General features: G+C 35.9%; 4 protein-coding genes across 6 annotated transcripts; 2 read left to right on the forward strand and 2 right to left on the reverse strand.

The window, feature by feature from the left end:
- Positions 1-4,760: 4,760 nt before the first annotated feature.
- On the reverse strand, positions 4,761-161,022 carry LOC123562034 (uncharacterized). The gene is made up of 47 exons (XM_053524837.1): positions 160,326-161,022; positions 150,260-150,329; positions 146,385-146,466; positions 138,290-138,390; positions 136,745-137,059; positions 128,786-128,913; positions 110,120-110,318; positions 100,117-100,256; positions 98,270-98,468; positions 97,564-97,739; positions 96,542-96,701; positions 94,965-95,135; positions 93,787-93,957; positions 92,938-93,123; positions 92,001-92,180; positions 90,474-90,605; positions 89,242-89,400; positions 86,564-86,752; positions 85,986-86,171; positions 84,386-84,562; positions 80,951-81,070; positions 78,149-78,420; positions 77,829-77,969; positions 76,127-76,235; positions 64,027-64,373; positions 59,554-59,893; positions 56,243-56,379; positions 44,715-45,129; positions 40,754-40,923; positions 39,424-39,499; positions 38,451-38,645; positions 37,721-37,905; positions 36,740-36,968; positions 34,016-34,171; positions 33,540-33,701; positions 29,672-29,770; positions 29,062-29,194; positions 28,112-28,205; positions 27,457-27,577; positions 26,998-27,110; positions 26,648-26,762; positions 26,275-26,406; positions 25,814-25,941; positions 24,566-24,756; positions 21,293-21,417; positions 5,971-6,225; positions 4,761-4,921 (listed from the first exon to the last, which is right to left on the reverse strand). Exons 1-47 carry the CDS (start codon positions 160,401-160,403, stop codon positions 4,761-4,763), a joined length of 7,920 nt encoding a protein of 2,639 aa, XP_053380812.1. The 5' UTR covers positions 160,404-161,022.
- Positions 161,023-163,203: 2,181 nt separating this feature from the next.
- Positions 163,204-198,715, reverse strand: LOC123563516 (uncharacterized). Its single transcript, XM_045356355.2, has 2 exons — positions 198,617-198,715; positions 163,204-169,027 (listed from the first exon to the last, which is right to left on the reverse strand). The coding sequence occupies exon 2, from the start codon at positions 169,018-169,020 to the stop codon at positions 168,361-168,363; it is 660 nt and encodes a 219-aa protein (XP_045212290.2). The 5' UTR covers positions 169,021-169,027; positions 198,617-198,715; the 3' UTR covers positions 163,204-168,360.
- Positions 198,716-216,310: 17,595 nt separating this feature from the next.
- On the forward strand, positions 216,311-224,259 carry LOC123563514 (coiled-coil domain-containing protein 137-like). Its single transcript, XM_045356354.2, has 6 exons — positions 216,311-216,411; positions 217,620-217,777; positions 218,689-218,762; positions 222,069-222,154; positions 222,558-222,646; positions 223,755-224,259. The coding sequence occupies exons 2-6, from the start codon at positions 217,634-217,636 to the stop codon at positions 224,001-224,003; spliced, it is 642 nt and encodes a 213-aa protein (XP_045212289.2). The 5' UTR covers positions 216,311-216,411; positions 217,620-217,633; the 3' UTR covers positions 224,004-224,259.
- An 8,742-nt stretch (positions 224,260-233,001) lies between these two features.
- Positions 233,002-251,085, forward strand: LOC123563517 (programmed cell death protein 6-like). Of its 3 annotated transcripts, none has more exons than XM_045356358.2 (7): positions 233,002-233,161; positions 242,206-242,646; positions 243,137-243,264; positions 245,078-245,152; positions 246,444-246,518; positions 246,978-247,146; positions 248,354-251,085. In XM_045356358.2, the coding sequence occupies exons 1-7, from the start codon at positions 233,129-233,131 to the stop codon at positions 248,399-248,401; spliced, it is 969 nt and encodes a 322-aa protein (XP_045212293.1). In that variant the 5' UTR covers positions 233,002-233,128; the 3' UTR covers positions 248,402-251,085. The 3 variants fall into 3 exon arrangements, with proteins under 3 accessions (XP_045212293.1, XP_045212291.2, XP_045212292.2); XM_045356356.2 differs by lacking the exon at positions 233,002-233,161 and adding an exon at positions 237,944-238,084; XM_045356357.2 differs by lacking the exon at positions 233,002-233,161 and adding an exon at positions 237,944-238,084 and having other exon boundaries at positions 248,498-251,085.
- The last annotated feature ends 37,273 nt before the right edge of the window (positions 251,086-288,358 follow it).

Below are 288,358 nucleotides of genomic sequence, written 5' to 3' on the forward strand. Positions count from 1 at the left end.
AGGGTGAAGGTCATATTAGGGTCAAGGTCATCTATACAGAGATCATTCTGTAGGTCTTGCCACAAGGTTTGTTGATGTGGTGCATGAACAAAATTTTGTATCATTTATGTGGGCTGTAAGACCAAAGAATGATGTTGTTTACTAAGGTTTAAAGTTTGAAGGTGAAGGTCAAATGAGGACGAGGTTAAAGGGTTATAAATATATAAATTGGTCTGTAGGTTTTGCCACAGGGATTGTTGAGTCTGATATGAACTAAAATCAGGTCAATAATATGGGCTTTAAGCAATCTGGTTTGTATGGAGGGATGAAGGTCAAGGTCATCTATTTATAGGTCAGTTTGTAGATCTTGCCATGATGTTTTTTAATTTGTGAGTATGAACTAAATTGAGTCATTTATGAGGGCTGAAAAAACAAAACTGTTAGGTTTTAAGTTTGAAGGTGAAGGTCATATGAGGGTCAAGGTCACTTATATATAGGTCAATTTGTTGTCTTGCCAGAAGATTTTTTGAATGAGAGAATGAACTAAATTGGGTCATTTATGAGGGCTTTAGGGCCAAACATGTTGTTTTTTAAAGGGATTTAAGTTTGAAGATGAAGCTCATATGAGAGTCAAGGTCATCTATATATAGGTCAGTTATTAGGTCTTGCCACAAAGGATTGTTGGGGTGGAGTCTGAACTAAGTTGGGTCATTAATGTGAGCTGTAAAAAATTTGTGGATGGACTCATGGACAAACAGACAGTTCAATCTCTTATATGCCTGGGGGCATAATAAAATACCTTCCAAATTTGAAATCCTTAATTTCATATCCCCACAAAATAAATTGTTCTTGTCAAAAATAATCAAATTGTCCACTCACAAAATTTAAAAACTATATGTGTTTTTTGGGAAAAATTTAGACCACATGTCTCCTCATGCATTAGTACTGCTGATGTAGGGGTTTTTTTAAAAGAAAAAAAGAACTTGGATGTAAAATATTTACTGAAGTCATAACGTAATAAGGGGAAATTTATATAATAAGCAAGATAGAGTTGTGGTTCCAATTAATGTAGACCTTAACCATACCGGTATCTCCTTCGCTTTTTAGCAGAAAAGAAATAATGTCAGTACTTACGTGTGACTATAACTCTGAAGTTGCACGAAGCGAATTGGACTGGGGCATCAAATGCTGTATAGTAACTGGATATTCACCAAAAGTGAAAATCTGCCCTGAAAAGTGTTTGCAAAAATATTTTCAGCAAGTTTATTTCAATTTTTTCAATTTTAACTTCAAACAATACACCAATTAATGGCAATATAACTGCACATTTGCCACCATTGGGATTAAGAATTGGTACATGAATTCAAGGACATAGGGGGCATTTTTCAGTAAAAAAATCCCAATAATAGAATTTGTTCAAACTTTGTATATGAACACTGTTAGAAACAGAATTATGAAAAAAATGGAAGGTCACCATGCTTTTCAGAGTATCTGTCCTTAAATTTATGCAAATTTGAAGAAAAGTCCAGTTTTAAGGGCAGGTAACTCCTAAACAACCACAGTGACCTATGATTGTTTTTGCATTTTTCTGTTTGAAAACAGGAAAATGTGTTCATATACAAAGTTGAACAAATTCTATTTTTGGGGAAATTTTTTTTCCCCTCATCTCTCATACAGAAACTGCAGCGAGTGTCTTTGAAACATTGAAATGGTAAGAACTGTAGCTCATACTCTCTTTAAACAAATCAGAATCCCAGAACAGGCGACTGTACATAGCTACAGTATGACTTAACAAGAAGAGAATCTCAGGTAGCATCAGTTTAGTAGTAACTTTACCTGGTTGATGAGTCTGTCTTATATCTACCACCCCAACATTATCCTTGAACTGTGGATCGGGCCCAGCTGACCTCTGTGGAAAGGTCATCACCAAACATCACTTCTACAAAGGTCATCGACAGAAACACAACTTCAGGAGCAGTCTTATCTGTATAATTTATAGGAAAAATTCTCAGTACAAAAGGGTTTTGTGCTTTTTTCTTTGAGTTGGCAAAATATATAAACTAATAAGTTTTAAAAAAATTTAAATTTAAAAATAATATGGATATAAGTTAGTTAGATGTCTTGAAACATCACCCCCTCATTTTCCCCGCATGTTGCAAAACATCATAAACATCTTTTCAATGTAAAGTTTACAAAATTTTGATATTACATATTTTTTTAAAATTTAATCCCCGTAATCACAAAATTTGAATTAGCAATGCTGTTATTTTACTTATGTGCAAATTCATCAAAACAAACCTGATGAAACACTTGCAGTCTGCTGCTGAAGAATGAGGACAATCGTCTCAGGACAGGAGCTTGGTGTGATAGCAACCTCATGCTGCCTTGCACATGTTCAAAACTCTACCCAGCTGACAACATCTCCTTGGTTACTGTTACATTTATAAATGTCAAGGTCATCTATGACTTTACTGTAAAAAACTGACCCCTGTCACTGCCCTTCAATAGAACCTCCTCCATTCCCAGTGATTACCCTGATCTGAAAAAGAAACTTCATACTTGACCATCGAACTTCAATTTCTGTTGTTCTGGCTTTGTGTTCACATTCATGGTGTTACAACAATCATAATTTTGAAAAAAAATTATCTTATACTAGTGCTCAATTTTTTTGTGTGCAGAAATTAATATTTTGATAATGAAAAAGCAAATTATACCTTTCTGATCAGAACAAAACATCTTATCCTCTATCTACAATGCGAAATATTTTAAATGTTTTTTTTTTTTCTGAACAATGTTTGCAGCATACATATTTTAATAATTTACCTGCTTATCTATTTCCCGAAACCCTAGCCCTTGCTTTTATGTATAAGTACAGCATCGATGTAGACAGCCCCACTCCCGTTGGCTGTTCCTGACCATTGCACACACCTGATGCCATGATTGGGGCGGATATACCAAGACTGACTACATGTTTGACTGCACCTTCAGCTGGCCCGAAAAATCAAACAGTCTGTCTTTCTTTATCGACAGTAAAAATTTGTTCACTGAAAGTTGATTCAATAACAAAAAAACTTACATATTCAAACAAAAGTAACATATGGAATAAAATTTCAGTTTATAATAAATACAGGATGATACATTAAATTACTCGTCAGTAAGTTTTTAAAAGAATATACAAATCAAAAATAAACAAAATTGCTTTTTAAAAACATATGATTCCACCATGACCTTTTGGAGGCTATGCATAAGTGTTTTTGTATGCTGTAACCTTGACCTTTGACTAACTGACCTCAAAGTAGCTGTGACCCCTACTGTCTCAGAAAGACACCTATGAAGTTTTAAGATCAAAGGCCCAAGCATTCTCCCGATCTTGATTGAAATTTAATTTTCAGTCTCAAGGTCACTGGTAACTTGACCTTTGACTCACAAGACAATAGGGGTTATCTACTACTTAACCACAAAAAATTATCATAGGAAGTTTGACAACTGTAGAAATAAGAGTTCTTTAGTTTAGTTAATAAGCAGGAACCATTTTGAAATTTTAAGTTCATTGAGACCATGAATTTTGACCAATTGACCTTTTAAAACAATATGGGACTTCTACTGGCCACAAACAATCATCCTATAAGTACAAATGTAGGAGATATATGGTTCTCTAGTTACTGAGCAGAAAAAAATTTTCTGTCTCTAGGTCACCTTGACCTACTGGCCCCTTAAAAACAGGCTTCCTGTAACGACATCAAAAAATTATCCTAGAAAACTGGCCCCTGTAAAGGGCCCAAAACATTCTGTGATCATTATTCTGTCTACCAACCGACCTACTGACCCAAAAGATAACAGATAACAGATAATGGCAAACAAAAGCTGCACTATTGTGACAAAAGCCCCCAAGCATGCCCAAGAATGCTACAGTTGTATGCGCAAAAAAATCACACATTCATTTCATGACCTTTACCTTGACTTAAGAGGCCTAGGTCATAAGCGTGACACACCTTCTCAATATGGTTAACATTTGTGTCAAATTTTTTTTAAATCCCTGATAAATGGCAGAGTTATGGACCAGACAAAAACAATTTTGGGCTTTTTAAGTTTGACCTTGACCTTGGAGCTAGGGTCTGGGTCTTGTGCATGACACCTCATCTCATTTTAGGAAACATTTATGCCACGTAATTTCAAAATCCCTTCATCAATGGCAATGTTATGGCTGGGCAAGAAACAGAACATGTTAAACCTTTAACCTCTAAGTGTGACCTTTGGCCTTAGAGCTAGGGCTCTGGATCTTGCGCATGACACGTTGTCTCATTATAAGAAACATTTATGCCAAGTAATTTCAAAATCCTTGATGAATGGCAGAGTTATGGACTGGACACAAAATAGTCCCCTGTTAACCTTTGATTCTATGCGTGACTTGACTTTGGAGCTAGGGGTCTGGGTCTCATGCATGCAACGTTGTCTCTTTATGGTAAAAATTTATGCCAGGTTATTTCAAAATCCCTGCATGGATGGCAGAGTTATGGACTGGAGACGAAACGACCTTTTTTAACCTTTGACCTCTGTGACCTTGACCCTTGGAGCTAGGGTCTTGGGTTTTCGCATGACATGTCCTCTCATTATGGTGAACATTTATGCCAAGTATTTCAAAATCCTTTATGGATGGAAGATTACAGCCCAGACGAAATTTACTGGACTCACGCATGCATGATGGACGGGGGGTTTTAATCGGGGGCATAAAAAATATACCACTCTTCTTCCAAGGGTTTGGGGGGCATAAAATATTTATATTAATGACCTGTGATCTTGATGTGCAATATAATCTGATTAGCTTGCACAATTTTAAACCAGCAGCATAAAGTCATTGCTGACAATTGTTCCGACACCAAATCTGTACTGCAGGAAACTGTTTTCTCTTTTCTTAGCATAATGTCAAAGTCTGGTGAGTTCTCTACAAAAAGAATATAACATCAGTTTCTAAAACTAAGACTTGTGTATCAATCATATACTGTTTATGTAAAATTTCATAAAAATAAAATACCTTGATAGTTGCTCTGTGCTTTATATAGCACACATTTCTTGATTCAAAGCAAGAGCTATTTTTCAACACGTGTCCCCTATGGTGGCCAGTCCCAATTTCAGTGCTGAGGTCACTATGACCTTGCCCTTCAACCTACTTATCCCCAGAAACGGTCATCAACTGACCATAGGCTATCATCCATTGAAGTATAAAGGCAGTAAAACTACAGGGTTCTTAAGTTATTAAATGGAAACTATTTTCAGTCTTAAGGTCCGTTTGATCAAGATGTTTGACCTATTGACCCACACAACAATAGGGGTCATCTACTGACCAAAGGCAATCATCCTATGAAGTTTGATGAATGTAGGCCAGGGAGTCCATTAGTTATTAATTGTAAACCTTTTTCAGTCTCAAGGTCCTTGTGACCTTAACCTTTGGCCTACTGACCCCCATTTACTCATTTACAACCCAAAGACAATAACAGCTAATGAAGTTTGATGGCTGTAGGCTACATTGTTCTTCAGTTATTTTTCAGTCTCCAGGTCATGGTGACCTTGACTTTTGATCTACTGACCCTAAAACAATAGGGTCATTTACTAACCGCAGGCAATCACCCTATGAAGTTTGAAGACTGTAGGCAAAAGAGTTATTCAGTTATTGTCCAGAAACCAACTTTCAGCTCAAGGTCACAATGACCTTGACCTTTGGCCCCACAAGAATAGGGATCACCTACTTACAACTCATATAAGCTACACAGGTTCAGACTCCCTAACAACTATCCGAATTTCATTTGGAAGTCTTGGATTAATCTGTAAAGAATTTTATTGAAAACCTATATTTGGAACTATCTGAAAACCAAAGTTTGTTTACTTTAAGTCAATGATGAAGACTGAAAAAACCCTGTTATTTGAACAACAGAAATGGAAGATGGTCATCTGTTTTACTTAGATATTAATCAATAGATAAATATTGAGCAGTACCTTTCTGACATCTTGGTCCATAAAATCTTGGTAAACACTGGCAGAGAACTTTTGAACCTGCTTCTACACACTTCCCACCATTCTTACACACGGTGTCATTGCACTGAGCCTCACTTTCATCACATATATCACCAAGGTAACCTGGCAAACAGTGACAGGTGAAGGTCAGACCTGCAGCTGTACATTTACCTCCATTCAAGCAAGGATCAGATGCACAAGGATTGACCTCTGTCTCACAATTTTTAGAAGTGTAACCTGTAAAATATAATTTTTTATAACTGAAAAGTTTTTAACAGCTTCAAATTTAAGAAGTATAAGTGATCTGAAACCAGCGAGTTGTATAAAAATATGCCTTTAGATAATTACACTGTGCAATACACTATTATAACAAGAGCTCGTAGAACATGAAATGCCCCCCTTGATGCATTCAGTAATTGCACTGGAAAAGAAATTATTTGGTCATTGTACACAAAAGTTCTACAGTTCTGGGTAAATGTAACCTTGACCTCTGACCTATTGACCTTAAAATATACAGAGGTAATTTGCTGGTCATGATTAACCTCCCTATTAAGTTTCATGATCCTAGGCCCAAGCGTTCTTGAGTTATCATGCGAAAACGGTTTAACTGTTCTGGGTCAGTGTGACTTTGACCTACTGACCTCAACATCAATAAGGGTCATCTGCTGATCATGATCAACCTCCCTATCAAGTTTCATTATCCTAGGCCCAAGCCTTTTACAAGTTATCATCCGGAAACTGTTTAACTGTTCCGGGTCACTGTGGCCTTGACCTCTGACCTACTGATCTCAAAATCAATAGGGGTCATCTACTGGTCATGACCAACCTCTCTATCAACTTTTATGATCCTAGGCCGAAGTGTTCTCGAGTTATCATTCAGAAACCGTTTAATTGTTCGGGGTCACTGTGACCTTGACCTCTGACCTACTGACCTTAAAATCAATATGGGTCATCTGCTAGTCATGACCAACCTTTCTGTCAAAGTTCATGATCCTAGGCCAAAGCATTCTTGAGTCATCATCCGGAAACCGTTTAACTGTTCTGTGTCACTGTGACCTCGACCTTTGACCTATTGACCTATAAATCAATAGGGGTCATCTGCTGGTCATGACCAACCTTCCTGTCAATTTTCATGATCCTAGGCCCAAGCGTTCTTGAGTTACCATCTGGAAACCGTTTAACTATTCTGGGTCACTGTGACCTCGACCTTTGACCTATTGACCTCAAAAGCAAAAGGGGTCATCTGCTGGTCAGGACCAATTTTCCTGTCAATATTCATGATCCTAGACTTAAGCTTTCTTGAGTTATCATCCGAAAACCATTTAACTGTTCTGGGTCACTGTGACCTCGACCTTTGACCTACTGACCTCAAAAGCAATAGGGGTCATCTGCTGGTCAGGACCAATTTTCCTGTCAATTTTCATGATCCTAGACTTAAGAGCTCTTGAGTTATCATCCAGAAACCGTTTAATTGTTCTGGGTCACTGTGACCTTGACCTTTGACCTACTGATCTCAAAATCAAAAGGGGTCATCTGCTGGTTATGAGCAATATCTCTATCAACTTTCATAATTCTATGCCCAAGCGTTCTTGAGTTATCATCCGGAAACAGATTGGTCTACATACCGACTGACTGACCGACATCTGCAAAACAATATACCCCTCCTTCTTCGAAGGGGGGCATAATTAACTTTAATGTACCTGATTACAAATAATCTATAGAAAAGGACTTTAATGAACTAGGTTACAAGTCATTTGTAGCAATGTTTTATATGAAAGGATTTTAATATTGTACCTAATTATAAGTCATCTGTAGCAATGATATTATATGGAAGGACTTTAATGTACCTGATTAAAAGTCATCCGTAGCAATGATATCATATGAAAAGACTTAATGTACCTGATAATAAGTCATCTATAGTAATGATATCATATGAAAAGACTTTAATGTACCTGATTATAAGTCTTTTATAGCAATGATATCATATGAATGGGCTTTAATGTACCTGATTATAAGTCACTTGTAGCAATGATATCATATGAAAAGACTATCATATGAATGGACTTTAATGTACCTGATTATAAGTCATCTATAGCAATGATATCATATGAAAAGACTTTAATGTACCTGATTATAAGTCATCTGTAGCAATGATATCGTATGAAAATACTTTAATGTACCAAAAGAGCTATAAAAATAAATAGATTGGCAACTTGAAAGGCATATAGAGCAAATCTCGCCAACCTCCCGTGACAAAAAAACGAGATCTCGTTTACCGGAAGTGGTGCTTTCTCCACGCGCCATTTTGTATGCGAAAGCAATTATTCATCGGTAAAATAATTCTTATTATTTTATTAAGAAATAATAATGTTTATTTTGGCGCATCAAGCTTGGTGTGTATCCAAGGTTACCAATCTAAGTTTGGTATTTGGATACACTCGGCTTTTTCCGTACCAGTAATCATTAGTGTGTGACCACTGGTCATTTGATTGTCGGCACGTGTACAACCAACAGAAAATGTAATGGTTTCAAAATATATCTGCCAACATTGTAATTTTGCTTCAAGTATAATGTTCAGCTTGGTCTGGCATTTGTACAAAACGCTTTAAATTATCGTGAAACGGGATACTGGAGGCGGAAACGAGGATTTCAAAGGTAATTTCAACCTCGCAAATTTGGTTTGTTTTTACTCGTAAAATCACAATTGAGGTTCTGAAAATGGCATGGCACCAAGAAATAACATCGTTATGATTATCAAAGCTGTATAAAACATACATTTGATGTAAAAGTTCAGTGTGACTGTCCGGTAAACTTCGGAAATTGATGATGAACGTTGTTTCGTATTTTTCAGGGGACTTATTTTCTCGGGGGTCGTAAGCAATTTATTACATTGGTGACACATTCATTCAGTAGAGTTATTCTACATGCAACAATTTAGACAAAATGCATACTCTTAAATGTAAATGTCCGTGCCCGAGAAAGTGTGCTAAGTTGTCGTTCAAGTCGAGTTGTCCGAATATGTCTATCCGAAAACGTGCATGTCAGATAAACATGCGAAGTCTCGTTGGTAAATGCCTGTTGGAAAAATGTAGATTATTGTTCTTAGGAGTGATAGGCATGGGTTATATCATTAGATAAGTATGTTATTATCTATCTAAAGTAAATGTAGTATCGATTAAAAGTTGTTTTGGCTCAACAATTGTTGTTCACTGCAGTGTATTACAAAAACCACAGCCACAGGAAAGATAACTCGCACACGCTTGTTATAACTTACATACAAGCCAAGATATAACCTAAATATTTTAACATGGTGTAAATTTAATACACTAACTTAACAGTGTAATTGCCAGGCAAGTATGGATTTAAATTTCATTTAAGTAATTGTTAGTGGTATACTCTTTCTCCAGGCAGAAAGAATGTTAATATGGATATACAGTATATTAAAGTAACAAACAGTTGTTATTGTTGATAATATGGGGGCCAATCACAGTTCTCTGCCTAAGGTCAGAAGGTACAACAAATGTCAGCATTGAAGTTTATAATTTACTGTATGGCATTTTAATCTATTAGACATCCTGCATATCCTAGGCCTTTAGTAAAATCCATGTGATAGAGAATTTAACGGCTTATACTAATATAATTTCACATGAGCCACGTCATGCAAAAAGGGACATTATAGTATTTTGATGACACTTCTACATTATTGCATACCGGTACTTGATAAGTACATGCATTTCTTTACATAAAATAGGAATTTCAGATGTCGACTTAAATCATATAGGGGAGATCGAGATTGTAATGTAGCACAAGTCATCAATAGATCACAATATCTTAAGGAATATAGAATGCGATGATGCTTTGATCGTTATTTGTTCCGTGACATAAACATGGAGGAGCAAGCATTTTGAAGGAGTGTTCAATTAAAAGTTTTTGAAAAGATTAGAGAAGATATATAAAAAAAAAAAAAAGGTTGAACGAAGTACTTGTCTGAAATGAGGCACCATAATATTTCATGAATTCGCTCAAATTTAAAAAGGCGCACCGCAATGTTGAAACGTCCAAGTGACGTCATTTATATAAAACAACATCAATTATATTAGGGACCTTTTTAGCTTGACACAGCTCATATAATTTAATTTTGTATGTGTTAATTTAATGCTGTAGATAAATTTTATTTGAAGTCAGGAATTGTACACTTAAATCATTGTAATCGGTCTTTAGGAAGTAGGGATGGTAGTTGCATACACGCAGTAATTATGTCTGCATTAATAGATATTTAGCATGATACTTGTTTCTTTGGTAGATATTTTAGAGCTACAGTGCATATAATATTCTGACTGCCAAGTTGGATGGCATGGTTTTAAACTTTAATGAAGTAGCTGTCCAGGTCAATTTTCATATTTATAAATAAAAGCAGGAAAAAGCTGAAATGTTTTGCACAGTGAAGTTTGAAAAGACTTTCCAAATTGTTTGTCATGTTACAAATTAGCTTAATATACATGTAGCTGCAATTCATGTAAACGGGATAATAAAGTATTAACAAATTTGCTTACTGAGGAAACAAACTCTTCATGACCGCACATAAAAACACTGGAAATGGGTTGCACTTGATTGGACAGAAAAGTGGGATAACATTAATTATGGTTGCATATATTCCAGCTGAAATATTTAAAGAAAAAGATGTTTTCATTCAGAAAGGTATGTTAAATTGGCAAACTATGTTTGGCTTTAAAACAGTTGCATTAAGGTAATAAACACTATATGGGAATAAGTCGGCTGCAGTTTAAATAATGATATATAATTTTTGAAAAAAGGTAAGCTTTAAGGGAGATGGAGGAAACCAGAAAATTTATTAATCTAATGTTGCAAACATATAAAATCTCAATCTGTGTACCAATTTAAATATTCGAAATATGATTAAAATCATATTCTTGGCAAGGGTAATTAGTCCCAAACAGATTAGACCAGTAGTTCGGGAAACCAATTTTAGCATTTAATATACATATTTTGGCGGCAATAATCATTCTAGTCTACAAATAAAAATATTTGTTAGCATAAACAAGAGTAAGGCTCGAAATGCTAATGTTTTAAGTGTGGCAATCATGTGAGTTTTCATGACAAATTCTGTAAATGTTTTCGATATTTTCAATTTGTCTTTTATGCTATGAGTCCGTAATTGTTTATAATAATAAAAAAAAAAAACCCAAAACAAACAAACAAAAAAAAAAAAAAAAAAAAACAAAAAAACAACAGACCTTTCATATTTCAGTTGTGTTAGAAAAATAAATAAATGAATTAGGGCAACAATCTTAATATAGCATAGTAGTGACAGGTCAGATCTTGAAGTCTGCATTATGGTTTTACTATTTAAACACAAACTGCTTCACCATCAGTGGTAAATATATAAAATGGATTTGACTAAAGAGCATTAATTAACAGGAATTATTGAATCATTGCCTTCCTTAAATTTTAACTGTTTGCATGAAAAAGGACCAGTAACAGAAAATTACAACAGAAATGGAGCGCAAGAAATATTCAAGGCCTAATTTGTGCGGTAGACAATTTATATTTTCAGTCAGTACATCCATAATGTATCATTGTAAAAAAAAAAAAAAAAAAAAAAAAAGGGGTATAATGAGAATATATACAGTTAGTACAGGTTCAAGTAAATGGGCAACATAACTGACTTCACCCTAACGGCAGGTTCAAGTAAATGGGCAAAATAACTAACTTTACCCTAACGGTAAAAAACCTGATAACCTGATAATGTGCGGTAAAAGATGTAATAGTCATCGTCGTATGAAATACACTGTATATTAGTATGTCTTGAAGATAAGTTGTCAAGGACTACAGGTTTCTAAGACAACTTAAATTAGGCTTGTAGAAGAGGTCATCAGAATTTTGGGGGAATAAATTTTTCAAATTTATTGTGGCGGAAAATTCTATGACTGGGCGAGCAGGCAGGCGCATGTTCTTGTGGGATAAGTCAGAGTTAATGATACAATCTTTTGATGGTTGTTCGTTGTTGTTATAGTGATGTATTCCACTAGGTCGGTTGACAGTATATAGAACCATTGGTTGCTTGTCTGTTGTTAAAGTGATGCTAACCGCTAGCTCTGTTGACACTTTAGTGTGTTAACCGCTAGGTCAGTTAAATTGTGTTAACCGCTAGGTTGGTTAAAGTGTGTTAACCGCTAGGTCGGTTTAAAGTGTGTTAACAGCTAGGTCGGTCAAAGTGTGTTAACCGCTAAGTCGGTTAAAGTCTGTTAACCGCTATGTCGATTTAAAGTCTGTTAACCGCTAGGTCGTCTGTTAACAGCTAGGTCAGTTTTCAGTGTGTTACCGCTATGTTGGTTAGCAGATAGGTCCGTTTACAGTGTGAACTAGGTTTTGCCCATTACTACGTAGCGTAATTCCTAGTTTCACAAACCCGCAGTCCGCAGTTGCTATTTAAGTCAATTTATTGATGAAAACATGCGCTTGCTTGCTCGTCAGTCAGTGGGCCTGATATCACGCGGCCTTTTCTGCCACTAATTTATACTACTGATAATTTGATATACAATATTGTTTGATATCTTTGGCATAACTTGTTTGTATAGAAGTGTTGACCTGGAATAAAGTGCTATTGCTTGTATGCTGTTGTTAGTTATTGCCTTGAGAAGTCCTAAAATAATTCTTATTATTTTATTAAGAAATAATAATGTTTATTTTGGCGCATCAAGCTTGGTGTGTATCCAAGGTTACCAATCTAAGTTTGGTATTTGGATACACTCGGCTTTTTCCGTACCAGTAATCATTAGTGTGTGACCACTGGTCATTCGATTGTCGGCACGTGTACAACCAACAGAAAATGTAATGGTTTCAAAATCCCACCCACCACACCCATTTAGGTGCCATGCCGTTTAGGTGCCATGTTGTTAATGATACATGTCAGTGAATATCTAGTATGTCACCATTTGTTACTTATAATATATATATATATATATAAAAAAGATGCAGAATTGATCTATTCTAAATGGTTCTGGATTACTGACGTTTTGCAGGTACTGTATAGATGGAGCATATATACTCAAGTTGTTAAGTTTCACAGAGAACAGTTATACAAGTTTGTTTTTTGTGGTGTAGCTGGTACATGTATGGTGACATTTTTTGCTACTTACAATTTTATCCATGTGTTTTGTAGTATACTGCTGGTGGAGTTTTATATATTTGCAGGCTGTCGATGCAGTAAAGGGAGGAACATTGAGTACAGACAGTAAATAAAAACGAACAATATACTGAGCACAAATGGTATACCAAGCAAAAATGGAACAAGTACAAACAATATTTGAAGTCATAATGTGACATCAGTCGAACATGTATATACATACAAGCCAGATTAACTAAGCGACCCAGTCAAGTGGACTGTATAATTCGAATTTATCCAAGGCCTTCGTGGAATAGAAACTTGAATGTAATGAAGTTTAGAAAGGAGAATGTCTTTAACTATAAACAGCTACAAATGTTACAATAATGGTTTTAACATGAACATTTAAGTACCTTATGAGGAGTCATTTGATCAGTTACCTTCTGATGAGTCATTTGATCAGAAAGCAGGAAGATTCACAAACGCTGGAATATTTAAACTTGCGTACAAATTGGACTTGCTTTGTCTACTGGCCGGCCTTGTCACAGGCAAACAGTAATTTCCTGTAACAAAACTAGGAGACATGCAAACCGGGAATCAGCTGCGGTGGCACACTTAGCAAGACATAAGCTTAGAATGTCACGACAGGACAGCGAATAAGATGAACAGTATTACAATAGCAAGTGGATAATTATAAATATACTCTCTTGTAGTTATATACATTACTTTAAGACAATTAAGTGTAATTAGTGCTTAAATGCAACACTAATATATAGAACAGAAAACACTAAATTTAAATATACGTAACAGAAACACTTAAGCCTGGAAGCACGTTTGTTCAAATGTAGTTTTATCAACAGACTGGGGCAAATTGAAACTAAAAAGCGGCCAGCTCCTTTAACATCGAAGAATATTATTCAATGGATGTCTCAGCAATAGTCTGAACAGGAACACAAAGTACTTTTTCAGCAGAGTGAAAGATATATTCCATGATTCATTTCAGAAATGTTCAGTTGCAATGATACTTTTTCTTGTGTGTAAATTAGCCATTGTTGTTTTTACATGTTGAAACTTGCATAAATAGTGCAATGAACTTGGATCGATATGAAATTTGAACAGTCATTGTTTTGTAAATACAATTGATGTACTTTTGTTGTTATATAAATTGTATAGTCATCCAGGTCATGTAATCCAAAGCTTTCCCATTCTTTTCTCTCAAAGAGTTTTTAGGGTTTTAGTGCGCGGATTACAAATAACACTTGTACATAATTTTACCATGTTTAGTCTCTGTTCATTGCACTATTTACTGTTATGCCACAAAGAACTAAGTTGTTTATAATGCTTTTTTCGGATTCGTGTCTTTCACTTCACCGTCTATGTTATGTATCTAGGATGAATTTTTTACATCATGTTAGAGGACCATATGTTAGACGGGCTAGAGCCAGTTATGTTATCCTTATCCTATTTTTAAACAAGAGGACCATGATGGTCCTGAATCGCTCACCTCTTCCCACATGATCCAGTTTTGAGTATGACGTCGTTTTTTCTATTATTTGACATAGTGACCTAGTTTTTGAGCTCATGTGACCCAGTTTTGAACTTGACCTAGATATTATAAAGATAAAAATGCTGACCAATTTTCATGAAGATCCATTGAAAAATATGGTCTCTAGAGAGGTCACAAGGTTTTTCTATTATTTGACCTACTGACCTAGTTTTTTAAGGCACGTGACCCAGTTTCAAACTTGACCTAGATATCATCAAGGTGAACATTCTGACCAATTTTCATGAAGATCCATTCAAGGGTATGGCCTCTAGAAAGGTCACAAGGTTTTTCTATTTCAAGACCTACTGACCTAGTTTTTGATCCCAGTTGACCCAGTTTCAAACTTGACCTAGATATCATCAAGATAAACATTCAGACCAACTTTCATACAGATCCCATGAAAAATATGGCCTTTAGAGAGGTCACAACGTTTTTTCATTATTTGACCTACTGACCTACTTTTTGAAGGCACGTGACCCACTTTCGAACTTGACTTAGATATCATCAAGGTGAACATTCTGACCAATTTTTATGAATATCCATTCACAAGTATGGCCTCTAAAGAGGTCACAAGGTTTTTCTATTTTTAGGCCTACTGACCTAGTTTTTGACCGCACATGACCCTGTTTCGAATTTGACCTAGATATCATCAAAATGAACATTCAGACCAACTTTCATGAAGATCCATTGAAAAATATGGCCTTTAGAGAGGTCACAAGGTTTTTCTATTATTTGACCTACTGACCTAGTTTTTGACGGCACGTGACCCACTTTCAAATTTGACCTAGATATCATCAAGATGAACATTCAGACCAACTTTCATACAGATCCCATGGAAAATATGGCCTCTAGTTAGGTCACAAGGTTTCTCTATTATTTGACCTACTGACCTAGTTTTTGATGGCACGTGACCCACTTTCCAACTTGACTTAGATATCATCAAGGTGAACATAATGACAAATTTTCATGAAGATTTCATGAAATATATGGCCTCTAGAGAGGTCACAAGGTTTTTCTATTTTTAGACCTACTGACCTAGTTTTTGACCGCACGTGACCCAGTTTCGAACTTGACCTAGATATCATCAGGATGACCATTCAGACCAACTTTCACACAGATCCCATGAAAAATATGGCCTTTAGAGAGGTCACAAGGTTTTTGTATTATTTGACCTACTGACCTAGTTTTTGATGGCACGTGACCCAGTTTCGAACTTGACCTAGATATCATCAAGGTGAACGTTCTGACCAATTTTCATGAAGATCTTGTGAAATATATGGCCTCTAGAAAGGTCACAAGGTTTTTCTATTTTTAGACCTACTGACCTAGTTTTTGATGGCACGTGACCCACTTTCGAACTTGACCTAGATATCATCAAGGTGAACGTTCTGACCAATTTTCATGAAGATCTTGTGAAATATATGGCCTCTAGAAAGGTCACAAGGTTTTTCTATTTTTAGACCTACTGACCTAGTTTTTGATGGCACGTGACCCAGTTTCGAACTTGACCTAGAAATCATCAAGATGAACATTCAGACCAACTTTCATACAGATCCCATGAAAAATATGGCCTTTAGAGAGGGCACAAGGTTTTTCTATTATTTGACCTACTGACCTAGTTTTTGAAGGCACGTGACCCAGTTTCGAACTTGACCTAGATATCATCAAGGTGAACGTTCTGACCAACTTTCATGAAGATCTTGTGAAATATATGGCCTCTAGAGAGGTCACAAGGTTTTTCTATTTTTAGACCTTCTGACCTAGTTTTTGACCGCACGTGACCCAGTTTCTAACTTGACCTAGATATCATCAAGATGAACATTCTGACCAATTTTTATGAAGATCCATTGAAAATTATGGCCTCTAGAGAGGTCACAAGGTTTTTCTATTTTTAGACCTACTGACCTAGTTTTTGACGGCACGTGACCCAGTTTCGAACTTGACCTAGATATCATCAAGATGAACATTCTGACCAACTTTCATAAAGATCCCATGAAAAATGTGACCTCTAGAGTGGTCACAAGCAAAAGTTTATGGACGGACGCACGCACGGACGGACGGACGGACGGACGACGGACACCGCGCGATCACAAAAGCTCACCTTGTCACTTTGTGACAGGTGAGCTAAAAAGGAAAGTTACTATTTGAATATGAAATCAATCTCAGATTTACTCTTTTTGTGGAAAAATACATTATGAAGTTTCTGTTCAGTTATGATTGGAAACATTTCTTAGGATTCTGTCCTTGCCTCTGAATGTACAGTATTTAGTAGAAAACGAAAACATATAAATGCAATGATTTAATAACCTATTATATACTTTAATTTATAGGATTCTGTCGCGTTGATGAGGATCTCCAACTGACATCGAGTAAGCATGTGTATTAACATCACATATCCAATTCAAGTCTAAATTTATTTCAGTGATATGTGAAATCTTGTAGATTTAAGTTTACTATACTACAGGTGACTATGGTCGCAATGCTCCTTGTTTTTGGTAACTTGGGTGGCTGTGGTCACAATCTCCTTAGGTAGTTTAGGTTTTTCGTCTACATGCTAAATTTGCCCGAGTTACATTAACTTTGTCTAAATCAGTTTAATATTTGAGTGAATAAGGCAGTTTTTGCAGTGATAATTGAGATCTTGTAGATTTCAACTTGCTATACTACGGGTGACTAAGGTCACAATGCTCCTTAGGTAGTTTGGGTTATCATCTACACACTTAATTTATCCTAACTGCTTTTGCCTATATCCAATAAACATTTTAGTTAATGTGTTATTCTCATAATATAACTAAATGGGGATAATGTTTCAACACACTGGTTGGTTCCCTGTAGCAGTAGTGATGTAAGCTACTAGGGCAGTTGAAAGTGTAACAACTGTTTTTACGGTTGTATGTTGTTGTTATAGTGATGTATTCCACTAGGTCGGTTGACAGTATATCGAACCATTGGTTGCTTGTCTGTTGTTAAAGTGATGCTAACCGCTAGCTCTGTTGACACTTTAGTGTGTTAACCGCTAGGTCAGTTAAATTGTGTTAACCGCTAGGTCGGTTAAAGTGTGTTAACCGCTAGGTCGGTTTAAAGTGTGTTAACAGCTAGGTCGGTCAAAGTGTGTTAACCGCTAAGTCGGTTAAAGTCTGTTAACCGCTATGTCGATTTAAAGTCTGTTAACCGCTAGGTCGTCTGTTAACAGCTAGGTCAGTTTTCAGTGTGTTACCGCTATGTTGGTTAGCGGATAGGTCCGTTTACAGTGTGAACTAGGTTTTGCCCATTACTACGTAGCGTAATTCCTAGTTTCACAAGCCCGCAGTCCGCAGTTGCTATTTAAGTCAATTTATTGATGAAAACATGCGCTTGCTTGCTCGTCAGTCAGTGGGTCTGATATCACGCGGCCTTTTCTGCCACTAATTTATAGTACTGATAATTTTATATACAATATTGTTTGATATCTTTGGCATAACTTGTTTGTATAGAAGTGTTGACCTGGAATAAAGTGCTATTGCTTGTATGCTGTTGTTAGTTATTGCCTTGAGAAGTCCTAAAATAATTATCACCGTATGACCACGCTTCTTTCGATGGCAAAAAAAACGTGTACTTCGTGTCTTAAGACCATTTCAAATTGAACTAATATTGTTTTAGAAGCTAACATGTATTTTAAATGTAGTTTTAAAGGTACAAATTGTAACGCCATGCTCGCCGATGTTTGTTTTTAGTAAGATAACGCCGAATCACGCTCTGACACGAGCTCACGCGAGATTACAGCCAGTTGCCATTCTGTGTATTTTATACTTCTTTGATATACCTGATTATAAGTCATCTGTAGCAATGATATCATATTAAAAGACTTTAATGTACCTGATTATAAGTCATCTACAGCAATGATATCATATGAAAAGACTTTAATGTACCTGATTATAAGTCATCTATAGCAATGATATCATATGAAAAGATTTTAATGTACCTGATTATAAGTCATCTATAGCAATGATATCATATGAATGGACTTTAATGTACCTGATTATAAGTCATCTGTGGCAATGATATCATATGAAAAGACTTTAATATACCTGATTATAAGTCATCTATAGCAATGATATCATATGAATGGACTTTAATGTACCTGATTATAAGTCATCTATAGCAATGATATCACATGAAAAAACTTTAATGTACCTGATTATAAGTCATTTGTAGCAATGATATAATATGAATGGACTTTAATGTACCTGATTATAAATCATCTATAGCAATGATATCATATGAAAAGACTTTAATATACCTGATTATAAGTCATCTATAGCAATGATATCATATGAAAAGACTTTAATATACCTGATTATAAGTCATCTATAGCAATGATATCATATGAATGGACTTTAATGTACCTGATTATAAGTCATCTGTGGCAATGATATCATATGAAAAGACTTTAATATACCTGATTATAAGTCATCTATAGCAATGATATCATATGAATGGACTTTAATGTACCTGATTATAAGTCATCTATAGCAATGATATCATATGAAAAAACTTTAATGTACCTGATTATAAGTCATTTGTAGCAATGATATAATATGAATGGACTTTAATGTACCTGATTATAAATCATCTATAGCAATGATATCATATAAAAAGATTTTAATGTACCTGCTTATAAGTCATCTATAGCAATGATATCGTATGAAAAGACTTTAATGTACCTGACTATAAGTCATTTGTAGCAATGATATCATAGGAATGGACTTTAATGTACCTGATTATAAGTCATCTGTAGCAATGATATCATATGAAAAGACTTAAATGTAGCTGATTATAAGTCATCTGTAGCAATGATATTATATGAAAAGACTTTAATGTACCTGATTATAAGTCATGTAAGTACAGTGGAGTCCACTTATTTGCATACCCAATTTGTCAAAGCAAAATATGCGAATAACCGAGCTATTAGTTTATCCGAATATATGTACATGGCATCTGTTTCGGTATGCTTCGGCTGCTCTGAAGCAACAGTTATTACTATGAATCAATACGGCAACATTAATTGGAAAATGTGTCACTAATGGAGTGATTAATCATACCTGTGTATGTTTTAAACAAATAAAGCTGTAAACGACAATATTTTTTATTTACCACTGACTGGAATTTACCCGCGAATCGTACAGATATCAAAATGCCAAGCCGGTAATTTTCCATTCCACAAGCACGTGCGACCTATCGTAATGCCTAACTTACAATGCCGTTACTTTTGTTCATCGACACGTATACAAAAAACGCGCGTCACACATTCATTTTTTTTATTTTATCGCTTCAGATTTTCAACACCGATTGAGAAGTAATATAGTTTGAATTCTATAACGATTTAAAAAAGGTTTTAACAGAAATGTTGGCAAAATTCTGTAAAAACGGTCGATTTTTCATAAAAGTACTTGCAAAATTTCAAACAGCGCGATCCTAAATACTTATTACCTTCTAAAAGAAAATAGATGATACAAACTATGGGCATAAAATTCAGACTTTTGACCAGAAAGTACAAAGAACAGAATAGAAAAATCTTAAATAATGAAAGGCAGCAGCAATTTAAAAATATGAAGTATAACGATTTTTGCACAGATTTCTGTTATGCGACCTCGCGAACGTACATAGAAATTGCGGTTAAAAAACAAAAATAATGTTGTTGCGTATTTTTAATAAGTTTTGAATGAATCTTTGTACATGTATTTTTTGACACGACACTTTATAATAAGATATTCTTCTCAAACCATTTTGTAATTTCCTTGAGAGCAAATAGGTCACAGGTGTAAGAAATCTGCTATTATAGTTTGACACGTTTACCTGTCAGTTTGTACGGGATATTGCACATTCGCTTTAACAAATTAAAAAGAAGCTTTTTTATTGATTGTTACAACACTAGATCTACTTCTCAGCACTTAAGTACCGAGGCGGTACGATCAAACAGTGATGTGCAACATGGCGCGAAAACATGACGTAATGCCACGAAAATCTCTGGGAAACTATACAGCTTTGATCTCCACTTCTAATGTCACGCACCGATTGTCACCTAGGCGACGTGAAACAGCTGATCGGCTAGAGTAATTCACAATTCACAGTAAATTTTCGGCATCTTTTGATCATTTTTATCGCTGTTCGCGACCAAATTAGTGGACTTTTAGCCAAATGTTTTATGCAATTAAGCCGGACGGATTAAAAATTTAATGCAATTATACGTAAATCTTTAAAGGTAATTATATAGGGATCGATCGGTGCTTCAAGTTCGTATGCGAATATCCGGGATATGCTATTAACCGATATGCAATTAAGTTGAACGTACTGTAATGTTATTATGTGAAAGGACTTAAATGTACTTGATTACAAGTTATCTACAGCAATAATATATACAAGAACTTTAATGTACCCAATCAAAAGTCATGTGTTACAATGGTACTATATAAAAGGGCTTTAACATACCTGATTACAAGTCATGTACAGCAATGAAAACTTTTATGTACCTCATTGCAAGTCACCTATAGTAACAATATTATACAAAAGATAACAGAAGGCAGAATTTTGGAATTCAGAAATAAATATTGACATACAGGAATTTTTGTTCACTCCGTCATACAAAAATATACCTTGTTCACATTGGCAGGTTGCAACGCCATTCTGTGATGAACAAACACCATTGTTAAGGCAAGGCAGAGTTAGGCAGGGGTCTTCAGGTGTATCACACTGTATACCTGTCCATTCATTCTCACACCTACAGGAAGTAACAAAATTATAACCTTGTACATACTTGTTTATATTAAGCTTAAAATATGTTGACACTTCACTTATCTTGTTTGTTCCACTGAATTCAATATTGTTTTTTTATTTCAGTAATATATGGCAGCAAGGAAATCAAACCTGCATTCCTTGTCTTCTAAATAGTTCCCTGCAAATAACTGAACACTTGTCCACATGAATAAGGTGGAATGACTTGAGACATTTCATCTTCAGTTATTATCATGAAGAAAATAGGATAACGTCTCTAGAATTTAACCGTCTAATTTCAAAAATGTAAATGTTGTGTTCTATTTACTGTTCTTTTTTGAGAGCATGCAAATGACTGTGACAACATACACAGCACATATCTACATTCTACATGGCTTAACACCTGGTACATTCAACAATTATTGCAGGTAAAATGTTTAAAATTCACTGATAATTTCAAAGTCTACTGTTGTTTAGCAACAATCTGTGTAACCTCGCTTACGTTTCCTTGAAAAATATTTTTGAGTTATTCCGCAATAAACTGACCTTGAACTATGCTGCGCATGCACCATGTTTTGGCTATTCCATTTACACTCTGTGTGTAAAGTTTTCAATAAAAACTAATGTCGTCACCCCTTACATGGGAGGAAATTTCGAAAGCCAAATGCTGCGGTATAGCAAGCAGTTGTAATTTACGTTTGATGAAAATACACCTCTGATTCTCATCTAACGTTATTTGAAGTAAGTCATGTTAGAACTGAAATAACTAGAGCTATCACTGAAGGTGATGAAAGTACCCCACGCACGCACTGACACAGTACATTGCAATTTGATGTACACAAGATTGCATAATTATGTGGCCTGTATGTATAAAGACTCTATGTATATAGTATAGTAACAAAAAACAAAGTCCCATAACTCTGAGGAATATTTATCTAAAAGAATGTAACATGCACCATGCACAAGTAGGGTTGGTATTGATCACTTGTGTGAAGTTCCATTAAATTGTGTGCAAGGGTTCGGGAGATTCGGCGAGCACAAGATTGCATATGCAGACTGTATGTATATAGTATATTAACAAAAAACAAAGTCCCATAATTGTGCAGAATTTTTTTCTGAAAGAACCTAACATGCACCATGCACAACTAGGGTTTCTACTGATCACTTGTGTTAAGTTTCATTAAATTGTGTGCATGGGCTCAGGAGTTTATGCATGCACAAGATTGCATATGCAGATTGTATGTATATAGTGTAGTAACAAAAACGAAGTCCTGTAACTCTGCAAAAAACATTTTCTGAAAGAACCTGACGTGCACCATGCACAACTACTGTTGTTACTGATCACTTGTGTAAAGTTTCATTAAACTGTCAAGGGGATGAGGAAAGTTGGTGAGCACAAGATTGTGTCTATGTCTATAGTAAAGTAACAAAAAACAAAGTCCCATAACTCTGCAAAATGTTTTTCTGAAAGAACCTAACATGCATCATGCACAACTACTGTTGTTACTAATCACTTTTGTAAAGTTTCATTAAATTGTGTCAAGGGGATGAGGAGAGTAACAGGTGCGCACAAGATTGTGTCTACAGACAGACAGACAGAAAGACATACAACCTGAAAACAGTATACCCCCCTTACAACTTTGTTGGTGGGGTGTACAATAAGTATCTAAATAAGGTTTATTGTAGAATAACCCTCGTTTGTCGTTCTTATGCATAGAAATACATAAGGCCTTCGTGATATATTCATACGCATAAGAATCCAAACCCGGGTTATTCTACGATAACCCTAATTTTGATACTTATTAATTCTTAAATGTAAGTACAATGCTCGAACTCATACAGCTGAAGGAGTAAATCGAAATTGAAGCCCTTAACCAAACTAGAAATGTGTCCATGGGACACAGATGCCCCCACTACATGACATTAAAATGACAATTTTTTCCCAGATCAGGGGCCATAACTCCTACAATACCAAATGAATCAGGACGTGAAACCCCAGGTACACAACTGCACATGCTGACCAATATTCCTGTAAACTTTGGTGACTAGGTCAAATACTTTTGGAGCTATGCGCAACACAACATTAAAATGACCAATTTTTAGCTAAGTCAGGGGCTGTAACTCCTACAAGACTGAATGAATCCGGACGCAAAACCCCAGGGGCACAACTGCACATGCTGACCAACATTCCTGTAAACTTTGGTGACTCTATGTCTAATACTTTTGGAGCTATGCGCGACACAACATTAAAATGACCAATTTTTCACTAAGTCAGGGGCCATAACTCCTACATGTCTGGATGAATCCGGATGCGAAACTGCAAGTGCACAACTACACATGCTGACCAACATTCCTGTAAAGTTTTGTGACTCTACGTCATACATTTTTGGAGCTAGGCGCGACACAACACTAAAATGACCAATTTTTACCAAGTCAGGGGCCATAACTTCTACATGACTGAATGAATCCGGACGCGAAACCCCAGGTGCATAACTACACATGCTGATCAACATTCCTGTAAAGTTTTGTGGCTCTATGTCAAATACTTTTGGAGCTACGCACGACACAACATTAAAATGACAAATTTTTAACAAAGTCAGGGGCTATAACTCCAACAAGTCTGAATGAATCCAGATGCGAAACCCCAGGTGCACAACTGCACATGCTGACCAACATTCCTGTAAACTTTGGTGACTCTAGGTCTAATACTTTTGGAGCTATGCGCGACACAACATTAAAATGACCTATTTTTTTACTAAGTCAGGGGCCATAACTCCTACATGACTGGATGAATCCGGATGCGAAACTGCATGTGCACAACTACACATGCTGACCAACATTCCTGTAAAGTTTTGTGATTCTATGTCATATACTTTTGGAGCTAGGCGCGACACAACACTAAAATGACCTATTTTTTTACAAAGTCAGGGGCCATAACTTCTACATGACTGAATGAATCCGGATGCGAAACCCCAGGTGCACAACTACACATGCTGACCAACATTCCTGTAAAGTTTTGTGGCTCTATGTCAAATACTTTTGGAGCTAAGCGCAACACAACATTCTTGGAAGGACGGACGGATGGACAAGGGCAAATCTATATGCCCCCCCAAAGTGGGGGCATAAAAAGATAAATCACTTACTGAAATACTTACAAGCAAACAAAATTATCCATTTTATCTAGACAAGTGCCATGAAGGCAAGGCGAAGACTGACAGGCATCTAGTTCCTCGGAACATCTGTACCCAGACCAACCATCAGCACAGGTACATGTGTACTTATTGTCCCCATCAATGCAAACACCACCATTCAGACATGGATTATCAATACAGTCATCAAGGTTAGTCTTGAAAATAGAATAATGTTTCAGAAGCAGCATTTTTCTGAATTGAAAAAAAATCTAAATTTAAACATCCTACATATATGAAGACAAAACAAAGACATGTAAACTAGTTAACTATTTGCTCATCAAAATCTTCAGATAAAACTTTCATGGTTCTTTTTCTTTGAAGGTTCAATTTTAATTTCAATTTTAAACTAGAAGATGCTTTTATAGAAAAGCGCACGTCTCCCCCAGTGCATACTAGTAATAGGCAAGAAGTCAATAGCGTAGCAAAAGTCAAAGAGACAAGGTTGGCTGCAATAGGGATCATCTACTTGACATGTCCAATCACCCCACTAAGTTTCAACATTTGGGCCTAGTAGTTCTCAAGCTATCGATTGGAAACAGTTTTCCATGTTCTGGGCCCCTGTGACCTTGACCTCTGATCGAGTGACCCCAAATTAATAGGGGTCATCTACTTTACATGTCCAATCATCCTATGAAGTTTCAACTTTTTGGGTCAAATGGTTCTGAAGTTATTGATCCAAATCGATTTCCCATCTTCAGGCCCCCTTGACCTTGATCTTTGATCTAGTAACCCCAAAAATAATAGTGATAATCTACTCTGTAAGCCATATCACCCTGATTGAAGATTGAAGGTTCTATGTCAAATGGTTCTCCAGTTATTGATTGAAAAATGAAGTGTGACAGATGGATGGCCCCTGTGACACTGACCTTTGATGAAGTGACCCCAAAAACAGAGGTCATCTACTAAGTCCTATCAACCTATGAAGTCTGAAGGTTCTAGGTCAAAAGGTTCTCAAGTTACTGATCGGAAATGGATTTCCATGTTCTGGTTCAGATATTTTTTTTACAATGTAGAATTTGATTAAACCCTGATTCTTTAAAACTTCAGAATATACTTCCAGTTTATCGAATGTGCAGAACTACCTTCAGCATACTGTTTTGGGAACATAAGTCCAAGGCTATAGTAGATTTCAACAAAATCACTAACATCAAATATATATACAAAGTTCTAAATATTTTACATGTTCAGCATTTCCCATGAATATATAATTACCTTGCATGTTTCACCAGCAAAGCCTTGTGCACAATCACATGTGAAACTGTTTCCATGATTACTGCAGGTGCCCCCATTATCACATGGTTCTGCCTCGCATTGATCAACCTCCTTGTCACATGTTTGTCCTAAAATAAACATTTTCATATTGATGACCATCTAATACTAGTGGATAGAGAGAAAACGTGGAATGCTGCATGACAAACTGTAGGAATTTAAAAAAGAAAGGTTTCCATCTAATGTATAACCTCGACGACAAAGAAATTTATTACTTATGAATATTCATAAAGAAAGGAGAGCCATAAGCTGACCACAAATATAAATCAGTAAATCAACACATGGTATATTTGACACCTTTAAACTTTGGCTAACTTTAAATTTTCCCTACTATATTATATCAGTTAAAAGTTTCAGGTAAAGCATATACTATACCATTCTAAAGCTATGTAAGCAGTTCTTACCTTTCCAACCTACATGACACATACATCTATAATCGTTGCCCTCATCTACACATTCTAATGTGTTGTTATGGTTACATGGGTTGCTATGGCAATAATGGATAATCTCTTCTTCACAAACTTCACCAGTAAAACCTAAAAAATATTGTATAGGAGGAAAATTTCAAACTGCTGTCCAAGCATTAATAAAATCTGAAAGTGAGCCCACCTCTATTTCAAGTGACCTTGACCTCAAAGACAGAAACCTACAATTTCAAATGATATAAAGTAGTTCAATAAAATGAAAACTATCTAAAGAAATCATTGTATATTATTTAATTCCTGCTGCTACTACTGAGTAAAAATCTGACATTATGTTTTCCAAACACAGACATACCTGGACGACACTGACAGGTAATTCCATTATTGCTCTGAAAACAGTAACCATGGTTACTGCAAAGATTTTCATCACAGTGCAACTCTACTGAACAATCATTACCAGTGTAACTTGTCTGAAATAAAAACATGCCTTACAATTCATTGTTTCCACATATAAACATTAAAGATATTAAATATGCTCATTTCCAACTATCGTATATGAAATTTACCAGAAAAGTATCACTACATCAAGGCTAGAAATTACTACAAATGTTTAGAATTATTTAATCATTAAATTCAAAACAAATTCATATCTTATTTTCTAAGAAAAATTTATTTTCAGAGAAGAAAGATGTTTGTACTACTTACATTACAGATACAAAGAGTATTTGTTTCATTACTGTATACACATACTCCATTATTGCTACATAATTCACTGTCACATCCAGTCTTCTTCTGTTCACAAAATTCCCCTTCAAAATCTTTAAAAAAAAAGGAAAATTCCCAATAAGAATATAAGCCATAAGTCTAATATAATTTCATGTAACAGTCTTTACTAGGACCAAAGAAATGTAAACTCCTATTCAAGGTAAAATAAAAAATATTAGCATTATGAAAAGGACCCTGACTCCTCATATTCAAGGTCTAGAAATAGTTTGACTTCTAAATGAACTGGACGCAATCTTAATATATTTAAACTCTAAACCTAACAAAATATTTTACTTCCATACATGACCAGGTTTTTCTGTAGCACATTTAAATAGATTAAATCATACGAAGATTTCAAACAGAACTACATGTTAAAGCTTGTACAGTAATATAAATTACCTTTTGTACATAAACAAGTAAATCCATTCTCTTGTTCTTCACACTGCCCGCCATTTAAACAGTTGCTATGGTTACAGTAACTTAACTTCTTTTCACAGTTGTCTCCAAAATATCCAGTGTCCTTTTCATCAAATAAAAACTAATTTTTAAATAATTAATTTCAGGATATTAACTCATAGAATCAGTATATCTTAACCATTCAAACAAGATGTTTCTCAGGAATATTGAGACATTCCATTATAACCTTTACTCTGCTAAATTTCTAAAATGGACTTGTCTATCAGTACCATCTATTATTCGAACGGGTGTCCACTGAAAATTTGCTGACTGAATAGCGAACAGCTAGGGCAGACCATGATCAGCCTGCACGTATGCGCAGGCTGATCCTGGTCTGCTCTAGTCGCAAAGGCAGAATCCCTTGCTGCCAACAGGCTAAATGTAAATAACAATTTTGAAGTTTTCATTAAAAAATAATAATCATTTCTGACCTATAAAATGCTTCTATTTGTAACAGAAACTTGAAACAAGAGGATTTTCAGACAATATCAATAGTGAAATGGGCTAAACATTTTTAATATGTATTACAAGCTTTTAAAAACAGAGAAGACAAGAAGACAATTTTTATAGTAAAATCAAAGTGTAATGGTCTACTTACTGTACAGTTGCAAACAGATGAGCCTATCATATCAACACATACACCTCCATTTTGACATGTAATCCCTGCACAGTCATCTATATTCTGTGAGCAACTTAAATAGAAAATATAGCACTATGCAAATGACAACCATAACAACAACCCTTTTATAAATAGAGCATGAAGGTTGTAAGATACATCTATCAAATAAACTTGACAGTCATTTCAGCACTGAGCAGTGGCAAACTAAGGCATGAAGTAATAAAGAGCTACAAGTGTTAAAATAGGGTTATTATAATAGTAGCTTGATCTGGGATACAGTATACGGCTTGAGTTGATTTTGCCAGGTCAGATCTCACAAGGAGCGTATGTGCCGAGTGCGATCCATCCTTGCAAAATCCACGAGAGCTGAATACAAAATCCCAAATCTAGCTACTGTTGTAATGACCCTTTTATTATACACCTCCACCTTTTTGTTTGCTTATTTATAATCAAATTTTTTTGTTTGCTTATTTATAATCAAACTATATCTTTAATGTTTGTTGGTGTTTAAATGAAATGAGTGCTATTTTTGTGAGCACTATTTATATAACTGTGTCAGCTCATGCATATTCAATGAAAGTAGTCTGGCAACATACAATACAAAAGGTACAATATGGGTTTTTTTCTGCTGATCATATTTACTTGTGAAATACAATCCAAACCTCTGACAGAGTTTATATTGGTATATAAAAATTCTTGCTACATGCCATTCCAGAACATTTTGAAAATAGATCTTGTTACAACTTCTGTTGATGTCAAACAAAAAGGCCAACTATCTGGTATACTATATTCCATCTTAGACTGACAAAAAAAACTGCAGCTCATGTTACACAACCAAGACCTCAAAACATACAATTATACTGAACTGACAAACTAGGATAGTTTATACTCAGTAACAAAACAGGCTACTATAAAACATTTCTTGTTACCTGTCCCCTGTAAATCCTGCATAACAATAGCATATAGATCTACCATCTGTCTGGTTATACACACAGTTGCCATAGTCACAAGGGCCATCTGTACAGGGGTCAACTGGTAGCTCACACTGGTCACCTGTGTAACCTAAGTAATAAAGATAGTTACCATAGAGTCAAGGGTCAAGGCACAAGGATTGCCTGGCAGTTCACACTGGTCACCTGCGTAACCTAAGTAAAACAGACAGTTACCATAGAGACAATAGTCATGACACAGGTTCAGACTCTCTGGCAGTTAACACTGGTCTCCTGCATAAGCTAGATAATAGACCGAGTTACCATAGTGACAAGGGTAATTGCACAATGATTGTCAACTCACATTTTGCTAACACAACTTGACAAAAAAACCATAAGAATTGCTATAAAATGTAACATTCTACTGTAACTCATTTTATGATGGAAAAGGTTTTTGTTGACTTCAGGCACAGTCATACAGTGGTTATTACTGTAAGATTTCTTGCTCTTTCTTATTTTTTGATTGACAGAGTAAAGTACTGAATATATACCAGAGATATATTTCTTGAAAAACAAATCACCTAAAAATCCTTTAAGAAATAGATTTTACCTTCTGTACACTGACAATAGTAGGAGTCCCCCATTTCAGAACATTTCCCAGAATGTTGGCATGGTGACCTTGAGCACATTCCTTCTACACAATTTTTCTCTGTAAAATTCACAATGTATTTACATGTCATCACATAAGTGCAAAAAGTGGACAACTGCATTGACTTATGGTAGTTCTGCACATCTGATAAACCGGAAGTGACGAGTAACGTCATTTACCCGTAAAACGGAGAATAAAACCTGGATTCCTCATACAGAAATGAGAATCATTTTATGAATTAATGGTGACTTGTGACTACAACAGCAACATTACTATTTTTCTAAAATTAAAATATGATATTAAAACATCTGACATGTTAAATAATTCAGAACTAGAAAATGCTTTTGTAAAAAAGCGCATGTCTCCCCCAATGCAAAGTCCTATAGGCAAGAAGTCAATAGGGGTCAGGAGCAAAAATCAAAGCGACACTGACGGTTTGCTGCAATAGGGATCATCTACTTGGCATGTCCAGTCATCCCGCTAAATTTCAACACTCTTGGCCTAGTGGTTCTCAAGTCACTGTTCAGGATCCTGTGACCTTGACCTTTGATCAAGTGACCTCAAAATAAATAGGGGTCATCTACTCTGCATGTCCAATCATCCTATTAAGTTTCAACATTGTAGGTCAAGTGGTTCTCAAGTTATTTCCAAAAAATGATTTTACATGAACAGGCCACAGTGACCTTGACCATTAACAGACTGACCACAAAATCAATAGGGGTCATCTACTCTGCATGTTCAATCATCCTATGAAGTTTCAACATTCTGGGTCAAGTGGTTCTCAAGTTATTGATCAGAACTGGTTATCAATGTTCAGGCCCCTGTGACCTTGACCTTTAACGGAGTGACTCCAAAAACAATAGGGGTCATTTACTCTGCATGAACAATCATCCTATGAAGTTTCAACATTTTGAGTCGAGAGGTTCTCAAGTTATTGCTTGGAAATGGTTTTCCATGTTCAGGCCCCTGTGGCCTTGACCTGTAACAGAGTGACCCTAAAATCGCTAGGGGTCATCTACTCTGCATGACCAATCATCCTATGAAGTTTCATCATTCTGGGTCAAGTGGTTCTCAAGTTACTGACCGGAAATGGTTTTCAATGTTCGGGCCCCTGTGACCTTGACCTTTCACAGAGTGACCCTAAAATCGTTAGGGGTCATCTACTCTGCATGACCAATCATCATATAAAGTTTCAACATTCTGGGTCAAGTGGCTCTCAAGTTATTGACCGGAAATGGTTTTCAATGTTCAGGCCCCTGTGACCTTGACCTTTGACGGAGTGACCCCAAAATCGATAGGGGTCATCTACTTTGCATGTACAATCATCCTATGAAGTTTCTACATTCATGGTCAAGTGGTTCTCAAGTTATTGATCGGAAATGGTTTTCAATGTTCAGGCCCTGTGACCTTGACCTTTGACGGAGTGACCCCAAAATCAATAGGGGTCATCTACTCTTCATGACCAATCATCCTATGAAGTTTCAACATTCTGGGTCAAGTGGTTCTCTAGTTATTGATCGGAAATGGTTTTCAATGTTCAGGCCCCTGTGACCTTGACCTTTGACGGAGTGACCCCAAAATCAATAGAGGTCATCTACTCTTCATGACCAATCATCCTATGAAGTTTCAACATTCTGGGTCAAGTGGTTCTCTAGTTATTGATCGGAAATGGTTTTCAATGTTCAGGCCCCTGTGACCTTGACCTTTGACGGAGTGACCCCAAAATCAATAGGGGTCATCTACTCTTCATGACCAATCATCCTATGAAGTTTCAACATTCTGGGTCAAGTGGTTCTCTAGTTATTGATCGGAAATGGTTTTCAATGTTCAGGCCCCTGTGACCTTGACCTTTGACGGAGTGACCCCAAAAACAATAGGGGTCGTCTACTCCAGCAGCCCGACAACCCTTTGAAGTTTGAAGGTTCTAGGTCAAATGGTTCTCCAGTTATTGCTCGGAAATGAAGTGTGACGTACGGACGGACGGATGGAAGGACGGACGGACGGACAGGACAAAAACAATATGTCTCCTGGGGGAGACATAATACTGTCTTAAAATTAGTGTGAAATGTGTTGTTTACTTTAATCATGGTCAAATATCTAAAAGAAATACGCATAAGGACCTATACATTTTATTTCACCACATTATAGGCTATATGTTTATTTATAACTGTGAGAAATTTCATTAAAATCTACATTGTAGAAAAATTTCTATTCGCAAAAAATATTATGAGAGTAATGATTTTCCCACAGACTCCCATTAGGAACAAGAGCTGTCCGTAAGACAGTCAATTTGTTAGTTTGTTTTTGGTTTAATGCCGTTTTTCAACAGTATTTCAGTCATGTAAGGGCTGGCAGTTAACCTAAAACCAGTGTTCCTGGATTATGTACATGTACAAACCTGTTCTCCACAAGTAACTGCCAACTTTCCCACATCGAGGGCTTAGAGCGAAACTGGTCTATCTGCTTCTATTTCTATATACACTTAGACTAGTTTCGCTCTGAGCCCTCGACATGAATTATCAGAGGTGGAGGATGAATGATTACAGATACAATGTCTTATCAAATCGTCACAGAGAAATATGCTCCCCCCCCCCCCCCCCCCCCCCCCCCTACACGCTCTCCCTACTGAGCTAAGCGGACATGCTCGACTATTCGAATTATTGTCCAAGAAGCAGGAAAATATTACCCTAAATGTTAAAATATCTACAGAGTTTCGATCCAGTATCTGCATTAGTTTTGGAGATAGTAACTTGCACTTAAAACTTTAACCAGAATTTTCTAAGTCTAAAATGGGACTTGACCCAGTGAGGTTGGTAATTGATTCTGAATAAGAAAAAATAAGTTTCAAATCTATATGCCTTTTAGTAATAGCTGTATGTACTTGCATGCAAAACTTTAACCAGGATATTCTAAGTCCAAAAGGGGGCAAAATTTGGCTGAAATGCAGGTCAGAGTTATGGGACTTGATGCTATCAACTAGTTCTATTACCCCAAAGACACATGTGAAGTTTCAATTCTATATCTGCATTAGTTCTGGAGATAATAACTTGCATGTAAAACTTTAACCAGGATTTTGTAAGTCCAAAAGGGAGCAATATGCTCAAAATACATGTCAAGTTATGGAACTTGACCCAGTGAGATTGGTAATTGACCTAGAAAAAGAAAAAAAATAAGTTTCAAAGCTATATGCCTTTAAATGATAGCTGTATGTACCTGCATGCAAAACTTTAACCAAGGTGTGACGCCGACGCCAGGGTGAGTAGAATAGCTAGACTATTCTTTGAATAGTCAAACTAAAAATTGCATGAGTTCCAAATTTTTCAAATCAGTCTAGCAAAAAATCAAGCACACAACCATATCTTTTTTATTTGCTGAATTTTCTAATTATATTCTGAAGTTTTGAAAAGTCAGACTTTTAATCAAATTCTACATTGCAGAAAAATGTTTGATCCGAAAATGCAGAACTACCTTAGAGAAGAACTTACTAGTTTTTTGCCCTAAAGAAACTGTGTATTAAAAAGATAAGTAACAAAGTAACTTTCAACATGATACATATACTAAAATAACTGGCATTCTAGATGATTTGAATTCCTTACAAATTATGTGCAACATCATATGGAGATTTCCCACCAGTTAAACTCCAACCCTTATTTCAAGTATAGACTGGCACCTTGGTAGGGCACATACATCTATCAAAGATTATAAACACTAACTACTATTTTTGTCCCACCAATGTCCTAGTAATACTCACTAAAAACAAAGAAAAACAGCCAACATAAAATCTGGGTCAGCTATTAACATAAAGAAAAGCTGAGTAATTTAAACTCACCACTACAATCTTCTGAAGACTTTGTCCCACTACTTAAGGTACATTGTCCCGCTGGACAGTGCTGACAGCTGGTTGCAGAGTCATCAGACTGGTATGTGTTTTTTGGACATGAATAGCATGGAACCAAACCAGAAGTTGAGGAATAACCTGGACTACAAACGTCTGAAAGGGGAAAAAATGTTAGATGCACAGTATTAATAGGTGTCAAACTGGTCATAAACTTTGCTCTTTCTAACAAAAATCTGCCATTAAATGTTAAAATAAAACAATTCCCAGTCTGCCTAAACACCAAATTATTAGCTTTACAATTCAGAATGTTGAAGTCTAGAGCAGAACTTAAACAGTTTTGTTATGTGGAAACTGAAATGATTAGAACCCTGGAATTAAGGTTTAAAACATAATATACAGGAGGCAAAATTAAAATTACAGTTACATTAACCAATAATCCAGATAGAAAGGTAAACTTTTTTTTCAACCTTTACAGTCAGACTGGTTCCTGGAATACTGATGTTCTGTTGATGTGCTTTCAGGGCACAACATACAAGCAGTCTGTATCATGTTGTCACGGTAACTTCCAGCAGCACATGGCAAACATACATCTTTCCTTGCTTCCATTCCAAGGGGACATGGCCCTTTAAAAGATAATGCAACTTAGTTTTTGATAATAGTTAGTACCTGTAGAGATAGGTCAAAATACACCTCAAAATTGGATGTAACATGCATACTGTACTTCAGAAAAGTGGTCTTGATTTTTCCCTACGACCAGTAATAAAAAAGTTACAACATAAGCTATTTATAGTAACAACAAAGGGAAGTAATTCTAGGTTCTGGCGCATGACACTCCATCACATGGTTGTGAACATTTGTGCCAAGTTACATCAAAATCCCTCCATGCATGAAGAAGAAATGCTCCGGACAAAGTCATTATTGAATTTAATCTTTGACCTTCAAGTGTGACCTTGATAGGAACCAACAGTTTGCACATGACACTCCGTTTCACTGAGGTTAACATTCAAGCCAAACATAAACGAGATTGCTCCATGCATGTCAAAGTTATGGCCTGGACAAACAAATCTGGACGGATGGACACACGGGCGCACGCACATACACCAAACAGCCGTTTGGACAACTATGTCTTCGCTTCTGCAAGCGGGCTCAACAAAAACAGGAGCATGCCTGCTGTAGGTCCTCCTTTACAATAAATGACATGAATCATAATCTCTGTTAATTAACACACTGGTGGAGAGAGAATGATGCAATGTGCCTATTAAGATTGAGAACAATAGCTTAAAGCATTTTAAAGTTACCGAGATGAAACAAAATTGACCTTTGAACAAATGATCTCAAAATCAGTGGGGGTCATCCACTGGCTACAGGCAATGTGCCTGATAAGAATGAGGACTGTCAGTGAAGGGGTTCTAAAGTTAGTGAGCAGAAATGTTTTCTTTACTTATAGTCACTGTGACCTTGACTTTTGACCTACAAACCTCAAAACTAATACAGGCCATGTACTGCCCATGGGCAATGCATTTGCTAAGTCAGAATATCATAGGTCAAAAATTCTCAAGATGTTGAGCAGAAATTATTTTTGTATAACCAGTCATTGTGATCTTGACCTCTGCCCACTCACCTCAAAACCAAGAAGTATCATCCACTGCCCATGGGCATTAAATCTGCAAAGTTGGAGGATCTTAGAGACAGGAGTTCTCATACTGAACAGAAATGGTTTTTGTACTAATAGTGGCATCAAAATCAATAGGGTCATGCACTGTCAACAGGCAATGTCTGCCAAGTTTGAGGAATTGTACTAACAGTCATTTTGACCTTGACCTTTGACCCGCTAATCTCAAATCAACAGGGGCCATTAACAGCCAATGAACAATGTGCCTGCTAAATTTGCAAATTGTCAGACCATTCTCAAGATTTTGCACAGAAAAGGGTCACTGTGACCTTGATGCTTGACCTACTGGTCTCAAAATTAAAAGGTATTATCTAATGCCCATAAGCAATAGTTATATCATGTTTGAGGATCACAAGTCAAAGCATTCTTCAGTTACTGAGTTAAAATGAAGTTGCTACCTGACCTAATATAAACAGGCAACTTGTGCCATCACACAGTATGTCCCTTTGGAAGTAAAAAAAAGAAACACTTCTTTTTTTCCAAACAGATGACTATCACAGTTAACTTACCTCTCAAGAGCAACAACCCCAGTACTAAAATCAAATTGTACTCTTTCCTGCAGCATTTACTCTACAGAAATTGCACTATATTCATTTAGTAACAAGAACAACTAGAGCTGTCACAGGAGTGATGAATTATACCCCCACAATATGGCCTTGGCACAGAAGTAAGTCAATGTCAAAGTTGAACCTCAAAATCAAGCACTCTCAAGTTATCATCCAGAAAGGATTTAACTGTTCCGGGTCACTGTGACCGTAATCTTTGACCTACTGACCTAAAAATCAATAGAGTCATGTGCTGGTCATGACTAACCTCCCTATCATTTTTCATAATCCTAAGACCAAGTGTTCTTAAGTTGTCTTCTGGAAATGGTTTAACTGTTCCAGGTCACTTTGACCTCAAAATCAATAGGAGTCATCTGCTGGCAATGACCAACCTCCCTATCAACTTTCACGATCCTAGACCCAAGCGTTCTCAAGTTATCATCCAGAAACCGTTTAACTGTTCCAGGTCATTTTGACCTTGACCCACTCACCACAAAGTCAAACTTGGGAGTATCCACTTTTCCATCTGACCTGTATACTATGATGTTACCCCTGTGTACCAAAATTTATGATCCTAGGCTCAAACATTCTCAAGTTGTTATCCGAAAATCGTTTTAACTGTTCTGGGTCATTGTAACCTTGACATTTGACCTACTGACCTCAAGTTGCACTTGACCTGTATTTTATGATGTTATACCTGAATACCAAAATTTATGATCCTTGGCCCAAGCATTCTCAAGTTATTATCCGGAAACCCTTTAACTGTTAAGGGTCATTGTGACCTTGACCTTTGACCTACTGACCATAAAGTCGAACTTGACCTGTATTATCTAAATCTGTCAAGCCTTTCATGAGTTATTGTCTGGAAGCCATGAAAACCAATGGACAGACCAATGGATTGACCGCAAGCTCACTCATTTTGTGGGGGTATAGAAAAATTGTTCACTACTTTAAAGAACAAAAACAAAACTCACAACAGAGATCAGCAGCTTTTTCATCATCTGACCTGACAAGTGTTGGTGGACACATGTGGTCCACTGTGTTTTTGTGTAGAGTAGGTTTTGTGAGTTTAGCAGACTTGTTACAGTTGTTAATCAACTCCAAGTTATCCAAGATTTTCAGGTCTAGGTCTACCACATTTGGACAGGTATCTTGTGATGACTGCCTTTTTCCAGTTAAATTGAACACGGCAACAACTAGCACCTAAATATAAAATAAGAGATCTTAACTGTGTCTAAACTACGTTTATTTGATCATATATTATACAATTACAGACACCTGTATCTATCAATATGTAGTTCTGATGACTGATGACCAAGTCCTTAGTCAGTGGTCTTTCAGGCAGAAATCTGGCATAAAACAAGACTACTGGTATGTGAAATAATTATGTTTCTATTCTTTCTATCAAATGTTTGAATCAGTTCTTTAAAAGCATTTATGATTGAGTGCTCTAAAAGCAACTAACGTTTCACTGTATTTATGACAATACTCAATGAGCATTTTTTTTATTTTACAGGTTTGATTTTTTTTGCTTCATATTGAAGCTGATCAAATCTTGATTTCAGTCTAATTCAAACAGCCGTATCAGTTTTACAAATAAACACATTTATGACTATGCCAGGAATTTTATCTTTGAATAAAGATTACTTTAAACTTGAATTTTGAGACAATTACCAGAATTCAGCATTGCCATTGGTCAATTCCAGATTGTTTTTCATAAATAACCAATCAGATGCTGGAGTTTTAAGGCTGGTCTCAAGTTCAGTTTTATATCCCTGGACCTCGGTATACTGAATTATTACTCTTTCATACTTAACAATTAAACTCTGCTTGCAACAAAAATGGAATTTTGTACTTAAAAATCTATAGATAAGAATGTGGTAAATTTGACCTGAAAATTACACAAGATAAAGATATACAAAAAAGATGTTAACAAATGGAATAGCTCTACTAACCTCGCTATTAGTGTTTCTGGACAATGCGCCAGCCACTGATACACTAGCACCATTGCTTTCTAGAACTTTCTTCAGAGCGCCCTCTAAAGCAGATGTAAACTCACAATCACATCCGATACCAACACACAGGTCTGTCACTAGAGTCCAGGTCACATTGTATTTCCAAATAGGACACTCACTGTAACCTTATAATATAGAACAAAACACATTACATGAAGAAAATATGTGAAAGAATTTTTCTGTTTGGTTTAACATCACACTGACACAATCACAGGCCATATGGGGACTTTCCAGCTTTTGACGGTAGAGGATGACCTCAAGGTGCCCCTCTGGCATGTGGATAGAACCACCAATCTTCCACAAGCCAGCTTGATGACTTTCTCACCTGAAGAACTATACACCCCAAGCAAGGCTCAAACCCACATCGGTGAGGGGCAAGTGATTTGAAGTCAGCAACCTTAACCACAAACAACACTGTACATAGCAAGATTATATCATATTGCAAGAAGAATCTTGAATGATGTGTATAGTTGTCAGTTAACACAATATCAATAACAATTACATAGCTGAAACTTGATTGTTTAATTATAAATACCCTTAAAACCCTAAAAATAAAACAAATTCTATGATTATGTAAGACAGTTCTCAAACAAACAAATGCAGATATAAAGACATTGGAAAGTAGACCATGCATTAGACAGCAACATGTCAAATATTCCCCAACATTTACCTTCAAGGACACAGTCTGGTATATAATCTGAGGGTGTCCACGTCCCATTTCCCCTGCAGGTATATTCATTCGAAGGTTGTACCACAAACACAGAGTTATCTTTGCATTGTGCAGAACACACTTCCAGTGCATCCCGCTGTTTACACTGCAGCTGAACATTTGACGGCTCTAGAAGTTTTGGGCAGCCAGTTTCTACTGATAAATGTAATAAAACAGTACAATGTTTAATCACCATCTCAGACATTAAACAGATTATATTAATAACGAAATGTAATAACAATTTGCAGGAAGAATTCCTTTCTATATATTGCTTATAAGCCTTTCCCCTAGGTTCAGGTTCCTTCCCCTCTCAGTAAAAAAAAACACACAAACAAATGTAACAACTGCACAAATAAACTTTTTATATCACAATGTACAACTACATCTTATATATCAGAAGAATGCACAACTGTACCTTAGATACAGCAAAGGTATGGAACTGTAAAAAATACACAATATAAAACAGGACTGACAATACCGGTAATCCATTAACACAGTGAAATTATTAAATTTTGTGGGGAACTAATGCTTGTGGATTTCAACCCACAAATTTTGATCCCATCAAAGCAGTTTAATTCCCATTCATTTTTTTTTTTTATGATCAAAAAGCAAAATCAAAAAAAAATTGATATCCTTACAAAATAGTAGTTTTGGCAAAACCTCATTTGACCTTTGTACTGGTTTTCCAGAGCATGCCAAATCATAAGTGATTTAAAAAAAAGCTTCAACTTTTCTACACAATCAAGCTACCAAATATAAATCTCTATGAACATAAGCTTACCATCCCCCTTCAATTTCTTCAAACAATTCTGATAATGCATCCATAAACAATTTATTTACTCAATGAAAATATTATATCTTTGTGATGTTGTAAAATTAGGCAAATGTGGTGCATTTTTTTTTTCTGACTATGTAAAATGAGCAGAGATTTCACCTGTTACATGAACAGTTATTTTGCAGGTTGCAGAATTCTCCATACTGTCTTCAGCAGTCACTGTTATTATTGTATCCTGAAACAAGAGTGTCAAAATTTAGCAATATACGCCAATCACAGCAAATTACTTTAGACTTTTAAATTATTCTGCTTAACCCTTACCCTACTAAATTTCTTTAATGAACTTGTCCATCTTTCAATTTGAACAGTACCATTAACTGTTAAAAGGGGTGATTACCAAAAAGATACTGACTGAATAGCAAACTTTGCAGATCATGAGCTACACTGATCGCAAAGGCAGAATCAATCGTGTCTAGCATGATAAGGGTTAATGAGCAGACTAGCTGTCAATTTTTCCAATTCTGACTTATTCAAGGGCACTAACTCCAGAGCATTAAAGACAATCCAACTGGTTACTGAACTTGACAAATATTATATGCCCATAAACATTCTAAATTAAGTGAACACTGGATAAGATCTGCTGAAGGTATTAAGTGGACACTGTCAAAGTTTCTGCAATTTTAAATTCAAGGGCCAAAACTCTGGAGTAACTCAGAGTATCCAGCTGGTTATCATACAGATATTATACCAACAAACAAGGTGACCTAGTTTAGTGAACATATGGAAAAAGACTTACATATATTAGAGAGATGACAATGTCTATATTTCACAACTGTTAGTAACTAAAGTGCCACAACTCAAGAGCAAATGGACAATCTGGATGTTTATTGAACTTAGACAAGATATTAAGCCCATAAACATTATACAAAAGTTATGTGAGAACTGCATAGGAATAGCACAAGTTAAGAGAGAGGACACAGTCAATATTTGCAATTTTGAGTAATTCAAGAGCTGTAACTCCAGAAAAACTAGGAGGATCCAACTAGTTTTCAAACTTGGCCAAGGTATTATGGCGATATAAAATTGCAACCAAGTTCAGTGAACACTGGATAAGAACTTCTCAAGTTTGGGTGTAGATACTGCCAGTTTTGGCAATTTTTTGTTATTCAAGGGCCACAACTCTAAAGACACTTAGAGAATCTAGCTGGTTATTAAACTTTGCAGATATATTATGTAAATAAACATTGCGATATAGTTTGTTGCTCTAAAGAGGATGTACTGAGGTTGTTACTCTACATAGATTGTTGTTATAGAGAGGCTGGTGCTCTACAGGGGTTAAATGTACTCAGAATATCATGTAATTTAGAAAATATTTGCTTTTGCTTGAAAATATTTGCTTCGCAGTAGTGTAGATAACAGAGGTTAGACTGTATTGCTACTTAAGACTTGATCTCCTTCGGTATAACCAAATATAAACATATCAACATACCTCATACACAAAGTAAGGCTGTGTAATGTTCGGCTCGACTGTAATGACAGGTTCAATACCAGAGTTGTCTGTAGCAACAGGTATATCTATAATAACTGGTATAGGTAACACTGAACCAGACACTTCCTTTGGTGTTTTGGGACAATCAACAAACACTGGACTTTCCACATCTGATACAAAAAACAAAAAGAAATGTCAAACAAAAACTCTATAAAACAAAACCAATCTGACTTTGTGCCTGCAACACAAAAATTGTTCTATGAATTCTGCAATGTGCTTCCAGTTACATTTTTCACAAAAAAAAACTAGTTGCTTTTGAACAAGAGCTGGTAGAACACGAAATGCCCCCTTGATGTATTCAGTAATGGCACAAGGAACAGAAATTATTTGGTCACTGTACACAACAGCTCTACTGTTCTGGGTAAATGTGACCTTGACCTTTGACCTACTGAGCACAAAATCAATAGGGGTTATCTGCTCCCTATCAACTTTCATGATCCTAGGCCCTAGCATTCTCATGTAATTGTCTGGAAACGGTTTAACTTTTCCATGTCACTGTGACCTTGACCTTCAGCCTGTTCTTAAAATCAATAGCTCATCTGCTGGTCATGACCAACCTCTCTTTTAATTTTCATGATCCTAGGTCTAAGCATTCTTGAGTTTTCATCCAGACACCGTCAATAGGGTGATCTGCTAGTCATGATCAACCTCCCTATCAACTTTCATGATCCTAGGCCCTAGCATTCTCAAGTAATCGTTTGGAAACAGTTTAACTGTTCCAGGTCACTGTGACCTTGACCTTTGACCTACTGACCTAAAAAATCTACTGTCAAGACCAACCAAAATTAATAAGGGTCATCTGCTAATCAATTACCCTATCAAGTTACGTGATCCTAGGCCCAAGCGACCTCAAGTTATCATCAAGAAATGGTTTAACTGTTCTTGGTCACTGTAACCTTAACCTTTGACCTAATGACCTCAAAATCAATAGGGGTCATCTGCTGGTCATGGTAAACCTCCCTATCACCTTTCATGGAACTAGGCCCAAGTGTCTCGAGTTTTCATCCAGAAATCATTTAACTGTTCCGGGTCACTGTGACCTTGACCTTCGACCTAATGACCTCAAAATCAATAGGTATCATCTGCTGGTTATGATCAACCTCCCTATCAGCTTTCATGATCCTAGGCCGAAGTGTTCTTGAATTATCATCCAGAAACGGATTGGTCTACATACGGACAGACAGACTGACCGACTGATCGACATCTGCAAAAACAATTTACCCCTCCTTCTTTGAAGGGGGGCATAAAAAGCTGATGCACAAGGTTACATACAATCTGAGCATTAGAAGATTTCATGGTAGCATGTAGTGTGGTCATAAATACCTTTACATTAGATATTCTGCAAAATTATTAGAAAAAAATGTACGAGGAATGGTGGTAAAGAAATACAACTAATCTTAGCATCTGTCCATCTTTTAATTTAGACAAAAGATTGGAACACAACCATTAAGACTCACATTTTAAAAAAAATGTAGTTATATTCAGTACAAATTTCACCAGAATGAAACAGTAAATTACTTTGTTATGTAAATTTAATTAGGGTACTGTCATACCCACTAGAAATAAAAAAAAAATTTCATTGTTGTTTTGATGGCTGTACAATTGTAGATGAGCTTCATAATTAGCAACAAGAAGAGGAACTACGTAATTGTTATCTCTATAAGTCTTCTTACAATTTTATCTATAGAACTGTCCGTATGTTCATAAAGAATTATGATATGGTTTTTAAATTAGTTATCTCCTAGTAAAGAAAGACAGGAAAACCTGAACAAGAGCTTTCACTGGAAAAATCTTTGGAATGAAAAAAAAAACAACAACAACAGAAATAAATAAATGACCTGAGAAGAAATCTGCTAATTTATTTTGACTTTCATAATGTTAAGATACTTATACTGACAATACGTAAACACAAATTAATGCAGGAAATAATTTTAACAAGTGACCGAGTACTGCAGTGGCAATAAAGAAGTCCCCTACCAGTTGAAAACTTTCAACAGTGACCTTGACTTTTGACCAACAAGCATACATCATGTGCTGACACATTGTCTCATCATGGGGAGCATTTCTGTGTAGCACTAAGATAATCCATCAATGCATGTAAAAGTTATGGAGCAGAAACAATATTTACTTGACCTTTAATAGTGACCTTGACCTTTGACCTACAAGCAAAAGTCATGTAGGTGCATAATCTACATTGACATCCCCCTAGTCATATACCTAGTTTTACAAACCTAGCTTTTTGAGTAATTGCAGGATCCAGATTTGCTGACAGACACACGGAAGGATGGACGGACAGACGGACTCAGGGCATTTCAATAGTCCCCTCCAGTATTCCACTGATAGGGACTAAAAACACATCGTCTCAATATCTTTTGCCTATATTCCAAGTTTCAAGTCAATACCATTAAAACTTTATAAATTATGCTCTGGACACAACATATCATGGGCAGATTTGACCTTGCTGTAACCTTGCCCTTTGAACTACCACCCTGGTTCAAGCACACTGCACATCATCACACTGCCACCTACCTACATCTCAAATCTAAGTCAATACCTTGAATGGTTAATAAGTTATATTCAGGACACGAAATGCAACATACAGATTTGACCTTTGAGCCTACACACTCAGGACCTGTGCATTGTATATCATCTCATTGCCACCTGCCAAGTTTGAAGTCAATACCTTGCATGCTTATTTAATTATGCTCCAGAAACAGAATATGATGGCTAATTTTGACCTTTAAGCTCAATTTGTGACCTTGACCTTTAACTTACAGAGCCGGTTCTAGTGCTCTGCACATAATCTCATCGCCATCTACCTATATGCCAAGTTTAAAGTCAATATCTTTAATGGTTACAAAGTTGTGCTCAAGACACAAATTATGGCGGACAGATGCATGCCCATCACATAATATGACCATTTTATACGGGCGTATAAAAATCAATTAGTAAAAAAAACAAGAGCTGTCACTAATGGTGACAAATGCCCCTGCAGCACCTTGACCTTTGATCTGGTGACCCCAAAGTCAGTAGGGGTCGTGTACTCAGTAAGTTCTATTAGCATGTGAAGTTTGAAGGTCCTGGGTGCAGTGGTTCGCGAGTAAAGTGCCTTCATGCAAAAAGTTAACATTAGCCCCTGTGACCTTTGACCTGGTGACCCCAAAGTCAGTAGGGGTTGTGTACTCAATAAGTACTATCAGCATGTGATGTTTGAAGGTCCTGGGTGCAGTGGTTCGCGAGTAAAGTGCCTTCATGCAAAAAGTTAACATTGGCCCTTGTGACCGTGACCTTTGACCTGGTGATCCCAAAGTCAGTAGGGGTCATGTACTCAATAAGTACTATCAGCACGTGAAGTCTGAAGGTCCTGGGTGCAGTGGTTCGCAAGTAAAGTGCCTTCATGCAAAAAGTTAATATTGGCCTGTGACCTTGACCTTTGACCTGGTGACCCCAAGTCAGTAGGGTTTGTGTACACAATAAGTACTATCAGCACGTGAAGTTTGAAGGTCCTGGGTGCAGTGGTTTGCGAGTAAAGTGCCTTCATGCAAAAAGTTAACATTGGTCACTGTGACCTTGACCTTTGACCCCAAAGTCAGTAGGAGTCATGTACTATATACTATAATAGGTACTATCAGCAAGTGAAGTTTGAAGGTCCTGGGTGCAGTGGTTCACGAGTAAAGTGCCTTCATGCAAAAAGTTAACGCTGTGACGAACTAACGAACTTACGAACAGACAGACAGTTAAAACTAATATGCCTCCCTTTGGGGGCATAAAAATGTTTTACAAACTAAACATAATTTGCAAAATACAGACAAAGCTGTATTTCTTTTCGAACACCTCTTTTTTCCATTAGAAATCCTCCAATACCTTAGAACAAGCGATAAAATATACACTCTAGTAATACCTATACATTTTGGTACAGTTCCATTCCATTTCCCTGATGACATTTCCTGGAATACTGATCGCTTCTTCCGAACTTCCCCACTATGATACCTATTTACATCTCTGGAGGCTCTGAAGCTTTTATCTTCATTATCCTGCTTGATATCCCATCTTCTCTCTTCTGCTGCATGTCCGATGCTAACATCAGCTGCCCTTTTCTTTCGACCTTTACCGTTATTGCCTTTGCCAAAGTCGAGAAACTCGACATCTTTGTTACATCTTGACTCATTACAGCAGTAGTAACAGCGAGCATTGTTTGATGAAGAGTCACACGGTGCTGAATCCATGTTACTTTTACAAGCCTCTCTGGACTGACAGCTTTTAGAGATATTCTTGACCTGTTTTCCTGAATAAATCACTTCTGTCTGGCATACAGGCTGGAAAGCATTACAAAAATACATACCTTAGTACAGATAGAATATAACAATCATTGGCTGTAAATGTAGATGTACATGTATACAATAATCTTCTAATGTTTTATGATTCTAGGTCAAACATTTTTGAGACATTATATGAAGCAAACTTTCATATCCTTTATGCATATTTTTGACCCAATCTAAGGTCATAACTCTTGACTGACTGAGTGAGATCCCAAACAAAACACCAGAAGAACAACTTCATTTACTGAATGATAATCCTATAAGGCTAATTGACTCTTCAAGCTAATTTCTGACTTGGCCAAGGTCCATAACTCTGGTCTAGCTGAGTGAAATCTCAAACAAAACCCCAGGTGCACAATTTCACATGCAAATCAACAATCCTATGAAGTTTCACGACTTTAGGTCACATACTTTTTGAGAGTTAGATGACATAAATTCAGATGGAAGGACAGACAGATGGACAGACAAGCACAAATCTATGTGCCCACTAACCTCCCCAAATTCTAGGGGGCACAAAAATGTAGTTAGTCTGTTGCTATAAACAGCATGAGAGTCATTAGGGGTCATAGATGGTTTCCTTCAGCATGAGAAAAATCCCAGCAAACGCTTGTCTAGTGTGCAAGAAAAGTATTTCTGTTAAGTTCACCTTTTAGGAACATAATATGGTGACAAACAAAATAGCTAAAAAAAGTTAAGCATAAAACAATATTATTATAATAATTTCAAACAAGTGAATGAAGTATTGCCATGCAATACAAAGTCCCCTACTGGAAGGCACCTAATTTTTTCTACTGCAGTATAACATGATGAACTGATATCTGTCAATGATGTATAAACAATTTTGTACTACATATACAATATGTTATAACATTATAACAACACACTTGGATTAAAATGTGCATATATAAAAACCCACAGTTGTTTTCATATTGAATTTTTTGGGCTGATTATAAAAATGTTATCATGTAAGTTATTTATAGTAACAACAAAGGGAAATTAATCTTTAAAAAAAAAAAAAAAAAAAAAAAAAAAAAAAAATAATAATAATAATAATAACATAAGTCCACAAGAAACTTTTTACCAGGTAGAGATAGGTCAAAATACACCTAAAAATTTGATGTAACATGCATGCTGTACCACAGAAAAGTGGTCTCGATTTTTCTCTACCGCCAGTAATAAAAAAGTTACAATAAAATCTATTTATAGTAACAACAAAGGGATGTAATTCTAAAAACAAGGGTGCCTCATGGTGTTGAACATTTGGTCCAAGTTACATCAAAATCCCTCCATGCATGAAGAAGAAATGTCCGTACAAAGTCATTCTTGAATTTGACCTTTGACCTCTAAATATGACCTTGACCTTAGAGCTAGGGACCTGGTTCTTGCGCATGACATGTTGTCTCATCCAGGGGAATATTTGTGCCAACTGATATCTAAATCCTGCTTTGCATGACAAAGTTATAGACCGGACAGGAAAAAAATCCTCTTGACCTTTGATCTCAAAGTGTGACCTTGACCTTTAAGCTAGGGTACTGGGTTTGCGCATGACACATCGTCTCATCATGGGAAACATTTGTGCCAAGTAATATTAAAATCCCTTCATGGATGGCAGAGTTATGGACGGGACAGGAAAAAAACTCTGTTGACCTTTGACACCCAATTGTGACCTTGACCTTTGAGCTAGGGGTCCGGGATTTGCGCATGACACGTCGTCTCATCATGGGGAACACTTGTGCTAAGTGATATTAAAATCCCTTAATGAATGTCAGAGTTATGGACCGGACACGAAACAGACCCTGTTCATGCTATGTTAACATTTGACTGCTAAGTGTGACCTTGACCTTTGAGCTAGGGGTCTGAAAGTTGTGCATAACACATCGTCTTATTATGAGGTACATTTGTGCCAAGTAATATTAAAATCCCTTCATAGATGGGAGAGTTATGGACCGGACAGGAAAAAAGCCTTGTTGACCTTTGACCTCCAATTGTGACCTTGACCTTTAAGTTAGGGGTCCAGGTTTTGCGCATGACACGTCGTCTCCTCATGGGGAACATTTGTGCCAAGTAATATTAAAATCTCTTCATGGATGGGAGAGTTATGGACCGAACAGGAAAAAAGCCCTGTTGACCTTTGACCTCCAATTGTGACCTTGACCTTTGAGCTAGGGGTCCGGGATTTGTGCATGACACATCATCTCATCATGGGGAACATTTGTGCCAAGTAATACTAAAGTTCCTTCAAAGATGGGAGAGTTGTGGACCGGACAGGAAAAAAGCCCTGTTGACCTTTGACCTCCATTGTGACCTTGACCTTTGAGCTACGAGTCCGGGTTTTGCGCATGACACGTCGTCTCATCATGGGGAACATTTGTGCCAAGTAATATTAAAATCCCTTCATGGATGACAGAGTTATGGACCGGACACGAAATTGCGGACGGACGGAATGACGGAATGACGGAATGACAGAATGACGGAAAGACGGAATGACGGAAAGACGGAATGACGGAATGACGGAAAGACGGAATGACAGAATGACGGAAAAGAGCATTCCTATAGTCCCCAAAACTGGTTTTCAACCAGTAGGGGACTAATAAAACAGGGAATTACTTTGACATTGGTGAGAGAGTATATTTCAACAAGAGGGTCATGATGACCCTATATTGCTCACTTGTTAAACTCGGCCCTGGATTTGTCAAGATAAACATTCTGACCAAGTTTCATGAAGATAGGGTCATAAATGTGGCCTCTACAGTGTTAAGAAGATTTTCCTTTGATTTGAGTGGTGACCTAGGTTTTGACCCCACATGACCCAGTTTCAAATTTGGTCTAGAAATCATCAAGATAAATATTCTGACCAAGTTTCGTGAAGATAGGATCATAAATGTGACCTCTAGGATGTTAACAAGCTTTTACTTTAATTTGATTTGGTGACCTAGATTTTGACCCCACATGATCCAGTTTCAAACTTGGCCTATAGATCATCAAGATAAACATTCGGTATCAAATCAAAGCATAAATGAAACCTCTATATAGCTTGAAAGGGCCAAAATAGAAAATTTACGTGACAGTTGAGACATCAGAGCGCCTTTATAACTAATTTTCTGCCCTACAGTTCTACCTGCCCAACAGTTTTACCTACCTAATAGTGTAATGCCTTACAGTTCTAAGTGACTTACAGTCATATCTGCCAAACAATTCTTTTTGCCAAACAGTTCTACCTGCAAACAGTTCTCTCATGCCATAAGTTCTATCTGCCAAACATTTCTACCCACCGAAGAGTTATATCTGCCAAACAGTTTTACCTGCAAATAGTTCTACCTGCCAAACAGCTTTATCTGCAAACATTCTACCTACCTAACAGTTCTATCTGTAAAACACTTTTATCTGCAAACAGTTCTATCTGCCAAACAGTTTCACCTGCAAATCAGTTCTACATGCCTAACAGTTTTACATGCCAAACAGTTTCATCTGCAAATAGTTCTATCTGCCAAACAGTTCTATCTGAACAAGAGATCACAGAGAGATCTTGGCGCCCACCACTGAGCCATTTTTGAATGTTCCAAATTTCAAGACTAGCTCAAGGTCAAAATCAAGCTCAAATTTCATTTCGGTACACAACACAGTGCATGTGGTTCAAATTTGAAAACTGTGGCTTGAGAAATGTGAAAGAAGGTCACTAGATCAATTTCAAGGTCAAAGTTCATTTCGGTAGACAGAACTATGCATGTCCTTCAAATTTGGAGGCTGTAGCTTGAGAAATGTGAAAGTAGGTACTAGGTAAAATTCAATGTCAAATTTCAATTCAGAACACAAAAATATGCATGTGGTCCAAATCTGAAGTCTGTACCTTCAAAACTGTGAAAGTAGGTCACTAGGTCAACCTCAAGATCAAAGTTCATTTCGGTACACAAAACTATGCATGTGGTCCAAGTTTGAAGGCTGTAGCTTGAGAAATGTGAAAGTAGGTCATTAGGTCAAAATCAAGGTCGAATTTCATTTCGGAACACAAAACTATGCATGTGGTCCAAATCTGAAGCCTCTACCTTCAAAAATGTGAAAGTAGGTCATTAGGTCAATGTCAAGGTCAAAGTTTGTTTCAGTACATAAACCTTTGCATGTGGTCCAAATTTTAAGGCTGTAGCTACAGAAATGTGAAAGTAGGTCACTAGGTCAAAATCAAGGTCAAATTTCATTTCTGTACACAACATAGTGCATGTGGTCCAAATTTGAAAGCTGTAGCTTGAAAAATTTGAAAGAAGGTCACGAGATCAATTTCAAGGTCAAAGTTCATTTTGGTAGACAGAACTATGCATGTACTTCAAATCTGGAGGCTGTAGCTTGAGAAATGTGAAAGTAGGTACTAGGTAAAAATCAATGTCAAATTTCAATTCAGACCACAAAAATATGCATGTGGTCCAAATTTGAAGTCTGTAGCTTCAAAAATGTGAAAGTAGGTCACTAGGTCAACCTCAAGATCAAAGTTCATTTCGGTTCACAAAACTATGCATGTGGTCCAAGTTTGAAGGCTGTAGCTTGAAAAATGTGAAAGTAGGTCATTAGGTCAAAATCAAGGTCGAATTTCATTTCGGACCTCAAAACTATGCATGTGGTCCAAATTTGAAGCCTCTACCTTCAACGAGATCACAGAGTGATCTTGGCGCCAACCATTGAGCCATTTCTGATTGTTCCAAATTTCAAGACTAGCTCCAGGTCAAATTTCATTTCAGTACACATCACTATGCATGTGGTCTATGCATGTGGTCCAAATTTGAAAGCTGTAGCTTGAGAAATGTGAAAGAAGGTCACAAAATCAATTTCAAGGTCAAAGTTCATTTCAGTATACACAACTATGCATGTGCTTCAAATCTGGAGGCTGCAGCTTGAGAAATGTGAAAGTAGGTACTAGGTAAAAGTCAATGTCAAATTTCAATTCAGAACACAAAAATATGCATGTGGTCCAAATTTGAAGCCTGTAGCTTCAGAAATGTGAAAGTAGGTCACTAGGTCATTCTGAAGATCAAAGTTCATTTCGGTACACAAAACCATGCATGTGGTCCAAATTTGAAGGCTGTAGCTTGAGAAATCTGAAAGTAGGTCACTAGGTCAAAATCAAGGTCAAATTTCATTTCGAAAACACAAAACTATGCATGTAGTCCAAATTTGAAGCCTGTACCTTCAAAAATGTGAAAGTAGGTCACTAGGTCAATGTCAAGGTCAAAGTTTTTTCAGTACACAAAACTATGCAAGTGGTCAAAATTTGAAGGCTGTAGCTTGAGAAATGTGAAAGTAGGTCACTAGGCCAAAATAACGGTGAAATTTCATTTCGGAACATAAAATTATGCATGTGGTCCAAATTTGAAGCCTGTACCTTCAAAAATGTGAAAATAGGTCACTAGGTCAATGTCAAGGTCAAAGTTTTTTCGGTACACAAAACTATGCATGTGGTCCAAATTTGAAGGATGTAGCTCGAGAAATGTGAAAGTAGGTCACTAGGTCAAAATCAATGTCAAATTCATTTCAGAACATGGAACTATGCATATGGTCCAAATTTGAAGCCTGTACCTTCAAAAATGTGAAAGTAGGTCACTAGGTCAATGTCAAGGTCAAAGTTTTTTCCGGTGCACAAAACTATGCATGTGGTCCAAATTTGAAGGCTGTAGTTACAGAAATGTGAAAGTAGGTCACTGGGTCAAATTTAAGGTCAACTCATGTCAAGGTTCATCTTGCCACTCAAAAATATACATGTGGTCCAAATTTGAATGTTGTAGTTATTGACAAGAAGATTTTAAAAGCTGCTTTTCCCTATATAAATCTATATGAACCATGTGACCCTTGAGGCGGGGCCATATTTCACCCTAGGGATATAATTTGAACAAACTTAGTAGAGAACCACTAGATGATGCTACATTACAAATATCAAAGCCCTAGGTCCTGTGGTTTGGACAAGAAGATTTTCAAAGTTTTTCGCTATACAAGTCTATGGAAACCATATGACCCCCAGGGCGGGGCCATATTTGACCCTAGGGGGATAATTTGAACAATCTTAGTTGAAAACACTAGATGATGTCACATACAAAATATCAAAGCCCTAGGCCCTGTGGTTTTGGACAAGAGGTTTTTCAAAGTTTGTCCCTATATAAGTTTATATAAACCATGTAACCCCCGGGGCGGGGCCATATTTGACTCCAAGGAAATAATTTGAATCATCTTGGTAGAGGACCACTAGATGATGCTTCATACCAAATATCAAAGCCCTAGGCTCTGTGGTTTTGGACAAGAAGATTTTCAAAGCTTTTCCCTATATAAATCTATGTAAATTATAGAAATAAACAAAGGGCCATAACTCACTCATAAATGGTTGAACCAGTCTGATTTTCAGGGGAACACAACTAGGGTACCAATACATAATTTTGACAAAGTTTGGTCAAAATCCCCCTAGTAGTTTCTGAGGAGATGGGATAACGAGAAATTGTTAACAGACGGATGGACCACGGACGCAGAGTGATTTAAATAGCCCATCATCTGATGATGGTGGGCTAAAAATATGCACATGGTCCAAATTTGAAGCCTGTAGCTTGAGAAATGTGAAAGAAGGTCACTAGGTCAATCTCAAGATCAAAGTTCATTTCGGTACACAAAACTATTCATGTGGTCCAAATTTTAAGGCTGTAGATTGAGAAATGTGAAAGTAGGTCACTAGGTCAAAATCAAGGTCAAATTTCATTTCGGAACACAAAACTATGCATGTGGTCCAATTTAAAGTCTCTACCTTCAACAAGAGATCACAGAGTGATCTTGGCGCCCACCAATGTGCCATTTTTTAGTGTTCCAAATTTCAAGACTTATTGACTAGCTCAAGGTCAAATTTTATTTCCGTACACAACACTGTGCATGTGGTCCAAATTCAAAAGCTGTAGCTTGAGAAATGTGAAAGTAGGTCACTAGATCAATTTCAAGGACAAAGTTCTTTGTACACAAAACTATGCATGTGCATCAAGTTTGAAGGCTGTAGTTTGAGAAATTTGAAAGTAGGTCACTAGGTCAATCTTAAGGTCAAAGTTTATTTCGGTAAACAAAATTATGCAAGTGGTCCAAATTTGAAGGCTGTAGCTTGAGAAGTGTAAAAGTAGGTCACTAGATCAAAATTAAGGTCAAATTTCACTTCAGAACACAAATCTATGCATGTGGTCCAAATCTAAAGCCTGTACCTTCAAAAATGTGAAAGTAGGTCACTAGGTCAATGTCAAGGTCAAAGTTTGTTTTGGTACACAAAACCATGCATGTGGGACAAATTTGAAGGCTGTGGCTTGAGAAATGTGAAAGTAGGTCACTAGGTCAAAATCAAGGTCAAATTTTATTTCGGAATACAGAACTATGCATTGGTCCAAATTTGAAGCCTGTACCTTCAAAAATGTGAAAGTAGGTCACTAGGTCAATGTAAAGGTCAAAGTTTGTTTCGGTTCACAAAACCATGCATGTGGTCCAAATTTGAAGGTTGTAGCTTGAGAAATGTGAAAGTAGGTCACTGGGTCAAAATCAAGGTCAAATTTCATTTCGAAACACGAAACTATGCATGTGGTCCAAATTTGAAGCCTGTAGCTTCAAAAATGTGAAAGTAGGTCACTAGGTCAATGTCAAGGTCAAAGTTTTTTTCAGTGCACAAAACTATGCGTGTGGTCCAAATTTGAAGGTTGTAGCTACAGAAATGTGAAAGTAGGTCACTAGGTCAAAATCAAGGTCAACTCATGTCAGTGTTCATCTTGCCACTCAAAACTATATATTGTGGTCCAAATTTGAATGTTGTAGGTTACTGACAAGAAGATTTTAAAAGATTTTCCCTATGTAAGTCTATATGAACACTGTGACCTCCGGGGCGGGGCCATATTTCACCCTAGGGGGATAATTTGAACAAACTCGGTAGAGAACCACGAAATGATGCTACATAACAAATATCAAAGCCCTAGGCTTTGTGGTTTGGACAAGAAGATTTCAAAGATTTTCCCTCTATAAGTCTATGTAAACCATGTGACCCCCAGGGCGGGGCCACATTTGACCCTAGGGGGATAATTTGAACAATCTTAGTAGAAGACTACTAGATGATGTCACATACAAACTATCAAAGCCCTAGGTCCTGTGGTTTTGGACAAGAGGTTTTTCAAAGATTTTCCCTCTATAAGTCTATGTAAACCATGTGACCCCCAGGGCGGGGCCACATTTGATCCTAGGGGGATAATTTGAACAATCTTAGTAGAAGACTACTAGATGATGTCACATACAAACTATCAAAGCCCTAGGTCCTGTGGTTTTGGACAAGAGGTTTTTCGAAGTTTTTCCCTATATAAGTCTATATAAAATATGTGAACCCCAGGGCGGGGCCATATTTGACCCTAGGGGGATAATTTGAACAATCTTAATAGAAGACCACTAGATGATGTCACATGCAAAGTATCAAAGCCCTAGGCCCTGTGGTTTTGGACAAGAGGTTTTCAAAGTTTTTTCCTATATAAGTCTATATAAACCATGTGACACCAGGCGGGGCCATATTTGACCCCTGGGATATAATTTGAATCAGCTTGGTAGAGGACCACTAGATGATGCTTCATACCAAATATCAAAGCCCTAAGCCCTGTGGTTTTGGACAAGAAAATTTTCAAAAAATTTCCCTATATAAATCTATGTAAATTATAAAAATAAACAAAGGGCCATAGCTCACTCATAAATTGTTGAACCAGTGTGATTTTCAGGGGGACACAACTAGGGTACCAATACATCATTCTGAAAAAGTTTGGTCAAAATCCCCCCAGTAGTTTCTGAGGAGATGCGATAACGAGAAATTGTTAATGGATGGACGGACAGAATGACGGACGCAGAGTGATTTGAATAGCCCACCATCTAATGATGGTGGGCTAAAAACAGTTCTACCTGCCAAACAGTTATATCTGCCAAACAGTTCTACCTGCCTAACAGCTCTACCTGCAAAACAGTTCTACCTGCGCAACAGTTCTACCTGCCAATCAGTTCTATCTTCCAAACATTTTATCTGCCAAACAGTTTTACCTGCTAAACAGTTCTATCTGCCTAATAGTTTTATCTGCCAAATGGTTCTACCTGCCAAATAATTCTATCTGCCAAACAGTCTTACCTGCAAAATAGTTCTACTTGCCTAACAGTACTATCTGCCGAACAGTTCTACCTGCGTAACAGTTCTATCTACCAAACTGTTATATCAGCCTAATAGTTCTATCTGCCAAAAGGTTCTATATGCCAAACAATTCTATTTGCCAAACAGTTCTACCTGCAAAATAATTCAGTTATATCTGCCAAACAGTTCTAACCACAAAACAGTTTTACATTGCAAACAATTCCACTTGCCAAAAAGTTCTATCTGCACAACAGTTCTACCTGCGGAACAGTTCTATCTGCCAAACAGTTTTATCTGCAAACAGTTCTACCTGCCAAACAGTTCTATCTGCCAATCAGTCCTACCTGCCTAACAGTTTAATCTGCCAAACAGTTCTATCTGACAAACAATTCTATCTGCCAAACATTTCTACCTAACAGTTTTACCTGGCAAACTGGTCTACCTGCAAACAATTCTAGCTGCAAAACAGTTCTATCTGCCAAACAGTTTTACCTGCAAACAGTTCTATCTGTCAAACAGTTCTTCAAGATAATGTTTAAACAAGAGCTCGTAGAACACAAAATGGCCCCCTTGATGCATTCAGTAATTGCACAAGGAATAGAAATTATTTGGTCATTGTGCACAAAAGTTCTACTGTTCTTGGTCAAAGTGACCTTGACCTTTCACCTATTGACCTCAAAATCAATAGCGGTTATTTGCTGATCATGATAAACCTTCCTATTAAGTTTCGTGATCCTAGGCCCAAGCATTCTCAGGTTATCATCTGGACACATTTTAACTGTTCTGGGTCACTGTGACTTTGACCTTTGACCTACTGACCTCAAAATCAATAGGTAGCTGGTCAACAGGGGTCATCTGCTGGTCATGACCAACCTCCCTATCAAATTTCATGATCCTAGGCCAAAAGGTTCTTGCGTTATCATCCAGAAACTTTTTAACTGTTCCTGGTCACTGTGACTTTGACCTTCTATCTACTGACTTCAAAATCAATCAGGGTCATTTGCTGGTCATGACCAACCTCCCCATCAACTTCCATGATCCTAGACCCAAGCATTCTTGAGTTATCATCCAAAAATTGTTTAACTGTTCTGGGCCACAGTGACCTTGACCTTTGACCTACTGACCTAAATCAATAGTAGTCATCTGTTGGTCATGATCAACCACCCTATCAACTTCCATTATCCTAAGCCTAAGCATTCTTGAGTTATCACTGAAAACTGTTTCACTGTTCTGGGTAACTGTGACCTTGACCTCAAAATCAATAGGGGTCATCTGCTGGTCATGACCAACTACCCTTTCAACTTTCATGATCCTAGGCCCAAGCATTCTTGAGCTATCATCCGGAAACCGTTTAACTGTTCTGGGTCACAGTGACCTTGACCTTTGACCTCAAAATCAATAGGGGTCATCTGCTGGTCAAGATCAACCACCCTATCAACTTTCATGATCCTAGGTCCAAGCGTTCTTTAGTTATCATCCGGAAACCGTTTAACTGTTCTGGGTCACAGTGACCTTGACCTTTGACCCACTGGCCTCAAAATCAATAGAGATCATCTGCTGGTTATGACAAACCATCCTTTAAACTTTCATGATCCTAGGCCAAAGCGTTCTTGAGTTATCATCCGGAAATGGATTGGTCTACATACCGACCGACAGACATCTGCAAAACAATATACCCCTCCTTTTCCAAAGGGGGGCATAATTACCCCTGTATGACATACAAAACATTGTGTGGGCTTTGTGCAAAATATTGTAACTGTATATAAATAAAGAAAAAGATACAATAGTTTTGCACTAAGCCTAATTTTGTCTTGATACTTAACATAGTGATAGTATGGAACACTGAATCTCATTCATTGTATTTATCAAGTGAAGATGTTGATCTTATACCATACATATTTATTTTGCAAAGTCATGTGATATGCCTTCATACTACAGCCAGACTAGATGAGATGAATATTTACTTACATCCTCATGTTTATAACAGTTCTCAAATGTTGTATTACAGTAATGGTTAGTGGAACTTCTGTTGCAAGTATAACATTCCAGCTTCTGTACTGGGGTGGGCATCATTGTTGTGGTTGTTGTTGTTGTTTCTGATGAAGCTGTAATATTTAGTCTGTTTAGAAAAATAATTTCTTAAGGAGGAAAAAAGAGGGTCTTTAAGGAATGATAAATAAAGCAGAGGTAAAGTAACAAACTTGACCTTTGCCCTACCACCCTGGTTCATGCACTCTACACATCATCTCATCATCACCTACCTACATCCCAAGTTTGAAGTCAATACCTTAAATGGTTAATATGTTATGCCCCAGACACGAAATAAACTGATAAATTATATCTTTGAGCTCAATTTGTGACCTTAACCACTACAGACCTGGTGCAAGTGCTCTACACATCTGTCTCATTGCCACCTACCTAAATGCCAAGTTTGAAGTAAATAGCTTGCATGGTTATTTAGTTATGCTCTGGACACAAAATATGATGGACAATTTTGACCTTTGAGCTCAATTTGTGACCTTGACCTTTGGTCTACAGAGCCAGTTCAAGCACACTGCACATCATCTCATTGCCATCTACATATAAGCCAAGTTTAAAGTAAAAATCTTTAATGGTTATAAAGTTATGCTCTGGAAAGACAGACGGACAGACGCACACGCCATCCCATAATATGTCCCACTTTTCCAAAACGGGCATATAGAAATATATAGATGTAACACAAAATGCATTTTTCAAGTAAGGGTTCAACTGAACAGCAGGTGAGCTGAATGTAGTCATGAGCTAACATTGTCTAAAATGAAATATGCAGTCAAGAATGTAGTCAGAAGGCAGTGTTGCAGGGAAACATGTGCACTGACAGAGTAGCTTGTCAATGTTGTCATTCTAGAATGTAGAAGGCAAGTGAAAATGACTAAATTAAGCGGTGCAAAAATACTGGTGTACACGAGGTGATACATGGAGTAACACTGTAAGCACTGATAATACTGATACACTGTCACTTCAACTTCTAGAAATACAATGATAGGTATAGTGCGTTTTATTTGACCTGGCGGGGCTGAGTTAACCTCTGCCTTATGCAAATAATGGTAATCTCAAAACACAAGCAAAATAGGCAGAGCTACAGTGGTTACAATGTAAGGTAGATGACCAGTGAATAAGAAATCAGGTTGTCAAATATATTACATGCCCTTCACAATAATGCAGTGGACCATCGCGAAACCACACCCTGCCAGGTCAATTAAAATGGACTATAGTATAGGAGAATTAATGAAACTTATAGATATTTCCTAATAACTAGTAAAACTTGTATCCAAGTAGTACACCACAAGGACTGAAATATAGATGACACATGATAATCTGATTTTACCCTGTTTTGCTATATTCCAATAACAGTAACTGAACTTTTACAATTGTGATAAAATCATTTTACTATTCTTTTGTAATTATTGTATATAAATACTGAAGTAAAATCACTTGTTTAGTTAAAGTTGTAAACCTTCAATTTATATTAAGTCAAAGTTGTAATCTTCAATTTACATTTAGTCTCAGATGTAAACCTGAAATTTAGGTTTACCCAAAATTTAGGTTAAGACAAAGCTGTAAACCTGAAATTAAAATTAAGTCAAAGCTGAAAACCTTAAACTTAAGTTGAGTCAAAGCTGTCTAAGCTGTAAACTTAAATTTAAGTTTAGTCAAAGCTGTGAACCAGATATTTACGTTAAGTCTAAAAAAGATATGTATGTTTAGTCAAAACTGTAAACCTTAAATTTAGAAATTTATATTCAGTCTAAGTTGTAAACCTGAAATTTAAATTCAGATGCAGCTTAAAATGTGAAATGTATGTTAAGTCTAAGCTGTAAACCTGATATCTGCATGTAGTCTAAGTAACCTGAAATCTTATACTTAGTATAAGCTGTAAGCATGAAATTTACATTAAGTTCAAGCTGTAAACCTGAAATTTAAACTTAATTTAAGCTGTAAACCTTAAATTTATGTTTAGTCTAAGCTGTAAACCTTAAATTTATGTTAAGTCTAAGCTGTAAACCTTAAATTTATGATAAGTCTAAGCTGTAAACCTGAAATTTATGTTTAGTCTGTGCTGTACACCTTAAGTTTACACCAGGTCTAAGCTGTGCACTTTAAGTTTACATCAAGTCTAAGCTGTGCGCTTTAAGTTTACATCCAAGTCTAAGCTGTACACCTGATACTTTTGTTTTCAATTGGTACTTGGTGCAGTTAGGTAATAATCTCTAATTTTCTATTATTTTGTGTTAGTGCTATAAACACTTTTGTGAAGATCTATTATTACAACTAATATTTGATAACTGTTAAAGCTGATAAACACTGGTTACCTATTTATGTTGGATACTACGTTTGGTTAAACAGTTCATGAAAAGATGTTTCTACCTTTCGCTCTGGTGGCCCCTAAATTGGGTCAAGCAGAAACATTTTAATAAAATAAGAAAAGTCTATACAAGGATGCTAAAGAATACGTTTGGTGAAGATACATCAACCAGTTCCTGACAGTTACTCAATGTTTTCTTATCATTTTAGCTCTGGCAGCCTCTTAAAGGATTACAGCCTAACACAATAGCTTACCCTGAACCTTTGCTTAAGGTGAGCTAAAAATGATTTGGGTTGGGTATATTTTCCCTTTTAAATTTCAGCTATTTATGGTCTCAATTTTTAACTTACTTTTAGACTTTTTCTTGTAAATAGATTGTTACAAGACTTTCAGAATACCTAATTTAGAATAAAAGAAAACATTGTCATTTAATATTTCAAAGAAAATCTAAATCTTTTTGTAACTGTGATTTTTGCAAGGTTTTTAAATCAGGTAAAATACATTTTTGACAATAAATTAAGTTATTAAAGATTTCTAAACCCTTAGCCTGCTGGCGGCAAGCGATTTTGCCTTTGCGACCAGTGCAGACCATGATCAGCCTGGTTTTAAAGCACAACACTCAAGTGACTGTACAGTACTAAACAAGGGATTGCACAAATTATAACTCTTTGAGAACATAAAGTACACTAAAGACTTTAGGCAAATGTTTGCTGCATTTTTTTGCTCCTTCATTTCGCAAAACACAAAAGCTTGTGGTTCTTAAGCACAACACTCAAAAGACTACAATACTACACAAGGGTTTGCATGAATGAGAACACCACTGACAACACTTAGCATTTTTTGTTATACTTTTTATAATCCTGCTTTTTCAACTGACAGACATCAAAACTTCCTCTTTCTACAGTCATGCTTGGACAAATTACTACTGTTATACCTGAAGTCTCCAGTTTTGTTGATGTGGTTTCAGTTGATGTCATCATTTCTTTTGTAGTTAAAACTTGCTCACAAATACCACTCAAGCCTTTTGTCCATCCCTCCATACATCCAATTGTCATACTGTATGATTTCAATTTTATGTCCAGAGTAGAAACTGGCTGACATTCAATACTTTGTGAGTTTTGTTTTGCAGTTTGAAGCTCAGTCATTCTAAGAAGGCAGACAGCAAGTTCAAGGTCCTTGTAATTAAGAAGGGTGGTAGCACACACGCCCATCTGGCCAAGGCTGACAGTATGTCCAGTAACTGTTGCCATGGAGACAACAGATATAAACTCCAGCTGATGAAAAAAAAACATTCAAGACTTTCAACATGGTATTCTTTAAGTCAAACAACTACATAAAAATACAAACCTCAAATAAGCATTAACCACCTAATTCAGCATTTATGTCAGGTAATGTCATCTATAAATCTTCAAAATTTGCAGAAAATGAATTTACCAATATTTATTTGCATTTATTCCTCCTTACACTAGTGTGGGGAATCACAAGATCAAAATAATCTCTAAATCAAAGTGATATTTTGAAGAACTTGTTAAATGTCCTATTATGGTAAGACATGAAATTTAACATATGGCAAGTGAATGTTGTTCAGTAATTTAATATGCAGTTAAAAATGATGACGGATTTCTTGTAATTTCAAACACTTACGAAAATAATAGTCACAGTTCCTTAAGTATTCCAAATAATCAGAAGGTGATTGTGATTGAAACCTATGTAATTTTAACAAGCATCTATCTTGCCATAAGATAGGCTATAGCCTGTTCCCCTATATTCTCATGGTACTAGTGACACTAAATACAGTAAGCAAGCAAATGAAACTAGAGCTATCACTAAAGGTGATGAATGTACCCCCCGCATGCACTGACACTGTACATTGCAATTTGACGCACACAAGATTGCATAATTATGTGGACTGTATGTATATAGACTGTATGTATACAGTACAGTAACAAAAAACAAAGTCCCATAACTATGCAGAATATTTATCTAAAAGAATGTAAATTGCACCATGCACAACTAGGGTTGGTACTGATCACTTGTGTGAAGTTTCATTAAATTGTGTGTAAGGGTTTGGTAGATTAGGCACGCACAAGATTGCATATGCAGACTGTATGTACATAGTATGTTAACAAGAAACAAAGTCCCATAACTCTGCAATTTTTGTCGATGAAAGAACCTAACATGCCCCATGCACAACTACTGTTGTTACTGATCACTTGTGTGAAGTTTCATTAAATTGTGTCAAGGGATGAGGAGAGATGGTGCGCACAAGATTGTGTCTATGTATATAGTATAGTAACAAAAAAAACAAAGTCCCATAACTCTGGAAATTTTTTTCTGAAAGAACTTAACATGCCCCATGCACAACTAGTGTTGTTACTGATCACTTGTGTGAAGTTTCATTAAATTGTGTCAAGGGGATGAGGAGAGATGGTGCGCACAAGATTGTGTCTATGTATATAGTATAGTAACAAAAAAACAAAGTCCCATAACTCTGCAAATTTTTTTTCTAAAAGAACCTAACATGCCCCATGCACAATTACTGTTGGTACTGATCACTTGTGTGAAGTTTCATTAAATTCTGTCAAGGGGATAAGGAGAGATGGTGCGCACAAGATTGCGTCTACGGACAGACGGCCAGACGGACAGACAGACAGACAACCTGAAACCAGTATACCCCCCCTTACAACTTTGTTGTCGGGGGGTACAACTAGAAAATGCTTCTGTAAAAAAGTGCATGTCTCCCCCAATGCGAAGTCCTATAGGCAAGAAGTCAATAGGGGTCAGGAGCGAAAGTCAAAGAGACACTGATGGTTGGCTGCAATAGGAATCATCTACTTGGCATGTCCAGTCATCCCGCTAAATTTCAACACTCTTGACCTAGTGGTTCTCAAGTCACTGTTCAGGCTCCTGTGACCTTGACCTTTGATCAACTGACCTCAAAATAAATAGGGGTCATCTACACTGCATGTCCAATCATCCTATTAAGTTTCAACATTCTAGGTCAAGTGGTTCTCAAGTTATTTTCCAGAAATGATTTTACATGACCAGGCCCCTGTGACCTTGACCTTTAACAAACTAACCCCAAAATCAATAGGGGTCATCTACTCTGCATGTTCAATCATCCTATGAAGTTTCAACATTCTGGGTCAAGTGGTTTTCAAGTTACTGATCGGAAATTGTTTTCCATGTTCAGGCTCCTGAGACCTTGACCTTTAACAGAGTGACCCCAAAAATCAATAGGGGTCATTTACTATGCATGAACAATCATCCTATGAAGTTTCAACATTCTGCTCAAGTTATTGATTGGAAACGGTTTTCCATGTTCAGGCCCCTGTGACCTTGACCTTTAACGGAGTGACCCCAAAATCGTTAGGGGTCATCTACTCTGCATGACCAATCATCCTATTAAGTTTCAACATTCTGGGTCAAATGGTTCTCAAGTTACTGACCGGAAATGCTTTTTAATGTTCAGGCCCCTGTGACCTTGACACTTAACAGAGTGACGCCAAAATCGATAGGGTCATCGACTGTGCATGACCAATCATCCTATGAAGTTTCAACATTCTGGGTCAAGTGGTTCTCTAGTTATTGATCGGAAATGGTTTTCAATGTTCAGGCCCCTGTGACCTTGACCTTTAATGGAATGACCCCAAAATCGATAGGGGTCATCTACTTTGCATGTACAATCATCCTATGAAGTTTCAACATTCTGGGTCAAGTGATTCTCAAGTTATTGATCATAAATGGTTTTCCATGTTCAGGCCCCTGTGAACTTGACCTTTGATGGAGTGACCCCAAAAACAATAGGGATCATCTACTCTTCATGATTAATCATCCTATGAAGTTTCAACATTCTGGGTCAAGTGCTTCACTAGTTATTGATCGGAAATGATTTTCAATGTTCAGGCCCCTGTGACCTTGACCTTTGACAGAGTGACCCCAAAATCAATAGGGGTCATCTACTCTTCATGACCAATTATCCTATGAAGTTTCAATATTCTGGGTCAAGTGGTTCACTAGTTATTGATTGGAAATGTTTTTCAATGTCCAGGCCCCTGTGACCTTGACCTTTGACGGAGTGACCCCAAAAACAATAGGGGTCATCTACTCTTCATGACCAATCATCCTATGAAGTTTCAACATCCTGGGTCAAGTGGTTCTCTAGTTATTGATCGAAAATGGTTTTCAATGTTCAGGCCCCTGTGACCTTGACCTTTGATGGAGTGACCCCAAAAACAATAGGGGTCATCTACTCCAGCAGCCCTACAACCCTATGAAGTTTGAAGGTTCTAGGTCAAATGGTTCTCCAGTTATTGCTCGGAAATGAAGTGTGACGTACAGACGGAAGGACAGACAGGGCAAAAACAATATGTCTCCCCCAGAGGAGGGGAGACATAAATATAACAGTTATTTTGTTTTTAAACTAATTTAAAATAATTCATTATCTATCAAAACATACAAGTTTTGACACAAAATGTAATTAAAATACTCCCGACAATCACGTGTCAACATGTACACTTTCTATCATTTTGATTTTTTATGTCCTTGGTATTTTCGCGTTAAAGATGTTGTTGTTGTAGTTGTAGAATTATTGTTAGGTTACATACCATGATATCTGTTTATCTCTGATACACTAAGGAATTCTGTGTCTGTTTGTAAAAATAACAGTTTAATTACAACAATATTGGTAAAATTATGTGAAATGTTCCGCACCCAGTACTTAACAATTGACTCATTTTGACAGCGTGTACACCTGAAAGAGCTGTCCCTTCTCAGAACCCTGACCTTTGAACCTTTGTATATGACCACTAAAATTAGTCCATTTCGGAAATTATGGTACCAAGGCGGGAATTAAAGGGAAGCGGGGCATTGTGGGATCATCGTTCATCCGAATTGGGCCTATTTATAACAGACGACATAAACAAAACATTGGCAAAAACGATGTTAACAAGTGAAAAATACAGGATTTGGGTTTAATTGATAGAAATTTAAGATTTTGAACTATTTTGAAAGTTAACTCACCAAAATTCTATGCATTCTGGATAAACTGATTAAAATTTGAATTGAAAATGAAAGTAGGTTGTTTGTAAACAATGTCAAGATGGCGCTGCAGTGCAAAACGGAAATAACGCGAAATTACCAATGACGCGAGAATACCGCGGACAACTATATTTTTTTTTTAATTTAGAGCATAACTTGCTTCAATGTTATCCCACTTTACTCGTAAACTTACTTTGGTCAAGAGATTATTTTTGATCATGTGATTCCCCCCAGTGTACACAATATGTACGATAGATAAACCTAACACAGTATGAATCAAGTCGATTTTTAATGTTATAATTTGTGAAGTAGAAATACTTTAAAAACATTAAATGGAAAATCAATTTTTTATAATCAATTAACAAACCTTTGTTTGTGAGAAAGCCTTTACTGTAAAGTTGAATTTAAGGTAGATGCCATTGCATTTTTCTTTCCAGTCCTTTTGACTGTTGATATACAGCTCTCTTTCTGCTTCAGTATCTTTTAGCCTTTCATTATATCCTTCAATGCAGACATCATTTGGTGTTTCAATGTCCATCTTTTCCTTCCACCAAAGTTTCATCTGCTCCTTAGAATAATCTAGATTAGGCTCTGGTTGAATTTCTTCCTCTGAAAGTCTTGGGGTGCATTCAAAAAATGGATATTCTGTTGTCGTAACTGGTTCAGTCTTGGTGGCGGTAGAAGTTTCACTTGTTGAGGAGGCTGAAGTTGAATCTGTAGTTGAGGAAATATCAAAAGCAGAAATAGATTTTGTTTTCTGAAATGACTGTATTACAGAATCGGTTGAGCTGAATAGAGGGTTCATTGTTGAACCTGTAGGTTCTTTTGGAGCAAACATATTTGAAACTGTAGATAAAGTATCATGCAACATATGGGTCATGGAAGAAGAGGTATTACTGTTAGATGTAGACGGAGAAGGTAATGGTGTAGATACTTCAACTGAACTGTACCATGAGCTATTTGTTGATACTGTAGCAGGGTCTTCCAAAGCAGGTTCATATGAAAGTTCAGGTGAGGCAGCATGCAATACAGGGGGCAAGGAGGATGAAGCGTTAATGTTAAATGCAGACAATGATATTGTAGATGCTTGGGTAGTCACTTCTGAAGGAAAGGTGATTGTTGTAGAAACTGGCGTGGAAACATCTGCAGATAAAGATGTTAATGCTGCTGCACCTGTCTGATTAACCAACTCAAATATACGTGTAATGTTTGCACCATGTGTTTCTGTATCAATCTCTTTTCCAGTTGCTGCAGTTGTAGTAGTGCCCATTACTCTTGTAGATGTTTGCATATCTATATCATAAGCTTGTGATGTTAATGTTTCTACGCTACTGGTTAGATATTCTATACTGTCAGATGAAGATATATCTGAAGCAGTGAAACTATGTTGCGAAGAATTAATAATGTCCAATAAAGTAGTAGAAGATAAAGATGGTGAACCTGAAATTGGCAATAATGAAGTAGTAAGATCAGGTATAGGAGAGGAAGTTTGTGAAGAAGTTGTTGCCAAAGAAGAAACCAGTTTTGAAGAGATAGAAGTAAATCCTGATGTAGATTCTGAAATTAATGTAACACCTGTAAAATTATTCATTAATAATCTGGTATCTAAAATATTCAGAATCATACAAACAAAGTAACTAAACTGAAAAACATTTTATCAAGCTTGAAAAAGAATTTACTGCCCGAAGCTATAAATTTTCAACATTTATATATAACCATCTGATTTAAAGAAAACTATGGCAAGAATTGAGCAAAAAGAACGTAGATTTCATATTTAATCATAAAAAGAAGAAATAGCATTTCAAATCTATCATAAATACGATGTATAGCTAACTGTAAAAATTTCAGAATGTTGTCTTGAAAATTTAATTATTTTTGTAACAGCCTCTTTGCTCATAATACCTGAAACCTTTGACGTCTTAGTTGTTGTTGTATCTGCTGAAGTTGTTTTTGAAGTTGGTGTTGTTGTGGTTGTATCTGTTGAGGTCTGTGCTGCTGTTGCTGTGGTTTCCACTGAGGTTGTTGTTTTATCAGCAGAGGTTGGTGCTGCTGTTGTTGTGTTTGGTGATGACAGAGTAAGTGTAGTGTCCGGTGTTAAAGCTTTTGTTGTTGAAACTGTTTTACTTTCTGTAGACACACTTGGTGAAGTCTCACTCACAACTGAAAATGTTGTATCTACTTCTGCTGTAGTGGTGTTCTGTACTTTTGTGCTCTGAGTAGGAGTACTCTCTGTTGATTGTGTGGTATACTCTGTTGCTTTTGATGATGGAATACCTGAGGACTTGGTTGTATTTGTAGTTGCAGCCTCTGTGGTTTTTGCAGTTGATGATTTTGATGTTTGTTCAGTTGGTTGTTCTGTACTGCTTCTTTTTGTGGTTGATTCTGTTTGATGAGTATCAATGCTGGTTTCTGTTGTTTGTTGTTTCCCTGTTGTCTCGGTTGGTTCTGTCGGCTGAGTTTTCTCTGCTGGCTCTGACGGCTGTGTTGTCACTGTGCTTTCTGTTGACTGTATAGTTTTTGTGTTTTCTGTCGGCTGTGTTGTCTCTGTGGATTCTGTCACTGCTGTTGATGTCTGCTTTGTAGTCACTGTGCTTTCTGTTGAATGAGTAGTTGATGTGCTTTCAACTGGTTTTGTTGTTTCTGTTGGTTGTGTCTTCACTGTGGTTTCCGTTGGCTGTGTAGTCACTGTGCTTTCTGTTGACTGTGTAGACGTTGTGCTTTTTGTTGGCTGTGTATGTTCTGTACTTTCTATTGGTTGTGTAACAAGAGTGGTTTCTGTTGATTGTGTAATCATGGTACTTTTTGTTGGCTGTGTAGTTGTTGTGTTTTCTTTTTGTTGTGTAGACTCTGTGATTTCTGTTGACTTCGTAGTCACAGTACTATCTGTTGACTGTGATGTCACTGTGCTTACCATTAGTTGTGTTGTCTTTCTAACTTCTGTTGGTTTAGTAGTTGTTGTAGTTTCTGTTGGTGTGGTAGTTGTTGTGGTTACTTTTGGTGTAGTAGTTGTTGTGGTTCCTTTTGGTGTAGTAGTTGTCGTTGTTACTTTTGGTGTTGTGGTTACTGTTGGTGTAGTAGTTGTTGTGGTTACTGTTGGTGTAGTAGTTGTTGTAGTTTCTTCTGGTGTAGTAGTTGTTGTGGTTACTGTTGGTGTAGTAGTTGTTGTGGTTACTGTTGGTGTAGTAGTTGTTGTGGTTCCTTTTGGTGTAGTAGTTGTTGTTGTTACTTTTGGTGTTGTAGTGTTGTGGTTACTGTTTGTGTAGTAGTTGTTGTGGTTACTCTTGGTGTAGTAGTTGTTGTGGTTCCTTTTGGTGTAGTAGTTGTTGTGGTTACTTTTGGTGTAGTAGTTGTTGTGGTTACTTTTGGTGTAGTAGTAGTTGTTGTGGTTCCTTTTGGTGTAGTAGTTGTTGTGGTTACTTTTGGTGTAGTAGTTGTTGTTGTTACTTTTGGTGTAGTAGTTGTTGTTGTTACTGTTGGTGTAGTAGTTGTTGTGGTTACTCTTGGTGTAGTAGTATTGGTACCCTTTGTAGGGGTAGTGTCTTCTTTTGTACTGGACTCTTCTGTGAAACCTTTGGTTGTGGCAGCTGTTTCAGAAATAGTAGACAGTGTGCTTGATGTAGTGCTTGTAGGTTCAGAAGTAGGATGGCTACTTGACTGTGTAGCAGATGAAGATTCTGTAAGCAAAGTTTGAGTAGTTTTTGAAGGTGTACCACTGGTTTCTTTAGAAGATTCTGTACTTCTGGTAGTAGTAGCTGGTGTGGTTTGTACAGTCTGATCACTTGTGCTGGAAGAGGTCACATGTGTAGATTCTGTTGTGACTGATGATGCGGTTGTCAATGTCTTGATAGTTGTAGAGGGTGATGAAGTCATAGTACTTATTGATACTGAAGGCCTTGTTGAAGGGACAGTTGAACCATCTGTACTTGGAGTTTTAGCAGATGTTGTTGTTTGAATAGAAGAAGAAGATACAGTCAACAAAGATGTTGTTTCTGTTGTCCCAATAGAAGAAACTGTTACAACAGATGGTATAGTTGGTGTCGTTGTTGTCACAACTACTGGAGTCGTTACAGTTGTTGGGACTACAGGTGTAGGAATAATCTCACAATCTCCACAGAACATACATTCTCCAGATGGTTCATGATACTGGAAACCATGACGACATACAGCAAAGGATGCTGGATAGTGGAAGTTGTCTGGTTCAAATGTTAAAGTTGGACAGTCTGGACGAAATGACTCTGCCATTTTGTTAACGCTTAATTTGAAGCTTTTGTTGAAAACCTCTTGAACCCTCTTGGAGCAAAGTTGAACATTATGGAAAGCTGTTGAAAAGTCATACAGGAAAAATGGGATCCTGATTCCAATCTGAAATGAAATTCAATGCATGTCATACATACTACAGTGTTGAAGTTAATGTTAAAACCATGTATTACAATACCCTTAAATAAGACTGATCTTTGTACTGCGGTCAATTTAATGAACTTGCCATACTGCAAGCATATATAGTCATATAGTGGCTAACCTAGCAAGATCCTATTCAATAAAATGATCTCTTTTTGTTTTCTTTATTTGTAGGAGTAATATAAGCTAAATAAATCATAGACCTTTCTCTTGTAATAACACTAATATCCCTATAAATGCAGGTAAAAAACAAGGTATTTTTGCATGTTTTACGCTATCATTATGCCATCATTATAGAAATCATTATGACACAGTGATGTTCAATACAAGAAACAGATCATCTGTAAATATCTTTTACATCAATTTTGAAGAATTTATGTTTGAAAAGTCAATTTTTGAGTAAATTTTAGAAGTAAAAAATCAAGTAAATCTCACTTTTCCATAGCACAACTTCAACTGGAATTCTTCCATTTTAGTCAACCAATCAGTACAAATGGTGAACACTTTTATTAAAAGACAGGACCAACCATATCCAAATGATCTTTTGTGTTTACAGACAGAAATGACATTCTTTAAAAAGAATTGCAAGGTATTTCTAACCTGTTTGTCACTGATCGTCATTGATCCAGAAGTGTCAGATGCTGCAATATTTGGAGTTTCTGGACACCGGTTTATAAGGTCAAGGTCATTTACAATATGCTGTGTCATGTTTTTCATTTGTTCTCTAAGAGCATACAAGCACTCCAATCTCACTGATCCTGGTGTTGACAGTAATACCTTGACTATTACCATGGAAACAGGACCTAAATTTTTTTTATAAAAGAAAAAGACATTAATCTGCTGTTAACAAGTATTTAGCAAATCTAAAACTAAATTATGTCTTAAGTCCACAAAATCAGTGCTCAGCTAAGACTATGTTAACATATATTTGAACAAAAACATTTATAAAGCTATTATGTTTGTTAAAGTAACAGTGTAGATGTCAGACATACAAACACTTAAGATTATATATCTGGTAAGCAAGCACACTTCAACACACTGTACACAAGCCTGAATGTTATCTAACACAAGAATGTACCAATCTACCAAAGGCAAAACTTCCTGTCCGTTGATGTTCTTTTTGTATATAGAATGAATTGGGTTTATGAAGAATATTTTCTCCTAGCCTGATGGTAGTAACATTATCTAAGCTTAAGGTTCCAGGTAAATAAAATTTGAATATGATTGCCAACTTGAAATTAATTCTAATTCGCAAATGCTTTAGACAATGCATATGAGTTTATCAAATTTCTAAATCACAATTTTTATGGGTCATTATATAAATATCAATTTAGAAGTATACAAAATTAGTAAAAGCAGCTAAACTAAAATTAGATACCTGGATATTGAGTGAAACTAGATGGTAGATACTGAGCCTTTTTACTACATCTACAGTTAATCTTTCTAGCTTTTCCTGGTAAAGACCATGTATATGTTGGCTTTACTTCATCTGTTACATCAAATTCTGTCTTTTCTTGCACATATTTAGTATCTGTAGTCCTGACGATGCTAGCATCTATGACACCAAATTCTGTCTTTTCTTGCACACTGTTGGTATCTTTAGTTCTGACAGTGCTAGCATCTATGACACCAAAGTCTGTTTTTTCTTGCACATTATTGGTATCTGTAGTTCTGACAGTGCTAACATCTATGACACTAAATTCTGTCTTTTCTTGCACACTGCTGGTATCTGTAGTTCTGACAGTGCTAGCATCTATGACACCAAATCTGTCTTTTCTTGCACACTGTTGCATCTGTAGTTCTGACATTGCTAGCATCTATACACAAATCTGTCTTTCTGTACACTGTTGTATCTGTATTCTGCGTGCAGCATTTTGACACCAAGTCCTGTTTTCTGAATATGTCATTACTGGTTCTGTAATGCAGCATCTTAAACCAAATTCGTTTTCTGGCACATGTTTCGGCATCCGTACCTGACAGTACTAGCATCTGTGACATCAAATTCCGTCTTTTCTGGCACATATTTGGTATCTGTAACTCTGACAGTGCTAGCATCTGTGACATCAAATTCCATCTTTTCTGGCACATATTTGGTATCTGTAACTCTGACAGTGCTAGCATCTGTGACACAAAATTCCGTCTTTTCTGGCACATATTTGGTATCTGCAACTCCGACAGTGCTAGCATCTGTGACATCAAATTCTGTCTTTTCTGGCACATATTTGGTATCTGTACTTCTGACAGTGCTAATATCTATGACACCAAGTTCTGTCTTTTCTGGCACATGTTCAGTATAAGTAGTCTTGACAGTGCTAGCATCTGTGGCACCTAATTCTGTCTTATCTGTTACACTTTTGGTATCTGTAGTTCTGACTGCTGTAGCATCTTCAACACCAAATTCCATCTTATCTGATATATTTTTGCTATCTGAAGTTCTGGCAGTGCTAGCAACTGTGAATTCTGTCTTATCTGAAACACTTACAATTTCTATAGGTACATATCTCTCATATTTGGCACGTTGTTCACCTAAAGTGTTGTTATCATATAATGATCTTGGCACTGGCATATCAGTCTCAGTTATTACACTGCGAGTTTGAGATAAACCTTTTCTATATTCTGTTTGTTCACTGTGAGCATTAGAGGCATTTATTTCAGTATACGCTGATGTATTGTCAGATTGTAAGGTGGTTATTTTAGAGGCTGCATGTATACTGTAGGACTGTGAAGCACTTATTTTAGTAGCTGCAGGTAAACTGTAAGGCTGTGAAGCACTTATATTAGTAGCTTCAGGTAAACTGTAGGGCTGTGTGGCACTTATTCCAGAGGCTGCAGGTACGCTGTACATTTGTGTAGCACTTATTCCAAAAGCTGCTTGTATATCATAGGAATGTGTGGCACTTATCCAAGGAGCTGCAGGTACACTATAAGACTGTGAGGCACTTATTCCAGTAGCTGCAGGTATACTATAGGACTGTGAGGCACTTATTCCAGTAGCTGCAGGTACACTGTACAACTGTGTGGCACTTATTCCAGTAGCTGCAGGTACACTGTAGTACTGTGCGGCACTTCTTCCACCAGCTGCTGGTACACTGTTGTACTGTGTTACACTTCTTCCACTAGCTTCAGGTACACTGTAGTACTGTGTGACACTTTTACTAGCTTCAGGTACACTGTAGTACTGTGTGACACTTCTACTAGCTTCAGGTACACTGTCGTACTGTGCGGCACTTCTTCCACTTGCTGACGGTACACTATAGGACCTTATGGCACTTATTCCAGTAGCTACAGGTATAATATAAGACTGTGTGGCACTTACTCCACTAGATGTAGGTACACTGTAGGACTCAGTGGCACTTATTTCAGTGGCTACAGGTACACTGTAGGACTGTGTGGCATTTCTTCTAGTAGCTGTAGGTACACTGTAGGACTGTGCGGCACTTACTCCACTATGTGTAGGTACACTGTAGGAATGTGTGGCACTTATTCCAGTAGCTGCAGGTACACTGTATGACTTGGAGGCACTTATTTCAGCAGCTGCAAGTACACTATAGGACTGTGAGGCACTTATTCCAGTGTCTACAGGTACACTGTAGGACTCGGAAGCACTTATTTCAGTGGCTGCAGTTATTTTGTGGGACTGGGAAGCTCTTATTCTAATACCTTCTTGCATACTGTGGGAATCAGAGGCATTAGGATCAGTTGAAGGTAATGCACTGTAAGACTGAGAAGCACTCATTGCTGTAAAATTATTAAGAGTTTTAGAAGTATGTTTATTTTTAGCTTTATATGAACCATCAGTCTGGAATGTGCTTCTTTCGGCGGTGGCTGATGCAACAATAATTTGAAATTTTCTTTTTCCAGTAGCTGATGGTGCAGTACGAGTCTGAAAAACACTAATTCCAGTATATGTTGGTGTACTGTGTATATGAAAGCCTCTCATTCCAGTATCTATTGGTGCACTATGAATTTGTGATGCACTTCTTTCAGTATATGTTTGTGCACTTTGGCTTTTAGAGGCACTTATTCCAGTAACTTCTTGTGAACCAACAGTTAGAGATGCACTTATTCCAGTAACTTCTGATGTGCTATGGATATGAGAAGCACTTATTCCAGTATCTGTTGGTGCACTAAGGATATAAAAGATTTTCAACCCATTATCTGTTTGTACACTAAGGTTAATAAAGGCACTTATTTCAGTATCTGTATGTACAATGGGAATATGAGAGGCATTTATTCCAGTATCAACTTGTGTAATGTAAGTTTGAGAAAAACTTTTTCCAGTACCTGTTTCTGCACTAAGGGTTTGTAAGGCACTTATTCTAGAATCAACAAGTGTACTGAGGTTCTGAGAAACATGTATTCGAGTATATTTTGATGTACTATGGGTCTGAGAGGAAATCCTTCCAGTATCTTTTTGTGTACCGAGGATTAGAGAGGCACTTACTCCAGTACAGTCTGTCGGTGTATGTGAGAAGCACTTACTCCAGTATCTGTCGGTGTACTGTTGACATCAGAGGCACTTATTCCAGTAACTTCTGATGTATTGAAGATAAGAGAAGCACTTATTTCAGTATCTGTAGGTGTACTGCTGATATGAAATGCATTTATTCCAGTGACTTCTGTTACACTGTAGGCCCTAAAAGCACTTATTCCAGTATCCACTGGTGTACTATTGATATAAGAGGCATTTATTCCTGTAACTTCTGATGTACTTTGGATCTGAGAAGCACTTATTCCAGTAACTTCTGATGTGCTATGGATATGTGAAGCACTTATTCCAGCACTGTTGGTATATGTGACTCTGAAAGCACTTATTTCAGTACTATGTTGTACTGTGATCTTGAACACTTATTCGTACGTTGTGTATGTGACTCTGAAAAGCACTCATTCCAGTATCCATTGTTTATGTAGTACTATTGATGTGAGTGAAGGAAGGCATTTATTCCTGTAACTTTATGTACTGTGATGGCACTATCCCGTATCTGCTGTGTACTGTGAATTGAAGCACTTAGTTCCAGTACACTTTCGTGGTGTATATGATTTGAGGCACTTGTTCAATATGTGGTGTATTGTGTAGAGGCACTTTTCCAGTACCTGTTGGTGATACTATGTATTTGTGAGGACACTACAGTTCCATACGTGTTGGTGTACATTATGTATTTGTGAGGCACTATTCCAGACCTGAGTAATTTTGAGATGCCTTACTAACTATTGTATAGATTGTGAAAGCACTATTAACTGCTATGCGTGCTGCAGATAACCTTTTGTATTGATTAGCATACTAGTTTGATGATATTTTGAGGCACTATTCAGTAACCTGTTGGTGTATTGAGTCTGATGTACTAATTCGTACAGCTGGATTAATTGAAGCTACCAGCACCTGTTGGTGTACTATGTATTTGTGAGGCACTATTCTAAATACTGTCTGGTGTACTATGTATTTGTGAGGCACTCAGTCCACTAATACCTGTTGGTGTACTATGTATTTGTGAGGCACTCAGTCCAGTACCTGTTGGTGTACTATGTATTTGTGAGGCACTAATTCCAATCCTGTTGGTGTACTATGTATTTGTGAGGCACTTTCAATATTTAATGATGGACATCAGTCATACTTTGGGTTTGTATTTGTCACTCAGTCCAGTACCTGTTGGTGTACCGAGTGTTTGAGAGGCACTCCCAAAAACTTTTGATGAAGTGTGGTTTTGGTAAGCGCTTATTCCAGAATCTGTATGTGAACTGAGTGTCCGAGAAACATCTGATGTATTGTAGGTTTTAGATGCACTAACTGCTTGTGTACTGATATTTTGAAAGGCACTCACTCCAGCAACTTTTGTCGTTATTGGGTTTATTGGTGAACCAATTCCTGTAGCTGTTCCTGGGGCATTCATTTCAGTAATTTCTGATGAACTAAGGATGCGTGAGGCACTTACCCTATTAACATCTGGTATACTGTGCGTTTGTGAGGCACTAATTCCAGGAACTGCTGGTGTACTGTCAGTTTCAGTATGAGTTTGTGGGGCTATGTATTCAGTCTTTGTGTGTTCATGCTTGGTCATACTCCTTATGTTTTCAACTGATACTACACTTGGAACAGCTGTTGTTGTTTTAATTTCTGGCTGCTGACGTATAATACTGGCATTTTCATTCTGTACACTGTTAATCAAGTCTAATGTTTCATCAGCAGTCCTTGAATCTATTTCTGTACCTGATTTTATCATGTTTGAGACTGCTGTGTACTTTTCAGAATTATCAAAAAACACTGACAGTTCAGTCTTATCCTTTGAAGCTTCAATTGCTTTATCTTCATACTTTCCAGATACTTCAAGTTTTGGATGTAATTTTGTAGCTGAAAGAGCTTTTCCAAATATAGATGTTTCCAAAACCTTCATGCTGGAAAAAGATACATCTGTTAACATCTTCAAATTGACATCTACTGAAGGAATTGATAATTTGTTTGTTGACCACTGAAATGAAGGTTGTAGTAAGTCAACAACATCCTGTTTATCATACTTTACTTGAGATGGTCTAATGGACTTTTCTATAATTTTTTGTTTAGGGAACAGAGATGATACTGTTAATGATGAGTAAAGTACACCTGTTGATAAAAATTGTGATGGTGATGATGGATATTGCACCATTGCTGACAATGATGGCATTGATGAATGATACAGCAAAACTGTTGACAATGATGGTGATGATGATAATGTTGATGATGGGTATGGTACAGAAGCTAACAATGATGGTAAATATGGTACTTTAGTTAATAAAAGGGATGATGATGTTGATGACACACGAAGTACAGTTGCTGACAATGGAGGAGATGATGTAATTGATGACAATGTATACAATACACTTGATGACAATGATGCTGGGAATTTATACAGTTCAGCTGTGTACAATGGTAATAATGTTGTATCTGATGATATGTATGGTATGCCTCTTAACAACAGTGATGTAGATAATGCTGATGTTGATGACAGCGGTGATGATGATGATCTTATTGCTGATGTATAAACAGAGGTTGTTGAAAATGATGATAATGTTGAAAATAATGGCTGTGATGATAATATTGATGGATACAATATCTTTTTGAACAATGACAGTGATACCGATATCGCTACAGACTGATAGAGTATGGTTGCTGACCCTGGTAGTAATGTAGACAATCTAGGGGTTAGATCTGAAGATACTGTTGGATATGCTGTTGGATATAACAGTGACATGAATGATGTTGATAAAGAATACATACTGGCTGTTGACAATGACAGTGATGCTTCTCTTTCTGATACTGATTTTAATGACAATTTTTTCCTTGTTGAAGGTAACACTGAGACATAGGGTGGTACCGATGAGAATGTTATGGTTAGTAAAACTGGGGATAACAATACATTTGTAAACAATGTTCCAGTTGTTATTTCAACTGAAGAAATACTTCCTCCTGATTCTTTTGCAGTCATCAAGTTATTTCTATAATTCAGGGGATCTGAATCACTTCTCACTGCAATATCACCTAAGTTCTTCTTTACATCTTTTAATTTTCTTTCTGCTACACTTATTTGTGAAATATCAGTTTTGCTTTCTGTATCTGTAATTATGTCTCCTCCTATACATTTAGAATTATCTTCATGTCCAGTTAAACAGTCTATTTCAGTAACAACAGTGTCATAAATGGAAGCATTAGGCAAGAAAGTATTAAGTTCCAGGTTAGGATAGATATCTAAGATGTTATAGATTTTAGTTGCAAGAAGCACAATGTCTTTGAACACGTTAGTAGCCGTAACTGAAAACAGAGGGGTAGACATACATATACATGCATACATGCAGACAAACACAAGAGTAAAAGCATAGAAAACACACACTACATAGAACAGTAATGGTAAGTCATAAATTATAAAAATTCTATATAATCTAAGTGAAATTAGTTAAAATATCAATGTTACAAAATAACAGCTTACTTTCTGAGTACTTATAACCTCCAGGTTATCATATTGTTTTAGCAAGAAATATACTGAAAGACAAAATGCTTGCTACAAATACATTTCTTCTTTAGTAGGGTGCACAGGTCTTACCTTTTGTATTGTGTACACAGGAAGTGAGACCATCAAGAGTTACCATTTCACCCTCAGAACACAATGATACAGGCTCATGCACAAAAATAGTCCCATAGTTCTTTGGAATCTGAAAATGATATGTCAGTCAGATAAGAAAGCACTGTTGTAGGAAGAACAAGAGCTGTCTCCATAGGATGACATATGCCCCCGATGGCACTTTGAATGAGTAGTTATGGCCGATGTTAGAGTTTAGGACCTTTGACCTACGGAGCTGGGTCTTGCGCGCGACACGTCGTCTTACTGTGTCACACATTCATGCGTAGTTATTTTAAAATCCATGCATGAATGACAAAGATATGGACCAGACACGCCCATCAATGCACTATCATGAAAAATGACCTTTAACATCTAAGTGTGACCTTGACCTTTGAGCTATGGACCTGGGTCTTGCGCGCGACACGTCGTCTTACTGTGGTACACATTCATGCCAAGTTATTTGAAAATCCATCCATGGTTGACAAAGATATGGACCGGACACGCCCATCAATGCACTATCCTTTAAAGTCTAAGTGTGACCTTGACCTTTGAGCTACGGACCTGGGTCTTGCGCACAACACGTTGTCTTACTGTGGTACACATTCAAGCCAAGTTATTTGAAAATCTATCCATCGATGACAAAGATATGGACCGGACACGCCCATCAATGCACTATCCTTTAATGTCTAAGTGTAACCTTGAACTTTGAGCTACGGACCTGGGTCTTGCGCGCGACACGTCATCTTACTGTGGTACATATTAATGCCAAGTTATTTGAAAATCCATCCATCGATGACAAAGATATGGACCGGACACGAAAATTGCGGACAGACTGACAGACGGACAGACGGTTCAAAAACTATATGCCTCCCTTCGGGGGCATAAAAAGGTTGGCTCTTGTTTACATTAGTCAGTTTTTAACCAGCTGTCAATCAAGAAATGTTGAAAAGAAAGGACATCTAGAGCCTTCATATACAGCTAATAGTGACTGATACAAAGTTTATCATCATTAATCAATTATTATGTACCACTACCTAAGAATCAAATTAAAAGCTTGAATTTCAATGTTCAAAGGGCAGTATTGTTGAGTTGGATGGGTAAGAAACAGGCTCAAAAATCCCATTTAAGGAAGGACCTGGGTCTAGATATGAGACTTTGATTTTACATTCTGGACTTTCATTATTGAGGTCACTGTGACCTTAACCTTTGACCTCCCAAGCAATAGGGGTCATCTACTGACAACAGGAAATCATCCTATGAATTTTGATGACTGTGGGGCCAAAGTTTTATTCAGTCACTGAGCCAAAGATGTTCTCATTCTCAAGGTTGCTGTGACATCAACCTTTGTCCTACTGACCCCTAAAACAATATGGGGTCACCTAATGACCATAAACACCCACCCCATGTAGTTCAATGACTGTAGGCAAAATGATGGTAGTTATTGAACAGAAACCTTTCAGCTCTGGAGGTCACTGTCACCTTGACCTCTGGTCTTTCGACCCCAAAAACAAAATGGGTCATCTAATGACCATTGTCAATCATACTATAAAGTTTGACTATTGTGAGACCAAAAACTCAAAAATCAAATGGTCTACTGACAGGCAGACAGACCAATAATAAGCAAAATAATATACCCTGTCTTCTTCAAAGGGGGCATAATAAAATAATAATAATGTACAATTACTTCTGGGCATTCATTGCTGCTCTGCAATTTAAACTGATTACCATCTCCTTTAAACCATTCACCAATACTTCGCAGGCATGAGTCTTTCATAGGTGTTGATAAGTTACCAGAAGACACTACTAGAGTCTTGTTTATACTTATCTGCAAGCATAGAATATGAAGAAAAGTTACGATCTATCATTTAAAGTGATACATTCTACTCAAACAATAAACACTATAATCAAAATGAGTTTACGGCACAGATCATTAATTATATAAGGTGATTACTTCAGACTGCAAAATGAAACAGTATGTATCAAAGGAAATTTGAGAGAACTTACATTCTTAGAATCACTGTCAATTCTAACTCCAGCTTCCTGAATCTTTATATCATTTGGTGTGAGGTACTGACAACTCTCTATGAGTTTGTTTTTCACTTTCTCTTGGTCCAGCCAAACATACACTTTATGGCTGTAATGTAGTGAACAGTTCTGCAGGTGCTGAGCAGATGACACTTGCAAGGTTACAGTCAAGGTCACATGATGTATTGGCAGGTTGACATTTGGTAAATATTTCTCACTAGCAGATACTTGGCAGGTCAAAGGGTATGGATCTGGAATATAATTCATGTGCTTTTCAAACTTTTTCCACAGTTCAAATGCTGGAAACTATATAATAATGATTAGCTGTTCCTAGCCAAAATAGAATAACGTAAGTTGCATTTAAAGATAACCTCCCTTTGAAAAGTAACGGTCCTTTTTGCTAATAATTTCAAAACAATGTTCAAAATTTCTCCTTTGTAAATCCAAAGTAAACTAGAAAATGCTTTTGTAAAAAAGCGCATGTCTCCCCCAATGCAAAGTCCTGTAGGCAAGAAGTCAATAGGGGTCAGGAGCGAAAGTCAAAGAGACACTGATGGTTGGCTGCAATAGGGATCATCTACTTGGCATGTCCAGTCATCCCGCTAAATTTCAACACTCTTGGCCTAGTGGTTCTCAAGTCACTGTTCAGGCTCCTGTGACCTTGACCTTTGATCAAGTTACCTCAAAATAAATAGGGGTCATCTACTCTGCATGTCCAATCATCCTATTAAGTTTCAACATTGTAGGTCAAGTGGTTCTCAAGTTATTTCCAAAAAATGATTTTACATGAACAGGCCACTGTGACCTTGACCTTTAATAGACTGACCCCAAAATCAATATGGGGTCATCTACTCTGCATGTTCAATCATCCTATGAAGTTTCAACATTCTGGGTCAAGTGGTTCTCAAGTTATTGATCGGAAATGGTTATCAATGTTCAGGCCTCTGTGACCTTGACCTTTAACGGAGTGACCCCAAAAACAAAAGGGGTAATTTACTCTGCATGAACAATCATCCTATGAAGTTTCAACATTCTGGGTCGAGAGGTTCTCAAGTTATTGATTGGAAATGGTTTTCCATGTTCAGGCCCCTGTGGCCTTGACCTTTAACAGAGTGACTCTAAAATCGTTAGGGGTCATCTACTCTGCATGACCATTCATCCTATGAAGTTTCATCATTCTGGGTCAAGTGGTTCTCAAGTTACTGACCGGAAATGGTTTTCAATGTTCAGGCTCCTGTGACCTTGACCTTTCACAGAGTGACCCCAAAATCGTTAGGGGTCATCTACTCTACATGACCAATCATCCTATTTAGTTTCAACATTCTGGGTCAAGTGGTTCTCAAGTTACTGACCGGAAATGGTTTTCAATGTTCAGGCCCCTGTGACCTTGACCTTTAATGGAGTGACCCCAAAAACAATAGGGGTCATCTACTTTACATGTACAATCATCCTATGAAGTTTCAACATTCTGGGTCAAGTGGTTCTCTAGTTATTGATCGGAAATGGTTTTCCATGTTCAGGCCCCTGTGACCTTGACCTTTGATGGAGTGACCCAAAAATCAATAGGGGTCATTTACTCTGCATGACCAATCATCCTATGAAGTTTCAACATTCTGGGTCAAGTGGTTCTCTAGTTATTGATCGGAAATGGTTTTCAATGTTCAGGCCCCTGTGACCTTGACCTTTGACGGAGTGACCCAAAAATCAATAGGGGTCACCTACTCTTCATGACCAATCATCCTATGAAGTTTCAACATTCTGGGTCAAGTGGTTCTCTAGTTATTGATCGGAAAAGGTTTTCAATGTTCAGGCCCCTGTGACCTTGACCTTTAATGGAGTGACCCCAAAAACAATAGGGGTCATCTACTTTACATGTACAATCATCCTATGAAGTTTCAACATTCTGGGTCAAGTGGTTCTCTAGTTATTGATCGGAAATGGTTTTCCATGTTCAGGCCCCTGTGACCTTGACCTTTGATGGAGTGACCCAAAAATCAATAGGGGTCATTTACTCTGCATGACCAATCATCCTATGAAGTTTCAACATTCTGGGTCAAGTGGTTCTCTAGTTATTGATCGGAAATGGTTTTCAATGTTCAGGCCCCTGTGACCTTGACCTTTGACGGAGTGACCCAAAAATCAATAGGGGTCACCTACTCTTCATGACCAATCATCCTATGAAGTTTCAACATTCTGGGTCAAGTGGTTCTCTAGTTATTGATCGGAAAAGGTTTTCAATGTTCAGGCCCCTGTGACCTTGACCTTTAATGGAGTGACCCCAAAAACAATAGGGGTCATCTACTTTACATGTACAATCATCCTATGAAGTTTCAACATTCTGGGTCAAGTGGTTCTCTAGTTATTGATCGGAAGTGGTTTTCCATGTTCAGGCCCCTGTGACCTTAACCTTTAATGGAGTGACCCCAAAATCAATAGGGGTCATCTACTCTTCATGACCAATCATCCTATGAAGTTTCAACATTGTGGGTCAAGTGGTTCTCTAGTTATTGATCGGAAATGGTTTTCAATGTTCAGGCCCCTGTGACCTTGACCTTTGACAGAGTGACCCCAAAAATAATAGGGGTCGTCTACTCCAGCAGCCCTACAACCCTATGAAGTTTGAAGGTTCTAGGTCAAATGGTTCTCCAGTTATTGCTCGGAAATGAAGTGTGACGTACGTACGGACGGACGGACAGACGGACGGACAGGGCAAAAACAATATGTCTCCTGGGGGAGACATAATAAAATTTCTGCAAGAGCAAATACATAAAGCTCTGTTACCAGTAATTTTATATCCATTCTTGTTGCATGTGAAAGTCACCAGAGAGCTGTTGAAGTACACTCGTGGCTCTGTTACCATGGTAACATACTCTGACATCACTGGTGTTGAGCATGTCTCAGCTGAAGACAGAGGTAAGAATGTCACATGTATTAGCAGGTGAAGGTAAAAATAAAGCCAGTGTCAAATAGATTAGTGGGTTATGGACAAAATAAGTTAATGTCATGCAGATTAGTAGGTGAAGTCAAAATAAGACAATGTCAAGTACATAAATGGGTGAAGGTCAAAATAAAGCCAGTGTCAAATACACTAGTGGGTTACAGACAAAATAAGTTAATGTCATACAGATTAGTAGGTGTAGGTCAAAAAAAGACAATGTCAAGTACATCAGTGGGTGAAGGTCAAAAAAGCCAGTGTCAAATAGATTAGGTGGACGGATAGCTCAGTGGTTTGCACACTGACCTTCCAATCCTGAGGTCGGGGGTTCGATCCCCGGCAGCTACTCGGGAATTTTCAGAAACGCTTTTCAGTGTTTCCCACCTAACTAGAGGTGAACTGGTCAGTAACCCAGGCAATCCTTGCTATACACTGGGCACGTTAAAGAACCAGGCTGTCTATTCACAACGAGCTAGGCTAAGTTAGCCGGACAAGCCTGTATCCGATTTCTGATCTCTCTGTGGTGGGGGCTTTGTCTCACTCTGTCCCTCTGGTCAGATCGCTCTGTGTCTGTACTAGTAGAGGATGAGTTATGCACCCTGTGTGGCTGCATTTGAACTATGTAAAGCGCCTCTGAACGTGAAATTGATCATGAAAAGGGCGCTATATAAATCTGGTATAATAATAATAATAGCGGGTTATGGACAAAATAAATTAATGTCATACAGATTAGTAGGTTAAGGTCAAAATAAGACAAAGTCAAGTACATCAGTGGGTGAAGGTCAAAATAAAACCAGTGTCAAACAGATCAGTGGGTTATGGACAAAATACGTTAATGTCACACAGATTAGTAGGTGAAGGTCAAAATAAGACAATGCCAAGTACATCAGTTGGTCAAGGTCAAAATAAAACGGTCAAAATAAAACTAATTCCATTTAGATTTGTTGGTGAAGCTTAATAGTGTATGGTTTGTTATGTTTTACAATGACTGCATTAAGACAAATAAAACAATACAGAACTAGAGCTATCACTAAAGGTGATGAATGTACCCCCCGCACATACTGACACAGTATATTGCAATCTGACGCACAAAAGACTGCATAATTATGTGGACTGTATGCATACAGTACAGTAACAAAAAACAAAGTCCCATAACTCTGCAGAATATTTATCTAAGAGAACATAACATGCACCATGCACTACTAGGGTTGGTACTGATCACTTGTGTGAAGTTTCATTAACTTGCATGCAAGGGTTCGGAAGATTAGGGCACACAAGATTGCATATGCAGACTGTATAAACATAGTATGTTAACAAAAAACGAAGTCCCATAACTCAGCAGAATATTTATCTAAAAGAACGTAACATGCACCATGCACAACTAGGGTTGGTACTGATCACTTTTGTGAAGTTTCATTAAATTGTGTGCAAGGGTTCGGAAGATTAGATGTGCACAAGGTTGCATGTGCAGACTGTATGTACAGTCGACACTGTATTAAGAGACCACCCAAGAGACTGCTAAGAAGTGGTCTCTTAATAGAATGGTCTCTTAATGAATTTCAGTCAGATGAAAAGGAAAGTTATTTTTAATTGTTAATGTAACTGTATTTATTTTGAACAGACATGTATGGTTTCAAAATCCACAAACCGTGAAAATTATGGCAAGCTTGTTTGTCAGTTTGATTGATACAAAGGTTAATTGCATTCAGTCACGTGCGAAACGTACTCACTAATTACACAGATGAAGAAATGCCCGGTAGAATTTTGGTACCCGGTCGCTTAATGGATACTTTTGTCGAATATTTAACCTGTCGGGACTACATTAATGTGGTCGCTAGTCGTTTAATAAAAAAGTCGTTTAATGGAATGAATTTATATACTGGAAACGTTCTGGAGGGATTTTGACTGGTCGTTTAATATAAAAATCGCTTAATAGAGGTGGTCGCAAGTACGATGTCAACTGTACATAGTATGTTAACAAAAAACAAAGTCCCGTAACTCTGCAATTTTTTTTTTTCTGAAAGAACTTAACATGCCCCATGCACAACTACTGTTGTTACTGATCACTTGTGTGAAGTTTCATTAAATTGTGTCAAGGGGATGAGGAGAGATGGTGTGCACAAGATTGTGTCTATGTATATAGTATAGTAACAAAAAACCAGTCCCGTAACTCTGCATTTTTTTTCTGAAAGAACCTAACATGCCCCATGCACAACTAGTGTTGATACTGATCACTTGTGTGAAGTTTCATTAAATTGTGTCAAGGGGATGAGGAGAGTTGGTGCGCACAAGATTCTGTCTACAGACGGACAGACAGACAACCTGAAACCAGTATACCCGCCTGTCAGGGGGTATAAAAGCACAATATGAAATCTGCATATTAACATTGCTCATACAAACAGTTAAACTGTGCAATTTTCTGCAAAAATTAAGTCACTATATCAATATACAAAAAGTAGCTTATGTATTTTCTTTATATATATATATATATATCAATATACAAAAAGTAGCTTATGTATTTTCTTTATATATATACATATAGACTTCTAAAATTTTCATTGTGTTGTATTGTATTGTATTGCTAATGCTGGAATAGAAAAATAGGTCTAGGATAATGTGTACTACATTGTATTGACTTGTCTTGGTTTGTATTGCTGCTTTCAAGAAATCATTTTATTTTATTAACAAGAGCTGTTAGGAAAACACATACGCACCCATGATAGCCTGTCACAGGCAAGTGGGTATGAAATTTGCATGTTGTGACCTTGACCTCTGACCAAATGACATCAAAAGAGCAACAGGGGTCATCTACTGACAACAGGCAATCATCCTATGAAGATTGACAGGCAAAGTCTTCTTTCATTATTGAGCAGAAACTGCTTTCAGTCTTGCGGTCATTGCTAGTGTGAACCGCACCCCTCCCCCCCACCCCCACTTACCTTTGACCTACTGACCCATAGAAAAGAGGGGGGTCATATTGATCAAAGGCAATCATCCTGTGAAGTTAAAATCTGTAGGCCAAAGCTTTCTTTAGTTCTTTAGTTACTGAGCAGAAGCCCTTTTCTATCTCAAATCACTGTGACCTTGCCATTTGACCAACTGACACCATCTACTGACCACAGGCACTCACCCTATGAACTTTGAACATTGTGAGACCAAATATTCTCTAGTTATTGACAGGAAAACAAATGGTGTAAAAACAGACACATAGACAGTCAATGAGCAAAACAATATACCCCTCTCTTCTTTCAAGGGTAGGGGTGTGGCATAAATATACTCACCAACACACATAATTATATTTGGACTCCAAAGTCCTGAGGCAAGGCAGGTTCTAACATCCAGCTCAGCAACCAGTCTGTATCCAGGTTTACACTGATAGACTGCTACACTGTTGTAAGTAGTTTTTCTGAATGTCTGTTTCCCATTTGGTACTCCAGGAGGCATGCCACAGTCTACGGCTGTAACAAGAAACATATTATTTTAAACACTTATGTCAATTTTGAAGTTAAATCTAATAATTAATTTTGTGGGGCATAACTTGTTTTAGAGTATTTCAATCATACTATGGCATTCAGAAATACACATTTCTATTGGGGAAATAAGTTGAAACAAGAGGCCAAAATGGGCCTAAGTCACACACTTGAACAGGACCGTGACCTTTAAACCTTGCCTCTGGCCAAGTTTGATGAAGATATATGAAATAGTTCATCAAAAGTTATCTTAAAGTTTTTCTTTTTTTCTCTGACAGCCCCTGAAAGCAGCCTAGCATCTGAATAAATGTGAGAAGGCCCATACAAGAGTGCTAAAAACCAAGTTTGATTTTTAAACAAGAAATCATAAAAAATCTACTTTTGGCCCAAGCAGCCCTACAAGGGGCCAAATATTAACATCTGATCAAACTTGAGAGATGACCATATGAAGATGCTAGAAGAGCAAGTTTTGTTATGACTGATCATGCAGTTCATGTAAAGCACTAAATTACAGTTTATTTATTTTTTCTGGCACCAAGCTAAACCATCTGAATAAATTTGTGACATAACTTTACATGGACGCTTTAGACAAGTTTAATGAAAATCCATCAAGTGATTCATGAGAAACAAGTAGCTGCGTTCAATAAACGCTTGATGCCCCCAGTGGCATCCTTGTCGATACAAAGCAACCTAAGTCCAAAACGAGGTCAAGTTCAAGGTCAAGGTCAAACTGAGGTCAGGTGATGTCTGAAGATGAGGTATGGTCACAGGTTACATCTGCATTAGTATCAAGTCATTCTAGTTAGGGGTATTGATGCTAGACGAAACAGTCCCATTTGGTTAACCTCGTACAGATGGACGGACGAACAGACAGACAGGACAATCACTATATGCCTCCCACATCAGTAGATGCCGGGGGCATAAAAATTATTGAAAAGGGTTCTCAATTTTGAACTGTGGCAACGATGTCCCCTAAAATGAACAAAAATGAACAATAAAAAAATTTGGGAGAGGATCTTAAAAGGATGATACAGAACATGTTTGATTGTTTGATAATGATTCATCTATGAGAAGAGGTTGTTTAAAAGTGTTTTGCTTTCGCAGCCAATAAAGGGCCAAGCAGATACATTTGAACACTCTTTAGAAAGGACTATACATGGGTGCTACAGAACGAGTTTGGTGTAATTCTGATCAGCTGTTTCAGAGAGGAAGATGTTTATGTAAATTGTCAATTATGCATGATTGACGCTGGATCATCCACCTAAACTAATAGCTCAACCTAAACCTTTGTCTAAGTCTAACAGTCAAAACAAATCAAAACATTCTGCAAGAATTTAAGGTGGTCAAAGTCATTTGTATATTTACTATGATGTAAAATTTTCAAAGAAAGAAACACACTATAAGATTTTACCTTGACAAGATGGCTGCTTTCCACTCCACTGAGGACTTTCATCCACCAGGTGGCAGTATCTGTGCTGGCTGCCATGGAGGATGTAACCATGGTTACATGAAAACTTTACAAAAGATCCAAGTTGTCTTTCACCTGTATATTCTATCAAACCATTTCCTAACTCTGGAACTTCATCACACTGGACCTCTTTCAAAGAACAAGAAGACAAAAGATCAAATAAGAAGCTCATTTACAGCTAAAAACCTTTTGAATAAAGCAGCACAATTTTTTTACACTTTTTCTTCTAAATTTTTATCATATCTCGTTTCAACATGCTCTTTAAGAAATATCTCTCATAACTGTTGTTGTCCAAATAAACTCTGCTTTTACTCGGTCAAAGGCGATATCATTATGTGATTCTTGGTAATTCTACTTTAAAAACTTTTTGAATTATAAGCATTTTCTATTTCGGTAGAACACACACACGCATGGATGGATAAAGCCAAAACAATATTCCTTCATCTTCGACAGGGGAATACAAGTTGGTATATACTTAGTTATGAAAAAACTAGAATAATTCAGAGTAAAGCAGCATTTACCTGTACACATAGTGACATTTTCATCCCAATTCCCATCTTCCTGGCAATGTAAGAATGCCGGACCATTGAGGACTGTGTTACTAGGACACTTTATATATACCGATGTCGGGTACAAATAACTGCCGTCCGGTATTGGTGTTGTTGAATAGAACAATGTTGCATTATCAACTTGGAGAGCAGGACACAGGACTGAAACCACATTCACATTTTTTAACATTGTATCTTTCAGGCTAAGTGCAATTTTTTCAACTTCATTTAGGGTATGTAATGGTGGGCAGTTAATATGGCCAGAGTTCATAGTACTTACCTGTTCTCAAGTAACTGCCAACTTCTCCACATGAATCAGACGTGAAGGACAAACGATTTCAGACAAAATATAGTATTCTAATAAAATCATCACAAAAACAAATGCCTTGTTAGGGTATCAAACTCATGATAATATGCAGATCTGTGCATTCCCTACTGAGCTAAGCAGTCAGGAACATCTAACAAAGTTAACAGTCAAAACATATATCATTGCAGCAGAATCTATCATCTCCATCATTATAAGTCAGTATTCATCCCAAAGTCCACTTTTAACATCTATTACTGTGAAATCATTATTATTCGTGGGGGATTAATTTTCGTGGATTTCGTGGTTGAGCTCAACCACGAATTTAAGTCCCAACGAACAAATTATGCCCATGATAATTTTTTATTGTACGCGAAGTCGCCAAAATCGACACCAAAGCCGTCCGATCTGATCCATAGTTGTATTCATGCGGCAGTACTAACCTGCAGCTTTCGTGTAGTTTATGGAATCTCCATCAACGATAAACATAAGTATGCGTGGAAACAAAACCGACTATTTCATTTAGAAATGTACCCGTGGTTTGTTTATGACATGTTTGCTGAAGTGAAAGTAGATACTAAATAAAGAAGTTTGACGTAGCGTCACATGCCAACTACACTATAATACGGCTGTTATATGATTTTTTACGGCCCCGCTATGCAATGTTTATACACTAGCCTTTATTTTAATGACATGTAGTAAAATACTATGACTTTGGAACTATTAAATATTACATATTAATTGTAAGATTTGTATCCGATGCATCTAATTCAGATTACACATTTCTCGGCAGAAAATAACACATGCACAAGTTCAACAGCTTGTAATTTTAGATGCAGACGTGCATTCCTTTTGCCAAAAAAAAAAACGTTGGACCAGTTTATACTAGTTAATGTAAGAATTATTATGATTATACTAGCACTACATTATTTAAATCTTTAATAGTATGTTTTAATTTGCGGTAAAATAAGTAGTTCTTGTTTAAAACACGATCAAATGATCACCTTTATATTTGTTTCGATTATGAATGCTAATTGTTCAAGGTGCTACGGTTTTGACACTTTTTAATTGGCGCCGACTTTTCTCATTGAATACTTCACAGTTCTAAAAAGTTTTACAAATTAGGGTTCGTATAATTATAGATAACGCAGTCGTTAATTGGCACATGATCACTCGCTAATCTCCCGCGGTGTTGATTGCAAATTCGGTAACCATGGTAGCGCTGTTTGACACGTGTAGGTTTTTCACATGTAAGGACAGAAGTACTAGTTGATCTATTCCTGTGGAATTTATGATTTCTTTTTGATTTTTTTTTTTTTCAAAAATTGAAAATCCACGAATTTACGTCCCCACGAAACAGCCGTTTTGGTCAAAACCACGAAATTTCGTGCCGGCGAAATTAAATGATTTCACAGTATCAAGGACGAGCCATTACTACCCATGTACTGCTAACACATTACCATACAGTTTATGCCCTGCTTTTTAGTTAGTTTCAAGCATTCTAATATTGTGATGTGCCCAGGACTAGTACTCTGACATTGATCTGGCAATTTCAGGATTAGACCCTGTATCTAATGTTGCCTCTTTGGGTTAAGGGCAGTATTATTGTTATGTAATGGCAGGCAATTTACCTAACCAATGTTCCTGGATTCTTTACCAGTACTAACCTGTTCTCAACACTAAAATAAATGCCGACTACTCAAAATAAACGAGATAACTGACAAATGATTTCTGACATAATGCCTTCTATCAAAATGTCATCCTTGCCTCATTCAAAGATCAAACTTACAAATTATTGATCTACACTTTGCCTACAAAGCAAAGCAGGCTGGCGTCCACTGACAGAATTAGAACATGTAGACTACATTGACAATATTATAAAACTGTGTTGGGAGACCGATTCCAAACTTCAGCATCCCACTCACTGATTTAACCTTTAGCCTGCTAAATTTCTAAAATGGACTGGTCCATCATTCAGTTTGGGCAAAACCATTTTGTTATTCAAGGGGGTGTTTACTGTCAATGTACTAACTGAACAGCATACAGTGCAGACCATGATCTGCACTGGTCACAAAGGCAGATACACTTGCAGGCTAAAGGTTAAACCTAAACACCTCACTAAGCATGACCAAATTTGGGAACTAGTACACAATAACAGACTGATTTGTTCCAGTCAATGTACTGCTGGTACCCATAAAATGATTTTTGGAATAACTGTTCAAGATATATGCTATTCTTGCTTGAATGGATCAGTCACCAAAGCATGACTTCTGGGGTACCAGTACATAAACATCAGCTTGTATTGTTGGTACCCAGCTTCATTATATACTATTAAGTACATACTCACCATAGCATGATTTCTGTGGTACCAGCACGCGATCATCCACCACTGTTAGGTTGTCTGTGTATTGCCGGTACCCGTCTCTACATATACAAATATAACTTCCTGCAGTGTTTTCACAATCATGTTCACAACTTCCATTATCTTCTCGACATTCATTTATGTCTGAAATAAAATTTGCTTAAATTATTATCAGTTTTATTGTTTGTAACATGAAACAAGAGGGCCAGACTGTCACAATATAAGCCTGTTAGAGCAATTACTTTTGACGTTTAACCCTAAGCCTGCTAAATTTCTAAAATGGACTGGTCCATTGATCAATTTGGGCAATACCATTTATTATTCAAAGGGGTGTTCACGGAAAATTTACTGACTGAATAGCGAATAGCACAGACCATGATCAGCCTGCACGGATGTGCAGACTGATCTTGGTCTGCACTGGTCGCAAAAGCAGAATCACTTGCCGCCAGCAGGCTAAAGGTTAAGAAACTACTTATTTTGAGCAAAGAAGTTGTCAATCTCTAAATTTTGAGTAATTCAAGGGCCATAGCTCTGGAGGTTCTTACTGGTTGGTAATTAAACTGGACCTATATGTATTATTGAGATACCCATTCTCATTTTGGTTGAAAACAAAGAAAACATTCTCCAGTAACTGAGCAAACACTGTCAATTCTAATTTTGATTAATTCAAGGGACACAACTTTGGAGATACTAATCAGTTTTGGTCTCCAAGTTTTAATTCTGTATAAATTTGGTGTAGTTCCAAGAAAGATACTCTAGTAATAGAGTGGACGCTGAATTTTTGCAATTTTGAGTAATTTTGGCTGTAACTTGGTCCATAAACATTCTAAGTTTGGTGAATAATAGATAAGAATTGCTCAAGGTAAGAGAATGGACACTGTCAATTTTTGAAACTTTAAGTCATTCAAGGTCTATAACACATGAATGACTTGGACTATCTGGCTAGTTATCGAAACTGGCCGACATATTATGCCTACATACATTCTGACAAAGTTTGGTGAACATTGGATATAGGAACTATTACACTGTCAATTTTCTCCTTTAATCTGTACAATGAACAAAAAAGTATTATTAACAGCGAAATGTGCTATAGGTTTAACCAAAGAACCATGGCAGACCTCTGGTATGGAAAACCTCTGATAATAGTTTAATTTGACCTTGATAAGACTCCTACCACTCAATGTCAGACCAATATTGAAAATAGAACTTTAACATACCTTCGCACGAATATTCTGATGCTTCAGTATGCTGGTACCCAGTTGCACAGGTGCACCAGAAGGAACCAGCTGTGTTAACACATGTATGTTCAGTACCACATATCTTCTCTATGGTAACACACTCATCCACATCTGTAGAAATACAAATTATGTTTCTGGTAATACAGAGACTACTTCTGAAAAAGTGCATGCCCCCATACAGCTTCATTTGAATGTAAATGGTTACTGATATGTAATATCTGGGTAAATGTTTAGTCAAATTTTTATAACCTGTATGTTATAGACAGGATAGGAAAATAAAACCCTATTCACCTTTGACATGAAAGTGTGACCTTGATCCCTCAGCTAGGAATCTTGGTTTTAGGCAAAAGTACTAAAATCCCTTGATGAATGGCAGAGTTATGGAGTGCATAGGAAAAATAACTGACTGACCTTTGACCTCGGAGTCTGACCTTGACCTGCGCGTGTCAAATTGTCTCATCATTGGGAACATTTATTTCAAGTAATATTAAAGTCATTTGATGAATGACAGGAGTTATGGGCCAGAAGGAAAAACCCTACTGACCTTTGACCTCTGAGTGTGACCTTGACCTTTAAGCTAGGGGTCTGAATGTTGATCATGACAAGTCATCTTATTATGGGATACATTTGAGCCATGCCTTATTAGAATCCCTTCAAGAATGACAGTTATGGAATGGACATTGAAAATACACTACTGACGTATGACCTCCAAGAGTGACCCTGACCTTTGAGTTGGGGTTCTGGGTTTGCACATAACACATCATCTGATTATAGAGAATATTTGTGCCAAGTAATATCAAAATCCCTTGATGGATGGTTGAGTTACAGACAAGACAATGAAAAAGCCCTGTTGACCTTTGACTTCCATGTGTGACCTTGATCTTTGAGATAGGGGTCTTTGTCTTGCACATAACAAATTGTCTTATGGGAACAAATTGAAGCTATCTAATCATTGACCTCCAAGGGTGACCTTGATGTTGAACCTAGTGACCTGGGTTGCACATTCATCTTTATGAGGTAAATATTTCACTCTAGTTTTATGAAAATCTTCTAAGTGGTTTAGAAGAGATGGAGTGGACACAAAGTTAAACTGTCTGATCTTTGACCTCCAAATATGACCCTGAGTTTGGACCTAGTGACCTGGGTTTGCCCTCTGCATTTTTCTTGATAAGGTAAATACTTGATGCTAGTTTTATGAAAATGTTCCAAGCAGTTTAGAAGATATGAAGAAGACATTCATCACAGTAAGCTACCGAACTCCCACTCTCCTAAGTGTAATGACCAAACGTTTTCTAACCTCTAATCTTTACATAAGTGTCAGTAGGATCTATACACTTCGATGTCTGTGGCAACTTCAATCTACAGGCAAGAGGTAATACCTCAGAACAGAAACTGTATTCTCCATTCTTTTTGCAAGTGTTCTTATTCCACTATCACATCTGCTTATGCTTAATGGATGAAAAAAACAAAACTTTTTTTTCCAAGCAAGTAACATTACCATCTCACCTATACATTCAGGGATGGAAGCATTATATTCTCCACTTTCTGTACAAGTGATGATATCTACAGACCCTGAGGATAACTGGTAGCCATCATTACAAATCACAGTAACATTTCCACCAACATGGACTGGTTCCTGCCTGGACACAGAACCGTGTACAATCTTCAACTCAGGACACATTGTCTCTGAAAATAGTTTATTATTACTTCTTTATTCCACATAAACAGTGAAACTGACTGCAGCACATACCAGGGCCAATTTTAAATGTCTGTAGCTTACAGTTTCTTGAAAAATATTGTCAATCTGAATAAAATTGAAAGAAAATGGGGATCATGTTTGATACAAAAAAATATTTTAAAACAAACAAGTACACTGCAAAATCAGCTCAAAAATGAGATCCCAAACTGCAGTTGTGGTGTAAGTCCCAAGCTTCCTTGACCACTTCTGTATTACAGCAACCTCACTTAAATGTCAAGCATTGACCTTTCATATGATTTCTGTAAAAAATGCAGTGAATGTAAGGAAAAATGCTAAACAGAGCAAACAATATTAAAACTATATAAATCTGCCAATACAGGAATATCCATTTTTATGCAATTTCCTTATTTAGTGTTTGCATACCTATTGAGGTTAATACAGCAAACACCACCAGACATCTCAATATATATCTGCTATACAGAGGCTGCTGTTCATAAAAGCTTTATCTACCATACTATTTTCCTTCAAATGAGGATTTGGGTCTCAAGAGCTTATGTTATAACAAATTTTACTGTATTAAGAAACTTCCATCTTCTTGCACAATGTTTTTCAGTAAAGTTTTGTAAGATGCATTTTTCTCCACTTGCATTCTGAAGTATATTTTTACAGCTTCTGAGCTTTTTAAATCTTCAGATGCAGATTACAGACTGATCAACCTAACATTAAAAGTCACAACACAATTACCATTATCCGGAACACACTTCGGAAGGTCATGTGACCACCTGCCAACAGCAATACATTCTGCAGAAGTAAAACCAACCAATCGGTAACCAGGATCACATGCAAAACGAACCCTTTCATTTACACTGTTGTAATATGGTGCGAATGTCCTTCCATGTTCAAGGGGAAGTAACTTTGGACAGAGAATGTCTGAAAATAAAAAACATAAACAAATCATAAAACAAGGATTTCAGTTTTGTGCTTAGGTCACATTAAAACTCTAATTTACAATTAAAAATCTTAATTTATAGTGTTGTTTCCCAAATACTTAACCTTTACCATGCTGGACACAATTGGTTCCGTGCAGTCTGATCATGATCTGCACTGTTCGCTTTTCAGCCAGTATATTTTTGGTAAGCACCCTTTTTAACACCCACTCAAATAAGTTTAACTGTTAATGGTACTGTCCAAACTGGAAGATGGACAAGTTCATTACAGAAATTTAGCAGGGTAAGGGTAAATAGGTGATCACACAAAATATTCTATTAGCAAACTCTCATATTATCAACGTTTATTTGTTGTATCTTTGCCAAAAGCACACAGATATGACAACTAAAGCATTAAGTTGGAACTCAGTGACTCACACTCTTCTAACATCAAGTCTACCAATAGAATGATGTCAATATTTTAGATCCTTCATTATTTCCTTTAAGTCCTCAATCTCCCACTCATGTGGGGAAGTTGTGAGTTGTCTGGTGATAAGAAGTATGGAATTCAGTGGCACTGGTTAGAGTATGTGAAGCAAAAAGTTAAAAGCCATATCAAACAAATTCAACAAAGAATCCTGACATTCATAGACAATATTTCACATACCTTCACATACAGGTAAGTCAGTCCAGCCATGTGTGCTACATGTGACGCTTCTATTACCAACAAGCTCGTACCCTGGATTACATATATAAGAAGCCACACCACTGAAATAACGACTCGTTAAGTTCTGAAGCTTGCCATTTTTCAACATCCTTGGAGGACCACAATAAATATCTGCAAGAAAAATGCATAAAAATCAGTACATAACTTACTTCTAAAGACACAAAGATTAATACTGCATACTTCTGGTTCTGTAAAAAGTATTCTGAAGCAGCCTCAATTTGTTTCCTTTAAAACAAAGAACCTCAAAAGTGCGACATTATCATGCAAAAAAAATCATTGCTTTTACATCATAGTAAATCATTGTTCATTATATAATTCTTCACATATTTACTACAAACAACAACATAATTCAGCAATAAAACCGCTATAATGCTATTTCTTAATTATAATATGCACTTCCATTTACAAGTGGTGATAGCTCAGCCCAAAAACCTTCATAAAACACAGTATCTTTACTGTGAATTGTCAAACTAAGCACTTATTCAAACTAGAGCTGCTTTTGAGAAAAAGCGTATGTCTCCCACAAGTTCAAAACTGCCTAATCATCTAGGTTGGCATTTCTTCTTCATTATGTTTCTGAGTCAACCATGCACCAATACCTGTATCACTGGCATCAGTATTTTCGGTAATTCAAGGGTCATAATTCTGAAGTCCCTAGGACGATTGGGCTAGTTATCGAACTTGGCCGAGGACTTATTGGCAAATACATTTTGTTCAAGTTTGGTGACGATCGGATGAGAACTGTTCGACACAGACAGGAGTAAATCAATATGTCTCCCACACCACTGTGGTGTGGGAGACATAATTAACAAGAGGGCTTGAATAGTCCTGAAAGCCATCTCTGTGGGAATGAATGCTCTGCTTTTCCCAGGATAGCAAGACAGTGAGACACTCACAAACAAGCCAAACACCAAAGTCTTTGAGTATATTTTTCATCTTTTCTGAGACTGAACATATATCATCATTGTGTAATTGTGTGCATTTACATTTACAAGCTGGTTCAATATATATCAAAAGTACACATTCTTAGAAACCATCAACCTGGTGCCCATAGCACCGCCAAATGCATATCTTTGCTGGGAACTAATCATAAGGTACCCAATCATAACAACACTTACATTTACAAGTAGGCATGGCTGATCCCCAAAGCCCACCCATATCACAGTATCTTTGCTGGGAACCAACCAACTGGTACCCAGTATCACAGTCATACGTAACTGAGGATCCATATGAAGTATGATTGGATGAAACACTAAGATTATCAGGTAATTCACCATTGTCATGACAATCTGAAAATATACCAATTCAAGGGTTGAACTATAGTAAAACATTGATCAATCAAGGCTGTAAAGATGTGAGAAAAATGCTTTAGGCATAAAAAAAATTTGTTTCCAGTATCCCGACCTATCTTAAATTTCTGACCTGACCCTAAATGTTTTTATGGCCTTTTTTAACAAGAAGTTACAAAACTGCACTTTTTACGCTTTAAACATGGTCAGTGATGTTAGAAATCAACTTATTGATGCTCTAAAGGCATAACCCCCTTATTTTTATTCATTTTTAACACAAAAATAATTTCTGAAAAGTCCCTCTTACTGAAAAAAAAAAACATTTACCCACCTACCTAATTTTTTTAGCATGTTACCGGAAACAAACATTTTTTTGTTAGGCCTAAACAGTTATACATGGCTTCAAGCATCCAAATATTAAAAATGAAAGGAATACAGCAGGGGAACATAATATTATATAATAGCTTAAGTGAGCCTAGGTACTTGATCTGTCCTTGTTTCACTTTATTGTATCTGCAGATGTAGGGATTTTTCTAGAGCGGAATAGCAGGGCGCAGCGCCCTGCTCTTTTTTAGCGCCACCCTTCTGCCCGGTATCGCCGCCCTTTTTCCTTTCTTCAGCGCCCCTTTGCCCTTTTAGCACCGCCCCTTTGACCATTAACTAAGTATTTCTAAACGAACTGCCCTTCAATCATCTGTCAAAATATCATCCCAAATAATTGTCAATCGATATGCAGTTATGACATGCACCGACTATACACAGGTGCTGTGTATTTGCCCAAGGCATGTATGCAGTAACGGTATGCAGACAATGACCAACCGAATCGTAACAAACAGCAATTAAAGCAAACTGCAAAACAGAATAAACAAGAGTGCCAGAATGTCACAATATACGCCCGTCACAGCAAATTTCTTTACTCTGGCTGCTGTATTGCAAATGAATTTTAATTTTGTGGTTGTTTAGTAATCATTGTAAGTCTTTTGTTTTCCTAAGTCCACAAAAAAATTCCTTACCAGGTAGAGAGACCTTAAAATACACCTAAAATTTGAAAGTAACATCTATGTTGTACCACAGAAAAGTGGTCTTGGTTTTTCCCTATTGTCAATTATAAAAAAGTTACAATATAAGTTATTTATAGTAACAACTAAGGGAAGTTACTCTTTAAAAAAAAAATAAATAAATAAAAAAAAAAAAAAAAAAAAAAATAACTGAGGTCAGACAAAACACCTTAAGTAAAAAATAATTCTTCATTCAGGAAATCTGTGTAACCGAATGACAGTATAATAGTGTATCATGGAAATCTGTGTAACCAAAGGGCAATATAATAATTTTCATGAAAAATAATGGAAATCTGTGTAGCCAAACAACACTTTAATAATCAATCAAGACTATGTTACGTAACTTACCAAATGAAAAAGAAACAGTCCATCCTAATCCTGATAAGCTGGGGTCACTTACAAAGTGGATTATAAACTGTCCACTAGCCACTGATACTGACCAAGGATCAAGATGGCCACTTGCATTCTTGAGCAATGATTCTGCAGACATTTCTATACCTTTGTAAACCTAGAAATAAAATATCAAGTATGTTGTTATACAGGTCCAGAATATGTGATATTTCAACACTGGAAATAATCTTGCTTTCTACAAGTTTCTTGCATTTCTGTTGGTCAAAAGATGTCACAATGTCATCCAGACAAGATATATTCCAAATCTGCTTAATAATTCTCTGGCATGAATTTGATTAAAACAACATGGCTGCCACATTCCTTCAATGTAGTCGAATCAAGACGGACTATTATAGCTGCAGATATGGATATCTTTTCTTAGAGTAAATTTAGTGTTTCACTGCCATTTTTGCCCAGTTATATAACTTTTGTATCTGAAAATAGCCGTAAGAGGCTGAAGTAGAAGAACAGTATCTCTGTATGTCTTGAAGTTGTGTTTATAAGCTCATTCTCAGTTAAGTTAAGAATTTAACTTACTCTTTACTTGGCATTTTGTTGAAAGATCATTTAGCCTACATGCATGATAAAAGATTTTACAAGAAATAGGATGAAAGCAAAAAACGTTTTGGACATTTCTGACATCGTGAAATCTGATGATTTTCAAAACTTGGCAAAAGGATAGAACATAACTTTTTATGTGTTTCTGAATAGAACCAGTTCATAACCTGTGAAAATAAGCTTTTGTGTTTTGTGATTTGGTCAAAATACAGTTTACTGGGCATTTTATGGCGGGTGTTAATCAACTATAAACAAAGCATGTCATTAATAAAACAAAATATGAGATTCCAGTCTGCACAATGAGTAGCTTTGTTAGTTTACAAAATGTCTTGAATATACTATTTAAACTGACCATCCAGGTTTGAGTTATCCCATATACTTATAAAGGCTTGCATGAAATTAAGATATGATAATATAGTTACTTGAACTAGATCGTAGTTAAGTTCCGTATCAAATTTATCAAACAACAGTGTTGTCTCCTTGGAACCAGCATCTAGCTTAGATATGGTACAATATAGCTTTGGTGGATACTCGTGCCTGGCTGTGAATCCAGGGGAACTGATTCTACCAAAACCTGCATGAACTCTTATATCACAACCTAGATGACAAAAAGAAAATGACAAAGAATCGAATACAACTTGTTGGGTTTTTAGTCATCCTTTGGTCATAAGGCACTTCCCAGATGACAAGATTCTACATCCCAAATGGATTCTGAACAAAAAGTAGTAAGATAAAGATACAATTAAGTAAAAAGAATAATACGTGTTAACTCTAAGCCCGTTGGCGGCAAGTGATTTTGCCTTTGTGACCAGTGCAGATAAGACATGCTGGCTGACCATTGTCTGCAATGTCTGTTATTCAGTCAGTACATTTTCAGTGAACACCCCTTTGAATAACCAATGCTGCCGCCAAAATTAAATGAAGGACCCCACAATGGTGTCAGTATTCAATATACATGTATACCATATTTCATTTATACAGTATAAAACAGAATTTCATAGTATATGCATTATTCTGCTAAGTTGAACAGCAAATAAATTCAATAATTATTGCATTAAATTCTATTAAACTTAATGCCTCGGTCAGTGTTTTATCACTATTATTTCATAGCAAATTCTACAATTTTACCTTTTTGATATGTAATATTGAAACCCTTCTTTGTGTCCTTGAGATCAGTATTGAGCTGTATATATGAATACTCTCCAGTAGTGAAGAGTATTTCTAATATATCATCACCTCCATTGTAGAGAGCAATTAACTCTTCATCTGGCCCTCTCCCATCATAAATCTTGAGTGTATCACCATTACCCAATTCCAAATCAATTATCTGAAACAATAATTATGTAACATTAAATTATACTTAAAACGAACTATTATCAACATGAAAATATGAATTGCCTTAAAGCAGTAATTGCACTGAAATAAAGAGAGAAAATATAAACTGCCAATTAAGTTTGAAGATTATAGGTAAAAGCATTCCGAAGTTAATGCGCAGAATCGATCTTGCAAACAGACAGATGGATTATAAGGATCTTATATGACTGTCTGTGTAAGACAGGGTTTTCCCAAACCCGGAGGACAGCGTACATAAAAAAAGCTTGCTTGAGCTCAGTTCTGCATTCCACACTGTCCCTCGGGGGATGGGAAAACATCTGCCTTACTCAGGCAGTCAGGTAAGATCTTTTTTCTTGCCTACAGTTAATATCATTGCAATAATTTTAAAGATATTGTAAATTAAAAATAGTTCATACACTATGCCATAATATGACATCAAATTATGACGTCGATATGCGCACATGTTGTTTTTCTTTTCCCTAGGGAAAAGATAAGGTGATCTTCTACTCAGAAAACCTTGTCTTTCCCTGTTATATTTGTATGTAAGAAAACAAATACCATCACACAATACATACATCTGAACATTTAGTACTACCATGACCATGACCTTTGACTGTGTAATCTCAGTATCGAGAGGGGTCCATGATAAAATCCTTTTAGTACTACTATTTTTGTAGTAGCTATTATCTTGATCTTTGACCATTAACCTCAAAATCAATATGGGTCATGTAAGCAATATGCCTTTCAAATTTGAGGATCACAGGTCATGTAATTTTCAAAATATTAAGCAGAAATGGTTTTTGAACAAGCACAGTGATCGTAACCTTTAACACACTGACCTCAAAATCAATAGGGTCATTCAATGGCCATGTGCTACATGTCTGACAAGTTTGAGGATCGTAGGTCTGAAGGTACTTTAGATGCTGACTTGAAATGGTTTTTACTAAGTCACTGTAACCTTGACCTTTAACTCACTGATCTCAGAATTAATAGGGGTCATCCACAACCCATGAGCAATGTGCCTGGTAAGTTTGAAGGTCTTAGGTCAAGGTATTTTCAAGACATTCTGGGTAAACAGTTAGAGGATGAACAGTCAATGTGACCTTGCCCTTTTTATCCTCTGACCTCAGAATCAATAGGGGTCATCCCCTGCATGTGAGCAATGTGCAAATCAAGTTTAAGGATGAAATCATTTTTATGTTATTGAGAGGAAAATAAATTGCTAGAGGCCAGACGGAGACCAGCCCTATCCCATAGTGTCCTTTCTGGCATACAAAAACAAATAGCTTTCCATAAAACAAAGCAAACTCAAAGGAAATGTATGATTTGTAACTGTGACCTGGATCTTTGAGCTAGAAGGCTGAATCTTGTGTGTGGCAATTTACATTTTGTGGACTTTTTGGCTTAGTCAACTGAATATCCATTCTTGCTAAAGAAAGTTTTAGACAAAACATAAAAACAACTTAAAATGTTTGACATCAGTGTGAACTTGACCTTTAAGCTATGAGTAGTACATGTAGCACACTGCCTGCTTATGGTAAACATTATTTGAATATCCATGTGTGCATGGGGAAATAAGACAGATTTATAGAAACAATGCAAACCTACTGTGGACTAATAAATAAGACATTTTTCTTTACCTGAAGTCCAATGATATCTCCTTCTGCCCTGATTGTCCATGCAGCCTGAATGTTGCCCATGTAGTTGTCTGGATAGCTAGGGGAGGTAATAAATTTTGGCATATCCTCAGCAACTAGATTTCTATTGTATCCAGCATCCACTGAAAATAGTAATTATTTAATTAATTATGCTTTTTTTCAGTCTGTACAGCAGAAAAAATATTGAGGGCATCTACCACTAACGAATGAGATGTTTTACTGAAAATACCAGTTTTCAAAAGTAACAGGTGTTTACAAAACATGTGACCCCCGCCCCCTCGATCCCCATGTTGGCCTGTCAGACACCCCTAAAAGGGGCTGAGTAGATTTCTTTTTGTCCTTGGCTACACCTGTCACTCATGGAATCAGAAGGATATTTAAAAAAACTATAAGCATCCCAGGTCTTAGACACTTAGAGTATAAAAAGCATTTTCAAAAAAAAAATGTATGAAATCCCTCAAAAAAAACTGAAACAAGGGTGCAGAATGTCACAATATACGCCCGTCACAGCAAATTTGTTTACACTAGCACCTGTATTTGCAAATGGAATTTTAATTTTCTAGTTGTTTACAATGTTGTTTTTTTTAGAAATTATTGTAATTCTTTTATTTTTCTAAGTCCACAAAAAAAATCCTTACCAGGTAGAGATACCTTAAAATACACCCAAAATTTGAAAGTAATATCAATGTTGTACCACAGAAAAGTGGTCTTGGTTTTTCCCTACGGTCAATTATAAAAAAGTTACAACGTAAGTTATTTATAGTAACAACTAAGGGAAGTTAATCTTTAAAGAGAAAAAAAAAAAAAAAAAAAAAAAAAATCGAAAAAAAAAAATTACAAGTCCACACAAAAATCCTTACCAGGTAGAGATAGCTCAAAATACACCTCAGAATTTGGTTGTAACATGCAATTGTACTACAGAAAAGTGGTTCGATTTTTCCTACGGACTTGTAATTGAAAATAAAATACAATAATAATGCATTTACATGTTACAGCTAGGAGTAGGTTGAAGGATTAGGGACTGTGAATGACACTTCCGTACCTTGATTTAAATTGTCCAGTTAATCAAAATCCATAAAATGCCAGGGAAGTTTGAAGGTTTTAGTCAAGTATTTTCGCTTTCTGAACATTAAGTAAACTTTAATGTGACCTTGCCTTTAACCGATGATCATAGGGGTCTATCCCGCATGACATGTCATCAAGTTAAGGATGAACATTTTATGTTTGAGAGATAAATTCAGAGCATGACGAGAAGCAAATGCCTCCTGGCAAAATAATCAATGTTCCATTAACTCTAAGTGTGATTGATTAACCTGGGACCTGGATTCTTGGCTAGAACTCGTCTTGTGTGTGGAATTTACATTTTGTCTTTGCTTACTCAACTTATATCCATGCAAAGAAAGTTTTAGGACAAAAGTTTTCATCTTAATCTTTGACCATCAAGTGTGACTTGACCTTAGACTAGATGTTTGGACACTAGCCACTCTCTTATGGTAAACAACTGTGCCAGTGTACATCAAATCAGTTTCATGAGAAAGAATGCAACCTCGGACAAATAATTATGACATTTTTCTTCCTGTATCCAATGTGACCCTCCTAGTGTGACTTGACCATGCAGCCTGGGCCCTGTTTTGCGCTGGAATCGCTATGAGAGTAATAATTTTGGCCATACTTCTCATCAAACTAGATTCTATTGATCCGAGCATCCACGAACAAAGTAATTCATTAATTTGACTTTGCTTACAGGTATGACTTACCTTAGAATAGGATGTTTTACGAACATACCGTTTCAAAGAGGGTTGACAAACTGTGCCCCCGTCCTCGATCCCCATGATTGTGATCAGAATCCCGAAAGGGTCTGTGGATCGCCGCACACCTGCCCAAACCGCATACCTTAACGCCAGGGCTGATCCTTAGAGTATACAGCCATTTTCAAAAGGATGTTATAAAAATCATAAGATGGAATTTGACATCTGAATAATTTTAAAATGATTTAACCACTGAAAATATGAAATTACATTAAATGTACTTGTTAAATGATTAAAGAAAGGGGGATAATCCATCAGGGCTTGATTGAATGTAATGATTTCCTTTGTCTTGTTCACTATACATTTGAGTCAAAAACAAAGAGGATGCATAAAAAGTTACATTGTTAATTTCACACAACATCCAATCAATAAATGCAAAACTAGAGTGCTTGAGATATATGTTTATAAAGTTTAATTGAGTCTATATGTATGGGTGTGAAGGACAACTTGTCACTCCGTCTGTCAGTCAGAATGTCACTTTACACATTCATTAAATCACAACATTTAGAAAATTGACATTACAAGGTGGCTGTATGTTTACTTTAAAATTTCAATTTCTCTAAACATCTCTACAGACACAGATAAAAAATGTAACTTTCATTCATCTATGGAATTTTCCTCATATCATCCAGAAACATGCTTATGTGTGCTAAGTATAGGTTATAGATCATTTATTGACCTTTAATGAAAGTCATGAGAAGGTAAATACTTGATTTATAACCTATATATAAGCAAGTAAAGCTGCAGGTAATCCTATTCAAATTATTTCTGTACTAATTACACATACTTTACTAATAATGCAAGTGAATTTTCTGACTGACATGTAAAAAAACTAGTGCACAATTTTGAGGCCCTACATGCAAGCACAAAATCAGTGATGGTTACAGTAATGCACTGATTATTTAATTGCTGTTGCTAAAACTGATTATAGACAAATATTTTTATTAAACTGATCTAGGCTGGCTTAAAAAAAAAAGATTTATCTCCAGTGTGGTTTACTTTAGTAAGTTAATGTATGTCAATGGGTGAATTGTCATGATTTTCCAGTTGTGTAACATCATTACTGATGTATGATGCATCGATGTCTTTAACAGGTACTAAACATTAGGAATACACGGCTGATTAAACATAATATGAGCCATGTCATGAGAAAACCAACATAGTGGCTTTGCGACCAGCATGGATCCAGACCAGCCTGCACATCCGCGCAGTCTGGTCAGGATCCATGCTGTTCACTTTCAAAGCCTATTTCATTTAGAGAAACTGTTAGCGAACAGCACAGATCCTGACCAGACTGCGCGGATGCGCAGGCTGGTATGGATCCATGCTGGTCGCAAAGCCACTATGTTGGTTTTCTCATGGCACGGTTCATATTTATTTATTTATTTATACCGATGAACACATTAATAATTTCTACAATGGCCTGTCAGTATGATTTAAAATGTGAATATAGGAGAGATCGCCCTGACCTCACGCATTAACACCTGTTTATCTGGTGGTTGGCAAAACAAATGTATGGGATCGGAATTTTTAATTTAATAACTCTTTCGCTCATTTATGGATTTTAAAAATTCAAAAAGTTTTGAAATGCTTACGATTTTCATATTTTCTCATTAAAATATCTTTTTGAAATGAATGACCATTTTAAATGACATATGATTTTAATAGTGGTGTAGCGATGCTCCAAACTTTTAGAAAAAACACTGTAAGTTAAGCGTTCATAATAAAGCCATTTTATTTCGAAATGATAATTAAAAGTAATCAATAAATTGCTTGTTTTATATCCTTTCCATTGATCAAAAAATTATTGATATCATTTGTGTTTTAAGAAAGTTTAAGCCGTTAGAAAAACATCACTGTTTACAAAAAAACATGGACGCTCGGCATCTGCCCACCCAAACTTTGTCTTATCAGTTCTAAAAATAGAAAATACAAGGGATTTGTATACAAACACGATCTCTCCTATTGTCTTGATGAGAAAATTGTTCATTCGTATGAAATAATAAATCTGATTTCCTAAATGCTTGGTACTTTAGTACCTGACATAATATCATGACATACTAACAAGATATCTGCAAAGTTTAAAGAATAAAGAAAAATATTTTGTCTGTATATAGAGGGGGTGGAGAGGGGGAAGGGGTGGGGGTGGGGGAGTTGACTTGAACTCAAGTGTTGTTCTTTGGGATCATGGAGTACACATATTTTTACTGTAAAAGAATTCAACTTATGCCTGAGCTAGGGAGCGTGTTGCAAATTTCATAAGCTCTCATGAACAGACTCAATCAAACCGCACTCTGCACATCATCACATCACCACCTACCTATAGACTATTTAACTGTACCTCTAATTTTCTTATAATAATTCTGTTACATATTATCTAATTTTGTTAGTCGAAAGGGAAAGGGCCGCCTTGTGAGGACAAGGAAATCAAGTAAAAGAATTGGGAATAAATTACATAGATCACCAGAACCATGAAATCCTTGAAAATTAGTTGTCCACCAATCTCATTAACATTTTTCTGATGTAAGACCAGCTTCTTTATACTACATGGCAAAAACAGCTTATTAAATTTTAACTAAACATAAGGCTTAATTCTCAAAACATAAAGTTACAAATTTAATAGCACTAAACTTTTTTCTACATAACATTTAAAATACCCATGTTTAACACCCACAGTTACAAATTACCTATCACCGCATGACCCCAAATAAATTAAGATAAATTTTTTTTAAAAATTGAAGGCAATCTCACCTGGAGCCTGGGTGTGTGTAAACATACAAAACTAATGGAGTAATTATAATGTGGTTACAAGTTAATTTACTTTTACCTACAGACTATACATCAATGTAGAAACTTTGAGGAGCATGCATCTTTGCAGAGTGCTGAAGTCATGTGGATAAAACCTTGTATAATTTATAACAGTACTTCGAAGTTTTAATCAAACCTGTCATACACCACTGTATAACCTTGTAGTTGAGGGGTTAAAGCACTATCTTTTTTGGAAATTTATTCATTTTGCCTCCCTCATACAGCAAATGAAGTCCATAATAAAATTATCCTTATTTTTTGTATATGCATTAACTGTAGGGATGGAGAAAAACAAAATTATTCCTATCTCAGAAAATAAAGAGATTGTTAATGCTTTCTCCTTGTGCACTTAAAAAAAACAACGTTGCAGATTGAACAAAGGCAATATGATCATTGTTGGTATGTTAAGGAGATGATATACTGGTATCTTGTGGGAATAATGTCCCCTGTATCAGTTAAGTTCTAGAAAATATATCATGAATGTCATTTTTTTTAAACAAAGAAGAATATTCATTTCAGTGGTACCTCTTTGAGATGCTACTTTGGTTGTGATAAAAATTAGACACAAAATTAAGTAATCAATTAAATGTTTTTGTGGTTTTACTTTAGATCCTTCCAACCATTTTTTTTTTACAGATTTTATTTGATATTTTAATGCAAACTATTTGAAAAGGGAGCTAACCCTTCTCTGGAGTGCTGAGCTTTACAAGCTTTAATGTCTATGATGATTATAAGTTTCCTGGTATTTACTGGTTAGAACCAAATACCTGTAAAATGACAGCAAGTTATTCGGCAACATCAACAGTAGTCAAGATTGATTAAGACTTAACTGTTTCCAACAGGTAATATGTTACTTTAAATGAGAACTTAACACTTCCTTAGTACAAAAAATGTAATTAATGACCTTCTCTTTTAAGTGTTTTGCTTTTGTGTGCTTTTCCATCAGCAAAACAAAAGAAAGTTCTGCAAATGAAGCATGACATAATCTCACAAGTATCAAACTGCTTTCTATTGCTTACACTCTCCTTCATTACAGGAAATATTGTTTTAATACTTTGTTTTTAAGCATAAAACACTTTTAACTAGAGTAGGAAATATTGTTTTAATACTTTGTTTTTAAGCATAAAACACTTTTAACTACAGACTGCTTTTAGTCAGGTCTCCCCATACCTCTTCATTCAATTGTGAATTGATCTGCAATATCCAGCCATATCACATAGACATTTTGTGATAAAAGTTACAATATCCAGCCATATCACAGACATTTTGTGATACAAGTTACAATATCCAGCCATATCATATAGACATTTTGTGATACAAGTTAGTACTTCTGGAAGCAGAAAGGGAAATGAGAAATTGAATACAACCATGTAACTAATTAATATCAATATTAAACAAAAGGCTTGAAAAGCTGTTTGTAAAACACATATGCTCCACATGATGACCTCTCACAGCAGATTATATACTATGGTATTAAATATACTGTCACCTTGACATTGGCAAGCCATTTTTTTTTCTTTTTCATTCAACGGGAATACAAAACTAGCCTAGTCTCAAATGTTTAACAAGAGCTGTTTGTAAAACATGTATGCCCTCATAATTGGTTGTCCCATTACAGCACGGTGATCACTAAGACCTTGGCCTTTGACCTACTAACCCTCAAAACAATAAAGGTCATCGACTTCATAAGCCAAATTATGCTATTAAGTTTGAAGACACTATGTCAAGTAGTTCTCAAGTTATTGAGTGGAAACCATTTTCAAGGTTCATGACACTGTACCTTGACCTTTGACTTACTGACCCCAAAAACAATAGGGGTCTTCTAATTCATTAAGCCCAATCATGCTATCAAGTTTGAAAGTTCTTTCTCAAGTGATTTTTAAGTTACCATGCAAAAATAGTTTTCAATGTTCAGGTCCCTGTGACCTTGACCTTTGACCAATTACCCCCAAAAACAATAAAGGTCATCTACTTTATACGCCCAATCATGCTATCAAGTTTAAAGTTTCTGGGTAGAGTGGTTCTCAAGTTATTGAGGGGAATACAGTTTCCAATGTTAAGGCCCCTATGACCTTGACCTTTGACCCCAAAAACAATAGGGGTTATCTACTTCATAAGCCTAATCATGCTTTTAAGTTTAAAAGTTCTAGGTTGAGTGGTTCTAAGTGCTTGAGCGGAAACCGTTTTGAAAGTAAGTTCCTTTGACCTTGACCTTTGAAACTCTGAACATAAAAACAATACTAGGAATCATCTATTTCATAGACAAATAGCGGTAAGTCATTTATAAACAAAAGGAATAGTAAAGGAGATGATATGGACCCCTGTGGAACATGTCATGTATTCAGGCATTCTAAATGATACGTACAAGATGTTGGAACAAGTCGGAAACAATGCATACTGATACTATTTCACTTTGATTATTTACATTGTACTCAGAAGTTACGATAGACTCATAATTTCACAAAGTTCAAGCCATTGTTGAATCAGTATAATATTTAAGTCATGATGTCATGTTAAAATATGCATTTCCATTTGCAGACATATATTATGCATTGTCATATCATGATATTTTTATGCCTGTAAGTAAACATTTAAAATGCTTCCATCTCTTTTGTTGTACAGTGTAGACTTTCATTTTACATATTTGGTACATGAAGTATATTAATTTTAACCTGTGTAACTCAGACCAAGTTCTTGCACACCATACCTATAATCCAGACTATTTTAATATGTGAAGGTGTGTGTGCAATAATGGCAAATTCTGTCGACACTTCGGCTATTGCAATGTACTTTTTTGAGAAATAACGAATGGAAACAGAAAAATAGCACTCAGGTCCTTTACACAGATAATTCATCTTTATACGTCTGATGATAATTAATACTCGAAACAAAAATTTTCCACTGCAGTCTTTGAACTGAACTAAGAAAACAGTACTTGATGTTTTTAACATATTGTCCCATTAGAATAGAGTTTGTTTTACAGCAGCTACGAAATTCCTCAGAAATTATATCAGGTACCCCACCCACCTCTACTCTTCATTCCAAAATCCCATGGCCCTTAAAGGATTTTACAAAGTGATAGAGACACGGTGGCGATACCTTGGGTATGCAGGGGTGCCAAATTTAACCTTTTTTCATGGTAACTTTATTAATACTTAACCAATTTAAATGAAATAAAGACGAGTGCCCGCCCATACGAAAACTACAGCCTCGGTTGTAGGGCTTGGTCATCTGGGTTTTCATATTTTGTGTGAAAAGTGCAATGGCGCATTCTGATGAAACAAATCCAACTGTTTGTACTTTTAAAAAAAAATACGAAACTCGTGTGCCCAAGCCTAACCATCGAGGCTGTAGTTTTCTTATGAGCAGGCACTCGTCCTTATTTCGTTTAAATTGGTTAAGTATTAACAAAGTTATCATGAAAAAAATATAAATTTTGCACCCCTGCATACCCAAGGTATCGCCACCATGAGAGATAAATCTATGAGACTCCTGGTAACAAAGACAGAATGAGAGTATACTTCCTTCCTACTGGCTGGACAATTGTAAGACTGAATTCTAAATAAACTAATCAAATGCCGAAGATTTCGAGACAGGCCAAGGTATATTTGTACCCATGTGTAGTTCTTTAAATTCCATTTGACAGTATCTTCATTTCGAGGAACAACAGTTTCATGAAAACAAGGAAATATGGTAAGTTCAAAAACAAGATTAAGTGCCCATTGCATCTGTGGTTTATCTTTTGAGTGTTGCACTAGACATGCATTCAATCTTGTGACCCTACTTTAAACTCAAACAATTTTTAAAGCCACTTTCAATGACTCTACTTAATGGTTTGTCAGTTTTTCTTTATGGGATTCTCAATCACAAAGATGTGCATGTTAAGAAGCTCTGAAAAATATCTCCCTGAACCTAGAAATGTGTCAACAGGCCATGGATGCCCCTGCAAGTATGAGTCTTATGAGCAACAGCACTGGGACAATAGAACACCTATACAGGAGTTATGGTTGAAGTTTGTACCAAGTTTTCTGAACTGAAGTATGACCTTGACCTTTCAGCAAGGAGATTTAGTCTTGACAAACCTTAATATGATGGATGTTTGTGCTAAGTTATTTGCTTATATGGTTGTTAACCTTTAGCCTGCTGCCGGCAAGTGATCCTGCCTTTGCGACCAGTGCAGACCAAGATCAGCCTGCACATCCGTGCAGTCTGATCATGGTCTGCACTGTTCGCTATTCAGTCAGTAAATTTTCAGTGAACACCCCTTCGAATAATAAATGGTATTGCCCAAATTTAATGATGGACCAGTCCATTATAGAAATTTAGCAGGCTAAGGGTTAAGTGTGCCAGATGTAGCACTTATACATGTGACTCATGTTGAAATGTTGTAACTGTAGGAGGAGGAACTGGGGCTAAAATTCATGACCCCTGTTCTTTGCTCTAACTGACTGTTCCAAGAAGGGTCATAATACATACAAGTGACTACTACTGCAGACATCTGAAGTCTAAATTCATATACTGTGTCCATATAAAATCAGACCAGATCTGTACAGATCTCTTGCAAATCCTCCCAATTAATCTGTTTTTAAACATATGGTTGGAATCAGTGCCATCTAATAAACAATTTATCCTGCACATAATTTCCTGTCAGAAACAGAATCAAACATGCCCTATTGCATTAAATTCTAAGTGCAGTGAGCCATTAGTTATATTTCACACATAATATGACAGCAGCCAGGATTATGGCAGGCCCCACCCAGTGCATGGAAATGCCAATGCTGTGCAGATTTTTTTATAAAAAATAGTATTCCCCTGCTGTATTTGTCCAAATAAACAAACTTGTTATGTTAATTTCAAAATTATGCAACATCCTGGCACAGGAAACCAACTCCTTTAAAAATACAAATTTCAACTATGTCAAATAATGAAACTAGCTTATGACAAAAATATTTCTACCCATTTTGAAATTCTTCTGACTTGCACGACAGACCACTCACATTTGAGCCGTGCCATGAGAAAACCAACATAGTGGGTTTACGACCAGCATGGATCCAGACCAGCCTGCGCATCCGCGCAGTCTGGTCAGGATCCATGCTGTTCGCTTTCATTGCCTATTGCAATTAGAGAACCTGTTAGTGAACAGCATGGATCCTGACCAGACTGCGCGGATGCGCAGGCTGGTCTGGATCCATGCTGGTCGCAAACCCACTATGTTTGTTTTCTCATGGCGCGGCTCATTTATAAATCCACATTATTGTCATTATCAGAACTAAGCCGACTTGTCTTGTTCTACAGTAAAAAGAAATGTGCAGTATCTGAAGAGATACCATGTGGCAAAACACTAAAACATACAATTAACATAAATATACCTGGTTCCCAAACAGCCTGAAAGCCAGTGTTCTCGATACTGTGATCAGACGTAAAGGTAATTAACAGAAAGTTTGTGGTAGATGTGATGGGACTTGGTATCACACTGCCCGTGTTGACAGCTATAATTTCCTCCTCTGACGTTGGTCCATCTTGTACGGTCAATGTGTCATAGTCATCTTCAAGGTCAAATATATTAAACTGTAAAAAGAAAACAGTTAAACTGTACTAAATATGCTGTATCTGACATGTTAAAACATAACAAGAGTTTTCAGCAAGCAATGAAGATGAAAACAGTATAGGCCATTTCATATGCAACAACCAGAATCAAAAACAAACAAATGCCCTTTTTTGTTCACTTTCACAAAAACATATGAGCTGCGCCATGGGAAAACTAACATAGTGGGTTTGTGACCAGCATGGATCCAGACCAGCCTGCGCATCCGCGCAGTCTGGTCAGGATCCATGCTGTTCGCTTTCAAAGCCTATTGCAGTTAGAGAAACCGTTAGCAAACAGCATGGATCCTGACCAGACTGCGCGGATGCGCAGGCTGGTCTGGATCCTTGCTGGTCGCAAAGCCACTATGTTGGTTTTCTCATGGTGTGGCTCATATAAATATGGGTGATAATCTGTTACTGGTTTGATAGGTGCCAAAGTCAACATTAGATAATGAAATTGGTACATGTGATCCATCAAAAGGGAAAGGAATTTTGAAAATACTGCAAACTTGTTTAGGAAATGCAAGAGGGTGCTTTACCAGTTTTTATCAATTCTTTTGCAGTAGCAAAGAAAAATCTATCATCTATCAAAAAGGTGACCTGTTCCAACCAATTCTGGTTTAGTATTTTAATTCTTGCATGTCGGTTAACTATTCCATTCCATTTCAGCATAAATGTGAAGTATAGCCAAATGATTATAATGTATTCTAATTTTTTCAGTTTGGTTTTGTTTTCTGTTCAGAGTATATGTGAAATGGCCTGTCATTATAATGTTTTAATCGTTTCGGTTCAGGTTAAATTCTGGTTCGGTGTAAATATGGAATGGCCTTTAAAGAAGTGCTGGAAGGTAGGCTTTGCATGTTCTGTCAATCAGACTAACACTACATGATGCCAACATTATAATACTGAGAAGACTAACACTGCATGATGCCAACATTATAATACTGAGAAGACTAACACTACATGATGCCAACATTATAATACTGAGAAGACTAACACTGCATGATGCCAACATTATAATACTGAGAAGACTAACACTGCATGATGCCAACATTATAATACTGAGAAGACTAACACTGCATGATGCCAACATTATAATACTGAGAAGACTAACACTACATGATGCCAACATTATAATACTGAGAAGACTAACACTACATGATGCCAACATTATAATACTGAGAAGACTAACACTAGTACATAATAAATGAACAAACAATTCTATATCCTGTTTCTATTTCATGGGAAATGCTTTTATGCAGGTAAAAATAAATACTTCAGGATTGTCATTTTGCTTGTCCAAATCTGTATAACCTTATGGTAATATGGCCATTATAAATGTGTCTGTAAAATGTTAATTACTGCTTTATTTACATTTTGTAACTCAAATGTGACATTCAAAAACTTTCTGATCTAATACTGTGAAATTACGAATATTTATGGCAGACTTCATTTTCACCGATTTTACTGATGAACAATTGCAGTCCCTATGAAATGGCTGTTTTGGCCAAAATCTTGCTTTGGCCAATACCTTTTAACTTCATGCCCAGGCGTAATCATGGGATTATCACTTGCTCACATAACCTAAAAAAATATATATGAAGGTGTAAAATGTTGGATTCCCACACTACTAGTCAACAGTACAAATCTTGCAGGCAGCAGACTTCAGTTTTTTAGAGAAACAACAGAAAACACATCTATCAGATGTCTTTCAAATTCAGCTTAGGGTGTTATACACTTAAATGACTTTACATTATATTTGGTACAATCTAGGGGCATAAGTACCTTTAGGAAGTAGATAACAATGTGCAAACACTTGAAGCTTTATTAAATTCAAGTGTTATAACTGTATTACATCATAAAATTTAATTGATAATTATTCCTTGTATTACATAAAGAAATGCATTTTGATACAGACATGAACAGAATCAAAACAAACAATTTGCTAAACAATATGCATCGCAAGATTTATGATCCACAGTCTGCATTCATGTTGAATCAGTACATGATCTGTGGCATGTGTTCCCACTGAATCTGTTCATAATCTGTGGCTTGTGTTCCGGCTGAATCTGTACATGATCTATAGCTTGTGTTCTGACTGAATCAGTACATGATCTATAGCTTGTGTTCCGACTGAATCTGTACATGATCTGTAGCTTGTGTTCCCACTGAATCAGTACACGATCTATAGCTTGTGTTCTCACTGAATCTGTACATGATCTATAGCTTGTGTTCCGGCTGAATCTGTACATGATCTATAGCTTGTGTTCCCACTGAATCAGTACATGATCTATAGCTTGTGTTCCCACTGAATCTGTACATGATCTATAGCTTGTGTTCTGACTGAATCTGTACATGATCTATAGCTTGTGTTCCCACTGAATCTGTACATGATCTATAGCTTGTGTTCCGACTGAATCTGTACATGATCTATAGCTTGTGTTCCCACTGAATCAGTACATGATCAAAGGTCTGTATTCCCAATGAACCTGTATATGATCCATAGTCTGTGTTCATGTTGAATTCTGTACATGATCCATGGGCTGTATTCATACTGATCTGCACATGATCTATGGTCTGTGTTCAAATTGTGTGTGTGTGTGTGTTCGGGTTTAACGTCTTTTTCAACAATTTTTCAGTCATATAAACGACAGTGTCTACTTGTAGCAGTAAGAATAATGCCCAACTTTATAGTGCTGCCTCACTAGAATATCACGCTGTAGACACGTGGCATGATACCCCACCCAGTCACATTATACTGACACCGGGCTGACCAGTCCTAGCACTATCCCCTTAATGTTGAGCGCCAAGCGAGGAAGCTGCTAGTACCAATTTTATACGTCTTTAGTATGACGCAGCCGGGGATCGAACCCACGACCTCCCGCACTCAAAGCTGACGCTCTGCCACTAGGCTACAAATTGAGTATGTACATTATCCATGGTCAGCATTCACATTGAATCTGTACATGATCCTTTGTCTAAGTTCATACTAAATCTGTATATGATCCAAGGTTGGTATTAAAACTGATCCTGTGCATGATTCATGGCTAGTGTTCACACTGAATCTGTACATGATCTATGGCAGGGTGTTCACACTGAATCTGTGCATGATTCATGGCCAGTGTTCTGCCGAGGGTCAAAAATGGTGGGGACAAATGTCCCCTTGGTATAAAAAATGTGGGACATTTTTTAAAATCTTAGAGACAACAATTTTTGACCAAGTGTCATTAAAAAAACCATAACTTTGCTCTTCATCCCTGTTTTATCTTTTAAATCACTAACAAAATTTCCTTTCCATTTTTTTTTTTTGCCCAATTTTCTATTATTTTCTATTAACAATCTTTGTGGCTTGACGTGCACGAAAGTGTCTATGACCCTGTAAAGGGTTATAGACAGTAACGGAAGATAGATAGAATAAATAAATCAGTAAGATTTTGTAATTGGTACTCTTTTAATCAACCCTCCAGAAATTTGGAGTCACTTTTCTATTTGGCTGCATCCTAATTTTCTGCACCCTTCGTGGTTTAATTTTGTGAGGTATTTTCAGTTTTGGAGGAATGGTCAACAGATTTTAAGCAGTAAACAGACACACTTTCAATTTTACCCGCTGAGACCGTGGATGTAGAATGGTAAACAACATCAGGGTTTGTGTGGTCTATGTGGATTTTTTATGAAGCCATATGAAGTCCTAGGCCATTCATCATTTGACTGAATGTTTTTCTTGTCTGAAGATACAGAAACGTAGCTTAAAAGTGTTCATTGTTTCTTCGCTGGCGTTTTTGCGGAAAACTCAATTCGGATGCAAAAATAAAGAAAAAAACAAAAACAATTCGTACTTGGTTCCAGTCGTCCCACATATACATTCGTCCCCAAAATTTTCATAATGCGACAAATGACACTTCTAGACCAATTTTAGTGCGGCATTTGTAATTTTTACGCGAGATTCCCCCGATATTGTGGCCTTTGCAGAACCCTGCATGGCTAGAGTTCACACTGGTTCTGTACATATTCCATGGTCTGTGATCACATTCAATCTAGTGTTGTATGAATTCAAATTCATAACATACAGTTAATTCCAGGTATTTTTGAAAAACAGATGTAAATATGGACAAGAAACGCAATAAATCAAATTTTCTTGTGAAGAATATCAAGATCACTTGCATATAACAACAGTTTCATTGATAACCTATGGTGTGCTGCAATATAGTTTCCAGTTAAGCTGAAGAAGAAAAAAAATAACTAAAAAAGTCAGACAGCAAATACAGTCAAACCTGCCTTAGAGGTCACCTGTATTCTTAAGTAGCCAGGCAGCAAAGGTCCCAAACTGACATTGTTCAGTATCAATGAAAATTAGATGTATCACGCTTTTCAAATATTTTTGTTTTTCAGATAAATAAATACACTGAAATAATGTATTTTTTATATTTTGATCATATACTAGTAATCTTTATAAGAGTATTAGTTTTATGTTATATGACAGTCACCCTATATGCAAAACGAAGACTTACAAACAAACAAAAATGCCATAGATTTATGTAATTTTAAAAGAGCCTTGCCATGAGAAAACCAACATAGTGGCTTTGCAACCAGCATGGATCCAGGATCCATGCTGGTCGCAAAGCCAGGATGTTGGTTTTCTCATGACACGGCTCAAAATATGATGACTTAAATCATGAATAATTCAATTATTCTATACTATTCCCTAAGTATACTATACTTACAAACTTTAAACTATAAATTGATTACAAAATGACAAAGAAGTCAATTAATGTTTTAAACATTTCTTACTAATAACAAAAGGCATACCAATTAAATTCAATAGTGTTTTGCTTTATGGGTTTAAAACTGATGCCAGCTACTTTTTTGCATAAAAAGTATTTAAATTTCTTGAAAAGAGTTATATCACTGAAAATATCTCTGGTGCCGATATGGATATGAGAAAAGTATAAGTAAAGATAAACATATAGATTGGAAATAAGTAATGAAAATGTGTTAAATGCATAAAGTAAAGATATGTAAATATAAATGCTAAAAGAAAGAAATAAAACAAGAAAACGCTTTTGTAAAAGTGCCCCCTCCCCCATCCCATAATGCTTCTTTGAATGGAAGAGGCAACGGATACCTAATATCTGGATAAATGTTTGGCCAAATTTTCTTATACCTGTATGTTATTGACCGGACAGGGGAAAATCCGTATTGACTGTTGACGTCAGTGTGATCTTAATCTTTGAGCTAGGGGTCTGGGTGTTGTGCAAGACAATTTGTCTCATTCTGGGGAACAATTATGCGAAGAAATATTAAATTCCCTTAATGGATGGCAGAGTTATGGACAGCACAGGAAAAACCCTATTGAAACTTTACCTCCAAGTGTGACCTTGACCTCTGAGTTAGAGATCCTGGTGTTGTGCATGACACATCACCTAATTGGGAACATTTGTGTCAAGTAATATTAAAATCCTATGATGGATGAAAGAGTTACGGTGTAACAGCCCAGTTTTTCCCCCAGTCAGTTCTTTCCCCGGGGAAAAAACTGACTAGTCAATTCTTTCCCCCAGGGAAAAAACTGACTAGTCAGTTTCTTCCCCCCCTAGTCAGTTTTTTCCCCCCTTGGAATAAGTTTTCTGATAGGGAAAGAAACTGACTAGTTAGTCAGATTTTTCCCCAGGGAAAAAACTGACTAGTCAGTTCTTTCCCCCTAGTCAAGTTTTCCCTAAAAGTACTGGATTCTTTCGGTATTGTTATTTGGGATACAAGTGTCTATTCATTTTCCATTTAAATTTCAGATGAAACAAGTATTGTTTTTCATTTGAATAAACCTATATGTTTCTTCTTTTGTAACTTTAATCAATGTTTTTTTTAATTTGTCAAATCAATTTTTTAACTTCTGTTTGATTGCCATTACTATTTAATATCTGTCAGGTGCGGGGAAGAAATTGACTGGTCAGTTCTTTCCCCCTTGCATATAATTGACCTATCAGGTGGGGGAAAAAATTGACAAGTCAGTTCTTTCCCCCCAAGCCAGTACTTGACCTGTCAGGTGGGGGAAGAAATTGGCCGGTCGGTTCTTTCCCCCCTAGCCAGTACTTAACCTGTCGGGTGGGGAGAAGAAATTGACCGGTCAGTTCTTTCCCTCCTAGCATATACTTGACCTATCAGGTGGGGGAAGAAATTGACCAGTCAGTTCTTTCCCCCCTAGCATATATTTCACCTATCAGGTGGGGGAAGAAACTGACCAGTCAATTCTTTCCCCCCTAGCATATAGGTGGGGGGAAGAAATTGACTAGTCAGTTCTTCCACCCCCCCCCCCCTTCATATACTTGACCTATCAGGTTGGGGATGAAATTGACTGGTCAGTTCTTTCCCCCCTAGCCAGTACTTGACCTGTCGGGTGGGGAGAAGAAATTGACCGGTCAGTTCTTTCCCCCCTTGCATATACTTGACTATCAGGTGGGGGAAGAAATTGACTGGTCAGTTCTTTCCCCCCTAGCCAGTACTTGACCTGTCGGGTGGGGAGAAGAAATTGACCGGTCAGTTCTTTCTCCCCTAGCATTATACTTAAACTGTCAGGTGGGGGAAAAATTGACTGGTCAGTTCTTTCTCCCCTAGCATTATACTTAAACTGTCAGGTGGGGGAAGAAATTGACTAGTCAGTTCTTTCCCCCAACCCGTACTTGACCTGTCAGGTGGGGGAAGAAATTGGCCTGTCAGTTCTTTCCCCCCAGCCAGTACTTCACCTGTTGAATGGGGAGAAGAAATTGACCAGTCAGTTCCTTCCCCCCTAGCCAGTAGTTGCTCTGTTAGGTGGGGGAAGAAATTGACCAGTCAGTTCTTTCCCCACTAGCATATACTTGACCTGTCAGGTGGGGGAAGAAATTGACTAGTCAGTTCTTTCCCCCCTAGCCAGTAATTGACCTGTCACGTAGGGGAAGAAATTGACTTAAGTCAGTTTTTTCCCCCCTATATATAGATAGTACTGGACCTGTGGTGTGGGGAGAAGAAATTGACCAGTCAGTTCTTTCCCCCTTGCATATACTTGACCTATCAGTTGGGGGAAGAAATTGACCAGTCAGTTCTTTCCCCACTAGCTAGTATTTGACCTGTCGAATGGGGAGAAGAAATTGACCAGTCAGTTCTTTCCCCCCTAGCATATATTTCACCTATCAGGTGGGGGAAGAAATTGACCAGTCAGTTCTTTCCCCCCTAGCATATAGGTTGGGGAAGAAACTGACTAGTCAGTTCTTTCCCCCTTGCATATACTTAACCTATCAGGTGAGGGAGAAATTGACCGGTCAGTTCTTTCTCCCCTATATATAGGTAGTACTGGACCTGTGGTGTGGGGAGAAGAAATTGACTGGTCAGTTCTTTCCCCCCTAGCCAGTACTTGACCTGTCGAATGGGGAGAAGAAATTGACCAGTCAGTTCTTTCCCCCATCATATACTTGACCTGTCAGGTGGGGGAAGAAATTGACCGGTCAGTTCTTTCTCCCCTAGCATTATACTTAAACTGTCAGGTGGGGGAAGAAATTGACTAGTCAGTTCTTTCCCGCCTTGCATATACTTGACCTATCAGGTGGAGGAAGAAATTGACCAGTCAGTTCTTTCCCCCCTAGCATATAGGTGGGGAAGAAATTGACTAGTCAGTTCTTTCCCCCATATCAGGTGGGGGAAGAAATTGACCGATCAGTTCTTTCTCCCCTATATATAGATAGTACTGGACCTGTGGTGTGAAGAGAAGAAATTGGGGGGAAATAACTAACTTGTCAATTTTTTCTCCCTCCTGATAGGTCAAGTACTGGCTAGAGGGGAAAGAACTGACTGGTCAAATTCATTTCCCCACCCGACAGGTCAAGTACTGGCTAGGGGGGAAAGAACAGACTGGTTAATTTCTCTCCCCCCCCCCCCACTGACAGGTCAAGTACTTGCTGGGCGGAAAGAACTGACCAGTCAATTTCTTCTCCTAACTAACAGAAGCAAGTACTGGCTAGTGGGGAAAGAACTGACCGGTCAATTTCTTCTCCCCACCCGACAGGTCAAGTACTGGTTAGGGGGAAAAGAACTGACCAGACATTTTCTTCGCCCACCTAACAGAGCAAGTACTGGCTAGAGATGGAAGAAACAGTCAGTTCTTTATAGCAAGTACTGGCTAGAGGGGAAAGGACTGACTAGTCAATTTCTTCCCCCACCTGACAGGTCAAGTATATGATAGGGGGGAAAGAACTGACCGGTCAATTTCTTTTTCCCACCTGAAAGGTCAAGTTCTGGCTAGGGGGGGAAAGAACTGACTGGTCAAATTCTTCTCCCCACCCGGCAGGTCAAGGACTGGCTAGGGGGGAAAGAACTGACTGGTCAATTTCTTCCCCCACCTGACAAAGCAAGTACTGGCTAGTGGGGAAAGAACTGACTGGTCAATTTTTTCCCCCACCTGACAGGTCAAGTACTGGCTAGGGGGGAAATAACTAACTTGTCATTTTTTTTTCCCTCTTGATAGGTCAAGTACTGGCTAGGGGGGAAAGAACTGACTGGTTAAATTCTCCCCCCCCCCCTTTGGCAGGTCAAGTACCTGCTGGTGGGGGGGGGGGGGGGAAAGAACAGACCGGTCAATTTCTTCCCCCACCTGACAGGTCAAGTATATGATAGGGGGGAAAGAACTGACTGGTCAATTTCTTTTTCCCACCTGAAAGGTCAAGTTCTGGCTAGGGGGGAAAGAACTGACTGGTCAAATTCTTCTCCCCACCCGACAGGTCAAGAACTGGCTAGGGGGGAAATAACTGACTGGTCAATTTCTTCCCCCACCTGACAAAGCAAGTACTTGCTAGGGGGGAAAGAACTGACCAGTCAATTTCTTCCCTCACCTGACAGGTCAAGTATATGATAGTGGAGAAAGAACTGACCGGTCAATTTCTTTTTCCCACCTGAAAAGTCAAGTTCTGGCTAGGGGGGAAAGAACTGACTGGTCAAATTCTTCTCCCCACCCGACAGGTCAAGAACTGGCTAGGGGGGAAATAACTGACTGGTCAATTTCTTCCCCCACCTGACAAAGCAAGTACTGGCTAGGGGGGAAAGAACTGACCGGTCAATTTCTTCCCCCACCTGACAGGTCAAGTATATGATAGGGGGGAAAGAACTGACTGGTCAATTTCTTTTTCCCACCTGAAAGGTCAAGTTCTGGCTAGGGGGGAAAGAACTGACTGGTCAAATTCTTCTCCCCTGCCGACAGGTCAAGAACTGGCTAGGGGGGAAAGAACTGACTGGTCAATTTCTTCCCCCACCTGGCAAAGCAAGTACTGGCTAGTGGGGAAAGAACTGACTGGTCAATTTTCCCCCAACCTGACAGGTCAAGTACTGGCTAGGGGGGAAATAACTAACTTGTCAATTTTTTCTCCCTTCTGATAGGTCAAGTACTGGCTAGGGGGGAAAGAACTGACTGGTTAAATTCTTCCCCCCCCCCCCCCCCGGCAGGTCAAGTACTTGCTGGGGGGGAAAGAACTGACCTGTCAATTTCTTCTCCCACCTAACAGAGAAAGTACTGGCTAGCGGGGAAAGTACTGACCGGTCAATTTCTTCTCCCCACCCGACAGGTCAAGTACTGGCTAGGGGGGAAAGAACTGACCAGACATTTTCTTCGCCCACGTAACAGAGCAAGTACTGGCTAGAGGGGGAAGAAACTGACCAGTCAGTTCTTTCTAGCAAGTACTGCCTAGAAGGGAACGAACTGACCTGTTAATTTCTTCCCCCACCTGACAAAGCAAGTACTGGCTAGGGGGGAAAGAACTGACTGGTCAATTTCTTCTCCCCATTCGACAGGTCAAGAACTGGCTGGGAGGAAAGAACTGATTAGTCAGTCTTCCCCCACCTGACAGGTCAAGCACTGGCTAGGGGGAAAAGAACTGACTGGTCAATTTCTTCTTCCCACACGACAGGTCAAGAACTGGCTAGGGGGGAATGAACTGACCGGTCAATTTCTTCCCCCACCTGACAAAGCAAGTACTGGCTAGTGGGGAAAGAACTGACTGGTCAAATTCATTTCCCCACCCGACAGGTCAAGTACTGGCTAGGGGGGAAAGAACTGACCAGTCAATTTCTTCCCCCACCTCACAGAGGAAGTACTGGCTAGCGGGGAAAGAACTGACCGGTCAATTTCTTCTTCCCACCTGAAAGGTCAAGTTCTGGCTAGGGGGGAAAGAACTGACCGGTCAATTTCTTCCCCCACCTGACAGGTCAAGTACTGGCTAGGGGAGAAAGAACTGACTAGTCAGTTTCTTCCCCCACCTGACAGGCCAAGCACTGGCTAGGGGGGAAAGAACTGACTGGTCAGTTTCTTCTCCCCACCCGACAGGGCAAGAACTGGCTAGGGGGGAAAGAACTGACCGGTCAATTTCTTCCCCCACCTGACAAAGCAAGTACTGGCTAGTGGGGAAAGAACTGCCCAGTCAATTTCTTCGCCCCATTCGACAGGTCAAGAACTGGCTGGGGGGAAAGAACTGATTAGTCAGTTTCTTCCCCCACCTGACAGGTCAAGCACTGGCTAGGGGGAAAAGAACTGACTGGTCAATTTCTCCTTCCCACACGACAGGTCAAGAACTGGCTAGGGGGGAATGAACTGACCAGTCAATTTCTTCCCCGACCTGACAAAGCAAGTACTGGCTAGTGGGGAAAGAACTGACTGGTCAAATTCATTTCCCCACCCGACAGGTCAAGTACTGGCTAGGGGGGAAAGAACTGACCAGTCAATTTCTTCCCCCACCTCACAGAGGAAGTACAGGCTAGGGGGAAAAGAACTGACTGGTCAATTTACTTCCCCCATCTTACTGGTCAAGAACTGGCTACGTGGGAAAAGGACTGAACAACAGTAATTTCCTTACCTTAGAAGAAATTGAAACAGGAAAAATGCAAATAAAAAAATACAACAGAAATTAAAATAAGTTCATTTAAAAACATTTCTTTGATTTACACAAAATATGAAACATGTTTCTTATTTCATATGCAATTTAACTGAAAACCGACTATCGGAAATGAAAAAAAGGCTTGTTAAGAATAACCAAGAATAACCAGTTCCAATTCACTAACAGCGGAAATAACTGACTATAGCCAGGAAAATTAATGAAGTGGGGAAAGAATTGACTAGTTAGTTTTTCCCCCCATAAGAATGATCAAGAGTAACCAGTTGCGATTGGGGGGAAAAAATTGACTAGGGGGGGAAAGAACTGACCAGTCAGTTTCTTCCCCGGGGAAAAAACTGACTAGTCAATTCTTTCCCCCGGGGAAGAAACTAACTAGTCAGTTTTTTCCCCGGGGAAAAACCTGACTGGGGAAAAAACTGACCGTTACAACGGGCTGCACAGGAAAACAACCTATTAATGTTTGAGCTCTCCAGTGATACCTTATCCTTTGGGCTAGGGGTCTGGGTTTTGCACACAATAGATCATCTTATTATGGGGTACATTTTGTGCCATGTAACATCAGAATCCCCTCAAGGATGACAAAGATATGGACTGGACAGGAAAAAAACACTTCTGACAGGGGGAGGAGGGCATACAAAATATTACAGTAACTTGGCTTACTGTCATTGTACAGTTCACAATGCTAGACAAAGTAACTTTCATATTACATGTGGAGTGGGGGAGGGGAAGGATAGGGGCTATAAGGATACTAAACAACATCACCAAGAAACATAGAGTATTTTTTCAGCGGGAAACAGAAGAGAGGGACTTCCCAAACTAGTGGTCTGGTGACAGTGTTGCCAAGAAATGCACAATAGCACAAATTAAACTGCCCATAATTCATAAATACATACTGTATCAAGCTGACTGGTACATATTGGATTCCACAGTAGTTTCTGAACAAAGCCAGAAAAGTCAGTTTTATTTCAAAGTTTGGCTGGAAACTTTAGCTTAGCACAACATAATGACTGATAACATTTGATAGCTGACAAACTGCACAGTAACTGCAGGAAACTGTAGGATATAAAATCTTATCACATATATCATCCTGATAATACTTTCAAGATACTGTTCTTCTCCACCTTCTCCACACTTTCTAACAGATTGTTCTAATATTCAGTAAAAGCCATTGAAGCAAATTTAATACAAGTGTTTATTTCTTTATAGGAGTCTAAGAAATATCTAAGAGTGCAAATTCTTTTGTTGACTTCTGTCCTCAGATCAAGTCTCCTGCTTCACTGATTGAGGAAAAAAACAGGAATTCCATCATTATTGGTTAGGGAATATGCTAAGATGTGAGAATGACTGGTTGGGGAATACCCTAAGATCCAACATCACCAATGGGAAACATTCTACAATCCAGTTAAGACACTAGGATCCAATATCAGTAGACTAGGAAGGTGTAAGGATCCAAAATCACTGTTTTGGGCAAAGCTCAGGATCCCATATCATTGCTTGGCAAAGACCATAAGATTTGACAGTATGGTTTGCAGGAGACCCTAGGATTTGCAGAATGTCCTAATATTCAAAATCACCGGCTGTGGAAGACCAAATTTAAGGAGTCCCTGTATTTTACAACTTTGACTGAGGAATACCCTAGAATACAATATCACTTGATTTGAAGATACCTTAGGATAAATATAACTGGTTGGGGAATACCTTAGAATCCATCATCTCTGTCTACAGAAGACCTCAGGATCCAACATAATTGAGTGGGGAAAACTATGTCATTGATGTGTAATTTTTTTTTTAATAAAACATACATTAAAACCAACACTGGTTCAGTAATCATCATACTGGCAAATTCATTTATTATATTTATTATTAATTTCATAAATGTTGGTCTGTGAAAGTCCATAATTTCAGCTTGGGATTATTCCACACTTTTTGAAATAGTGTTTATATTTTGTTCCACTCAGACTGAAAAGACAGCAACTGTATAAAAACAGTGTTATACCGTGTTCACACTAGCAGATCGGTTTTATTTTTATCAGGCACTAATTGGCTATAATTGGTATTTGACATTTAAAACCCATCAAAATATAATCTAGTTTGCGTCCACACTAGGCAAAGAAATGTGGTTTAAATATATACAAGCAATGTTGGAAGTAAACAAATATTTTGCAATAAGCAAAAAAGGTTACAAAGAAGGAGGATGACAGAAACAAGAAGGAGTCATCAATGTTTAAACTTTTGTGTTCATCTAAAAAATTCTGTTCATTCCATCTATGGTCAATTTTGAGCATCAGCATGACTCCATATTGCAATTTAATGTTTTTGCTTCATCAACACTCCAATTACTTTTGCCAGCCATAGCACCAATTGTTTGATACAAAAGAGAAACGCATGGTATTCTTCAGCCAAAAGGTAAGATCTGGGGACTTGGGATTGTAAAACCAGTTATAACTCACATTTGCGTTCACACTTGTAAAATAATGTAGTATTACTTTTTAATATAGTATTAAAACCACCTCCCGAGGTGGTTTTAATGCTACATTACAGAAACCACTTGACCTTTACATAATTCACGTTTTACACCACATATAGTGTGGACGCAAACGAGTTTAAAAAATAAACCCAAGTTAATGTAGGATTAAAAGCGTAGTCTGAACGCGGTATAAGTTCTGTATATTTAGGATAAGGAAATACTAATTAACATCAGTTCATATTATCAGGATTACATGTGACATTTATATGCCAATTAGCATAATATGTAAATTGGTTACTTAGGCCAGTATTTTTTAATTATTAGTTTTACCGATTTTTTTGGAAAAAAGATAGGGTCGGCGGCGGGAAAAAAATTTAAAAAAAAATCCTCGATTGTAAAGTATTTTTGCAAAATCTCGACCTAAACTGAAACTACTAATAAGACAACACTCTTACCAAATTATTTGACGATTATTGAATCAAACTTGTGAAACAAGTTGGCGGATAAAAGTTAAAGACAGTCGTTATAGTTTTATTTTTCTCACTTTTAATTTTCTTTGATTTACAGTACGTCCAAAATGAAAAGTCACAATGGACACCCAGCGTGTCCAGACACGGTGCTCGCCAACCACGCTGTTTCGCCGTGAAATCGCGGTGAATCGCAGTTTTCAAGATTGTTTTAAAATATGCTATTTTCCATTTTATTTTATCCAAAAATGAAAGGAAATATATATATGTATGATAACATTAAATAACATCGTAATTTTTCAGTTTCAATGTTCGTCTGCTAGTTGATTTTGGAGACTTTTCGTATTTTGCAGGTAGAGCACTTGACAAGAAGCGTACACGATGAGACTGTGCTTAATAAACAATAAAACCTGTGAATTCAGTTGTTTTATTTAGAGTTCACTTTTCAGTTTTGTATGTTCGTTGCAAACTTCTTTTGTTATACTAACAAAAATTTTAATACGATAACGTTATTTAACACTCTAACAATTAATCTTCGTTCACAGTTTGCATGGAATTTGATAATTATTTAAGAGGTAAGTTACCAGTTAAAATCAATAATTTTTAAATAACTTGTTAATTTGTTACGAATTTATTTGCTAATGTAACTATCAAAAAGAATTTTGAAATATAATTTTAGTACAATATAGAATATCAGAATTAAAAGTTTTTGCTCAGGAAACAGTGGTATACACTTTTATATCAACAAAGCAATCATCCATTTAAACATTTTGATGCATGTCTACATGTCTGAAATATTCATTAATAAACATTAATCGAATTCTATCACATGACATGTCGAATTTCAAGAAACTATTAATGTGTAACATACATCTGTATTAAAAATATAAATTTTATCTTTTTTTCAGGGCAAGAAAAAAGCTGTACACGAGCCTTGGAAGCAAGAACTTACAATTTAATGTTTGTTTTGTTAATAACATAATTTTATTAGCATTAAATGTCATAATATATCTATAGCATCATATAATACAAAGACCTGTTTATTGATAGTGCTAACAGATTATTTTGTGTTCATCATATAAATTATATAATTCATATATGGCAAAAATTGTTTATTCTCCATTCTGTATTATTTTCGGCAAAATTAAGATATTTGCATATTTGTAAAAAAAACATATCAAGGGTTCAACGCAACAAGGGCGTATCTACATATAATTATTATATGTAGATACGCCCTTATTGCGTTGAACCCTCGATATGTGATCTTTTTCATAAAGTTTGGTCTGTGTAATAGGCTAAGGGGAACAGCAGCAAAATATAAATACAATACACTGTTTTGTTTTAACAACTGAAGGTATATTTGTCACATAATATCTGTGATTATCACATGACGGTTTATAGAATATGTATGCCTGTCTGTCTGTATTTTATATAAATAAACTTCAATTGTTGGTATCGTTTAAATCTATGTACATCTTCTGAATAAGAAATAAAGAAATAAAATTAAATGGAAGCATTATATTTTTTATGAGAACGCAACATAACAAATGTTTTTCTGTCTATTGCAAAGCATTCTTGGCTTTTTTTTGTTTAAATTGTTTGTGCATCCTAATAAATGTTATATTCCGTTAAATTTTGTATAGAATAAAAGGGAAATAAAAAAGATATAGAAGGCCTTTTCTGCTCCTTCCCTCCTCTGGTGTTCTGCTGTAATTTTCACTCTTGTTGAAAGTTTCTTCCCGTAAGCATAGATAACAACTATTTTACGCTTTCATTATTTATTATACACCATGTGGAAATAATACATATTTATAAGTGGCTTTAAAACATCCTTTAGTGAACGGTCCCGCACGACGGCCAAAAATCTAGAAGTATGTGATTATCACTGTTTGAAAATAAACTTCTTTTTATACAGTTATTTGAAATCAAAAGCATTATCAAAACTACTCATATAGTCCAAACACGACGGTCTAGCTGAACGTGCCTCACGTATGACTAGCTTAAGTACCGTGCGGGACCGTATTACTAGCCACTAACTCGTCATGCTCCGAAACTTTACTTCTTGTTTCTTTCTAATTTTATGTACTAGTAGTTTGTGACTGTACCTGAAATAGAAAACAATAATTGCTTCGTTACATTTCATTTATCCCTTAATTCATTGTAAACATTCCGTTAATAATAATACGGTACCGTAATCGTAGCCACTGCCTTACGATAATAAATCAGTGCAAAATAAAAATAAACGGGGCTACAAGTAAAAATGAAATTGATTTAAATATCGAACAACTTTTACGAGTTTAAGTTAATATTAACTGTTTTGAAACTGCAAATAAGTTTTTGCTCGAAAACAGTCAAAAATTTAATTACTCTTTATTGATAACAAACGTATGGGCCGTATTGAACGGGCACCGACAAATTATTATCTAATTAGCACTTATTAACTAACATGAACTTATTAATTATAAGTAACTTACCAAATAGTTTTGCAACATGTGAAAATGGGCAAACATGCTAAACGAAAGAAAGAATTAGGCAGTTTAATTGCAACGGAGGTGAGTAAAACATTTATTCCAACATGTAATGTTAGTAGTAATTGTTAGTGGACGTTTCAACAATTTTACATAGAATTATAAACATAAACAAAAGGAAACTAAAAGGTTTATAATTACACATCTTATAAGCTTAAATTGGTATTTACCTGAAAACAGAAAACAAAATATGGGAGCAAAAATTATCTTTCTACAATGAAAAACGGGGTTAATTTAATTAGACGTTATATAGACAGAGAATCACCGCGATTGCACACCGCGACACAACGTGTCCGCCGATCGCTGGGCGCGGATAAACGGACACGGTGTTCGTATCGATGTGCTTTTTGTTGCATGAAAATTTGACATCTCATTTTGGACGTACTGTTGGTATAAAAGCCGCACGTTTAACGTTCAGGTACCGTTTTAATTATGGTCAGTTGGCGGATCACTCGTGTGTGCATCATATTTTGACACTTCGATTTTTTTCTGAAATCTTTTTTTTTTTTTTTTTCACTTTCCCAAATTTTAGGGTCGGCGGGTCGGTAAAACTAAAGATAAAAAAATACTGGCCTTATTATACAAAACACAAACAACTTGTGACAAGTCTGAAGTTTTTCAACAACATGATTTCACAAAAACTTAGCATGTAACAATAGAGATATCTTATATAAAACTATAATAAACTATTTAAAGAAATGCCGGTGGCAGCTAGCTCTCTTCTCGTACATTAAACAAAGAAAGTTGTGCCATTTTTTTTATAACAATAGGTCTGGTATGGTATGAGTTGGTCCTCACTAGATTTATTATGCAAAAGTTGCATTTAGAAGTCAACATTTTAATGTGTCAAAATGCAAAGTAATAACAAATGAAATCTTGGTTACAAATCTTCGTTACAGACCTACAAATAAATTTACTAGTGAACTGTGTCACTGTCCTAGTTAAATACACACAGTCATAAAAATCTAACTCTGGGTTTCTGCCACTTGATATCACTTGTTTGCTCTGTGCGACTTCTTTGCAAATGTCTTTAAAAAGGCAATATTTTTAAATATCCATTATTTCAATAAATTATTTAAGGCCAAAAGATTTTCACCACGTTTTATAATTTTGAGCTCCACTATTCGGAGAATAGTGGGGTTATTAACTACTCGCCCCGGCGTCGGTGTGACCTTTCTTGGTTAAAGTTTTTCGGCAAACTTTGTTTTTTAGCTGTCATATCTTTCTTACTATTGCTTATATCTTACTGTAACTTCACATAAACATTGTCCAGTATACAAACAATGTATGTGTAGGGACTGGGTCCATTATACCCAAGGTCAAGGTCACCAAGGTGTTATACTTAGGTTATTTTCAAGGTTAAAGTTTTACGAACAGCTCTTGTTACCTGATATTTTATCTATTTTTATAATGAAATAGGTATGCCAACACATTTTTCATCGATCTGCAGATCAAATTCACAAAATAGCCTGGCAAGTGCTGAACTTTTAATTTTTTTTTATTTACAGGTCTGTAGCCTGCTGTGTCTCAGGCTTTATTGAAAAACATAATTATGCAAAAATGTAATTTTTTATGTTAACCTTCAATGCATTTAGTCTTTAATTCAAACTATCATATCAATAATACAAACTGTGCTAAATCATTAACCTTTATATTTCTGTTTCCTTGACAAGTAATTATGTACTAAAGGTATTTGTCCCAGTGAGTGAAAAACAATTTGGTATCCAGTTAGGTCATGCAATAGACCAATTTTTTTTCAATAACAAAACAAGATATCATTTCTACTTGCTTAGACCATGAAATTTCGCTCTAATAAGGAAGTTATTACAGTGAAATCTAAGTTATCAGTTTATCGTCCTACTTTATTACATGTATATATTGTGTCAAATGAGTCATAAAATATCAGGATATTCCTGAGGTGCGACGTTACTTTATGTTATATGCTTTAACATTTATTACATTTTCTTTCTTTTATCTTTTCATGCAGTCTTATTTTTTTTTTCTGATATCTATTCATTTGATATAAAAAATCTTAAATTCTCTGTTCCACAAGGTCTTGTATGTCATTTATATCCCACTACATTACCTTTAGTTTGACTTTCTTCCCCACAGGGCCTTGTATTCTCCACTGGCAAGTGACATGGGGAGGGTACTTGCCATCTACCTGTGGAGACTGGAATGTATAAGTTGGTGCTGCAACTTCTCCTCCACAAACTGCAAAATAGAGCAACTTTTGAACTACATGTATTTAGAATAGGGGAGAAAAGAAAATAATGGAAATATTCAACACTGGTATTAAAGTTTATTGTTTGCAATACATCATCTCATCAATGTAAGCTTTTGTAAAAAAATAACTTAAAATTAGTCATATGTCATTGTTACATACTAGGGATGTTAAGTTTAGAAAAGATCAAACAGCACTTGTACATGAATGCATCCACATACACAGGCCAACCCTCATGACAAGTAACATCAAGGTTGCCCGGTCTTATGTAACAAGATGGTCACAAGGCTCTAGGCTGCTCACTCGAGTTCCACAACTGAAACAAGTTACAAATCTGGTAGAAAGTGATACAAAAAACATTTCTGCCAAATACTTTAACCTTTAACCTGCTGGCAGCAATTGATTCTGCCTTTGCGACTTTGCAGTCTGATCATGGTCTGCACTGTTCGCTATTCTGTCAGTAAATTGTCAGTGAATAGCTCTTCGAATAATAAATGGTACTGCCCAAACTGAATGATGGACCAGTCCATTTTAGAAATATAGCAGGGTAAAGGTTAAAAACAGCCTGTAAAAATGAAGTAATCCATATGGAAACAGATATAGGGATAACTAGTCTTGTCCTTTGGTGGGCAAACAATTTTGGTAGATGGTCAAACAATAAAAATACCTGTGAAATGATTTTTTAATTGGACAATCAGTATTTTCCCTATTTTATCTTCTTTCAGGCAACACAGTATAGGTTATATGGCGCCAAACAGGACTACAAATTTTGGTTTCACATCTCATTTACATCGAAATAAAAACATGAGGCATGGAATCAAAAAGTTTCAGACAAGATTTTTCAAACTTTCACTATTGCCATACAATGAAAACCTCTTCACCCCTTGGTTGTCATGTTCATAGCTATTGATGACAACTTGAATAAATTTGGTAAAAGATTTTCTTAGGCACACTTGTGAGAAATTCTACTGAAATCCAGCCAAAGTTTCGGAATTTTGACTTACTGTTGCTATGAAAACCAGAGTCCTGCATGAAATGCTATTAAAAGGGGTCCATGCAAGTATCTGATTCCTGTGAGGTTTAAAGTGGTGATCTAGGAAATATTTGATGTTTGAAGTTACTGTTGATGTACAATGGCCAATGCACAAAGGATGATGGGTAAAGCTCACCTTGAGCAATTTGTGCTCAGATGAGCTAAAAAGTTTCCACATTCTGACAGGTTGTTTGATTACGACAACAAAGCCTACAATTTTACAAATATGTCCAAGGTAAAAAATTGTTTCTTTTTCTTTGAAATCTTGATTTATAATAATACACTGTCAGTCAGCTGTAATGCACAACTGGCTGATTTTATGACAAATCACCCAAAATGATGAAAGAGTATCAGTATGTTTTTATTGTGTTTTAACAAATTACAACTAATCTTGAATGTACACAGAACTACATCTACATTAACTTACGTGTGGTTTAAACAGTGAAAAAATAGCTGAACCTATAGAGACAGAAGCTAATTCTGGTGGAGGACCTCTACAAAATCATACATGCCAAATATCTAAGCTCTAGGCCTCGAGTTTTTTTTAGATATTTTCTGACATGTCTGTGTAAAATAAGTGACCCACTCATGGGCAGGGCCAATTTTGACCCTGGGGGCAGGATTTAAATGAACTTGGTAGAGGACCACTACATGATGTCACATACCAAATATCTAAGCTCTAGCTCTTGTACCTGGTTTAAAGATATTTTCCTATATAAATAATTGACTCCGGAGTCAGAATTTCACAACAGACTTCAGGATCAACTACCAAAGATCTAAGCTCTGGGTCTTCCAGCTTTGCAAAGTGTTTCTTATGGGGTCATGTTGTTTTAGTCAATCAGAACCATCTGAACAAATTAAAGAGAGCCCAGGATGCTTCTGGCTAGGGCTGTCATTGACTGGGTCTAGGCATATCGACGATACCGATATATCAGAAGACAAATATTGACGATACATCGATATATCGATTATTAAGTTAGATTAACAATTTATCTGTTCATATGCATACTATATACCTTCCTGTAAATGCTATGTTTAGTTTTACTGCCTACTTTTCATATTACTGTTTGATTGTGTTGTACTTGTATTTACGAAATAAACTAAATAAATAAAAATTAATAAAATCTTTCATTTTTATTTTGCCTTCACTTCTCTTTTGCATTTATCCAAATTTACAACTTTATGAACTTAAGTTGTTTTTGAGGGTCTGAGTGTTTATCTGGATAGTTTTTTCTCTCTGTAAAATATCGATTTTTGAAAATAGGAATCGATAATTGATCGACAAAAAAATATCGTTGATACATCGATATCGTTTCTATCAATGACAGTCCTACTTCTGGCCAACACTGCTGAAGTCTCATCAAGCAGGTCATGAAAAGACGTTATAACTGAAGCAAATTGTAGACAATGGAAAGATGGACAGACAGATGGATAAACAAGAGTGCAAGAATGTCACAATATATGCCCATTAGAGCAAATTTCTTTACTCTAGCACCTGTATTTGCAAATGGAATTTTAATTTTGTGGTTGTTTAGTAATAACTAAGTGTTTTGCTTTTCTAAGTCCACAAAAAAACTCCTTACCAGGTAGAGATACCTTAAAATACACCTAAAATTGGAAAGTAACATCTATGTTGTACCACAGAAAAGTGGTCTTGGTTTTTCCCTACGGTCAATTATAAAAAAGTTACAATATAAGTTATTTATAGTAACAACTAAGGGAAGTTAATCTTAAAAAAAAAAAAAAAAAAAAAAAAAAAAAAAATTGTAAGTCCTCACAAAAATCTTTACCAGGTAGAGACTGGTCAAAATACACCTCAAAATTGGATGTAGCATGCATGTTGTACTACAGAAAAGTGGTCTCGATTTTTCCCTACGACTAGTAATGAACAAGAGTGCAAGAATGTCACAATATACGCCCGTCACAGCAAATTTCTTTACTCTAGCACCTGTATTTGCAAATGGAATTTTAACTTTGTGGTTGTTTAGTAATAACTAAGTGTTTTGTTTTTCTAAGTCCACAAAAAAACTCCTTACCAGGTAGAGATACCTTAAAATACACCTAAAATTGGAAAGTAACATCTATGTTGTACCACAGAAAAGTGGTCTTGGTTTTTCCCTACGGTCAATTATAAAAAAGTTACAATATAAGTTATTTATAGTAACAACTAAGGGAAGTTAATCTTAAAAAAAAAAAAAAAAAAAAAAAAAATTGTAAGTCCTCACAAAAAATTGTAAGTCCTCACAAAAATCTTTACCAGGTAGAGACTGGTCAAAATACACCTCAAAATTGGATGTAGCATGCATATTGTACTACAGAAAAGTGGTCTCGATTTTTCCCTATGACTAGTAATGAAAAAGTTACAATATAAGCTATTTATAGTAACAACAAAGGGAAGTGATTCGAAAGAAGGGAACTGCGCATGACACTTCATCTCATGATGGTGTATAATTGTGTCAAGTTACATCAAAATCCCTCCGTGCATGAAGAAGAAATGCTTCGGACAAAGTCATTCTTGTATCTGACCTTTGGCCTCTAAGTGTGACCTTGACCTTAGACCTAGGGACCTGGTTCTTGCGCATGACACTACGTCTCGTGGTGGTGAACATTTGTGCCAAGTTATATCAAAATCCCTCTATGCATGAAGAAGACATGCTCCGGACAAGGTTTTCATTCTTGTATCCTTTGACCTCTAAGTGTGACCTTGACCTTAGACCTAGAGACCTGGTTCTTGCGCATGACACTCCGCCTCATGGTGGTGAACATTTGTGCCAACTTATATCAAAATCCCTCTATGCATGAAGAAGAAATGCTCCGGACAAAGTTTTCATTCTTGTATCCTTTGACCTCTAAGTGTGACCTTGACCTTAGACCTAGGGACCTGGTTCTTGCGCATGACACTCCTTTTTATGATGATGAACAATTGTGCCAACTTTCATCAAAATCCCTCTATGCATGAAGAAGATATGCTCCGGACAAAGTCATTCTTGAATTTGACCTTTGACCTCTAAGTGTGACCTTGACCTTAGATCTAGGGACCTGGTTCTTGCGCAAGACACTCCGTCTCATGATGGTGAACAACTGTGCCAAGTTTCATCAAAATCCCTTCATGCATGTAGAAGATATGCTCCGGACAAGGTCTGTGGACGCCGCCCGCCCACCAGGGGCGTTCCCATAATACGTCCCGTTTTTCAAACGGGCGTATAAAAGTTACAAAATAAGCTATTTATAGTAACAACAAAGGGAAGTAATTCTAAAGAAGGGAACTGTGCATGACACTTCGTCTCATGATGGTGTATAATTGTGTCAAGTTACATCAAAATCCCTCCATGCATGAAGAAGTAATGCTTCGGACAAAGTCATTCTTGTATCTGACCTTTGGCCTCTAAGTGTGACCTTGACCTTAGACCTAGGGACCTGGTTCTTGCGCATGACACTCCGTCTCGTGGTGGTGAACATTTGTGCCAAGTTATATCAAAATCCCTCTATGCATGAAGAAGAAATGCTCCGGACAAGGTTTTCATTCTTGTATCCTTTGACCTCTAAGTGTGACCTTGACCTTAGACCTAGAGACCTGGTTCTTGCGCATGACACTCCGCCTCATGGTGGTGAACATTTGTGCCAAGTTATATCAAAATCCCTTAATGCATGAAGACGAAATGCTCCGGACAAAGTTTTCATTCTTGTATCCTTTGACCTCTAAGTGTGACCTTGACCTTAGACCTAGGGACCTGGTTCTTGCGCATGACACTCCTTCTCATGATGATGAACAATTGTGCCAACTTTCATCAAAATCCCTCTATGCATGAAGATATGCTCCGGACAAAGTCATTCTTGAATTTGACCTTTGACCTCTAAGTGTGACCTTGACCTTAGACCTAGGGATCTGGTTCTTGCGCATGACACTCCGTCTCATGATGGTGAACAACTGTGCCAAGTTTCATCAAAATCCCTTCATGCATGTAGAAGATATGCTCCGGACAAGGTCTGTGGACGCCGCCCGCCCGCAAGGGGCGTTCCCATAATACGTCCCATTTTTCAAACAGGCGTATAAAAATGGAGGAACAACCATGAGCATTATAAGCTCAAGTGCACTAAATATAATTTGTCTAAGGCTTGAAAATGTAGATGTAATATAATGAGGTGCATTTTGGGGAGTTAAGTCATGGGAAAACCTAAGTTATCATTATTATTTTTAGATAAATTCTGTTGGAGGTCACCAAGTTATATGCAAATTCACTACATACAGATTTTATGATTAATGTAAACAAGAGCTCGTCGAACACGAAATGCCCCCCTTGATGCATTCAGTAATTGCACAAGGAACAGAAATTATATGCTCACTGTAAACAAAAGTTCTACCATTCTGGTTTAATGTGACCTTGACCTTTAACCTAATAACCTAACAAGAGATTACAGAGTAATCTTGGCGCCATCCACTGTTCCAAATTTCAAGACTAGCTCAAGGTCAAATTTCATTTCGGTACAAAACAATGTGTATGTAGTCCAAATGTGAAAGCTGTGGCTTGAGAAAAGTGAAAGCAGGTCACAAGATCAATTTCAAGGTCAAAGTTCATTTCGGTAGACAGAACTATGCATGTGCTTCAAATTTGGAGGCTGTAGCTTGAGAAATGTTAATGTAGGTAATAGGTAAAAATCAATGTCAAATTTCAATTCAGAACACAAAAATATGCCTGCGGTCCAAATTTGAAGGCTGTAGCTTGAGAAATGTGAAAGTAGGTCACTAGGTCAAAATCAAGGTCAAATTTTACTTAGGAATACAAAACTATGCAAGTGGTCCAAATTTGAAGCCTGTACCTTCAGAAATGTGAAAGTAGGTCACTAGGTCAATCTCAAGATCAAAATTCATTTCAGTACACAAAACTATGCTTGTGGTCAAATTTGAAGGATGTAGCTTGAGAAATGTGAAAGTAGGTCACTAGGTCAAAATCAAGGTCAAATTTTATTTTGGAACAAAAAACTATGCATGTGGTCCAAATCTGAAGCCTGTACCTTCAAAAATGTGAAAGTAGGTCACTAGGTCAAGATTAAGGTCAACTCATGTCAAGGTTCATCTTGCCACTTAAAACTATACATGTGGTCCAAATTTGAATGATGTAAGTTATGGACATGAAGATTCTAAGTTTTTCCCTATATAAGTCTATATGAACCATATGACCCCTGGGGCGGGGACATATTTGACCCTAGAGGGATAATTTGAACAAACTTGGTAGAGAACCACTAAATGATGCTACATTACAAAATATCAAAGCCATAGTCTTTGTGGTTTGGACAAGATTTTCAAAGTTTTTTCCCTATATAAGTCTATGTAAACCATGTGACCCCCAGGACGGAGCCATATTTGACCCTAGGGGAATAATTTGAATAATCTTAGTAGAGAACCACTAGATAATGTCATATACAAAATATCAAAGCCCTAGGCCCTGTGGTTTTGGACAGGAGGTTTTTCAATTTTTTTCCCCTATATAAGTCTATATAAACTATGTGACCCCCAGGGTGGGGCCATATTTGACCCCAGGGAAATAATCTGAACAACTGTGGTAGAGGATCACTAGATTTTGCTACACACCAAATATTAAAGCCCTAGGCCCTATGGTTTTGGACAAGAAGATCAAAAACCGTTTAACTGTTCCTGGCCAATGCGACCTTGACCTTTGACTTAATGACCTCAAAATCAATAGGGGTCATCTGCTGGTCATGACCAACCTCCCTATCAACTTTCGTGACCTTAGGCCTAAGCATTCTTGAGTTATCATCCGGAAACCGTTGTTCAGGGTCACTGTGACCTTGACCTTTAATATACTGACCTCAAAATCAATAGGGGTCATCTGCCGGTCATTACCAACCTCCCTATCAACTTTCATTATCCTAGGCCCAAGTGTTCTTGAGTAATCATCCGGAAACCGTTTTACTGTTCAGGGTCACTGTGACCTTGACCTTTAATATACTGACCTCAAAATCTATAGGGGTCATCTGCCGGTCATTACCAACCTCCCTATCAACTTTCATTATCCTAGGCCCAAGTGTTCTTGAGTTATCATCCGGAAACCGTTTTACTATTCAGGGTCACTGTGACCTTGACCTTTGACATACAGACCTCAATATCAATAGGGGTCATCTGCTGGTGATGACCAACCTCCCTATCAACTTTCATGATCCTAGGCCCAAGCGTTCTTGAGTTATCATCCGGAAACGGATTGGTCTACATTCCGACCAACAGACCGACCGACCGACATCTGCAAAACAATATACCCCTCCTTCTTCGAAGGGGGGCATAATAACTAACAAATGTTGAAACTTTTGACATGAAATTTAGATTTCAATTTCACCTATATGAATCAGGAATCGTGTTCCTGAGATTCTGAAGCATGAAAACATCTTATAAACAGTCCTTGAAGAAAACATCTGGTATAAAATAAACATTCCAAATCAAACAGGGACAGTTCTACAAAAATTCTTCTGATGGCTGGAACAAAATTTTGGTACTTTAGAGGCCATGCTGTATTCAAAGGTAGCTTTTAGCTGAAATGGTACAGAAAGGTTTAACAGGAGTTATTGTTAGTATTCTGGTATTGGAAAAACAAATCCCTTTTCGTACAAAAAAAAAATTGACCAGAAAATTCCTTTCTGAAGGGTATAGGTACCAGAACAAGAAAGCTGTCTAGTGCCCTACAGGTTGAGATAAACCATACCCTGGCCATGAATAATATCAGTACTGCTCAGACCATTTGTGCCATTTTAAGACCTGCTCTACAATGCTACATTACCTCCATCACAGTTTAGTTCATCACTATTATCCTCGCAGTCACGATGTCTGTCACATCTCCATGACGATGGGACACATTTACCATTCATGCAGCGGAATTCATCTCTAACACATGCTTTCACTTCACATACAAATAATAATATTTTATCACATTTTTCCAGTTTCCAACGGAATTTTCCAAAAGTTTTCGATGTTGTCATGGAAACACAGAGGTCAAGGTCATTCTCTGTAGGTTGTCCTATCTCCCATATCCCATCATGCAATTTCCCTTGGCTTCCATCATCCCCAAAAAACACACCATTTTTTCTTTGAAAACCTACAAAAATATTAATTTTATCAATTTCAATTAAATTTACAGTAATTTATTATCAAAATCATAGAATATAAACACTTAGTACTTTTTGATTAACGCAATGTTACATAATTTTTGTCACATTTAACCCCTTATATTGATAATATACATAATGTATGTACATAAAAAGCATAGACACAGCTTAGTCATGTGTATATGTAGAGGACCTATATAACTGTTTCATACAAAAATCTGATGTTTTTATTGCAAACGATAATCAGGGTTTGATTATTTTTATTACTAGACTTTCAAGAAACATTAAAAATTTTCATCAATCAGATTTTCTTGCAGTTTCTGGAAAATTTACTGGGTATTTTCTTGAAGGAAATTATCAAAAAAAAAAAGAGTTTGCATGTTAAAGGTCATATGCAAGATAAGTGATCTTTAGTAAAATGGTAATAACTCAGAAAACAATCTCTTCATGTTCAAAATCACATCGTAATATAACAAAAACCATATACCTTTAGTTAGTAAAAAAATAATAGTAATAGTTGTACATATTCTGTAGATAAAACAAATAATTTTTAGAAAATATTCTCAGATTGGTTAATTTTCACTTTGGCATTAACTTACCTTGTTAACTATCAAAGTATCTGAAAAATCCTAACTTTTCATCTGAGAAATCCTTAGTAACTTATTCATCACAATCAAAGTACCTAAGAAATCCTAACTTGCTAATCACATTATCCGTGGAATGCTTATTTGTATATCAAATAAAGTACCCAAGGAATCCTAATTTGTACATCAAATAAAGTACACGAGAAATCCTAATTTGTACATCAAATCAAAGTGCTTGAAGTATTTTAACTAAGTATCTGAGGTACTTTAACTTGTTCACCACTGAGGGTGTATTGTGACAAGTCTGTTATTATTTTGTTTGGTTGCATTCTAAGCTTCAAAAGGATTCTCTTATATATTTTATTGACTATCACAACAGCAATCTTTAAGTGCCATGTGGTGGCTGTAAAAGGACTCCCTGTACTTGGATTCAGTGTTGTTACATTTTTGGTCCTTTGGGAAAATGGAGTCCATTCAATATCTCTATAACAGAATTTCCCTAAAGCGGAGGCAAGTGGGAGTGAGGGATGTTGCACTTTCCATTACCTTTTATAAGAAGACTTAATCAAACCTAGTCTGCTATTATTTTTCTTGGTTGCATAATGCTTTCAAAAGGATATTAACAGATTTTATTACCTAGCCATATATCTGTAGCAGAGGGGTCATGTTGTTGTACTGCTTCTCCAATGACCTTGTTCTTGTTCAGACTTTCAATATGTACAAGATGTCCACCAAAACTGAAATTTAAAGATTTCAAAATTTATTTATACAAAGTCTCAGATCCAATTACCCCAAATTAGTTATAAACTTGAATGGTGATGATATACATATTGTTAGCCATGAAAGCTGAAGTCACCTGCTCATTCTTAGCAGAAGATCCCATACTCATGGAAATGACAGTGTGAGTAATTAACAGAAGTAATTAACACATGAGGTAGATCTAAAGAGCATGCAAGTGAACAACCATAAAAATTCACTCAAAATCATATTAACCCTTACCCTGCTAAATTTCTAAAATGAACTCATCCATCTTTCAATTTGGACAGTACCGTTAACTGTTAAAAGGGATGTTAACTGTTAAAAAGGATGCTTACCAAAAAATGCTGACTGAATGGCGAACAGTGCAGATCATGATCAGACTGCACGGATCTGTGCCGTCTGATCATGATCTGCACTGTTCGCAAATGCAGAACCAGTCGAGTACAGCATGATCAGGGTTAACTGATTTCAATGGGTTAAATGTCAATTTCCATTTCATATACACATTTGTTAGTCTGTTATAATCACGCCAGTGTTCCTGAGTCCATATAGAACAAAATCAGAGTAAACAGTGTTCCTGGAATCCCTATATATCAGTGCCACAGACTATTAATCACACCAGTGTTCCTGGAGTCTACATAGGTCATTGCTGTAGTCTATCAATCACATCAGTGCTTATGGAATCCATATAGATCATTGTTATAGACCACTAATCACACCAGTGTTTCTGGAGTCCATATAGATCATTATCACAGTAAAATCATCATAAAAGTCTTCCTGGAATCCATATAGATCATTGTCACAGACTATTAATCACACTATTTTTCTGGAGTCCATATAACAGATCATTATCACATACTATTAATCACACTAGTGTTCCTTGAATCCACATAGATCATTATCACTAGTAAATCATTAAATCATACCAGTGCTCCCTGAAACCATTTTAACAGTCTACTTAAGACAGTGTTTTAATCATACCAGTGTTCCTTGAACTGATATCAGGGTTTTTTCTGGCTAATTTGGGAACATAGCCTAAACCCCTAAAATTGGGAATTTTGACGTGTAAATATTCCAAATTGGGAAATATTTAGTCCCATAGGATATAGTAAGGATGTGTTTATTATAAGCACTTTCTCATACACTTGTTTCACATTGTACAACCTCTTTAGCATATTTCCATTACAAAATTGTCCATAATTTGGTCATTTTTTTGTGCAATTTTGATGAAATTTTTTTCTGAATGTAGATTGGGAATTTTTGCACTCATTTTTGGAAAAATACATACTTTTTGGCATTGGGAATATAGCCGAATAACGGCTATAAAAAAGGCCGAAAAAAAACCCTGAATATAGACCATTGTCACAGTGTTTTAATCCCACCAGTGTTCCTTGAATTGTTACAGACCATTGTCATAGTCTATTTATCACACCAGTATTCCTGGAGTTCATATTGGCATTATCACAGTCTATTAATCACACCAGTGCTCCCTGAATCATTATATACCATTGTCACAGTCTGTTAATCACACCAGTGTTTCTTGAATCATGACAGATCATTGTCACAGTCTGTTGATCGCACCAGTGTTCCTTGAATCATTATAGACCATTGCCACAGTCTATTAACCACACCAGCGTTCCTTGAATCATGATAGACCATTGTCACAGTCTATTAATCAAATATGCATTTCTTGTATCATGACAGACCATCGTCACAGTCTATTAATCACACCAGTGTTTCCTGAATCATGATAGACCATTGTCATAGTCTATTAATCACACAAGTGTTCCTTGAATCATTATAGACCATTGTCACAGTCTATTAATCACACCAGTGTTCCTTGAATAATTATAGACCATTGTCACAGTCTATTAATCACACCAGTGTTCCTTGAACTGATATAGACCATTATCACAGTGTTTTAATCACACCAGTGTTCCTTGAATCATTATAGACCATTGTCACAGTCTATTAACCACACCAGTGTTCCTTGAATCATGATAGACCATTGTCACAGTCTAATAATCACATCAGCGTTCCTTGAATCATGACAGACCATTGTCACAGTCTATTAATTGCACCAGTGTTCCTTGAATCATTATAGACCATTGTCACAGTCTATTAATCACACCAGCGTTCCTTGAATCATGATAGACCACTAGTGTTCCTGGAGTTCATATTGTCATTATCACAGTCTATTAATCACATCAGTGTTTCTTGAATCATTATAGACCATTGTCACAGTCTATTAATCACACCAGTGTTTCTTGAATCATGATAAACCATTGTTACAGTTTATTAATCACACCAGTGTTTATGGATTCCATACATATCATTTTTACACTTCTTTTAATCACCACAGTGTTCTTGGAGTCCATATACATATTGTCACAGTTAACTAATGACACCAGTGTTTCTGGATTCAATACAGGTAATTGTTACAGGCTACTACTCATACCAGTGTTCTTGGATTCCATACCAATATTTACTTATACTTTTTTAACTTACAACTCCCCCACATGAATCAGGGGTAAAAAAATAACCCTTAGCCTGCTGACGGCAAGTGATTCTGCCTTTGTGACCAGTGCAGACAAGATCAGCCTGCGCATCCATGCAGTCTTATCATAGTCTGCACTGTTAGCCATTCAGTCGGTATCTTTTTGGAAAGCACACCTTTTAACATTTAATGGTACTGTCCAAATTGAAAGATGGACAAGCTCATTATAGAAATTTAGCATATGAGTTAATGACTTGTCTTCACACGTTTTTTTTTCTGTGAAAATTGTCACAGACAACATTGCCTCCCTCTCACATCTGACTCATTTCCTCTTGATGCTTTGGCCAATGAGCTGACCTGGTGGATTTATTGTTATCTCTAAAATATTTTAGAAGGTCCAGTTACATTGGTATTTTCAAGTCTATTGTAATATATAAAACTTCTAACACAAGGATATTTTGTGATGCAAGTAGAGGTCAGTAGATGCAAAAAGCAGTATGACAAAAATTTCATTATTCTTAAAAAGTAACCAAGCCACCTGGATATTCAAGATCTGTTTCAATTAGCCAATGTCACTGTTTCATTTATTAAAGCTGACATGCAAACTTTTACAATCATTGACTATTAACTCAAGACATGTTCTCTAATTTTAAGTTTGCTATAATCACCACTAAAATTGAAGGCTGATTTCATTTTTCCCAATTTGAATATTACAAAATTGAATGCATTGATGTATTGAATGCCTGATAAAACCTGCTTCATTTTCTTTATGGCATTAGTTTTTTACATTCGTGATATTTATTTCTCAAGTAATTCAATCACATAAATAGTTGTGTCTTATTACCCTTTTGAGGCGTTCCTTCTCAACCAAATGTCGAAACAAGCCTAATATTACCTCAATACACTTTAGTCTAGCTCAATTAAAATATACGGTTTCAAGCGATGAATCAAATAGGTTATAGTGAATAATCTTCAATTTCGGAAACAAAAAATATCTTAACACAGAAAGTGTTGATGTTTTCTTTATCAGAAAATAAAAATAAACTGACCAGTAGTACTACAACTTTAGTATAGAGATAATTTTTACAAACTGAAATTTGGCTTGTCATTTTGATCTACTAAAATATGACAATACTGAAGCAATATCGGTAGTGTTTTTTCATCAGTGATCGCCAAGAAGTACATGTATTTATATATAATATCATTGAGAAGTATATTTCACATGGCCAGACATCACTGAGAAGAACACTTCAGATGGCTAGATTTCAATGGATTTATACTTCTTACAGCGAGAAATCACTGAGAAGTACATTACACACTGCCAAATATCACTAAAAAGTATATTTCAGATGCTCAGATATCACTGAGAAGTATATTTTACACTGCCAGACATCAATGAGAAGAGCATTTCACAATGCCAGATATCACTGAGAAGAACATTTCACAATGCCAGATATCACTGAGAAGTACATTATATACTGCCAAATATCATTAAGAAGTATATTTTACATGCTCAGATATCACTGAGAAGTATATTTTATACAGCGAGATATCGAAGAAAGTACATTTCATACTGCCAGATACCACTGAGAACTAAATTTTACATGGCTAGGTTTCACTGAGACCTTTATTTCAAATGTTGAGATATCACCAAGAAGTACATTTCACATGGTCAGATATCACTGAGAAGTATATTTCACATTGTCAGCTAACTCTGAGAAGTATATTTCACATGGTCAGATATCACTGAGAAGTCTATTTCACATGGTCAGATATCACCAAGAAGTACATTTCACATGGTCAGCTATCATAGAGAAGTCTATTTCACATGGTCAGATATCAATGAGAAGTCTATTTCACATGGTCAGATATCACTAAAAAGTATATTTCATAACACCAGATATCAATGAGTAGCTTTTTTCCATGTCCTGATATCACTGAGAAATCTTCAACTTCATTTTCAGGCTAAAACAATTCAGGTAAAATCAAGATAATTATCTTGATTTAATTAAAGTTTAAGTGGTAAGTCACGAAATTCCTTCAGAAATTTCAATACCAATGTATTAACAATCATTAACAGTATCATTCAGTAGATAAAGGAACTTTAACAATTTCATCAATTTAAGCTTTTCACAAAATAAGTTGGCTTTTTTTCCTGGGCATTCAGATATTGCTATACATGTTGCCAAATCCACAGGTTGGTTCTATTATTGATGGCAGCACCAGCTTGTAGACTGAGAAACATAAATTGTTTTTCAGTATACACTGTATCATATATCTGCTTTAATTAAATTCTAAATTTTGCAATATTGGTATCAAAGTGCAGGTAACATTTTATTTTATTCTGAAAACTAAAATATTACAATATTGCATTGGCCTTAAATAAACATTAATTACTTTGTTATCATATTCTTAAAGGACTTCAAAAGATAAATTACTTTTGTTTAACAATCAATTTCATGCATTCTGGTTTGTAAATAATTACATAACTGATATATACTCTCCTATCTTTCACACCTAACCTTAAAACAATGTTTACATTTAACACTTGCTATCAATCATAAAAGCATGAAAGCTCTATTTTTATTTCTTAATTATTCGATGAACAATTGTGTTACAGTCAGTATGTCACATAAAAGCTACATGTTTTTTTGTGGTTTAAAGATGGGCCTGTACACTCCACAACTCTGGGTCCAAGTACTAGGTCCAAGGTTTAAAACTGAGTCTCAGATTTCAACCTTGTCATTGGTCAGTTTGTGCTCAGAAACAATGAGTCAGATGACAAAGTTCTGAGACTAGCCCAAGTGTGGGTTTTGTCATAAAATGCTGGTTGGCCAATATTGTTAAGACTCAGTATGAGAATGACCCAGTTTTAAACTTTACCAATATAAATTCAAAGACCAACAGTCGGACTAAGTGTATGTGAATTAGGCACTGAACACGTAGCTGCTGCAGTTTTTTAAGATTTAGTAATTTAACTAGTAGCTGACTTTTTATTCCCACTTGACCCGGTATCTTATAACTTGACCTAATTTTCATAAGTCTAGCAAAGTTTCGGATATACCATTAATAAGGTATTTCTATTATTTGACCCAGTGACCTAGTTTTTTACTCCCATATGACCCACTTTCATCCTTGACCTAGCTTTAATCAATACAAATAAATTGATTAAGTTTCATAAATATCTTCTCTATAGTGTTAATAATATTAACAATAGAGGTTAAGTTTTTTTTTATATTTTTCATAAGTAAGTTTCATACTTATCCTAGATTTCATAAAGACAAAAAAAATTCTTATAAAGCTCTATGTATCAGGGGTGTAAAAAAAATTTTCACACCACTCGCCCTGCAGGACTAGTAGCCAGTAACATCTACTCGCCCTTAGTGAACAGCCACTCGCCCTAATAATTGACACATTTAATACTGTCACTTTTATGAAATGAGTATTGTGTACAATAGTATTATTTCCCGAAAAATATGTATTTTGAAAAGTGTCTAAAAAATTTGGACACAACAATCATCGTCCATCCACCCGTGTTGAAAGAGAGGGGAAAAAGCGTTAAAGATTATCGGTAATTATTCAGTTGATAAACTAAGTAATTGACCTTGTTTTCATGATCAGTTTACACCCACTCAAAGAGCTAAAAGAAGTGTGTCAGTATCTTGACATCTGAAGTGGAGATCAAAGCGGTATTTTTGCTCGAGATTGTCATGGCATTACATCATGTTTTCGCGCCATGTGACACATCACTGTCTGATCGTACCGCATCAGTTCTTAAAATTGCTGAGAAATAGAAATTAATAAAAAGTTTCTTCTTTAATTTGTTATCAAAAGCGAATGTGCTATATCCCGTATAAAAGGTAAATGTCTCAAACGATAGTTACTATAGTGGATATCCTACCTCTGTGACCTATTTGCCCTCGAGGAATTTACATTATTGTTTGACAAACAAAAATTTAGATTGTTGGTCAAAAATACATGTACAAAGATTCATTTAAAACTTATTAAAAACCGCAATGACATCACATTGCTTTATTTTAAAATCGCGTTTCTATTTACGTTCACGAGGTCACGTAACCTATTCTGCCGCACTAACAGAAATCTGTTTGCCAAAAATCATTTCACTCCATGTATTATAATTGCTGCCGCTTTGTCATTATTTAAGATTTTTTATTCTGTTTTTTGTTCTTTCTGGTCAAAAGTCTGAATTTTATGCCCAGAGTATTCATCATTTATTTACTTTTAGAAAGAAATAAGTAACTAAGATCGCGCTGTTTGAATTTTTACAAATGATTATATGAAAATTCGACCATTTTTATAGAATTTTGCCTACATTTCTGTCGATATCTTATTAAAATCATTATAGAACTCAAATAGTATTATTTCTCAAAAGGTGTTGAAAACTTGAAGCGAAAATGTTAAAAAATGAATGCACTACGCACGGTTTTTGTGTACGTGTCGATATAAATTAGACATTTAATACGATAGGTCGCACGTGCGTGTGGAATGGAAAATTACCGGCATGACGTTTTGATATCTTTACGATTCGCGGGTTAATTCCAGTCAATCCAGGTAGCGCCTGGACCATCTCAAAGTTTGTTGACATTTTGGAGTTGTAATTTCTGAATTCTGGTAAGTAAGGACATAAAAAACCACTCGCCCAGTCGGTCGAGTATACAGCGAGGTCCACTCGTCCTACTCAGACATTAACTCGCCAATGCGAGCAGGCGAGTGGAATTTTACACCCCTGTGTATACGATTTAAAATTGACCTCTTCAGAGTTGACAATGTTGTTCTAATCCCAAATGACCCAGTTTGAACTTGACCTAGCTTTAATCAAGACAAACAGTCTGATCAAATTAAAGGTGCTGATCAAGTTGAAAAAGTGGCCTCAAGTGTGTTAACAAGTTTCTTCTGTGCTTTTATCTGATGTCCTAATTTTGATTCCAAATGATCATACAATGATACAGTTTTAAAGCTGACCTACATTTTGTAAATAGCTTGACAAAGTTTATGTAGATCAGGAAGAAAATGTGGCCTTTACAGTGTTGGTTTGGCCTAGTTAGCAACTTTTTTACCCTAGATGACCCAGTATTAAATTCCTCAAAGATTTTATTGATTTTCCTTCAGATTGAGCAAAAATTATGACCTCTAGAGGGTAAATCTTTCGACATGTAAACATGCCTGTGACAGACACAAGGCAATCACAATGGTTCACTTTCATCACACAGTGTTCAGGTGAACTAAGTATCATTTTCGATGCAGAATTCTAGAACACTAACAGAAAAAAAGTTAAAACAGTATGTTTTACAATACCCTCTTTTTACTTTTGAACGATTTTATAGACCATTCTGGTAGCTGATCTACACAACATGACTTCTTGCCGGAGACTGTGCAGTAAACTTACATTTCAACAACTGGTGATATTTCAGGTGATATTTCAGGCTAGGAATGTTCATGGAAACGTGAGCTTACCTTCGACAAACAGTAGATGCTTCAGAAAATGTAGCTTTGTCTTTGTTAACCTTGAAACAACTGGCATCAAACTTTGTCCAACCTACAGAAAGGTCAAAGAGATGTAACTTATGACTGTACAATGTATATAAATGGCATAATTTTGAATATCATTCACACATCATGAAACAAGGCTGTCAGTTGACAGCGCACTCGACTATACTCAGTGCTTGATAGTATAATATAAGCTATGAGTAAAACTTTAACATTAAAATAAGCATATTCTAAGTCGAAAAGGGGCCATAATTCAGTCAAAATGCTTGATAGAGTTGTCTCCTACAGTTTACAGACTGGGTCATGATGGTAAACAAGTATGCAAAATATGAAAGCAATATCTCAATGGACTTCGAAAATATTTGGGGTGGTACGCAAACTTTAACATTTGTGTGATGCTCACGCTGACGCCGGGGCGAGTAGGATAGCTCCCCTATTCTTCGAATAGTTCAGCTAAGAAAGAATGAAAACTAGAAATGTGTCCATGGGACACAGATGCCCCCACTACATGACAAAGGACACAGTTCAAACAAGTGAATGAAGTATTGCCATGCAATACAAAGTCCCCTACTGGAAGGCACCTAATTTTCTCTACTGCAGTATAACATAATGAACTGATATCTGTCAATGATGTATAAACAATATTGTACTACATATACAATATGTTATAACAACACACTTGGATTAAAATGTGCATATATAAAAACCCACAGTTGTTTTCATATTGAATTTTTTTGGCTGATTATAAAAATGTTATCATGTAAGTTATTTATAGTAACAACAAAGGGAAATTAATCTTTAAAAAAAAAAAAAATCTATATAATATAAGTCCACAAGAAACTCTTTACCAGGTAGAGATAGGTCAAAATACACCTAAAAATTGGATGTAACATGCATGCTGTACCACAGAAAAGTGGTCTCGATTTTTCTCTACCGCCAGTAATAAAAAAGTTACAATAAAATCTATTTATAGTAACAACAAAGGGACGTAATTCTAAAAACAAGGGTGCCTCATGGTGGTGAACATTTGTTCCAAGTTACATCAAAATCCCTCCATGCATGAAGAAGAAATGTTCCGTACAAAGTCATTCTTGAATTTGACCTTTGACCTCTAAATATGACCTTGACCTTAGACCTAGGGACCTGGTTCTTGCGCATGACATGTTGTCTCATCCAGGGGAATATTTGTGCACACTGATATCTAAATCCTGCTTTGCATGACAAAGTTATAGACAGGAAAAAAATCCTCTTGACCTTTGATCTCAAAGTGTGACCTTGACCTTTAAGCTAGGGTACTGGGTGTTGCACACGACACGTCGTCTCATCATGGGAAACATTTGTGCCAAGTAATATTAAAATCCCTTCATGGATGGCACAGTTATGGACGGGACAGGAAAAAAACTCTGTTGACCTTTGACCCCCAATTGTGACCTTGACCTTTGAGCTAGGGATCCGGGATTTGCGCATGACACGTCGTCTCATCATGGGGAACACTTGTGCTAAGTGATATTAAAATCCCTTAATGAATGTCAGAGTTATGGACCGGACACGAAACAGACCCTGTTCATGCTATGTTAACATTTGACTGCTTAGTGTGACCTTGACCTTTGAGCTAGGGGTCTGAAAGTTGTGCAAGACACATCGTCTTATTATGAGGTACATTTCTGCCAAGTAATATTAAAATCCCTTCATAGATGGGAGAGTTACGGACCGGACAGGAAAAAAGCCTTGTTGACCTTTGACCTCCAATTGTGACCTTGACCTTTAAGCTAGGGGTCCAGGTTTTGCGCATGACACGTCGTCTCCTCATGGGGAACATTTGTGCCAAGTAATATTAAAATCTCTTCATGGATGGGAGAGTTATGGACCGGACAGGAAAAAAGCCCTGTTGACCTTTGACCTCCAATTGTGACCTTGACCTTTGAGCTAGGGGTCCGGGATTTGCGCATGACACATTATCTCATCATGGGGAACATTTGTGCCAAGTAATATTAAAATCCCTTCATGGATGACAGAGTTATGGACCGGACACGAAATTGCGGACAGACGGACGGACGGACAGACGGACGGACGGACAGACGGACGGACAGACAGACAGACAGACGGACGGACAGACGGACGGACGGAATGACGGAAAAGTGCATTCCTATAGTCCCCGAAACTGGTTTTCAACCAGTAGGGGACTAATAAATAAGTCCGGGGCCATAACTCCTACATGACTGAATGAATCCGGAAGCTAAACCCCAGGTGCACAACTGCACATGCTGACCAACATTCCTGTAAATTTTGGTGACTCTAGGTCAAATACTTTTGGAGCAATCTGTGACACAACATTAAAATGACCAATTTTTTACTAAGTCAGGGGCCAAAACTCCTACATGACTGAATGAATCTGGATGTGAAACCTTAGGTGCACAACTACACATGCTGACCAACATTCCTGTAAAGTTTTGTGACTCTAGGTCAAATACTTTTGGAGCTAGGCACGACACATTTTCGGAAGGACGGACAAACAAGAGCAAATCTATATGCATGGTTCATACAGGACTTGGCAAAAAAAATTCAAGGACTTTTCAAGGACTTTTTATGGATTTTCAAGGACTATTTTAATCGCTTTAAATCTTAAATTACAAAACCATTTAGGCTCTTCATAAGGCATTATGACAGAAGAAAAGTTACAGAACAGTTTTATTTTCCATAAGCTACAATAGCATATCTTAACCTTTATGAGATCTTCAATGGGATTACCTTTTATGAGCTATATTTGCCTGTATACATACTTAGTACATGTTTCTTATAAGTCTTTCAAGCTCTCAAGACTAGTTTTCAATTTGTCCTCAAGGGACTTCACTTCTTGTTTTCGCGTGTGATTTCAACGCACTTTCTCCCATAGTTCCGACATCAATGAGTTTATCACATACACTTATGCTTGTCTGACTTAAACTCCTTTAACCACGATGAATAATCATCCTGTGTAAGCCATTTACTGGCGAAACTACATTTATTTTTTGGGCCTCTCATTGTTGTTGTTGATAAGTCACGCTACAATGACCTTGCGCATAATATTTTAACGTTGTGAAAATCGCTATTCCGTATCTAACTTCCGTACCGAAACGGTGTTCAACTAGCGTTCCCTCCGTGGGTGTGCATGTATTTTTATTTTACACCACTTTTTCGCTCGTTTTGACTTATTTATTATTTATTTTTTGTATTTTTCCCCCTACAATACGATTGCACCCCCGTTTTTAGCAAAATTTAAGGACTTTTCTACCTTTTTTTTCAAAATTCAAGTACTTTTTCAGGGGATTTTTGGAAGAAAAAAATCAAGGACTTTTCAAGGACTTAGGATCAAATTCAAGGACTTTCAAGGACCTGTGCGAACCATGATATGCCCCCCCCCCCCACCCCAAAGTGGGGGCATAAAATATCTGAATATTAATCATGCCAATATCATTTAATATTCCCTCTTACTTAAATGTGAATCATAAACCTTGGAAATATTTCTATCAGAGGAGGCGGACCTGTAGTCCGAAGGTCCAGTACATAAGTGAAAGTACCTGTCCATTAACATGAAAGTGAAACCTAAAACCCTTACCCTATGACTTCACATTTCAATTTTGTCTGCTGTGAAGGTTGACTTTTGGACCAATGTACCTTCAGGCTGACCCTAAGGCTTTCGGACTACTGAGACGATCTGCAATGAATATTCACTTTCAGACTAGATAGTAGTGTGCTTCAGACTAGTGGGACTAAGGAATACTTGGTGGAAATCTTCAAAAAGTGACTCTGTTCTCTATGGCATATTATGTTCCAAATGACTGCGGGTGTAGGGTACAACTTACCTTGTGGGCAGTTTAACCATGGCACATTCTGTTGATAAAGGTGCAGCTCAAATTCATAGTCTGGAAACGTCTGAAAATATTTAAGATTTTCCTTTTACAGATTTAAATGTATTCTTTATCATGAACTGTGTCTGATATGGTTTTAACATTATTTCAGATACAATACAGCAGTTTATTAACTGAACCAATGTTCTTATAGATCCTCTACCAGTGCTGACATTGGTTTTCTTCTTGGCATGAAGCAGTGACTGGGCAAAAATGACTTCAGATGGTAGAACTCTGTAAGTGTCACAGAACATGTATGCCTCCCTAGAGAGCATCAAACTCATGACCTCTTGGTTCAGTCATCTGGTCTACCTACTGAGCCTACTGTGTGAATTTTAGCTGTGACAATTTGCATTCTGTCAGTATCACAGGGAACATGCTCCTACCTCGAGCCTGCTCAGTTCAATCTTTTGCTTTACTTATTGAACATAAGTATCCCAGATTGTAGAAAAAAAAGAACATTTTGCTATTATGTATACTGTGAAATCATTAATATTTGTGGGGGATTAAATTTTGTGGATTTCCTGGTTGAGTCAATCCACGAAATTTAATCCCAACGAACAAGTGGAATTCCCATTCATTTTATGTTCAAAAGTTGAAATCCACGAATTCATATCCCCACGAATTTGCCATTCTGACCTAAACCACGAAATTTCATGCCCACGAAATTAAATGATTTTACAGTATGTATCAAAATAAGATGTGTGGTCTTTGTGTTACTCACATTTCTTAGTATAATGTTAGGTTGAACATGAAACAGGTGATGAATGAATGGCCTACAGTAAACACTACATCAAACATGTGGCTTGCAATAGTCCCCATACTGGTGGCCTACTAGTAAATCTTTCAAGGAAGATACATTAAAGTTGATAAATAATTGTTTTAACTTTACTGTGCATAGCCAGAAACAAAATATATATAAATGGGAATGCCCATTATTTACCACATTGTACCGTTTTACCATTTCAGGTGATTGCAGTTAGTGTTTTTCCAGTGACTTAGGAATGGCACAAAAGGCCTCGACAATTGAGAAAAAATGCGACAAAATTGGGAATTGTTAATTTAAAACAAGAGTGCCAGAATGTCACAATATACGCCCGTCACAGCAAATTTCTTTACTCTAGCACCTGTATTTCCAAATGGAATTTAAATTTTGTGGTTGTTTAGTAATCATTGTAAGTCTTTTGTTTTTCTAAGTCCACAAAAAAACTCTTACCAGGTAGAGATACCTTAAAATACACCTAAAATTTGAAAGTAACATCTATGTTGTACCACAGAAAAGTGGTCTTGTTTTTTCCCTACGGTCAATTATAAAAAAGTTACTATATAAGTTATTTATAGTAACAACTAAGGGAAGGTAATCTTAAAAAATTGTAAGTCCGCACAAAAATCTTTACCAGGTAGAGATTGGTCAAAATACACCTCATAATTGGATGAAGCATGCATGTTGTACTACAGAAAAGTGGTCTCGATTTTTCCCTACGACTAGTAATGAAAAAGTTACAATATAAGCTATTTATAGTAACAACATAGGGAAGTAAATCTAAAGGGAACTGCGCATGACACTTCGTCTCATGATGGTGTATAATTGTGCCAAGTTACATCAAAATCCCTCAATGCATGAAGAAGAAATGCTTCGGACAGTCATTCTTGTATTTGACCTTTTGGCCTCTAAGTGTGACCTTGACCTTCTACGTAGGGACCTGGTTCTTGCGCATGACACTCCGTCTTGTGGTGGTGAACATTTGTGCCAAGTTATATCAAAATCCCTCCATGCATGAAGAAGAAATGCTCCGGACAAAGTTTTCATTCTTGTATCCTTTGACCTCTAAGTGTGACCTTGACCTTAGACCTAGGGACCTGGTTCTTGCGCATGACACTCCGTCTCATGATGATGAACAATTGTGCCAACTTTCATCAAAATCCCTCTATGCATGAAGAAGATATGCTCCGGACAAAGTTTTCATTCTTGTATCCTTTGACCTCTAAGTGTGACCTTGACCTTAGACCTAGGGACCTGGTTCTTGCGCATGACACTCCGTCTCATGATGATAAACAATTGTGCCAACTTTCATCAAAATCCCTCCATGCATGTAGAAGATATGCTCCGGACAAAGTCATACTTGAATTTGACCTTTGACCTCTAAGTGTGACCTTGACCTTAGACCTAGGGACCTGGTTCTTGCGCATGACACTCCGTCTCATGATGGTGAACAACTGTGCCAAGTTTCATCAAAATCCCTCCATGCATGTAGAAGATATGCTCCGGACAAGGTCTCTGGACGCCGCCCGCCCGCCCGCCCGCCCATCCGCCCGCCAGGGGCGTTCCCATAATACGTCCCGTTTTTCAAACGGGCGTATAAAAAAGTTATATTTTTTATCAAAATTTTATATTACAGAAAAAGTTACTGTGTTAAGTTAGCATATTCTATTATTTTCAAATGTTTAAGGTTTCATGTTGAAAACATCCAACAGTTAGGATATAAATATTTTAAATTTCAAACCATATTTCAAGAACTGTTTGAATATTTAAAACAATGCAAATAGTTTCCATCTGTTGCTGAAAAAATATTAACTAATAATTTTTTTTTTTCATACACAGAATGAGATCTATATTTTGCTGCTTACATCAAGCTAAAATAAAAACTTAATGTATTAAAAAACAGATCTCATTAAAGTAAGATACAGTTCTGTAGTTGCTTTGATCTACAAGGTACCTACCCATCATTATACCACAGCTCTGATACCAATCCCTATATATAATTACTCATGCAGGATCTAAGGACATGCTCCCTATGTGAAACTTAAAAAGCATCAAAATACATCAAAATAACGGTGATAGATGCAAGAAGCATTTAATCTGCAAATGATAAAGAAAGAATAAATGTCAATATGTAACTAATAGAAAGTTAGAGTAGACTTTCTGCTGGGTTATAAAAAAGTACTTGAAAGAAACAACATATCTCTATGACTTGGCATTTCCTATAGTAGATACAAAAAAATGCTAGAAAATGGTACACCAACTGTGTTTCTGTTTCTTCAAGTATAATGCAAACTGATGGCAGGAGGTTTTTTCACAGTATCCAGATATATCCACCCAAGATATTTGGGATTCCCTCATCAGGGAAGCTACAGGATACACAGAAACTAGAATTTTAATGGTTTGTAATTAGAAGACATTTGAGCCGCACCATGAGAAAACCAACATAGTGCATTTGTGACCAGCATGGATCTAGACCAGCTGCGCATCCGCACAGTCTGGTCAGGATCCTTGCTGGTAGCTAACGGTTTCCCTAATTGCAATGTTCAAGCTTTGAAAGCGAACAGCATGCATTTGATCCTAACTGGATCCATGTTGGTGGCAAATGCACTATGTTGGTTTTCTCATGGTGCGGCTCATTTGGAAAATGTTCTCGTGCTGAATTTAATCAATGTTTTTATCTACACTTCACATTTTAAAGACTGAATGTAGATTTTATTTTCTTTCATTGATAAAATTTGATATTTCACTACAATTAGCATGATTAAAAGTCCAAACAAAAATATTTCAGTTTTTTAAGGTCTTGGTAAAAATGTTTTTATAACTTATCTAAGTTTATTTTATAACTTTCCTCCGAAGTTTGGTCGAAATATTTGTTTTACATGAAATTTTAGCACCTGCACATGTGTAAAATTGTTGTGTTTTTTGTGAGTTATACAAGTTGCTACCTTTTATTGATTAATTGACTGACTTATTTATTGATTGACTGAGCCATTGCTTGTTTAAAATAATGTATATGTAATGTAAAAACAACTCCTAAGACCTGGTAGATATAAAAGTACTTTCAATTTCTTCCATCAATTCAGATTTTTGACAAATAATCAAACAGATGCTACTGTATTCAACCAAAATACTAATGACAAACACATTACAGCAAATTCCTTGAAATATTCTTTGAAAGCAATATTTTTAGCTTCTTAGAATTTTCACTCTTTTAATTTTGATGCAATTTGTACTAATCCTGCATTTTTTCAAAGTGTTTTTTTTTAAGTCCAGCGAAAGCATGCAGTAGATACTAGAAACTCTAGCAAACACAATCATAATGCAGCATGATAGTGGGATGGCACAGATTTTCTGTTTTCAATTAGTCAGATGTTCAGACTTTTCTGTGACTCTGTTTTCATTGTATTTTTTGGTCTGTGTGCAGAATATATAAGAGAAATGATTAAAAAAAAAGATTAACTGGTTGGTAGCCAGACTATGTATTTTTATATTTGACTCATCCTGCAGGATATGTATTACAGCAAGTTCCATCTACTTGAATGTACAGGCGAACAGGTGGATTTGTCAAGCCCTTTACCAGAAAGACTGAACATGTCTATCATGGTTCACTAAAAAATTCTTTTCTCTTTTGTCACTTGTGACTTATTACTCTGCTAAGTTTCTAAAATGGACTACTCTATCTTTCAATTTGGACATTACCATTTATAGTTCATAGGGGTATTCACTGAAGATTTACTGACTAAACAGGGAACAGTACAGATCTTGATCAGAATGCACTGATGTGCAGGCTGATCTTCATCTGCACTGGTCGCAACGGCAGATATAATTGCCGCTAGTATGCTAAGAGTTAAAAATGAATTTAAAGGGATAAACCTTCAGATTATATTAAAGTTATTGCAGTTTAGAAAGTACTTTCATTTGTTAGTTACTGAAAATTTAAAGCAAAGAATTTCATGGAGGTCTTGAATTTGTATACCTATGGAAACACAGGTACATAACATAAACTATACAAGTAAAATATTAATTTAAATGAATGTAAAACAGAAGGAATTGAAATGTACTTCATATTAAACTTCTATTAAAGAAATTGACTTCAAATATATATAAATGTTACTTATTTTTTGATGTTTGCTATTTTACTTAATATGTTTTTATTTTATACTAATTTATTTTAGGTTGATTGTGAAACAAGTTCTACAACTTATATGAATCACTCTCGACACCTCATTCCTGATGGAATCCATTGCCACGAGGGTATGACAGAAGAGGCCAGTTTTCCCTTTTAATGCTGGACCAAACAAGGGTGCTACTGGTACCAGTTTTCATGTCTTTGGTACAACGCGGCTGGGGATCAAACCCACAACCTCCCACACTCGAATTGGTCGCTCTACCAATCAGGGCGGTTAATTGTAATTGTTATCTGTAGATGCATGCCCCTATAAATCAGACTACTTGTATCACTTCCTCAAAAGATAGCGAGTCTCTTATTAACAAATTATTTGATGTAATAATCATATATTTTTTGAACATGGTGTTTTGAAAATGCCAAACAAAATATATAATCATCATAAATCTATTTTGTGATAGACCTCTGGCCTATGTTTCAAACATCAAAGATAACATTGATGTATTTTCTTATCAATCTAAAAAAAAACATCATATGTTAAACTCATCTACTGGTATTGTTTGGCAAAATGCTTGTACTACTGGGTGTGAGTGCAAAATGAGTGATGGATAAGAACCTAGGTTTTCCTGGATACAACATTGCTTGGTTGGGTGGTGTAACCAATTTTAACTGCTTTGCAATATGTTTGTTTAGTCAAGGAAGTCAAGTCTTAGATCCCAAAACACAAAAGTTAATTGCTCCAGAGGTTTTATGATAATGTTAAATGCAGACTGAAAAAGAATTATTTCATGTTTTTTGGTACAACAATATCTCCACACAATTATGAGAATATTTGATACTTGCAGCTCGTGTCTATATATTCATCATTATAAATGCTAAATTTACTTTATGCCCTACATTAATCCTTAAACTGCTACATTTTTATAATGAATTTGTCTATCTTTCAATTTGGACAGTACCATTAACTGTTAAAAGGAGTGCTTACCAAAAAGATACTGACCAAATCATCTATGGCAAACAGCACAGATCATGATCAGACTGCCAGATGGGCTGGTCTGCACTGGTCGCAAAGGCAGAATCACTTGCCGCAAGCAGGCTAATGGTTAATTGTAAATCTTTTACAGGTTTTAATGAAACTTGGCATATGTAGTGTATGCATCAACAAAGAGCTATGCCAAGTCAGGCTTTTTCCAGCAATTAGGGAATGCCATCAATCCTGATTGAACTGAGAAAATGTCGCTGGAAATCTTACTGGAAAAATGGAAACATTCTATATAAAGATTTTTTTGATATTTAAAATTGTAACTATCAGTATTGTTCACTTTATCCAAATACACAAGGAAGCTTAAAAATTGTAATAAAACTATTGTAAAACAGCAAAAAAAAACAAACAAAAAAGTTAAACAACCTTTTGGGAATTTTTTATTCAGAATTGAGGACCTACTTTTTCCAGAAGGTAGCTGTGTATGTGAAAAAATGCACTGGAACAACACTCATTGTAAACAAAGTTAAGGCTATTTAAATTTTTTAAATGTTTAAATTTCTCATTCACTTTCTTCTCGTTGACAAATAATGGACCCAGCGTTTTTCATTATAATTTATACTAGTATGCATAATTAATCACAGTGATATCATTTCCTACTGAGACTTTTTTTCCTAACTAACAACAGACACATCATTTATAGCAGTAAATAATGTCAACAATTATCTTTGTTTACTTACAACTATTTGTCCATAGTTGGTGTGAAATTTTATCATTTCTTCATTTCTTTTAAATGTTTATCTGACACTGAGAAATAAAAGGATTGAAAATCAGTGTTAAATACTTGTTAAAAAAAAAAACAATGGAAATAAAAAAAATAATAAAAATAGGTTTGCAACATTTTAGGTCACTTTCACAAATCACACTACTCAACCATCTTAACTTTATCCAAATTAATTATTACCTGACGCTTTAGTATATTAAATATAATAACATTTAAGCACAATTTTAAATTGAACATGAAAAAATATCTTTATTTTCATTATAACATAGCAATATTGGATCATGCTGCCATATTATTTCTATGACCCCATAGAAAGGGGATTAATTGCCTTGTGAAATAATTCCACAGGCATCCAGTCCCTTCTGAAAATTGTGTTTAAATATACTGATATACGGTCTTGCTCTACACTTTTTAAACCTATTATATAAATTTTACATATCAGACTTAAATAAGTCTGATATGTAAAATTTATATAATATGTTTAAATATTCTTTCATTAAAACATGTCATCTTTAAATATCCTGGACATATATTCTTGACATATTGTGTGGTGCAAAAATGATATAGCAGAATGGTGTTAGGCATCCACACTGGATTCAAACACTTTGAAACAATTGCTGCCTGTGGAGCAAAATTCTCTAGGCATCTTCAAACTCCTAAATTATTCCATGGGACATGCAAACTCTTTGCCATTTTTAATACTATTACCAAAGTCACCTTCATGTCACGTCAACCTACTACTTGATGCCACACAAATTATCGATACATGCACCAAGAAATAGTGTTTTCCTACTTTGTCAAAACGTTTCCTGTAAAAATACACATTTATGATGGGTCAAAATTTAGCATTTTTTTTAAGTTTTGAGTATATATGTTCGTGAGGTTTAATATTCGCGAAATGGTAAAAATGGTATCATACTTGAATTTGAGTTATACAAATGGTGAATTTTTGCCTGACGATTAATTTTTGCGAGATGTAGGATCTCATGAATATAGCGAAAATTAAACCCTCGCGAAAATTTCTGCTTTTACAGTATATAAAAGACATATTATTAGATTACCAAAGTAATATGCAACAAAATACACATTTTAGCTATGCTCTGTGAATTAATTCAGCCATGCATTACCTTTTCATTGTGTTCAAATGTATCAAAACATGGTTCTCCTATATTTTATTTCTTAAATAAATAAAACTGTTTCATATACTAATTCATATACTATTAATGGATCGCGATAATTTTATTTTAAAGGTACTTGGTAACATCCAAAAACCGGTAAAGCAGGTGTATTTTCCGATAACTGGTGTTAATTGGTATACAGTAGTATTCTTATCTCTAAATACCACAATTTATTCCATAACAGATTTGTAGTCTAGTGGACAGTGTGTCGGACCTGTATTCTTTTTATGTTTGTATGGTGTAGGTTCGAGCCCATCTTTTTAAATGATTTTTACTTATAACTTCTATTTTTGCAGGTCTTCTTTACATCGTCTTTTGTGTTTATTTTTTTTCTTTCATACCTTTTTATTTCTTTGTTGATAAAATGCTCACAAATAGTTTTACCTGTATTCCTTCTCCAGGTAAAAAACATGCCGCAAAAATAAAAAAAAGTAGCTCGTCCTGTATTCCAACCAGCACCATAAGCTTACGAATCATACGTGTTAACCACTAGACCACACCGCTATGTATACATCGGTTTTGCGATATAAGATATTTGTCATGTAATGTGTCCACCTGATTCCCTATTTCATTGTTATGGGTTGATCCGGTATTAGGCCACAGTTATCGCGTTTTGTTAATACTTCCAGGTTTTCTGGCTTTGAGGGGATGGGGTGGGTCCACTGGGAGGGAACATGATCAAAACTCAACAAAATTAAGTAATATTTTTGATAAATATATTACACTTCAGTAGAAAATGGTTCAAAAATGCACACCGCCTTTAATGTCCCTATGATGTATCAAGTTCATGCCGCAATATATAAAAATCCATTTGTATACATTCTTTTTTTTTTAAATTTAAATGGGGGTGGTGGGGTACATATTTTTCTGAGTCTCTGAGTTTGGTCCTAAATCACTCATTGTACATTGAAGCACGGAACAATGTCACACCAATTTATCAACCGGCCCTTGTCAATGGTCAAAACGCCAATATTTGGAGGTTCCAACGCCCTAGTGGAACTAATCCGACGTATACAGTTTGTGACGGTCAAACTGTATATGTCAGAAATTAAAAAGCAGCCACTCAGCGACAGTAAGCGTGTCTACCAACGCTCCAGAAATCTGGTTCGTTTTTTTATATAATCATCATTTAAACAATTTCATAAGTTCATAGATTTTAGTTGCTGTACCTGTACATTCACAATCAAATTTATAACTCGAATCAGAGCTACTGACATTACGATGTGCAGCCACCGTAGCATCTCTCAAACAAGAGTGATTTCCCTTGTTTTAGAAAAAAGGGCGGGAACTATTGAGGCCCCGACTGCGGAGAATAAAACCATATGACTCGTGCTTTGGCAATGAAAAACATTCCCACCCTCTCTCAATGATAAAATCGATTTAAAATAAGCTATGGATTGATATTTAAGACAGAATATGCATACTGAATTGCCGTATGGCGTCTTTTATTTTATATTTAAATATATTTTTAAGATGTTGCTGTTAATCCGGAACAACTGTTCCTGAGTTGATATAAAAAAGAATGGTTTATCCACGAACTCGATCAAAGCAGATTGTATCGAGAGAACAAGCTAAGATACAAAAGTCAGCAAATAATACTATCACAAAGAAGTATATTTTCATCAACATCCAGTCGTTGATTACTGTTTGTCTGAAGTGGTTTGTCAATACAAGTTTCCTGTTTCATGTAAAACAATTATTGTAATTGCATCTTTATGCGGGCGTGGTTGTAATAACTAATGTTATTTCGTTCAGTGCTGTAGAGTTGCTGGTGCAGATCGTGTTTATTGATGGATTCTGGCACAAATCCCTGGTATTTAATACGATACTTCAGGAAAAAAATTTAATTATCTCACGTGTTTTCAATTAATTTTTATCCTAAATGATACCTAAATATTGTTTCGCACTGTAATGCACCAAGAATATAATCATTTCGTGCGAGATATAAAAGTTCCCCCTGCAGTGAAATGTAACACAGGAACTCTTAATTAAAACTATTAAAAAAGGTCTTTGCAGCTTTTACAATAGCGTCAGATAATTTTACTTTTTTAGCTAGGAAAGGAAAAAGTGTTGTTGCAGATAGTTATGCATTAGATCCATACCCTATATTCAAGCGATTTACTTCATCGTGATTTAGTGGTTGATTAGCAGTTTTCAAAGACCCTGTTAAGACAAAAACGGTACGAACCAGAGCTGTTGCGCACATCAGGACAACACAGAGGAACTTTGCTGTCATCGAGTGCACCATTGGCCAAGGTTCGAACATTACACACTGTCACATCATATCATGTCTAATTCCAGTGTCAGGTATCCTCCATTGTGACTGATATCAGCACGAGTAGCACATCACGACATTTTTAATTTTGTATATAATTAACACTATATTTTTTAACCTCGTTCTCAAGTAACTATTAACTCCAATGAATAATCTTTAATCATGATGCAAGTCTTGAATAACTTCCCTGGTTATAAATACTCCAAACTCTTCGCATAAAAAACAAATACTCTAAACATCATTACAGCCTCTTAAATCCAAAACTAGTGCACCTATCTCAGCGTTCATAACCAATCAATTTTTACATCCGATAACCATCGAAATTTCACTACATTTCAAACCGCGCGTGAACAGGCTCTTACGTTCACGGGTACATTTTGATATGCTATATATTTCATGTATGTATATTTGAAGTATTTATGTCCGCTTTTTAGATGTCACGGTCTATAAATAACAAGTGAAGGTGCCTGACGCGCGGTTGGTTGAAGTAAATAAATAATTGTAACAACTTAAATCCGCAAATTGATGCAAGTAACGTTTAACGATAATAGAATTAATGATACGCGTGCAGATTATCGTAAAATGTTATGTCCATGAAAGTTCACTGTACTTGCATTGCATTTTCAGATGTAGTGGCGCGTTAAAAACGGTTTAAGTTTCATACTTTAACAATGGTTTACATTATGTATTGTAAAGGTAGACAAATGTATTCAAATTTTGCTTTAAAAACGCCCATATTAATTCACGGTCTTTTTAAACAGTTTTAAGTCGAGCACAAAAGACGCTGACAGTTTCAATTAGTCACTTTAAAGTAAATTGTTACACATGTAAAATCGCTTTTCTTTGTATTTCCTATATCATCTGTTTTAAATTGACAAAAGAATCTTTAAAATATACTCCTGTTATATTGCATAGTGTCCGAAAAACAAAATCGATTTGAGAGTAAAGACAAGGATTATACGACTTTTGATTCGGGCGAGAGTAAATGAAATCGATTTGCTGGCATCATATTAATCGTACGGGAACAGGACGCGACATTCTTTGAAATGATCAAGTTCCGCAGCTGTATTCCAAGAGAAAGAAATGCGGGGCGTGGTTGGTGTTTTGTCTATCAACAGACCAATTTACAGATTATTTACTGATGCTACAAGTATTTTCGAACAGGCTTGGAGCTAAACACTCTCAGGTGAGAGCAGAGCTGCAATGTTATAGGCTTGATATATATCATTCATCCTCAATAAACGTTCAAGTACTTGAAAATAATTGTTAATGGTTAAGCAATATAGACAACGCCTTTCCTTACGAGAGATTAAGCTGCAGATGTTGAGAAAAAACGTTCAAAGTAATGTGAAATTGTGAAGTTTAACTAGTAAGAAGGGAAACAACTCCGATACATTACAACAAATTTGGAGAAAGGATTACTCCCGTAAACAGGTTTCCTGAGGATAAGATTACAAGATACAAAGTAAATTGTGGTTATATTAGACAAATGCATTTCCGTTCGCCTACAGGTACATCTGTCAGTCGTGTCCGCTCTGTATGTTCTTAACTGGTGGCATCAGTTAACCTCAAGTCGACCTTCTGCGCGCGCAACCTAAGGCAACAGGTCTAAGGTCAAGGTCATAGTCGGAGGTTAAAGGTCAAATAGCGTGACCTCGTATACGCTCCATATTCTCTTAACCACTAGGAAGATTTTCATTAAGCTAGCAGCAATTTCAAAGAGCAGGGCTGGTAACACATTTCACTAGGTTTAAGGTAAAGATTACACCTACAAGTCAATTGTCAGATAGTTTAAATTCCCTCGAATGGTCAAGGGGTTGATGCCACCTTACGTGTAAAGTTTGGACAAATTATATGACCTTGAATATGAAAGTTGGAAGATGCCAGTTTAAAGATGTGACCTTAGATGGAAAGGCAGATAATGTGACCTTGAATTAGAAAGTTGGAAGATATAACATTGAATGTGAATGTTGGAAGCTATGACCTTGGATGTGGAAGTTGGAAGATGTGACCTTAATTAGATGGAAAGGTGGACAATGTGAAATGGGATGGACAAGTTGATGTCACCTTAATTAATGACAGTTTGACAATATGACCTTGAATGTAAAAGGTCGAAGATGTCAAAGTTAGAAGATGTGACATTGGATGGAAAGGTGGACAATGTAACCTTAAATGTGAAAGCCAGAAGAGATGTGACCTTGGATGTCAAAGTTTGAAGATGTTACCTATAATGAAAGGCGAACAATGTGACCTTAGATATTAAAGTCGGAAGATGTGACCTTGGACAAAAAAGGTGGACACTGTGATGTTGAATGCAAAAGTTGGCCGATGTGACCTTGAAAGTGAAAGTTTGAAAATTTGACTGTTGGAGTGGAAGATGTAACCTTGGATGGAAAGGTGGACAATGTGATGTGACCTAGGCTGGGAATGTAGATGGTGAAACAGTGGACAGAAAAATGGACAATATGACATTGAGTCGACAAATATGTGATATATTACCTTGATTGAACAATGTGACCTTGGATGGATAAGTGGACATTTTTGTCTTTGAATGGAGTCACAGATGAGATGTTACATTTAATTTATACATAAAATTACCTCAATCAGAAGCAAGGAAGTTTAATGAAAAATAATTATTTAAAAGATTCTTGAAAAGGGTTCCCTTAAAACCCTTACAAGTGCCACACTATGTGCAATTTTCTACATAAAAAAGGAAATGTGTATTAAGACATTGTTTATAACCCCAACTCCTAGATCTCCTGCTGGGATGATGCCAAAGCAAGACTAGATAAACAATTCAACACCTTTATTTCTTTGTAACTTAAACATCATGTAACATTTAAAAGTGGTAATATAAATTATACAAAAGTGATAAAATCAACAAAAATGCCACTAAAACAATATGCCATAAAATAACAAATATGGGTGTATCTTAAAACATCTGTGTCATGCTGACTTTAATAACAATCATAAATTTATATCTGATACAAAGAGCAAAATAAAGGATAAACAATTTATGTTCTATTTAAACTGCACTGCATTTACCTTCTGAATTAGACTGCCATAGACAGCAGGGAGTTTACATAATCATTTGAAGTACACCTGTAACAATTGCAATGATTAGAAAATTGAAACATAAAGTGGACGAAATCAGTGAAGTTCATTTGCAGGAAGTTTGTCGGAAATAACTGGGTCTTTTTACAAGTTTTTCCTTATCATAACCACCTGTCAGGTCAGGCATTACATTTTTAGTCAGTTTTTGGACTAGACACATATAATCTTCAAAATAATATGATAGCCGCTGCTACGGAAAAATTTGCTCAATTAAAAAACAACTTCTTTCCATTTCTTTAATAACCGTAGAGTTACAAAAGGAAAAACTATGAAGTCAGTGAAAAAATCTAAGGCTTTTATTTAGCTCATTCTTAAATTTTTGTCAAGCACTTTAAAATCCTACATTTATTTATTCTGCATCATGACAAATTTCAGGAACAAATATTTTAAGCTTAGATCATATACATTTGGTATTTTAATACCAAGATAGAGTGGAAGTGCATAAAAGTTTAACATGAAATTCAAAGCCAAAAGGGGGACATAGTTCATGAAATATATGAATCAGAGGACAGTCTTTAAGTCATGTGATGTCCGAGGTTATAAATGACAACTGTTTTAATTAAAATCTGTTAAGTTATACCAGAGATAGATTGAAAAGGTACCACAACTTTAAACCTGAAATTCTAAGTTAGGAGCCATAATTTAAAAAATATTGGTGCCTGAGTTATGGACCTTGTGGCATATCATGTGGTTCATATCATGAACATATCAGTTCAAATCAAATCCATTCAGTAATAACAAAGACATAGTGAAATTGCATCAAAATTAACCTGAAATTTAAGTATAAAGGGTGCATAATTAACAAAATATTAGTTTCAGAGGAATTAGGGACAACATGGACCATGGGACAACCCGGACCATGGTTTAGGATGACCTGGACCATAATTTTCAAAGTTCTAGACCACATTTTACTTCAAAAGGGGGCATAAAAATTAAGGACTTAAAACACAAGGCAAGGAAGTGCATTATTTTCTCAGATTTGTTCCTAGACCCATTAGTGTACCAGGTTTTTACCATATTGTAAATATAAATCTGCATTAAAACTACGTGAGACACCAAATTGTTTGGAGAAAATTCAATATACAAAAGTTACTGTAGAAGCAGTAGAATAACATATTTCTTCAAAACCTTACAAAAAGTTTACCAGTAAAAGAGTATTATATTTCAATAATAAACAAGAAGCTACGTTCAATAAATGCTTGATGGGGCGGTGGCATCCTTGTCGATAAAAATGCAACCTAAGTCCAAAACAAGGTCAAGTTCAAGGTCAAAATGAGGTCAGGTGATGTGTGAAGATGAGGAATGGTCACAGGTTACATCTGCATTAGTATCAAATCATTCTAGTAAGGGGTATTGATACTAGACGAAACGGTCCCATTTGGTTAACCAAGAGATGGCCCATATAAAGCAACCTAAGTCCAAAATGAGGTCAAGGTCAAACTGAGATCAGGTGATGTGTGAAGATGAGGAATGGTCACAGGTTACATCTGCATTAGTATTAAGTCATTCTAGTAAGGGGTATTTATGCCAGATGAAACGGTCCCATTTGGTTAACCTCATACGGATGGACTAACGAACGAACGGACGGACAGGACAATCACTATATACCTCCCGGATCAGTAGATGCCGGGGGCAAAAAAAAACATGCATTCCCTTCTACAGTAAAATGGCAGAGAAGGTAAGGTCTTATAGTATGCTTTACAATGTTAGCAGGCTGAATGTATAAACAATTACACAAAATTCAGCTCCCTTGTCAACACTTTCCTTTCTACAAACTCTATAAACAATGGCTGTACCAAACTATATATATATTTTCTTAGATAAATAAGTACTAATTCAAAATTGGCACATGTGCATGTTAAAATTTAATGTGAACAAAAAGAATCTATAAAAAAAACCCTTTAAAAATAGAATCAGGAATCTTAACTCTGACACAACCGTAGCAAGCCATAAAATTTTGATCATGACAAAGAAACATCAGGTATATAAAGCAAAGATAAAAGATGATAAAATGAGCAGATAAAACATAAGAATAACAGGCATGTAATATAAAAAGAGCTATCTAACGACAGCATGCTTGACTAAATGAAACTCTTCAACATAATAATAGCTTTTTTCAGTAGAAAAGGGGGCATAATTTTGTAAACTGTAAATTTGATTTATAGAACCTGGCTCAAAATGGTAATTCTTTAATGCCAAAGACTAATGAAGAGAATGGAAGCATTTAGAACAATAGTTCCTAAGAAGCCCACTTAAATGCGCTTCATACTAATGATGTATATCAAGTTTTATTTAAATTGGACAGATATTGTAGGAGCATCCGAGTACCGGTACACAAGGTACATATATTAACATATTCCAAAAAGTGGCAAAACTCAAAAATTAATAACAGAACCTGAAAGTCACAATAACATGTTCTTTTCATCATGCTGTTGTACACCAAGTGTCATTTGAACTAGATGAAAACTGTAAGAGTTTCTTACAGATGGATGGATGGACAAAAACACTTTAAGCCTCCTGGGTTTTTGGGGCTATTTTGGGGTGCATAAATAGCCTTTTCTAAATACAGTACTGTGAAACCTCTCCAGAGCAGTCAGAAAAAAAAGAATACTAAAATACATTTTCCTAGAAGTTGTTCCTATTAAAAAAAATATCTACTGGTTTGAGTCATAAATTCGGCCAGGTCGTAAATATTCGGCCACCCACTTTAAAGCTTTCTTTGGAGCCAGATGCTTTAGAACGCATCTGTGTCATCACAAGCACTTGCGTTAGCAACAAAGTCAGCAAAAAACAACAAGTTGAGGTGAAGACAAAAAAGTTGTCCATACCTTAAGTTGTGTGCTCTAAACAGCAAATATTTTGTCTCATGGGTCGCGTGACGTTATTGCACACGCTCGATTATGCTGAGGCCCAAGGGATTCTGAAGTTGTTATAACAGGAAAAGAACATGCGCTTACGCTATTCTAGCATAAAATGCATAAAAAAACAGGTAAATGAACGTCATTAAATTTCCACGAAATGCGCGGTAAAGTCTACGTTGTTTTTTCACGCTGACGTCATTTCCTTTTGAATTATCCGTTTTGGGGTCGTAATACGTTTACGCTTTGCCACGGAACACGCATATGTAACTAGAGCTATCACTAAAGGTGCCATAACTCTGCAATTTTTTTTCTGAAAGAACCTAACATGCCCCATGCACAACTACTGTTGGTACTGATCACTTGTGTGAAGTTTCATTAAATTGTGTGAAGTTTCATTAAATTGTGTCAAGGGGATGAGGAGAGATGGTGCGCACAAGATTGCGTCTACGGACAGACGTTCCTACATATGGATACTTATGTGGCTACTCTTTTGTTCTCTCTATTGTTCTTTTAGCCACGTAAAAGAAAAATAGCCACATAATAGCCTTACGGAATGAATGACATCAAAGAGAAAGTACAGTTACCTATTGTTCCTATAGCCACCTAAGTATGCAAATGTGAGCTCGGACAGACAGACGGACGGATGGACAGACAGACAACCTGAAACCAATTTAACCCCCCATTACAACTTTGTTGTCGGGGGGTACAAAAAGGTGTTATAACAGCACGTGAGCACGAGAATCTCTCTGTTAAGACATGCTTTCTCTCCTGTTAAAACACCCCCGAAAAGTAACAATAACAGCAGTTTTATTCTTGAATGTGTAATAAACAGTGACGTAAATATTAAACTACATCATGCGGGTGTGAGAAGGATGACAGGCGCTTTTTAAATCTCTGTTGGCAGATATTTCCCACGAGGTATGCTATTGAAAATTGACTGCAGTTTGTTGAAAAAAGAACGATTTTGGGTGTAGCATCGATTTATTTCCAAGACAATGTTGAAAATATAATCAACTTTATGTTTAAAAGTGGACGAATATTTACAACCTCTAGAAGGTAAAATGTGGAGGCTAAACCTGTCCATTATTTTAAGCGCGGTTTTATTGTTTACCATATTGTAAACAGCTGTTAATGATAACAATCAATGCTGCTTGATTTATAGCACATATATTAGAAATTTTGTACAAATCCGTTGTATAAAGAAAGAAATATTATGAAAAACCGCAAAAAGTGGTCGAATTTATGACTCGAACCAGTAAGGAGATGGAAAAAGTCTGTCTCTGAAGAAAGGTGTCCTTCACAGAAGCTACACCTTACATATACATGTAACTGTAATCGATCTATATTAGTAATGTGTTCATAAACTTCAAGGATAACCCTTCAAAGCTGAAGTGATATAAAAGATTCTTCTGTTTGTCATAGAATGAAACAGTAAATTTGTATGTAAGCATTAGACAAAATCTTATCAAGCCTGCAACCAGAACAGAAAATGTATGGGTCAAATGCTTCCTTTACATAAACTACTAAAGTTAAATTTTTTTGTAGTCTGAAAGTTATGAATCAAAAGCTGAGAAGCAAAAGTATGTTTATGTGATGTACATTTACATGCATAACAAAACAATTACAGCACCAATAACACCTATAAAGCTCTATCAATTTTCTAATTTTAAAATGTATCAAAAATACATTGTAAAGTGGTTATAGGCCTGATCATCAATTCTGACTAATTGATAACAGAAAAGCTTTTCTTTTGTTCTTGAACTTGCTTTTACTTAACACACTTAATGGTTACTAATGCCAAGACAGTGTTAAATGACTAAAATTTTACATAATATAAAACTTTACTTAATTTCTCACATTTAGTCTCCTACTTAGGTGGAATACAGAAAGAAGCATTTAAACCAGTGCAAATGATTTGTGTCAGTAATAGACTATGTTAAAAACTCTAGTAAAAACAGGCACTAATCAAGTTATCACAGCAAGCCGAGCTCTAATTTCAGAAACATCTGTAACCCTGGATTTTCTATTTGTTCTATTGCTTTCTTTGTCATTTCACTGCCTTTCTCTAGAGAGTAATACTGCTTCAGCTCCTCCGCATACTGTATCCACACACAATTAGCACATCCACTCATACAACAATCCACAGGAGGTTCTGGTGGGGGTCCCTTCCCAGGTATAATATCCACATGTGTGGGAGTTGGTATAGAAGGTATAACACTATCTAAAGCTGGTTTTATATGCTCGTCTGAGTCTGAATCAGTATCATGATTATCATCTTTGATTGCTGCTGTATTTTTGAAAGAGCTGCTTAAATTTCTATGAGCTGTTTTCTGGTTTATATATACACTGAGGTATGAGTATGAGGTAAAATGAGATAATATACTTTGATTTGCTGTTTTCCCTGACAACCTAGATAATATCATCTTCATCACTGAGTATGAATCGAAATGTTTTTCACCCCTTTTTTTGCACAGTATATGATATCTTCTAGTAGAATTCTTTACTTGTCTGAAGCATGTGTCAGCAGCTGTAAGCCCGGGACATCCATTGTCGACTGAATGTCTGGCAATACGAAAGAAAAGTAATCGATCTGGGGCAGACACACACCGCATCATAAACAAACATCTAGCCATTGGCCATCTGAAATGAAATCAGTACATTTAGAAATGCATTTGAAATTCACGTTGCAATGCCATAATTTCACATTTAAAAAGGAAAAACCTCATCTACTTGTTCAATTTTAAGATCTAAGTTTCAGGTTCAATATTTATAGTTTACTAGCTTTGTTTCAAGAAATACGCATAAGTTCTGCAGCGGAATTTGATTAACCTAGAAATTGCTTTTGTAAAAAAGTGCATGTCTCCCCAAATGCAAAGTCCTATAGGCAAGAAGTCAATAGGAGTCAGGAGCGAAAGTCAAAGAGACACTGATGGTTGGCTGCAATAGGGATCATCTACTTGGCATGTCCAGTCATCCTGCTAAGTTTCAACACTCTTGGCCTAGTGGTTCTCAAGTCACTGTTCAGGCTCCTGTGACCTCGACCTTTGATCAAGTGACCCCAAAATAAAAAGGGGTCATCTACTCTGCATGTCCAATCATCCTATTAAGTTTCAACATTCTAGGTCAAGTGGTTCTCAAGTTATTTTCCAGAAATGATTTTACATGACCAAGCCCCTGTGACCTTGACCTTTAATAGACTGACCCAAAAATCAATACGGGTCATCTACTCTGCATGTTCAATCATCCTATGAAGTTTCAACATTCTGGGTCAAGTGGTTCTTAAGTTATTGATCGGAAATTGTTTTCCATGTTCAGGCTCCTGTGACCTTGACCTTTAACAGAGTGACCCCAAAATCAATAGGGGTCATCTACTCTGCATGTTCAATCATCCTATGAAGTTAAAAACATTCTGGGTCAAGAGGTTCTCAAGTTATTGATCGGAAATGGTTATCAATATTCAGGCCCCTGTGAACTTGACCTTTAAAGGAGTGACCCCAAAAACAAATAGGGGTCATTTACTCTGCAGGAACAATCACCCTATGAAGTTTCAACATTCTGGTTCGAGAGGTTCTCAAGTTATTGATTGGAAACGGTTTTCGATGTTCAGGCCCCTGTGACCTTGACCTTTAACAGAGTGACCCCAAAATCGATAGGGGTCATCTACTCTGCATGACCAATCATCCAATGAAGTCTCAATATTCTGGGTCAAGTGGTTCTCAAGTTACTGACCAGAAATGGTTTTCAATGTTCAGGCCCCTGTGACCTTGACCTTCAACAGAGTGACCCCAAAATCAATAGGGGTCATCTACTTTGCATGACCAATCATCCAATGAAGTTTCAACATTCTTGGTCAAGTCGTTCTCAAGTTATTGATTGGAAATGGTTTTCCATGTTCAGGCTCCTGTGACCTTGACCTTTAACAGAGTGACCCCAAAATCGATAGGGGTCATCTACTCTGCATGTTCAATCATCCTATGAAGTTAAAAACATTCTGGGTCAAGAGGTTCTCAAGTTATTGATCGGAAATGGTTATCAATATTCAGGCCCCTGTGACCTTGACCTTTAAAGGAATGACACCAAAAACAAATAGGGGTCATTTACTCTGCAGGAACAATCACCCTATGAAGTTTCAACATTCTGGTTCGAGAGGTTCTCAAGTTATTGATTGGAAACGGTTTTTGATGTTCAGGCCCCTGTGACCTTTACCTTTAACAGAGTGACCCCAAAATCGATAGGGGTCATCTACTCTGCATGACCAATCATCCTATGAAGTCTCAATATTCTGGGTCAAGTGGTTCTCAAGTTACTGACCAGAAATGGTTTTCAATGTTCAGGCCCCTGTGACCTTGACCTTCAACAGAGTGACCCCAAAATCAATAGGGGTCATCTACTTTGCATGACCAATCATCCAATGAAGTTTCAACATTCTTGGTCAAGTCGTTCTCAAGTTATTGATCGGAAATGGTTTTCCATGTTCAGGCCCCTGTGACCTTGACCTTCAATGGAGTGACCCCAAAATCAATAGGGGTCATCTACTTTGCATGACCAATCATCCAATGAAGTTTCAACATTCTGGGTCAAGTCGTTCTCAAGTTATTGATCGGAAATGGTTTTCCATGTTCAGGCCCCTGTGACCTTGACCTTCAATGGAGTGACCCCAAAATCAATAGGGGTCATCTACTTTGCATGAACAATCATCCTATGAAGTTTCAACATTCTGGGTCAAGTTGTTCTCGAGTTATTGATTGGAAATGGTTTTCCATGTTCAAGCCCCTGTGACCTTGACCTCTGACAGAGTGACCCCAAAAACAATAGGGGTTGTCTCCTCCATAAGTCCTACCAACCTATGAAGTTTGAAGGTTCTAGGTCAAATGGTTCTCCAGTTATTGCTGGGAAATGAAGTGTGACGTATGTATGGATGGACAGGGCAAAAACAATATGTCTCCCCCAGAAGGGGGGAGACATAATAACTGAGATATAGTGAAAATTCAACAAAATTAACCTTAAATTCTAAGTAAAAGGGGACATAATTCATGAAAACTTGGTGTCAGAGTTGTGCACCTTATGTCACATGATGTGGGTGATAAGGTGCAACATCTATTTTAAGTTTGAATCAAATCCATTTAGTAACTAGAAAATGCTTTTGTAAAAAAGGGCATGTCTCCCCAAATGCAAAGTCCTATAGGCAAGAAGTCAATAGGGGTCAGGAGCGAAAGTCAAAGAGACACTGATGGTTGGCTGCAATAGGGATCATCTACTTGGCATGTCCAGTCATCCCGCTGAAGTTCAACACTCTTGGCCTAGTGGTTCTCAAGTCACTGTTCAGGCTCCTGTGACCTCGACCTTTGATCAAGTGACCTCAAAATAAATAGGGGTCATCTACTCTGCATGTCCAATCATCCTATTAAGTTTCAACATTCTAGGTCAAGTGGTTCTCAAGTTATTTCCAAAAAATGATTTTACATGAACATGCCACTGTGACCTTGACCTTTAATAGACTGACCCCAAAATCAATAGGGGTCATCTACTTTGCATGTTCAATCATCCTATGAAGTTTTCAACATTCTGGGTCAAGTGGTTCTCAAGTTATTGATCGGAACTGGTTATCAATGTTCAGGCCCCTGTGAACTTGACCTTTAACTGAGTGACCCCAAAACCAACAGGGGTCATTTACTCTGCATGAACAATCATCCTATGAAGTTTCAACATTCTGGGTCGAGAGGTTTTCAAGTTATTGATTGGAAATGGTTTTCAATGTTCAGGCCCCTGTGACCTTGACCTTTCACAGAGTGACCCCAAAATCGTTAGGGGTCATCTACTCTGCATGACCAATCATCCTATGAAGTCTCAATAATCTGGGTCAAGTGGTTCTCAAGTAACTGACCGGAAATGGTTTTCAATGTTCAGGCCCCTGTGACCTTGACCTTTGATGGAGTGACCCCAAAATCAATAGGGGTCATCTACTCTTCATGACCAATCATCCTATGAAGTTTCAACAATCGTGGTCAAGTGGTTCTCTAGTTATTGATCGGAAATGGTTTTCAATGTTCAGGCCCCTGTGATCTTGACCTTTGAAGGAGTGACCCCAAAATCAATAAGGGTCATCGACGCTTCATGATCAATCATCCTATGAAGTTCAACATTCTGGGTCAAGTGGTTCTCAAGTTATTGATCGGAAATGGTTTTCAATGTTCAGGCCCCTGTGACCTTGACCTTTGACAGAGTGACCCCAAAATCAATAGGGGTCATCTACTCTTCATGACCAATCGTCCTATGAAGTTTCAACATTCTGGGTCAAGTGGTTCTCTAATTATTGATCGGAAATGGTTTTCAATATTCAGGCCCCTGTGACCTTGACCTTTGACGGAGTGACCCCAAAAACAATAGGGGTCGTCTACTCCAGCAGCCCTACAACCCTATGAAGTTTGAAGGTTCTAGGTCAAATGGTTCTCCAGTTATTGCTCGGAAATGAAGTGTGACGTATGGACGGACGGACAGGGCAAAAACAATATGTCTCCTGGGGGAGACATAATAACTGAGATAATAGATTTCGCGATGCGACCCGAAATCACCTTATACACACTTTGGAGCCACCTTTGGAACCACTTTTAAGTAATCCTATGATAAAGTCCAAGTATATGCTATTGTTTGCGCATGTGCAATCCTTTTTGGCGCAAATTGCCATTTTGTAAATTATCTTCCCTTTGCAAGGAGTTGTCCGCCATCTTGAAAATCAGGCGATCGTCTAGGTAGGTCGGTGTCGATGTAAACATTACCCTGTATGGATTATCCTATGTAATCCGTACTCCACCCACTTGTTTTTTATAGGTGAAGGGTCCAAATTCGACCCCTTATGGGGACCAGCAGTCCAAACCGGGTGTGGTTCTAGACACTAGGGTGTCATACCGGAGGATCCACTGGAGGGTTTTCTCCTGGCCCGTCTCATTTCAGGTAGACTCCTTGGTCCCTTTCCCTATGTTGAAGCTCAAAACCTAACTTTTTTATTGTTGGTCCAATTTTGAAAATTCCAACGGATTTCCACAGTAACATGTGTCAGTAAGACACTTTTTTGCAGTCCTTTTTAGGGTAGGCTCAAGATGTTCTCAAGTTATTGATCGGAAATGATTATCAATATTCAGGCCCCTGTGACCTTGACCTTTAATGGAGTGACAATAGGGGTCGTATACTCTGCATGAACAATCATCCTATGAAGTTTCAACATTCTGGGTCAAGAGGTTCTCAAGTTACTGACTGGAAATGGTTTTCAATGTTCAGGCCCCTGTGACCTTGACCTTTCACAGAGTGACCCCAAAATTGCTAGGGGTCATCTACTCCGTATGACCAATCATCCTATGAAGTTTCAACATTCTGGGTCAAGTGGTTCTCAAGTTACTGACTGGAAATGGTTTTCAATGTTCAGGCCCCTGTGACCTTGACCTTTAACAGAGTGACCCCAAAATCAATAGGGGTCATCTACTTTGCATGTACAATCATCCTATGAAGTTTAAACATTCTGGGTCAAGTGGTACTCAAGTTATTGATCGGAAATGGTTTTCAATGTTCAGGCCCCTATTACCTTGACCTTTGACGGAGTGACCCCAAAAACAATAAGGGTCATCTACTCTGCATGACCAATTGTCCTAAGAAGTTTCAACATTCTGGGTCAAGTGGTTCTTTAGTTATTGATCGGAAATGGTTTTCAATGTTCAGGCCCCTGTGACCTTCACCTTTGACAGAGTGACCCCAAAAACAATAGGGATCGTCTACTCCAGCAGCCCTACAACCCTATGAAGTTTGAAGGTTCTAGATCAAATGGTTCTCCAGTTATTGATCGGAAATGAAGTGTGACGTACGTACGGACGGACAAGGCAAAAACAATATGTCTCCCCCAGGGAGAGACATAAATATTGTACATGCACAGCCGCAAGGGACAACTATTTACATATAAAAGACTTAAAGTCTCTCTTTGTACACAGTTTAAAAAACTGTTAAAAGTCTGGCATTTAGAATGTGTTGATATTTCCTAGAACAGCCTTAAAACCCTCTAGCAATAAGTTGATTTATGGCACATTGAGGCAGGCAGTTCCAAAGGACAACAGTGGTGCTGGTAGGCAGATTTGTTACAGGAGATTTGGTTGTACTGTTGGTTGTGGATTCTGGCTGATCTTGATTGCTGTAGAGGAAAATCAAGAAAAATGTTGACAAGATTATGCCTAATTTTGTACAACATGGTTACTCTGGACATATTGCATCTGTGCTGAAGTGTATCCCACTGGAGTTCATGGAGCATATTTGAGACTGAACTTGTTGTCCTGTAGGCTGTCGCTTTAGCACTTGGTGGACTAAAGCAGATATTCCTGCGGATGAATGCCACGGTGGAGTTGGCCTTTTTGGTGATGTTATTTATATGGGTTTTCCAAAGGAGGTCAGGTGTAATGGTGACTCCAAGATATTTAGCACCTTCTGTAGGTTTCAGCCGTGTTCCATGAATGTTGTATGTGAAGTCAAATGGATTTTGTTTGCTGGTTATAGCTTCACACTTGTTAGGATTAAATGACACGTGCCACTCATGTTCCCAGTCTTGAAAACAATAGACTGTGTTGGGAGTTGTTTGGCGTCTTCCTGGCTCCTGATCTGTCTGTACATTAGACAGTCATCTGCAAAAAGGCGGACTGTTGATCTGACTCTCGAAGGCAAGTCGTTTATGTATGTATGAAAGAGAAGCGGGCCAAGTACACTGCATTGTGGGACACCAGATAAGACAGAAGAGACTTCTGAACTAGCACCATCAAGGACAACTTGCTGTGTTCAACAGTGCAGGAAATTGGAGATCCAAGAATAAATGCTGCTCCTGACTCTAGTGATCTAGCTTCTACAGGAGGCAGTGATGATTAATCTTATCAAATGCCTTACTTAAATCTAGAAGAATAGCATTTCTTTGCTGGTTTCTGTCAACGCCTTTAGCTAGGTCATTTAGAGGTCTAGGAAGTGGTATATTTACAGATTATCTGTAAATTTACAGATTTTTCGATCTATAAATTCAAAGATTGTGTGTATGAAAACTGATACTGTTCATACTGTTGTAAAGGCCACATATGAATTAAATCCATATAAACGTAACGTTTCTGACAGCCCTTTTCTTTTGTGTTCTCACAAATCCTTTCGTCAGCAGCAACTTTCGTATACATGTTGCATTCTTCACACACGTTTTATTCATATAAACTTATAGTCATCATAATGTCACAACATCATTGATAACAACTAGCCTAAATTTTATGGAAAGACCCACTCAATGGTTGTTTAAACGCCAGGGGTTTTTTTTATACTATAGCAGAGGCCGAATATCGGCCTCGTCCCCCAGCCGAGGATTTCCCCCACAGCCAAGGATTTCCCCTACCGCAGTCGAAATTCCCCTACGTCTGAAATTCCCCCCTCCAAAATCGTAAACAAAGCAATGGAGATTACTCCCAGCGATTCTCCCGACCGAATATCGGACCCGTTCACAATTGCAGACGGTCTTTCACAATTTTCAATGGGTGTGGAAACCTTTAGAAATAGTAGAAAATGTTTGAAGAGCGTTCAGTGGACCCGAGGTTCCGGTTTTGACCAGCGAAAATCGATAAAAACTCGTATCTGACCGCACATAATATGCCGTGGGCGTCTGCTTGTCTCGCGGTAATACTCTTTGATGCGTAACGAGTTCGAAAGCTCTGCCCCTTGTCAATCAAAATCCCAGTGAACTTCATACTGTTTGTCGACACCAGCGTAAGTATGACAGTAGGCGGAGCGTCGTATGTTAATTAGCTACTGACAGATGTCAATCACGCCACGCGCCGACTGACACGTGGTTATCATCAGTATGTAATATAGATGATTGATAAACAATGCAGCGTCAGATTATTGTGTTTGTACCTCTTGTTAATTAGCGGTAACAGCTTATGCTGTATTGTGTAATATGTGTTGTTAATTTAAAGTAATTATTTTATGTGCTTGATTCGATTAAATAAGCCGGTCGGCCGTTACGCAAATTTATTATCTTTGCCGAGGTATTTTGCTAGAGCAAAATAAAATATAAATGTTTTAAGTAATCAGATATTATAAGTATGGAATAGTTCTGGTGAAAAGATGAAATTTAAAACGGGTATTTTATCAAGAATTTTTAATGTTTTGCTTTCGTTTTTTCATATTTGTCACACGTTTTCGCGATCGTGATTTTCGGACTTTTTTATCCTTTCTTACAAGATTTTCTAGTACAATTGAAATAAAAAGCCAACAAAAGTATGCATTTAATAATAATATGATGACTCTTGCAAAAGCAACTCTTATTTTAAAGCATTTTTTGTGAATAAAAGCATGTGACCTTTAAATATTCAATGATTTGAGCATTTCAACTCTCCCCACCCACCTTGTTACAATGATAAGTGAACATTAGTGCAAGTCCATCTATTGCTAAGTGACAGTGTGTATAGTTGCTAAAAGTTGCAAGAATATGTAATAAAAACATAGTTTAAAGTGTTTATTATGCATAATTGTAAATTCCCCGAGTGAAAAAATTCCCCAAAACTGCTCGTCGCGCGCTATTTTCTTCCCCCAGTGACAGGCTGGGGCCTCTTCCCCCAGTCGTAAAAAAAACCCCTGAACGCAATTTAAATGCATTTACTGAGGGTGCTGACACTTCATTATCAGGTAATTCATTCCATGTTTCGATTACTCTCTGACTGAAAACCTTCTTCTCAGTTCAGAGTTAGACTTTCTCTTATATAACTTATAACTGTTACCCCTAGTTCTGTTCTGACCTACCAAGGAGAAAAACTTTTCGCTGTTAATTTTGTTGTAACCATGGAGGACCTTGAACACCTGTATCATGTCTCCCCTAAGCCTTCTATATTCCAGAATATAGGTAAGCCCAACAGCCTCAATCTTTCGCTATATTCCATGTTGCCTAAATCTGCTATAAGCCTAGTTGCCCTTCTCTGGACATTCTTTATTCAAGGGTTCAACGCAATAAGGGCGTATCTACATATAATAATTAGAGGGTTCAACGCAATAAGGGCATATCTACATATAATAATTATATGCAGATACGCCCTTACTGCATTGGACCCTTGTATTGCAATCAGATCTATCTTCAATCTTGGATTCCATACTACAGATGCATATTTCAAATGTGGCCTAATTAGTGCCTCATACAGGGACAGAAACATATCTGTATCCGTATATGTAAAAGTCCTGAAAATGAGACCCAAATTCCTGTTTGCCTAATTCACATTTTCATTGATTAGGGCTGGGACGATTTCAAAATTTTGAAACCGGTTAATAGTTTGTATGAAATCGAATCGAACCAGTTAATCGGCCACCATATTGAACATGCTGTTTTCTTTCCTCACGACCGTATCAAAGTACTTCATCAGGAACTTACAGACTTTATCGTTTGCAAGCAATGTGTTAATTAATAAGACATATTTTGGTGTATCTTATTTAAAATATATCACGACAGGCAAATCAGACTATTGATGATGTTGATGTTTTTTTAGCGGAAATAAGAAGTGTATACATGCATTAATACAAATTTTAGTAGGATGGTTATTGTTTGAGAGCGATAGTGGTTTTGCAAAATTGTAATCGGTTTCAGTTAGTAATCGAATCGGATCCGATTAATCGAGTAATCGTCCCAGCCCTACCATTGATATGAATAGAAAACTTCATATCTGCATCGAAAACAACTCCAAGATCTTTCTCACTATGTACCTGACTGATTTCAGTAATCTGATTGTGACTACTTTTCATATAAAAGGTGTTGGTAATTTCCCTTTTCCCAAAGTGCAAATGCTTGCACTTCTTACTGTTAAATACCATTTGCCATTTTTGAGCCCATTCACATGCACTAAACACACTATATTGGAGTACTAACTCTTGTGCAGAGTTAGAATATAGTTTTGTATCATCAGCAAATAATTTGGTCACACTTTTCATTACGTCTGGCAAATCATTTATGAAGAATAAGAACAATACAGGCCCTAAGACACTACCCTGGGTACCCCACTTACAACTTTTTTCCAGGAACTCATTGACCCATTTACCATAACTCTTTGCTGTCTATTGCTAAGAAAATCTTTTATCCAAGCAAACACCTTTCCTCTTATACCATAACCCCAGATCTTTTTAAGAAGGCGTTGATGAGGCACCTTGTCAAATGCAGCCCTAAAATCCATATAAATAACATCAACATCTTCACCTTTATCTAATTTGTCTGACCAGTCCTCTATACATTCAAGAAGTTGGGTCACACAGGAGTAGCCCCGCCTGAAACCGTGTTGATCATCCTTCCATTCAATGGGCAATTTCTCTTCACTTAAAGGCCTACCTTCCGTACCCGGGGGAAATGGTTATCACCTTAGCATGATCCATAATATTTTCTAATTATCACCTGATTATCAAGTTATTAATTGTAGCTTATGATAAGCAGAACTCTAGTATACATTATCAAAAACAAAAACATATGGCCTTTGCCTACAAACCACCACTATCAGATATCTAATTACAACAGGAGGTCCATCATGGCCAAATGATTTTATTTTTTGTACAAAACATGGGTGAGTAAGGTGAATAATCATAAAATCATAAAATAGTGTCAATGAAATAGTAAGGATTAGACTGAGTAAATAATTCCAAAATCAAAGGGATGTCCTTGTAACAGTTGTGACACATATGAGTTCTTACAGAATGAAATTAAAAGTAAGTACATTATGTAGGCACTCGTATACAATGTTCAAGAGAACTGTCCTGTGTATCTACTTCAGTTCTTCCAAACACAAATAAGTGTGGCCACATTAATGAAGCCACACTAATTTTTTGGTGGCTGCTTGCTGCCACCAGTGTCAAAAAGAATACTCCGTTTGAAAAATCTTGTCAGTTCTTAAGACCATCCTAACAACACAACCAAAAATAGTTCCAAGCTTTCTAGGTAAATGATTATCTACACAACGTGCATAATTTGAAAAGCTACAATATATGCCTTAATACCATTTTTAATGTAAATTCGGCGACTGAAATCAATACAAACTGAGGTAAACGTTTTAATTAAAACAACAACGTGTATGAATACAAATATGCAAATTTATGGTCACGTGAATAAACGATGACCTCATGTCACCTGAACTGGAGCGATGATATTGATTAGCTATTGCACAGTACTGCCTAGAGGTCACGTAGCTTATAACGTTGAAAAAGGTAGCTTATGTATATAGAAACCTAGCCTGGGAATCCAGACTGACAATTCAAAAATGTTTCCTAACCGCAGTGTCACATGTATAACTTCCGAAATTTAAGGCTTTATTTGATAAAGAACAATGACTTCTGATAGCAATAATCCGCGGCTAAAAATAGAAACGGAATTTCAACGGAAAAGTTTCCAAACATTTCCGGTCCATAGACAATACCAGTTTGTACTGCTGGTAGCTTTTCCAGCAAGTTGTAATACTTTTCAAATATGTCAGAACAAACTTAAATTTCGTCATAGCTATCGAATTGTAAGATATTATATTAATGCAACCCTAGTGATCTAAGAATGTTACTGAATTTTCGACTGCATTGTCTCGTTTTCGTTTCAAGCACGCAAAAATATGACCGCATGTTGATTAGGCTATTTATAGAAAAATCGATAATCAGCAGTGAGGCGTTGATACTGCCAATTAACACTAACTAGCGCAAATTTAGTGTGATGATTTATGAACAGAACAGTACTTTATTGATATAACTTGAACATGTACAGTTCATCGTTATATCAAGAACAAAATATACTAAAACATGCTTACAATACGAGAGTGAACAAAAATGAAAGAACATTCAGTTAAAATTCATTCGATATTGTTTGCAGTGTGACCTGCCTGAGAATCAAAGACATGTATGTTTTCTAAATAACATTCCCTCACGGATAATCTTCCTTCGGCAAATGTACAATATAAGATACTATATGTATGCATAGATACACATGTATTCGGTATAATTTCGTCTGACAAAACACGAATTATCAACGTGGAAACTCACAGGTCGCCCAAGATGAGAAGTGTTTCAAGCTCGCTTTGACTAAGTGGTGCTACTGTATCACGATTTCATCAACTTGTAAGCCCATGAAAGTGGGCGCAGCGATGATACTAATACTCGCCTTTTTGAAAAGACAATGTGTCAGACTGTAGCAAGTCGTCGGATAACAGATTTGACCAACTAACAATTGAATTGTTTCAAGACAGATTCTGCTCACTTCAGCTAAATTCATTCGAGTCGCACCATGAGAAAAACAACATAGTGCATTTGTGACCAGCATGGGCCCAAATTAAACTGCGGATCCATACACCACTCTGGGCAGAATCCTTCTGTTCGCTAACGCACTATGCTGGTTTTCTCATGGTGCGTCTCAGTATATCTGGATACAAATATATGTATAAAAAGTAAAACGGTTTCGTTTCGCCAGTTTCATATTTTCGACGTTTTTCTCGGTCTGACTAAAGTTGTAAGTTTGTCTGACTTAATGTCCAGCATTTTTGCCAAGGAGTGATAATTAATGCACCTCTAAAATACACTAGCTGCAGAGCTGACATTCTGAGGTGCATCTGTGGTGCATGTTTGTGTTGTTTTCTTTCACAAAAGTCTCAAGAAAACCACAGCTATCTGATACGGACTAAGTCAGTGTGTATAATAATTCATGACAGACACTGCCCAAAAGCTTTAAAAAGAAATCTTATAAGCTGAATGATTTGAAGAAAAGCTTATATTATTTATTCATAGTAAAACATTTTCGAAGTAATTTATGTTGTCGTTTTCCTCACAAATAATCAAAACTATTCGTTAAAGACTGAATCAGTGTGTATGTAAACAATGACTGGCAGTGAAAAATGATTAATTTTGAAACCAAAGCCGAATATTAAAAAAATGCAAAAAAAGTTCTTATAGTTTATATTAACAATTCCTCAGCTGTCACTTTCTTTGTAATATTTTAAACATTGATTAGCAGCCACCATCAGCGCTTTGAGCGCTTTGATTTTATCCGAACTGTTCGATAACTTATTTTTCCAAGAAAAAAGAACCACTTGCCAGAGTTTCCAGCATTTAACATTGTCAAATGAAAATACAGATGCATACTATACTTTAGCAGTGCATTTCTTAGTTATGAAAAGCATGTATTGACATTTATATCAGATAATAAATATGTTGCTATATTTTATCAGTGAATAAAATATAGGCAGAGATCGGACGCATAGTAATTAAATCATGAGTAAATAGTACGTAGCACGAGTGATTTAATAAATCGCATCCAAACGATTGCCTATATTTTATTCTCTGATAAAATATATGAGCATGTTTATTATTTCGATTCTAAAACATTTTTTTTTTGAAATATCCTGAATTATGCTGAACGCATCATTTCATTGTAATTTCATACATTTAAGATTTCGAAGTCACTACATTAATATTTTGGCGTGAAAAAAACTTTCCCAAGTGTACATAAAATAAGGATTTGTAAGAATGAGAAATAGAACATTTTTTCTGAATGCTAGATCAAATGTGAGAGCTAGGGTAACCACATTAACAAATTCTGGACATTAGGCGAATACTGATGTTTTAACAAAGATACGGTATATCTTTTTGTTATGTTGTTTTATTTTAGCAAATTGTTTAGTGTTGAATACACATGTGAATGCAATGTGGTTCAAAGTTATATTCAACTATCACCGGCTGAGAACAGGGCCCATGCGACAAAATTTTCAAAACTGTGTTAAATTGTGCTTTTGGCAAAATTAGGTTTCAACAATATTTCCTGAAATTTTAAAGAGATACTGACTTTAAAAATGTCATTTTAGAATCTATTTTATCGGTAAATAAAATATGGCAAATCGTTTGGATGCAATTTATTATTTTTTATCTTAAACTTATTTATTTTATTTATTTATATCAGTTATTTATATCAGTTGTAGAGTTAAGTTCTTACAAATCATTATATAAACTACTCTCGATAACTGCTTCCTGGAGTTCTGACAAGTACTCGTGCCGAAAGAATGGATTGTGAAGGTCGCGGTCAAATTCCGCAGACGAGATTCGAACCTGCGACCTATGAGTTAGTAAATATTCTCCTCAGCAAAACTGATATCGGATCGATGCATTCTTTAATCATTCTAGTTGTGAATCCCATCTGGTCCGCTTTTTTGGGATTTAATTTGTGTATATGTTTTTTAACATCGTCCTTGCATATGATGATTTCTTCTAAAATTGTATGGTAGGGTCTATCCTCAAAATTTGGAATGTTATTTACATCTTCATCTGTAAAAACAGAACAAAATTGTTTATTCAGTATTCTGGCTCTCTCACCATCCTCCTGGACAAATTTACCATACTCATCTTTTAATGAGCCAACTGTTAAATTAGTTTTTGTATTTTGCCTCACATACTTCCAAAACACTTTATAGAGTCATCTTTGGTCTTAGTAGCCAGTTTGTTTTCATAATTGTATCTACACCTTTTTAACTCATAATTAACTTTATTCCTGGCTTCTTTATATTGATCATAAGTTATACTGTTTTTACAGTTCTGATATCTATGCCATTTCTTTCTTTTATTCTTAACTGCATTCAATGCTGTAACATCTACCAAAGGATTTCTTTTCACATGGGATACAGCTCTTATCACTGGTATATTCTTCAAAACATTTATTCTCAAAACCGCAACTTGAAATTAACTGGTTTATTTACAGTATGCATAAATTAAGGTCATTTGTGAGTTTCAGCCATTTTTGTTGACTCTGAGTTAAAAGTTTTTGGCATTTCCGAAAAATCAAAGTAAACAGAAATGACTGAAAGTTACAACTGACCTTTATTTATGCATACCATAAGTATATAAATTAATTTCAAGCTGCATCTTGAGTCTAAATATGACGAACAGTTTTCAAACACCTGATCTGTAAATTTATAGATTAAAAATCTGTAAATATACCACTTTCCTAGACCTGATTTATAGTAAGAATAAGGTGGGAGGCTTATATGGCGGCCGTCATAGAACGCCAAGAAGAAGAAGACGGCGGCCGTAAAAAGTCTCCCCGTACATTCAATCAGGGCTGTTATATTTCGATCTTCTCAGATCCTTCAGCATGAATTTTATGTTGTGTTACTGGTACTGTTTAGTTTCTCAACATGACCATTTCGGCCTGGGTAGTTCCAATACTCCCGCTTTCATAGCCCTGGGTATTGTTTAATCACCACTTGGATATGGTGCCTGCTTTTTAATTTTGTCTTTTGACAGTTCCTGTGATACGCAGGCTCCATTACCTCAGATTCCCTTCCTAAATTCCAGTTTGTTTATTTCTGCCCATTGTTGTCTCGTCTGGGGCAAACCATTTACTTTATCTGGGGACCAAACGCCGCTCTTCATGGAATTACACGCCTCAACACGTGTATCCTTGAAGGTTCCATGTTCACCGCTGTTTGAATACATCTGCAGAGGTCTCTAAATTGTTTTTGTACTTTAAGCATGTGTAAATGTTGAGTTCTGCTCATCCCGGGGCTAGAGGGCGTGGCTGGTAGCATGCATTCATCCACTACCGTCCATGAACAGGCTCAATCAACCCGAGCCTGCAACATTTTCATTTTTTGTCGTGTTGAGCGACCTGTGAAGTTTTCACATTTCTCTATTTTATGCTTCTGGAATAAGGTACTTTACCATTTAGGGAAGATCATTTATGTGGGAGAAACTTATTGAGTGCAGTCTTTTAAGAATCATTTACTTAATCCAATGTGATGTCAGTGAATGGATGACGAGCTGCTGAAGTTTATCAGTTTAGTGTGATCAACCTTGTCAGATGCTGATCAGGCCCTATGCACTAGCTAAGCAGGTCATTATGTAGCTAAAAATATTTAGCGCAGGGATATTGTTATTACTGTTACGCATCCGTCAATCATTAAAAAAAAAGTGACATTTAAGACTAAAGGTCTATGTATATATATACATATCATATATGGACACGTAAGTCAAGGTAACCGGCTTTAATAATCTTTGTTATAAAGGATCATTATATTAGTTAAATAAATTATATTTTTGTGACTTATTATAAACTATTTGTGATTTACCTGTTTATTTTGCCGTATTTACGCACTTGTATTATATCGGCTGATATTTTGCTATATTATCAATAGATGATCAAAGTATCGTTATCGTCATCGGCATGTTTAAATGGCAAGTTTATGAATTAAATGTAGAATTTTTAATGAATTTTTGTAGTTTGTTATAAATTGAACAAAAAAAACAAACATTTTTGATACATGATTTCAATTGTTGGCAATCCGTTAGAATAAGGTCTTTGATCTGTACATGTAATTATCTTTTACATTTCACATTTATCAAGCTACCTTAGAATAGAGCTCATATGTTCAAACAATTAGAACCAACCAAGATCATTGACTTATAGACAAATCTGCGAAGAAATTAGCTGGTAATTAGTTAATTCATTAAAGACGCACATAGAAGTGGGAAAGCGATGATCATTTAAAATTTTCACTTAAAAAAGGCACATGAAATGATCAAACGCCGTTGTGTTCAGTAGAGTCGCATAATTTAATGTACGATGATACTCTTTGTTTTGCCTTTTTTTAACTGTTCGTTTTTTTTTTTTTTAAGAATGAATCACTGTATCAAGTACGTTTTAACATAACAAAATGTCCGCCAATATGATATGAGTGTGTAAATATGGCAAAATAAACAGGTAAACACAAATAATAAATCACAAGAAATGTACTTTATTTACCTTATATAATCAGGGCTTCCATTAAGCGGCGTCCCAGCGTAAAATACGCCAGAAATTATGGTCCGTACGCCTATACACAATGTTAGAGGCGTACAAAGGACTTCCGATATTTTCAAAGGACAACAAAATCAATACACCTTGATGTAACTTTACTAGAATGACGTGATTAGCTCCGCCCCATAACTAATCAAAGCGGTTTAACACTTGATGATTGACAGCCTCGTAAAAACTGCCGGCAGTGTTTGAAGTGTGTGACAGTGTGAAAGCATCGTATTTGATAGAGAATGTCTGTAAATGTAAACCGTTATCCAGATCAGCTGACATGTTTAGAAGGCATTAATTACCGACAACAAAAGGCTTGGATTAAATTGGTGAAACAAGCTCCTAAGTCAGAAGACAAAGTAACTTAATTGTGGAAAATATATCAATAATTTCAGCACAAAAACCTCAGCAAGTAACTATATTCTTTTAGCAAATGACATTTAATATCCAGTTTAAATTAATACATTTTTTCCGATCGGTAATAAATTTGCTACTTACTGTGGATTTTCATAAATGATAAATCCTTCTTTTACAGTATTTTTTGAGAGAAAAAAAACACACATTCAATTTGTCTCCATTAAAAACTGATATGTCTGACACATTTCAACCAGCACATGGCAGCTAGACATGAAAAGGAGTGTCGGCAAAATTTTCCTTTATTGATTTTCTTTGATGTGGGACGAAAGTTAACTGGTTGTGTATTGCAAGGTGAATGACGTAATTTGACATAATTCTACTCCAAGTATTTTCGTTTTGTAGCTGAACAACAGTAAGTTACTAAGTCTGATGATGATGATGGTGATGATGATGGTATTGAAGGTCACTGTACAAAGTGATACTATGTAGGACTCCAAGAAAATTTAAGAGGGACTCCAAAATCTGAATGTTAGGCAGTCCTAACTCCATGAAATTGAATCCTAATGGAAGCCCTGTATAATGATCCTTATTATCCTTTATAGATACAGTATCGATATATTAAAGCTGGCCACATTTACTTACATGTTCATATACGATATGTAAATATAGAGCCGGCTACCTAGACCTTTAGTCTAGGCAGCCGGAACAGGCTACGTAGACTAAAAGTCTAGGTAGCCGGAACCGGCTACCTAGCCACTGACTTAAAAGTTATGGTAGCCAGAACGCTAGCAAGACATTTCGACCCCAAGACATTTCAACCCCAACTCCTTGGACATTTCGACCCCATTCAATGATATGCCTGAAAATCATCTAAGAATGCCGTCATTATTATAATTAAGCTTTAATTTAAACTGAATTGAGCAATTTCAAAATGTAGTAACGCTTAATTACCTATTAAAATATTTAAAAAATACGATTATTTTCGCGATAGTAAGATTTTTTTCTTACGAAAATAAGCCATATTTGTCTAAATTTCTTTATTTTCTAAAATTCTTTTCTTAATTTCTTAAAGACTATATTAGTACATGCCTTCATATGAAAAATGAGTGATTTTTATCTCACAATAACGAAATAATCATCAATTATAAATTATTTAAAAAAAAAAAAAGATTTTTAAATCATGGGCCGATTTCGCTGATTTTAATTATGAAAATAACTTTAATAAAGTCAAACCTTTAATACCTCTTTATATATTTATTTATTTTATTTTTTTATTTATTTATGTTTTTGTGGGGGTGAAAGATTTTTTATTTTTTTTTGGTGAAAGATATAATTGCATTTCATTTTTATGGGATTCAACCAAATATAAATGATTATAATCTAACTCAAAGAAGTTTAAGATGTCACCATCTTCATTATATTGATATTTAAAATCATAATCAGAAAAACGTGATCTTTTGATTGGATTATCACACCTTGATTAATTGTTTGTTGATATGGTCAGCACGTGTATATTTATCTGCAGTGCGCATTGCAATTAACAATCAATTAAGCGATTGTGGTGACATCGGGTATTTAGAAACATGTGTCAACATTATCTTTAATTTGGGCGAAAATGTAAAGAAAACAATAGGAAATTAAACAACATATTGCTTATTTTCGCTTTTTTTGCACAGTATTTGCTTTACAGAATACAGAATATGATTTTTGTTATTTACAAACTGCTCTTTTCTTTTCTATGAATGACATTCCTTCCAGTTGTAAAATATCAAACACGAAATCCCCCTTACTGCAAAATATAAGAATATGTGAGTACTGTTCTGTTAAAAACAGGGAAAAAATTATTATCATATTTCATATCTGTAAGGAAAATGTAGCAGCCGTATTACTTTTTTCTATATTAAATATTTTAGCAAATACACGTGATTTAAAGTATGATTTTAACAAACCGGAATCCACCTTAAAACCGGGATACACCGGAATACATTTTCCATAACCGGAATACACCTGTTTTTTTGTAAGTTAAAGGTATTTTTAAGTTTTTTTAAAAATAATTCAATCATATATATCATAAATGAATAAAATACGAATTTCGTATATATCATAAATGAATAAAATACGAAAGGAAAATAAAATAAGTTCACGCAAAATGACTTTATACGAGACTGAAATTCGGCGACCGCGCGGGAAGTTTCCATTACCAAAATACAGCCTTATTTTATTAATAAAAAGTTATTTTTTGTAGGGTTTCCATGTCCTAAAATTTTGTATGTACACAGGCATTTCTTTAATAAATCGTATTTTTAGGGTTTATGATAGAATTCAATCATATCTCAAATAAATAAATTTACAAAAGGAAAATAAAATGCGCAAAGCATTTTTATACGAAGCTGAAAATTTGTTGAGCGCACGGGAAATTTGCGCACTCGTGGATGAACCACGATCGCCATAATTTTGTTAGCTTTTAAATTAAATAAAAGCTTATCATATTCAACTGCACTTACCTTGTTTGACATTATTTGTCACATGTCACTTGTGTGTGCTTACAAATATACTGATTAATTGATGTAATCAATAGGTGTGATAATCCAATCAAACTCTATCAGGACTAATCAGAGGCATGTGTTTGTTACGCCGCATATATTCAAAGGACATTAATTGTGCTTTGGCAATAAATGCAGTAAAATAAATGCAGTAAACGTTTTTATATTCATATATAAACATGATATAATTCTTTTAAAAACTGATTTTTCATAATATATTTTCTTCTTAAATTATCAAATTAAACATGAAGAAATAATTCAATTAGTTCCAATAATAAACATACGGCCGGTCCTTTCCGGTCAGCACGGTTTATTCACTTACTTGTATTTTGTGTATGATTTATTTAAAAATAGAATATTTAGGTTATTAATAAAACCCGGCCCGGCCCAAACCACGGAAATAGCCGATTCCGATTGTACGGAAACCACCGGAAATTTACGGACGGAAGGCTAATATTAATACGAATGATGATACCGTCATCTTAATGAAGGCAAATTTATGTATATTTTATTTTATTATTACAAAAGTAGAAGCAAAGTATCTAATATTGATGATACGTATGTTTGATGAAGTATTGCACTTGACATAAGCAAAGACCTAAAATAACAAGATATTTGAATCACATTCAATCAAAGAAGTAATACGTTCGGCAGTCGGTACCGTACAGACACGAGATAGCGGTTTGCAGGATACTTCAACAGAACTGGACAGGCTAGTTAATGGTGCGTCGTTATTTCACACCTAACGATGTGACACTAGGTTGTGTAGTACGGCGAAAGGGTCTATACTGTGCACTGGAAGTATTTATAAAATTTGGTTGCCCGACCAAGATAGCGTTTTAGCATATTAAGTATTAATATAAAAATATATTGCCTTAGGGAACATATGAATATAAACACTCTGATTTTAAGGTTGTCAAAGATTTGCATTGATAAGTACACATTTTGCGAAAATTAATTAGAAATGTAAGTTTATGAAATTATTATTATACTCCTTTTTCCTATCGCGGACCAAGATAGATCGAAAATAGATGAACTTCGAAGCTATGCGCTGTTTTCATACTTGCCATTTGTTTCAGGTTGTTGAAGTATTCAAATTGGAATATAAAACTATAAATGATATCAAAAGCTAAAAAAATAGTCCACTTTTTACATTTTTTCATATTAAAAGGAGACAATTACAAAATTTCATAAAAAGTATCAAAGTAAACATTTCCAGAAGAGGTATAACTCTATGTTATAGGTCTTTGTTCCTGAAAAACAAGAATACTGAAAAAAATATAAAATGTTGCTCAAATGATAAATCATATGATTTAGCTTTAAACAAAACCGGGTGATATGTATGGAGATGATACCCGGAGTTACAGTAAGTTGTAGAAATGAATGAACTGGAGTATAGAATATGAAAGATCGGTCGCAAAGTTTCAAACCCGACCCCCCCCCCCCCACCCCCACACACACCGAAACATGCCCGCTCAGTCTGTTTAAAACACAACAATAAAAAAAACTAGAGCTGTCGGAGGACAGCACTGCTTGACTATTCAACAGCCTTGTCAATTGAATGAATACAAAAGTTGAAAAAGGGGCATAATTTTGTAAAATGCAAAGTAGAGGTATTGAACCTCTGTATTGCATGTCATATCATGACAGTGAACAAGTGTGTGAAGTTTCAATCCTTTCCAATTTGTGGATACTGAGATACCAGCTTACATACAAAAACTTAACAAAAAACTGCTAAGTCAAAGGGGCATAATTTTGTAAAAATGCCAAGTAGAGTTATGGGACCTTCACAGTGCATGTTAGATCATGACAGTGAACAAGTGTGTGAAGTTTCAATCCATTCCAATTAGTGGATACTGAGATATCAGATTATATACAAAAATTTAACCAAAAACTGCTTTGTCGAAAAAGGGGCATAATTTTGAAAAAAAAGAGAGTAGAGTTATGGGACTTGCTTAGTGCATGTCAGATCATGATAGTGAACAAGTATGTGAAGTTTCAATCCATTCCCATTAGTAAGTACTGAGATACCAGCTTACATACAAAACCTTAACCAAAAATTTCTAAGTCGAAAAAGGGGCATAATTTTGTAAAAAAGCAAAATAGAGTTATGGAACCTGTGCAATGTAGATCAGTTCATCACAGTGAATAAGTGTGTGAAGTTTCAATCCATTCCCACAAGTGGTTACTGAGTTACCAGCTTACATACAAAACCTTAACCAAAAATTTCTAAGTCGAAAAAGGGGCATAATTTTGTAAAAAAGCAAAATAGAGTTATGGAACCTGTGCAATGTAAGTCAGTTTGTCACAGTGAATAAGTGTGTGAAGTTTCAATCCATTCCCAAAAGTGGTTACTGAGATACCAGCTTACATACAAAACCTTAACCAAAATCGGGACGCGGACGCGGACGCCGACGCATGGGCGAGTGCAATAGCTCACTATTCTATGAATAGTCGAGCTAAAAAACGGTAAATATCTAATATCATATTGTAATATGGAAATGGGAGGGTAGTGATAGCCGCTGAATGAACTTTCGCGTTTTAACAATTTACTGCTAACGTTTTTGTTTTGTTTTAGATTATTTAATTTTTGATTTCTTTCTTTTATAATTGAAATAATACTAGCATATCTTTTTAACACAGAATTAAAAAGAAAACCCGGTCTGGTCGGACTACGAACTATTTCAGCCTATGCTTATACAACTATTCACATAATGTTAACTTTTTTGTTTTTAAAATGAACATTTTAAAGCATGGATTACAAATGTGTGCAATTCAAATGTTAAAGTATTATACCCCACACAATGTCCAATGCAATTTTCCCATTAGTTTAACTTGAATAAAATAATCTTATTTACAAGCGTTTTTATATCTCGTGCGCAAAATCGTTATTTTCAATTTCTGCGCATGTGATATTATACAATAATTGCCTTTTGGTGAGGTCGATATGAGCCGCGCCATGAGAAAACCAACATCCACGCAGTCTGGTCAGGATCCATGCTGTTTGCTAACGGTTTCTCTAATCGCAATAGACAATGTTGGTTTTCTCATGGCGTGGCTCATATGTGGATTTATCGGCCTGATAAAAGCAATATCAACCTCGGGCGAATTTATCGACTTGATATCGCTTTAACAGGTCGATAAATCCACATATCTACCACACATAAAAGGCGACAATTGTTTTATTATCAAATCCAGCCTACTCATAAGTATAAACATTAGATACAAATGTCTGCAGCCTTAGGTCATCTTTCGTGGGTAATTGTATACGACGTCGCATTGTTTTAACGTAATAACGTGTGGACGTCACAGCTGGAGGTCAATACGTGTGTTTGGCTCCGCCTTCGAGAAAATACGACTTTTTATCGTTGAACATGTGACTACATCTAGAACAATGGAAAGGACTATAAATATAGATTTAATGATAAAAAACAATAATTTCATATCACATGCGCAACAACGCTATTTTGTTTTTCTGCGCATGTGATATTACATTTTCATGTCTCCCTATGTGAAATCGATACTTTCGTACAGATTAAAAGACGATGCATTATATTATTATTATTATTTATACATAGGATTAAATTACTTTATCTTGTGTTCATACATGTGTGAACCCGGCCTATTTTTCTTTTCTGCTTTTGAATGATTTGTTCTACATGCAACATTTTGAAAACAATTTTTAATTAGATATTAAACTGAAACTATCACCATCAGATTGGAAATTAACTAACTACTAAATACTAAGAAAATTAGTGCTCTCATTATATGTTCCGTAGTTATTGCCGTTTTTCGAATGTTATTGCTGCTGATTTTGTTGAAGTATGCCCATAAATACAGCGTTATGTAACCTCAAGACTATATCTATCAAAAAGTATTTTTATACAGCAAAGTCGCGACAATTTCTAAGTGCTTACTAGTAAAGTCTCCTTAATTCTGTCTTCATTATTTGGTAAGTAATAACTTTTTTAATGTTAAATAAATAATTTCATTAATTTTTCGGTTGAATAAAATAAATAATGTATTCCTGAGAGGGTGGTCCCTCGAAATAACTCTATCCGTGACTAATATTTTTCAAGGCGACAATTGTAAGTTACTGTAGAGAAAGAGTTTAGTATTTAAAATGTAAATGTATAATAAAATGTCGACGAAAATGGGCTTAAAATCCTAAAAGGTCACAACAGGAAATAATTCTTCCCGGCTAATTCTGACTTTTAAGTTGGTCGGGACTTTGATATGCACAGTCATTCCTAGCACCGCAGCATGAAAATGAACCTGGTAGTCATTTTATAATTTTATTTCATCCAAAAACATTTCAGGAACATTTTCAGAAAATAAAAGATACATACTGAGTGGCGAACGATCAGTAAAATGTTTAATAAGAAGTACTATATTATGTTTTTCATTATGCCGCTTTTGTGTGTAACATGTATTCAGGTATACACGCGTAACAATAAAGATTGGAAAGAAATCGAAAATGGCTAATAAAATAAGAATATAATTAAAATGAAATTTATGCTGTTGTAAACTTTTTTTTGGTGATTAACTTATTTTTCCCTTAGATACAAGCATCTGTATGTAAAAATTGAGTGTGCAATAGCTGCGCATGAAAATAGGGTAAGAGAAAATTAAGACAATACCGCGAAATCGAAGAAGGAGACCCCTGTTTATTTTTCGCTCATATTACAATTCATCTTTTTATCATAACTGTATTTGTGAAAAAAGAACACACTACTTTGTCATTCCGTTTGAAAACATATAGGTTTCAATGGGCCTGTTATACCAAATGAAACATAATTACTTTTTGGATATAATGGACAACCCAAAAAATAAATTAATCTCCGTAAAAACAGAAACGTCACAACTATATATATTTAGGGTTGACTGCGTAAATGTGATTTCTCTACGCGATTTGCGTAAGAAGTACGAATTTTATCTTATCAATACAATGTAATCACGCCATGTACCCGGATAATCTTAACTCTGTTCGGCGACCCTAACTCAGTGCCAACATGGCGGATGTAAAGCCGATACAACTTTGTTTTCTGTGTAATTACGATGTATAAAGGAATGTTTCTGTTGTTATATCTATCTCCATTGATCAAGTGTATATTTATTTCAAAATATATCATGTTAAATATATCAACCTTTGTGTATTCAGGTGGAAAAACGACGAACAAGGCAACTTTTTTAATGAAAACTTTTACAAAAAATCTTTAAAAATACTTCTATGCTTTTGATGCCTCGACTATTTTGTTGTTTGAAACCAAAGATATACTGCTTTATAGGCCTCTTAACACTATGTTGTTAACCCACTACATGTTGACACAATACATGTTCAAATGTACTGACAGCGAGAAAAGGGATAAAAACCTAACTTTGATTTGATAAAAACCGAACTCAGTTTACATGAAGAATGGATAAAAACCTAACTTACACGAAATTGTGTGACGGATAAACACCTAACTGACTAGTATTCTATAGAAATGAATGAGTTGACATGTACATGGTCTGATTATTGTAAACATTACTTTATAAGCGGTATTGTCTTCAAACTTTGTCATTAATTTTAAGATCTTACATGTATGCCCACTACAGTCAAATATTTTTTCATAATTTTAATATTATGCAAATAGCAATGTTTGGAAAAATCTGGATAAACCCTAAAAAGTAACTCAGTATAAAAGTCATAATTATTAATATATTTACATAAGAAATTATTTAATACCACCGATGTTCGAAGTTCTGTAGTTCCCAACCCTATCTCCCTCTCTCTCTCTCTCTCACACACACACACACGCACACGCACACGCACACGCACACACACACACACACACATTCTCTCTCTCTCTGTTTCAGAAGAATTGTGTTTGTTTCAAATCTTGTATATCGTATAGTGTAAGAGATTTTTATAGAGGTACTAATGGAATATTTTTGATGTTGTTTAAATGGGATTAGATTTATGATTAATTATTAAATATGATATTTTTCAGACGGTAAATAGGGAATAAAAGTGTGTGTGGTGTGGTGGAGTGTGGGAGTGATGCATGGACTGACGGGACAGGGGTGTGGATATCCTTACATTTTTCACTTGTCCATGGACACTTAAAATCCACTTGTCCTTTTTTAGTTTTAGTTACAGAATGCTATATGCTGATGATGCAAATATTTTTCTTCAGCTACTTTAAGTAGTTCTTATGTTCCCTTTAGAATGTATATGGTTTCTTCTTTTATGCTGTTTTTTTTAATGCATGTTGTAAAATGTGACTCTTCTTATTTTTGTGTAGTGTCAGCTATTTTTTTATGTTGCTTTAAATATGCTAAATCTGTATGTGGTAAATTACTTTTTCGTTTTATTTGCTAGTACATATGTGCTATTTTGTTTTAATGCGCTGTAACATGTATGTGATAATTTGTGATTTGTTTCTATCTACTTGGAGCCAGATGCTTTATTTGCTTTAATGTGCTTTAACATATTTGCATTTCATTACAGCTGTTTTACTTATGTTGAGCTTATTTACATGTGTTTGTCGAAAAATAGCTTTAAGCTAGCGTTATATGTTTATACTTTTCCGACGTTAAATAAATGTTCTTGTATCTAAATCTTCTCTGATATTTTATCATAGTCACCGAGTTACAGTGTGCGCGAGACCTAGTCAAATCAAAGCCTTGAGATGTCTGGTGGTTGCGGGTTTTGCTAGGTTTATTTTCATTTTAAATGCCAATCTATAAATATACATGTATAAGAAACAAATACTAATAAGCCTTGATCTAAGATAAACTCTGCCTGACCTTACATGAACAGCTGGAAGTCAGTGATGTAACCATGGGCTGGAATACCTTATCATTGACAAATCTTATATAATCTAAATGACCAGTGTGAATGGATAGAGGATGAATAAGAAATGCTTGATCATTGATAATTCATCCGCATTGTTCATGAATGGGACTACTTTGTGTAGCACATGAACAAATTCCTTAGTTGTGATTTGGAATCAAATAAAGATGCTTCATGATTGTCAGAAATACACTTAACTTTGTTTGCGGGATAAACCCGCAACCAAAAACCCATTATCTTTATCACCTCCATACACTTGAAGCAACACAATCTAAATGATATTTTATGTTTTCTCATTTTATACCTGAAAACGTTATGCTTGTCCGCGGACACACAGAATGAAAAATGCACTTGTCCGCCGGCAAAAAATCACGAGTCGAATAAGTTGGACATAGGAATCCCACATCCCTGCAGGGGTGGATAGATCAAAGAACTTCGAGCATCAGCAGTCCATAAAAAAGCACAGACGAACAGCAGTTTTCGTTTGGTTAGGTGTTTATCCATTCTAAGTTCGTATTTATCCAGCGCTGTGTCCTATACCAGTTAGGAATTATCCGCAAATTTAAACCCACCTCATAATCAATACAATTTTTAAGCTATAAAAATCGATTTCAAACTTTGATACTGTTAAACATTGTCAAAGAGATATTTATGGAACTAATACATTTAATAAGTAAGGTCTTACTGCAATTTCTGGTACTTTAAAACAGTTAGAAACATAAAACATGTTCATTTTGAAGACTTTTTTGAGTACATTTTAATGAATTCCAGCCACATAATGTGACATCAAGTTCGATTGAAATATTTAATACACAAAACATGTTATCAATACAGGATATTATGACTATCAAAAGTTTTACGCTAACATTGCATACTCACATAAAAACACGAAAAAAGACAAGGAAATTAACCACATACATCGTCTTTCTGTCAGCCATGTTGGCACTGAGTTAGGGTCGCTGAACAGAGTTAGGATTATCCGGGTACATGGCGTGGTAATATCGGGTGAAGATCAACTTTTACTATTATTTAACAAGTTATGAAGGATGCAATTTGTTTTTGGAAAATCCCGCTCATTACACTTTCTTTACCGTAAAGTTGAAAAAAAAATTGTAAGGTTAAAACTTTTCTGAGATGCTTTATGGATTTGGCCACACATATGCAGTTTGATAAACCAATTATAGCTGAAGAATTACACTCAGATCTTTCGTAAAAAACTGCAAACTATCGTACTCAGTATATACAAAAGAAGAGCAACAGTTTTATTTGCATAATTACAATAGGTTTGGTTCTACCAATGAAAAACTCACAAAACGTAAGGTCTCGAATGCGACAGCATTAAAACTGCTCAATATAGATCCAAGTACAGATCACTTCCGGTGTGGTCACGTGACCATAGTAAAGTAAGCAATGTTAGAATAAAACGTCTGCAGTACACTGTGATATTGATAAATTTACATACAAAAAAATATTAATGAAGAAATTTGTGAGATTTGAAGAAACAACATCCATTCAAAGTTTTCTTTTTCTTTTTCCAGACTTATTTGTAAATTATGATTAGCGGGCTCAAACGATTCTTCTGTTGTTATGTGTCAAAAATGCCGAGCACTAGCAAACTGACTGAAAGGGTATTCTGTATACAATAATATATCAAATCAACCTAAATAAATTGCGAAGTTTTGCCATTGAAGTTTAATCTTGAAGTATCTAAATGCATAATCTGAAAGTGTAGAGCATTGGCAAATATCCAAACGAACTTTAACAAGTTTTTACTTGGTCTTTTTTTCACGAAACATTGTGAATCGTTCTATATATTGAGTGCAGTTAAATGATAATTTTGTTCCCATTTAAAAGATTTGTTTTTCGCGTCGAGTTTTGGTTCACCAACTAATGTGAAATACACTCGATGACTGCTTCCTGGACACTAACCAGTACTCGCACCGAAAGAAGGGACTGTTGGAGTCACGGTCAAAATCCGCTGACAGGATTCGACCCCGCGACCTCCAGATTACGAGACATCAGTGTACAAAAATGAAAAAAAAAAGTAAACTTTGTATCTCGATTCTACTCTATATAGTTTTGAACTAATTTCAATATAACTTAAGTAAGTCAGTTTATTCAGAGATTACTTGCAAACTTGAAAAAAAAAAGATGTTAAAACATCATAGCAACCTGCCGAATATGAAATTGAATATTGAAAGTACAAAGACTATGCCAAAAACTGCAATGTACCACAATATATTCAATGTGTGACGTTCATCGTACGTCAATTCAGTCGACTAAGTTCAAGAGATACTCGGAATACTGCGTGAACAAACCTATCTCAGCATTTGTTTCTATATATTTATACAGGAATATTTTAAAAATATGGGGTACCGTGTGTAAAACTTTTCAATATTCAACGCTGCATTTTTCGTGCGTAATCGGTATCCCGACCTATCCTAAATTTTTTACATGACCCTAAATGTTTTATGGTCTTTGAGATTTTTTAAAAACTTTTTAATAAAAAGTGCTCATTCTATTCTTTAAAAATTGTCAGTGATATTAGAAATTATTCGTATTCATTTTCTTCCTTTTTTTTTTTTACATAAAAATAATTTCTGTAAAGTCTCATTGAACAAAAAAGTATATAAAAAAAACCTGCCTATTTACTACCTATTTTTAGGCATGTTACCGGACACAAGGAATTATTTAGGCTTTGGGAATGCACAGGTGAAACAAAAACTCTTTGAGGCCCGAGAGGAATTCCTTTCTTCAAAATATAACAATTTTTTTGGACAAAACGTGATTATAAAATAGTATATAATGATAACGATACAAAATATCGGGAACTAATTAGAAGGCTCGTCAAAACAACGCTATGTATAACGACTTCCTGTGTACAAGTTTACAAATTATATCAAGACGTTTTTGCAACCAGAAAGAACACAGTCTTAACCCATTCATCAAAGAAGTTCCTCGCGGGCATCATAAAGTTCAGTGTTTTTTTTTTTTTACTAAATTCTAAATATGTAAGTTGATATCGGCACGATATCATTCGTAATTATATTAGCCTTCCGTCCGTAAGTTTCCGGTGGTTTCCGTATGATCGGTATCGGCTATTTCCGTGGTTTGGGCCGGGCCAGGCCGGGCCGGGTTTTATTAATAACCGAATATTTATATAGATCTATATATTCATATTTTGTAAAATATGCAAAACGGAAGAAAAATAAAATGAAAACATACAACTATTTCTGAGGGGTCGTAATGTCTTTGGGTCGAAATGTCTTTGGGGTCGAATTGTCCAAGAAAATTAAATTTTGGGATTGAAATGTCTTGGGATTGAAATTTCTTGGGGTCGAAATGTCTTGGGGTCGAAACGTCCAAGATTCGCCAGAACTAAGTCATTATGCTTCATAATGTTCGAAACCAACTGTCAACATGTTCTCCATACAGGCGTTACATGTTGGTCTGAGGTGCTCGCCTTGTTCTTTAGACCTTCTACATCTGAGGAAACAATAACTGCTAAATATGCCCATGTTTGACAAGGTACGAATTAATTTGAGTACGAATTGATATTATCTCATCTACTTTTGGTAAGTAGGCCTACCAAAAGTAGGCCTGTGTAAAAAAAAAAACCTGTAACATTTCATTTAATATAGACTTAAGATAGTCTCAGTTACCTAACATTTCGACGAAGCACAAACTGATTTCAAACTCGCTGATGTTCTTGAAAACTGAAAGTAGAATATTTGATGACGTCACGAATCTTTGTGCTCGTATGTTTTTCACACCGGAAGTAAATTTTAGAAAAGAAAACAAACCCATGTGAGAGAAGCAAAATGGGTAAACTTGGCAAACCACAGAAGAGCAAGAAGCACAAGAAAATGAAAACAACATTTGACAGCAAAGCAGATAAGTAAGGAAAAATTAACATTTTCCAAACTTTGGCCAAAGCCCAAGGAGATAACTTGTCTATATCGATAATTGTTTCCATTGTGGGAAAGTAAGAACTTTCCTAAATCCTTATCTTCTGGCAAAAATAACCGCTAATATTGTACACGGTCTTTATATTGGTTAATCTCGCCAGCCCCCCCTGACCCTATTTACGGAAATACCGGAAAAAGGGATAAAATTTATCCATAATGTCGATATGGTCAATCTTTGGTGGCACCTGAAACTAAGAAAATAATGTAAGATGGTTAGGTTTTTCAGTGACTTATTAAAATTATACTGTTTCCTCTCACAAATGAAACAGATGTTTTCATCAACATTATTTCTTGTACACTGGCGTGAGAATTGGTAGCCCAATAAATAACCATAACATATTGTGCAATTTTACCTTCAAACTTTATTTTTTAGGAAGTGGCTATTCTCAATATTGACATTATAGGATAAATCCCGTTTTCCGGTATTAACCACCAATAAACGCCCGTTCCCGGTTTTATGGTGAGGGGGGTAATGGCCATTACGCTACATGGCGGTAGTGTTTAGATTATTCCTTTTTCAAGTTTTAAACAAAGAAAATTAATAAAAAAGTATTGCAGATTATCAATTAACATTGTTGTAATTAAGATGTAGCAAATATATCCTCAAAGTTTACTTTATTTTTGAAATTTTATCTTTTATTCTACATTGCTGCTTCCGTGGCTGAATACCAAAGGTGTGAAATTATCCGCATTTTTCAAGGTAAACAGATTATTTTTTTTAAAAAAATGTTGCCGAGGACGTAGAATAGTATTTCAATTGTGAGAAAGTCAGAACTTTCCTAAATCTTTATCTTCTTGCAAAAATAATCGCTAATATTGTACACAGTCTTTATATCGGTTAATCTCGCCAGCCCCCCTGACCCTGTTTACGGAAATACCGGAAAACGGGATTTATCCTTAATGTCGATATGGTTAATTAATGGGTCTGGTAACTGAGAGGTTCAGTAATTAATCCATATGCATGTACTACTATGTGTATAAAGATATTCCTCGAAAAATAAAAAACAATGTCAGACTAATTGTCGTACCCTTACAAAACTGTTATATTAAAAATTGCTGTAAACACTTGTTGCGGTCATGCCACGATCCATTCGAATATCACCCAAACATGCAGCAAACACTTTTGATAAAATAGATACAATTATTGTTTGGTGTTAACTTTTCAAATGGAAATTAGATTTGCTGTAAACAAGTTGCCGCAAACTTCCTGTGAACAAGTTTCTGCGATCAGGCCACATTTAAAAAAGTTTGGGGTGCAGCATTTTAAGTGGGTAGGTAGGGGGACAGCAAACAAACATATTTTTAATTTTGGCCTCATCCTGCGAACTAGTTGCTGCAATCATCCCATGAACTAGTAGCTGTGACTATGCATCCCAATGTTTTTTCTTCACACTGCTTATAAGTTGTATATATGACTATAAATCTGTCATTAGTCAGTTTTACCTTTATATTTTTATTTAATATTAAATATATGAAGCTAAAATTGTCATTTTTATATTTCCTTTTAGATAATTTGATTTTGCTCTGCAAAAGTTTTAAGCATCTATTTCATTTTCAAATTTCCTCATGTTTATCCAGACATATGTGTATAGATAGTTAGATACTTAGAAATAAATTTTCTAACTTACTACAAGTAAAAATATTTTCCTGTCATCCTCTAAGAACAACAAAATATCTGTAATACTAATACATACAGATTTCCCTCTAAACATGTCCAAAATATCCAGTTGTAAATAACTTATCAGACTCATACTGTGACCTTACAGGTAATGCTACAAATTAAATTAATTAATCTACAATTACCTGCTCTTATCAAAGCTTTTCACGAACAGTTTACCAAAGGCAAGGGTTACAATCTTCTAAGTTCTAGCAAATAAACCATGATCATTGGTCTTCCTGCAAATATCCTGGGAACTAGTATCAAATTTATCGCGGCATGATTTGCGGGTAGCAGCAAATATCCCACTAAAACCTGCGAATAGATATGTCCGGTTATTGGACCCCTAGCCACTGCCTATTTTTTATGATAACTTGCATTTTTTTCTGATATTCATTGCATGCTAGGCTTACATTTTACGGAGAAGTCACTTCTCCCTTAGCTAAGATATGGAGATGTGGAGAAGTTTTATGGAGAATTGGAGAGATATTAGGGAAACATGGAGATGTTTTTAGAGCAATGGCATGTAAATCGAATAAAAGGAGCTATTTATATAATTTCCTGTCTTTGTTTAAGTGTATTAATTTAGAGTAAAAGACAAATTTACTGAAAATAGAAGTGAATCTGTTTCCTTATCCTTGTGATTTCCTAATGACCTCTCATTTAACACTCATATTAACAAAATCTGCACAACAGCAAACAGAACACTTTGTTTAATAAAATGTAACATCCATGCCTCAGGTAAAATAGTCAACCTCAGTCTGGTCACACTACACTACACTTACAGGGTAAGGAAAGCCTGACAACAAGTTAATTCTTTATCACCGTGTCCAACGTATACGTCGCATTTACGGCGGATACGCTACATAAACGGTGTATTGTACGCTCAATTACCAGTATATCCTGTTGATTTTGTCAACATTCTGTATGGTGAGGTAAGAAACACTACTTATTTTCATTGAAGTTCAACGTGTTTAAAGAAGCGATATATTCAGTACGAGCTGCAGATCATTTACGCTCCCCATGGTAATGTGATTTTGGCCAGTAATTCTTTAGTTTCTTCATAAATTTGAGTAAACTGACGCGTGAAGTCGGTTTCGAACTCGGACGTTCACTTTCAGGTTCATTTTCTGTCTCTTAAAATCATTCTGTTAACTTTTCACCTGTTTAACGCGAGAATAGTATAACAAGTTACAAATAAAAATATATATCATGGCGTAAATTCATGTTATAGGGGAGCTTTATGCCAAATTTAGCGATGTACGCCCTATAAAACGGCGCGTCTACAGAAGTACGCCACATAAAAAGGCCGTTAAATTTATAGCAGCTGATTACATATGTCTTCACTCGCATCTATTTTTCATTTTATTTACATTTTTAACATATATAATTATGTCTCCCCCAGGAGACATATTGTTTTTGCCCTGTCCGTCCGTCCGTACGTCACACTTCATTTCCGAGCAATAACTGGAGAACCATTTGACCTAAAACCTTCAAACTTCATAGGGTTGTAGGGCTGCTGGAGTAGACGACCCCTATTGTTTTTGGGGTCACTCCATCAAAGGTCAAGGTCACAGGGGCCCGAACATTGAAAACCATTTCCGATCAATAACTAGAGAACCACTTGACCCAGAGTGTTGAAACTTCATAGGATGATTGGTCATGAAGAGTAGATGACCCCTATTGATTTTGGGGTCACTCTGTCAAAGGTCAAGGTCACAGGGGCCTCAACATTGAAAACCATTTCCGATCAATAACTAGAGAACCACTTGACCCAGAATGTTGAAACTTCATAGGATGATTGTACATGCAAAGTAGATGACCCTATCGATTTTGGGGTCACTCCCTTAAAGGTCAAGGTTACAGGGGCTCGAACATTGAAAACCATTTCCGGTTAGTAACTTGAGAACCACTTGACCCAGAATGTTGAAACTTCATAGGATGATTTGTCATGAAAAGTAGATGACCCCTATTGATTTTGGGGTCACTCTGTCAAAGGTCAAGGTACAGGGGCCTCAACATGAAAACCATTTCCGATCAATAACTAGAGAACCACTTGACCAGAATGTTGAAACTTCATAGGATGATTGTACATGCAGAGTAGATGACCCTATCGATTTTGGGGTCACTCCAATTAAAGGTCAAGGTCACAGGGGCCCGAACATTGAAAACCATTTCCGGTCAGTAACTTGAGAACCACTTGACCAGAATGTTGAAACTTCATAGGATGATTGGTCATGCAGAGTAGATGACCCCTATTGATTTTGGGGTCACTCTGTCAAAGGTCAAGGTCACAGGGGCCTCAACATGGAAAACCATTTCCGATCAATAACTAGAGAACCACTTGACCCAGAATGTTTTAAACTTCATAGGATGATTGTAATGCAGAGTAGATGGGCCCTATTGATTTTGGGGTACTCCATTAAGGTCAAGGTCACAGGGGCTGAACATTGAAAACCATTTCCGGTCAGTAACTTGAGAACCACTTGACCAGAATGTTGAAACTTCATAGGATGATTGGTCATGAAGAGTAGATGACCCCTATTGATTTTGGGGTCACTCTGTGAAGGTCAAGGTCACAGGGGCCTGAACATTGAAAACCATTTCTGATCAATAACTAGAGAACCATTGACCAGAATGTTGAAACTTCATAGGATGATTGTACATGCAAAGTAGATGACCCCTATCGATTTTGGGGTCACTCATTAAAGGTCAAGGTCACAGGGGCCTGAACATTGAAAACCATTTCGGTCAGTAACTTGAGAACCACTTGACCCCGAATGTTGAAACTTAATAGGATGATTGGTCATGCAGAGTAGATGACCCCTTACGATTTTGGGGTCACTCTGTGAAAGGTCAAGGTCACAGGGGCCTGAACATTGAAAACCATTTCGGTCAGTAACTAGAGAACCATTTGACCCGAATGATGAAATTTCATAGGATGATTGGTCATACAGAGTAGATGACCCTAATGATTTTAGGGTCACTCTGTTAAAGGTCAAAGGCCACGGGCCTGAACATGGAAAACCATTTCTATCAGTAACTTGAGAACCTCTCGACCCAGAATGTTGAAAACTTCTTTTGATGATTGTTCATGCAGAGTAAATGACCCTATTGTTTTGGGGTCACTCCGTTAAAGGTCAAGGTCACAGGGGCCTGAACATTGATAACCAGTACCGATCAATACTTGAGAACCACTCAACCAGAAAGTTGAAATTCATAGGATGATTGAACATGCAGAGTAGATGACCCCTATTAATTTTGGGGTCAGTCTATTAAAGGTCAGGCCACAGTGGCCTGTTCATGTAAAATCATTTTTGGAAATAACTTGAGAACCACTTGACTACAATGTTGAAACTTAATAGGATGATTGGACTTGCAGAGTAGATGACCCCTATTTATTTTGAGATCACTTGATCAAAGGTCAAGGTCACAGAAGCCTGAACAGTGACTTGAGAACCACTAGGCCAAGAGTGTTGAAATTTAGGGGGATGATTGGACATGCCAAGTAGATGATCCCTATTGCAACCAACCATCAGTGTCTCTTTGACTTTTGCTCCTGACCCCTATTGACTTCTTGCCTATAGGACTTTGCATTGGGGGAGACATGCGCTTTTTTACAAAAGCATTTTCTAGTTGGCTTTGGAATTACATAATATAACAGTAATATTAATTATTTGGAAGATAAAATAAACATGCTTGTTATGTATAAACAGTACGGTATAGAATTGCCCGTTAAAGGTTTTACCTGGTAATCATGAATATTCCATATATTTTTTGTAAATTTTTCTTCGGTGTCTGAACCCAAACAATTAAAAACTGAAAATGTATTTCACAAGTAAACACAGTGTTGAATATACAGGTAGCAGTGCGGACAAAACGTTTCTCGCTTCTAATTTCGCAGTTGTGTTTTTGGTGCTTACATCTGACCATATCTCTTTTTCAAATTTCATCTGCAGACTTAACAGGAAAGAAAATTCTCATTTAAAGGGAGGTTGAATGTGCCATTTTTCATATTTTGCCCTTTTTCTCAAGCGCTTTTTCAGTTTATCATTAAAGAAAGACTATTTTTACATGAAAAAACCATTTCCTTTAAAAAAAAAAGAAAATGTAACAACAGGGGATATAATTTTTATTTTAAAAGAATACGCTAGTGAAACATGGCCTGTAAAACCCGAAACAACCTCTAAAAACACTTATCTAACATAGGGAAAGCATCAAAAAAAACACATGGCATTTAAACCCTTTTTCGTTTTTCCTTTTTTAAACAAAAACTAAAAATGCGAATTTTATAATATTCATAGTCGATGTATCTACATTTTAAACGAACGTCAAAAAAAAAAGGGGGTATTACGTCAAAAATTATTTAAAAGGGGCCCCCAAAATCGGTATTTCAAACACAGTTCGTTGTCCTTTTTTTTTCCCAATGACTGGGGCTTTCCAAAGAAATGATTTGAAAAATGGCGCGATTAAAAATTTGAAAAATGACGTTTTAAGCTCTTAAATAAAATGGGGTCATCCTGGAAACTACCACCCAAATGGAAACATTCAACACCGTTCTCCCCCTACTTACCGAAAACTAAATAACCCTCTTTTCCCTTTTTATTTCCTGAATGAATAAAAACTTGTATTAAAGAAAAAACCGGTAGAAGAAACTGGGGGATTTTTCTTTTAAAGTATCTTAAAAAAAAATGAATGACAGTTTTTATATCATAAAAATTTCCCCCAGAAAATAAAATAGCTGCCCATGCAAAAACCCAACATAGTTGCGTTCCCAAACCAGCATGGATCCAAAAACCAGCTTGCGTATCCACGCAGCCTGGTCAGGTCCATCCCTTTTCGTTTTCAAAGCCTATTAAATTTAAAGAAAACCTTTAGCGAATAGAAAGGGAATCTTGACCGGGAAAGGGGCCCTTTTCGCAGGCGGGCCCTTACCCAAAGCTGCTTTACCAAAAAAAATTTTCCCTTTTTTTTTAAATATAAAATTCAGCTATTTCAACAATTTTTTAAACAGTTTCTAGATTTTCACTCCGCCCTTTTTGACCTTTTTTCCAAAAGGGAATCCATACATTTTGAAAACAGAAAAAAAAAGGGGGTATTGAAAAGTAATCAGTAAAAATACAATCAACTTAAGAAAGGGTACCCTCATGTTTCCGCATTTTCAGAAAGCAGTTCGCAGAATAAAAAACCCTACACAAAAAAACCAACTCGAAAATAGCAAAATATTAGCAAAAAAAGTGTCTATTTTATGCCCTTTATTTCCACGAGTAAAATAATGCCCATTTGGCCCCCGATTTACCGCGAAAAAGCGTAAAAAAGGGAAAAATAAGGATCTATTTAAAAAGGATTCTTTCGGGTACACCACGGAAAAAACATTTTGACGAAAAAACTGCAGTATAACCTGCAAACCGCAAAGCCACTATTTTGGGTTTTTTCCATGGCGCACCAAATCTACAATAGAAAAAAATTTTAAAAATTCGAAAAAAAAATTACATGTCCCTGAAAAAAATTTCTTAGAAAAAAATCGGGGTTCGAGTTTTCACCGGGGTAAATTTCTTCATGTGGGGGAAGCCATCCCCCGGGCTTAGGGAAAGGTCGGGGGTTTTCTACCCAGGGGGCCCGCTCGTGATAAAAAAAATGCTTTGGAGGGGGGCACCGGGGTTTTCCTTCCTCCACCTTTAAAAGCTGGAAAGTCCTATATGAAAAATCAGTTCGGTGCGACTTTTAAATCCAACAAAAAAATTTTAGAAAAAAATTTAAATGCCGAAAAAATGGCCCCACCCAGAAAATTTTAAAACCAAGGGTATGAGCGTAGAAAACCATTTAACCCCATCATGTAATTTTTTTTTCTAAAAATTTGTAACTATTTTCAGGATACGTTTCTTTAGTAACTAACGTAAACGCCGAAAAAAAAAAAAAAAAAAAAAAAAAAAAAAAGAAAAAAAAAAAAAAAAAAAAAATTATTGAAAACCCTGACTAAAAATTTATTAACACATATCTTATTGTGAATGAGCTCAACAAACACAGTAATTTCATATTTTAGTCAGGTTTATTTGATAACACCCCGTTTTTTTAAAATTAATTTTTTAAAACAAAAAAAATTTGCTGGGGAATTTTCATAGTACGCAGTGGGGGGTTTAAAATATTTTTTCCCAAAATTCCTTAAAAATAATGAAAAGTAACTTTTTGCATTTCAATAAAGGTACGGCCTTTTTTGTGGCGTACTTCTGGGGACGAGCCCGTTTTATAGGGCGTACATCGCAAATTTTTTTGGCATAAAGCTCCCCTAAAACAAAAAAATTTACGCCATGATATTTTTTTTTTCCCTTTGTAACTTTTTTATACTTTTCTCGCTTTAAACGGGTGAAAATTAATAAAATGATTTTAAGAACAAAAAATAAACCTAAAAGTGAACGACCCAGTTCGAAACCGACTTTACACCTAAAGGTTTAAACTCAAAAGTTGAAGTAATTTAGAAAATTTAACGGCCCAAAAACCCAAATTACCAGGGGTTAAGCGGAATGTCGCAGCCCCGTACTGAATAAAACGTTTCCCTTTAAAAAAGTTGAACTCCAATGAAAAAAAGTATGTTTTTTTACCTCAAAAAACAAAAATTTTGACAAAAAAAACAGGAAATGCCGGTAAGGACTACAATAAAACCGTTTATGTACGTACCCGGCCGTAAAGGGCGAGTATACTTTTAAACACGGTGTTTAAAAAAAGTAAATTCCTCAATTTTTTTCCCAAACATTTGAAAAAATTTTTTAAAATCGAACCACAAATTGAAAAAGATATGGCATTTGAAATTTAAAAAAATTGCTGATCAGGACTCGGAGGCACCGGGTTTTAGTGTGTTTTCCGTCATTTACACACTGCTGAATTCTGAAATTAGCAAAAAAACCTTTTTAAAATTTCCCATGTAATAATTTTTCACATATTTCTTGATGAAAGGTGTAAAACATAAAATTCCTTTCATTAACCCTGGAAAAGAAATTTTAAATTTTTTTTAACAGAAATAAAAAAAACCAGATAAAATGTGTATAAAAAAAATTTGATAAATCTGAAAATTTTGTTTTTTGGGGTTAAAGGAAAAAAAATGGCCCCCAAATTTTTGACCAAGTTTTTAAATTGCCATAACTTTCCCTTTTTTAAAACTTTTAAAATTTTGGGAAAATTCTTTCACTTCTTTAAAGATTAAGAAAACCCATTTGATGGAATAAACAGCTAATCCCCATATGATGCTCAGACATGAAAAGTTCTCTCATTTTTTGGGTTTTTTGGGAGAAAAAAAAACCGATTAAAAATTAATAATGATCGATCAATCGATCCCCTTTTAATTATCCTACCTTTGTTTTTTTAAAAAATTTTTCTCACAAAAAAATTTAAATAAAAGCTCCCAGTGCTAAGGCACTTAAAAAAAAAAACCCATAAAAGCTTTTTACAGCCCTTTTTTAAATGCCCCTTGTCCTAAAATTAAAGTAAAATGTCAACAACAGAAAAAATTCCCATTGATCAAAAAGAAAAAGTCCCCCCTTTATTAAATTTCTTCTATGAAAAGGGGTGAAAAAGGGAAAAACATAGTAGACCTTCAATTTTTGTCATTACAGTATTTAACGTACCTTGTTTTTTACAGAGTAAGACATAAACCCTTTTCCTGTACAGAGATATAGAAACTACCTTGTTTTGTACAGAGATATAGATCTAAACCCTTTTCCCATACAGAGATATAACAACCTTGTCTGAAAAGAGATATAGATCTACCCTTTTCTGTACAGAGATATAGATCTACCTTGTCTATACAGAGATATAGACATACCTTGTCTGTACAGAGATATAGACCTACCTTGTCTATACAAAGATAAAAGACATACCTTGTCTGTACAAGATAAAAAACATACCTTGTCTGTACAGAGAAAATAGACCTTTCCTTGTCTATCCCGAGATATGACATACCTTTTTCTGTACAAAAGATAAAGATCTACCTTTTCTGAAACAATGATCTATGTTGTTTAAAAGAGATATAGACCTACCTTGTCTATACAGAGATATAGACGTACCTTGTCTGTACAGAGATATAGACATACCTTGTCTGTAGCAATGATCTATGTTGTTTTCAGGAAAAGACCTACTTTTTCAAAAGAGAATAGACGACCTTTTCTGTAAAAGGATATAGCCCTTTCCTTGTCTGTAGCAATGATCCCATGTTTTTACCCGAGATATAACCTACCTTGTCCAAAACAAAATAGAAAATTACCTTTTTTGAACAGAGATATAGACATACCTTTTCCCGTAGCAAGACTTTTGTTGTTTTAAAAGAGATATAGACCTACCTTTTTCTATACAGAGAAACAGACCTACCTTGTCTGTAGCAATGATCTATGTTGTTACAGAGATATAGACCTACATTGTCTGTAGTAATGATCTATGTTGTTACAGAGATCATACAGACTACCTTGTCTGTAGTAATGATTTTTTTTTTGTTTTCAGAATCATCCCTATCTACCTTGTCTGTAGTAAAGATTTAAGTTGTTAAAAGAGATCATACAGAACTACCCTTTTCGTATTTAAAGAAATTTTTTTTTACAAGATAAAGATCCCACATTGTCCCTTTTAGGGAAAAATTTTAAAGTTGTTACAGAAAATGACATCCCTGTCTGAGCAATGACTATGTTGTTTTCAGAGAAAATATACCCCACATTTTCCCGAGTAATGATTTAAGGTTTTTACAGAGATATAAACCTACCTTGTTTTGTACAGAGATGAGACATACCTTTCTTTCCCAAAGATCATTTTGTTACAGAGATATAGACCTACCTTGTCCCGTACAAGACTATGTTTTTTACAGAGAAAAAGAAATACCTTGTCTTTTAGAATGATCTATTTTTTTTACAGAGACATACAAAATCCCACATTGTCTGTAGAAGATCTGTGTTGTTAAAAGAATTATACCTTTTCATTGTCTGTATTAAGATCTATGTTTTAACCCGAGATATACAGAAACACCTTGTAAATTTTGGGAAAGATCTATGTTTTACAGAGAACAAACAGATCTACCTTGTCTGTATAATGACTAGTTTTTACAGAGATCATACAAAATCTACCTTGTCTTAGTAATGATTTATGTTGTTACAGAGATCATACAGATCTACTTTGTCTGTAGTAATGATTTATGTTGTTACAGAGATATAGATCTACATTGTCTGTAGTAATGATTTATCTTGTTACAGAGATATAGACCTACATTGTCTGTAGAAATGATTTATCTTGTTACAGAGGGTAAGACCTACCTTGTCCCCGTAGCAATGATTTATCTTGTTTTCCGAAAATATGACCTACAATTTTTTCCAGCAAAGATTTAGTTGTTAAAAGACATAAGACCTAAACTGTCTGTAGTAAAAAAATTTATGTTGTAACCGGATACCCGATCTACCTTGTCTGTAGTAAAGATTTTTTGTTTTTTTTCAGAGATTTCAAAAATCTACTTTCTCTGTATAAAGATTTATGTTTTTTTACAGAGATACCCGATCTAACCTTTTCTTAGTAAAGATTTATGTTGTTACAGAGATACAGATCACATTTTCTGTAGTAATTTTTTGGGGGTTTTTACAGAGAAATAACCTACCCTTTTCTGATAAAAGATTTTTTTGTACAGAGATTAAAAGATCTATTTTCTGTAGTAATAAATTTTTTGTTTTTTACGAGATACAGAACTTTTTGTTGGGATAAAGATTTATGTTTTACAAAGAAAAAAGACTACCTTTTCTGTAGTAAAGATTTAAAGCAGATCAAACCCTTTTCTGGGAGCAATGATTTAAAGTTGGACAGAAAATACATCTACCTTGTCCCGTTGCAATCATTATTTATTAAAAGAGATACAGATCTAACCTTGTCTGTAGCAAAAAGATCTATGTTGTTTCAGAGATTCAGATCTACCTTTTCTGTACAATGGTCTAAGTTGTTACAGAGATTTCAGATCTACCTGGGCGTAGAAAGATTTATGGGTTTTTACAGAGAATTTGATCTACCTTGTCTCTAGCAATGAAATTTTTTTGTTAACCCGAGTATAGACCTACCTTGTCTCTACAAGAATTATATTGTTTACAGAGTATAAAATTTTACCTTGTCTGTAGTAATATCTTCTTTTTTACAGATAAAAAAACCTACATTGCTGAGTAATGATTTATGTTGTTAACAGAGATATAGATCTAAAACCCTTGGCGTAGTAAAGATCTATTTTGTTTCAGAGATACAATCTTTCCTTGTCTGTAGAATGAAATTTTTGTTGTTAAAAGAGATCATACGATCTACCTTTTCTGTAGCAATATCTATGTTTTTTTACAAAGATACGATCTTTCCTTGCTTACAATGATTTTTTGTTTTTACAGAGATATAGACCTACCCTTGGGCTGTAGTAATGTTTATGGTTTTTACAGAGATATAGACCTACCTTGTCTGTAGTAAAATTTATGTTGTTACAGAGATAAAAGAACCCCCTTTTCTGTAGTAGAGATTTTTGTTGTTTTCAAGACATCATACCCGAACTTTCCTTTTCTGTAGTAAAAATTTTTTGTTTTTAAAAGAGATATAGACCCCACATTGTCTGTAGTAATGATTTTTTTTTGGGTTTCAGAGATATCAGAACTACCTTGTCTGGGAGCAATTTATCTATGTTTTACAGAGATACAGATCTACCCCTTTTCCCCGTAGCAGTGTTTATTTGTTAAAGAGATAAGACCTACAAGTCTGATAATGATCTGTGTTTTTAAAGAGTACAGAACTGCCCTTTTCCCGGAAAAATGAATTATGTTTTACAGAGATCATACAGATCTACCTTTTCTGAAAACAATGATCTATGTTTTTTTACAGAGAAATAGATTTTTCCTTGTCTTTTACAAAGATTTAAAGTTGTTACCGAGATATAGACCTAAAAATTTTCCCGTAGTATTTAAATTTTTGTTGGGTTTCAAGATAAAAAGACTTCTTGTCGTAGTAAAATTTTTTTTGTTTCAGAAAATACAGATCTACCTTGTCTGTTTGTAAAGATTTATGTTGTTACAGAGAAAAAAGATCTATAGACCTACATTGTCTGTAGTAATGATTTATGTTGTTACAGAGATACAGATCTACCTTGTCTGTAGTAATGATTTATGTTGTTTCAGAGATACAGACCTACCTTTTCCCGAATTTAAAGACTTATGTTGTTTTCAGAGATACAGATCTTTATTTTTTAGTAAAGGTATGTTGTTAAAAGGATATTTTAACCCCACATTGTCCCCGTATTTAAAGATCTAAAAAGTTTTTAGAGATACAGATCTACCTTGTCCCGAATAAAGATTTATGTTTTTTACAGAAATATAGACCTTCAATTTTCTGTAGTAAAGATTTATGTTGTACAAAAGATCATACAGATCTAAAACCCTTTTCTGTATAAAGATTTATGTTTTTTACAGAAATATAGACCTACAAATTTTCTGTAGTAATGTTTAAAGTTTTTTACAGAGATTTTTAAAAACCCGATCTACCTTGTCTGTAGTAATGACTATGTTTTACAGAGATACAGATCTACCTTGTCTGACAAAGATTTTTTTTTAAGAAAATAAAGACCTACATTGCTGTATAAAAAACTAAGTTGTTTTCAGAGAAAAAGATCTACCTTGTCTGTAGTAAAAGGGTTTTTTTTTGTTTCAGAGATATAGACCTACATTGTTTTTGTATAATGAAAAATTTTTGTTGTTAAAAGAATCATACAGATCTACCTTTTCTGAGTAAAAAATTTATGTTGTTACAAGTATAGACCTACCTTGTCTGTAAAAAAAGATCAAAGTTGTTAAAAGAGAACCCGATCCCTTGTCCCGGGAGTAAAAATTTATGTTTTACAGAGATAAAGGGCTACCTTGTCCCGAAACAATGATTTTTTGTTAAAAGAATAAAACCTACATTGGCTGTAGCAATTTATTTTTTGTTGTTTTCCGAGATATAGACCCACATTGTCTGTAGTAATGATCTATGGGTTTTTACAGAGAAAAAGATCTAAACCCTTTTCTGTAGTAAAGATTTATGTTGAAAAAAGAAATAGACCAAAATTGCTTAAAAAATTATTTTTGTTTTTAAAAAAAGGGTACAGATCAAACCCTTTTTTTTAAGTAATGATTTAGTTGTTACAAAAGATACAGATCTAAACCTTTTCGTACAGAGATATAGAACCCACCTTTTTTGTATTTTAAAAAGTAAATTTTTTAAAGAGATATAGACTACCTTGTCTGTACAGAGATAGAGATCTACCTTGTCGTAGTAAAGATTTTGTTGTTACAGAGATAGACCCACCTTGTCGTAGCAATGATCTTGTTGTTACGGAAGGGTACAGAACAAACCTTTGGGTGTAGTGGGAAAATTTTATGTTGTTACAAAAGATCCCGATCTTCCTTGCTTTAGTAAAGAATTTTTGTTGTTTTCAGAGATATAACCTACATTGTCTTTTAGTAATGATCTATGTTGTTACAAAAAACAGATCTACCCTTTTTTGTGTAAAGATTTATGTTTTTACAAAAGATAAGACCTACATTGTCTGTATAATAATTTAAAGTTTTACAGGATACAGATCTACCTTGTCTGTATAAAACGGGGTTTTGTTGTTTCGAAATATAGATCTACCCCTTTTCGTAAAGAGATAGAGGGTCTACCTTTTCTGTAAATAAAGAATTTTTGTTGTTACAGAGATTAGACCACCTTGTCTGTACAAATTTATCTATGTTTTTTACAGAGATACAATCTACCTTGTCTGTGTAAGGGGTAAAAAAAAATTGTTTGTTTCCGGTATTTCCCCAAACCCACCCTAAAAAATTTGGGGGCCCGGGCCTAAATGTTTTAAAGGCCTTGGGGAATAATTTTTTTAACTTTTTAACAAAAAATTGCCAAAAATGCAAATTTTTTTGCTTAAAACATGGTCAGTGATTTAGAAATCAAAATTCCCCATGCTCTAAAGGGCATAACCCCCCTATATGTATTTATTTTTTTTAAAAAAAAAAAAATTTCCCAAAAGTCTCCCTTTAAAAAAAAAAAAATTTTCCCAAAAAAAAAAAATTTTTTCCCACCTACCTACCCTAAATTTTTTTTAGCATGTTACCGGAAACAAAGAATTTTTTTTTTAGGCCTAAAGATTTATGTTGTTACAGAGATATAGACCTACATTGTCTGTAGTAATGATCTATGTTGTTACAGAGATACAGATCTACCTTGTCTGTAGTAAAGATTTATGTTGTTACAGAGATATAGACCTACATTGTCTGTAGTAATGATTTATGTTGTTACAGAGATACAGATCTACCTTGTCTGTAGTAAAGATTTATGTTGTTACAGAGATATAGACCTACATTGTCTGTAGTAATGATCTATGTTGTTAATGAAATAGATCTACCTTGTCTGTAGCAATGATCTAAAATTTTTACAGAGAACAGATCTAAACCCTTTTCTGAAAAAAATTTATGTTTTTTCAGAGATATAGACCTACATTGTCCTGTAGCAATTTATCTATTTTGTTACTAGATATAGATCTACCTTGTCTGTAGCAATGATCTATGTTGTTACAGAGATACAGATCTACCTTGTCTGTAGTAAAGATTTATGTTGAAACAGAGATATAGACCTACATTGTCTGTACTAATGATTTATGTTGTAACAAAGATACAGATCTACCTTGTCTGTAGTAATGATTTATGTTGTTACAAAAGATACAGAACTACCTTTTCCTTTCAGAAATAGACCCTACCCTTTTCTGTAGTAAAGATGTATTTGTTAACCCGAGGGTAAGATCAAACCTTTTCACAGAGATAAGAATTTTACCTTGTCTGTAGTAAAGAAATTTTTGTTTTTTACAGAGAAATAGACCTAAACCCTTTTCCCGTATAAAAAATTTAAAGTTGTTACAGAGGGTACAATCTACCTGTCTGTAGTAAAAAATTTTTTTTGTTACAGAGATATAGACCTACAAATTTCTGTAGTAATGATCTAAAAAGTTGTTTTCAGGATACAGATCTACCTTTTCTGTAAATAAAGATTTTGTTGTTTTTTGAGAATAGACCTACATTTTCTGTAAAATGATCATTTTTGTTAAAAGAGATTTCAGATCTACCCTTTTTTGTAGTAAAGATTTTTTGTTGTTTTCCGAGATATAGACCTTTCATTGGGGGGGGGGGGGGGGGGGGGGGGGGGGGGCTGTAGTAAAAAATTTATGGGTTTTTTACAGAGATACAAACGACCTTTTTCTGTAGTAAAGAGTAAATTTTTTTTACCCGAGATATAGATCTACCTTGTCTGTAAAAGAGATAAGATCTACCTTGTCTGTAGTAAAGAAATTTTTGTTACAGAGATTAAAACCCCACCTTGTTCCGTAGCAATGACTAAGGTTTTACAGAGAAACGATCTACCTTGTCTGTAGTAAGGCGTAAAAAAAAAATTGTTTTTTTCCGGATCCCGACCTACCCAAATATTTGGCCCGGACCTAAATGTTTTTTTTGGCCCTTTGGGGAAAAATTTTTTTTTTAACTTTTTAACAAAAATTTCCAAACTGCACTTTTTTTCTTAAAACATGGTCCAGTGTGTTAGAAACAACTTTTCCCGAAGGGTCTAAAGACATAACCCCCCTATATGATTCAAATTTTTTTACAAAAAATAATTTCCGAAAAGTCCCCCCCTGAAAAAAAAAAAAATTCCAAAAAAGAAAATTTTTCCGGGCCTAAACCCACCCTAATTTTTTTTTAGCATGTTAAAGGAAAACAAAGAAATTTTTTTTTTTTGGCCTTTAAAAATTTATGGGTTTTTACAGAGATATAGACCTATAAAGTCCGTAGTAAAAGACAAAGTTTTTTTCAGAGATAAAAGATCCCACTTGCTGTAGCAATGAAACTATTTTTTTTACAGAGATACAGATCTACCTTGTTTGTAGTAAAGAATTTTTTTTGTTTTCAGAGATTTTAACCCAAAATTGTCCCGTACAATGATTTTATGTTTTTTTACTGAAAATTTGATCTACCTTGCCCGAAACAATGATCTATGTTTTTACAAAGCTACAGAAATTTCCTGTCTTTATTTAAAGATTTATGTTGTTTCAGAGAAAACAGACCTACCTTTTCTGTATAAAAAATTTATGTTGTTAAAAGATAAGATCTACCTTGTCTGTATAAAGATTTTTGTTGTTTCAGAATATAGACCTCATTTTCGTAGTAATGATCTATTTTTTACGAGATATAGATCTACCCTTTTCTGTAGCAATGAACTATGTTGGGTTTCAGAGATACAGATCTACCTTGTCTTTATAAGATTTTGGTTTTTTAAAAAGTTATAGACCCACATTTTTCTTACAATGATTTTAAAAGTTGTTACTGAGGAAAAAGAACCAAACCCTTTTCTTTGCAATATCTTTTGTTGTTACAGAGCACAGATCTACCCCGTTGTAGTAATGATTTATTTTTGTTAAAAGAGGGTACAGACCTACCTTGTCTGTAGTAAAGAGTATTTGTTACAGAATATAACCTACCTTGTCTGGTTTAAAAGGGTTTATGTTTTTACAGAGATAAAGACCAACCTTGTCTGTACAGAGATATAAACCCCAAACCCTTTCTTTTAGTAAAAGTTTTATGTTGTTACAGAATACAGATCTACCAATGGGGAAAATAGGAGTAAAATTTTATAACCCTTTCCCGTAAATGAAAGGGCCTAGAAAAGACAAGCTGTTCCAAAAACTGAAGGACAATTTTAAAGAGCAAGTCTGACATACAAAAACCTGACAAGAAATGGAAGAAGAAAAATAAAAAAGGAAAGTTTAAAAAGGCAGCAGGTACTTATATTATAATTGTGTGCAATTTCATTTTGCCTGCTAAACAATAAAGACTGGATAAATGTTATTGTTATCCCCCCTTCAAAGAAAAGGGGGTATAATTTTTTTGCAGATGTCGGTCGGGGCGGTCTGTATGTAGACCCAAACCGTTTTTGGGGTGATAACTCAAAACACTTGGGCCAGGATTTAGGGAAAATTTTAAAAGGGGGGTTGGTCCCTAACCAGCAATGACCCTTATTGATTTTGAGATCAGTAGGTCAAAGGGCCAAAGGGCACAGTGACCCGGGAAAAAATTTTAAACCGGGGTTCCAAATGATAACTCAAGAACGTTGGGGTTAGGAAAACTGAATGTTGATAGCGAGGTTATCCTGACCCCGCAGATGACCCCCCTTTTTAAATTTTTAAAGGGCAGTAAAGGTTTTTAAAGGGGCCCAAAGACCCGGGAAAAGGGAAAAAGAATTCCAGATGATAACCCCAAGATTCTTTGGGGTAAAACATGAAAGTTGATAGGGAGGATGGTCATAACCAGCGGATAACCCCTATTGATTTTGAGATCAGTAGGTGGAAGGTCAAGGTCACAGTGACCAGGAACAGTTAAACCGTTTCTGGATGATAACTTGAGAATGCTTGGGCCTAGGATCACAAAACTTGATAAGGAGGTTGATCATGATCAGCAAATGATCCCTATTGATTTTGAGGTCAGTAGGTCAAAGGTTAAGGTCACAGTGACCCGGAACAGTTAAACGGTTTCTGAATGATAATTTGAGAACGCTTGGGTCTAGGATCATTAAACTTAATAGGGATGTTGATCATGACCAGCAGATGACCCTATTAATTTTGAGGTCGATAGGTCAAAGATCAAGGTCACAGTGACCCAGAACAGTAGAACTTTTGTGTACAGTGACCAAATAATTTCTGTTCCTTGTGCAATTACTAAATGCATCAAGGGGGGCATTTCGTGTTTTACGAACTCTTGTTGGTGTTGGTTTTATGGTACAATACTTTACAATAAAGATATTTAAATTTAAAATGATTTATATTGTAGGTTGTCAAAAGGATAAAAAAGCTAAGGTATAGAAAAGCAAGGTTAAGCATGCCATACCAAGACAGTGAAGTAGAAATAGCATATGTTCACTTCTGATATAACAAAATTGTATGTGTGCTCGTTTATGTATCTTGGTATCTAAGGAATGTGTTAATATTTGCAGAAAGCACATTTAAGATGGAGAGAGGAGTATCTAAACCAATGGCACCTATACCAAAATTTGTCCAAGGCAAACGTGAAAAAGACAAAGATTTTATACGACGTATAGAACTTGAAACACATAGGGTTATCATGAAAACACAGATGGAAGAGAAGTATCAGGTAATATTTATTGTTTGCTCTGTTTAAAGCTCCATTTGCATTTGTAAAGGTAAATTTTAGAAAATCAGGTCCTAATTACATGTCATTTTAAACAAAAAAATATTGATGATGACCAGTTATTTACTGTAACTAGCAAACTATTACCAGAATATTTTTACTGACAGAACATATTAATTACATTTTGTTTTTGTCAACAGTCAAGTTAACAGTATTTGTTTTACAGTCCAATGATCTTTTTGAAAATGTTATAATGTTATTACAGGTTAAATTATTATATTGAACTGTAAGTAGACCGCATAAGATTATAGGATTAGTGAATATACTGATGCACATAAAGAAACATTATGCACCCCTAAGTTTTGTTAATGGAAACGCCTTACTATCTGGTAAATGACTTTTGTGGGAAAGGTCAGTTTTAAAGTAGATACCGGTAATAGGTTGGAAAAATGGACTTAATATGTACACAATCAAAGTGGTTTAACTTAATGTAATGATCATTATAACTATTTAGATAATTTTTTGTACATGTATGAAGTTTGAATGCTATTTAAAATTATTTCCAAACCTTTATAAATACTTGAAAACTTTTAGGTACATTTTTAATAAATCACTGGTCAATAGTTTGTGCTATATATACATATTTATGACATGACTGTTAAAATACTTTTGTTCGTTAAAACATAAGGTGAGACAACATAAACTTTGTCTCAGAGAAGTTGTCAGACCCCATGTCTTCAGACTCTGGCGGATTGTTAGACAAAATTCCTCAACCTTACTTAAAGGGGACAAAAAATGAGCGACAATGAAGCAGGGGGCAGGGGAATTGTATTGAGGGGTTTGTTTAGATACTTAGTGATGGAAAATAGTGCTTATCAGCCTTCAACTTAAAATAACATGTATATGTCTTACAGATGGAGATTCCAGATGGCAGTAGTAACATAGCAAGTTCTCAAGGCAAAAAGAAGCCAAGTGAAAGAAAGAGAGAGTAAGCAAATGTTAATATGACCTACCTTTAGTACTTTATTACAAATTGATTATTAGCTCACCTGAGCCAAAGGCTCATGGTGAGCTTTTGTGACTGCTCAATGTCCATCGTCAGTGGTGCATCGTCCGTCCATCAACAATTTCTAAAATAATCTTCTTCAAAACCACTGGGCAGATTTACACCAAACGTCTTAGGTGACCCCCTTTCAAAATTATTCAAAGAATTGAATTCCACACAGAACTCTGGTTGTCATGGCAACTGAAAGGAAAAACTTAAAAAAATCTTCTTGTCCAAAACCGCAAGGCGTAGAGCCTTGATGTTTGGCATTTGACATCATCCAATCATCTAATCTATCAAGATTGTTCAAATTATGCCCCTGGGGTGAAAAGAGGCCCCGTCCTGGGGGTCTCGAGTTTTACATAGACTTATATAGGAAACAACTTTAAAAATCTTCTTGTCTGAAACTGCCAAGTGGTCCTCTACTGAGATTATTCAAATTATGCCCCTGAGGTGAAAAGAGGCCCCACCCAGGAGGTTCCAAGTTTTAAATAGACATATATAGGAAAAAACTTAAAAATCTTTTTGTCTGAAACCAAAATACCTAGGCCTTTGATATTTGGTACGTAGCATTGTCTTGTGGTTTTCTACCAAGATTGTTCAAATTATTACCCTGGGGTGAAAAGAGGCCCCACCCCGGGGGTCCCAGTTTTACATCGACTTTGTATAGGAAAAAACTTTAAAAATCTTCTTGTCTGAAACTGCAAGGCCTAGGCTTTTGATATTTTGTATGTTGCATTGCCAAGTGGTCCTCTGCCAAGATTATTCAAATTATGCCCCTGAGGTGAAAAGAGGCCCCACCCAGGAGGTTCCAAGTTTTAAATAGACTTATATAGGCAAAAACTTAAAAATCTTCTTGTCTGAAAGTTCAAGGCCTAGGCCTTTGATATTTGATATGTAGCATTGCCTAGTGGTTCTCTAACAAGATTGTTCAAATTATGCCCCTGGGGTGAAAAGAGGCCCCGTCCCGGGGGTCACTTGTTATATGAGTTATATAGGAAAAAATACTTCAAAAATTATCTGATCATATTTCCTAGACTGTTTAATTATAATTACCTGATGACCCCAAGTAATTAGGAGTCACTTGACTGTGACCTGACCTACTTACCTACTTTCTTGTTTTTAAAGATACAGCCTTGAAATTTGGATGACATATACAGTTTTGCACACCGATTTTAAAACTGACTTTCAGTGACTATGAATGTGACCTACTGACCTACTTTCTTAATATTTTAGCATCAGCTTGACATTTGAAACATGTAGCTCATATTACTCAGGTGAGCGATCCAGGGTTATACTGACCCTCTTGTTTTTAGCTCACCTGTCACATAGTGACAAGGTGAGCTTTTGTGATCGCGCAGCGTCCATCGTCCGTGCGTCAGTCCGTGCGTGCGTGCGTGCGTAAACTTTTGCTTGTGACCACTCTAGAGGTCACATTTTTCATGGGATCTTAATGAAAGTTGGTCAGAATGTTCACCTTGATGATAGCTAGGTCAAGTTCGAAACTGGGTTACATGCGGTCAAAAACTAGGTCAGAAGGTCTAAAAATAGAAAAACCTTGTGACCTCTCTAGAGGCCATATTTTTCGAAGGATCTTCATGAAAATTGGTGAGAATGTTCACCTTGATGATATCTAGGTCAAGTTCGAAACTGGGTCAACTGCGGTCAAAAACTAGGTCAGTAGATCAAATAATAGAAAATCCTTGTGACCTCTCTAGAGGTTATATTTTTCATGGGATCTGCATGAAAATCGGTCAGAATGTTCATCTTGATGATATCTAGGTCAGATTCGAAACTGGGTCACGTCCGGTCCAAAACTAGGTCAGTAGGTCAAATAATAGAAAAACCTTGTGACCTCTGTAGAGGCCGTATTTTTCATGGGATCTGCATGACAATTGATCAGAATGTTCATCTTGATGATATCTAGGTCAAGTTTGAAACTGGGTCAACTGCGGTCAAAAACTAGGTCAGTAGGTCAAATAAAAGAAAATCCTAGTGACCTCTCTAGAGGTCATATTTTTCATGAGATCTGCATGAAAATTGGTCAGAATGTTCATCTTGATGATATCTAGGTCAGCTTTGAAACTGGGCCACGTCCGGTCAAAAAATAGGTCAGTAGGTCAAATAATAGAAAATCCTTGTGACCTCTCTAGAGGTCATATTTTTCATTGGATCTGCATGAAAATTGATCAGAATGTTCGTCTTGATGATATCTAGGTCAAGTTCGAAACTGGGTCATGTCCGGTCCAAAACTAGGTCAGTAGGTCAAATAATAGAAAAACCTTTTGACCTCTCTAGAGGTCATATTTTTCATTGGATCTGCATGAAAATTGGTCAGAATGTTCATCTTGATAATATCTAGGTCAAGATTGAAACTGGGTCACATGCGGTCAAAAACTAGGTCAGTAGGTCAAATAATAGAAAAACATTTTGACCACTCTAGAGGCCATATTTTTCATGGGATCTGTATGACCGTTGGTCTGAATGTTCATCTTGATGATGTCTAGGTCAAGTTTGAAACCGGGTCAACTGCGGTCAAAAAATAGGTCACTAGGTCTAAACATAGAAAAACCTTTTGACCTCTCTAGAGGCCATATTTTTGAATGGATCTTATTGAAAATTTGTGAGAATGTTCACCTTGATGATATCTAGGTCAAGTTCGAAACTAGGTCATGTGCGGTCAAAAACTAGGTCAGTAGGTCTAAAAATAGAAAAACCTTGTGACCTCTCTGGAGGCCATATTTTTCATGAGATCTTCATGAAAATTACTGAGAATGTTCACCTTGATGATATCTAGGTCAAGTACAGAACTGGGTCACATGCCTTTAAAAACTAGGTCATTATGTAAAATAATAGCAAAACCTTGTGACATCTCTAGAGGCCATATTTTTCAACGGATCTTCATAAAAATTGGTCAGAATTTTTATCTTGATGATATCTAGGTCAAGTTCAGAACTAGGTCACATGAGCTCAAAACTAGGTCACTATGTCAAATAATAGAAAAAACAACGTCACACTCAGTTCATGTGGAGACAGGTGAGCGATTCAGGACCATCATGGTCCTCTTGTTTTATAAAGTAGGCTGTTAAACTCTGTATTCACTATTCTGTTTTGATGATGTGACTGAAACTTTCAGAACACTTTTATGGATATGCTACTTGATCACATAAATCACCTATATATGCTTCAAATAATGGCCTTCTAGGAAACAAAATAGCAGATGCTTCGATGTAATTGTATGAATTACAGGAAAGATAAAGAAAGGAAAAAGAAAAAAGTGCAAGCCATGAAAGAAAAGAAACAAGAAAAAGCCGGAGACTTTTCTGCGTTCAAAGGTAATGCACTTCATTTCATTTAAATTAAGTGCACTCTTATTACTGCACTTGCGTTTTAAGTATTGTGTCATCCTTTATCGCTCTGTGTTAGGTATGTATTATATCTGTAACTAAGTTTATGAGCAGGACTAACTGGATATGCAGCCTTATACTCTCATTTCTTATACATGTAGCAAAATCTTGGTACAACTCATTCAGGCAAACCAAAAGAAGTTTTTGCATAAGGTTATAAGTACTATTATATGTACATATTCAAACGAAGAAGTTATACAGTTGAAGTATATGTACATACAATGTATTGTGTTCTGTAAGAAGTCATTAATTTTGAATGAATTAACTTGACAGTTTCCAAATTGAAGCATACTTATTTCTTTGTATGTTTTATAAATTTTTGTTACTTTAGATGATGTTGCTTTTGGTGAGGTTGCCATGGCTCCCCCATCTATAACAGCCAAACCCAGAAAAGCAAATATGGACAGTGACAAACCAAGGGTAAGTACAGTGAGGAATGGATGCAAGAACATTCGTGTTTTGTGATATTATCAAATTAAAGATTTTAATGGTTACCCTTTCAAGTTAAAATACATCAGCTGATCAAAACAGTTACTTTGATGGGTATACTTACATTAACCTGTTTTCCAGAAATAACTGAAAAGTTCCCCTTCAATAAGGATAGAGAGAGAATGATTTACAGTTATTGTTTTCAGTCAGTCAGCTCTAACAAAGTTTGCCTTGCCCTGAATTTGAACCGATCACCCCCTCTAATTGTAAATCTTGTAATTTACCTATTGAGCTTACCAGTGGATCCAGACATAACTACTTATTGCAGATTACATTATGTGCCTTATTCTAAGTAAATAATTTTACTGTATATTGGGTAATATTTGGTTTTATTTTCCCTACTCATTGGGAATAGAGCAACATTAAATTCAAAACAGTTATAAGATATTTACTGCATTAAATCCTGAAGTACAAACAACATTAGAGTGCAAATTATTGCCGATATTAACATGTCTTTTGTCTATCCATTTGGGAAATATAAGTGGCACAAAATATATCCAGTAGTGAACTCAGTGAAAAACTTCTTCCTCCATTGTGCCACCTCAACTGATAATTTTGGATTTGCTAGTGTTAGTGGTGTTCTCCAACCAGTAATTTTGCCAAAAGAGAGGTGGTATATTGTTTTGCTCATTTTCTGCCAATTGGTCAAGTCTGTTGGTAGACCATTTAGTTTCTGATCGTTAACCACAAAATGTTTGTCCTCCGAATGGCCCAATTTTGATTCCTTATATTATTCTTATTATTTTGAGGGTCAAACATCAACATTGCAGTGACCTTGACACTGAAAACATTTTTGCTCAATAACTAAAGAACACTTTGGCCTGCATTCATCAGACTTCATTGACTGATTGTCTGTGATCAGCATATGATCCTTACTGTGTCATAGGTTAATGGGCAAGGTCAAATGATCACAGGACTGAAAATGGGGCTGGCCTTCCTGGGGCATGAGAGATGGTATACTAGTATATGTTCTACAAACAGCTCTTGTTTTGGATTTGCTTTTGTAACAGTAATAGCCATATATTTCTTTGTTTTACAGCCAGGAAAACGTTCACTTCTTCTGAAAGAAATGATGGATGCAGGAGGCAAATCTAAGGCCCTGTCAACTGAACAATCAGATGCTATAGTTAGGATCAGACCTAAATCTCAGGCACAGCGTCAGGCGGGACAGACAGTAAAACGGAAATATTTATCGCCAGTGCAGAAACAGATAACAGACTTTCAGAGACAAAAAGCAATAGATTTATACAGAGAAATGAAAGACCAAAAATTGAAAGCGCCTAGATGAAACATAAGATGTTAATATTTGATCATGTTTATAAAATACAGCTCTGTTTGTCAAAAAACAGAAGTCAGTATTTTTGTTTTGATTGATCTTATAGGCTGTCTTGGTGAAAGAAAATCTTAAAAAATTCAGTGCCCTTTTTTGTCTTTAAGGCATTAAGTGCTCTTACATGACAGAAAGAGAAGCTTTACATATAAGTTCAGCTATTTAAACTAGCTGCTGTTGCAAGTGTTGGTAAAATAATAAAGTTTTAAATTACTCTGGCTGGTTTGTTGTATATTCCTCTGCTTGATAAATAATTCAGATGCTTTGCAAACAAGGAAGAGTTTCATGGAAGACTTCCTGTTTAGAGAAAATCTTGTCACTGTGAAATGCAGTATTTTGTTTTAATAAAATTATGTGATATAGTGAAATGGTACTGGAATAACTTACAAAATGTCTTGCCTAAAATCAAGGAAACAAAGTCTAAATGTAAGAGGTTGGTATTACACCATCAGTATGCAGTATTCTAGAATTCTATTTTGGCCAATTTTGGCAGCTTATGACTTAACATACTGTGTACAGTGTACTTCAAAAGCCAACTGATTTGACCCATTGTGAAAGGTTAACTTAAAATTAAAGTCGGTATTATTTAAAATCCAAGAAATTGTCACTTACTTCTCTAAACTCTTTATAAATAATTTTCAATGTGAAAATGGTGTAGAAACCAATGACTTATAAAGCCAAAATAATCAAAACTTTACTATCTGTATCAAAATGGAAATATAACAAAATTCACTTGTACAGATGGTCAAAAAAGCCACAGGAAAGTTCCAAATTTGTAATGTGGTGTACAAAAGCCCTGAATTACGCCCCACTTTTAAGAAGAGTGAATATGTTATTTTGTTCAGTTGGTCAGTAGGATCGTCCATCCATCAGTAGATACTTTGGTTTTGATTTATAACTAGAGAATGCAGTTTGCCTATAGTAGCCAGATTTCATAAAATGATGCCTATGGTTATACTATACACACTAGAATGATTGCTATGGTTTATACTATACATACTAAATGATTGCCTATAGTTATACTATACACACTATAATGATTGCCTATGGTTATACTATACACACTATAATGATTGCCTATGGTTATACTATACACACTATAATGATTGCCTATGGTTATACTACACACTGTAATGATTGCCTATGGTTATACTATACATACTATAATGATTGCCTATGGTTATACTATACACACTATAATGATTGCCTATGGTTATACTATACACACTATAATGATTGCCTATGGTTATACTATACACACTATAATGATTGCCTATGGTTATGCTATACATACTATAATGATTGCCTATGGTTATGCTTTACATACTATAATGATTGCCTATGGTTATACTATTCTTACTATAGCCTATGGTCATTAGTGAATGCAAAAATGTACTTCCTTGGAAGATCAACAAATGATCTATAGCTTAAATATTTAAAACTGTACTTAATCGTTAGCAACCCCAACAAAATAAATAATCTATAAATAAAGGATGACCATATTCCCATGACAACTCTAAACATGCAGGATATATTCCAAGTCGTGGAAGTACAAAAAAAAGCAACAACAACATTTAAACAACTTTATCTCATGAAATTCTTGATAGGTCTTAGCTAAACTTGGCCTGTAGCTTCTTTGGATTAACAAAATTTTATCTAAATGTTTCGGCTTGACTGCATGTAGGGACACCAGAGCTCATGAACCACTTGATATGCCAAACTTGTAGCTCCCTAAGTTGAACCTCACTCGGGTTCCCCTACATGTTCAAATGGTTATGCATTTTGTGGCCATTGCAGCAAACAAATAGAAAAAGCTTTTAAAGGATTGCTTAAAGCATGTTCACAAACCTTGGTCAGAAGCAAGGTTAAAAGATCAGGTTCCTCCTTAGGTGTATAACTTGAGCCCATCTGGGCCTTTGTATGTAGCATGTTCATCATGAAGTAACTGCCCATCAGAACTTGAGTCACACAACACAACTACAATTTTGGGTTTCATATTATAATAAAAGAATGTTCTAATTTGACTTTGAATAGTTTTCTTGCACAAGACATAATCCAAACTTTTAACTCACCGGCATTCCAAGGACTATGTTGAATGCAGTGCTTGTCAGTCAGAACATCGTTCTGTACATCAAGATTTCCTTCAAACAACTACTGATTGAAATTTACTAAATTTTGCTGGCTGTTTTCTCTTGCAGGAAGAATTAAATAATGGCCTTGCTGGTATATGTGAAGGGGCCCTTTATCTACTCACTTCCTTCAAACATCTTCCTGTCAAGAACTACCAGATGTTAGTGTTCTATACTTGTTGGGAAGTTTGACTGGAACCAGATGGAGATGTTCTATAAGAACTGTAAAGAGCTTTTGCTTGAACCAAATGGGAGTGTTTTATACTTGGGAAGTTTGGCTAGAACCAGATGGAAGTGTTCTACTATACTTGTAGGGATTAGTCTGATTGGATACATTCTCTTTGATAGTGATATATAACTACAACTGATGGCCCCATCCTGTAGGAGGACAAGGGAACAGTACTAGTAATTTCCTTTACACATCTCAAGAAACTTCTTGATGGAACTCAACCAACTTTAAAATTCAGTAGGAAGCACCAAGTTGTGAAGATTAAAAATTATACAAATGATGGTGTGGGAAGCCCTTAATGTGTAATAAGGATTTTTATGCCCCCAAAGGGAGGCATATTCGGGGGCATATAGTTTTTGAACCGTCTGTCAGTTTGTCGGTCTGTCAGTCTGTCCCCAATTTTTGTGTCCGGTCCATATCTTTGTCATCCATGGATGGATTTTCAAATAACTTGGCATGAATGTGTACCACAGTAAGAGGACATGCCGCGCAAGACTCAGGTCCGTAGCTCAAAGGTCAAGGTCACACTTAGACGTTAAAGGGTAGTGCATTGATGGGCGTGTCCCGTCCATATCTTTGTCATCCATGGATGGATTTTCAAATAACTTGGCATGAATGTGTACCACAGTAAGACAACGTGTCGTGCGCAAGACTCAGGTCCGTAGCTCAAAGGTCAAGGTCACACTTAGACGTTAAAGGGTAGTGCATTGATGGGCGTGTCCGGTCCATATCTTTGTCATCCATGGATGGATTTTCAAATAACTTGGCATGAATGTGTACCACAGTAAGACGACGTGTCGCGCGCAAGACTCAGGTCCATAGCTCAAAGGTCAAGGTCACACTTAGACGTTAAAGGGTAGTGCATTGATGGGCGTGTTCGGTCCATATCTTTGTCATCCATGGATGGATTTTCAAATTACTTGGCATGAATGTGTACCACAGTAAGACGACGTGTCGCGCGCAAGACTCAGGTCCGTAGCTCAAAGGTCAAGGTCACACTTAGACGTTAAAGGGTAGTGCATTGATGGGCTTGTCCGGTCCATATCTTTGTCATCCATGGATGGATTTTCAAATAACTTGGCATGAATGTGTACCACAGTAAGACGACGTGCCGCGCAAGACTCAGGTCCGTAGCTCAAAGGTCAAGGTCACACTTAGACGTTAAATGGTAGTGCATTGATGGGCGTGTCCGGTACATATCTTTGTCATCCATGGATGGATTTTCAAATAACTTGGCATGAATGTGTACCACAGTAAGACAACGTGTCGCGCGCAAGACTCAGGTCCGTAGCTCAAAGGTCAAGGTCACACTTAGACGTTAAAGGGTAGTGCATTGATGGGGGTGTCCGGTACATATCTTTGTCATCCATGGATGGATTTTCAAATAACTTGGTATGAATGTGTACCACAGTAAGACGACGTGTCGCGCGCAAGACTCAGGTCCGTAGCTCAAAGGTCAAGGTCACACTTAGACGTTAAAGGGTAGTGCATTGATGGGCGTGTCCGGTCCATATCTTTGTCATCCATGGATGGATTTTCAAATAACTTGACATGAATGTGTACCACAGTAAGACGACGTGTCGCGCGCAAGACTCAGGTCCGTAGCTCAAAGGTCAAGGTCACACTTAGACGTTAAAGGGTAGTGCATTGATGGGCGTGTCCGGTACATATCTTTGTCATCCATGGATGGATTTTCAAATAACTTGGCATGAATGTGTACCACAGTAAGACGACGTGTCGCGCGCAAGACCCAGGTCCGTAGCTCAAAGGTCAAGGTCACACTTAGACGTTAAAGGGTAGTGCATTGATGGGTGTGTCCGGTCCATATCTTTGTCATCCATGGATGGATTTTCAAATAACTTGGCATGAATGTGTACCACAGTAAGACGACGTGTCACGCGCAAGACCCAGGTCCGTAGCTCAAAGGTCAAGGTCACACTTAGGTCATTTTTCATGATAGTGCATTGATGGGCGTGTCCGATCCATATCTTTGTCATTCATGCATGGATTTTAAAATAACTACGCATGAATGTGTGGCACAGTAAAACGACGTGTCGCGCGCAAGACCCAGCTCCATAGGTCAAAGGTCCTAAACTCTAACATCGGCCATAACTATTCATTCAAAGTGCCATCGGGGGCATGTGTCATCCTATGGAGACAGCTCTTGTTCTTCAAATAATTTTTTCATCAGAATACATGCAGATGTTCAACCTTTGGCTGGAAGCCTCTTTTGGTAGGAATTAAAAATTGCACAGGTGATGGCCTCCTCCTTAGGGGCAAGGAATGGGCCCTTAAGTAACAAAAAATCATTCAAATGACTTCTGTAGTGCAACAGAGCAACAGATAAGCTTTCACAGTTAAAGGTGGTCAATCACATTTAATCAACATTTAATGACATTTTTTACTTTTTGTATATTCTGGTAGAGAATTATTTAAGGAACAAAAAGACCGATTACATAGAGTTAGATTCCTATTTGAAATGTATATTTTATTAATTTTATAAAATTTTGTAATTACTCCCCTTTAATATGAAAGTATATAAAAAGCTGGGTATTTCTTTCTATTTCGATACAATGTCTAGTTTTACATTTGCTTTGATAGACATATCAACTATTGAACAATCTGAACCAAAATGCAAGTTTAAAAGCTGTGTGTAGCTTCTGAATTCATTTATTTCCAATCTATCTTGGTTGCGCAACCAAGATAGGCAAAGGGAGGTAATAATAATTTTTCAAACTTGCGTTTCTAATGAATTCCATCTAAATACATAATTTTTAATGCAAATATTTTACAAATATATTACAATATGTCTAATATTTATACATTTCCTTAGGCAAAGTATGTTTATCAAATTTATACTTATGATAAAATAACTCTGTCTTGGTTGGGCAACCAGGATAGGAAAATGAAATTTTAAAAATACCTCCAGTGAAAATCTAATTTGTATTAAGTGTTAAGTGAACATAAATGAGTGTAAATGATCAGATGCTAAAGTTTCGAACAAATCCGTTACATGGCCAAAACCTGATTATCCACCTTTAATGGGGGTATTACCCTGTCATTTTGGTTTGAATTGCATAATGGCTAAACCAAACTGGGTATTTTAAAACATGTTCCTGCATCATTTTTATTTCAGTTGTATATTATATTTCAGTTCAAATTTATATCAACTGGTTAATTTGCAGCATTAATAAATTGTAACGAACATGGCAACATTTCGAGGAAATGCATCATAGACAAATATTCTGCCCAAAATATTTTATATTCCACCTGCTAAAAATATTTTGTCTTTTTTATATTTTGGTGTATAGTTTGATTTTAACATTTGAGAGTTCAATTTATAGACTGGTCTGCCAATTTACCTTGCTTTATGTTGGTAAGAACAACTATCATACAGAATAACACTACCTAGATAAAGGACCATATTTCATTATCATATTAAAGTACATAAACATCGCTGGCCTCAAAATCGAACTATAGATGTTGTATTTTTTGCCAAATCATTATATTAAGTAAACAATTTTTAGAAACTAGTGAGATGTAAAGCCTGTTACTTAGTTAATGGTCTAAACTGTTTTGAGCTTTTAACAGGCAATAACATGTGCATTAGCCAAAGATATCCATGTTCACCACCATTTGGCTTTAACTGTTTTATAAGACTGCTGATTAGTTATCAATTTTATTCACTTACTAGCAGTATAGTTCACACTGCTTGTCCTCCTTACATCTGTCCATCTTAATTACAGGAGAAGGGGCCTTCATGGCCACATGGTTAAGATCGCTGACTTCATATCACTTGCTCCTCACTGAGAGTTCAAGCTTCACTTGGGGCGTTGAATTCCTCATGTGAGGAAGCCATCCAGCTGGCTTGTGAAAGGTTGGTGGTTCTAACCAGGTGCCCTCTCGTGATGAAATAATGCTTGGAGGGGCACTTGGGGTCTTCCTCAACCATCAAAGCAGAAAGTTGCCATAAGACCATAATTGTGTCGGTGCGATGTTAAACCCAACAAATAGATAATTACAGGAGATGCAAAAACACTTGCATGATCTCAGTGCTGTAGACTTAAGTCTGTTTGATTTTTGGTCCCAAGATTAGTGCTTATACAAACACGTGAAATCAAACATTGCAATTTTTTATCTACATAATTATTATAATTATACATTATTATATTCATTATGATAATCTTAATTGTGTATTTCACAAATTTTGTTTCAAATTTATGCAAATACACAGTTGTTGCTCTTGTGCATTATTACTCTTTAATTCTGTAGGTAGCATCCATAAGTTGTACTGTGGTAATGATTTTATACAATTGATGGCGACAGGGTGAACCCTCAAGGGATAAGACATTAAAGACCACTAATGTCTAATTAGGATTTTCTTTAAGTTTAAAATAGACATGTGAGGGATGCAAATGCATTGTATAACATATCCTTATCATTTTGGCCTAGTTAAAGTTGATTGATAATGCTACTGTAGTTGTTAATTTGTTTGCTACAAGTTTTGGATTCCATAGTGTTGACCTGTCAGACAAAAAAATATCTCTTACAAGATGCATGACCTCTACCTTCTTTGATATCCTTTTGTGGTTTATAGGTCATTTAAGAACATAAGGCTAGTAATCCTTTTTAAAATGGGCCTGGCTATGTGTTACAACTCTCAGGAGATTGCTAATTTTATATAGAATATATAGCAACTTTATTTACTACTGTATGCCCAATAACAACAACATTAGCCAAAATTGAAATTTGTCCAGATATATGTATAATTGGGCTAATTTGGTCAGATTTTGGTAGAAAATGAGCATTTCATTGCAATTTGCTGTAAAAATTGCTAAAAAAATCACATTTTAACTATTTTGGGTGTATTTTTTTTAAAAAAATGCATATTCATGCAGAGCCTAAGTATTACCCATTCATAGCTATCAGAGTTGGAAGTATATATAGTTAACAGAGTTTATGTGTTATTTGCTTGCAAATTTGAGTACAAAGTAGAAGAACAAGGCAAAAATAAGCTCCAACTAGGAGAAATGGTTAAAAGTTATGCTGCCACAACTAGTTTGCTTAAAGGGCCAAAATTTGCTATTTTTGGCTTTATGAACACGATAGAGACCACATTTTGTAATCAACTTCAATCAAACTTGCACACAACTTGTATTGGCATAATATCTTGGTTCCTTTCGAAAACTGGCCTGTTCCCATCATGGGTTCCAGAGTTATGGCCCCTTAAAGGGCCAAAATTTGCTATTTTGGCTTTTGCGGCCAAATAGAGACTTCATTTATGGTTTGATTTGATACAAACTTGCAAAATATCTTCAACAACAATAAATCTTGGATTCCATTATAAATCTGTCAGATCCAATCATTACGGCCCTGATAGAGCCCTGAAAGAGCCAAAATTTGTTAATTTTTACCTTGAGAACATGACAGAAGTGACATTTTATATTTGATTTTAACTACACTTACACACAACTTAAGTCACAATAAGATCTCAGTTCCTTTCAAAAACCGGCAAGATTCCATCATGGGTTCTGGAGTTACTGACTCTGAAAGGGGCAAAATTTTCTAGTTTGGCCCTTTCAACCATATAGAGGTTTCATTTATGCTTTAATTTGATACAAACTTGCATAGAATGATTATATTGATGATTTCTAGGCCTGGATCAAAACTGGATCATGTCGGGTCAAAAACTAGGTCATCAGGTCAAATCAAAAGAAAAGCTTGTTAACAACCTAGAGGCCACATTTATTACCCTATCTTCACGAAACTTGGTCAGATTGTTTATCCTGATTATTCCCAGGCTAAATTTGAAACTGGGTCATATGGGGTCAAAAACTAGGTCACCCGGTCAAATCAAAGGAAAAGCTTGTTAACACTCTTGTTCATTTGATGTCCATGAAACTTGGTCAAAATGTTTCTGTGCATGAAATATCAGATGAATTTTTTATCTGGGTGATGTAGGGTCAAAAACTAAGTCACCAGGTTAAATCAAAGAATAAGCTTATTTACACTCAAGAAGCCACGTTTTTTGGTCCAATCTTAATGAAAACTGGTCAGAATATTAGTCTTCATGAAATCACTAGGTAAAACATGTTTACACTGTTATAGGGTGTTACTCAGGTGAGCGACTTAGGGCCATCTTGGCCCTCTTGTTTCTCAGTTAAAGTGACATTTTCATGTGAGCCAGGTCCTGTTTTTGTAATTGTGGACCTATACCTGACATTTTGGTAGCTTTTTCAAGGAGATCTTTTGCTTTTAAAAAAAATGTAAACAAACCTAATTACACATGTGTTCATACCCATATTTTAGCTGTCAATTTGGAAGATATTCCATAGTGATGACTTGTCAGACTAAACATCTCTCTTATAAGATACATGACCCCTTCTTGTCTTGATGTATTTTGTGGTTTATAAGTCATTTAAAAACATAAGGCTAGTAATCCTTTTTAAAATGGGCCTGATTATGTGTTATAGCTCTCAGAATATTGCTTATTTTATATAGAACATATAGCAAATTTGTTTATTACTGTATAACCTTTAGTGCAAAATAGTGGTATCTAACCTAGATGATCTGGTGCAAAACCTCGTAGTCGTAAATATTTTGACAAATCGAAGCATCCCGAATACAGATGTTTGTACTTCCTGTATAAAACCAAAATTAAAATATTTTGAAATTCTCTCAAATTACTAATTGTCATCTACAAATTAGAGAAAAAGTACAAAGCTATGTCTTGGGGAGGACAGCGGCCACAGCAATACGTACGTAATTTCGTTTAATTCATTGAAGACAGAACGAAAGTTGAGCTACCCAAATTTTATGCCTTTTCAACAGGTCCCAGAAAAGTCAAAAATTAGCTGTCTAGCTATATATAGCTAGAAATATCTATAAAACCAATAACAATTGTTCATAATATGTGAGTATCAAATATAAAATAGTTATTATCCCATTCAAGTGGTTTATGAGACAAAAGACAATCGCAAAGAATGGAGATCTATGCAGTTTCACGTTGCGAATTTCTGCGATCAGTCATTTAATATGAAATTAGGTGCTACCTAAAAAGCAGAGCTCCCATGAAAAATCATCAGTGCCCGTTAAAAATTAAAGGAGTGGTGCTGGAATTATCAGGAATTATGGATTCGTTTAGGAAGTTTATGTTCTTTAGATCTATTAAAATTATTAATAATAATTCATGAATTCTGAATGCATGTTTTAGACTACATCAAGATTAATTCTTGACATGTGAAAACTCCACAAATATTCTGTATATAATCAAAAGAAAGTTCGGTATAGATTAACATCTGCACCAAGATAAAGAAAAAAACATATTTGAATAATTTCTGTTATTCTTATTACAACGTACTGCATCAACAATTTTACATAACTTATTATCGTACTGGAAATCAGTCACAAAATGATAATTGCTCAAATTGAAAAGCTTGAACTTTGAAAATTTCAAACCTAACAGAATCTCATTAGGCCAATAGCCAAAGGAATTCTGTGTCTTTGCGTGTGAATGTTGGGCAATGAGGACTTAATGTAAAAAGTTAATGTTCCAGTTCCAAAGTTAATAGAAATTAGAATTTACGTAATCCTGGAAATGGCTATTGTAATTCTTTTAAGTGTCATTATTGTCAAATTTTGGTTCTTTTTGGAAGGAAGAATGTGTCCAACTTTCAGTCAAAAATACTGCTATAACAGACGCCTGGTATGAGAAAATTACAATCATTTCCATGACTGTACAAAGCTGGTTTTAAACCCAAAAGTGGTGTTAATCTTTTAGCACTATAGAATAGGGATGGTAGTAAGAACCTTTTTGATGTTTGTTCATAATTCATCGCCAATTTTTTTTTTTTTTTTTTTTTTTTCATAAACTCTGGTCAGTGATTTTAAAGCTAATGGATGAAATATATGCGAACGAGGAGAAGAGCATTATTTGCTTTTCACAGTTTAATGCCTGTATATTTTGATCCTAAAGCTTTTCTTTTTTTAAGTTATGTCTACTGCCTGCTACACAGGTACTACAGTGGAACCTGACATCAAAACTAACACATGTTGAATTTCACATGAATGACTTTAGTCATACAATATTTTCAAAACTCACAATAATACAAAAAAATTAAATAAAAATTAAAAAAAAAAAGCCTGGTCCAGGCGAGGTTCGATCTCACGACCTCTGAATTACAACGCGAACTCGCTAACCACTACACCATTGTGGAGTTATGACGTCAAAAGACAAACATAAGTATATATAATAAAGTTCAGTAATGGCAGCGTGACGAAAGTCATTTCGAAATGAAAATATTGTGTTTTATTTCTTTTTTTTTTCGTAGAAAATGTATTTAGCACTTATTTCTTATTATCAAACGCTCATCTGCATTTTTATTCAATATTCAAAGCAGTAAGCGAGACGCTTTTGTCAACTGTAAACAGTAAGCGTCTACTGACGTGTTTACTGATTAATTACTATGTGCATAGTGTACTTGAAAAAATCCGAACAACACCGATTCCAAAAAGTACCACGAATTTTCAGCTCGATAGTATACACAGTTAGATATCTCTGTTCATCTTCTTTTTCATACGTCTAACCGTAATGCGACGCTGTCGGCGCCGCTTTGCGGCGCCGGTAGCTCTGCTATAAATTTGTCATATACACGATGATTATCACAAGTGAAAAATTCAGTGATGATTTATCGCAAAATACTGCCGCAGTTATTGAAAATGTGACTACAAAGATCTTGGTTTTGTGTCATTGTCTTTCATCTTACAAACCTTTTGGACGTGATTATGACCATTTTGCATCTTATTTTGACATATTTTGCCTTATTGGTATTGGCTTTATAGCTACTTCTAGCTATATATAGCTAGATTTAGCTATATAGCTAATAGCACACTCCCGTATGCAGGGCCTCCGCTGTCGATCGCCAATGTCGCCATTTGCGATAATTTTAAGAATTTGGCCCTAAATTTTTCAAACTGGCGAAAATAAGTGGCGCATAGTTTTTTTTCTCGTCATTTGTTTTTTTTCCGTAGTGATATAAGCGGCCCAATAATTGGTTCCCGATACACGTGTTTACCTAGGCGCTGGTAGTGAATAAAATCGATAACCAATCTAGGCGGTGTAATTTGACAATTCGACTGTTGAAGTTGGTTGACACTTTGAGAATATAATTGCGTAATAATGTGTGAACTGATGGTTAATCAGTAATCAAAACATCTGCCAGCTTGTATGTTTGAACTCTGCCGAGAATTCACCAAAATTAAGGCCGATCACGGTGTACTTTATGTGTTGTGATTTTTACAAAATAGATCGACATGTTTGTGGCATGCAGTTGTATGACTGACGAATTTTTAATAAGTACGAAAGATACATTTAATTTGTTACTTTTTGCAAATATATTAGATAATTTTGTAATTCCTCAGTTTTCATAAAAGATTTTAACGATGAATCCGAAAACAAAAACACAACAGCCTCAATTTGTATCCTGGACCTGGTTAATTAATTTCTTTGAAATGTTCAGAAACTGGAAGATATCACTTGCTACCATGGCTTCTTAAAAATCATCAGATGAGTGTTCAACTCGACCTTCTAAAATAGAAAAAATTCCGAATTTTCCTTTCCGAAAATAAATGAGTCCTGGAATATTGGTAATTCATGGATAGATATGATTCTTAAACTAAGGAAATGATTTGTGTCATTTGTATCCAACTACAAATTGAATTTACTTCTACAATGAACTAATACATCTTCAAAAGAAATTATTTACTATATTTTATTTTTCTATGCACAATCTGACAGCCAAATAAGAAAAATAAAAGAGGCTCAGAACTTTGGCTCAAAAATGACACTAAAATGGCTCCAACTTTTTCAAATTGGCGAAAAGGTTGGTGACAAGTATGAAAAACCCAGAGGAGGCCCTGCGTATGTAAGGATCTGTGACGTCACCGATAAGGTCTGCTATCTAAAAATAGCATAGGACTCAATTTGCGGACAATCAGTGCATTCATTGTACAATAAGCATAAGTAAACCATAGATTTTGCATTTGATTTGTTATTTTTGATAAGGTTTCTAGCCTACACATCAGAAACAAATGTTTATTTCCACTTCTAATTTCAATAAACTAGCCGAGAAACTATTTATTTTACATCCATGTTAGAAATATCATACCACTTTTTCATCAGTGTATGAAAGGATAATGTTAATGAATAGATGATGTTATTTTGTCATTCTGTTCATTTTGTGACACATCCAGTTTTAAAAAAAGAATATTTAGAAAAAATAAAATAACTCTAAAAATGTATTAGGCCTTTATACCAAATGGAAAGCGTTAATATTTAGAACAAAAATGTATTTACAGAACAGAAAAAATCCAAATTGTTCTGCTTGGTTACCGTCATACATTAAAATTATATTTTTGTAAAAAAAAATCTTCCGTAAGTGTTTATAAATTTAATAGATCCACTTGTGAATGTAAAAAGAAATCTTATGATCCCATAATATAAATTTATTGAAATTTCGAAATATGATGAACAATGTGTATATATTAAAGTAAACTGTCATACATATTGTTATTTTCGGCCACATATTCAGTTATTCGTTGAAACAATTAACACCTCTGTGATATACATATGTTGTGTTTTATTACAAATGACCACTTAGTGTGACATGTAGATATCTGACTTTTGGTAGTAATATTTAGATGTTATCTAATAAAACATGTTGCTGATCTAATGCAACACCATTGTTTTCTACCAAACCATGCATATGTGTATTTTTAATAAGGAAATGTTTGACGGACACCGACCACAGCTGACATCAGGGATCATCATCCAGTTTGCGTTTTGTGTTATGTGAATCAGTTGTTTAAAATAAAGTACATGCAGTTATTGTAGTTATGATTTTAATTGTGCTGATACATTCTTTGAAAGATATGAATCAAAATGATTTAGCATTAAAAGTTTCAACCACAAGTGCCCTTCGGTGTGTTGCATTTGAAAATATTGTTCTTCTGATGCAAAATTTTAATAGTATTATTGCAGAATATGGGGTTAATGTGCATGTAACATACTTTTAAACAGTGCTCTTTTCTTTTGCTTAGTCGGACCGTTTTGTATCGCCTTGTTAAAATTATATGTCTGTATGTTTGGTAAATTCCTTACATTTCCAATATTTTTCTTTAATTAGTTATTGTTTCATCTCTTTTATTTATTCTGTTAACAAGTGCGACAATTTTATACAGGTAGCATGTTACTTCAAAGTTTACTGAGATAGTTCATGATTCGTTATATATCGAAAACGCTCCATTGTCCGCAATGCGCAAATTGCATTATGGTATAACTTCTGTATGTTCTATTTATAGAACACGGGAGTGTGCTATTTGTGACTTTTCTGGGACCTGTTTCATAGTGACTTAGTGAGTAGAGCTAATTAGATTATTTCGATTAAAAGACATTTTTTTCCCCGATTCCGAGCGAGATATCTGGTATCTAAATTGACTCGAAGGTCTTGCATGTAGGTTCTTCATGCCAGTAGAATTTTCATATTGGTTGTCTGAGGATGCATTGGTGCATATGGTGGAGAGGGCTAAGGCGCTTTCATATATATGGAGGTGAAGGCCCCAGGTTCGATTCCTGGCTACTCCATTGTGGTGTGTCCTTGAGAAAGGCATCTAGACATTTTCAGGTATTGACAACAGTAGAAACAGAGACTAATAGATGATATCGCTCACATTGACAGTGAATTAAAACAAAAGAATTATGGTATAAAGAATTGTTCATACAGGGCTTTTCATCAGGAAATTGGGAAGAGGCCTTGGCCTTTAAAATTGGGAAATTTATGCGAAATAATTGCTAGTAAATAATTGCCCATTTTGGGAAAAATAATCAACTGGAAGTAAACACTGAAAGACGAATTAAATTTATCTCCCCTAAAACGGACTAAAAATTTTAAAAAGTAAACAAAATCCTAACCATCTGTTGGCATGAATTGGGGAAATCTTTACCTTGCATTTTGAGAAGGAAGTGTCTAGCCGTCCGGTAACCAGACGCCTAGCCTGCGTTCTAGTTGTCCGGTTACCAGATGGCTAGCAAATCCTCAGGGGATTTTCTAGTTGTCCGGTAATTGATTTCTTAATGAATCCGTAATTATTTTATAGTTTTAAATGTTATTTACTTAAGATATCGATACTTACCTGATTTTTCAGTCGATTAAGCGCAAGAGATCGTGTTTGTTTACAAATCCGTTGATACTCTATTTTTAGAAATGATTAAACATTGATCGCCGAACGTCCATATTTTATTTTGTAAAAAGTGATGTTTTTCTAACGGCCTAAACTTTAATTCTTAAAACACAAATTTATAAATATTTTTGGAAGAATGGAAAGCTTACAAAAAAGCAATTCATTAATTAATTTTGATATAATTATTTCGAAATAAAATGGATTAATTATGAATGCTTAACTACTGTTTTTCTAAAAGTGTTGAACATCACATTACCGCTTTTGAAATTAGACATCATTTAAAATAGTTATTCATTAAAAATATTTGAATATTAAAATATGAAAATTGAAAGCATTTCAAAACTGTTTTAATTTTGAAAATCCAGTGAAAAAGTTGTTAAAATTTAAAAGTTTTGATCCCATAAAAGCCTCCAGATAATAATAATGACGTCACGTTGATCTCACCATTATTAAGTTCGACAAACTTCCATTTTATCGGCTGAATAATGCAGTGATTTATTGTAAATCTTTAGAGTATGTATTTACACAAAAGTTTGTTTGCAGATAAGTATCGATTTCTTAAGTAAATAACCTTAAATCTATATATTATAATCATGACTTATTCATTAGGAAATCTATTACTGGACGGCTAGAAAATCGCCAGAGGATTTTCTAGCCGTCCGGTTACAGACGACTAGAACGCAGGCTAGGCGTCCGGTTACCGGACGGCTAGACACTTCCTTTTGAGAAATATCTCTGCCACAGTTGGAAAAAAACTAGTATATCTTTGGATTGGGAAGTGGCCTTATACAGGCCTCTATTATATAAGGATGAAAAGCCCTGTTATAGTATTCAAGGGCAAGGAGAGTATTCAAAATAATTTGATGGTCAGATTGTTAGCTCACCAGAGCACAAAGTGCTCAGGGTGAGCTATTGTGATTGCTTACCGTCCGTCGTCCGTCCGTCCGTCCACACTTTCCTTTAAACAACATCTCCTCCTAAACCAACAGGCCAATTTTGATGAAACTTCACAGGGATGTTCCTTGGATGGTCTTCTTTAAAAATTATTCAAAGAATTGAATTCCATGCAGAACTCTGGTTGCCATGGCAACAGAAAGGAAAAACTTTAAAAATCCTCTTCTCAAAAACCAGAAGCCCTAGAGCTTAGATATTTGGTGTGAAGCATTGCCTAGTGGACCTCTACCAAATTTGTTAAAATCATGACCCCGGGGTCAAAAATGACCCCGCCCTAGGGGTCACTTGATTTTACATAGGAAAATCTTAAAAAATCTTCTTCTCAAAAACCAGAAGACCTAGAGCTTAGATATTTGACATGTAGCATTGCCTAGAGGACCTCTACTAAAGTTGTTCAAATCATGACCCGGGGTCAAAATTGACCCCGCCCAGGGGTCACTTGATTTTACATAAGAAAATCTTCATAAATTTTCTAAAAATAAACAGAAGGCCTGGAGCTTAGATATTTCACGTGTAGCATTGCCTAGTGGACCTCTACAAAATTTGTTCAAATCATGACCCCCAGGGTCAAAATTGACCCGGCCCCAGAGGTCACTTGATTTTACACAGGAAAATCTTCCAAAATTTTCTAAAAATAAACCAGAAGGCCTAGATCTTAGATATTTAAGATGTAGCATTGCGTAGTAGACTTCTACAAAATTTGTTCAAGCGTGACCTCCGGGATCAAATTGACCCCACCCAATGGGGTTACTTGATTGTACATAGAAAAATCTTCAAATTTTTCTAAAAATAAACCAGAAGGCCTACAGCATAGATATTTGACATGCAGCATTGCCTAATGGACCTCTACAAAATCTGTTCAAATCTTGACCCCTGGGGTCAATTTTGACCCCAGCCCAAGAGTCACTTGATTTTACATAGGAAAATCTTCAAAATTTTTCTAAAAATAAACCAGAAGGCCTACAGCTTAGATATTTCACGTGTAGCATTGCCTAGTGGACCTCTACAAAATCTGTTCAAATCATGAGCCCCGGAGTCAAAATTGACCCCGTCCCAGGGGTCACTTGATTTTACATAGGAAAATCTTCAAAAATTTTCTAAAAATAAACCAAAAGGCCTAGATCTTAGATATTTGACATGTAGCATTGCCTAGTAGACTTCTACAAAAAAATTCAAATCTGGACCCCCAGGGTCAAATTTACCCAGCCCCAGGGGTTACTGGATTGTATATAGGGAAATCTTCATAAATTTGCTAAAAATAAACCAGAAGGCCTAGATCTTAGATATTTGATATGTTACATTGCCTAGTAGACTTCTACAAACTTTGTTCCATTCATGACCCCCCGGGGTAAACTTGGCCCCGCCCCAGGGGTTACTTGATTGTACATCAGAAAATCTTCCAAAAAAATTCTAAAAATCATCAGTTTGACATTTGAAACATGTAGCTCATATTACTCTGGTGAGTGATCCAGGGTCATCATGACCCTCTTATTTTATATTTGTGATGGACAATCTCACAGAATCCCCATTTGATACATGTAAGTTTCCTTTAAATTTATCTCATATTCACATCAAAATCAGCATTTAAACCCCAATCAGGGTCATTGGAAATTTCCTCCACTATATTGGTCTATCTTGTGTTTGACGTGAATGGAGATATTGCCCATAAGAAAAAGAACTCAGTATTTTCTAGAATCGTGTCTAATTTGTTGGACTAGCAAGGAGAGGAGCACAGAGACTGCTTTAACCACATCCCACCCCACAAGTCCTGGCTGCTAAAGCTTGGAGATTGTTCTACATCGCAACTGCACTCAGAAAAGATGAAAGCTCATAGTTTTGGTTTTTTTGCCCGTGGAATGCATGTGACATGATTCTGGGCCTGTAAGGGGATGGCTATTAGCCCATGGACTTTTGTAAAACACAAGTTTAGTATGAAAATATAGCATGCTTTAACCAAGTGGACTGCTGAACATTAAATTATTTCAGTTTTTTGTATATTATATAAAGTGTCTGGGTTTGGGTTTTGCATCTTCTTGCCTCTTGATTTGTCTGTACATTACACAGTCATCTGTAAAGAGGTGGACTGTTGATTGACTCTATAACTGCGATTGTTGGTGTATGTAAAGAAGAGATGACTAACCTTACAAAAGGCCGTATCAGAGTTTAGAAGAATACTGGAAGCATCTGTTTGTTGATTTTTGCTGAAGCCTTTTGCTATGTCATTAATGGTGAGAATAAGTTTTCCAGTCTGACAGATTGTACATGTACTTGACCCTGGTCAACAGATAGTTTAAAGAATTTAGCAAGCTCTAAGTTACAGTTTTAGCTTGCCTTTTTAAAGTATACCAGTAGGTAGTCTACAGGCCTTGGATTTTTTAGAATGGTCCTGATTTTAGGTTTTCAGCTGTATGAATTTCCTTATATAATTTGATTTAAAAAAAGAAAATTTCAGGCTTAAAAAGGTACATTTTCAGGCTTTTGTTTTTCGATTGAATCCCAGGCTTGGGTAGAGCTATCAAAACCACTCATCAGATAAAGACTATGGCCATCCTTAAATTCAGAAAATTATCTTGACAGATGAAATAATAGTTTATACACTTCTGTATTATAGGGAGGTTATGGAGCACCTCAAGGTTACCAGCAGCCTGGTGCACCACCAAGTAACCAACTTTACGGTCAGCAAGGTCAGGGCGGGTATGGTCAGCAACCTCCACCACAAGGTTACAGACCACCAGGGCAATATGGTCAGCCTGGACAATATGGCCAGCCTCAGCAAGGACCCCCTGGTCAGTATGGAGCACCAGGTCAGCCTCCTAGGGGACAGTATGGTCAAGCACCACCACCTGGACAGTACGGTGCTCCAGGAGGGCAGTATGGTGCTCCGAGTGCACCCCCAGGTCAGGGGTATGGCGGACAACCTCCAGCATATGGTCAGCAACAACAATACGGTGGGTATCAACAGCCAGGGTATGGTCAGCAAGGAATGGGTGGATTTGGAGGACAGCAAGCCCCTCCTCCTGGTGTTGGTCAAGAACTCTGGGGATGGTTTCAGGTAACCATCATGTTGCTTTTTGTATTTGCTCATTTAAACTAGAAAATTTGTCATACAACATCCTTAACTAATTTTATTGAAGCCTTGTATAGATTTTCATTACACTAACTGATCTGTTGTACCCTTTAGCAACCATTGATTTGTTCAAATGGAAAAATAGTAGGTGTCCCTAAGAATGAGTTCACCAGTGCATTAAGTTTCAAAGTTGTATAATACTTTGTCATGTTTTTGTCCAGTTGAAATTATTATTAAGTTTTGATTGATACGTTAGTCACGTTAGAAGTTTGTCTTGAGAAATTCTCTGGTAAACTTTAAGCATGCTTTTGCTACATAGCAAACAGAAAATGTCAATGTTCATAAGCAGTAATACCCCAGGGTCATTCAGCACATTCTTTGGAAAGGCATAAGATAAACAAGGTTTTGGCATAGATCATTTCATCTGGTAGATACTGTACGGAGAGTCACTGAATACATTTTGTATATAATTCAGGCAGTAGATGCAGACAGAAGTGGCAAAATAACAGCAGACGAATTAAGACAGGCATTACACAATGGTAACTGGACTGCCTTCAATCCCGAGACATGCAGACTGATGATAGGCATGTTTGACAAAGACAGGTAAATATGTGGCATGAGACTGCCAGCATGGACCTCCATGGCTGAGTGGTTAATTAAGGTCACTGACTGAATCATTTGGACCTCATCCTGACCAGATCACTTGCCCCTCACTGAAACCTCGCTTGGGGTGTAGAATTCTTCATTTGAGAAAGTCATCCAGATGGCTTCCAGAAGGTCGGTGGTTCCAACTAGGTGCCTGCCAATGCCTGAAATAATGCCAAGATAGGAACCTAGAGTTTTTCTGCACCAATTGCCATAAGGAAATTTTGCTGTGACTTTATACCGAACAGAAAATACCCGGTAATAAACTGCCTGCAATTCTTGCGCTTAAAAAACATGTCAATTTATCACTTCCTTTCGTTTATCTTTAACTTCCTGCATACTAGTTAGATAGAAGGAGCAATAGATTAGTAGCAAGATTTTGGTGAATTCCTCAGCAAAGCAGTGTTTTCCATGACAGTTGACTAAAGGCATTGTAAGTTAATGATCTTCAGCCTCTGTCAAGTGGGGATGTTGCCTGTTACTTGCAGAAATTGATATAGTCCTGTTGAAAAGATCCAGTTCCAGTTTGTTTACTGTAAAAGGACATATTTTTGCTGGGTCAAAATTTATCAAATTTGACGAGTATTTTCGCGGTGAAATTGTAAAAAAAGTTACCTGGCTTGTTTCGGCTTCTTAATAAGTCGTTATCTGTAAAAGTTACACATCGTAAAGCATTACCTATTGACAAGTATGATCAACAGCAAATGTCTATTGATCTATGATACTAGTACCTTAAAGATCTATCACTATTAATTGTATGGATGTCTTAACACCTATTTACATGTAAACATGGACATCTCTATACTTGTAACAATTACAATTGTAGAATCACGGCTTTACATGTAATCTACATCCTTGAGCATAGATGTTAATGTTTGTTTAATTAAACACACTCCAAACACAAAAGTTATTATATAGGTTCTAAATTAAACATATATGTGGTTCTATTTGTCTTTAAATGAAAGTATCTCATGCTTGTTACGGAAAACACAGAACATATCAGATTTTTGTAAAATTGACAGTTTCCATTTGATATGTTAATGAAGGTTTGTGTAATGAAGAGATTTTCTTGATTTGCATTATACTAATGGTTAATATTTGGCAGATACAGCGAAAAATTCAACCCGCACAAAAATTTATACTTTTACAGTATTAACTGAAAAAATAGTAATAAACATTTAAATGCAATGCAGTAAAAACGAAGGTTTTGTGTGACATTTACCTTGAAACAAAAAAACTGGTTTCCAGTCAGTAAGTTCACCAGTGGTCAAACTTTATAGAAAAATTTGACCCTTATTGCTTTAGGGATTATTAAATCCAAAGTCAATGTCACAGAGATTGAAAACTGTTTTTTATGAATCAGTGAATGAACTATCAAATTTAAAGCGATGATTGCCTGTGGTCATTAGATGATCCGTATTGTTTTGGGTGTCTTTATTTAAAGGGCAAGGTCAAAGTGACCTTGAGACTGAAAATGGTTCTGATCACAAGGTAGAAAATGATTGGGCCCAGGGCCATCAAACTTATGGTAGGTTCTATAGCTGGAGAATGCTTGATACTGTTTTCTCTAGGTAAAGTCAAAAGGTCAAGGTCACAGCATACATGAGGCTGAAAATTACACACCCAGTAACCTGTTGGGTGGAGGGGTGCACATGTGTTTTACAAATACCTCTTTCTGTATTTACCATAACCACTGCATACGATCTGTAAACACACAGAATGTTTTATTTTTATATTTTTTTTTTTACATAACCCTTTGTTTATCTTTCAGGAGTGGAACAATAGATATACATGAATTTTCAGCATTATGGAAATATATCCAGGATTGGAAAAGTTGTTTTGACAGGTGAGTTAGTAGAAATAAAAATATCGTACGGAAATTACCTACATAATGTAGTAGAAAAGATACAGTAAGATGGCACAAACTTTTGTAGTATTAGTCATAACTGCTATTTTATGTTTATGTGTACTTGATAATGATGTTGCATTCATTTCTGTAATTTAAAAGATTAGAATTATTGTATTTGTTGATTTTGATATCATTTTCAGGATCTAAGCAACCACCAAATCCAAGATAGATAATAATGATTAAATGATGACTTAATTTACAAGGTAGCCAGTTATACGCAGGCAGAAAACTTTTGTAACTTTAAAAGATACACAAAAACTGGGTACTATGATTTTTTAAGACAATGGGAAGTGAAAGGAGGGCGGGCAGGGGAGACTTGCATTTGTTTTTGTCTGTATACCAGTATGGCTGGATGTCCATGGGAGGAAAGTAACACTTTACTGTTCAAAAGTCTTGCCGCAGAAAAGTTAAAATAATGAAAACAGACAAATTAGTACAAAATGGGCAACCATTTTAAAAACTTACACCTTTTATAGTACTTGAGATAAGAAATTACGCAAAAAAGGGCATAACTTTGTGAAATACAAAATGTGGCGAAACTTGCATCTGGGAACTGGGTATTTCATGTCATAACATCACAGTGAACAAGTGTGTTAAGTTTCAGTCTGTTCTTACAAATGGTTACTGAGATACCAGCATACAAAAAAAAACCTTAATAAAAAATTGCTTAGTAGAAAAAAGGAGTTGTATGTCAGGTTATGATAGTGAACAAGTGCATAAAGTTAACCTATTCCGACTGGTGGTTACTGAGATACAAGCTTACATTTATAATTTAACTCGATAAAAGGGCACAACTTTGTAAAATGATTAATGAAACCTGTGCAGTGCATATCAGGGCATCACTGTGAACAAGTGTGTAAAGTTTCAATCCATCCCTACTGGTAGTTACTGAGGTACAAGCTTACATACAAAACCTTAAGCAGTTTGGATACCAACACAAATGCCGACAAATAGATGACTGCAGTAGCCCTACCTATTCTTTGAATAGTCCAGCTAATTAATCATAAATAATGCATGTCATACAAATAAGAAATGATTTAGTATCTAGATTACATGTATGTATGGTAAAACAAAAGATGAAAAAGAATGTTTCTTTGGTAAGGAGAAAATGTTTCAAAAATCTCCCTTCAGTGTATTTTGCAGTGTCCCCTTTTGTAATAAATTGTTAATGAAACAATATATAATATGAGTAGAATGACAAATTATCAGAAGTTTAACATACTTTCAGATTTGATACAGATCGTTCTGGAACCATCGACGCAAGAGAACTCACTACAGCATTCCAGACTTTTGGATATAATTTGTAAGTACATGCTAGTACAGAATTCTACATAAATTTGCATTTTGAGTATCTATTCAGTTCATTAATCTCACAAAATTAGTATTTTTATTTTGGTGAAATGGCAGAAAAGTATCATCTTTGAGAAGCGAGTATTTTCATCATCTTGTATACAGTATACATCATCATCGTCATGTCTTACGATGAAACTATGCAATGGTATGTTAGCGTTATTAGTGCATTTTGAGTAGGGAAGGTTTTTTGGGGGGCAATCATTATAGTGCTGGGCAGTATAAATGTTAAATGCCTTGTTCTTGAGGGAGCAACTGATAACTAACCATTGTTTCAGTCTTAACTCTTGATAGTGCAAAATCAGTACATCATGTTAATTCCTTTTAAGATTTAGTGGCTTCATAAATGTTTGGTTTAAACAGGCATTTTTATGAGTATGAAAAATAATTTTAAAACTGTTATCATTTTCAGATCTCCACAGTTTTGTGATCTTGTGATACGAGTATTTGACCGTAAAGGTGCCAGAAACATACAGTTTGATGATTTTATCCAAGCGTGCGTGATGCTGAAAACTTTAACAGATAAGTTCAGAGCAAAAGACCACCAGCAGAATGGGACTGTCAGAATCAGTTATGAAGAGGTATTGTACATTATTACATACTCGTTTCTATTCCCTGTTAAGTTACAATGGTACCGGAAACGTCAATATTTTTCCATACTCTTGACTTCTGAATATCATATCTGGTGCGCGGCGTAATTTAATGTGTGTCGTTGAATTAATTCTTTTATTTAATTCTTTATTGTCCATCTTATTCATGCTTTTTAACAAATTCATGATATTTACACATAACATTTTTACATGTACATACGTATGTAATAAAAAGGTTATTATCTTTGCATCGGGAAATATGCACTCGTTCTTTAGCGGAAGAATATTGTGCTAAAGTCGCGCAATATTTCCACTGCAGAACTAGTGCATATTGCCCGATATGAAGCTAATAACCTATAATAATATAATCATTTACCTTTATAAAACTTAGAATTTTACTCTTGTTGAAACTCATGGGCATTTTTAACATGTTACATAAAGACTTGATCTTTTCAAAGGATCATTCCATGCTGCATTTGTATTTGGTTTAGTTTCATTAAAAGAGCACTTAGTTGGATGTAAAGATCAAATTGTGTGCCTGGTTAAAATAACCAACCTTCTATTATAAATAGGTAGAACAGTTTAAATTTGTCAGAAAGCAATTGTTTTTGGTTATAACTCATAAGTCAGGTTATATATACGCCCCCTAAATAAAACACAGAATAGAACCAAAAAAACTAAACGTTCTCTCGAAAAGTTATGCAATGGTTAATTCATTTTGAGTCTTCTGGATACTATGTCTCATTGGTTCTACTTTGATTGTTTATTCGACCATTGCTGCCACTCAAGCAAATAGGTTTGCATACTAGCAACTGTTAATAGCTAGTATGCCTTTGACCATGACTGCCTGGGGTCTTTCCGATATTGCTATCTCATCACATTTATTTCACTGAACTGCCCCATTGCCTTTGTTCATGGTCGCCTTGGCTTTTGAACTGTGAAAGACTATCTCCCTTTTGCCAAAATATTTGATAATTATTATTTTCATGTTTTTATCATAAATGGATGTTGCAAGTTGTCAAAAAATAAATTTGTCTCTAACCCTTTGTTGTTCTTTTTAAAATGGGTTTTATCATATTCTGGCCATTTTTTGTTTAAAATTGTCTTGCAAGTTACATTATTGTTCAAAGCACTTTTAAATTACATGTACCTGATAAACAAAAACAAAGTTAAGTGTTTGGTTGTACTTTTTTTGCAGTTTTTAGAAATGGTTTTGGACACTACATTAATTCAGGGAGCTACGTAGTAAAATGAAATTAGATGTTGTATTAACGTAAGACTGTGATTTGGTGGCACGAGTTAACGGCGCATGATGACTTGTACGATTCATTCTCCCTTACAGTTCATGGACATGGCGCTGGACATCAAAGTTTGAGAGCAAGATATATGGCTGTCGTTTGGATCATTTTTGTATCACTCATGTGGATCTGTGTTAGTTGTGGATGTAAATAATCAAGAATGTCTTTACTGCTATCAAAATGTTGATGTTGAAGAATAACCAAACTGCTCATAACAAATGAAATTTGTGTGTGTCTGGTAAATGGATGTTGTAGTTATTGTATCTTGGAGTTTTGTATTTAAACTTGTTTTTATGTGTTACGCAAGTATGGTTGACAACACTAATTCTGCAACTATGTTATTTATTCTCCAACGAAATTTAAGTGTTAATTTCATACTGGACCAACTTTCAATTTTAATCTTGGGCTTTCTTAAAGACGTTAGTACTACTGATATTTTTGTAACTGTTTTGTTGGCGGAAAATCTTACTTAGTGTTCACTTTTACAGCTATGGCAACTTTCACTCAAAATAAATATTTGAGGCCATTATATTTGACCACTGTTAAGAATAAGAATAGCCTTGTTATTTATACACAGTGGGTATTGGGCCTTAGAAGTATATATAGTGATAAAGTTTGAAGTTCTTATAATGCAGCCTTTCTCTAGGCATGGGAAAAGAATGTATACTAATACAGTAGCGATAGTACAGTAGTTCTTTAAGAAATTAGCAGGAATCATTGTAAATTTTAACATCTTATTTACCACTTACCATACGATAAAATTAATAGTGCCATTTCTTGTTAGGATTAGCTTCATTGTAAAACAAGTTCCTAGCTTTATCTGTCTGGGGTTGTGCCTATATAAATATATATATATATATTTCATGTTCGTATAAAGAATCTAATATGAATTTTTTGTTTTTTAAAAATCTTTCCTAGTGGCTTTTTGAAAACAAAACTTGTCTTTGAGTATTTTGGTAACTTTGTGTTCTTTTTTTTCTGGTTAAATATGTGAACAAGTTTTTTTCATTTCATATTTAATTTCGTTGTACCCTGGCATAACGAGTTTTAGGGGAGTGTATTACAGTCTCTTTGTCCATCACTCCTTCACTCGTCCTGAAGTATTTACTGTCTGATCCGCCTTTTCCATAACAGGGTTTTGCCTTCATTTCTCTTTAAATATAAGACAGTACCATTGATACCATACAGTATTCTAAAGACCTCCAAGCATTGTAATAGGAACTTCTTAAATTTTCAAAATATCTCTACTAGTTTTGAATTTATCATCAGAAAACGATGTTTCCACAAAAAAGCAGTTGGGCAAAGTGTTTGAGAAAAATACTGAGAACTGATGGCAAATGCTTTGTGAGGAGGAAAGCACTCATTTTGTTGTCTTCGACATACTTTACTTTATGAGAATCTGTTAAGTAATAAGGAAAATATAGGCACAGGGTTACCTAAATCATGACGTTTTCTCCATGTGTACGGTATCCAAGTCACTTGGGTAGATATTCTAAAATTTTTAAAATAATCCCACCACCATCATCGGAGACCTTTAGAATGACTAAGTTTACATCTGGATCTTTCAAAATACAGTTGCAATTTATAGAAAACTTTGTTACGAATTAAATGGACCAAACAGTAATTTAATAACTAACCAGTTTTTGGACTTTCTGGGAGGACATGTTAAGCATATGACTCATAACTATCTATAATTGTTTCAGTATTGCCTCCCTTTTTAGTTAATAGCTATTCGAAAAAGAGCTATTGTACTAGCCCATTCTTCAGTGTTTGTGTCCACGTCCAGATTTGGTTAAGTTTCTGTTTGTAAGCTAGTATCTCAATAACAACTTGTTGGAATGAATTGAACCTTCACACACTATTCACTGTGATGAACTGACTTGCAGTGGACAGGTTCCATAACTCTGTTTTGCTTTTTTACAAAATTAGGCCTCATTGTTTAAATTTTTGTATGTAAGCTGGTATCTCCTCAGTTCTTACTAATGGGAATGGATTGAAACTTCACACACTTGTCCATTGTGGTGTGTGTGTGGGGGGGGGGGGGGGGGGGGGGGGAGTATGAAACACCTTCAGTAATAGCACTAGTAAGATTGGTACCTTGCAGTGATAATTTGCAATCTTTTTGAGATTTATGTCTTTAAATTATCAAATATATAATAAATGTGCTATTTGAATGCAAAGTGCTTTGTGAATATTTACATTGATCTATTTTTATTTTGTTTGCATTTGTATCATTATGTGTAAACAATGAAATACTTGCTAAATTATGAAATAAAGTTGTAGGTTGGGAACAATAATTTTCGTACATTTTTTCATGTAATAGTCAACCTGTTTGTATGCTGATGTATTAATTGAAGAAGGCAATATCACTGATTGATGGTGTATGATTTAATTGACATTTTTCTACTCCATTCTGCCATCTAGCATTTAAAACCTAAAATTTAGGCAACTAGTAAAAATAATATTATACACCAAGTGATTTTAACATAAAGTGCTTTTTGACCTCGTCATTTTGAACTTTTTTTACTTCATTTACATTGTCGTATACATTATTTTATACATATGTTCTGTATAATTAATTGTAAACAATCGAGCTACTTGCTATATTAAGAAATAAAGATTTATACTGAAATCCTATTTTCTATGTTTTCCATGTAGTGTTTCTTCTGTGCATTAGTGTGACAAAAATGTGCAACTTGAGTTGAAAAGCCAACAGATGGTACTTCATGTAAATTTCCCATTTTCATGTTACGTTGATGCTAAGCTGTATGGCCATTGCAAAGTATGACTTTTTAAATCACTGCAAGAGTTTTCTACTTTGATGTGGGTAAGATGTGGGCAATTCATGAAGCTTTTGTCAGAAATCTAGGTCAGCTTTGAAACTATGTTATCTGTAGCCAAAACTTAGATCATGGAAACTTAGTTAAAACTCTCCAGCCATATTTTCTAAATGATTTTTGAAAAGCGTGATCTAAAAGTTTGTCATGATATTTGGGTATCTAAAAGCTTAGTCACTTGGTCAAAATATTGAAAAATTTGTTGACACTTTAGAGGGTTACTATTTTCATCCAATTCAAATGAAGCAGTTACTGTGGTACACACTGTGCATATTGTGTTACCCTCTACTAACTTCTTTCAAATAATTTTTTCTTTAATAAACATGTCTGCCAGGGGAAAGCTTCAAAAATCTTCCCCTCACAAACTGTTGCCTGACTGAGATTTCACAACAATTTTCCTTGAGAACACTTGAGGCCATATTTTCTACTATGCGTAATACCTACTCATAATGTTTATCTTTATGAAGTGAAGGTCAAGATCTAAACTGTGTCATCTCGGTCCCATGTGGTTCTAGGACAATAACCTGTATATGACAAAAATTGGAGCCACAACTTATCATTGCATGATTTTAAGAGGTGGGTTTCAGGGTCTGAACAAGTGGTTTTGTTGTATCTCTATGATTCCAGCAGGTGTGAAGGTTTTGATTCCACCCCTCCTATTTTTATTATCCCCTGCCGAAGGCTGGGGGATATAGTTTAGGCTTTGTCCGTCTGTCCAGAGCCACATCTAGGAAGTGGTTTGGAATATTTAAATAAAACTTCATATACATGTTCACCACTATAGGGAAATGCGGCACGTCAAGTTTCAGTCAGAGTTATGTCCCTTGGTGTTAACTATATATGGTACTATAAATATTGCTATTTCTGCTTCATAACTTGTGACATATTTGACCTAAACTATGAAACTTAAATTGAATTTAGATCTCCATAATGTGGTAGTGCACACACAATTTTGTCAGTATCTCTTTAGTTATTGCCCTTTAATTGTTTAAAAATCCTCATATTTGTACATAACAAACTAACCAATTAGTAGAATTTCATTAAACTTCTTTCATTTTTTCCATGAACATTTATTATTAACACTTAAAGTTGTGTACCCACACCCAGTCACCCCCATCACCCTGGTCACACCCCCTCCCCAACTTTGACTGGAGCATTTCTTCTTTATGCATGGAGGGATTTTGATGTAACTTGGCACAAATGTTCACCATCATGACACGGAGTGGCCTGTGCAAGAACTAGATCTAAGGTCAAGATCACACTTGGAGGTCAAAGGTCAAATTTAAGAATGACTGTCGGGAGCATTTCTTCTTCAGGCATGGAGGCATTTTGATGTAACTTAGTACAAAATTTATGTTCACCACCATGTGATGGAGTGTCATGCGCAAGAACCTGGTCCCTAGGTCTAAGGGCAAGGTCACACTTAGAGGCCAAAGGTTGGATACAAGAATGACTGTCTGGACCCTTTCTTCTTCATGCATGGAGGAATTTTGATGTAACTTGGCACAAATGTTCACCACCATGACATGGAGTGTCATGCGCAAGAACCTGGTCCCTAGGTCTAAGGGCAAAGTCACACTTGGAGGCCAAAGGTTGGATACAAGAATGACTGTCCGGACCATTTCTTCTTCATGCATGGTGGGATTTTGATGTAACTTGGCATAGGTCTAAGGGCAAGGTCACACTTGGAGGCCAAAGGTTGGATACAAGAATGACTGTCCGGACCATTTCTTCTTCATGCATGGAGGGATTTTGATGTAACTTGGCATAAATGTTCAGCACCATGAGGTACCCTTGTTAGCTCACCTGAGCCAAAGGCTCATGGTGAGCTTTTGTGACCGCTCAATGTCCGTCGTGTGTCTTGTGTCATGTTTCGTGCGTCCGTCAACATTTTCTAAAAAAAATCTTCTTGGAAACCATTGGGCAGAATTACACCAAACTTCACAGGAATGATCCTTGGGTGACCCCCTTTCAAAAGTGTTCAAAGAATTGAATTCAATGCAGAACTCTGGTTGCCATGGCAACCAAAAGGAAAAACTTTAAAAATCTTCTTGTCCAAAACCGCAAGGTGTAGAGCCTTGAAATTTGGCATGTGACATTATCTAATGGTCCTCTATGAAGATTGTTCAAATTGTGCCCCTGGGTTGAAAAGAGGCCCTGTGCCGGGGGGTCCAAAGTTTACATAGACTTGAATAGGAAAAAACTTTGAAAATCTTCTTGTCTGAAACAAAGAGCTATAAAAATAAATAGATCGGTAACTTGAAAGGCATATAGAGCAAATCTCGCCAACATCCCGTAATAACGGAACGAGATCTCATTTACCGGAAGTGGCGCTTTCTCCGAGTGCCATTTTGTATGCTAAAGCAATTAATCATCGGTAAAATAAATATCGCCGGATGACCACGCTTCTTTTGGTGGCAAGAAACGTGTATTTTGTGTCTTAAGACTATTTCACATTAAACTTATGTTGTTTTAGAAGCTAACATGTATTTTAAATGTAGTTTTAAAGGTACAAATTGTAACTCCATGCTCGCCGATGTTTGTTTTTACTAAGATAACGCCGATTCACGCTCTGACACGAGATCACGTGAGATTACAGCCAGTTGCCATTCTGTGTATTTTATACTTCTTTGTCTGAAACCGCAAGACCTAGGCCTTTGATATTTGGTATGAAGCATTGCCTTGTGGTCCTCTACGAAGATTTTTCAAATTATGCCCCTGGGTTGAATAGAGGCCCTGCCTCGGTGGGGGGGGGGGGTCTTAAGTTTTACATAGACTTATATAGGAAAAAACTTTAAAAATCTTCTTGCCTGAAACTGCAAGGCCTAGGCTTTTGATATTTGGTATGTTTCATTGCCTTGTGGTCCTCTACCAAAATTGTTCAAATTATGCCCCTGGGGTGAAAAGAGGCCCTGCCCTGGGGGTCCCAAATTTAACATAGACTTAATAGGGGAAAAAAATCTTCTTTTCTGAAAGTTTAAGGCCTAGGCCTTTGATATTTGGTATATAGCATTGCCTAGTAGATCTCTAGCAAGATTGTTTAAATTATGCCCCTGGGATGAAAAGAGGCCCCGCCCTGGGGGTCACTTGTTATATGAGTTATATAGGAAAAATTACTTCAAAAATTATCAGATCATATTTTCAAGACTGTTTAATTATAATTACCTGATGACCCCAAGTGATAAGGGTCACCTAACTATGACCTTGACCTACTGACCTACTTTCTTGTTTTTTAAGATACAGCCTTGAAATTTGGATGACGTACAGTTTTGCACACCAATCTTAAAACTGACTTTCAGTGACCATAAATGTGACCTACTGACCTACTTTCTTAATATTTTAGCATCAATTTGGCTTTTGAAACATGTAGCTCATATTACTCAGGTGAGCGATCCAGGGTCATCATGACCCTCTTGTTTTTAGAATTACTTCCCGATAAAATGTTTTATTCCCTTAAGTGACTGTTATCTTTTTGTAGGCATACGTTCTATGATCAGTTTCATCCTATCTGTGGCCTTTTATACAGAAACAGTCTGCTTTCAATTTGCTTGGTTGCGTTCAATGCGTACCAAAGATGTTCTCATAAATTTAATTAACTGTACAACAGCAGTCTTTAGTGCCGTGTGGCGGCTGTAAAATGTCTCCCCATACTTGACTCAGTAATAGTAATATTTTTTTATCCTTTTGGATTGTGGAGTACATTCCATTTTACTATAACAGAATTCCGCTTAAGCTGACACGTGAGGGGAATTGCATATTTCATTACCTCTCATGAATAGACCCAAACAAAATGCTTCTGCTATTTTTATGCTCTCTGAAAGGGGGAGGGGCATATATGGCGCCACTTGGTCCGTCCGTCCCTCAGTTCGTCCCTCCGTTCATCCGTCCCGCAATTCTTGTCTGGAGTGTTTCTCAGCAATAATTGGCTGGAACTGAGTGAAACTTCATAGGAAGCTTCACTACCAACAGGAAATGCACATATTGTCTTTATGTTCCGAAAGGGTGATTTTTCATTGAGTTATTGCCCATTGAGTATTCTACATTAGTATACTAAAGCGCTATGTCTTGTTCGAAGTATTCCTTAGCAATTCAGCGAAACTTTATAGGAAGCTTCACTCCCAAGAGAAGATGAGCATCTTACCCTTTTTCTGGTCGGGTAATTTTTCACTGAGTTATTACCCTTCGATTATTCAACATTAGTATCCTTGTCCCATGTATTTCTCATCAGTCTTTTGAATGATTTTTTGCCGAGTTATTGCCCTTCGATAAGTTAGTGTACTACAGCACCATTTCTTGTCCGGAGCATTTCTCAGCAACCACTCGCTTTATTTCAGCAAAACATCATAGGAATTAGCTTTTCTTCTAAGAGGAGAAGTGCATACTGTCTTCATGTTTTGTTCTGATGACTTTTCCCTGAGTTTTTAGCTCACCTGTCACGAAGTGACAAGGTGAGCTATTGTGACCGCTTGATGTCCGTCTTGCTTAGTGCGTCATCCGTCATCAGTAAAAAATTTCTATAGCTAGAATGTGTCTGTAGGACACAGGGTGTGCCCCCCACTGGTACATTTGTCACAAATAAGGGGAAATAATTCAAATGTTTGCAGTCTTAATGGGGTATAGCCTCAAAAAAAATATGACAAGGATTCATTATTCTATACCATAAACTTTTTGAGCTATGAGCATCACAAACAAAAAATCCACTATTTTGGCTATTTCATGGGCCATAACTCTGTAATAAATGCTAAAATTCTCAAGAAGAATGCCAAGTGTGCAAGGTCACATTATGATAAAGACTCAAGAAATGTTTCATGAATTTACATTAAATACTTTCTGAGTGAGGCACATAATTAGGTGAAAATGTGCATTTTTTGACTATATCAGGGCCCATAACTCTGGAAATAGGGGGCGGACCCAGATGAAAAATAATAGGTGCGCATGTTCATATCATGATAAAGACTCATGCAAGGTTTCATCAATTTATATCAAATACTTCCTGAGCTATGCGTGTCACAAGGTGAAAATGTGCATTTTTGACTATTTCAGGGGCCATAACTCTAGAAATAGGGTGCGGACCCAGATTAAAAATAGGAGATGTGCAAGTTCATATCATGATTAAGACTCATGCAAGGTTTCATGAATCTATATCAAATACTTTTTGAGCTAGGCATGACACAAGCTGAAAATGTGCATTTTTGACTATTTCAGGGGCCATAACTCTAAAAATAAGGGGCGGACCCAAATGAAAAATAGGAGGTGCGTAACTTCATATCATGATAAAGACTCCTGCAAGGTTTCATCTATTTATATCAAATACTTTTTGAGTTAGGCGTGTCACAAGGTGAAAATGTGCATTTTTGTCTATTTCAGGGGCCATAACTCTAAAAATAGGGGGCGGAGCCACACGAAAAATAGAAGGTGCGCAAGTTCATATCATGATAAAGACTCATGCAGGTTTCATCAATTTATATCAAATACTTTTTGAGCTAGGCGTGTCACAAGGTGAAAATGTGCATTTTTGACTATTTCAGGGGCCATAACTCTAAAATTAGGGGGCGGAGCCAGACGAAAAATAGAAGATGCACAAGTTCATATCATGATAAAGACTCGCGCAAGGTTTCATCAATTTATATCAAATATTTTTTGAGCTAGGCGCATCACGAACTTCGGACGGACAGACGAGCAAATCTATATGCCCCCACCACTCAATAGGGGTGGGGGGGGGGGGGGGGGGGGGGGGGCACAGAAATCTTCTTCTTGAAAACCACTGGGCAGAATTACACCAAACTTCACAGGAATGATCCTTGGGTGGCCCCTTTTCAAAATTATCCAAAGAATTGAATTCCATGCAGAAAGGAAAAACTTTAAAAATCTTCTTGTCCAAAACCACAGGGCCTAGGGCTTTGATATCTGTTGTGTAGCATCATCTAGTGGTCCTCTACCAAATTTTTTTCCAAATTATCCCCCTAGGGTCAATATGGCCCCACCCCAGGGGTCATATGGTTTATATAGACTTATTGTAGGGAAAACTTTGAAAATCTTCTTGTACAAAACCACATGGCCTAGGGCTTTGATATTTGGTATGTAGCATCATCTAGTGGTCCTCTACCAAGATTGTTCAAATTATCCCCCTAGGGTCGAAAATGGCCCCGCCCCGGGGGTCACATGGTTTATATAAACTTATATAGGGAAAACTTTGAAAATCTTCTTGTACAAAACCACATGGCCTAGGGCTTTGATATTTGGTATATAGCATTATCTAGTGGTCCTCTACCAAGATTGTTCAAATTATCCCCCTAGGGTCAAATATGGCCCCGCCCCGGGGGTCCCAAGTTTTACATAGACATATAGGAAAAAAAGTTTAAAAATTTTCTTGTCTGAAATCACAACACTTAGACCTTTGATATTTGGTTTGTAGCATTGTCTTATGGTCCTCAACCAAAATTGTTCAAACTGTACCCCTTGGGTGAGAAGAGGCCCTGCCCTGGGGGTCCCAAGTTTTATATAGACTTGTATAGGAAAAGGCTTTAAAAATCTTCTTGTCTGAAACCATACGACCTAGGCTTTTGATATTTGGTATGATGCATTGTCTAGTAGTCCTCTACCAAAATTATTCAAATTATGCCCCTGGGGTTAAAAGAGGCCCCGCCCTGGGGTCACTTAGTTATTATGTGATATATAGGAAAAATACTTAAAAAATCATCTGATCCTATTTCCAAGACTGTTTAATTATAATTACCTGATGACCCCAAGTAATATGATGTCACTTGACTGTGACCTTGACCTACTGACCTACTTTCTTGTTTTATAAGATACAGCCTTGAAATTTTGATGACATACACAGTTTTGCACACAAATCGTAAAACTGAATTTCATTGACCATGAATGTGACCTACTGACTTTCTTAATATGTTATCATCAGTTTGACATTTGAAACATGTAGCTCATATTACTCAGGTGAGCGATCCAGGGTCATCATGACCCTCTTATTTTGCTTTTTGACTATTCAACACTAGTAAACTATTGCGCCATCTTAAATGTCCCGGGTATTTCTCAGAAATCTGGAATTCAGCAAAGGTATTCATAGGTAGCTTCACGTGTATATTTTCTTCGTGTTCCTGTTGGGTAATTTGTCATCGAGCTATTACCTTTTGATTTTTCAAATAAGCCAACATAGCATGTACACTGTAAATGTACTTCTACATATTACTCTCTGACTGGCTGACGTTGTTATCAATGATATGTTTCTCCGCAGAACGTGTAACTTTTCAATTCGACCTATTGTTTCTGTATTTGCATATCTTAGTAATATTGAATTTATGTTGTTGTTTTTTCATCGTGGGAATGAAATTATGCTATAACATACTTTCATTTATCCAAATTTGAAGTCATGTGTCAGAAATATAGCCATTACATGATTTTGGTATTACACTAGTGTAATACATTTTTGAAGTTTTTTTTAAGTATAAAAACAAGGATAAATGCCCAACAGTAAAAGCCATGTTCCAAAAACACAGCCTCATCAAACAGCAACCCAGCACGCGGACGTGCACACGACTCACACACACTCACACAAAGCTAACACGAGGACAAAACGAACAAATAAAGGAACACAGTGGGCACCGCCTTGAAACAGTCAGTGGCAAAAACACCACTGGGGAGCTTTAACCGGTTTATGGTGCACCTAACCTAACTCTTACACCCACCATGTCCCAAAGTCACAGGACAGTTTAAATAAAAGTAATCCCCGCCAGGTGAATCCCTAACACACGCAATGGCAACAGAAAGCATAAGCAATGTTAGTCAGATTGACTTGGTCTATAATAGGTAAAGAAAGAAGAACTTGTGACGATTCAGTAGGAAAAGCTAACATGTTATAAAGAATATTACATTTGTGTCTTTCCATATTGATTTAAACTCATTGAATGAAATTGATAAAATGCTCGACAGAGAGACGCATGTTTTCATTTTATTCAACTTATTAAATAAATTAAATATGAAAAGGCACTTGTATAATATCCTCTATTAAATTGCATTAGAGTGATTAGCATTTTTTTGACGTACCCCCCCCCCCCCCCCCCCCACCCCCCAAAAAAACAAACAAACAAACAAAACAAAAAAACAACAGCGTTTGTTAAAATGGTATTCTCTATATTGAATTTATCAAACTCGTTGAATAAACATATGGAAAACAGTCATGTAATATATCCTCTATATACTGATGCTTGTCAATGAATGAGACTATAATAAACAATAAAACAATTATTCTATTTCATTGATATAACAAGTTTGATTAATTTATATCACATAAATACTGAAAAGGTTTTAAATGTTCAATGTCATTAAAAGCGATCTCGCTGTAAAAAGAACACGCATAACTTCGGCTAAAGTGTGTCCCCATTAAATGCAAAACATTGAAATTCCAAAAATTTCAAAACCAGTTATTAAGGGGTAATAAATTACATCTTTTACTGTCCATTGTCATGCAGAGCGCTTGAGTGCCCCAAAATATTCCCAAGTCGTCAATAGTCGGTTATTTGGCAAGGTTTAGACAATTTTGACTCCTTTCTCACTTTCAACTCATAAATTAAAATGCATAATAAAGATAAACATTTTGATGTTTGAAACAGCCATACCCAGGACATAATTTACCCATCCATACATGCACTGCAGTACTGTTTCGTTTTTGGAAAGCTACATCCGTGACACATGGCTATTCAGTCTATTGAATTTGTATCCTTGTTTTACAGTGACTCTATAAAAAGGAATCTTTTTTATATCTTAGATGACGCTTAACGTATATGTTATGCACTTTATTTTTCATAAAACTTAGATAAATAAGTCTGATTTTTAATCGTTTCCCACGTACGTTAAATAAGTTTTGGGGTAATTATTTTTGTGCGAACATCCAGTTTCCAAAAGCTGATTTTGGCAGGAAGAGCCTATACCGGCTTTACAACAAATCATTTGATATTAGCATGTTCGTATGTGTTTTATTTCCAGTGTTTTTTTTTCTAATTCCTTTCGTCTCCATTTAAGATTAGCAACAGCTGATGTTCATGATTATGATCAATATAGTCCAGTTTTGTATTTTAATTTGATATGTATCTAATATTGGCTGCTTGTAAATGTATCACATTCATTCAAATTTGCTACTTCATTAAGTTAATTCTACTTTGTAATTTTTTTTAAGTCATAAAAGAAATGATCAATAGTCCAGTTTTGTATTTCAATTTGATATAACTGTATGTATCTAATACCGACTGCTTGGTAAAGGTATCCGATTTCATTCAAATTTCAAATTAGCTATTTCATTGTCGTACATTACTTTAGTTCTATTTTGTTATTTTTTTTTTTTTGAAGTCAAACAAAATAAGCTCTTAGTTACGAAATAAAATTTGCTTGCTAAGCGGATGTTTTATGTCATCTTTAATTTAGTATAGCACTGAAAATTATTTTCAACTTTAGATGAAGACATGCGTCAGTCTACGCGGAAATATGGCTGTACTGTAGTGTCATCGTGAGTCTATGATATTCTGGAAATTATTTTCTGTTTTGATCAGTACAAACTTGTCAAATCTGTTCAATGTAAATGCCGCTCAATCTATGAATGTGTGAATAAGGAGGGATTATATCCTTTTTATTGTTCACAAATTTTGGCTTGAGGGCAGAGACGTTACAATACAATACAATACAATAAGTTTTATTTTGAGTCGGCAAGAAGGCAACATTACAAAACATAAGCTCTGAAGAGCTTTTGAACCGACTATACAACAAATTAAAACAAGTTTAACAAAGTTATAAAAGAGCTACAAAAGAGAAATTATTAAGCACACTAATTTAAATAGAACTAGATGAGCATGTGTAATAATACAAGTGTTAAAATATGTGTTGAAGCTGCTGATCTAGACACTGCTGTCTAAAAACTGCCATAAGAAAGGAAAATAAGATCTGCAATACAAAAAAAACACACAAAAGTGTATGCTTAAGAAATGGTGATAAAAACTGTATCCCCCCAAATCAGATCTGGAAAGAACTGATCAGCAACTTCCTCACAATAGCAAATGACAAACAACATGAAAGAGAGCATGTCACATATACAGACAGTGTACAATATGATAATAAGCACAGAAGCTTACAAGCAAGCAGATAGCACATACTAAGCAATCAGCCAAACAAGGTAAGCAGAGGCGATAGCATATTATTAAATTACAAAAAAACATGGCAAACTCAAGACATAATAATAGGCAAAAACAAAAGGAAAAGCAAAATAAAACATCAAAACAGACTAATCAAAGCAACTCAGGAAGGAATTGAGGAAAAAGCTGGTCTGCGGGACCCACCAGCAGAAAGCCCCAGGCATTATTTACATGCAACGCATTTACAACTGTTGCGTCCCAGAAACCAAGTTGGTTTTTAAACCGATTAAAATCTATTAGCTACCTGAAGCTTTCTGGTAGCGAGTTCCACAGAACTGGTGCTGCATAACGGAACGAATTCTTACCATATGTTATTGTCTTAACTTGAGGGACCTGTAGAATATTGGAATACATGAAGTTATACTTTAAATATTTTTTCACTACTAAATCTGACAGAACTGTAGGGGCCATATTATTTAAAATTTTAAAAGTTTCATTTGCGAAAATGGAAAAGAGAGTAGGCGACAATGTGCAGCCTTGCGTCAAGCCGGTGGCACAATCGAACCAGTTAGTCATTTTCTGATTTATTCTGACACATGAGGTAGAACTGGTGTAAATATTTTTTATGGAATTGTACATTTTCCCGTCTATATTGTGCATAAGTAACTTGTATAAAAGCATATCTCTGTCAATATAATCAAAACAGCGCTTTAGGTCGATGTACGCTGCAAATACCGATTTATTATTACGCACAATACTGTTTAGTGTAAACACATGGTCCTCACATGATCTATTGGTTCGAAACCCATTTTGCTCATCTGCCAAAATATTGCCATCATCTAAGAATGTATTTAACCGTTTGTTGAGAAATGCACTATATAGTTTACTAATGCAACATAGAAGGCTAATTCCACGGTAATGCATTGGTACTCGTGTGTCCGATTCAGGATCCTTAAGGATTGGACATACTATCGCTTTTCTCCAAACAGATGGTATAAGGGTATATAGTAAAAAACAAGTTGAAACAATTGCTGCAAAACAGTGATTATTATGGGATACTTAACAATATTCACGCATTCTTCAACTGTGATATTCGCATTAAGTTCCTGGTTTGGCTCTGTATGTATCACATATACAGACTACCCGGATTTAACTGGATGAAACAACGGAAATAGTTTAGAAAATTTATGTCGGTTATACAAAAGCAATGTCTTATTTACTATATATATCTCTTTTATGCCCCGTCTTTCAGATATTAGTTTTTGTTCAACATTCTTGAACTTACTTGGAAAAAAGAAAAAGAAAAAGAAATTAAAGTATTTATGATCAACTACATTTATTCACGTTTTTATTAAATCTATAACCCTCCGACTTCTTCACGACATTGTCATTTTCTTAAGCGATTTCCCCAAAGGAATGATTCAGTATCCTGTATGACATTACTGAAGATGCGTTGCCCGCCCGAAACGTTAATACTGCGGGAGTGGTTAGAAAAGTATTGATTCTTTGCAACCAATAGATATATTTCTGTTGCTCAATCTATTTTATTCTGTCAGAAGCTTAAGTTATTGGTATAGAATATATCTCTTCGAAATGCTGCTACAGGCTGAATAAGATGTATCAATTGACAGTATATTTTGTGCTATTTTTATGTCAGTCAAATTATAGAGTGATCGTAAAAGGAAATGGTGAGTACAAAATTTGCTGCTTTTAAAATTTGCTAATTAACTGTCTTGTAAAAAAAACTCATACTGTTTAAAATCGTACGAATATATTATTGAAAAGATGAAAACACTCAAGTCCAATGTATGTGCTTTCATTAACAACACAGGTGTGCTCTGCTAATAAGACTAATTGTTAGAAATAAAACTATCAAAAGATAATTTCTGATGCCATGCAATAAAACAAGAATTAAAATGCTTGCCGGTAAATACTTAAAACAATTGGTCCCCAGCCTTTTGGACCTAGGGCAATAATTTTCACCGCGCATAAAATTATTCAGGAATGATTCCTGCATTTACTGGCAAAATATCTGAATACTATTTCTTTTCGGAAACCAGGGGCGGATAATAATTGGCGCTTTTTGATTAAGAAATATGCGGTTCAGCGTGCGGGCGTTATAATCACACGGCTGATGTTATACCAATACGACGCATAAGATTATTTGGGAATTTACTGGCATAAAACATTGGAATATTTAGGTGCGTGGCAACTCAGGGATGCGCGTTAAAGCATCCTATTTTGAAAAACATGGGAATTTTAATGGAAAAGGAATAATGTCTTTCCTTTTATAATACTTTAAAAATGTTTCTGTACATCTTATTTAAATATAATGTTATTATGTTGGATTGATATGAATATTATGTTGGATTGATATGAATTTTTAAAATTCAGGGGCGGATAATGATGGGTGATTACATATTAAAATCACACGGTCTAGGGTATGTATTTTATATTAACACCGCGGGCGGTGTGAAAGGTTCAGAAAAATGAGTTTGAAGGTGTGGTCGCTATAATTACACGCGCGGCATAAGACCGCTATAATTACACACGCGGTATAAATGATATATCTTTTTATATAGAAATGATTTCTGCATCTGCTGGAAAACAAATTATAATACAAAAAGTCGTGGTATAACCGTTTTAAACACACGGGCAGTGTGAAGTTTAGACATACGAGGGGCGTTCAATATGTAATGTTATTCCGTATGTAGTTCTGTAACCGCTGGTTATTTTTAGATGCGGTTTTCGGCACATTGTAGAGCAATCTATTGGCAACACAATGCTATATAAATTATAAAAATCGGCAGGTTCAAAGTAAAAATATAGTCAGTTTAGTGAGGTGTACTCAGGTATACTGGACCATAATTATAATTTAGGTTTGTCCTGGGCATCCAGAGTCTCAGAAAAATAGAATAACTGGTAAAATCACAACATTCTATCATTTTTCTACGAGGTACAGCAATTTGTGATGAGTTTGCGTTTTTTTTAAACTATTTATTGCATTTTTAATTTTACAACACAACTAAAAAATGTAAACTCGAGGTTGATTCCATCTGGAATGGGTGTTGAGAGCGATTAATCAACGTTATAAGAACTAGTTTCGCAATCGAGAATTAAGGTACTAGTATCAACTTAAAATACAAGAATTTTTTAAACGATGATTATCGCGCCTGACAAAATTGCAGAGGCTTATTGTATTCACCTAATCATTTTCGAGTAAAAATATACACACTCAATCTAAAACTGTTATAAACTTTTTTATTGTAGTTTTAATATGTTTTTGTGAAGATCATGATTAGTTTTATCTGTTTAAACCGAAAACTGAACTATAGTTCTAGTTGCTGAATAGTAGAATCAAGGAATTGCATATTACAATCTCAATATTTTGGACATAAAATTGTCCAGTATACCCGAGTACACCTCTCTCAAATGATTATGTTTTTACTTTGAATCTACCGATTTTTATAATTTATATAGCACTGTGTTGCCAATAAATTGCTCTATAATGTGCCGAAAACCGCATCTAAAAATAACCTGCGGTTACGGAACTACATACGGAATAACATTACATATTGAACACCCCTCGTATATACTTGTATGGTACATATCAATATCTAAAAATAACTTTCTGCATATCCTAGTACAAAATATTTGAGTATTCAGGCGCATAGCAACATATAACTGCATCTTCAAACAACATATATCAAAGAAAATCAAGTTAGATCTATACATAAAATTTCAGGGTATGACAATTATAATCATATCATGTGAATTTTATACATAAATAATTGTATGCTACATATAAATATTCATAAATGAGTTCTGTATCTACTGATAAAGAGAGAATAACAGGCTATTGTCTTTTGATATCAATGTTATCAAGTTTCAAGTTTCAAATTATTGACAATCAGCATAGTACATGCCTTTGGTCATATATAAACAAAACATGAATGGCAAAGACAGACATACATAAATAAATCAACATATAAACAATAAATCAAGTAATTTACATGACATTATAATGCAAATTTCAAGAAACAGTCATATTATTTCTTAAATTAAAAGCATCTTTAATATATTTTGCTGAGTTGTATAATCTTTTCTTATTCTGGGTTGACATAAAACAATTAAATATATTCATACAAGGCCATGGTGCATAACAATGATGTTTATTTCTCAGACATCTATACTTGTCTAAATTGGTAGAATTTGTTTCATGATTCACAATAAATTAATCCGTGTAAAAAAATATTAATTTCATATCAGATAGAGGATCTGGTATACTATTTTCGTACTGATTATACATGTGAAATGGAGCAACAGTCCGACATGCGTCGATAAATATTTCTGGTAAAATCAGGCAATCCCTCGTATCATAAAATTACATATGAACGAAATTTCTAAATGTTTAAAACATGTTTAAGTACCTATTTTCACGAAATTCAACCATCAACTGACCGCATACTAGCTTTTTTTACAAAGCTAAGTTAGCATTTTGCATTAGACTGAGAAGATAAGTAACAGAAAAGACATATATTCTTCAAGCTTTGAATCTGAATTTTGAAACCATCAATAGTAATAACAAATGGGTAGTACAAAGTGGATATATTGTCCATAAGTATTGACCTGACCCTCAATAGAGAAATAACTACTGCGTAAGTATTCTTTATGATTTAAAAATATCGCATGTGCAAGTAGCTGCGGGGACAAAAGGATTAGCCATCAATGTTGGAGTTGTGGGTGTAGTCCTCAGTCTAACGTCTTTTGTTTTCTTTTTTTTTCTTTTACAAATTTCACTCCAAATGTTACAAGACGGAAAATTAATACACTTATCTATTTATTCTTTATGGTTCATTTATTGAAAGAAATATGCTTGTATTCAAGATATTTTGTAGTAAGTGTCGAATAAAATCTTTAAAGGTATCTTACATAAAAAGACAAATTACTCCCGAAAATAGATACTACAAGAGAAAACAATTAGAATTCGTGAAAATCTTTGCAAAAGACATTGTAAGAATAAAAGCAAATACGACAACACTTCATTATATTGAATTTAAAAAATGGTCTGCGGTAATTTCGTACCCGTGGTAACGTGCGTGGAAGTCAGACGGTTAACTGTAAAGGTTATTTGTGTAATTATAGATCTTTTCAGGATACAATATTGCGTAAAGTAACGAAAACGTCCGAAAATATTAGCGAAGATTGATGAGTGTCGGGTTAAATACTTACGGACAATTGTACAAGATATAACTTTTGTTAAAGGGGTTTCCTTTCACTAGTACATGGCATCTGAAGTTGAGATCGAATATATCGTGAAAGTGTCTTATAATAAACACATCTCGTTTTTAACACGAACGTGAGTTGTGTAGATTGAAACACATTCTTTTTTACTCTAACGCCATATAGCACAAACCATGTGGGGGTGAGGGTAAAGTTATGTTATATTGCGAAAAATTAAAGTCGGTGACCCCAAAGTATTTAAGTGTCTACTAGACGTACACACATTGCGAAACAACATACCAAAATTATACGTTTTTTTTTATCGAGCCGATTTTTAATAAACTGAATTTTAAGGCAAAATTTTTAGCAAAACTTGATGTGATTTTTTCCGTTCGGACGTCACAAAATCGTCACTGACGTCCTTAGCGTCAATTTAATTTCACTAATTTTGTACCATTGAGTAGTATTTTCTAAATGCAAAGTAAACATTATCTTGTATTTTTCATTGATATGACATTCAGAGCGCAGGAAAGGAAAAATGCCGAAAACACTCGGAACTGGGTGTTGCACGAAAACTTACGTCAGGGGCCATGTATCTGACACAATAGCAAAAAACAACAATATGGCGAAAAAATAAAACCGGAACTCAATCGCATATATCCTGAATTTTGTACAGCATAAATTTCAGGACAATATTCGGCAAAAAACTTTGGGGCGCATTCCACCTTAAGTACTATTGTCTGTGCGATAAAAGACAGACATAATAAAGAAAATTACTAACTTTAGTTAGATTACATAATCTGTTTCAAAAAAAGTCGTGCAACATTAAAACTGGACCCTGTAATAAAATTCAATCTGGAAGGAAACTGATTTGAAAACTAGCCCGTCAATATGGGAGGAGCTTAATTTTGATATCCGGTCAATGACCTGATATCAAAAATAAATATCAGGCAAGTGATATCAGGCACTTCGCATAGTAGTTGCTTGATAAAAATATTTGTATATTCAGTCGTGTAGCAAAACAGGGTTGTACCTTGATATAACATATTTTAAATAAAAAATTACAGTCTATTACAATAAACTATTTTGGTATTCATTTGCGCAGCAACACTGATGTGAACAGCATATTTTAAAGAAACTCAAATTATCTACAAAACGTTTGGGTGTGAACCTTATAATCACACAATGTGAATTTTGTTTTTTGTTGGATTTAACGTCACATCGACACAATTATGATAGGCATATGGGGCGCACGTTATTTCAAGCCTTTGAGATGGAGGAATAAGCTATCAAGGTGCGCCTACCGTCGGCATTATTTTGCATGGCACGGGCACCTGTAGAAATCATACCGAACCTCATCTAATTGGGCTAGCTGGAGGTATCTTCCTACACATGAATGAATTTCAAAATCCGGGCGTGAGTTAGGCTTGTAGGGCAATATTCCAGTACGAGACTAACAACTCGACACCTGATGTTGGAAATTTTGACATTTTAGGCTAGACCTTTGTAATATAAGAATATTCGAACATACTCTTCTAGAATTTAGGACGTTTTTAGTACCAACAGGAGGTATGCTTAAAACAAATAATTAAATACAAATCGAAATATATAAAAAAGTTAGGGGTATTGCCGTTAGAATTAAATACAACGGCTGTGTGAATTTAGACATTAATGTAGGCCTATATACGGGTATGGTACGTGTAACTATTCAGACATGAACCTCGCATGTGTTGGTATAAATATTTTGGGTATTCAGGCGCATAGCAACACAGAGGTTCGCTTTAGATTATCATATCTGTAAGAAAATCTGTTACTTTTATACTACTGCTGTTATACGAGAATCACTCGATTACGGGAGTGATCGTTATAAAAACGGAGGGTATGGATTTTCAACATTTATACCAATATTACTGCGTCTACTGTGTATAAAAATTTGGTCCTGTCCGTTAGACTCGATAAGGTGTGGCGTTTGTTTTCCATGATGATTTGATATAAGAAATTGTGTCTGAAATCATTCATCTTTCCCTGTGATGCATGTGGAGAAGTCGGCAGTTACTTGTGGAGAATAGTTGACAATCGGCCATTACATAAATGAGACGACATCAACCAATACTAAACAAACAATTAATGTAGTATTCAGGTGTGAAACTCTGTGAGGCATCTTTAAAAATATTTTTTTTTAAGAACATGTTTATGTTTAATAAACTGCATGGGTTTAAACTGAATGGGAGTTAAATGGAAAAGCATAAGAAAAGATCTTTTCTAAAACTTTCAACATGTATTTTATGTAAATAAATCAACAAATTATAGAACATATAATGTTGCAAACATACAAATATAATACGAACGGTAATAGTGTATAATGTATAATAACGTAGTCTTCCCTTGTCTTTCCTAATGAATTAACTCAACAAAGAATAAACATTTCTAAAGTGTACCATGTCGGTACAAATTCTAAAATCACATGTGCATATATCTACACTTAGCATGTACATTTATGCATCGAGCATATATGAATTTCGCGCATAAAAATAAACGTTGATCATCGCAGTACGTGCTTAACATTTATTGTATAGCTTGAAAATGGCTACCTCCATGTTTAGTCATTTTTTTTTTGTGAATTTCAAACTGGCATATCTTTTTCAGAATTTAGATAGGTCGATTTAAAATTCGTTTGCTGACGATGGCTTTCAGTTAAAACCAACCTATTATTAGCCATTTGTCTTCCCATTGAAAGACAAATTTATTGAGAAAGGCTGAAGATTTCAATTTCGTTGAACTATTCATTCATTCTTTTGCATTCAGCGCCGAACAGCCGATGTTACAAAGTGTGCATTATACACTTCGTTTTAATTCGTCTTCAATGCTCATTTATAGAAAATGAGCCAAAGGCAATATCTACTTCATCGCCAATACGAACATGACTCGCAGCTATAATAGTGATTATATCTTTTGCAATGATGGAAAATTAATTGGAACCGTTCGAAAATTAATTTCATAAATTTATATTAAGTGTTTTTATGGCAATATCAACAGTAAAACGCTAAAGGTGCACGTATATCACCTGACAATTGTGATAAATATGCACCTAGGATGAGTGCAATCATTATTTCAAAGACTTGCATTTAGTTTTATCTAAATTAGTTGCTATGTGAAATTGTTAAGAGAAAATTGGATAGTTGACACGGTATCAGATATGAGATGGGATGGTTGGAAGCTAAACTGTTTAGAACATTTGAGAACTGTTTCAGACAGTCATTAGTTCATTTAATTGATAGCTGTTTTTCTGAAAAAACAAACAAACCCCACCAAAGACAAAGATCCCAGAGGGGCAATGCAGTTTCCTAAGAACGTAACTAATTACAAAATATAGACAGACTGGTATAATAAGACGACAATGACAATACAAACACAAGAACACAATGAGGTACCGAATTGCAAACGGTCAGCGGCAAAACTCCATTGGGAAGTTTAAAGCGGGTAATGGTGTGCACCAGTCCTTAAGCTTAACCGACGTACCATGTTCCAAAGGTACAGGTCATTTTTAAACATTTATCACTGCCAGGCGATTCCCTAATACACGCAATGGTACAACAAGGCAATATATGTAAAACATAAAAATACCCATGTTAACAATTATAAATAAATAACCTATGAACCAAATACGAATTTACTCGATGCCTTTGCTGAAGGTGTAACAACAAGAAAAAATGAATCAGTCATCATGAACCAAAAACGAATTTACTCGATGCTTTTGCTGACCTGAAGTGAAACAACTAGGAAAATACGATTCAGTCATCAAGTTATCTTCTTTTGCAAAACGGTTCTGCTGCAACCACAAATTAACTTTGAAATTCTAGCAAAATGAAAAGAAAATCCTACAAAAAAGCTCTTACGGATAAGACATTTCAAACAGTACATATGTTACCATTATTCTCCGCGCCCATATGCGCGGAGTATTTGTGATGGCCTTTTGTCAGTGCAAAGTATGTCGTAAATGACGATATTGTCCTTTCGATTTGCAAAATTTAAAATTTTCGTTTTTAATGTCTGGCCTGGCCCATAATAATGGCATCAACTTTAAAAACACAAGAAAATAAGTTTCATAAGACAGATGAGAAATCAAAGAGCAGAAAAGAAAGCATTTTTTGTCGGATATCACTTGGAAAATTCCTTTCCTTTTCGGTTTGATGAATGAGCTAGAAAGATATTTTTTTTCAGTGTGTTGCAATAAATTTGCGTAATGATATTGGCAGTAGCTGGCAAATGTTTCGCGCAAATAACCAATCTGCGCGTTTCGTAATCGCGCAGCGCGATTAACCAATTTGTGATTTAAGACTTCCGACAAAATTTCATAAGAGGTCCTTTCATATAAAATTGTTTAATGATACAAATGAAAAAAAAAAAAAAAAAAAAAAAAAAAAAAAAAACAGACATGCTTGAAGGAGTGAATTGTCCGAGCCGTTGTGTTTTAAGTGTACATTTCTTTAAATAATAAAAAGGTATATTTATATATCCATATATTTATGCAGTTATTTGAAGAAGATATTTATGTCCTTGGTAATTTACGTACTATTTCTTTAAAAGTCGTTTATAGAGTTACTTATCGTCACCCCAGGTGTATGTTATAATTAAATAATAATATTATTATTCTTAACTTTTTAATGCTTTTGTAGTTTAACATTTAAAAACTGAAATTGTAACTTTCACAAGCACACGAATAAAATATCAAATCCTGACATGTATTCTAAGTATTTTTCATAACATTTTGTTAATACCAAGGACGTTATTTACGTCCTTAATCTTAATTTTGTATGACATTATAGTTCAAGATTAAATTATGCCAATTGGTAATCTAAATAGCCACATTGGTTTTTCCTTTCAAACTTTGAGTTTCACGCCTCTTTGTCCAACATTCATGTAACCCCATCAGACTGTCTGTTTGCCTAGTGTCTACAACAAAGTCACCAGCATCGTTATATCACCCCCTGTTCTATCAGTATTACATGTACATACACTGCTTTGTTTGGCGCGGAGTTTCCTTTTGCTGCATCTTGCAGTAACTTTCGTAGTTGTACCTTGATTATTTGAGTAAGAAAATTGCAAAACTTAAGAATTTTATCTATCAGCACAGCTTTCGTGTACCAAAACTATATAACTTCAGAATTTTTGCAGTTGATTATTTTTAATATATATCATAAATTTGGTTTGATTCATCCATAATGCCCATTCATTGAAATTAAGTCAATAACAAAACTATTTATGCAACATTTGACATTTTCTACGAATGCATCGAGGTTTAAGAATAAATATAAAAGATGATAATAAAATCATGCCTAGTGTTGCAATGACGAAAAGCTATTTAAAACTGTAAACTGATCAATTCGATAAATCTCATGTTTATGTTATATATATACTGAAAAGTTAATAATAAAACTTGGAAACTTGGATTTCTTGTCTTTCTAATGTAAAACGTATATTCTCTGATAATTTTCGTATACAACAGGAACAAGTACAATCATTACTTCAAAAATGATCTTTGAGTTTTATCTAGATTTATTTGATATTTTCAGCTATTTCGAGAAAATTGGAATATTTACATAGTTACCGTGTCAGATGTAGGACGGATGTGTTCTTTAATGCTTAACTTCTTTGAGAACTGCTTGCAAACAATCATACGTCAATTTAATTGATATCATGCTGAAAAAAAATTGGAAACGAAAAAGTCCCAAAATATTTACAGATCACCTGAGATATTGTGATCACTCTTTAAGACTTATAAGATTCTTCCTTTCAGTGTAGGTGCATATAGGAAATCCGCTTGAAAAAATATTCCAGCTCCAACCAACATATAGAGTAAGCTTATTATGTAATTATTAAATTTATTAGCAATTTAAAAGCAAAAATATGGCTTTCAGAGTATTGTATATTTTTTTTTATCTGACCTGGAGCCAATTTTTTTTCATTGACTTGGGAGCCACATTTTGTTTCAATTTATTAAGGCTAGAATATTTTTTTTTCAAGCAAATCCAAAGGAAGACTTTAAAGATAAATCCCAGTTCTCCCTTACCCACCCACTCCACAAAAATATCAAATGGTCGGCCGCTAAAAACATTTTTTTTCAAGAGTGTCCATTGATCGCAAATACCATATTTGCCCTAGTTAACAAATGTGATGTAAAGACTATATTACCGGTGTGATCAGGCACCCATTTTTACATACACAGCGCTTATCTTCCTAAGCAATTTCAGGATCCCTATTACTGTCAGGTGATAAGTCCTCTGACAACAAAAGTGGTATGGGGCCACCCGACTTGGATGTTCCAGGTGTACATTACAGACACAGATTGTTGAAAATTCACTGAAGGCCTTTCAGATTAAGTGGCACTGGTGTTACATTGATCTTTTTTCGGCTTAAGAAAATAGGACATAACATCTCGCAACATTTTTTATGAAGATTTCCTTTAGGTTTGACTACTGCCTTAATGGTAGGCCTATATTGAAAACAAGTACCTACCCGAACCCCAGGGATAGGATGACTGTTTGCTCTTGTGGGGACTGGTTTGTCTTAGGATAAAATAACTGACTTAGCAGTCTGAGAATCTATGATAGCTTTTCTGCCAAAAGGATAGATTCCAGTTCTATAAAATGCAGAATAAGATTTTCTGTTGAAAGAGCTTTCAAATAAGAGACTTTTTATCTCGTATCTTGTGATGTTCTTCATGAAATTCACCGCGTGTGAACTCTTCATCAGGTTGATAGCTACATTTAAATACTCCAGGTCAGATGTGAAACTATGTCATTTATGAAGTTGAAAACTAGGTCACTTGGCCACATTATTGTATAGTTTTTCACTGATGTCAGTGTTTTATTGATCTTATTACGTACGTAAAAGAAACATAATTGATAGTTATATTTATTTTTCCATTTAAAGACTGTCTTACCGCGGAAAACAATGTCACTCTTTTGCTTAATGTATCCTTGCGCAGAAATACTAATACCATCTACTGATGGATAGATGCAAGGGCAAGGCAAGGGGGTAATGTGATTGTCTTGTTCCGTTGGACTGATTCGCTCGAGTCGATTGTGCAAAGACTTGTTCATTATTGTTATACTTTCTGGTCTTTTGGAGTCATGGAGTCTATTCCTCTCTGACTGATGCTAGCTGAAAGTGAGGATTGTTGCACATTTTATTAAGTCGCATGAACAGACTCATACAAACTGAGCCTGTTATTGTTTAGCTTAATTGAGTTCTTTTAACAACTTTTTCACAATCCAATAAAGCCATGTAGCTCTTCAGAGTAGCAAGGCCATGTAAATATTTTCTAATAAAACAACGAATTAATGCAGAGCAAAGATAGAAATAAACAAAAATTACTAAACATTCATTAGTTTTCAATATACGAATGATTATGTCATGGATAGCGCATGAATAATATGTCACATTGACTCTAGTAATATTTCATATCGACTCATGTAATACGGTGTCCGAGTTTTACAATGTAAAATACGGAAAATTAATCTTAATGAGGAATGACAGTATTTTAGAAAAAAAAACAACATATAAATAAATTTCTAATTGATAAAAAGAACAAAAAATACAAACGAATAGCCACATTCTCAGAACACAGTCTTCCCGAAACAAAACCCTACCACTATGTATATACTGGTGCTTAAAGGCTCTGCATACGTACGGAAATACAAAGACAAAAGAAATAAGACATCAATGCCAAAACAAACAAAAGAAGAAGAAAAAAGTGTTCTGTTATTATTCTGTATACTATTTTCAAAATCGGTCTCTTTGCTGTATTATTCAATATTGTTATCAACGGTTAAAAATCTATACGTTTATTTGATTTTAAGAAAGCGCATTTTAATCCCCGTATACTGCAATCGGAGATGTCATCTTTTGTACCTCTGCCGTAATCTTTGATTAGAAAATGACCATTAGTGACTAAAATCAGTAATTCAAAAATATCTAGTTTTGTAACGTACATTTTGATTTGCTGTTTCATCTAAAAATGTAGCTCCAGCGAGCGATTCCACCATGTATATCCATAAACACCAGCATGCGCAAATAACAGATTATTCGCGCAAAATATAACACTAGAATGCGCAAATAAATGGCGAAAATCGCCGCTGAAGGACCGCACGGTGAGTAAACTGGCCAATATCTTTTGTGCTAAACAGAGTGGAAACAATTTAAAACGTGCATACGGCTGCGAAGACATTCTGCTTCAATCGGAAAAAAGTCGATTCTCTAGAAAATCATTGGTTTTCAAGATCATTCGTTAGGCGGATTTAATGTTTCGTTGGTATTCATTGATGCAGTAATGCATATTTTACCTCATTTTATAGGTAGCCGGGTAGCTAATTTCATGAGTCAAAGGACTTGTGACATTTAATAATGAAAGGGAATAGATTAGATGCGTTTCGTGCACTTTTTATGAGGTAACACCGAGATATGTGGCATGAAGGATCAGCGTAACATCAAAAATGGGATTTTTGAGTCTCAAACCATTGAATCTTTACGGAATATGTGCATCAAAATTCGGTATTGTAGTGGTTTTAACTTGCGTTAACCCTATGTTTGAGGTTCCTTCATTCATATAAAGAACGACTGCCATATTTTACATGCCATTTTGGATGGTGTAATTTATTACCATTGTTGTGTCAGGCTACGGCGTCGTACCTAGGAGGCATATGACGAACATTTCGATCACAATGAAACTTATTTTGACCAGTTACCGCTTTCTCGCGAAAAGGCAGCTGCTATCGTCGTTTACGGTAATATCGTATGACAAGGATGTTTAGTAGGAAAGATGGCGAACCAGATTCACAATTTAGTATATTTAACAGGATTTCCGCAATGCGGGACAATATATACCCGTAGAGTTCTACATCAGAGAAGGAGGATGTATCATTCAAAACACAAATGTTTTGGGTTCGGGTTCGGAATTTTTGTGTGATGGCAGTGATGGAATACTTAGAATAGATTAAAAGGGGGGAGGGTAAGAGGGGGTTATTGTGTGTGTGGTAGGGGAGAGAAGATTTAATGTGGATTGTTGCCCTCCTCAAATTGTCTCATCACCACACATCTATATTTCAAGTATATAGTCAAAACCTTGAATAGAGTTGATGCTGTGCTCCGGACACAAACTACAAAGAACAGCTTTGACATTTGACCTCTTTTCGGGACAATGACCATTGACCTAGTAAGCAAGTGCATGCGCTCAAATACAATATCGCAAGAATATAAAAGTAATTGTTTTGGATGTGGATGGGGAAGTAATGTAGATTGTTGTAGTCCTCAAATCAACTCGTCGTGGGTTCGATCCCTGGTCGCGTCATACCAAAGGCGTGAAAAATGGTACCAGTAGCTCCCTTGCTTGGTGTTCCTTCAAAATCGACCTAAAATAAATTATGTATAAACTAAATCACCTCGTCATTAAACACTTCTATTCTAAGCTTTAAATCAGCACCATGAATAGCTTTGAAGTTATGCTCAAACAGACACAAAATACAAAGGACACATTTGAACTCCTCCGTTTGTGACCTTCTTTGTCCTACCAACTAAGTCAGTGCGTTCTGCACATCGTCTCATTGTCACCTACCTATATGACAAGTTTGAAGTCATACTTGAATCGTTATTAAGTTATGCTTTGGACACAACATATGACAGACAGATTTGACTTTGCTGTGACCTTAACCTTTGACCTACCGACCTGGTTTAAAAACTCTGCAAATTGTCTTATCACCACCTACCTATATGCCTATACTGATGTAAATATCTTGAATGGTCATTAAGTTATGCTCTGGACACGAAATGCGAAAGACAAATTTAACCTTTAAGATTCATTTATGACTTTACCTTTAACATACCGACCTGGTTCTTTGGCTCTGCACATCGTCTCATCGCCACCTACGACACGAAACATGATGGACAAAATGACATTTGAGCTCCATTTGTGACCTTGACCTTTGATGTTATGACCCAGTTCATGATCATTGCACATTTTCTCATCGCCACCTACCTGTATGCCAAGTTTAAAGTAAATATCTTGAACGGTTATTGAGTTATGCTCCTGACACGAAATATGGTGGACAGACAGAAAGAGGGACAGACGCACGCGCCATATCACAAAATGTTCGTTTTCCTAAAATTAGCGAATAATAAAGTATAACAAATTTCACGTTCATCTGGGATAAATACCACGAATCAATCATAGCCATAACTTGCTTCTCGCTGAATGTAACAACTGTGATCCGATAAAATTAACACAGCGGACCAACAATGTTTGGACAGAACCGTTAATGTGTAACCGCATCTTTACTTTCTGTATAATGTTATGACCTCAAGCTATGAAATCAATCTTTTGCAACTGAACTTTGATGTCTATCAAGTATACCAAAAAATGGTCGAAGTATTCTGCAACCTATTCTTCAAGCTATTTTGATGACACAGGTTATTTGCTTTTCCAAATGCACACGGCTTATCAAATTAAGGATGGTTTAAAGCTTAAGCAGCCACGGTATGAGAGGTTGCTACAAAGAACGCAACTCCGTTGGTGTAGGTGTCTAAATTTTAAACAAAATTATGTTGTTGTTGTTGTTTTTTTGTGGGTTTAACGTCGCACAGATACAGTTATAGGTCATATGGCGGCTTTTCAGCTTTGATGGTGGAGGAAAACCACATGTGCCCCTCCGTGCATTATTAGTCCCCTACTGGTTGAAAACCAGTTTCGGGGACTATAAGAATACGCTTTTCCGTCCGACATTCCGTCATTCCGTCCGTCCGTCCACAATTTCGTGTCCAGTCCATAACTCTGTCATTCATTAAGGGATTTTAATATTACTTGGCACAAATGTTCCCCATGATGAGACGACGTTTCATGCACAAAACCCGGACCCCTAGCTGAAAGGTCAATGTCACAATTGGAGGTCAAAGGTCAACAGGTTTTTTTTCCTGGCCGGTCCAGAACTCATCCATCAAGGGATTACAATATTACTTGGTATAAATGTTCCCCACGATGTGATGACGTGTCATGCGCAAAACCCAGAACCCTAGCTTAAAGGTCAAGGTCACACTTTGAGATCATATGTCAATAGGTTCTTTTCCTGTCCGGTCTATAACTTTGTCATGCAAAACAGGATTTAAATATCAGTCGGTACAAATATTCTCCTGGATGAGACAATGTGTCATTCGTAAAACCCGGGCCCTTAGTTGAAGGTCAAGGTCACACTTGGAAGTCAAAAGTCAAAATGGCTTTTTTCCTGTCCAGTCTGTAACTCAACAATTCTTAAAGGGATTTTAATATTACTTGGCACAAATGTTTACCACCATGAGTCGGAGTGTCATGCGCAAGAACAAGGTCCCTAGGTCTAAGGTCTAGGTCACACTTAGAGGCCAAATGTCAGATACAAGAATACCTTTGTCCGGAGCATTTCTTCTTCATGCATGGAGGGATTTTGATGTAAGTTGGCACAAATGTTGACCACCATGAGACGGATTGTCATGCGCAAGAACCAGGTCCCTAGACCTAAGGTCAAGGTCACACTTAGAGGTCAAAAATCAAATGCAAGAATGATTTTGTCCGGAGCATTTCTTCTTCATGCATGGAGGGATTTTGATGTTACTTGGCATAAATGTTCACCACCATGAGGCACCCTTTGTTTTTAGAATTACTTCCCTTTGTTATTACTATAAATAGCTTATATTGTAACTTTCTTGTTACTGGCCGTAGGGAAAAATCGAGACCACTTTTCTGTCGTACAACATGCATGTTACATCCAATGTTTACCTATCTCTACCTGGTGGACTTGTATTATATAGATTTTTTTTTAGGATTCACTTCCCTTTATTGTTACTATAAATAACTTATATTATAACTTTTTCATAATTGGCCAAAAAAATTCCATATGAAAATACAGGTGCTAGTGTAAAGAAATTTGCGATGACGGGCATATATTGTGACATTCTGGCATTCTTGTTTATATTTATAGATGTTATGAAACAATCAACAACTGTAGGTTTTTGTATATGCAAATTTTAATCCAAGTGTTTTGTTATAACATATTGTATATATAGTACAATATTGTTTATACATCATTGACAGATATCAGTTCATTATGTTATACTGCAGTAGAGAAAATTAGGTGCCTTCCAGTATTTAGTATTTTTGAAAAGAGTTACTGACAAAACACAAGAGAAAATTACACATTTTAATGAATTAGCGGGGAAAATATTTGCAACTGTACTTGATGAGAATATGATTATAGGAAGTTAAAGCCACTACTATACCGAATATTGATGTCAATAATCCGTAAAGAATCAATATTTTAATACTAAAAATCACATTTTTGTTGTAAGCAGCTGGATAAAAGTAAACAACGAAAGGATTTGTTAGTGTGTTTGTGGGCAGGAAATATTATACTCAGTTAATGTCTTCGTCATACGCCTCATTGGAACGACGTCATAGCCTGACACAACAATGGTAATAAATTATACCATCCCTAATGACATCTAAAATACGGCAATTGTACTTTATATGAATGAAGGAACCTGAAACATAGGTTAAACGCAAGATAAAACCACTACTATACCGAATTATGATCCCAATATCCCGTAAAGATTCAATGGTTTGACACTCAAAAATCCCGTTTGTTGGTGTTACGCTGATCCTTCATGCACATATCTCGGTGTTGCCTCAGAAAAAATGCCTGAAACGCATTTAATCTATTCTCGTTCATTATTAAATGTCACAAGTCCTTTGACTCCAGACTACCTATAAAATGTGGTAAAATATGCATTACTGTATCAATGAGCCCCACTGGGGTCAAGACCATGATTTCTCATATGACACCGGTACTGGTTTTCCAAGAACCAGGAAGCGGACTCGAGAGTGGTTACAATAAGCTTGAAGCTTTCATCACAATCGAGCTTAAACAAATTAGTATAAACGCATTCAAAACGGTTCCCAGATCGTCATTCTCACGAATGATCTTGAAAACCACTGATTTTCTAGAGAATCGACTTATTTCCGATCGAAGCAGAATGTCTTTGCAGCCGTATGCACATATTTAATTGTTTCCACTCTGTTTAGCACAAAAGATATTGGCCAGTTTACTCATCGTGTGGTCCTTCAGCGGCGATTTCCGCCATTTATTTGCGCATTCTAGTGTTATATTTTGCGCGAATGATCTGTTATTTGCGCATGCTGGTGTTACTGGATATACACGGTGAATTCTTAAATTACAAGGTAACCGTATAAATTTCCACGCTAAGGCCACACCAAATTGACTACTTGGTCAATGGATTCCCCTCACCATTTCTTTCAAAATAAAAAAAAATATTTATTTTTTTATGAAAATCAGCTTCGCTCCCATCAATTTTTGCAGACTGATTTCAAAATTTCAGAGCGGGCCTTTTTTTCCCTGTTTTGGGACAGGGATTCATAAAATTTAATACTTTAAGTCATAATTATCCATTAAAGCACAAGGAGAACATGATTCAGCCTCTGTATTTGTCTCAACAATTGCAACAGTATGCAAAATTGATGGCTGATATGACAGTAAGATCGTGTAAATAAAGGGGGGCGGGGGGTCCCATTTAGGTGTCTGCGCAAAATGTTTTTTGATTTTATTTATACTTTGTGGTAATATACCTACATGTATTAAGTTTCATTAACAAGTGTTACTGTTACCAATTTTGACTTACTTTTATAGATATTCACATTTAAAGTGGGTGGGGTAATCTGACATGTGACCAGCCACATACAACATATAATGTGAATGTCCATTGCATAGTTATTTTATCATGAAAGTTTCAGGTAAAAAGTTAGAACCATTTTTAAAAAATAACAGAAATTGTGTTCCTGGCTGGTCACATGTCAGATTACCCCACCCACTTTAAATGTGAATATCTATAAAAGTAAGTCAAAACTGGTAACAGTAACACTTGTTAATGAAACTTAATACATGTAGGTATATTACTACAAAGTATAAATAAAATCAAAAACATTTTGCGCAGACACATAACTGGGACCCCCCTCCCCCCACCCCCTTGGAAAAACGTCATTAGGAAGAGTATTCGCGAGTCAGTTTCTTCTCAAGAACAGAACAGAACAGAACAGAATGTTTCATTCCAGACTTATACACAAGTACATCGTCTTGTCTACATACAATATAAATAGTAATCATAATCACGTGAATATGTACAGGGCAAATGAATATATACAACAAAACACAAAGAACACACACATTGAACTGTTGCTGAGGCTGAACAATTATCTATGTATACTCTATTGGGAATTAAAAATTGCGTTTCTTAATGACATAGCTTCTTTGATATATTTGGTTATATTTATCAAGACCGTTCTGTTTTGACTCTTAAGTAATTCGATAAATTTACACACAGACGGTTTAACATAATAATATTTTTTTCAAGTATTTTTTACGTATATCTTGAAAACATGGACATACACATACGAAATGATATTCATCCTCTAAATCTAAAAGGTTACAACATTGACAAACTTCTCTGTTCGTGTGGAATGTTATTACTTGCATATCTTTCAGTTTGTATTCTAAGGGGGTGCGCAGATACTCTCAATCGACAAAAATAAACTCTATAATTTCGTGGTAATATATCAAGATAGTTCTCATAGCAAAGAACAGATTTATAATGATTATAGTTACTAAGTACTGTACTTCGATCCAATGTACCAGCCCATTCTTGCTTGAAAGTATCTACAACTCTACATTTAAAAACATTAGGAAACAATTTGGGGTCAACAAAGTAATCTTCATTAAAAACATCTGAGAAACCATAGTCATTTAACAACTTTTTGACGTTTGATACCCAGTTTTTATTTTCTCTGTTACAATCATTTAAACCTTCTTTATACAAAGTTGCTAAAATAATGTTTTTGGAATTTCTAACTTTACACCAATATTTAATAATTTTAACATAACGAGATACATACAACGGGTATCGACCAAGCTCACCGTAAACAGCTGCTGAGCATGTATTTATTCTAACATTTAATAATCTTTTACAAAATTTCAGATGTATTCTTTCCAATTCCTTAGACTTAGTATAACCCCATATTTCAGATCCGTATCCTAAAATAGAGCCGACAAAAGCATCGAATAACTGGCATAAAGTCTTTGGTTTTAAGTTGAACTTTTTACAATTAAAAAATAACGTATTTAATGCTTTTAACGCTTTACCTTTCAAATACTCTTGATTTAATGCAAAATTGCCTGTATAATTAAAAACAGTACTAAGGTAGTTAAAATCGTTCACAACATCTAGGTTATGGCCATCATAGGTCCAGTGTTCTGCGGGTAATAATCGCCCACGCGTACGAAAAACTATTACTTTTGTTTTCGTCGTATTAACCTTTAATCCCCAAGTGTTACAGTATATATGTAAAAGATCCAAATGATTTTGTAGTTCAGAAGGAGACTTGCCTAAAATGGCCATATCATCAGCAAAAAGCAACATAACTAAAACAATATCATCGAATGAAAGACCAGCGTCCATATTACTTTGTAAATAAAGTTCTAAGTCCTCTACGAAGAGAGAGAATAAAATTGGGGAGATTACCTCCCCTTGTCTTAATCCAACAGCATAGTGAAAATAATCAGAATAACTAGAAAAAGATTTCACACAAGATTTAACTTTTGATACATATTCCGCATAATTCTAAGTAATTTTCCTTGTATACCAATTTTGTACAATTTCATCCACAAGGCATTTCTATATATGCTATCAAAACACTTCATCATATCGACAAAAACAACATACAACCGTTTATTTTCATTGAGATATTTTTGTATTAAAGACATAAGCAAGATGAACATCAACATCTCATTATTTAAAACAGTGTCATCAAATAATAATTGGTGATAAGAACAAAAGTTTTGCCACGATCTTTTAAATACACAATTGCCCATCAAAATTATATTGGATTTGAGTGAATTTCAATTTCAGCAATTTTTAAACATTTTGAGACCAAAAATTGGGGGGAAAATGTGGTAAAAATTGAACAAGTCAGTTGTCTAGACTGTTTGTGCACTTTTAGGACAAAGATAGTAAGGGCAATGGAACTACATGCATGTGTTTGTGTAATATAATCGGACATTAATTTTGTAAAATACATGCTTTTCAGCTTATTTAGGGTTCAAGCCTTTGACATTTGCACATTCACCTTATCCAAAAGTTATTTAGTGACAGTGGCATAAAATATTACATGCTTGTCCTGCTGTTTACCCTCCTTACTTGTAAGAAATAAAGTATTGTTGATATGGAATACTATAAGTATTTTGCTTCTATCAGCTATTGTAAAATGAATGGAGAAGGGGTACGCACATGGAACTTAATTAGGGCAAAAGAATCCTAAACAGCTTACAAACTCTCAATCCAAGAAAACATGTATTAAAGGCTAATTTTTTTATTATTTTCAAGTAGAGTTGAAATACAAGAATATTATTTTACTGTTTATGAATCCTTTTTTTTTCTGATTTGTTTAATGGATATCATCAGACCTATTTTTCAAAAAGAAACTGAACATGGTAATGCATTTATTGTTATGACCTTCATAAACATAAGTATGTCTTTCCTTATCTGCCAAAGTTAACTGTTGAAACAAACAATAACAGAAACTGTTAAATTAGTCATTGAATTTACTTGTAAGTGAATTGTGCCATCAATGGATGATATGGATTTCCTGGCATCTGGCGAAATTGCATTGAAAGTTGACAGACACTATATAGATCATGGGTACCTAATGTACAGGTGAGGTGACTGCAGTGTTTTCCATGTACTATATATAATGATTTCTGTTATACACTACATGAGAGTAACAGCTTTCTTATCCTTATGTAGTGAGATAAAATCTTAAGAGAAACCCTTTGTATATGTGGCTAGGACACTGGTTTGTGTAGGATACAAACTAAGCCCACACATTAGTTCTATACACTAGGCATAATAAAGAACCTAGGACTCTGTTCGCTAGAAATATGGTTAAATTGCCAGATTTTCTTGTATCATATCCACCTGCTGTCCTTTCAACTTGTTTACATCTCAAAATGTTTGTAAATATTACAATGTAGGGCGTCCCGGTAAACATTAAGATATATTGGAGTCAAGTTTTGACTGGCTGTCATGTATTTTTGGGGCATATTGTCATTAAAACTTCAGTATTTAAGGATCTTTGCTTCTTTTATGTATTTTCAAGCCTTTTTTGGTATGCTTTGGCAGTGCTTGTTGATTATTTAGACAAGGTTTTTTTCTTCTTCAAATCAGGTGAAGATGTTAATTGAGGTTTGTCCATCTAAACGAACAAGGTTTACAATACTGAAATTAAACAATCTGTGTTTTATATTGTTTTGTAAAAATATTTAATATAAAATTATTATATTAAGATTTGTAAGTCCAAAAAAACCTACAAAAGTATATTTAGCTCATAAATAGTATCAAAATAAGCAAACTTCTGGTTTTTCTCATTAAGAATATTATTCAAATAACGTGATTTATTATTAATTAAGATTGTTGTTTATGTTTGTATTATTTATATAATTTCTCTTTTATCAACTTCATTTTTTTTCCAGATGTCATTAATAACAGATTAATAAAGTGACCCATTTTAAGATGACTGATTTTTGTTACAGCTTTTATTTCTGTTTCGATAAGGACTGCCTTACTATTGCCAACTATCAAATGCTTACAATTAAATACTTGATTAAAGCATTCTGGTACTTCAATCACGCATTTAAAGGTAATTATTTTAGGTCATTACCTATTAGAAATAAATTTTGTCATGAGACTACACCCTAATTATAAATCTAAAAAAAAAAACATTAGTGCCATCCACAATTGTTTTATTACTTGCGACTGAAGATTAATACGATATATACTTAAAGTAGATGTAAGAGTACATTTGGTAGTCATATGGTTAGGAGATTGTCCTAGAAGCCCGGGTAGTTTGTACCTAGAAAATGTCTCTATTTCGCCAACCCCCCTCCACATTTTATGCGTAAAATATCTAGATTTGAGTATTGTTTAGCTCACCTGAGCCAAAACTCATGGTGAGCTTTTGTGACCGCTCGGTGTCCGTCGTCCGTCGTGCGACGTGCGTCGTCCGTCGTGCGTCCGTCAACAATTTCTAAAAAAAATTTCTTCAAAACCACTGGGCAGATTCACACTAAAAACTTCATAGGAATAATCCTAGGGTAGCCCCCTTTCAAAATTATTCAAAGAATTGAATTCCACACAGAACTCTGGTTGCCATGGCAACCGAAAGGAAAAACGTAAAAAATCTTCTTGTCCAAAATCACAAGGCATAGAGCCTCGGTATTTGGCGTGTGACATTACCTAAAGGTCCTCTATCAAAAATTTTCAAATTTTGCCCCTGGGATGAAAAGAGGCCCCGTTAAGGGGGTCCCAAGTTTAACATAGACTTATATAGGAAAAAACTTTAAAAATCCATAAATCTAGGCCTTTGATATTTGGTATGTAGCATTGCCTTGTGGTCTTCTACTAAGACTGTTCAAATTATTACCCTAGGGTGAAAAGAGGCCTCGCCCCGGGGATCCAAAGTTTTACATAGACTTACATAGAAAAAAACTTTTAAAAATCTTCTTGTCCTAAAGTTCAAGGCCTAGACTTTTGATATTTGGCCTGTAGCATTGCCTAGTGGTTCTCTAACAATAGTATTCAAATAATGCCCCTTGGGTGAAATGAGGCCCCACCCCGGGGTCACTTATTTTTTCATATGAGTTAAATAGAAAAAATACTTCAAAAATTATCTGATCATATTTTCTAGACTGTTTAATTATAATTACCTGATGACCCCACTTAATTAGGGGTCATTTGACTGTGACCTTGGCCTACTGACCTACTTTCTTGTTTTTAAGATACAGCCTTGAAATTTGGATGACATATACAGATTGCACACCGATCTTAAAACTGACTTTCAGTGACCATGAATGTGACCTACTGACCTACATTCTTAATATTTTAGCATCAGTTGGACATTTGAAACATGTAGCTCATATACTCAGGTGAGCGATCCAGGGTCAACATGACCCTCTTGTTTTATTTTAGTTACCTGTTTAAACGCGTTATCGTTTTACATAAAGTCTTGAAAAAATGATAACAAAGTATTTATACGCAATAAATTAGATCTATTTTTATTCATCTCATACTTAATATCAGCGCCGACATAGTTATATGAATTGATACAGACTTCCAATGTGGGACCATCTTTCAGTATTAAAAAGTTTACCACCTCTTTTAAAAGCCAATACTTTCCTTTTAGTGTATCGCGTGCAACGTCAGTATATTTTGAAAACCTAAAAAATAAAGGATATGAGTGTTGTTAGTTTTGGCAGTTTTAATTTGCATTTTGATGTTTCATAAATGCGTGGACACGTTAATTACGCCCATGTTTGTCGTAGCCAAATGAAACATTTCATTTTCTCACTTATCGGACAGCAAAATCTCTATTTTTAGAAATGCTTGAAATTCTTATCTCACATGGGTTATCCCACACTCCTGTGACGGACTACTTCATGCACTGAATATACATATTCTTTATGTAAAATAGTTTTATGTAAAATAATTAAAAATCAGGCACCTTTATCTTTTCTCTCCGTTCCTTATAGTGTATTTCTCGATTCAAAATTCATTACTTTATGATAAGAACGTACCGTTACGCTACAAACGATAAAACTAAAGCGGAACTTTGTTATTGTGCGTCACTGAAATGCCACGACGTCACTTCTGCTTACGGACGTCAATTTCCCGCGTTTTAAATAGTTTCATATTTTCATGCTTGTTTTTATTGTTTCTGTTGTGGTAAGTGAGAAATAGAATCCATCATTGGTGTTCGGTGAAGATCGGAAATCCCAACCCTCGGGCGCACCGCTCAAGTCTTAAACTCGGCACAGCCTCGTTTAAGACTTGAGCGGTGCGCCCTCGGGTTGGGATTTTCTGATCTTAACCGAAGACCAATGACAGATTCTCTATGTATTTATATACAAGATAAAATATGCTTGTTTATTTATTCACTGATGGAAAATCTAATTACTGTACGAAGTACATCGTCTTAAACTATCCCTAAAAGCTATAAAGTAGGTTATAAAAAGTTTTAAATCTCAGTTGTGAAAAGAAACAAGATACATTACATGTTTATAACACATCTTTTAGGACTTGGTTTAGTAACTACTTAATGCAGTACATTGAAACAGTCACCACTCAGTTTTCTATAAATTCTTCATTTAGATGGCTGTACTGGCCTGACGTGCTACAATGGAGGCATAGTGAGCAATGAAAATGACACCTGTAAGTGTCTTTGTGCTGATGGATTCTCCGGACTTCTTTGTGAATACAGTAAGTTCAGTTACATTGAAAGAATGATCTTTCAGACTACTCGTGAACAGTCAAAAAGTTGTATAATCTCTTTAACTGAGCTATATTTATCCTTAATTATTAACGACTCGATTTCCTATTAAACAAGGAAGACTGAAACTGTATGTTATTATGGCAAAAAAATCAAACGTCATAGTGGTGCGCTCGAAAAGAACACCACTTAAAACAGGCAAATATTTGGTGGATGTCGTCAAGGATGTAGATAATAGTCCTTGATAACGTGTTAGAATCCTTGATAACGTGTTAGAATGTTATAATCCTTGATGACGTGTTAGAATCCTTGATAACGTGTTAGAATCGGAATATATCTCAACAGTGATTTTCTCCTGAATAAAATCATTGTTTGTCGCTGTTGTTTAACATAATCGAAAACAAGTGAATGAAGTATTGCCATGCAATACAAAGTCCCCTACTGGAAGGCACCTAATTTTCTCTACTGCAGTATAACATAATGAACTGATATCTGTCAATGATATATAAACAATATTGTACTATATATACAATATAATATAACAAAGCACTTGGATTAAAATTTGCATATATAAAAACGTACAGTTGTTTTCATTTGGATTTCTTTTTGGTCGATTATACAAAAAATTATCATAAAAGTTATTTATAGTAACAACAAAGTGAAATAAACCCTAAAAAAAATCTATAAAATTTAAGTCCACAAGAAACTCTTTACCAGGTAGAGATAGATCAAAATACACCTAAAATTTGGATGTACCGTACATGTTGTACCACAGAAAAGTGGTCTCAATTTTTCCCTACGGCCAGTAATAAAAAAGTTACAATATAATCTATTTATAGTAACAACAAAGGGACATAATTCCAAAAAAAGTGTGCCTCATAGTGGTGAACATTTCTACCAAGTTACATCAAAATCCCTCCATGCATGAAGAAGAAATGCTCCGGACAAACTCATTCTTGAATTTGACCTTTAACCTCTAAGTATGACCTTGACCTTAGACCTAGGGACCTGGTTCTGGCGTGTGACAATTCGTCTCATGGTGGTGAACATTTGTGCCAAGTTACATTACAATCCCTCAATGCATAAAGAAGAAATGCTCCAGACAAAGTCATTCTTGAATTTGACCTTTGACCTCTAAGTATGACCTTGACCTTAGACCTAGAGCCGGGGCTTTGCGCACAATATGTTGTCTCATCCAGGGAAATGTTTGTGCCAACTGATATTTAAATCCTGTTTTGCATGACAAAGTTATAGACCGGACAGGAAAAAAATCTTATTGACCTTTGATCTCAAAGTGTGACA

The sequence above is a fragment of the Mercenaria mercenaria genome, chromosome 2 (genome assembly GCF_021730395.1).
Source record: "Mercenaria mercenaria strain notata chromosome 2, MADL_Memer_1, whole genome shotgun sequence".
Lineage (NCBI taxonomy): Eukaryota > Metazoa > Mollusca > Bivalvia > Venerida > Veneridae > Mercenaria > Mercenaria mercenaria.

Bases quoted from the DNA above. Each gene is read 5' to 3' on its own strand.
- LOC123562034 (XM_053524837.1), bottom strand. From the start codon at position 160,403: ATGTTCGAACCTTGGCCAATGGTGCACTCGATGACAGCAAAGTTCCTC. The intron at 98,469-100,116 runs GTAAAGAAAAAT...TTATTGTTTCAG, and splicing joins GAGATATCATTGGACTTCAG to ATAATTGATTTGGAATTGGG. The intron at 21,418-24,565 runs GTAAGTATTTCA...TACTTCCTGTAG, and splicing joins ATGGATAATTTTGTTTGCTT to GTGTGAGAATGAATGGACAG.
- LOC123563516 (XM_045356355.2), bottom strand. From the start codon at position 169,020: ATGGCTAGATGTTTGTTTATGATGCGGTGTGTGTCTGCCCCAGATCGA.
- LOC123563514 (XM_045356354.2), top strand. From the start codon at position 217,634: ATGGAGAGAGGAGTATCTAAACCAATGGCACCTATACCAAAATTTGTC. The intron at 217,778-218,688 runs GTAATATTTATT...TATGTCTTACAG, and splicing joins AGATGGAAGAGAAGTATCAG to ATGGAGATTCCAGATGGCAG. The intron at 222,647-223,754 runs GTAAGTACAGTG...TTTGTTTTACAG, and splicing joins TGGACAGTGACAAACCAAGG to CCAGGAAAACGTTCACTTCT.
- LOC123563517 (XM_045356356.2), top strand. From the start codon at position 237,959: ATGCATTGGTGCATATGGTGGAGAGGGCTAAGGCGCTTTCATATATAT. The intron at 242,647-243,136 runs GTAACCATCATG...TATATAATTCAG, and splicing joins AACTCTGGGGATGGTTTCAG to GCAGTAGATGCAGACAGAAG. The intron at 246,519-246,977 runs GTAAGTACATGC...TATCATTTTCAG, and splicing joins CAGACTTTTGGATATAATTT to ATCTCCACAGTTTTGTGATC.